The sequence below is a fragment of the Notolepis coatsorum genome (assembly GCF_963971535.1).
Source record: "Notolepis coatsorum genome assembly, chromosome: 4".
Classification (NCBI taxonomy): Eukaryota; Metazoa; Chordata; class Actinopteri; order Aulopiformes; family Paralepididae; genus Notolepis; species Notolepis coatsorum.
In genome coordinates this window covers 40,796,302-41,084,659 of record NC_140168.1, presented here as the reverse complement: position 1 = coordinate 41,084,659, position 288,358 = coordinate 40,796,302, and the positions used below count along the sequence as shown (strand labels likewise).

The following is a 288,358-nucleotide window of genomic DNA, read 5'->3' as shown; positions in this document are numbered from 1 at the left end:
AAAAAAAAAATCCCCACAGTACAATAACACAGACAGATGATAAACAATGAATCAACATATTTAACCCAGCCCTGTTTCTATGTATGTTTCTGAATGGTCTTTGACCCTTCTGTCTGTGACCACTTCCTGTCTACAGAACAGGGAGATGCATGACCACATGGAGTACTTCCTGGGGGGAGAGAACCCTGTGACTCTGACAACCTCTGAGAACAAACCTCAGATCATCTACAGGTGACTACACACACACACACACACACACACACACACACACACACACACACACACATGCACACACTTTAATACTTTATTTGGTTCCACAAATTGTATTACATAAACAGGGAATCAAATGTATCGGGGCCAAGCAGCACTGAACACTTAAGGGTACACATAGCACCTCCTTCTCCACGTGGCTAAGCTGCCAATAATAGCTGAGACAGAGCAATATTTGGCAATTTGTTTGGCTTTTCTTTTAGACATTGCAGCAATTCTCAGACCGGTCATGTCTGCCCCCTCCTCACGATGGTGTCAAGGTCCATCACGTAGTAGGCGAAAAGTAATGATCGAAAACTAGGGATGTCTGATATTATCGGCCTACCGATATTATCGGCCGATATTGGCATAAAAATGTGATATCGGAAAATATTGGTATCGGTTTTCAAAAAATATATATATATTTTTTATTTTTATTTTTTTAATATTTATTTAACCTTTATTTACCCAGGCAAGCAAGTAAGAACAAATGATTATTTTATTTATTGTCAAAGTATGCATAATGTTGTGTTAATTACACAAGAGATATGTAATGTTAATTACCTGCATTTATCGGTATCGGTTCATATCGGTTCATATCGGTATCGGAATTAAGAGTTGGACAATATCGGTATATCGGTATCGGTAAAAAATCCAATATCAAACATCCCTAATCGAAACTCAAATTACTTTGAGTGTGAATGTGAAACATCACCTGAAAATACTCAACCTGTCTTTAATTGGGAATGTGCACAACACTCCACAGCTGACTAGAAAATTATGTTTAAAAACATAGCTCATCGACTTAAAAAACGGATTCCTAGAGTGCATCTCTTTGTCTGACCGAAGGGTTATTGTTGGCAAAACGGACTGTTTATATTGTATTGAAATGTTGTCTGTGATAGACTTTGGAGGACCAGCCAGGTTGGAGCCGAGCACCTGAGCGAACCTCGTGAATAAAATGGCTGCACCATATGAACATAGTGAACATGTGGAGTGAACATACCAGTAACTACTTAAAACAATTTGAATAGGAGCAGCCACATGAAAGGGGCTCTGGGTGCTCGGCTCCGCGCATGGTGGATATGGGGGTGTTCTGTTTCTCGGGGAGGAGGGTGGGAGGGAGTTGTCTCTCTTATGGGGGTCAGAGCGGCTGAGCTTTGCCCAGTGGGGTCTTGTGTGTTGCGGGGTCGGTGTGCGTGGGGTGGGGCTCTCTGTGACATGGGCGGTTTGGTAGCGGGCTTGGCTCAGTGGGGGGGAGTCCCCTTCTGGGGGGCCGGCTCCGCGCGTATCTGCCTGGGATATGGGGGAGTCCTACGGGCTTAGCTCAGGATGGGGGGGATGTCGGGGGGGGGCATCGTTTCCGCGGTTTGCCCCGGGAGAGTGAGGTCCTGTATGTTGTGGGGTCGTTGTGCGTGGGGTGGGGTGCTTGGTGATATGGGAGGTAGCGGGCTTGGCTCGGTGGAGGGGAGTACCACCCCTCGCTCCTCTACTGAGCCTGGCCCAATTAAATTCAAGGGACCCATGTTGCTGAGTGCTCGGCCCCGCGGGGGACGGACCTGGGATGTGGGGGAGCCCTATTTCTAGGGGTGGATGGCGGGAGGGGGGGGTCCCTCTTATGGGGGTCTGGGCGGCTGAGCGCAGCCGTATTATAGTAATTCAAGGGGCCCATGTCTGTATATTGTTATGTTATTGATGTCATTGTAAGTAGTGTACGTCTATAAATGTTAATACAAATTTAAGTTTAAAAGAAAAATGAAAAATAATTTGAATATGTGAAAAGGATAATAATAAAATGTCTCACTTTTGTTTTGTCCCACAGCAAAGAAATCATACCATCGACACACAGCAACAAGTCCCTTCCTTTCATCAAAGTCATCGAGATCAAGTCCTGAACAGATGACCAGAGCAAAATGAGGGACTAGGGGAGCGAACACACCACAGCCTAAACCCGGCCAAAACGTTTCCATGATCCTGGAAGATATTGTGTAAATATATATATATTTAATCGTTGACTAGGGTATGTGTAGATTTGTAGCGAGTTGGAGAGGCTTTATAAACCCCATGGTGCACACTGATCTATTTGTTAATACTGCTTATGCTGCGAAACTGACTTTTGAGGTTGCTTTGCATCAGCCTTCGTTGGCTTACTCATGCAGTAAGTGATGTAGACAATCCTCCACAAGTGTTTTGATAAGTCGGGACACAGAGCTGACACAGTGGCAGTTTCTGCTCAAGTCTCCTTGGGTGTTGTTCCTGTGTTCACTATGTTCCCTTTGGGATAAACAGACTGCTATGTTATCACCATAGATGTCTCTCACTCTCTCTCTGACACATTATGTTGGGCGTTTCAACCCCTAAGGTTCCACAGCCTACATAAGCAGAATGCCAAACATCAGGGTTCAAGGGTCACATTCCTCAATGCTTTGCACCTCGTCACCAACGATGGCACCCAGTCGCTCATGTCGACGTTGTAAACTAATTTTATTATGTCTCGCCTCGATGTGTTTCATGAACATTCTAGTGTGTTGTATATTACAATTGTGTATCACGGTTGTGACCTCTTTCTTTCTGTTTAAAGGTTGGACGCGGTTCAGAATGTGTAGTTGATGGTTGATGGTAGGTTTCGTAAGAGATTTCTCTCTAAGTTGCCAAGTGCTGCCTTGACACCTGAGGTTATTGTTGAAGGGGGCCCTTTTCTTGTCTAATAGTCATCATAGCCTGTATTTAATGATTAACTTTGCTGTGTTTCTATCAATTATATCTTTTTGTTTTTGTTTGTTACAATCCATCCTGAACTGTTTTATAAATTAGTATTTTACTGTGAAGATGATCTTGTTATAGATGGATGTTCAATAGTGGACAACTGAAGTGCAGTCCATGTCCTTTTAAGTGTTTTGTTTGTTTGTTTTCACAATAAATTATATTTAATGTGTTTTAAGAACTGCTCCCTCCGTATTCTACTTGTGTGTATGTAACTTACAAATGTCATCGCGTGCGCATCAACACTTCTCGTGGCAAAACAATGATCTCTACTGCTTGAATCAGATTACACTGTATGACCAACCACTGCCACCTAGTGTATGATATTAAAACCACTGATGAGTGTCTCACGTTTTCTTTTTTAATCTCAAATCACACAAACATATGACATGAAACGGATGCAAATCACAAAATACAAATTAAATAAATTATCATATTCCATATAAATATTATCTTACATCTATACAAATGCCCACTGGATCAAAATGTACAAATACATAAATGATTTGAGTCGAGAGGAAAAAAAGTGACAAAAAAAGCATCCACTTTGTGAGCTCGCCAAAAAAACAATGTCACAGCAGACAGCAGGTGGAGCTACAATCATGTCTGTTTTGTCTTGAGAATAAAGCCCATTAGGTCCCATGGAAATAAGAATGAAAGCTGTCGTATAAACCAGTCACAGATCAGGGCTGCACCATATTGAGAGGGGAGGGGGGGTCACACAAATATTGCAATTACAATATGAAGAGGGTGAACACGTGGAGTGAACATACCGGTAGCTGAATATGTGAAAAAAGATTTGAGATGAGATACTAATGCCTGACATAATGCCCCCCTATTGTGCAGCCCTGGTTCACGCACACACATAAACACACACAAACACACTGTGTAACATACTATCATACTATTCAAATGTCACATCAAAGACACCACCATCTGTGGCAGAGAACTCAGGGCAAGGTCTGTCCTCGTCCCAGCCTCTCACAGAGTGCTCTCCAGTGTGTTGTAGTTGTCCTTGAAGCTCTTGAGCTCCAGGAAGTGCTTGGGCCTCTTGCTGCGCTGGCCAGTGGAGGGAAGGTAGGTGACCTGGATGGTAGAAGGAGTGCTGCAGGGCGGGGAGCCCGTCAGGTCTTTAGCTGCGGACTGGTGGTGCTGGTCCAAACTGGTGCTGCTGGAGTATGCCTTCACGCTGAGGGAGAATTTGCACACGTTTAGGCACGTGTTATTTGCCCATTTAACCTTTATCTAACCAGGTATGTTGTAGGGATGGGAGGTATATCCATGCAAATGGTATAGGATTTTTACTCTACCATTGTCATGTTTTGGATCATAATTTACCATTCTCTATGCAGTGCCGGAATATAGTCAGGAGGACAATACTAGTCTTTCCTTTGCTTTTAGGGGTAGCGAGCCAAAAAGGTAGGGAACCACTGTAGCACTGGTTCCTTTCTCATTTAATGTTTTGCCTTTATGATGAGAAAATGTGTATATTTCCTTAAGGGTTTGATGGGCCAAACAACTGTAGTACTTACACATCAGCTAGTTCATTGAGAGCGTCCTGGTATTTCAGAAACTCTGCTTCCCCGAATACCTAGAGCACAGAGTGAAAGTCAAATCAGCATATTTAAAAGTGATATAGATAATATTTGTATGTAGTAGTAATGTAATATTTTTTTTTATAAATAGTACAACCACAGAGTTCTTAGAAAGGTGCAGAATAAAGGTATTGCTTCCCCCCAAAATAAATGTTGATTAAATGTATAATTTAAAAAAGAAATTGCATTTTATGCCCTCCCTACTTCACATTTCCCTATGTGGAATGCACCTGATTGGATAAATGACATGATTGCGCACTAGTGCGACATCTAGTGGCTACATGTTATCTGTAGCACCTTTAAAAGGGAGGAGAATTAACCTTAAAATATAATTCACATCATCCCTACAATCTTCGAGAGATCAGTCTAGATTCATCGACACGAACACGTCTTTATGATGAATTGAAAATGGGGGACCCTGATGTAAACAAGACGAAAGTCTTTCTCTGGTCTGCATCCCCTTAACAATTGTGTGTATTGAGCTGTACTGTATTGTACCCATTCTGCAATCTGTTAACAACATTTTCAATCAATCAATCAGTCTCTCCCCAGAGCTAGAAGCACGAGACTTGATGATGTTATCATCATTAAACAAACGGTGAATAAGAGACAGACGGGTACGTTGTCTTCTACATACCCCTGTGCCATGGCGAGCGCTGTCGTAACCCTCCAGCAGGTTGTCAATGAGGGCACTGCGGCTGCTCTTGATCAGGGAGTGGGAGTTGCGCAGCTCCAGCAGCCAGCTCCGGAAGCTGCGTCCGGTGAAGGCACTGGGACTCCGGCTGATCTCCTGTAGAGGAATCCCTGGGGTTTAAGAGGAGAACGGAAGACATGAGAAAAGTGTGGAAGAGGATGAGGGTTCCTACGACGGTGTTGCTCAATCAACTCATTCAGCGCCAGCCTGTATCCCCATCCCTGTGGTCAATGGGCCACGCTTTAAAAGATAGGCATTTCCACGATGCGTCACGATGTTTGCGAGCTATATCTATAGTCTATATTATAGCTATGGAGACAATACTATGGCTCATTTGATCGTTTTGTGATGCTCTGATCGTCAGCAACGGCATAAGTTTGTTTTGGAGTACGTAACATATGATCGTTGCGATCGATGTGAAATCATTGTAGGATCAAAGTAGGATTGATGTCATATAGTCCTTACCTTTGCTAGGAAATATTGCAAAAAGAATATTCCAATTGTCTGATCGTGATTTCCAGTATTGATGTCCATCAGGTCCCTGACATGAAATGGGACAAACTATGCATGAAGTGTGCTGGACGCGTTCCAAGGGGTTCGAATGAAGCCTTTCACTTGCCTGGGTACCATTTCTCCGCCCGAACCATATAAAATGTAACACACAGTGTGAAATAAGGTTTCAAAGGGTAGGCGATACTGCCACCTAGCAGGATTCGGCCGGCATTGCAATCTTGGAGTCTCAGAATGAGTCCCAATGATACACAGAGGTCCGTGAGACTATAGAATAAAAAAATTTAATAAAAGAAAAAACGATGAAAACGATCGAAAACCCGACTATATTCGGGTTTTGGCGCTCAACGCATGGCGAGATAACCCGACTATAGTCGTGATTGGCCTTGAATGAGTTAAAGGAACATGCCCACTTTTAGAGAAATTAGCTTATTTGCCATCTACCCTGGAGTTAGACAAGCAGATACATACCCTTTTCTTCTCTGTGCATGCATTAGGCTTAGGGAACAGCCGCGCCGTTAGCCTAGCTTAGCATCATTCACTGGAAGTAGGTTTGCCAGTGTAGCCTAGTTCCCAACAGTCACGAAATAGACTCCAAATACAACTCCAAAACGTTCCTGTAAACATGTTGTGACCTGTGTATTTACCACGTGAAAAAATTATTATAATAATAATAATAATTTGACATTTTCGGGGCGGCTAGGTGGCGCAGTGGGCAAGGTGCTCGCCACCAACGCAGGAGATGCTGGTTTCGAGCCCAGCTCTCGGCGTTGCTACCAGCTTGGCTGGTCGTTCATACTAATACAATTGGCAGTATTAGGGGGTGGGAAGCTGGTGGGTGGGGATCGGACGTTGTGGACAGCGACTCCTACAGGTCGGTTGGTGCGCCTGCGCAGTAGAATCAGGAAGCGACGAGTGCGGCGTATCCCTCCCACGCAGACCCTCGCAGCTGAGAGATTGCGCTGTGCAGGTGAAAAGATGCGACGGCTGCCTCCTCGAGTACCGGAGGGGACACGTGATGCAAGGCTTCGTCCACATTGCAGCCGGCTTGTGGGAGGCATGGCCTAACAGCGTTCGAGACAGGGGAGGGTAGAATTGGACAATACGAAATTGGGGACGGGAGAAAAATAGAAAAATGGGGAGAAAAAGTAGACCAACATTTTTTTTTTGATATTTTCGTCTTCTATGCAGAAATATACTCTGAATTTTTTTTATTTTATTTTTTAAACCTGGCTTTTGAGGTGATGAAATCACTGCGCCCAGGCAGCAGTGGTTTGGCAAAAAAGAATTCAGAGTATATATCTGCTTAGAAAACATAAATGTCTACTTTTTGAAAATGTTCTCCACATGGTAAATACACAGATCACAACATGTTTACAGGAAAGTTTTGGAGTTGTATTTGGAGTGTATTTTGTGACTGTTTGGAACTAGGCTACACGGGCACACCTACTTCCACTGACTGACACTAAGCTAGGCTAACGGTGCGGCTGTTACCTAAGCCTAATGCATGCACAGAGAAGAAAGGGGTATGTATCTGCTTGTCTAACTCCAGGGTAGATGGCAATAAGCTAATTTCCCCAAAAGTTGGCGCGTTCCTTTAAAGGAACACGCCAACATTATGGGAAATACGGAAGTCAGGCGAGAAGAAGGATACCCATTTCCTCTCTGTGCGTTCAATGGAAAGCTATTTGGCTGCAAGCTAGGAAATGTCTAATGTCTTTTGTAGGGTTTGTGTTGTTTTTTATTTAAGTTTTTATTTGATATTCTTTTTTTACTCTATTTATCATTTATATTATTGTCATTACTGTACTGTTATTGTTGTTATTTGATATTGTTATGTTTATTATTGTTAATATATTATTATTGTTGTTACTGTGGTGTTTAAAAAATAAAAATGCCATAAAAAGATGACTAGTGGTCCGTATCGATTTCCATTCGTTTGTGCTAAAATAGGATAGCTTACAGCATGATAGCTTTCTACTGAACACACAGAGAGGAAATTGGTATGTTCTATCTATGACGGTAAGTGCATTTCCCATAATGCCAGTTTCCATGACAAATATTTGTCATAGTTTGTTAAATATTTGTTGAAATTTAAACTTGCTTAATAATAATAATAATATCTTAAATTTATATAGGCCTTTCAGGAGACCCAAGGCGCTTAACACATTCCCGGGCATCCACATATATATACGTGATTGGGAGCCAGTGCTTGAAGGCCAATCACGTATATATAAGTGTTTAACAAATATTTTCTTTTATTCGATTTTAATATCCTATTCACTGTCAGGGAGCTGTATTTTGGCTGGAAAAGGCATATTGGGACTCGGAAAGTGCAGTACCGACCAGATCCTGGTAGTGGCGCTGTCTCGAGAATGCAGTAATCGTTGTTTCAGACCTGGTGTCACTTTTTTTTCCGCTCCGGGTGGACTTTTCTGTTAGCCTGAAGCGAGGTCTTTACCCCGATCGCCTGGAATACTTTTTGCGACGCCGAATTCAGTATGCAGTAAAGGAATATATCATCAGCAAATGGACATATCGATCTACCAGATGGCGATCAAATAACTGGGAAATTCTTTTTGGAATCCAACCGGCCACAGGTAAGAGCGATTTGACGTCAATTTCAGCCTGATCGGGCCTTGTTCTCATAGCCAACCCCCGGATCAGCGTATGTTGTTGTAATAACGAATGCCGTTATTGGTAATCAATAATCAGAAACGACTCTTCCCCCCCCCCCCCCCATGAAACATGATACCGATCATATGCATTTTGATTTTTAACTCTAGCTTGTGTAGGGACAAAACGCCAATTGATTTAACGTTATTAGCTTAGCGCCTTATAACTAGCTTTGCAGGAATTATCCCAGATCATTCCCATATAACACTCATATTCATTAGGCTATAAAAGGGGAACGTATTGATGAGAACATAATTTCGTTATGGCATATTGAAGGGAAGGTTTATACTGTCAATTGACAATGACAATGGATACATAGCTATAATATAAAATATATTTAGCTCTACAAACAACGTCACGCACAGTGAAAAGTTGTAATGAAAAGCTGGCGTCCTAGAGTGGGGCCCGTCTAATCTAATGGCCGGGAATGTGTTAACAGGAGGGGGCAGCTAAGGGAGGGGAACAGGGAACAACGTAACAACAAAATAATAATCAAAAGGAAAGAAAGAAAACAAAAAACAAAAGGGGAAATCAGGCAGAGTCATTTACAAATTTGGTGAAGAGGTGGGTTTTGAGTTGGGATTTGAAAGAGTGCAGGGATGTAGCACTACGGATGTTTGGAGGGAGTGAGTTCCAGAGGGTGGGTGCGGCCACAGAGAAGGCTCTGGGACCAACAGTCTGCATTTTGGTGGTGGGGATGGAGAGGAGACCGGAGTCAGAGGACCGCAGCCCCCGGGGTGGGATGTAGGGATGGAGGAGGTCAGCTAGGTACCGGGGGCAAGGGAGTGAAGGGCTTTGTAGGTGATGAGGAGGATCTTGAAATTGGTAGGTTGAATGTCCCTGCTCTTCTTCTGGATAGCTATCACTAGCAAACTTCGTATTGAGGAAATTATTCTTTCAAAAGTATCTAGAACTACGAGCAGCCAAGCTTGAGAGAGAAAAGTTTAATTCCATGGGTTTACCAGGTTTTCTGTGACAGTAGAAACCCTGATTGATTGATTGATTGAAAAGTTTATTAACAGATTGCAGAATGGGTACAGTACAGCTCAATACATACAATTGTTAAGAGGATGCAGACCTGAGAAAGACTTTCGTCTTGTTTCCATCAGGGTCCCCCATTTTCAATTCATCATATGACACACACGACATACAGATAGACAGTACTGCTACATCTATACATTTATGACATACCAGATTTTCAAATACAGTTGACTGTAAAGAAAAGTCGATGCCTTGTGGTAGATATCTCACCTGAGTCGCGAATGGCATCCAGAGCCTTCATCCTGTACAGGTAGTTGTAGCAACCTGTGGATTTCAGATAATTTTTATCAAGCCAGTAAAAAGAACGTCAGGCAACAATGACCATGTGAGGGATATCCAGATTTTTATTTTATTTATTTTTTAATCCTCTTTTTCTCCGCCTGGTTTTCTATTTTTTCTCCCCATCCCAATTTAGTCGTTATGCCAATTCCCCCCTCCCTTACCTGGTTGTTGCGCGCATGTTCCTCCTACTGGTCGGTACAAGGGAACCCTGAAGTCAACCACATGCTTCCTCCGACACACGTGGAGACAGCCAGTGGCTCTCTTCTCACCTGGCAGCGAGGACTCTCATTGGTGAAGCGTAACGCGTGGGAGGTCACGCTGCCTTCACCATTTCCTGCCTTTCGCTGAGCAGGCGCCCAGACCTGACCTGTAGGCGTCGCTGTCCACAACGCCAGATTACCACCCTCGACTTCCCTCCCGCTAACTCAGCCAAACGAGTTAGTATGACGATCGGCCCAAGCCGCAGGCAATGCTGACTCCGGGAGTCGAGACCGCAGCCTCTTGCATTGGTGACGAGTAGGGCTGTACCGAATGTCATTTTTTAACATTCGAAGCTTCGATTGAAGTATTCGAACGAAGCTTCGAATGTCTACAAAAAAAGATTTACTTCATAAAAACATTTTATAAAAAGTATTTTTTTTTCTTTTCTTACTAAATCCTCAATTTGAATAAAGTGATTAATCTGATTAAATGAGTCTTTTTCTTTTATTAAATACACTTTCTTTAATGAATATAACTCATCAGTTTCGTCAACATAAATAATCCAATAAGGGCACGGTTGGTATAAAAGTGATGGTGACGTCTTATAGTATAATATTAGTGTAGCCTAATCTTTAACTGCAACTGTGAAGAAAACCCCCATTGGTTTAAACAGATTGAATAGAAAAAAAAAAAAAAAAAAAAAAATGTTATTAAAAATGTAAAATTCGAATGTTGATTTAGAATTCGAATGTCATCATCACCATCACCACCACCCACTAGGGGTGTAACGGTACACAAAAACCACGGTACGGTACGTACCTCGGTTTTGAAGTCAAGGTTCGGTACGGGTTTTCGGTACAGTGGGGGAAAGTTTGGCTTTCCATGTTCCACTCAGGGGTGAAGTAGTGTGCAGTAACTAATTGTACTTGTAGGGCTGTCAACGAATATTCTATATTGAAATTAATAATCGACTTGTAAAAAAAAAAAATAATAATAATAATTATATTAGATTGTGAAGAAAACAGCCCCCGGTGGGCGGTCGTTAGTGGTTAACATACCGTTGTATTTGTTCGGTACTTACACAGCCGTTCGGTACGGTACGGTACACACTGAAACGGTTCGGTTGGGTACGGTCCGGATATGTACCTTTACACCCCTACCACCCACTGGCATCAGTAGCCTCCCTCTGTTTTTCCCTGTGTCTGCTAGTGCCGGGTGCTCAGTGTCCACAGCAGAGTTACAAGTGATAACCATGTTGTGATCAGTGCTTTCAGCTGCTACGCCCCAAAACTGTGGAACACTCTCCTGCAGGTCATTAGGACAGCAGAACTGCTTAAAACGTAGCTTTTTAAACTATATAATATCATTATTTGTCATTATTTTATGTAGTTTATCATTTTATTTGTTATTTAGTAATGTCTTATTTTACTGTTATAAATTTTTTTCTCATGGTTTACTATCTAATTTTGCTATTTTATTATTTTAACTATTTTATTTTTCTGTCTTTATTATTATTTTATTTGTAATTTATTTATTGTCTTATGTTAGTGTCTTACTGTTTGTCGTATTTAGCTATTTTTACTATCGTACCTAGTTGTTTTATTACCGTTATCATTTTAATGTCTATTATTTAATTTAATTATTATAATTAATCTTTATCCTTTTGTTTCGTTTTTTGTGTAAATCACTTTTTTTTTTTTTTTTTTTTTTTAATTTGGCCATTCCCCTGGCTCTTTTATACGTTTATCGCATTTATTCTGGTCAAGGATGACCGACAGAAACAGGCTGAAAGGGTTCAGATGGGGGGGAAGACACTCTGGGAAAGGCACGGCTGCAGTCCGGGATTCGAACTCGCTAAACCCCAGATCCGTGACGAGCACGGTTGTCCCCGGCGCCGAAATGGCACTTGCGGTACGTGGTGAGCTACTGGAGCTCCCCCTGTGTAAATCACTTTTAGCTGCAATCTGTATGAATGGTTCTATATAAATAAAGTTATTATTATTTTACATTTATTTTTATTTAAATTAAATGTATTTTATTTTAAGACATCTAAAGAATGTCATGTTTTTAGACATATTTCTATATTATTCAAATTGGAGCTAAATATAATATACTTTATTATTATATTACATTATATTATAATATAAATATATTACATTACATTATATCATACATATTATTTATATTATTCAAATGATGTCAAACATGTTCCGTTGTGATGTCACAGTATGATGTCATAATCAAACATTCTAGAACATTTGTGTATCTATTCAACATGTTCCATTGTGATGTCACAGTATGATGTCACAGTATGATGTCATAATCAAACATTCTAGAACATTTGTGTTCATACTCAGAAGATCTCAGATATCAGTAGACAAGTGAAGATATCACTTGTTGTTTCCGGCTACTTGTCTGTAAGCTTGAATATATACTGTAGATACAATTTTAAAATCACCACATGGAAAAGGAAACAAGCGCCAAGTGCAGCAGGTAAGGTCATAGCTGTCAATAGGGCTGTACCGAATGTCATTTTTTAACATTCGAAGCTTCGATTGAAGTATTCGAACGAAGCTTTGAATGTCTAAAAAAAAATATTTTACTTCATAAAAAAAAAAAAAAAAAGATAAGATTACTAAATCCTCAATTTGAATAAAGTGATTCATCTGATTAAATTAGTATTTTTCTTTTATTAAATACACTTTCTTTAATGAATATAACTCATCAGTTTCGTCAACATAAATAATCCAATAAGGGCATGGTTGGTATGAAAGTGATGGGGACGTCTTATAGTATAATATTAGTGTAGCCTAATCTTTAACTGCAACTGTGAAGAAAACCCCCATTGGTTTAAACAGATTGAATAGACACAAAAAAAAGATTAAAAAAATAAATAAAAAATTCGAATGTTGATTTAGAATTCGAATGTCAACATTATGAGCGAAGCTTCGAAGCATTCGGTACAGCCCTAGTGACGAGCACAATCTCTGCTACGCCATCCGACCGCCCTATATCCAGATGTTTTTTACAGAGTAACATTAAAGGGGATAGCTCAGATCTTTTAGAACCCTGGCCCTATTTCCTACTAACCAATGATGTTGTCAATTCGTAGAATCCTTTCTCAGCACAAGTTCACACAAAGTAGATTTCAGTGAGCTTGAATGAATGAATGAATGAAAACTTTATTTAACAGATTGCAGAATGGGTACAATACAGTACGGCTCAATACATACAATTGTTAAGGGGATGCAGACCTGAGAAAGACGTTTGTCTTGTTTCCATCAGGGTCCCCCATTTTCAATTCATATAGACATATATGACATACATGACATACAGATAGTCAGTACTGCTACATCTATACATTTATGACATACCAGATTTGCAAATACAGTACTGTTTGTGATACAGAAGGAGTCAAGAAAAGAGAGTATATACATTTGACGTAGAAACTGTACATTGGAGGAGGTTGGGTGGGGGGGGTTGGGTACATTGGGATATTGACAACCATACTGGGTAATTTACATTGGAGGTGGTTGGGGGGGGGGGGGGGGGGCCGGGGGGCACACTGTATAAACAAGTAACACTGTACATTGAGGGGGGGGGGGGGGGGAGACACTGTACAAACAAACACAATTGTACATTGAACTATTGACAAAACCATACTAGGTAAATGACTGTACATTGGAGGGGGTTGGGTTAGGATATTTACAGGGGCCAGTGTTGAATTGCAGTCTCCCGTAGGTGTCCCTTGAGAGAGGTTTTGAAAGTGGGTAGTGATCCACATTCCTTTACAGCTTTGGGTAGGGCGTTCCACATTGATGTGGCATAATTGCGAAACGTGTTTAGTCCCTTATTTGAGCCGAATCTGGGTTTAACATGATTTGTGGAGCTCCCTCTGGTGTTGTGATCGTGGTATTCACTGACCTTTGGGAAGTATTTTGACATGTACATGGGTACCTTGGTCGTGTAGTGTATCTTGTAGACCAGGCCCATTGCAAGTTGTTGTACTCTGTCGTCTACTCTAAGCCATCCTAGGTTGTCAAAGTGGGCAGGGGTGAGGTGGGTTCTAGGAGTAAGGTCAAGCAGTAGTCTGACCAGTTTGTTTTGAGATGTTTGTAATTTTGTTTTAGCGCCTTTGAGGTGCTTTGGTACCATGAGGTGCAAGCATAGTCGTAGTACCCCTGAATGAGTGCTCCTGCCAGAGTCTTCAGGGTGTTCTTGTTTACCAGAGAGGAGATCCGGTACAAGAATCGAGTTCGTTGGTTGACTTTTTTTATTACATTGGATGCCATTTTGTCACAGGAGAGATTAGCCTCTAGGATGGAACCCAGGTAGGTAATTTCCTCTTTCCTTGTGACAATATTGTCACCCACTGTAACTGAGAAGCCGTCGGTCTTGCTGAGTTTGTTATTTGAACCGAAGAGAATGGACTCTGTTTTGCCCATGTGTAATGATAGTTTGTTATCAGCGAGCCATATGCAGATTCTGCCTAGTTCCGAGCTGAGGGTTTTTTCAACCTGTAACTTGTTCTTGTCAGAGACCAGCAGGGCTGAGTCGTCCGCAAACAGGAACAAGTTGCAGTCACAAGCTGACGACATGTCATTTGCATAAATTAGGAACAGTAGCGGTCCTAGTATGCTTCCTTGTGGAACACCACAGCTCACTGTGAGGGGGGGGGATAGGGTACCGTTTACCTCCACCATCTGTTCCCTCCCCTCAAGGTAGGATTGCATCCAGCTCACTGATAGACTATCAAAACCAATTGCTTTTAGCTTGTCAATCAGAATGGAGTGATTGACCGTGTCAAAGGCCTTTTGTAGGTCCAGCATGACCATGCCGCAGTATTTGCCTGCGTCCACCTCTTGTTTGATGTGGTCATTCAAATAGAGAAGGCATGTGTCAGTGGAGTGGGATGTTCTGAAGCCAGATTGGAATTCGTAGATTAGATTTTTTTCCGCTAGGTACTTTTCGACCTGTTCGTAGACTATTTTTTCCATGACTTTCGAGATGGAGGTGAGAATAGAAACAGGGCGGTAGTTGCCTGGGTCTAATTTGCTGCCCTTTTTGTGCAGAGGGGTCACCCTCGCAATTTTGAAGTCCTTGGGGACGTGTCCCTGTCAGCTTGTACAGACAGGAGCTTGGCCCCATTGACTATGCATTGGCTTAGTGGCCACAGTGGACACAGCTGCAGTATGGAACAGCATGGATTGTGCTGGGAAACGGACTCTACTGATCAACATCATCATTGGTAACAAAAGTCAGAACTATATCTTTAAACTAGAATAATGACTTACTAATCTGTGACCCATGTTTCAGTCTATCATCTTCTTCTGACAGGAGACGAGGTTCAAAGCGGATTTCTTGAACCTTGGAGAGTCGTGAATCAATCTTCTCCCTCAAACCCTGTAATCCACCAATGACAGGTACACTTTAATACACTTGACAGCAGCTGCAGAATAGTTTCTCTGAACAAGTAGCTGAATGACTATACTGTGCCATCGTATTAGTGTATTACCTTGGGTGCGTTGTGTCCAATGGGAGCATGGGGTCCCCGACGGGACCTCATTGCGAAACGCATGATCTGTCTCTTCACAAAGATGAACAACAACACAAACACCTACAGATGGAACAGGACATGGAACTTAAGCTTGCGTTTTAAAACCAGCCAGGTTAACCGCTTTACGTTCAATACACGTAAGGGTCTATTATCTAGCCGGATACTTACCAAACTCCCGTAGGCCATCACCAGCACCACATTAACCCCAGATAGAGGTGACGACTCTGCCATTATCTTACTGAGGTGAGGTGTCCAGTCTTACTGAAGCTGTTGTTAGTTAGCAGGTTAGCCAACGTAATTGACTAGCTACCAAGTACCAACCAAGGTGGTTAGCGCTAGCTAATGTTCAAAGAAATTATCTCAAGGTGACTCTTTAAGTATCTGCCAGAATATTTGTATTTAGCCCTGCGACGATGGTGGAGTGACATGATTCCCCTTCATTTTCGATTTGCCCTAGCTTACTATGTGAGCTACTGTAGGTAGCAAACTGCACAGTGCTGTTTTTTTTAGTAGCGTCCAGCTGCAGCTCCGGAGAATCCTCTCACGGGGCGCTGTTTTTTTTCTTCTGTTTTTTTGCGACGCTCCAGTAGGAGGCCAGCCGATAGACCATAGATATATATAGAACACTAGATAGCTTGCCCGCGCTGCCGGCCAATGGAGAGCGACGTCACTGAACCGCCGCCATCTTGGGAGAGTCAGCCTTGAGTGAGAGTGAGTGAGCTGCACAGACAAAAATACTCATAACTCGCTGAAATATTGACGGATTTACAAACGGTTTGGTTTATTACAAGCATTATTAACGTGGCTATGATTCAAGCGGTTTGTAAAAAAAAAAAAAAAAAAAACGTTTTTTTTTTTTTTTTTTTATAAGTATGCAGTATCATAACTACATCTTTGATGTTTATAGCAAACCAACCCGTTTGTAAATCCGTCAATATTTCAGCGAGTTATGAGTATTTTTGTCTGTGCAGCAGCTCACTCACTCTCACACTCAAGGCTGACTCTCCCAAGATGGCGGCGGTTCAGTGACGCTGGTGACTCCGCCTTAAGCTATCTAGTGTTCTATAGATATCTATGCGATAGACCACCGCAACACTTCCGGGATTCTGAAATCGGGGAGGAGATTGGGGGGGGGGGGGGGTCAAATGAATGAATGTGGATGAGAGCCTTGACATTAAGTGATTGCAGATACGGCTGTGGGGGTGCTAGAGACATGGTCGAATAGACTTGTATGCGCCTGAGTCTCCTGAACACGGCGCGAGACATTCCTAATCGATCAGAACTAAATTGGCAGCGAAAAAGACCGTTTTTAAGCATCGATTTCCCCATGCACATGCGCAGATTGGCCACGGAGTGTGATGCAACGCACATCCACCTGGAATGTTCCATTAGAGGGGCATTAGAGGGGGTGTTGTGTTACTTGTGAGAATGATAAGATAGAATTAAATATACAGTAAAAGGAATACAGTACAAATATACAGAAGTCTACAGTAAGTGTAATATTGCACAGTGTTGTGCATTTATAATCAGTAGCTTAGGCTACATAGTAGGCTAATAACAGCCTATTCTAGTCTAGCAGGTGCTGGTATAGACGTATAATATTAATATATGACATATATGAAATTTTTTGCCTAGAAAAAATCATAGATGACTGAAAATCAACAATACTAGTCTATACCAGCACCTGCTAGACTAGAATAGGCTGTCATTAGCCTACTATGTAGCCTAAGCTACTGATTATAAATGCACAACACTGTGCAATATTACACTTACTGTAGACTTCTGTATATTTGTACTGTATTCCTTTTACTGTATATTTAATTCTATCTTATCATTCTCACAACACAACACCCCCAACACAAACTGGTCAGACTACTACTTGACCTGAACCCCAGAACCCACCTCACCCCTGCCCACTTTGACAACCTAGGATGGCTTAGAGTAGACGACAGAGTACAGCAACTTGCAATGGGCCTGGTCTACAAGATACACTATACGACCGGGGTACCCATGTACATGTCAAAATACTTCCCAAAGGTCAGTGAATACCACAACCACTACACCAGAGGAAGCTCAACAAATCATGTAAAACCCAGATTCGGCTCAAACAAGGGACTAAACACGTTTCGCAATTATGCCACAACAATGTGGAACGCCCTACCCAAAGCTGTAAAGGAATGTGAATCACTACCCACATTCAAAACCGCTCTTAAAGAGCACCTACGGGAGGCTGCAATTCGAAACTGGCCACCGTAAATGCCCAAAACCCCCACCACCTCCTAATAGACAGTCTCCTCCCCACCGCATGTATATATTCCCTCCCCGCCGTATGTATATTTCTCTCCCACCCACCCACCCCCTCCTAATGTACAGTCCCCTCCCCATCATATATACTCTGTCAGGATCTAGGGGTAACAGTACTGTATATTTGAATACCGTTTATGTCACAAATGTATCAGTACTAAATACCTATATGTCCCTATGCCATAAATGTCATGTATGTTGTGTATGTCATAAATGTCTATATGAATTGAAAATGGGGGACCCTGATGGAAACAAGACAAACGTCTTTCTCAGGTCTGCATCCCCTTAACAATTGTATGTATTGAGCCGTACTGTATTGTACCCATTCTGCAATCTGTTAAATAAAGTTTTCATTCATTCATTCATTCATTCATTCATTCATTCATTCATCCATCCCTCTAATGCGCCTCTAATGGAACATTCCAGGTGGATGTGCGTTGCGTCACACTCCGTGGCCAATCTGCGCATGTGCATGGGGAAATCGTTGCTTAAAAACGGTCTTTTTCGCTGCCAATTTAGTTCTGATCGATTAGGAATGTCTCGCGCCGTGTTCAGGAGACTCAGGCGCATACAAGTCTATTCGATCATGTCTCTAGCACCCCCACAGCCGTATCTGCAATCACTTAATGTCAAGGCTCTTGATTGATTGATTGAAAACTTTATTAACAGATTGCAGAATGGGTACAGTACAGTACAGCTCAATACATACAATTGTTAAGGGGATGCAGACCAGAGAAAGACTTTCGTCTTGTTTACATCAGGGTCCCCCATTTTCAATTCATCGTAACATATATGACATACATGACATACAGATAGACAGTACTGCTACATCTATACATTTATGACATACCAGATTTGCAAATACAGTACTGTTTGTGATACAAAAAGAGTCCAGAAAAAAAGTATATACATTTGACGTAGAAACTGTACATTGGATTGGGTAGGGGGGGGGGGACTGTACATTGGAGGTGGTTGGGTGGGTGGGGGGGGGGGGAGGTTGGGTAGGAGTGGGGTGGGTGAGGTACACTGTACAACTGTACAAACAAAACTGTACATTGGAATATTGACAAGACCATACTTGGTAATTTACTGTACATTGGAGGGGGTTGTGTTCGGACATTTACAGTGGCCAGTTTCGAATTGCAGTCTCCCTTAGGTGTTTTTTGAGAGTGTTTTTGAAAGTGGGTAGTGATTCACATTCCTTTACAGCTTTGGGTAGGGCGTTCCACATTGATGTGGCATAATTGCGAAACGTGTTTAGTCCCTTGTTTGAGCCGAATCTGGGTTTAACATGATTTGTGGAGCTCCCTCTGGTGTTGTGATCGTGGTATTCACTGACCTTTGGGAAGTATTTTGACATGTACATGGGTACCTTGGTCGTGTAGTGTATCTTGTAGACCAGGCCCATTGCAAGTTGCTGTACTCTGTCGTCTACTCTAAGCCATCCTAGGTTGTCAAAGTGGGCAGGGGTGAGGTGGGTTCTAGGAGTAAGGTCAAGCAGTAGTCTGACCAGTTTGTTTTGAGATGTTTGTAATTTTGTTTTTAGCGCCTTTGAGGTGCTTTGGTACCATGAGGTACAAGCATAGTCGTAGTACCCTTGAATGAGTGCTCCTGCCAGACAGAGTCTTCAGGGTATTCCTGTTTACCAGTGAGGAGATCCGGTACAAGAATCGAGTTTGTTGGTTGACTTTTTTTATTACATTGGATGCCATTTTGTCACAGGAAAGATTTGCCTCTAGGATGGAACCCAGGTAGGTAATATCTTATTTCCTTGTGACAATATTGTCACCCACTGTAACTGAGAAGCCGTCGGTCTTGCTGAGTTTGTTATTTGAACCGAAGAGAATGGACTCTGTTTTGCCCATGTGTAATGATAGTTTGTTATCAGCGAGCCATATGCAGATTTTGCCTAGTTCTGAGCTGAGGGTTTTTTCAACCTGTAACTTGTTCTTGTCAGAGACCAGCAGGGCTGAGTCGTCCGCAAACAGGAACAAGTTGCAGTCACAAGCTGACGACATGTAATTTGCATAAATTAGGAACAGTAGCGGACCTAGTATGCTTCCTTGTGGAACACCACAGCTTACTGTGAGGGGGGGGGGGGGGGGGGGGGTAGGGTACCGTTTTCCTCCACCATCTGCTCTCTCCCCTCCAGGATAGGATTGCATCCAGCTCAACTATCAAAACCAATTGCTTTTAGCTTGTCAATCAGAATGGTGTGATTGACAGTGTCGAAGGCCTTTTGTAGGTCCAGCATGACCATGCCGCAGTATTTGCCCGCGTCCACCTCTTGTTTGATGTGGTCGTTTAAATAGAGAAGGCATGTGTCAGTGGAGTGGGATGTTCTGAAGCCAGATTGGAATTCGTAGATTCGATTTTTTTCCGCAAGGTATTTTTCGACCTGTTCGTATACTATTTCTTCCATGACTTTCGAGATGGAGGTAAGGATAGAAACAGGGCGGTAGTTGCCTGGGTCTAATTTACTGCCTTTTTTGTGCAGAGGGGTCACTCTCGCAATTTTGAAGTCCTTGGGGACGTGTCCCTGTTTTATGGAGAGGTTTATTATGTGTGTGATGACTGGGGTGATGGCGGCTGCTGAGTCTCTGAGGAATTTGGAGGGGATGTTGTCATGGCCAGTGGCCTTGTTAGGTTGGAGGGCGCTCAGTTTTTTGAGTACCTCATCTGTTGTTACCATTTCCAGTTTGAAGTCGTCTTTGTGGACCCCTAGGTTCTTGTAGTATGCTACTATGTGTTCTACCCATAATGCCCTGAGTGGGAGGGTAGTTTGTTTACCAGTGTTGTGGCTATGTTTGTGAAGAAACTATTTAAGTAATTGGCTACATCCAGCTTTTCTGTGATGAGCGTGTTGTCCGTCTTTATGTTTATGTTTGAGAATCTGGTTTTAAGTTTTTTACTGCAGCCTAGTTGGTTATTGAGTAATTTCCAAAGCTCACATGGTTTGTTTTTGTTTTCCTCGGTTTTGTCATTGATGAATTTTTTTTGCTGTTTTGATCATGGAGTTCTCATCCACATTCATTCATTTGACCCCCGCAATCTCCTCCCCGATTTCAATGTAACGCGGAAGTGTAGTGGTCTATACGCAGTGTACCAATATGACTAAATCTAGATACAAATATGAAATGTCACAACAAATCACCTTTATTTTTATTTTAAATAAAAATGTTTGGTACTGTTGATATGGGGCTTTGCTGCTACATGTACATTTTTGCGGACCATGCTGCAAATGTTTCTCCTGCATGCCACCACAATAATTATGCTGTAAAAAAAAATTCTACATAAACAATTGGTTGTATGTAAACGCATAATGAAGGTTATCCTATAACCCTAGTTATGTGAGTACTGGCAAGCGTCCTGCTTCGCCTTCTGCACAGTGTCACATTATTGACTCTGACGTGAAAGTTGTAATAAGATATTTAAAGATATAAGAGATGAAACACTTTTGAAGGTATTTATTATAAAAAGTGAACAAGCAATGTAATATAAAAAGTGAATAAGCAAAGTATTATAAAAGGTGAATATAGCAAGGTACAATTGAAATCTAGATTGTTACAACCGGCCGGTCGAGTATAAAAGAAAGAAAATGCAGTCAAGTCATTGTTCCGTCAGTCCAGTCCGTCCAGTCCAGTCAGTGCAGTAGTGTCCAGTCCCAGTCCAGCAGAGAAGTGAAGAAGAAGTCAAGTCCCTTGCCTGTCAGGGAGTTTTATTAGCCCCCTAGTCCAGTGTGTATGTGTCTTTGTCCTGCGTGCACGTTGTGTGTCTGTGTCTATTGGTCAGCCTGTATGTCCGCCGTGCATGAGTACGTGGTACGCACATTTACGTGCGCATTTGTGCGTGTGTGTGTCTATCGATAACGATCTGTGATTAATGGAGACTGTGGTATGTGACCAGTAACTGACCGGGTCGTATATTAGTTGGCTTGTGGCTTTTTGTGACAACGAGTTGAATTATTTGATCTGGCTAATCTGGTGAGAAGGTTCTAATGGACTTAAGTGGATACACTGATTGTGATCTAGTCTGGAGCTTTGCCAGATGTGGAGTCAATGTTTGTGTGTGTATGAGAGTGTATGTATGTGTCTGTGTGTGTGTGTGTGTGTGGGGGGAGATGTGTGCGTGTGTGTATGTTTGTGTGTGTGTGTGCTTGTCTGTGTGCTTGTCTGTGTGTGTGTGTGTCTGTGAGAGTGAGTGAAGGGGGAGGGCTGTGCTGGAGAATTGCTACGTGGAATTTAGTAATTATTTAACAACAGCTCGTTCATACCTAATGTATACATTGAAAGTATTTATCATGCACCTTACATCTACCCAGCCACGCCCACTCCTGGCTGTATACGTATATATTCCCTTTATGACCACCAGAACAACAGGGAGGGTCCTGGCCCTCACACTCATCCTAGCGAGGAGCGGAGGGATAGAACACAGACTATGCAAAAAAAGGGTGCAGTACCCAAAAGACGCACAAGGTGAGTATACCGTTACCTAGCGGCGGGATGCAGAGGAGGTTCCTGCCCCATGGACCGCACGAGCAACAGGGCTCTCTGTCGGGTCCATGAGGTAGAACCCGACCAAAGGGACCTGGTGAGGACAACAAGGCTGTGGCATACGTGTCCTCCCCAGGCGATGTTTGCGACACCACCTCCCCTTCGTCAGGACCACCAAGTTCCACGTTCTAACGAATCGTTGACTGGTAGGTGGGGGTTCAGGATGAGTCCTGAGTCTCTGACGCAGCCGCGCCGCTATAACTACCGGGGAGACAACCACACCTTGAAGAGGATTGCTCCTTTAACCATGAACTACACAGGGGCGCAGAGGGGCTGACTGCTAAAAAACAGTACCTCGATGGGGGGGGGCCCGTGACGTCAGGTCCGCCCTGTAATTTGCACAGGACCTTCAGGCTGACAGGTTCCTTAGTAAGAGCAGAGCTCGACCGTCACCTGGCGGACACCAGGCTAGACTGATCCAGTCCGGCGTGACCAGAATGAGTCCTGGGTCCCCAACGCTGCCGCCCCGCTTTTAAAACCGGTATACCAGGTGGGGGGGGGGGTAGATGTTTTGATCTAAAATCACAGGGGGCGCTACCAGGACTGACTTCCCAAAAGCAGCTCCACGTCGGCCCACCCGTCGGGTGGGAAACCCCCCTGTGACGTTCGATCTGCCCCATCATTTCTACCCGGAAATGTAGGGGGATCTTAAGCTGGCAGGTTCCTTAGCAAGAGCAGAGCTCGACTGCCGCCTGGCGGAGACGCCTGTCTGACCACACAAATGCCTGTTATGCTGTTTGGGCAGACCAGGACGTGCCGGTCCCCAAGACAGCATTGAAACGCCCGGGACCGGGCACCGACTTCCCTTCCCCAATATGTTAATTGTATCAAAGGACAGGGGATAGACCCTTACATTATGATCCATTCATTGGGGCTGTAACTGGCCTGCTACGCCAAAAGAAAAAGACTTGATTCAAAATCTGCCTCTGTTTGGCCAGGGCTGCCGTAGCTGCGGGCTCAGATAACAGAGCTAGGTTCGTAAAACCTGAGAACGACATTGGGTGTATTGATAAGACAAGTCCCAACCCATCTTTTCTCCCCTATTTAAAAAGGGGGGGGGGCCCTTGACACAGGATTTCCATACAGAACCTAGGAAAAAAACACCTGTCGTTGCATCCAACTCTTTGAGAGGGGGACAATGCTAGTTTATCCCACAGAGCCAGATCCATTTGACAGCGTGAGCTGGGATCTTAGCTAAGCAGCCCGACAATTACCAGCATAACCTCTCTCGGATTAATTCAGAACCGGAACCCTGTGACGACATTTAGACGGGACCCACACCCTCTTTTGAGTCGGTGGGTATGGGAACCCCCCCCCCCTCTCTGCGATGAGCAGGATATGTTAATATCTGCTCTGAAGCTGAGGACGTCAGTCCATCCTGACAGGGCGGGACCCCACGTACATCATTACGTCGGCACGTACAGGGAATCCCCTTAGTGATGAGCGCATCTGTCAAGACTTTCGCTTATTACACGCACCCTTGTCAGGATTTCACCAAATTGATATAGCATACCTGTTACGAAGGATCAGATTAAACCGAATATATATATTTATTTATTGATATATATTGAATAGTATTTGTATATCGTTTGATATCCCTTGTATATTCCTTGTACATATACACGGAATATCCCTTTAGCCTACTATAGCCCATAATAGTTCATTCTCCTATTGGACAAAGGACCAGGCGCCAGGGGACCAGCCCCCGGAGCCAAGTTCAAAGTTACCGACAAGACATGTCCGTACTAGCCCCGGCCCTGCGCAGGGATACGGCGACAGAAATGAGAGTGGCACTATTTGTTCACCGTGCATATAAATATAGCGCAGGTGGATACAGAAGTTAGTTAACCTAGTTTGTTACCCACTAAGTGAAGCCTCACCCACGATACGACGTGCGGTGAAGTATGGCCTGTTTGGCCCCAGAATAGCATTGAGACCGCGTGCGAATTAATAACTGAATTGTCAGAGTTTGGCACTGTACCGTCGAGTGCGACGTATTTCTATTAAGTTAATAATAGTCTATTGTGTATGGTGCATCGTGCGGTTAGAGTTCTAAAGTGACCAGCATCTCCAACGCTTCCTCGTGTTAGTTAGATTCTTATCCAGGCTGGGCCGACCACATGGCGCTTTCATCCGAGGAGATCTAGGCGAGGACCGAATGGACATGTACACTGGATTACCTACCCGACGACTGCTTAGCCCTTTGCGGCTGGAATATATATTTGCTTTGGTACTGTGATTTGTGGAGCGGATAATCGCCGACGCCTGTGAGTGTTGGATTTACCCCCGAGAGGAGTCAAGGTCGAGTCGGCGCTCAGAGAGCCTGAGGCCGCCTAGTTTTCTTCTTCACTGTGGAGCTACAGCCTACAAGAGAACCAAGCTGTATTCGTCTGCGGATCAAGAGTCTATCGCACTGTCTTCTGTACTCGAAGTCTCCCTAGATATCGTTGACCAGACGTTCTACTACCGACAGCTCTCCTACCCCCCCTGCCGGCTTACAACCGGGAGGACCCCTTCCAGTATATCCCGCTATATCATTAAGTGTACCATAGATATAATTCCCTAAGAGCCAGGTTGTATACTTGCCTCCTGCGTAACCAGAGAATGGACATTCAGTGTTGATTTGCCTACGAATACTCATTTGCCTTACAAGTGCAATCAAATGTAATATAAGTATCATATGTACCTTTTGCTCCATTAAATACTTGATTAATACCTTTGACTGGAACCGATTTCATTGTGGGAAGTGTTCATCATATTCATATATTGTGTACTGTATGGCCAGTAGTTAAAGTACATAAAGCGGTAGTGGTTTAATGATACCATACTTATCAATACAGTCAGGGAATTGTACCCCTCAGTTACAATTGGTCCTTCGAGCCGGAGGGTAACTAGTGTAATATTAATATAGTGGTATTAATATTGAAATGGCCTATGATGAACACTCCACAAAACGGTCCTCCTAAAGTAGATCGCCCGCAGCGTAGACGGCAGCCACCTCAGTACTTAGAGGATTACGCTGCCAGTATACTACCTAGCCTTCTACAGACGGTAAACGCGGTAAAAGTAGAAAGTAAAATTATGTCCGACCCTATCAACCAGGATACCCCGACCACAGAGGCCCTAGTGGGTTCTAATGTAACTGACCAAGCTCACGGTGGGGACCAGGAGGGAACTGACACGACTTTACCCCCCGCCAAGACCGAAGAAGTAGTCCCCGGAGAGCTCCGGGAGGAAGACAACATTTACATTTACATTTACATTTAGTCATTTAGCTGACGCTTTTATCCAAAGCGACTTACAAGTTCTGTGCGACAAGACAGCAAGAAGGGTATAACTATCAGCTGAGTAACAATGTTCATCAAAGTGTTGCGTGTTACAGTGTAGGTTAGTTTATTAGGACAAGTGCATGACATTAAGGTTAGTCGGGGTTAGATTTTTTTTTTTTTTTTTTTTTTATCATTTCAGATAATTGTTGAAGAAGTGAGTCTTTAGTCGACGGCGAAAGATTGGACGGGATTCGGCTGTCCTAACTGGGATGGGTAGTTCATTCCACCATTGTGGGGCAAGGACTGAGAATAGGCGGCTTCTCTTTGATGACCCTCCGGGAGCTTGGATAGGAGTAGATCTGAGGTGGCCAGAAGATGCAGAGCGTAGGGGTCTTGAGGGTGTGTAGTTAGAGACCATTGACCGGAGGTAGGCGGGAGCGGTTCCCTTTGCCGCACGGTATGCTAGGTCGAGGGCCTAGCCTCCAGAGATGGAACTCTGCACGGTACAAGAAGAGGAGAGCGCCCAGGAGATAGAGCTCCAGGACTCCCCGCAGGAGAACGCATCTCCAACGAGTACTGCCAGGAGCGGATCACCTCAACCAGCATCTTCCCCCAGCGAGGCGGACAAGATGCTGGCACAGGCGTTCCTCGCCAGCCTAGCAGCCTCAACAGAGTGCGATCGACTCCAAGCACAGACGCTTAGTGAGCGCGAACATTCTTCCATGGAAAGAGAACGCATTCAAGCGCAGCAACGGAGCGACGAAGATCGTATACGTCTAGAGATTAGACGCCTTCAGACGGAAGAGAATATGGCAAGAGACCGGGCCGACACCCAGCGTGCCGCTGCCGGTGCCCAAAGAGAAGCAGAGCGCGACAGAATACAAGCGCAGCTAATGGAGCAGCTGATCGCCAAGGCAACACCCCCTCCCTCCGCACGGGGTTCCAGGGCCTCGTCAAGACACGGGTCAAGGGCACCCTCCCCTAACCGATCAAGCGACCCTGAACTCGACCACCAGAGAGAGCCTATACCCCCCTCCGAACCCCTTCCCCGACCGGTCCCAGTGAGACCCAGCTACAAGGAAGGAACGGTGTACACCGCGGAGAGGCTAAATAGACGACTACAGGATCTAGATGACCTGACAGAAGAAGAAGAGGGAGAGGAGGAGAGTCAAGCCCGACAGCAGCACAGTACTCCACAGGACCAGGAGGTCCAGTACAGCCCAGGCTCTACCCCCGCGGCTCTGCGCTACAGACCCCCGACTCTATTCACGGGTGAGCATGACGCACGACCAGTCCCGAGGAATAGCACCTGGATACGCGGGCCATGGTACCCTGCCGGTACCAGCCCACCGAGAGGCGTAAGAGGAGACTCGCCTAGGAGGCCTCTCTTCCAACGCTCACCGATGTGCCAGCCATCTACGGCGTCATACATTGGCACACCGACGTTTCCAGACTTCACCCATGAGAACCGAGCACAGTACACGGAGTTACGGATGTGCTTAGAGACAATGATGGTTGACGTAGCTGATGAACGCCACAAGTATGCTATCCTATTGAAGCACCTGAAGGTGCCCCGAGCGCACAACATAGCGCTGGCCTATGCCACCTCTACTACCCCATACACAGCGGCTCTAGCAGCACTAGACCAAAGATATGGACGCATATGGGATTACGTAATACAAGAGATAAGGCATATTGACCGCCTACCCCCAGCAACAGACAATCGCTCACTAGACGACCTGTCTATCAAAGTACAATCCCTGGTAGGGATGCTGGGGGCGCAACGAGAAAAGGGTATGCACGAACTATACGCAAACTCTAATGTCGAGAGGATTTTAGAGAAGCTGCCGCCCGCCCGACAAGAGCGCTTCAGGCGGCAAAGAGACCACCGTGATCCTAACGGTCCCGAGCCATCCCTCCTAGACCTAGCCGACTTCCTGGCGAGAGAAGTCAGCAGCCTACGATTGGATACGTTCGTGCGGAGCACACCAAGCTCCAGAGAGGGACCTAGGAGAGCAAACGATGGCCGAAGATTGGTGACCGTCATGCACCAATCAGAATCAGTACCGAGCAGCAAGAACCACAGTACCCCCTCGATGAAAGAGAAGTGGAAGATGGTGTGCCCGTACTGCGAAAAGGAACACTGGTTGTCACAATGCGACCTGTTCAAGAAGATGACCGCTGAAGAAGTGAGTCAATGGATAAAGTCCAACCGACGCTGTTACCGATGTGCGCGCAGTCACATGGCAGCCGATTGCCGCTTAAAGAAGAGGTGTAGTCGGTGTGACGGAGCCCACCTAGATGTCCTACACGACAGTAACAGAAGAAAGCCTGCACCTTCCAGCAGCACAAAGGCAAGTGTTATGTACATTGACCCCGCCAGCAGCGGGGGCGCCCAGGTGCTCTTAAAGGTGGTCCGCGTAACACTGAGTTACCAAGATAAGGTCATGGACACTTACGCCGTCCTTGACGACGGGTCAGAGAAGACCCTTCTCCTCGCGTCCGCTGCGGCCCAGCTGGGGCTGCGGGGGAGCGAAAACCAGATGACGATTCGGACAATAAGAAGAGATCTAAAGACGATAAAGGGCGAGAATGTCTCCTTCACTATCGCAGCAAGCGGGCAGCCAGAGAGACGGTATAGGATTACTAATGCTTTCACCAGCCAAGAAATAGGCCTGTCGCAGTACACCTACCCCATCGCCAAACTGATGGATAAATATGTGCACCTGCGCCAACTACCTATCCCGCTCATAGACGGTGCCACCCCGACCCTGCTGATAGGCTCCGACCATGCAGACCTCATAGTCCCGATAGACCGAGTCCACACAGGACCCAGAGGCTGTCCTGCAGCAGTCGAGACCCGCCTAGGATGGACATTACAAGGCCCCCTCGCTAAGTCTCTTAACCGAACAGCAGCCACTAACTGCCTCCACTCCAGAGTGACAGAAGAAGACACCACTCTCCTGCAGCATGTCGAGAGGCTATGGACACTAGAGACAATGCCCTTTAAGAACGAAAAGAAAGACATTCGTTCCAAGGAAGACATTTACGCTATAGCCCTCCTCGAGCAAGGGACAAAGAGAGTCAACGTCAACGGAGTGATGAGATACGCAACTCCACTCCTGAGGCGAGAGGGTATGCCTACCTTTCACGCCACAAAAGAAGCGACGGAGCGGTATCTATTGAACACAGAGCGGCGCCTAGCCAGAGACCCCGCTCAAGAGACTGTGTACCGCGCTGAGATTAACAAGCTAATCACAGCGGGACACATAAAGAAAATTGACATTAAAGAGGCCGATCAGACGACCGAATCATGGTACGTGCCGCACCACAAAGTCCACCACAACGGCAAGGATCGTATTGTGTTCAACTGCAGCTACCAGATCGGATCACAAAATCTGAATAAAGAGCTCTTGCCCGGCCCAACACTCGGCCCCTCTCTACTAGGCGTGTTACTACGTTTCCGCCAGGACCAGGTGGCCATCAGCGGCGACATCAAAGGGATGTTCCTGCAGGTGAGACTAGTGGAGGAGGACAAGCCCCTGCTGCGGTTCCTATGGAGAGAGAGGATCGGGGATGAGCAACCAGCCATCTATCAATGGGAAGTCCTCCCTTTCGGAACCACATGCAGCCCATGCTGTGCTACGTTTGCACTGCAAAAACACGTCGCAGAGGACCCAGCAGCAGATGAAGAGGTCCGACAAAGTGTAGGAAATAGTTTCTACGTGGACAACTGTTTGCAAAGCGTCTCGACGCCAGAAGAAGCCGAGGCTCTTCTACTCAAGCTCCGCGCCTCCCTGATCAAAGGCGGCTTTGATCTCAGGCAGTGGGCCAGCAGCGACCCGCAAGTATTGCGCAGCCTCTCCCCCGAGGACAAGGCAGCGAGCAGCGAGACCTGGATGGCGACCATCCCAGGAGAAGCCCAAGAAATGACACTAGGACTAGTCTGGCGCTTCAAAACAGACTCGCTCCATTATAGACACAAACCCCTGACCAAGGAGCAGGGAAGGTCGACGGCAATACCGACCACCAGACGGAGTGTATACAGAACACTCGCCAGACAATATGACCCGTTGGGATGTATTCTACCTTACACCACCAAGGCAAAGATGATTGTAAGAGCACTATGGGACAAGGACCAGGGCTGGGACGACCCCATACCCGAACACCTTGCATCCACATGGAGAGAGTGGGAGACGGAACTCCGCTCACTCCCAGGTGTTAACATACGCCGCAGCTACTTCCCACCCACAGTGAGGCCAGAGACATGCAAGATGGATCTGCACGTCTTCAGCGACGCCTCCGAAGTAGCCTACGGTTCGGTGGCTTACTTGCGTGCCCGAGAGGAGGGAGGAGAAATACATACTGCTTTCATCCTGGCTCGCTCAAGAATAGCCCCACGAAAGCAACAATCTATCCCGCGTCTAGAGCTCTGCGCAGCCCTAGCAGGAGCGCAGCTCGCCACGTTAATCCAACGTGAACTCACCATTCCGGTGCAAAGAACAATCTTGTGGTCAGACTCCACGACAGTGCTCACATGGATCCGGTCTGATTCGTGCAGATACAAGGTCTTCGTGGGAGTCAGAGTCACAGAGATTCAAGAGTTAACAGAAGTAGCGAGCTGGAGGTATGTGGACACAAAACACAACCCAGCTGACGTCATCACCCGGGGAATGTCCCTGGATGACCTCACCCGTCACAACCTCTACAGTGACGGACCAGAGTTTCTCAAGCTCCCGGAAGAAGAGTGGCCTACACCCACCCCACGGGAGGCGAGTAAAGAGGAGGCCGAAAACAAGAAATCTATGTTCTGTGGATTGAACACACTCGTCTCCACAGACCCCGACATAGACGATTGCCTCACCCTAGAGAGTGCGCAGCTAAAGACATTTCTGTGGCACCACCCAGAGGTTCAGCCCACTACTGACATTTCAGCAGCTGACTACGAAGAAGCAGAACTTCTTCTACTACAACGAGCCCAGAGAGACTCGTTCCCCGACGAGCTAGACTGTCTACAGGGAGCAAAGCCCGTCCCATCAGACAGCAGACTGCTCCACCTAGCCCCCGAGAGCGGCGCCCATGGTCTCATCAGAGTGGGTGGTCGTCTGCGGAGAGCCCCAGACTTACCGGATGACGTCAAGTACCCGATAGTCTTGAACAGCCGACACAAGGTCACAGAGCTGATCATAAAGAAATACGACGAGGATGTGCACCACGCAGGGGCAGAGAGAGTCTTCGCGGAGATCAGACGTCGTTATTGGATACTGCAAGGGAGAGAAGCAGTGCGGCGCTTCCAGCGAACCTGTCTAGACTGTCGTAAGTGGCGAGCGCAGCCCAGTATACCCCGGATGGCTGACCTACCTCCCTGTCGCCTCCGACTCGGCGACAAGCCTTTTCACTCCACCGGTATGGACTGTTTCGGCCCGCTGTATATAAAGAAAGGAAGAGGAACCGAGAAGCGGTGGGGTATTGTATTCAAATGCATGACCACCAGAGCGATACATATCGAACTCCTTCCAACCATGAGCACAGACTCATTCCTTATGGCCTTCCGAAGATTCACATCACGGAAAGGAAAACCGTCTACATTATTGTCTGATCACGGGACAAACTTCAAAGGCGGAGAAAGAGAGCTGAGAGAGAGCTTCCAAGCTATGGGCCCAGAACTTAAGACCCACCTCGCTCCATCCCAGATTGACTTCCAGTTTAATCCCCCGAACGCACCTCACTTCGGTGGAACCTGGGAACGAGAAGTACGTTCCATCAAGACAGCCCTGTACGCCGTGCTTGGGGCCCAGACCGTGGCGGAAGAAGTCTTAATGACAGTCCTCACAGAGATCGAGGGAGTATTGAACTCAAAGCCCCTCGGTTACGTCTCAAGTGATGTAGCAGATGTCGACCCAGTCACCCCCAACACACTCTTGATGGGGCGGCTGGACCCCGCGCTACCCCAGACAATGTACAGGCCTGAAGAAGCGAACGGCCGAAGAATGCGGAGGTACAGTCAAGTATTGGCTGACAAGTTTTGGAACAGCTTCCTACTCCACTATCTACCGTCTCTACAGACCCGCCAGAAATGGGTAAAAGAGAGAGACAATTTGACAGAAGGAACAGTCGTCATGATTATCGACCAGTCACTACCCCGAGCTATGTGGCCGGCTGGCCGCGTAAGCAAAGTGATCACCGGTGCCGACGGAAAGGTCCGAGCAGCTGAAGTGCTCGTCCAAGGGCGGACCTACACCCGACCCGTGGCGAGGCTAATAGAACTGCCAAGGCTCCCCGATACTATCGATGACGACCATGACCCCATGACTTTGTGAATTGACTGACCCTCACAGCAGACATTGACTAGTGGACAGTGCGGTTAATCTGTCTCTGCTTAGCTAATTAGGTGGGACTAATTAGGGGGCGGCTGTTACGAAGGATCAGATTAAACCGAATATATATATTTATTTATTGATATATATTGAATAGTATTTGTATATCGTTTGATATCCCTTGTATATTCCTTGTACATATACACAGAATATCCCTTTAGCCTACTATAGCCCATAATAGTTCATTCTCCTATTGGACAAAGGACCAGGCGCCAGGGGACCAGCCCCCGGAGCCAAGTTCAAAGTTACCGACAAGACATGTCCGTACTAGCCCCGGCCCTGCGCAGGGATACGGCGACAGAAATGAGAGTGGCACTATTTGTTCACCGTGCATATAAATATAGCGCAGGTGGATACAGAAGTTAGTTAACCTAGTTTGTTACCCACTAAGTGAAGCCTCACCCACGATACGACGTGCGGTGAAGTATGGCCTGTTTGGCCCCAGAATAGCATTGAGACCGCGTGCGAATTAATAACTGAATTGTCAGAGTTTGGCACTGTACCGTCGAGTGCGACGTATTTCTATTAAGTTAATAATAGTCTATTGTGTATGGTGCATCGTGCGGTTAGAGTTCTAAAGTGACCAGCATCTCCAACGCTTCCTCGTGTTAGCTAGATTCTTATCCAGGCTGGGCCGACCACATGGCGCTTTCATCCGAGGAGATCTAGGCGAGGACCGAATGGACATGTACACTGGATTACCTACCTGACGACTGCTTAGCCCTTTGCGGCTGGAATATATATTTGCTTTGGTACTGTGATTTGTGGAGCGGATAATCGCCGACGCCTGTGAGTGTTGGATTTACCCCCGAGAGGAGTCAAGGTCGAGTCGGCGCTCAGAGAGCCTGAGGCCGCCTAGTTTTCTTCTTCACTGTGGAGCTACAGCCTACAAGAGAACCAAGCTGTATTCGTCTGCGGATCAAGAGTCTATCGCACTGTCTTCTGTACTCGAAGTCTCCCTAGATATCGTTGACCAGACGTTCTACTACCGACAGCTCTCCTACCCCCCCTGCCGGCTTACAACCGGGAGGACCCCTTCCAGTATATCCTGCTATATCATTAAGTGTACCATAGATATAATTCCCTAAGAGCCAGGTTGTATACTTGCCTCCTGCGTAACCAGAGAATGGACATTCAGTGTTGATTTGCCTACGAATACTCATTTGCCTTACAAGTGCAATCAAATGTAATATAAGTATCATATGTACCTTTTGCTCCATTAAATACTTGATTAATACCTTTGACTGGAACCGATTTCATTGTGGGAAGTGTTCATCATATTCATATATTGTGTACTGTATGGCCAGTAGTTAAAGTACATAAAGCGGTAGTGGTTTAATGATACCATACTTATCAATACAGTCAGGGAATTGTACCCCTCAGTTACAATACCCAAAGATAAGGGTTTATATTTCCACTCCCCGAACAACCTCATGAAAGCAAAAACATACGAGGTGAAAATGGAACCTCGGGAGCAGTGTTTTTAGCCCTGTGTTGATTTGTAAGTGAAAAGCATACGCAAAGCATATATGTCCCTTTTATCGCTTGAAAAAAGTCCAACACGAAAGCCAACCACTATCCGTGGGCTCTGAGTCTACGTTGTTTAAAAACGTGCACACGAGAGCCCCACGGCTCCATTTCACAAGACAAGAATCGCCACCTGCTTACTTTTCTTTATCAGAAAAGGTAACAGGGCCTTCATTGTCACTTTGTTTGAGGCATACATTAAACACATTAGTGAAATGAAAGTGCACATTGTTTCAACCAAAAGATGCCGCTCTACAAAAGAGGGTCTTTCTTTATTTTAACAAAATCATATTTGCAGGTGGGGAGGCGGGGGGGGGGAAAGAGAGGGGTGGAGGAAGGGGGAATCTCAGGCGGTTTAGGCCCGGTCCCGCGGCCATAACCTCCTGCCGCCTCGTGCGGTGCGCCCTCGCCTGCCCAGAGGTGACGCTCTGGGAAGACGGGTCTGGGGTCGTGCAGCGGGTGCTGGCAGGTCCCTACCTTCCTATCCGAGCGCAGGGTAGGCGGAGACGCTAGGCTTGCTGTGGGAGCGCTGCGCGCTGCTGGGCCCATCTCTCGGCGCACGTGCCGTGATGCTGGTACTGTGGGGAGTATTGCGAGACGCGCTGGCCGCGGCCTTGTGACGCCTCGGGTTGGGTCACTCCCTGGTCTCCGGCCTGGAGAAATGGCGACCAAGGAGCAACCGCTGCTCCTCCATCTCCCTGCAGGCCACCACCACTTCCTCGATAAAAGACCCGAATAGGCTGTCTTCGGAGAGGGGGGCCAGGAGGAGGGGCAGTCTTCTCCGGTCCTCCAGGTGTCGGTGGATCAGGGTCGTCAGCGCCATCAGCTTCCCAAAGGCTATGCCCTGCAGCTGGGACAGGTGCAGGATAGCCCCCAGGGCCTGGGCGAGGATCTTGCAGTGGTCGGGGCCCAGGGTCTCCCCACTCGTCACCAGCCTCGACTGGAAGGACGAGAGCTGTGCGATGTTGGTTGTGGCGGCCAGATTATGGGTTGCGGCGATGTAGGCCTTGTCAGCCCACTCCGCCAGCTGCCGGGCCGACTTCCCCCTCTGCAACGGCTTCTGATTGGGGTGCCACATCATGTCGGGGCAGAGGACTGCTGCCAGCAGGTTGTCCAGCCGTGGCACGCCAGTCCTCAAGCCCCTGGACGCGGGCAAATACTGCGGCATGGTCATGCTGGACCTACAAAAGGCCTTCGACACTGTCAATCACTCCATTCTGATTGACAAGCTAAAAGCTATTGGTTTTGATAGTTTATCAGTGAGCTGGATGCAATCCTACCTTGAGGGGAGAGAACAGATGGTGGAGGTAATAGGTACTCTATCCCCCCCCCCCTCACAGTGAGCTGTGGTGTTCCACAAGGAACGTGAAAGGCCGGTGGGAGCGCATCAGGCCCTTGATGTGGGACACCACCTGGCCCCAGGCAACGTAGGTATCCATGGGGGGAAAGCCCGGGCATAGCTTGTCCAGCCTGCCACGCGGGCTCTCCCGGAAAAAGGCGGGGGCTCTGGCAACGGGACACCGTTGGCTGCGGCCGCTGCCGCCATCAGTCTGGGGAAGAGAGAGCGAAGCCTGTTTTTCTGCCTCTCTTCCTCTGAACTCACATCTTGCGGGTCGGGTTTCAACAGACATCGGAGAAGGGACCCTCCACCTCTTCCATGTCCTCCGTCTCCACCGACTGTGGCCTCAGGAAGGCGTATGGGTCCCCCTCCGGCTCCAGCTCTTTCGCTACACTCGCTCACCGTTGAACGTCATGAGTGAGCGTGAACGGAGAGTCTGAGCCGCAAATCGTCCGCCATCAGAGAGACCACACCCGGGCTGGTTGGTGGTCTGCCCAGACTGACGGGGGCACCGGGGCCGGGGGTCCTCCTCACGCATGAGGGGCCCGCCACGGCCTCCGGGTGGCTCAAACTCGGCACTGCACGCCACGAGGGCTCACCCGCCCGCCATGACAGCGGGTCCAGGGAACCCCCGCAGCGAACGGTGGAGGTCGAGAGGTGGAAGCGCTGGTGGAGTCCTGAAAAGGACTGTTTGGTTGGTGGCAATGCCATCACTAGCTAAATTCACTTGTGAAAGAAAAAACACTATCACTCCTAACTCTCAGACTGCATAGCGCGTATGAGCAACACTTTCGAATGAAAGAACGAGGGAGCACAGCCACGCCACAGGGTTATATACGTAGCCAGGAGTGGCCGTGGCTGGGTAGATGTAAGGTGCATGAGAAATACTTTCAATGTACATTAGGTATGAACAAGCTGTTCAGAAGGCAAAGCAGGACACGTAGCCAGTATCGAAACATAACATTAATTGATCGGTCTTGTCATGAACACAAACTCTTATTTCTCCACTATGCTGAATTCAAAACCATCATTATTTACCAGTGCCACAGTGGGTTAACTTGTATCTTAATAGCACCTTCATGCAAACACTGAGCAGGGATTCTCCAGATTCAGCAAATTGGTCAACTTTTGTGAACCCAATGTTATCATGAAGTGTCAAACTTTGCTCACTGGCATAATTTTCTATGGGCAGGCAAGGACACTTTCTTAAAAATACTAGGAAATACGAGCTCCATACTGAATACAGTAGATAGGGGTATGGCCTAATGAGGAGAGGGGGCAATAACTCTTTGGCCAAAGCTTATAGTCTTTGTACAGGGCATGGGTCTGGTCGCTGAGTGCCCCTTGTAAATATACAAAGAATTCTGGACTTCTATATGTCCCTTGTATGATGTCATAATAGAACATTCTAGAACATTCATCAAAGAGAAGCCGCCTATTCTCAGTCCTTGCCCCACAATGGTGGAATGAACTACCCATCCCAGTTAGGACAGCCGAATCCCGTCCAATCTTTCGCCGTCGACTAAAGACTCACTTCTTCAACCATTATCTGAAATGATAAAAAAAAAAAAAAAAAAAAAAAATCTAACCCTGACTAACCTTACTTCTTCTTCTTCTTATTTGAATTTCCGGCAGTGTAGACGCATCGTGGCGTATTACTGCCCTCCACAATTCTTGCTTCGCCCACACTTGAGAAAGTTTACACTCCTCTTCTTCTTCTCATCTTCAAAACACATTTCTATCGTCTCTGTCTCCTTCTTCTCTGCTCCTCTTGTCATACAATCACAATACAAACATCATCTCCTCTCTTGGAGGGCCCCCCCAAGAGGGGGAACCCTCCATCTCATACCTTCTTCTTCTTCTTTAGAATTTCCGGCAGTGTAGACGCATCGTGGCGTATTACTGCCCTCCGCAGTTCTTTTGATTGAGCTCTTCTTCTTCTTCTTCCTCTTCTTTCTTCTTTTGAATTTCCCGCAGTGTCGATGCAACATGGCGTATTACTGCCCTCCTCAGTTCTTATACTACGCTAGTAGTATGGTTTCCATATTATGGTCTCTGGTAAATCAACTTTTGATTGTTTACACTCTTCTTCTTCTTCTCATCTTCAAAACACATTACTATCGTCTCTGTCTCCTTCTTCTCTGCTCCTCTTGTCTGTCTCCTTCTTCTCTGCTCTTGTCATACAATATTGTCAACACCCAAAAAAAATCACCCCCTCAGGCTCCGAAGCAGACCCAAACACGGAACAAAAAACACCCGACAGCCCACAAGTGCGGCCTCCACCCACAGCCGACCGCTCCAAAACAGCACCCAACCAGAACAAAGCAAAAACCAATGAACAAGAAAACATCTACAAAATGCAAACAAATGCACATCAAACGCCGAACAAAAACCACTCAGAGCACACCCGCCACCAGGCATGAGAAACAACAAGAAGCGACAGAGAGCCCCGGTGGGGAGATCAGGGGCCCCCCCCGCCACCTAGCACCGCCCCCCATGTTCGGCCACATGCCCTCCGGCGACAAATGTGCCGTGAACAGCCTCCACCCAACATCCACCACACGCCCATTCACATTCCACAAACACCGCGACACCCATCCATCTCCACCCCATTCCAGCTGAACACCACTCCAAAGCAATCAACTGCAAGCAAAAGCCACACCCGGCAAGCCACCAAATGTCCCCCACCCCATGTCCACATCCACTTCAGAGCCCGAGAAAACCTGAGTCCCGATCTTGATCCACCTCCACCTCTCCAATCACAATCACGCTCTCAACATGGCGTATTACTGCCCTCCGCAGTTCTTATGCTTCGCCCACACTTGAGAAAGTTTACACTCTCACAATAAACTAACCTACACTGTAACACGCAACACTTGATGAACATTGTTACTCAGCTGATAGAGTTGTACCCTTCTTGCTGTCTTGTCGTACAGAACTTGTAAGTCGCTTTGGATAAAAGCGTCAGCTAAATGACTAAATGTAAATGTAAATGTAGAACGTTTGTGATATATAGCAGTTTCATATATTTATATAATATCACAAACGTTCTAGAATGTGCTACTATGACATCATACAACATTCTAGGACATCAGAACATTTGTGATGTCACTGTGAGGTTTGGTCCGCTCCCCACCCACACGCTCCGTTCCTTTAAGGTACTTTGTTGATTAATTGCATTCCCCGCCACACGCTCCGTTCCTGTAGGGTGCCGTGTTGATTGGTGCTCTCCCCACCACATGCTTCTGGAGCAATGATCAATTTCATCCCGCAGCTGTCACAGCTTGTCATCAGCGCCCTGTGGCTTTATATACCCTGATCCCCCTAATATCGATGTTGGATCGTTTTGAATATACTCCTGCATTTGCCTGTCTTCCCCGTCGCTGTTTCCCTGTATGTTGCTCCCCAGGACTTTCGTGAAGTAATCCCTGTGGAGAACCTGATTCCCCGTTCGAAGCTGCGCCTCGTTATCTGCCCGCTTTACGCGTTGCGCTCTGGTGAGTTTTTGGAAACAGTTCTTTTTGGATCACCAGTTTTTTGTGTGTTTGTGAAACACCGAAGAGATCCCGTTTTGTTTATACTGTTCTCACCTATTTTTTGTGTTGGATTTACACTTTGGATTACCGTATTGTTTTTTCTCTGGACTCTGCTAACTGTGTGTGTTACACCGAAGATCAAGTCACTTGGATATTTATTTGGATCAGTCACCTCTCTGTTTCTGTTGTGCGCTGGGCTAACTCAGATTTCTCTCTCTCTCCGTTTCCACCTGGAGTGAAAGCTGGGAGGATCTGCAGAGCGGCTTCAGACGTCACAAGCTAATTCCTCACCACCACCTACTGGGAGAATCTGCAGAGCCGCAATAATCTTCACATGCCAGATTCCCTGTTTGTTCTGTTGCTCAACCTAATTCAATCTTGTGACTCTGAGAATAAATACGCCCTTGCTTTGGCTAACTCTGAAACAACTCTCTCTGTGCCGTTGCGCTTGAGGTCGGTTACAAACCCTAACAGTCACAGTATGATGTCATAATAGAACATTCTAGAACATTTGTGATGTTATAGTATGATGTCATAATAGCCATTCTAGAACATTTGTGATGTCACAGTATTCTAGAGCATTCTAGAAGATCTTCTCCTTTATATTTTCCGGCAGTTCTCGTGAATTTCCGGCAGTCTATACACCTTTCGGCGTATTGCTGCCTAACTACAATCTAGTTTACACTCTTCTTCTTCTTCTTCTTCTTCTTCTTCTTCTTCTTCTTCTTCTTCTTCTTCTTCTTCTTCTTCTTCTTCTTCTTCTTCTCATCTTCAAAACACATTACTATCGTATCTGTCTCCTTCTCTGCTCCTCTTGTCATACAATCACAATCCAAACATCATCTCATCTCTCGAAGTGCCCACCCAAGAGGGGGAACCCTCTTCTCTCTGTCCTCTCCCAATCCAATGAGAGCAATCCAATCTTCTAGAAGATCTAGTCCCAACTTTAAAATTATGATTGCGTAAAACGGGCGGGATTGTAAATGGATAACTTTTTTATTCCTAAATCTACACAAATAGATCTTTAGCCCAGAGTGAAAATTGTGTAGTGCGCCAAGGTGGGAACAATAATCGTTTTCTAGCCACTTCTCAGCCCCACCGTACGGCCTACTAGCGACGGTTTGTCATTCAAATGAGACCGCGTTTCCATGCATCCTTCTCAAAGTTAACGGCTGATTCATAACTGATCTGAATGAATGAATGAATAGGGACCTCAAAACCTACTCTAGAGAGGCCTTTAACCAAGAACTGGAGAGCATGGACTGGTCAGATGAGCTCAGTGGTACACAGGTTGAAGAAACATGGCTTGGATTCAAAACCAAATTCACAACAATACTTAACAACATGGCACCCCTAAGAACCACCAGGGTTAAAAATCGCGCTGAGCCATGGATGCACACTGAAATACTGACCGCTATGAAAACCAGAGACAGAAAATGCTCTGAACTTCATAAAAGTCAGACAAAGCTTTCCAAAAGCTCAAACAGTGAACTCCAAGCCCACGTGGTTGAACAAAAAATTCAAAGAAACAGACTAAGAAATGATGTAAACACCATGATCAAAACCGCAAAAAAAAATCATCAATGACAAAACTGAGGAAAACAAAAACAAACCATGTGAACTTTGGAAATTACTCAATAATCAACTAGGCTGCAGTAAAAAACTTAAAACCAGATTCTCAAACATAAACATAAAGACGGACAACACGCTCATCACAGACAAGCTGGATGTAGCCAATTACTTAAACATTTATTCACAAACTTAGCCACAACACTGGTAAACAAACTACCCTCCCACTCAGGGCCCTGTTTCATGTACGTGGTTCAACTAAGTCGATCAAGATGTCCATTATCCAGCTTCAGTTAACCCGATGTTCGAAGCCGGGATTTTCCTGTTTCACAAAGGTGGATTCAGTCTCGTTAACTCAAGCCAGACTTGCGAGTCAGGTTAAATGCGCGCGGCCGTTTTAGGTGAAAAGCCAGCACGTATCGATGGCAGAGATCCTGATTCTCAACGGCATTGATTGATTAATTGATTTAAGACTTTATTGACAGATTGCAATACGGCTCAATCGCCTCGCCGACAAGTTAAATGCGTTATCTATAGGCTAATTCTAAGTCCCTCATTACCTCAATCAATCAGATTATATTTCTTTAAACTTGCCTGCTGGATTGAATAATCAAATGAGATCTTGCTAGCGAAAATTATTAGTTAACTGTTATACAGAATTACGATACGGCTCTCTTACCCATTGATTGATGTATAGTCAATCTTTTACTTATCTTCTCTGTGGTGTAACGGGTTCTTCTTTTGACTTTCACACGGACGACCGGGGTTCAAGACCCTAGTCTTTTCCTTCTTTTTGCAATATAGGAATAATTCAATTTGGTGCACGTTGAGAGCTATATAAAGAATGACATCCTCAATGCATGTAGATTTATAATATTTTAACTTAAAACCAGGCTACTTTGGCGTATAATCATTAATATTATATTCAAAAAAATCATATTGGAAACACCGGGATTTGAACCCCGGTTGCTGGATTGGCAGGCTTGAGCACTACCGCTGGGCCACTGGGCCAGATGGGATAAATTCATTGTTTATACATTAATGAACGAGAGACCCGTGTTTAGAATATCCTTTGTTTTGAATGAAGTTTATCTCTTTATCCTCATTCATTAATGTGACGTCAACGGCTCATTCAATTTCTCAAATCCGTCAAACAGCGCATCTCATCAGACATCTTAATCCCAGTTACAATTAAAATAACCACATCATGTGTACATCGCACGAGCGAGCGCCACCGTCGCCATGGTATATATAACGTGCATTATTTAGGACAAAGTGAATTTAATATCAGCATTTTGGGTCTATTTTACATTTCAAAAGCCCCCTCTGGAAGAATGGAGCACAAAAACGTAATTCAGAATGGTATAATGCAGATCGTAGACTGTGGGAATAGTTTCAGGAAACGGGCTGTCACTTCTTTGCGGGGGCGTGGCGATAGTTCAGGCTAACTTGAACTTGAACTCTGCTTTCGACCAGGCTCAAACTTTTGGATATGTTGTCATGGTGATTTGGAAAATCCACGTACATGAAACCGGAAAGTCCGGCTAACCCAGTTATCCAGCTAAAGTTATCCGGCTAACTCAGTTATCCAGGTACAAGAAACAGGGCCCAGGGCATTATGGGGTAGAACACATAGTAGCATACTACAAAAACCTAAGGGTCTGCAAAGACAACTTCAAACTGGAAATGGTAACAACAGATTAGGTACTCAAAAAACTGAGCGCCCTCCAACCTAACAAGGCCACTGGCCATGACAACATCCCCTCCAAATTCCTCAAGAGACTCAGCAGCCGCCATCACCCCAGTCATCACACACATAATAAACCTCTCCATAAAACAGGGACACATCCCCAAGGACTTCAAAATAGAGAGAGTGACCCCTCTGCACAAAAAGGGCAGCAAATTAGACCCAGGCAACTACCACCCTGTTTCTATTCTTACCTCCATCTCGAAGGTCATGGAAAAAATAGTCTACGAACAGGTTGAAAAGTACCTAGCGGAAAAAAATCTAATCTACGAATTCCAATCTGGCTTCAGAACATCCCACTCCACTGACACATGCCTTCTCTATTTGAACGACCACATCAAAGAGGTGGACGCGGGCAAATACTGCGGCATGGTCATGCTGGACCTACAAAAGGCCTTTGACACTGTCAATCACTCCATTCTGATTGACAAGCTAAAAGCTATTGGTTTTGTTAGTTTATCAGTGAGCTGGATGCAATCCTACCTTGAGGGGAGAGAACAGATGGTGGAGGTAAACGGTACTCTATCCCCCCCCCCCTCACAGTGAGCTGTGGTGTTCCACAAGGAAGCATACTAGGACCGCTACTGTTCCTAATTTATGCAAATTACATGTCGTCAGCTTGTGACTGCAACTTGTTCTTGTTCGTGGACGACTCAGCCCTGCTGGTCTCTGACAAGAACAAGTTACATGTTGAAAAAACCCTCAGCTCAGAACTCGGCAGAATCTGCACCTGGCTCGCTGATAACAAACTATCATTACACCTGGGTAAAACAGAGTCCATTCTCTTCGGATCAAATAACAAACTCAGCAAGACCGACGGCTTCTCAGTTACAGTGGGTGACAATATTGTCACAAGGAAAGATGAAATTACATACCTAGGGTCCATCCTAGAGGCAAATCTTTCCTGTGACAAAATGGCAACCAAGGTAATAAAAAAAGTCAACCAACGAACTAGATTCTTTTTTTTTTATCTACTTTTTCTCCCAGTCTCTATTTTTCTCCCATCGTATCGTCCAATTCTACCCTCCCCTGTCTCGAACGTTGTTAGGCCATGCCTCCCACAAGCCGGCTGCAATGTGGACTAAGCCTTACATCACGTGTCCCCTCCGCTACTCGAGGAAGCAGCAGTCGCATCCTTTCACCTGCACAGCGCGATCTCTCAGCGTCGGGGGTCTGCGTTTGGAGGGCACGCCGCCCCCGTCGCTTCCTGATTCTGCTGCGCAGGCGCACCAACCGACCTGTAGGAGTCGCTGTCCACAACGTCCGATCCCCACCCATCAGCTTCCCACCCCCTAATACTGCCAATTGTATTAGTATGAACGACCAGCCAAGCTGATAGCAATGCGGAGAGCTGGGCTCGAACCCAGCGTCTCCTGCATTGGTGGTGAGCGCCTTGCCCACTGCACCACCTAGCCGCCCCCTAACGAACTAGATTCTTGTACCGGATCTCCTCTGGTAAACAAGAATACCCTGAAGACTCTGGCAGGAGCACTCATTCAAGGGTACTACGACTATGCTTGCACCTCATGGTACCAAAGCACCTCAAAGGCGGTAAAAACAAGATTACAAACAGCACAAAACAAACTGGTCAGACTACTACTTGACCTTACTCCTAGAACCCACCTCACCCCTGCCCACTTTGACTACCTAGGATGGCTTAGAGTAAACGACAGAGTACAGCAACTTGCAATGGGCCTGGTCTACAAGATACACTATACGACTAAGGTACCCATGTACATGTCAAAATACTTCCCAAGGTCAGTGAATACCACGACCACAACACCAGAGGAAGCTCAACAAATCATGTTAAACCCAGATTCGGCTCAAACAAGGGACTAAACACGTTTCGCATTATGCCACATCAATGTGGAACGCCCTACCCAAAGCTGTAAAGGAATGTGAATCCCTACCCACATTCAAAACCGCTCTAAAAGAGCACCTACGGGAGGCTGCAATTCGAAATTGGCCCCTGCAAATGTCCTAACCCAACCCCCTCCAATGTACAGTAAATTACCAAGTATGGCTTTGTCAATATTCCAATGTACAGTGAACATTTTATTAACAGATTGCAGAATGGGTACAATACAGTACAGCTCAATACAAGGGTGTGTGGTGGGAGAGAGGGTTGGAACAAGGGAGAAACCCCTGGTGAAGTGGGAGTGTTGGCAGTTGTGAGACATTACCAGAATGTTGACAATGTTTTTCCTTTGGTGACTATGAACCGTCCTGAGATAGCAAAGAGCATAACTCAGCTTTTGGGGAAAACAAGGACAGAGGGAGTGTGGATTCTGGTAAGTTGTGGTAGGAGGACGGAGTGTCCTGTTATCACACAGTGTTCCATCTCATGACTCACTTAACCCTTTCACTACCACACTACAGAAGGTTAACCTTTCACTACCACACTAAAGGGTTAACCTTCTGTACTGTCGCAGTGTAAGGGTTAACCCTTTGGTAAGTGTAAGGGTTAAGCCTTTGGTAGTGTGGCTCTCTCTCTCTCTCTTTCATAAATGTCATGATGTCATGTGTCATAAATGTCACTATGAATTGAAAATGGGGGACCCTGATGTATGATTGATTGAATTGATTGATTGAAAACTTTATTAACAGATTGCAGAATGGGTACAGTACAGTACAGCTCAATACATACAATTGTTAAGGGGATGCAGACCAGAGAAAGACTTTCGTCTTGTTTACATCAGGGTCCCCCATTTTCAATTCATCATAACATATATGACATACAGATACAGTACTGCTACATCTATACATTTATGACATACCAGATTTGCAAATACAGTACTGTTTGTGATACGAAAAGAGTCCAGAAAAGAGAGTATATACATTTGACGTAGAAACTCTACATTGGAGGAGGTTGGGTAGGTGGGGGGGGACTGTACATTGGAGGTGGTTGGGTGGGTGGGGGGGGGGGGGGGGGGGGGGGGGGTTGGGTAGAAGGGGTGGGTGGGGGACACTGTACAAGCAAAACTGTACACAAAATGTAAACAAGACAAACATCTTTCTCTGGTCTGCATCCCCTTAACAATTGTATGTATTGATATTGTATTGTACCCATTCTGCAATCTGTTAAATAAAGTTTTCATTCATCCATTCATTAATGGTACCACGAAATACAATAGATGCCAGCCATGTCTAAAATTGATTTCAAATGTCTCAATGTGAAAAGAGCAGTCATGGTCACATACAGAGAGATATAGATATTACTGATGAGGATAACTGATAAATATTATCAACCCTAATGCAATCAGTAGTCTAGAGATTATGCATGGCCGTGGCCGTGGGCACTGAGATGCACACAATAATAAATAACTCAAATGTGAAATATTCACGATATTGCAGTATGTCACTTTGACGATACGATAGCTTGCCATTACAGTACGCTAAATATCCCGTGTGTAGGCAACTTGACATAAGCCAATATTTGTCTTTTTGCGAAATATATATATATATATATAAAATATATACAGCTATAAGTGGGTGATGGTGATCACATGTCGCGGGTCTAGTTTCCTTGAAGCGCTCTGTGTACCACGTGACGCGGCGATCTGTGGTGTCAGAGTGGAAAAGAAACAGGTAAATTCCGAGTCTCTCGCTTTATTGTCTGCGCGAGTCGGTTCGGTAGATGTTCTCAAGTTAGGTGTATTATAAACTCGGGCTTTTAGGGAATATATATACCGTCCTAGATCCGACTAGGAGGTCGACGGCGAGACCACTTGGTCGGTTTTATTGCAGAGAATATCAAACATACAGCCGGGTATCTGGTCAGTATCGCCTGTTATTTATTTTCCTTTTTTTTCGGGCCTACAGGCCCACCTTGAGCCTCGGTGTCTAGTGTGTCGACAGCCCGGCGATGTGATGTCAGTAGGGCCCACGCTGGTGGCTGGATGTTGTTGCAGCGTGGTGGTGATAAGTTAGCTACCCAGCATTAGCATTAGCTAACCAATTTAGCTAAGGCTAACTCGTTAACTAGACGGCTAACTAGTACAAACAGTGGTACTCGACTGGCAGGGGCGTTTTTTTGTTGTCTGTTGCCCGACAAGAAAGAAGCATCGCTAGCCCGGTTGATCGGTGATTTAGTTAACGGCGGCTAACGGTCGTTAGATGGCCGGATCGCTGTCGTCGTGGCGGGCTACTAGCATGGCGAAGACCGAATGCTAACGTTACTTTGAAACGATGCTACGTTTGTTTTCATCAGCTAATGTTACTCACACTACATAACCTGCTAGCCAGCTAGTGCTAGTTGAGCTAGTTTGCTATCCGCCATGAGGTGAGACTGCGAGAAGCGGAAGCCCACTAAAATACTTCAGCTCAAGGCTGGACGTTTTCCCCTCAAATGTTGGCTAACTTTATAGCATTCTTGCCATGTGGTTTGGCTAACTAGTTCGGGCTATGTGTTACTTGATTAAACCCTAATCAAAATGGGGCTTTAGTTGACGTAACGTTTGCAAGATTAACGAAACCTTAACACAATTTCTGCGTTTGGCAAACGGTGGGAGAAAACGTCCCCCAAACGATATCTGTGCTGCATGATGTACGTTACACGTTATATAAATAGTAGTCTATGCATAGTTTCACGACACATGCATATTCTCCCCAAGTAACGTTAGTTATCAGATAAACCCCCCCAAAATAGAATCCTTTGTCTTGGGAGCCATACATACTATCTTTTCTGGACTCTTTTTGTATCACAAACAGTACTGTATTTGCAAATCTGGTATGTCATAAATGTATAGATGTAGCAGTACTGTGATCTGTATGTGGTGTATGTCATATATGATGAATTGAAAATGGGGGACCCTGATGTAAACAAGACGAAAGTCTTTCTCTGGTCTGCATCCCCTTAACAATTGTATGTATTGAGCTGTACTGTACCCATTCTGCAATCTGTTAATAACGTTTTCAATCAATCAATCACAGTAGCTATAACTGCCAGTCGGATTGACAGTGAAATCTTAGCATTTTGTAAATGTTCTATGTGATGCCAAACCACACTCTGCCACGCTGTAGTAATCTCCCGGGTCAGAGCCCGCGTCGGTCAACGCATTTTATGGAAAACGCCAGTATAACTATTGCCACTCCCTTGTACCAGTACCAGTTAAGCAGTGATGCCTCTACTGATGTGCTCTTGGATACCACTGTTATAGATCGTTTGTACAACAGGACCTTTACACTGGGATGCGTGGGGATATTACTAGTAAATCAAGTGAGCAACAAATTATTTAATTTGAGCAAGTAGGTCGGGACCATCTCTCACCTCCTTAACCCCCTCTCTCTCCACAGGTGTTATTCCTTTGTAAATACTGTTATTTGTATATACTGTAAATGATGACGTCGGTTGGCGGAAACCGAGCCCGGGGCAGCTGGGATCAGACACAGGGACAGACACAGAGCCAGACACAGCACAAGCAGAGGCCTCAGGTACCCTCACTTTAAACCCCTTTTAACTACAGGTGATGCACAGAGATGTCATTCCTGTGAGGAGGTCAATGTTTATTTTCTCATGCTCACTTGTTTGTAATGGAGCCGAATGTCTGGGCTTATTGCACACATTGAACGGACAATTCGTATACAGGGCTCTACGCTAACCTTTTTCCCAAGGAGCACATGTGCAGCTGTGCTCCTAAATGAAAATATAAAGTAACAGAGTTTATATATTTTTTCAAAAATACATGTTTATTTGTACTGTGCGTGTGCAAACGGGAACGGGACACACATCTGTGCAATAGCACTTAAGTTACCACCAAAGTCACTGGCCCACTGTGCGTGTGTGTGTGTATCTGCATGTGCAAACGGGAATGGGACACACTGTGGCAAAGTTGTAGCCAACAACTAGGCCTAATAAAAAAGGCAGTGACATTGAATTACTGCTACAAAAGTAACAGTCACTTAACTTTAGCTTTTGCCCCTTTTATTCATACAATGCCTATGTTTTGGCTAGTGTTGCTCTTCTAGAAAAATAATCCTTTCAGGGTTGCCTATTGAAATACTGTACACCTCCAGTACAGAAACATTGTTTATGAGTTTGCGTGTCAGGTAGACCATTGATTGACAGTCGATTCTGCCAATTACGTCACACCGCTTGCACCCACCTCTGCTGTTGATAACGCTAGCCAAGTTAGCACACACACGCACAGTGGGCCAGTGACTTTGGTGTAGGGGTGTAAATGCATCGCAATGCATCGATCCTAAGGGGAAAATTCAACTGCATCAATTTGAAAATGTTAGAATCTATTATAATCGCAATTTTAATGTGTACACAGTTATGTTATTCTCATGTCTGTTACAGCCAACACAACGACATACACTACTGCATCAACGTTATGATTAACAAAGCAAGGCATTTGTTTGGTTGCATTAACGTTATATTACTATTGCTATCGATAAATCTAGGTGTTCTAAAATCTATTGCTATTGGTAAGTAGGGGTGCACGTTATTGATTTTTTGACCCCGATACCGATAACTTTATGCTCCTCAAGCCGATAACCGATACCGATAACTATTGTATTATATATATCTTTTTTAAATGTATATTCCTGTAGTTTTGACCTAACCAGATTTATCATGACATGAGCGTTACTAGTACTACTATGAACAAAGCCAAGACAACAGTTTTGACTGATAAAGTGACCATATTTATTTTTCCAAATGAAAATTCACAATCCGTCAATAACTTATAGTCACCTGCAACATCACCACCGCTACGATGGTGTGTTAAAAGCCTACGACGACGTGCGAGCAGCTTGCTGCGGTGAATCCAAAGCCAGCTACAAAGGAACCCGCGGTGCTTGTAACTTTACCTATTGACGAGGCGTTTGCTAAATTAAAGAAGTTTGACAGAAATGACCCAAGGGCTCAAGCCGCTAGCTTTTAAGCAGTGCTTGGTGGTGCAAATTAACCTGGCTACTACGGAGCAATAAGTGACTGCGTATTCAACTGAGGGTTGCATGCATCACAGTCATGAAAGGGGATAGATTTGCAGCAGCTTTAGATGCGCGCCGTCGTAGGCTTTTAACACAATAACACACCATCGTAGCGGTGGTGATGTTGCAGGTGACTTGTTAGGTTGGATGTATTATAAGTTGTTGCCCTTTTCCCTCCTCGTGGAACTTCTGCATTGCATTTGTTACAAATAGCAAGCGAACTTTTTTCCTCTGAAACTATTCCACACTACCGACGCCATCTTTGTTTACATCCGCGCTGCTTCAGAAACTTAGGTGGCTATGTCACAACCAAGAAAGGGTAAAGCGCCCTCTTCCTAAACCACACGCTATCAGTCGTACCACAGTACTGGCAAAACGGGAGGAGCCTACAGTAAAAACAAACGCCCTTCATCCCAATTCACCCACAGCGCATTTTTTACCAAAAAATATATTATATTATCGGAGCTATTAATAACGTTATCGGGATCACGTCATAATTGCTGATATCGGCCCGATAATTATCGTGCATCCCTATTGGTAAGACTAGAATAAGTTACATTAACTTAATGTTACTGTCTCGGAAAAGTCTCGCGTAGCGCAATGGCGGACTTTCCGGAAGTAAAAAAGCAAATGAGAGCTTCCGATTCACGTCACTCTACTGTGATTGGACCGTTGGCTTGAGTGCAATGTGGGAGTTGTAGTTTTTGAACGATTAGCAGCAGAGAGAAAAAAGCACGACTGAGGTTGTAATCTTCACTCACACACACTGTGCGAGTAATTGATTTTTCCGGTTCGCGCACACATATTCTTAGGAGCAAATGCGAGTAAAATGGTCGCACTGTAGAGCCCTGTTATACATGCATTAAAGCGTTCCGTCTCCAGACGGATTTCAGTCTTTTTTATTTTTTTTTTCGTCAATTTGATTTGGAGTCTGACGGAATTGGCTACCTGGTATAATATGTTTGTAGATGCGTAGGGCATTTTGACCATTCTAACCAATCAAACGTGAGCTTGACGCACACACGCTGCTCACAGTGCCCTCCCCCTCACAGACCTGTCTTGTCACAGACCCGTATCATTTGCACCGAAGATAGCAAGCGTGCAGGTCCTCTTAACACCACTGAAGCATTAAACAATGGCCCAGTAAACTATTCACTTTAGTTTACTACACGAGGCGTTCTCTAACGTTATCTAGCTGGCTAGCTGATAGCTCATAACATAATTGAAATTCGTTTTTGAAGCTGTGGCTAACGTTAGCTAGCTACCGTTCTTCAGGGGGCTAACGGTTAGCTACCTAGCAACTGTAGCTTGCTAATACGGGCTGTCCTGGCTGGCTAACTTTTATTTCGCAATGGAGTGGAGCTAACTAACTGTACAAATCGGTGTGATTGGCTGAGACTGTATTTTGTACGGTTGGCTGCCTGGCTGTTGTGGATTTGGATAGCCAGCTAGCAGCTAACATCAACTCAATGTCAACACTATGTTGACACTCTGAGCGAGTTTGCCGACAGCAATGTAACAAACAATATGGTCCGTGCGGAACCATTATCCCCAACACATAGTTATTAGCTAACGTCAGCATAATAACGATAATGGAAGGAGTAAGCCGGCCACTAAAAAGAAAACACACGCAGTGTTCTCAGACGAAAAGGATGAGCGGCACCACCCAACAAAAGAAAGTTACGAGAGGATGGAAGTTTGAAGATAGCAGTGTTTCAAGAGACTGGCTAGGCTACAGTATGATGCGGGGGCTGTAGACGGTGGTGAGTTGTTAACTTGTTCCGTGTTCCGCAACTATGTCAAAAAGAAAAACAGAAACAACACATTTGTCATTGTCGTGTTACTTCACAGTACAAATATGTGAGTCCTCTGCTGTGGTTGTGAGTATCCTTTATTAGCTTAACTCCGTAGCAACATCACAGGTGTATCTGTAGACGGTCTCCTCCCCACTGTATATTCTCTCCCCACCGTATGTATATTTTTTCTCTCACCCACCCTAATGTACATAATCTCTGTTAGGATATATGGGTAACGGTACTGTATATTTGCATATCGTATATGTCACAAATGTAACATTACTATATACCTGTCCTGTAGTATGTCATGTATGTCCCTATGCCATAAATGTTGTGTATGTCATAAATGTCACTATGAATTGAAAATGGGGGACCTTGATGTAAACAAGACAAATGTCTTTCTCTGGTCTGCATCCCCTTAACAATTGTGTGTATTGAGCCGTACTGTATTGTACCCATTCTGCAATCTGTTAAATATTGATTGATTGTTATAACATATTGCAGAATCGGTACAATACAGTACATCTCAATACACACTTGTTAAGGGGTTGCAGTTGCAGACCAGAGAAAGACTTTCCTCTTGTTTACATCAGGGTCCCCCATTTTCAATTCATCATAACATATATGACATACTTGACATACAGATAGATAATACTGCTACATCTATACATTTATGACATACCAGATTTACAAATACAGTATTGTTTGTGATACAATAAGAGTGTAAAAAAGAGTATATACATTTGACGAAGAAACTGTACATTGGAGGGGGGGGGGACTGTACATTGGAGGTGGTTGGGGGGGGGGGGTTGGGTAGGCGGGGTGAGGGGGGTAACTGTACATTGGATTATCGACGAAACCGAAACAAGTAGGCTCCCTTAAAACGCCAACGCTATTAAGAAGAAATACAGTGGAGGTTAAAATAAGAATATGACTTGGCCTGAAAAAAAGTTCAGTCAGGAGATTTTTTTTTGCTTTAATCCCTGCCTGTTATACCATCTAGGAAACATGTGAAACTACTGTGCTACACTACGGTTTAGATCCACAAAGAATGGATTGCATGGAGCAAGTTGCACCCTTACTTACAATTCATTATGAATTGAAAATAAGAGACCCTGATGTAAACAAGACGAAAGTCTTTCTCTGGTCTGCATCCCCTTAACAATTGTGTGTATTGAGCCGTACTGTATTGTACCCATTCTGCAATCTGTTAATACAATTTTCAATCTGCACAGTAGTAGTAGTAGTAGTAGTACCGGTAGTAGTTTATTTTTTTCAGTCATAAAAAAAAAAGTACAATATACATCATCATTTATCAATATTAGATTTTTTACAGTGACTGAAAAAGGTACAGACTGAAGCATAGTGCTTATATGTGCCTGTCCTATATTCTTACCAAAAAAATTTATTTTTTTTACTCAAACGGTATTATAAAGAAAAGAAAAAAGCAAGCAAAACAGTGTTTTTCACCCTTATAGTTTTTCAACATTTAGCATAAAAAAAAATTAAATAAAAAATACAAAAATGTAGATTCCAAAACAGTATTCTAAAAGAAAAAAACAAACAAAACAGTGTTATTCACCCTTGTATTTTTCAAAAATTGCTTTACAAACCTTTTTTTTTAAAAACCAAAATCGAATTACTCATTCTTAACTGTATATCCGCATTGTTCCACAAGTTAACCCCAATAATAGAAATACACCTCCTTTTAATCCCTTTCTTAGCTTTCTGAACAGTAAATTTACAAATATCTCTCAAATCATATTTTCTTTCATGTGTTGAAAAAAACCTTTGCACCCCACCTGGGAGTAACTTTGCTTTAGCTCTGTACATTATTTGCATATTTTTATAGTAAACCAAATCATTAAATTTCATAATATGAGACTTTATAAACAAACTGTATTGTACCCATTCTGCAATCTTAATACAATTTTCAATCTGCACAGTGATTGAATGAGAATTTTATATATGTGAAATACAGTCTTGTAATTATTACAGCCTTGTTACAAAAGCATGTGCCTTAGCCTGGTAAACCACCAAAGTAGTACTGGCTCAATTCATAAATCAAAGGTCTTTGGTTGCTGCTTCACTGGTTGAAGTTGTGAATAGGGGCTCCTCTTGTTTTGCTCAGATGTAGATGTTCTCTTGGTCTCTCATGACAGGCTACCGCCGAGCAGATCCGACTCGCGCAGATGATTTCGGACCACAATGATGCTGACTTTGAGGAGAAGGTCAAGCAGGTGAGATATGCTACACTAAGCTGGTAGACCCCAGCTCTACTGTGCTCAACCGAATACCATGGATCAGAAAACAAATACTCTCCATACAAGCACGACTCAATGTAACGATTTTAACATTTCTCATTTGTGGGCAAGGTTCATAATCCCAGCACTGTTTGCGTGTGATTGCATTTCCGTTTCCCTAATTGAAGTTACCTGCCCGGTCACTTATTTTGGCATGGCGGGTCACGTGCAAATGCAGTCACATGTCAGATTACGTAGCTCTGTTTGAGAAAAATCCCATATGCAATGATAGTACTGGGATTTTACATTACCCTTTACAAATGATGGAGGGAATATTGCAACTTTGCGTCATCGGCACAGTAAGGGTATTGTGATCACACCAACAAAGTAATTTTGGGTGAATGTGAGAAACAAGATTGTAAAGCACTTTGGATAAAAGCTGCTATATAAATGCACCATTTATTTACCATTTGTTTTCTGGCCTATGCTGATTGTCCAATAATCAACCTAAAATCGCATACAATACTGGTACACAAAATGTACAGCCATCACATATAATTAAAAATTGTCGAGGATTGAAACACGATAAAATAAAAACCTTGCGGTTTGTTTCCAGTGTGGTCTTCAAAGGGGGGGGGGGGGGACAAAATGAAGAGTATGCACAAATAAGACATGCACAAATTCATTTTTCAAGCATTATAAATATATACAGTACATATGAATAAAAAAAATGCAATAAAACAACAAAGACAACAGCACACCTCCTGCATAATGCTGCTGAGCATAGTATAGGTTGGGTATACCAGCTAGCTACACAACACCCCATAAAACACACGGTGCTAGTGTCTGATAGTGACATCCCAGTATACACTTCCTCGCTCATGTTTAAACAGTGCCCCACTTTGTCCTTTAGTTTAGGCTATGTAACAATCCTTATTACATTATGTTGTGGTTGCATTTATTGCATCCTGAAATAGCTCAGTATTCTCAATCCTTGTGACCACATATTTCCACGGTGCAATAACGTTGAATCATATCCAGCTTTTGTTTTTTTTGCCAAGTAGTGTGGAGTTCTTAGAAGCAAGTAGATGCAGTGGCATACTATCGTCCTTGCCTTGCACCAATAGCCTGTTTTTCTATCCAATCTACACAAATGCTATCCAAACTCAAGGTGGGGCTATGGTTATACGAGTGAAAAATGTCTTGCTAGTTCTGCATCTTAATTCAAAGTGGGCTTCAGATGAAGAGGTCGTGCGAACGGGCAGAATCAGGCTTTGACTAAATCTTTTGTCCACCACTACCGGGGGTAGCTGGCCATGGATAGATTCAAAGCTAGAAAATGAAAATGCCTGTTGTAAAGAGGAATGGAGAATCTGCCAGCCAGTGGTCACCTCTGTGCAGGACCAGTGTCTTCATCATTAGATTTCTTTCCTTTTCCAGTTGATTGACATCACAGGCAAGGACCAGGACGAGTCCATGATCGCGCTGCATGACTGCAACGGGGACGTCAACAGAGCCATCAATGTACTGTTTGAGGGCAGCCCAGATACTGTGAGTATGGGCTTTGTGAGGGCCAAGCCCTGGAGTACACACACCTACACTGGTCCAGCTAGCTACCACAAGAATAACACTGGCAACAGCAGGGATGTTTCAGAAGACTATATATTTGGCTGTCGGTAATCGGGACAGCCATGGGTAGACCCAAACCATTTCTGGGCTTCGAAGCTTCAGTAGTCCACAACAGTGGGCAGGGACTGCTGCCAGACATCCAACTACAACTACTAGGAACCTAAAAAGGACAATAATACTACCGTATGCATACTGTACCTTATGTGAATACTGTATATTTCAGTTAGTTAGTTAATTATATTGATTTGTTATATTGTTTACACTGCTTGTTTGTACTACCTGTACCCCCCCATGCTGCTATGATGCCTGCATTTCCCCAAGGGGATCAATAAAGGAATATCTTATATCGTATAAGTGGAAGCTTTGTTCTTCCTGCTTCAATGTGGCGGGTACATTATGTTTTTGGAAAGTTCTCATGATTGCTACATGCCCTTGTCTGAGAAGGAACAGATTTTGAAATTGAATGTTGAATGTATAAAACTATTTCTTATGCTGATGTGGGAGTGTTGTTAAAATAAAAAAAGTACCAAGTATTCTTGATTTTGGCATAGATTACAGTGGCAGCGTTCAAAGCTTCAAAGCACTGGGCTCAGCCCTAGCCTGGTCTGATCCCGGGAATCCTGCCGGGTTCCAGGATGCCCACCAAAGTTTGGTCTGTGCAGGAAAAGCCATCTGACTCTGCTGTCGCCTCTTCCTCAGGACTCTTGGGAGATGGTGGGGAAGAAGAAAGGGGTGTCCGGCCAGAAGGAGACTGGCCAAGCGGAGATGGGAGAGGAAGGAAAGGAGAACAGGGAGAAAGGAGGAGAGAGGGATGTGGCACGTCGTCGAGGTGGGGCCCCGCGCAGGGGCCGCGGGGCCAGCAGGGGACGAGAGTGTGAGTTTCTCTTAACTTTGGCTAGCGCCGTTCAGCGCGTAGGTGTCTGTTTTTTTATTTATTTTTTTGGCTCACGCTTCATGTTGGGCTTGCACAACATCCATCCACTAAATCAAACGCGTGTCGTAAAATATGCTGTGAACATTCATGACCATGAGAGGATGAAATCCTATTTATTTTGGTGACCCTGTGACCGTCCCTCTAGTTCCATCATCAGGTCAAACTTTGAACTTTCAAATCGCCTGACTCATTAATCATACTGTACTGATCATTCAACGGCACATAGTTCCTGCACAGTTTGCACCTTTAATGCTATAATACACTTGTGTCTGTCTCCCAGTCCGTGGTCAAGAGAATGGCTTGGATGGAAGCAAGGCTGGTGGAATAGCAGGAAGAGGCACAGAGCGAGGTCGCAGGGGGAGAGGCAGAGGAAGAGGTGCTGTTGGTAAGCAATCACCCATTTGAACCTTTTCTTATCAAAGTCGCAAATAAATAAATACATTTTATAAAATAAATTGGTAGAATATATATTTTTTTTTTCATACAAGGCACTGTTGACTGTCATTTTTGTAGGAATCTAAAATAAGTTGTCTCTTTCTCAGCGGGAAATGTGGGAAATGTGGGAAATGCTGGAAGGCGAGGAGGGGGCAGATTCTCAGCACAGGGCATGGGGTAAGAGAACACCTGTGTTGCCTAAAACCAGAGGGCCTTTTTGTTCCTCTCGCTTACCTGTTGCCATGGTCACCAGAGGGCAGGACCCCAGCCTATTGTTTAGTCTTAATCCAAAGGGGGCGGGACATGCCTCAGCCAATCAAGAGGTACGGCATGGGTCAAACACAGCATTTATGTAACGCAACCCTTCAGACGGTGTCTAAACGAGGCATTTTTAATTGTGATTCGGATAGAGCCACTCAAAATACCTACTGCAACCCAATTGGTTAACGTTGGAACGTTTCCTGCTCTCTGTCCTTGGCATATAGGTTATGTTCTGGCCATCAGGCTATATGAGCACCAAATTGTGTGTGTGCAGTGAGTAAGATGGATGTTTTGTCTGTCGGTGTGTAGTGTCTCTTACTGAGTGCCCTAGTCTACTATGTGTCATAACAGAGGAAGTGGTTCTTCCTTCAGCTGTTATGATGTTTTTATTTTTTAAAGCAGCTACTAGGAGCTTTTTAGTCTCGAGACCATCAGTGAGAAGATTTGGCTATTTCTATCTAGTTATTCGAAATGTCTGTCCCCGGGTCCGATTCTCCTGCTAAATGAGACTAAACGATTCACGGCACACAGACTTCCCAGGCAGAAGTTTCACAGTGAGTAGTATGTTCATTATTTAGCCAGTTAAGAGAGAGATTTGTTTATTAAGGACAATGCAAATGAATGAACATCATTTACATGAGTGTATGCATAACATCACAGCATGATAAGGACGTAAATATGCCGGGAATAGCACAGGGCTAATTTCCACCCGTAGTCCGTAGTTAAGCAGGACAGGAGAATATTTCTCTTTTTTTAGAGTTTTATTTTTGGTGTTATATTTTGTGGTCATACTAGGGCAGGATGAGCAAAGGGAAAATGAAAAGAATTGACGAAAAAAAAAAAAAGTTACAGTGATGGAAGCACGGCAACACAGCCTTGGTCAGTCATTCAACAGAATTGCGGGATTTTAAACGTTTCAAAACGGATCCTGCTCGACAGGTACGCATGGAGGTATATGTCACGGTGGACATTGCTGTAATACAACTGGCTACAACATTTTATGTTTGCCTTGCTACCGAGCTATATCATGCTGTTGCCTTATTATTATTATTATTATTATTATTATTATTATTATTATTATTATTATTATTAAGACATAACATTACTAGGGAATATTGATAACTAGCTTTCTCAACCGAATTACTACGAGTGGTGAGAAATCGCATTTAGATTCACAAATTATACCACAGTCAAATGGGAAAAGTAACTCAAAACAGCCATCTAGAATCAAATGCATGCATGTATTGAATCTATTATGAATTGAGAATAGTTTTTTTTTTATTATCAAACCATGACCCCAGAGTGAGATTGCTGAACCTCTACGAGCAACCGAATCTGTTAGTTGTAGACTTGCATGTAATAATAATAATACATTTGATTTGTAACGCACTTCACTGTTCATAACCTAGTTGTATGAACAATACTAAAACAAAGTTTACTTTGTTCCACTGTCGTTATATTAGTTATTAATCTTGCATAGTCACAAAGGGATACATTACCTCATTGCTATGCATCCTGCAGCAAAATGGTATTAAAAATAAGTTGTCTTTCTTCTCACTCTTCTTAACCAAATGCACACGCTAGTTGGTCTGGCTAACCCAGATCACGATCTTTACGAAACGAGGCGATGGCGCTCGTGGGAAAATGCAGTCTTTAGTATGGGAAACACTGCTGCTTTTGTCCATGGGGGCCGCCAAAAACCAACACAAAATGAAAGGTGCCTAGTAGCTGCTTTAATTGTCAAGCGGCCTTTTAAGCTGTAATGTCCGTTACTACTTCTAAAAGGACATATTCACAGTAGGCCTGTATATAATCTTTTATAGGAAATTCCTTTCCTTTTGATAATGCATTGTAGTTGAAGGCATTGGTCCCAATTACCTGCTTTACTCTGTGGGGGTTTCAGTAAAGGGTGTGTGTGTGGTGTGTGTGTGTGTGTGTGTGTGTGTGTATCTGGCTTCCTCTTGCGGGGCCACCAGTTGAGTGGCTTCCTTCCAAGACAGGCCTGCATGTATTTTGACCTCCTCTGAAAGCAGAAAGCAATGATGCTGTGGGTCAACAACACTAAGCGGCTTGTTTGGGTGAGCCGAGTGACAGGGCTTCATCTGGCACACGGCACTCGGACAGCCCCCCCCCCCCTAAACAACAGTTTTGAGATTATTTAATTTGTTTATTAGTTCATTTGTTTGCTCCCACCCCTCCCCCACCACATGTTGCTAGCAGGGATGTTTTACCAGCTTGACTATGGTTTCGAACTAATGGGGTCTGAACATTTTGCTCTGGCCTTGTCCAGGCAGTTGGGTCTGGCTGTGGACCAGTGGTTAACGACTCTGGTGGTTGTAAAGATGCTATCTTAACGGTGTAAAAAATCAATCCTGGTGAGAACATGTTGAGTGTAGGGTTTTGTCCTTACAAGGTTTCTAGTGTGGCCAAGAACGTGAGCAGCTTGACTCGCTGTGCAACCCTTGGCTGAAGGGTAACGTAGATATCAAACAGCAGGGGAGGGAAGACATTGAAATCTACCTATGAAACAAAGTGCTATTGGTCGCCATCACAATGCATCAGAACATCCTATACAGGGGAATTTATAGTTTTTCCACAAGTTAATACTGCACATGTAATGTTAGTCCAGGGTCGTGTATCTGCAAGTACAATGTTAGTCCAGGGTGTGTTATCTGCAAGTATACTGTTAGTCCACCAGGGTGTGTTATCTGCAAGTACAATGTTAGTCCAGGGTGTGTTATCTGCAAGTATACTGTTAGTCCAGTGTGGTATCTGCAGGTATAATTCATTCATTAAATCTTTATTTAATCTCTGAAGGATCATTGAGAGCAAGCTCTTATTTACAATGACGTAGAGAAAAAAGTGAGTCTAGGGTGCTGTACGTGCAGCTATAATGTTAGTCCAGGCTTGTTTATCTGCAAGTATGTTAGTCCAGGGTGGTGTATCTGTAGGTACAATGTTAGTCCAGGGTGGTGTATCTGCATGTATGTTAGTCCATGCTTGTGTAAAGGCTGGTTTAATGTTGGTCCTCGGTGGTGTAACTGTAGGTATAATGTTAGTCCACTAGTCCAGGGTGGTGTAACTGCAGGTATAATGTTAGTCCAGGGTGGTGTATCTGCAGGTATAATGTTAGTCCAGGGTGGTGTAACTGCTGGTATAATGTTAGTTCAGGGTAGTGTAACTGCTGGTATAATGTTAGTCCAGGGTGGTGTAACTGCTGGTATAATGTTAGTCCAGGGTGGTGCAACTGCTGGTATAATGTTAGTCCAGGGTGGTGTAACTGCTCGTATAATGTTAGTCCAGGGTGGTGTAACTGCTGGTATAATGTTAGTCCAGGCCGGTGTAACTGCAGGTATAATGTTAGTCTAGGGTGGTGTAACTGTAGGTATAATGTTAGTCCAGGGTGGTGTATCTGCATGTATGTTAGTCCATGCTTGTGTAAAGAGGCTGGTTTAATGTTGGTCCTCGGTGGTGTAACTGTGGGTATAATGTTAGTCCACTAGTCCAGGGTGGTGTAACTGCAGGTATAATGTTAGTCCAGGGTGGTGTAACTGCTGGTATAATGTTAGTCCAGGGTGGTGTAACTGCTGGTATAATGTTAGTCCAGGGTGGTGTAACTGCTGGTATAATGTTAGTCCAGGGTGGTGTAGGGATATTATGGAGTCGTCAATCGTCATATCTTTTGTACGCTGCTGGTGGGTTTGGCTTCCTAGACTGGGTGCTGCTGTTGCTGCCTGCTGATGATGATGATGATGATGATGATGACCACCAGCTCACTGGCCTGCCTTGCACTGTAGACTGACTGACGGGCAATTAGTCTGTGTGCCCCCCGCCCCCAACATATTACAGTTGAAGGGATTGATGCCTCTGCTGTTGCTCTGGACTGTGTATAGCCCCTTTTTTGAGCTTGCGTTTGCATGAATGTCAGGGTTTCCGCTAGCAATTTATTTGGCCGGCCAACGTGGCAGATGAAATTCCAATTTACCGGGCAAATGTAAAATTTAACGGCCATATCATATTATACATGTGCGGTCAAAAAGAAATGCATTAAAACATAGTTAGCGGAAGTAATCTTAAGTACTTCGGTCACGAGTCTTCAATAATGTTGAATGGTGATCTGTTTTGTGAATAAATCTGTTCTCAATATCTTTGCTGGCAGACAGTCTCATGTTAACCCTTTCACTGCGACAATACAGAAGGTTAACCCTTTCACTGCCACACAACAAAGGGTTAACCCTTTCACTACCACACTACAGAAGGTTAACCGTCTAGTGTGGTAGTGAAAGGGTTAATACTGTTAATGTTGCGTTACCCAACGTAGGGGTGGCCGGTATAAACGGTATGAATTTGCGCTACCGTATGGATTTTGACTATACCTTGTGACCAGTAGAGCAACTCTAAAGTAGCAATGACGTAACCACAGTGTGGAGCACAGAGGATTTGCATAGTGGGCGTGTCAACGCGCAATTGTCATCTCATAATAGACACGGAACAGAGCGGACCTTCAATTATAGAAGCAAACGAGCTCTTCAGCCCTGCGTTGCACACAGTCTTCTCTCGCGAGTCGCGCAGTTTCTATGTGTAATGTAAACTCTGCGATGGATCCAATGGTCTAACATGCTTTGCATCCTCGCCATTCTGGAATGCCCACGTCGCGCTAAAATCTTAAGTAATGTTACCTGTTGATGTAGCCTCAGAAAGCTAACGTTAGATCCACTCCTAGCAGCCTGTTGATGTAGCCTCAGCAAGCTGACGTTGGCTACTCTCTCTCCTCCCTCTCTCTCTCTGCTAACAATCCTGATTCGATTCTTGAACCTATTTCATTCCAAAGGAATATATTGATGGACATTAGCTGATAGCTATAGTATATAGGTCAGCAGCTGTAACAGATTTTTTGTAAAGTTTTTATTATGTTTCAACAACGACAAAAAAAAGCCAGCGGTGGACCGACATAACAAACACTGTCACTGTTTACTTGTGTAAGGACATGCTTCCTTTTCAAACTATCGATAGAAAGGGCTTTAAAGACATGGTCAAAACATGATCCAAGATATGCATTACCTGCCTGCAGACACTTGAGAAAAGGTTTTGCATTTTCTATTGCACTTTTGCACAATAAATGTTCTTAAAATACCTCTGTACTATGTGAAATATGTCCTAGTAATACAAGAGTACAGTAATAGCTGCCATACCAGTGTTCTACCCCAGAAGCATTTATATAGACATTTTAAGATAAATGAATATACCGTGATGTATACCGTTACCGTCTATACTTCAAATTATACCGTGATATAAATTTTAGACCATACCGTCCAGCCCTAAACGTTAACATAATTAGCGAGCATAGTAGTGTAGCTCGTCCTGTGTACTTAAAAACGCGTTGCCTCGCTGAAGGATCGTTTTGTTCTTCTTTTTTTTAGCTGGTACTGCCTCGTTTTCCGCACGTCCTCCATTGTTAACGTTATTAGTAGTGGGGTAATTTCATATAAATGGTGGGACGTCTGTTTAGCCATTATTGTAGCCTACGGCAACCATAGAACTTCATAAAGTCGGACTGCAATGGAGGACCTCACCCTCTCTCATTGCAGGACCAGTCTGTAATTTTTATTTCACTAGCCACGATTTATATTTGCCGGCCAATTGAAATTCTAGACGGCCATTGTCCAGGTATTTAATGGCTAACGGAAACCTTGATGAGTGTGTTTTCCCCCAAACTTGTGCCTCCTCTTAATCAGCTGTTGTCTGATAAAGGAACCCAGCTGTGATTTATGATGAGTTGTATGTCAGGCCCCGTTTCCCCCATGTCCCTCCTTTTCTTTTTAAATTAATTAATACATTTCTAAACGAGCCAACGCACCTGTAGAGAAGTCCCACTGCTCCCACAGCCCAGCGACTATGTATGTTTGAAGTGTTCAGTGCTTTTAGAGTGACTTGTGACTATGCATGTGATTTATTTCCCTTTAGATGAATTTGTTAACCTGAAACACGCATAACAATCCTCCACTGTGTCCCCCCCTCCCCCTGTGGTGCTGCTTGTTGTAATCGATGCTGTTATTTTTCCTCTTGAAGCCAGATTGATAAGGGGCCCAGATATGATTTATCAGGAGACGAGAGGTGAGTGCGCCGCCACAGTGTGTCCATCTTGCTTTCTGTTGGGGGGATGTGCCAGTGCCTTGAAAGAGGAAGTTGTGAAAGTGGATAGTGTCGGGGTCTGTCTGGTAGAGAACGAGCGACGCTCACTCAAGTAATGATGTATGGAAAAGATAGGGGCTTTCCTCTTCAACTCGGGGATAAACCTGTTCACACAGGCCCCAAAAGGCTATAGATAAACTAAGGGAATACTCTGAATTCCAGACGAATCCCAAAAACTGCTGATAGGCCCGGTTTTCTTTTTTAACTTTTAACCAGGTTGCTGCTGGTTTTTTGCAAGCCTAAAAGCAAGAGTTGATTCTAGGATATGCGTGTGTGTGACTGTGTATGTGTGTGTTTTCTCTATGATTGCCTTGTAAGCTCCACTGTGTCGTGTCCGATGTGTGAAAGCCGTTTCTGCTGAGCACACGCTGTGCTGCTGGTGTGAGCTGATGAGAATCGGTGGAGCGCTGCGCTGAATGGGATATTTTTCTCTTCTTTTGGTGTCTCCGTTCTAGACCGTTTTCAGTGGAATGTTTGTGTCTCTAGGAAACGGCCTGGACTACAGTTGATTTCCCGTCGCAGTGTTTTTGCTCCAAGTTATCAATTTGACGGGAAATCAAATTTAGTCCATTCTAGAATGCTGGGTTTGTTTTTGTTTTCATGTTAAGTTGAAACCGCCTGTAAGCCTTCCATCACATAGACTCTGACTAATGGGAAAGGGGACCGCATTGCCTCAGTTTCCTTTCACTTTCTCTTCCTGCTACAGCCTCACTTCCTCCTGTTAGATCTCCCCCTGGTTTGATAAGCTCTGTGTTGAAGTTTGCCTATAAGTGCTGATTTGGCGCCGGCTTCCCCCACCCCCCTCTACTAAACCTAACCCATAAGGGGCGGCTAGGTGGTGTAGTGGGCAAGGCACTCGCCACCAACGCAGGAGACGCTGGGTTCGAGCCCAGCTCTCGGCGTTGCTACCAGCTTGGCTGGTCGCTCATACTAACACAATTGGCAGTGTTAGGGGTGGGAAAGCTGGTGGGTGGGTCCTGGTCGTTGTAAACAGCGACTCCTACAGTTCGGTCGGGTCGCCTGCACAGCGAGGGAGGGATCTGGAGGGAGCTAGTGTGACCTTCCACACGTTACACTCTCCCAGTGAGAGTCTGCGCTGCCAGGCTGGCTGCCGGCTGGCTGCACATGTGTCGGAGGAAAGCATGTGATAGTCTCCGGCCTCCCGGACCAACAGTAGGGGGGGGGGGGGGGGGGGTTGGGGGTTGCAGTGGGATGGGAGAAAAATCGGAAAAAGGAGGGGGGGAAAAAGATAATAATAAAAATAAACTAACCCATAGAGGGTGGGGGGTTTGGTCTGTGGGCAACTTTGCCTCCTTCTGACGGATGCAGGCTCTAGCGCCGACGTCTTGCCTTTTTGCTAATTCGGTTAGTAGACCAGGCACAGGCCGGGGTAATGGAGTGTACTCCTGTATGGCGATCTCTTCCAGAACCTTCAACCCCGCAGACTACAGTGAGCCAGCCCAGACGGAGGATGGCTATGGAGGCGGCAGCACCTGGAACAACACGGGAACCATGGAGCCGGAGGAAGGAGCCAGTAAGTTGATCGAACGACACGCGTTTCCCTCCCAGTTAAACAAGAGTATTTTCTTATTTCAGTCTTATTTTCAGGCAATTGAAATCGAAGTCTTTTCCACATATCCCTGATACACGTGCACACTGCTCGAACTACGCCCCCCCCCCCCCCCCCCCCACACACACACACGCACGCCTCCCTCCTCTTGCAATTATTGGCACATTTGACAAAGATGACCGGTGCCAAGGATGTCGTACAATCATTTCCACAAGCAACTAGTCTAGTCTTTCAACCAGAGTGTAAAAATAACACTTGGTGTGTGTTAATGCTAATTCCAGTGTGTTGTGTGTGTGCAAATAACCTGGATTCCAACCTGGGTCCCCTGCCAGGACTCACAACCCACCCGAAGGGGGAAAAACAAGTCTGCTGATATCTGATATTTCCTGTAATGTATAATATAACTGATGGGCCATACATTACCGACCCTCATCTGCACCTTTTGATTTACATGGTTTACTTTCTCAGTCTTATATTCAGACATAATTATATTGTTTACACTATTTATTGATTTATTATCTAATTTCATTGCCTATATTTATGTCTTTCTACTATTGCCATGCCCATACATGTACCTCCCCTTAGCCATGCTGCTATGACACCCAAATTTCTCCAAGTGGATCAATAAAGGAATGTATTTATATACTTATCTTATTTGGTATAAAATAGTGCTAAATTGTGCTGCCCCAGAATATTATGAGCAGCCTACATTTATATAACCTATATATATATATTTCTTTTTCAATTTGACTGTTGCTATGCATAAAACACTAATCCTCCCGTTGTGTGATTGAGGAGCGCTTGCTCAGTTGGGACAAAGGACGAACACGTTTTCCCTGATAATCTGATATAGATATGTGGAACTGTGTGGCCCGGCGTCACGAGCCTGTAGAGAATATAATGGTGGGCGAGCAATTATTTAGAACAAAGTCACGATGCCTGTTAACACAGGCTGTGTGCCATCTGCAAATTGTGTTATCATATTATACAACTCTTTGCACCTGACACACCAGAGCCCCCAACACACCAGAGCCCCCAACACACCAGAGCCCCCAACACACCAGAGCCCCCAACACACCAGAGCCCCCAACACACCAGAGCCCCCAACACACCAGAGCCCCCAACAAAAACCAGAGCCCCCAACACAAACCAGAGCCCCCAACAGAAAGAAAATAGGCTAAAGGATCAGGTGGCGAAATAATTTGGGGAAACAAAATCTCCTGTTCAGCTGTTTTAGGGAATGAAAAAATTATCACACATAGTGATGCACGATATATCGGCCGCCGATATAATATCGGCCGATATGGCAGTTTTTTTTACACATTATCGGTCCGATATCAAGATAGGGCTTGATATCTTAATTATTCTGATTGTCTGATGTCTTTATATTTATGAACACACTGTGACACTTGTGTATGTAACATCTCGACGGCACTGTAAGTTAGTTTAATTACTCAGTGTATTATCGAGTATAAATAAAGATTGAATATTAAAAAAAAAAAAAAAAAAAAAAAAAAATCTTTACATGTTTTGGCCGTAAATAGTTAAAAAATATCAAGTCATTTCTGAAAATAAGTTACAAAAGTAAAAAGAAAAAGCGTTTTGGAAAATAGCTCTTTATTTGATTATCATAAAAGTGTTTTCTATACAGAGATATCGACATCGGTAAATATCGGTATCGGCCAGAACAGCAATATTAATATCGGTTATCGGCCACAATTTTCACATCGGTGCATCACTAATCACACAGTTCAGCCTTCTTTTATTCCAACATGCTCATTTCACAAAACCTAGGCAAGCTTAGAGACTTTTTGCTGTGTAGAAATACATTTGTTTTGACTTTTGAGAAAAGCAATATTAATACCGCCATTGTCCATTTTAGACAATCCTGTTCTCTGAGGCTATAGCAACTTCCAGAGCGAGGGAAGGAGGCATGATTCTGTGGGGTCATTAGCTCCTCGGAAGTACAAGCATTCCACTGCTTGAGTGTTAAGTGCCTTGCTCAAGGACATTTTGGCCAGAGATTGGGGGCACCATGGAAGGAAATCAACCCAATGATGACCGAAGAGCCAAACCTGCTATCTGCTTAAAAATAGAATTGGGGAAAAACCTTCTATCTGCACTTTGCGAGGCACTAATACCTGGTCAGCATTGTTAACACATAATATAGTAATATAGTCCAAAAACGGTGTATATACAATACACAGTTTTTGGACTATATTACTATATGGGTATCCTTTTAGTTATCTAAAAAAAGTAATCTTTCAGATACATTTAGTCGTTTAGCTGACGCTTTTATCCAAAGCGACTTACAAGTTTTGTACAACAAGACAGCAGGAAGGGTACAACTCTTATCAGCTGAGTAGTAACAATGTTCATCAAAGTGTTGAGTGCTACAGTGTAGGTTAGTATATTAGGACAAGTGCATGACAGTAAGGTTAGTTAGATAGGAGGTTTTGCTCTTTGGCCATCGATATACAGCACCTGAAATTGTTCTGGGGTGATTGATGTTAAGCTTCCTCAACCAATCTCATTTTTTATATATATATATATATATATATATATATATATATATATATCTAAATTAAATGTAAAAGCGTGCTAAATGAGGCATGTGTGTGCTTTGTTATGTGATAAGAGCACCGTATGCGATGGCTCTGCTCACACCCATCTACATTCTAGACAAGCTGCTTCCCCTTTCCGGCTCTCCGTCGCCGTACTCGTCTTGACAACAACACCTTGGTGCTCTCTCTCTTACAGCCACCTCTGATCCCCTCTCCCACCCGTCTCCAGGACTGGAATACTCTGCACCAGAGGCAACAAATTTCCAACCCAAGTTTGACTCCACTCCTGGTGAGCCAGTCTTTCTTGAACGTTTCTTCTTCCGAGTTGTTTGCTTACACATCCCTTATTCCGTTTGAAGCTCTCACGTTGCCCAAAATGTTGGTGTTGAGCTGTTTGCCTTTCATGCTTAGGTGCCTGGAGGACCGCTACCGAGGAGTGGGGCACTGAGGACTGGAATGAGGATGTGAGTATCTCTTTAGTGCAGAACAGAAACAGCCTTTTTATCTTTTTAAGATGCCGGTGAAGTTGAAGCAGCAGAATAGTTTAGGCTCTTCGTACAGTCTAATTGCTAGCACTAACTAATAGTGCGTTTAACTAATAAACGCACTAACCCTCGCTAATGCGTGCTAAGCCTTTTGGTTTATTAAATGCTGATTTTCCCGTCTTAATCCATTTGTTTATTCCAACGGTCTCTCTCTGTTCCTCTGTAGCTGTCGGAGACCAAGATATTCACAGCATCCAGTGTGGCCTCCATGCCACTACCACAGGAGAATGTGACCATCACCAAAGGACAGAGGTGGGTTCAATGCATGCACCTAACAGCTAGGCTTACTAGTCATAACACGTGTGCAGTAATGTTGTTTTGACATGTAACCCTCCTGAAATCGGCTATGGCCATTTACGAGTGGTATTCCACATGTCAAGCTTGACGTGCTGTGTTCCGGCTCTGTCCTCTGGCCTCCTGTAGGATTGACCTAGCAGTGCTGCTGGGGAAGACTCCCCCGTCCTCCTCCTCGGAGACGGAGAACCCCCCCATGGAGACCGCCCAGCCCCCCTCACTGTCCCAGGCGCTGGTCTTCAGCAACTCCAAGCAAGGGGTGCCACTATCTCAAACCCCCTCCAGCACCCCGTACGCCCAGCACGGCATGGTGAGACTGCCGGAATACATGGAACGCAATGGTGCTTGGTGTCCTACTGAACAACCGTTTACTTTTTATTTGTATTTTTTTTCACCATTCAGGTCTCCTTCACTATTCAGGTCTCCTTTTTATGTTTCTTTTTTTAGATTAGATTCAAATGTATTGTCATTATACAGCACAAGCACAGTACAGTAAAAAGAAGATCATAGTGCAAATTTAACGGTAAAGTGCAATAGTAATATACAATGTTAATTGTACTGGGTATAAAATATATAAATTGCTACTACTGGCTGTAGTGCTAATCTGATGTATGTACATAGTTGTTATACCAATATGTACAGTGATACAGGTATAAAGACCAGCAGCGTAACTAGTAAGAGTAGGTAGGTAGTATTCTATTTGGACCATAACTGTTCTATTCAAAGTACTGTTCTAATGAACCAGAATTGTGTGCTTTTTTGTTTCCTGTCATGTCAGGTGGGCATGCTGGGCAAGGGCTTTGGGGACGTGGGGGAGCCTAAAGGCAGCAGCACGGGGACCACCACTGGATCCCAGTTCCTGGAGCAGTATAAGACGGCCCAGGCTCTGGCCCAGCTGGCCGCACAGCACTCCCAGACGGGGCCTCCCAACACCAACCCTTCCTCTTGGGACACCAGCCCCACCACGCTGGGGCAATATGGTGAGAGAGGATACAGTTGCTGTGTCTGAAAAAAACAAATGTGTATGGTCTTTTCAGCACAGAGCTTGTTGGTTTGGGTACCCCCTTCAGTAATCTTGAAGACGCCGGATGTCGAATGTTTTTATTCAGTATGCTTAGCATGGTTACCTTCACGAAGTGGATTCATGCTTTTCTCTCCAAATCTACATTAAAAGGTGTGACTTCACTGACGTACTCTATAACCAAAACAATCACGGAAACTTGACAATTTAAGCCCCCCTTTGCCGACGATGCGCCTTTCAAGTGTAAATAGATTAGCGGTTTACTTTTGTCTGTTCCTCATGAATGGCGTGACGCCCAACCAGGTTAGATGCTGCATATTGATACTGTTGACACTAATGACATACAATGTGACCCCCCTCCCACGTTACTTCCTTACTTCACAGTAGGAGCTGATCTTTGACTTACTGAACAGTAGGATCTAAAAGCATAGTGTGGGTTAGGCTTGGGCGGTATGACGGTATTAAGGTATACCAGGGTATTTAGAAATACCTACGGTATTGATTTTCAATACCGTCCGTCACCGTCAAAATCACAGATGCGCTTCAGTTTCTATAACAGTGAAACGGAGTTTTGAGTGTAGTGCACACACGCGCCAGCAGAGGGCGAGACCGCTCTAGTGGAGCGAGTGGGTCACAACGGTGTTCACGTTTTACGGTAATGTTGCGACAGTGCTGTGAAAATACCGTAAAGCGTTGTGACGAGAGCAGTGTTGTTGTGGCGCAATCCGTCTCTTATATGTGAACTAAATTATTATATGTGAACTAAAGAGTACAAGGTTTACACAACAGCCCCCACCCGCCTTTTTATTGTATTTGTACCGTCCTGTACTATCCGCTGTCAGCTGTTTATCTCTCTCTGTGAGCTACTGAGCTTGAATAACTAGCGTTAGCTCACGTTAAGTAGCGTTAGCTCTGCGGCTAATCTTAGATTACCCTGAACTAAATCAATGACTAGGTTATAAAGCATTCGAGTAGTTTTCACTGCACATAGAAGTAGCCAAACAACGGGAGCATTTCGGGAGCATATGACCAAAACCCAGGCAATTTCTAGCCCTTAAGGAATCAAATAGTCTGCCATGGCTATAGGCTAGATGCTAACGCTAAAACGGTGCGGGCTTCTACCGGTGCGGGACTACCGTTCTGAGAGCTGACGATGATTTGTTTACTTGGTAACACGTAACCCCCCCCCCCCCCCCCGCGGATGAAAATGAAAGTCATACCGTCAAATACCGTGCACCGGGGTATTATAACATAAAGGTTTGCCGGTTTGAAAATAAGGATACTGCCCAAGCCTAGTGTGGGTAGTAGAATTAGTAGCTTCTGTCTGATTGTGTAGGTACTGCACACACGGCAAGTGTTGGAAGAATGGAGGACGGTCTTGGTATGGATCTGGCAGTCTGTTCATGTTATGTAGGGACTGGGGAAAATGTGATAGGGGCTCCTTGCCATTTGACCGGGTTAGGCTTCAGATTAACCAGCTGTCCAGAAGTATTGCCCTTTGTTATGTCACACCTAGGACACAAGCAAGGCTTTAACATCTTGAGCCCTAGCCATATTTTCAGAAGATTCGCCTAAAAGTACATACCCAAGTAAATGGAAGATTGCTCCACTATCTAGGGACATCTATGGACCTCAGGGAATATATTTCAAATTTATTTCCATGCCATTTGAAATATGAATATAGAATTATCAGGCCTATAAATGACCTTATTATGGTTGAGTCACACATCTATGGATCGGGCCAAATCTCTTAACCAATGGAGTTAAATCTGGATTTAGTACCACCAGGTGCCCTTTACAGGGCAGCAAAGACTGTGAATGAAATCTACTGTAAGTACAGTTACTTTTGTATAATGTCCATAGCTCTGCCATTTTTCACCAGATTGCGATGTTTTTTTTTCTACGTCTTTCAAAGAAAGGTAAAGAAACAAAAATGCTTTGTATTTATGGCAATAACGTTCAGATTTGTTTGACCCCGTGATATAATCATGAAAATCACGTCAATATTTTTTTCCTTCACGTCAGCCGGCTGGTGTTAGCTGGGTAGTGTAGTTTTATGAAATTTCTAAATCCATCAAAGGCATTGGGTCTCCTCTTTCTTAGGACTACAACGATTTCATGACTGCATCATCCGGTTTCCGATGCAATGCGCAGAGACTTTATGAACTCATATTTCGCTTAGTGCTGAAAATATACACTTCGACTGCTGTTTTGATAGTGTTAGGGTCTTTACTCTTGGCTACATTTGAAAAATAAACACAACATTAATTAATATGGACTGTATTGATCTATTTATGATGTGAAATAAATCTCGGCCCGGTACCGATCGGGCTTAAGTGGTTAATGAATTAATTAGCTGTCCTTTTTGTATCCAGCAACACTGCCTACCTGTAAAACCTTTGGGACAGCGATATTTTGTGTGCCAATATTATCGATACACTGACACCAAGTATCGATATAACTATTTTTTTTTAATGTTTTACACAATCCCATTTTGCAAGTGAGGTAAACAGACTGAAAACGTTATCTTTATTACCGTAGATAAAATAGATGATGTATATATATTTCTATTAGATAAAATAGATTATATATATTTTTATTAGATAAAATAGAGGATTTATATATATTTTTATTAGATAAAATAGATGATGTATATATATTTGTATTAGATCAAATAGATGATGTATATATATTTGTATTAGATAAAATAGATGATATATATATATTATTAGATAAAATAGATGTATATATATTTTTATTAGATAAAACGGATGATGTATATATATTACGTTATATTTATTAGATAAAACGGATATATATTTAAGTTATCTTTATTAGATAAAATAGATGATGTATATATATTTACATTATCTTTATTAGATCAAATAGATCTGTATATATAATATTTATTAGATAAAATAGATGTATATATATTTATTAGATAAAATAGATGATGTATATATATTTTTATTGCAGATGTTGACAAAGTGTTTCGTTGGGGACATAATTTGCAGTTGAATAAAGGTACCGGTAATATATGGTGATCTTACAACATCGTGCCTCTAGTATAGTGAAGACCTCTGATCGTGAGACCTCTGGTGATTCCCACCCCTGGTGTGGGGTAGCCGGGCAGGGAATAATGAAGTTTAGATGTAGGGCTGTCTTAAATACTTCGAAGCTTCGAAGCTTCGTTCGATGGCACAAGCTTCGAACATAAAAAAAAAATCGAAGTAAAAATTTTTTTTTTTTCAAATTTTTTTATTTATTTTTTTACTTCAGTGTGTGTGTCCCCCGGCCATTGGGTGGGGCCGGGGGACAAATACATTGGAGGAAAGTAACCCAGATCAGCACTGCCCAAATTATATCATCACTATTGCCTGTTTGAAGGATATCATCCTCAAACACATATACACCACCTACACGCCTATTCTCAGTCCTTGCCCCACAATGGTGGAATGAACTACCCACCCCAGTTAGGACAGCCGAATCCCATCCAATCTTTCGCCGTCGACTAAAGACGCACTTCTTCAACCATTATCTGAAATAAAATTTAAAAAATTAAATAAAAAATATCTAACCCTAACTAACCTTACTGTCATGCACTTGTCCTAATAAACTAACCTACACTGTAACACGCAACACTTTGATTAATATTGTTACTCAGCTGATAAGAGTTGTATCCTTCCTGATGACTTGTCGTACAGAACTTGTAAGTCGCTTTGGATAAAAGCGTCAGCTAAATGACTAAATGTGAATGTAAATGCCTTGTAGAATTCCACACATAAGAAAGAAAGATACTGGGATGAATAAACAAAATAGGAAATAAAATGTAGAAATGCATGCAATACATAAATAAATATGAATCTCCATATATGAAATAGAACATTTAGATAAGGTGCTACTGAGATGTTTTGGTGAGTTCTTAGTTTTTTTGTGGAAGTAGCCCTTCTTAAAAATGCATGAACATTCACTGATAATTGGTCTGTAGTGGAGTCTACAAGGTCTACATTGCCAGACCATGTAGAATCCGGACCTTGTAGACTGACATAATTCTGTGCATAGTTTAGTCTACACAGGCCATATTTCAAATAATCAAAATCTTACTTCATTCATCTTAAACATTCTTGATTTGGGGGATTGGTAGTTCCCATGAAATCTGAAGTTGTTCAAACGACAACAGCGATCCACCTTGAATTAAATCACACTGTGTTGGCTGCGTCACAGTCACGAAAGGGGCTACTTAATTCATTAATCCAATCCACTTTATTTATAGAGCACATTTAAAAACAACAAAGTTGACCAAAGTGCTGTACAAGTCCCACAACATAAGATAAAAAAAAAAAATTGTATATATATTTTTTTTATTTAATTTTTTTTTAATTCGAAGCTTCGAATTAAAATCGAAGCTCGGCCCCGAAGCTTCGATTGCCAAAAACAAAATTCGAAGGTCAGCCCGAGATGTGACGTGTGCCACACCCACCAGAAGTACCCTGTGCAATACAAGGGAAGAAATAAGTGGTCTTATATATTATTTATTTAATATTTATCTATTTATTTTCCAGCACCTCTTGTCTTCTCCCCTTTATTGAACAGGCTTGGTGGGTGTAGCGTAGCACACACATTTTAAATTGATTATTTCCTTATCTGTCTGCCTGCCTTACACCCAAGAGTACCGGTAAAACAAACTGGGCAGTGCATTAGGTAGGCAGTGTTCCTGGCTCCAAAAAGCATAGCTTTTTAATTGATTAATCAAAGTAAATTATTTTCCTGTGTCCGCCTTGTGACATCAGAACGAGCAATAATTCTGTACTGCTCGTTAATCTGAAAACGTAAAACCCTGGCCATGTCCCCATTTCAGACAGCCGAATCAATGCAAAGACTATGAAAAACCTTTATGTCCCCTTTATAATATTTCTGTTTCTTTTCTTTTCCTGTGTCCATGTAGATTTGAAGAGCCAGTCGGAGCCTGCTGTCCACTCTCCCTTCACAAAGCGCCAGCCCTACCAGCCTGCCACTTCCACCTCCTCCATGTTGGACGCCTTCCTACAGGACAAGGGCCTGCCTCCTTCCTCTTCCTCCTTGCCCCAACAGAGCAGCCACTCACCCCACATGGCACCTCCCCCAGCCTCCTCCCTCCCCAAAATGGCATCGGTCCCTTCCCTGGGCCAGCAGGTTTCTCCGAGCTCCTCGGACGCCCAGGGCTCCAGTCCCCTGCCCCTGCAGCAGCACAAGCTCAGGCAGCAGAAGAAGAGGACCTCCATCACCACCAAGGTAATACTGGTTTAGTTTTGTCAGCGATGCTGCTTGTGGCTGATAAGATTATCTTCCTTTTTGGCACGCAAACAACTAAGTTCTTTCCTATTGTGAATATTATGTTGGCTGGTAAAATAGGGATACAAACTGGGGAACTTTGGAATCAACCACCCATTGTGGCCAGTCCCAACTAAATTATTAAATTGAGCGATTGTTAACATGCACAGTCGGAGAAAGAAAATCCAATCAGGAGAAATGCACATGGGCTGCTCCGCAAGTGTCTTGGGTGTAGCGTAGATGTACAATAATGCGAGCACATACCGTGTTTTATCAGTTCCACTTAACCACAGTGGTTGTACTTAACGTCCATGATTGCTGATTACAGATTCGCCACATGAAGCCGGTCCTCGCTGTGATCGTTATCTGAATATCTTCATGTTCCTCTTAGATTCCGGCGATGGCAGTGGAGATGCCTGGATCGGCGGACATCTCTGGTCTCAATCTGCAGTTTGGAGCATTGCAATTCGGGTCAGAACCTGTCCTCCAGGAGTACGACTCCACCCCTGCCACCTGCACACCCACTAACCAGCTCCAAAACAGCCTCTACGCAAGTCTCAGCTGGTTGGTCCAACTCAAACATGTTTTTTTTTTGGTTCAGGGACTGCAGTTAAAAGCCGGTTGCCAAAGACTGGCACATATACAGGGATGTTGAAATAAATAAATAAGGAATGAATGAATAAATTAATATGAGGTATTATGTATTTATAAGTACCCGCCATTTTAGAGAACCTGTGTTTTACTTGCTGAGTTTTATTAATGCATTCAACTCGTATACATCAAGTCGTGAGGCAATCATATCTGCTTAGAATGGAAAAAATAACATTCATATTAGGTATACCTTCATATTTGGTATACATTCAAATGATGTATATCTTCATATTTGGTATATCTTCATTTTTGATATACCTTCATATTCTGTATATCTTCATATTTGGTGTACCTTCATATAGTATATCTTCATATTCATTGCACCTTCCAGCCCTAGATCAGAGGCATGTTGTAGTCTACTTTGTTGTAGTCTACTTCCAGCCCTACTTTGTTTACTTGTTTATTGCACAATGTCGCTCTATTGGTTGGATTCTTATTATATATTATTACTATTGTATTATGCACATCGTTGCGGGCAAGACCCCCAGCATTTCACTGTATACCTGTATGCCTTGTATCTTGTCTTGGTTATCTCTAACCCAGTATTGCCTCTCTTGTATTCTGTCTACCAGTGAGTCGACTCCAGCCCTCTCCAACCCCGGCCAGATGGACCCGTATGACCAGAGAGCCCCCCAGACGGACATGTATGATCCGAGAGCCCCCCAGACACGACGCTACCCCCCCTCCGCCTCCTCTTCCCCTCAGAAGGATATGCAGCCCAAGGTGAGGCGTCTCGTGAATCTTCTTTAATCTCCCTTGTCATATTTTACTCCTCAAACCTCTCTATTTAGGTCATCATAGTAATAGGATACTAGTAATGTACTGGTAAACTATTGACCAATATCTAACCTACCATTCATTAGTAAACTACTTTAAAAGATAGTTTCAGTTCAAATTAATTCCTTTCTCGAATAAAACATCTTAGAAGAATTTCAATCAGGGTTCAGAAAATATAGCACTGAAACTGCCCTCACCAAAATAATCAGTGACCTCAGACTAAACTCTGACGAGAATATGGTCTCCATCCTTATCCTGCTAGATCTCAGTGCAGCATTCGATACAATCGATCATGATATTCTAATCGATCGTCTTGAAAACCTCGGTTTCTCAGAACGTATGCTAAGCTGGTTTAAAATCAGAGGGAGGAAATTCTATGTTAAACTAGGAGGCCACATGTCTTGAGATATATGACAACTAGGAGGCCACATGTCTTGAGATATATGACAACAACTATGGAGTTGCACACAAGGGAGTTGCCTAGGTCCTTTACTCTTCTCCCTTTACATGTTACCACTGGGTGATATCATCAGAGAACATAATGTAGGTTTCCATAGCTATGCGGATGATACACAACTGTATATCTTCAATTATCATATTAAAGTGACCAAAACATCGTTCTTTCATCTCAGAAATATAGCAAAAGTACAACCATTTATTAATCAAACGATGCTGAGAAGCTAATTCATGCATTTATATCTAGCCAGTAGCTGGTTAGACTACTGTAATGCACTTTTCACAGGTCTCTCTAAGAAAACCACAGAGAGGCTTCAGCTAATCCAAAACTCTGCAGCCCCGACAGCTAACTGGACTAATGTGCTCTCTCCTTTTGGTTCTAGTCTTAGCTGCTTTACACTGGCTTCCTGTAACATTTAGAATTTACTTTAAGGTCCTTCTCCTTACATACAAAGTTCTAAATGGACAGGGACCTAGCTACATCGCCAACACTCTAATAAATTACAGGCCAGCAAGAACACTGCGATCATCAGCTGCTGGACTACTAGAGGCTCCCAGAAACAGTCAAAAGAGGATCGGTGATGCAGCCTTTATCAACTATGCCCCAAAACTATGGAACAAACTAGGGGTGGGCGGTATAAATGGTATACGGTATAAACGGTATGAATTTGCGCTATGGTATGGATTTTGACTACCTTGTGACCGGTAGAGCAACTCTAAAATAGCAATGACGTCAAGTAACCACAGCCAGTGCGACTATTTCACTCGCATTTGCCCCTAAAAATAGATGGAATTAGATCTAGATAATAGATATGTTATGTCCTAAAGTTATTTAGGAGCACAGAGGCTTCGCGCAGTGGGCGTGTCAACGCGCAATTGTCATTTCATAATAGACACGGAACAGAGCGGACCTTCAATTCTAGAAGCAAACTAGTAGCTCTTCTGCCCTCTCGCGAGTCGCGCAGTTTCTATGTGTAATGTAAACTCTGCGACGGATCCAATAGTCTAACATGCTTTGCATCCTCGCCATTCTGGAATGCTCACGTTGCGCTAAAACCTTATGTAATGTAACTACTAGCCTCAGAAAGCTAACGTTAGCTGGCTCTACTCCTACTGTAGCAGCCTGTCGATGTACTAGCCTCAGAAAGCTAAGGTTAGCTGGCTCCACTCCTACTGTAGCAGCCTGTTGATGTACTAGCCTCAGAAAGCTAACGTTAGCTGGCTCCACTCCTACTGTAGCAGCCTGTTGATGTACTAAAGCTAACGTTAGCTGGCTCCACTCCTACTGTAGCAGCCTGTTGATGTACTAGCCTCAGAAAGCTAACGTTAGCTCCACTCTAGCAGCCCCCTCCCTCCCTCTCTCACTCTGTCTCCCCATCCCTCTCTCTCTCCAATCCTGATTCGATTCTTGAACCTATTTAATTAAAAAGGAAGATATTGATGGACATTAGCTATAGTATAGCTCAGCAGCTGTAACATTTTATTTTGATTATTTACGTTTTAAGTTAACGACAAAAAAAATCCAACGGTAGACCGACATAACAAACGCTGTCACTGTTTACTTGTGTAAGGACATGGTTCCTTTTCAAACTGTTGTTAGAAAGGGCTTTAAAGACATGGTCAAAACACTGGATCCAAGATACGCATTACCTGCCCGCAGACAATTGAGAAAAGGTTTTGCATTTTTCTATTGCAGTTTTGCACAATAAATGTTCTTAAAATACCTCTGTACTATGTGAAATATGTCCTAGTAATACAATAGTACAGTAATAGCTGCCATACCAGTGTTTTGCCCCTTCAGAAGCATTTATATAGACATTTTAAGATAAGTTAATATACTGTGATATATACCGTTAACGTCTATGCTTCAAATTATACCGTGATATAAATCTTAGACCATACCGTCCAGCCATAGAACAAACTACCCCAAAACATCAAGGAAGCCAACTCTCTAGACATCTTCAAAAGACAGGTTTTAAGCTATCTCTTTGCTCAAGCATTTAAATGAAACATCAGGGATATCCTAACACAAATTGTACTTTACCTGCACTATTCTTACCCTACCTACTTTTATACACTTCCTATCAAATTCATGTCCTATGCACTGTAATTTTAAGAGCACTGCTCTGTTGTAATTCAAAACTGAACTTTGTAAAGAAACTCGAAGTTAAGAGCGATGCACTGCTCTGTTGTTCTATAAGGTCATTTAGAACTGTACTTTGTAAAGAAACTCAAAGTCTTAAGAGCGATGCACAGTGCTCTGTTGTATGTTAGAACTTTGTAAAGAAACTCAGTGTTAAGAGCGATGCACTGCTGTTATATATTTTTATTGAACCATTTTATCACACTTTTTACTGTCCATTCTATTTTATAATTTTTAGCCTATTTTTAAACTGAATCGCACTTTTTTTTTTACTCTTATCTAATCTATTCTATTTTATTATTTGTATTACTGAAAAACTGAATTACCTTACCTTGCTACCTCTCTTTCTTTAAAAAAAATGTATGCTCGCTTATGCCTGTATTTTTTACTCTTGTGAAGCACTTTGAACTGCAATTTCTTTATGAAAAGTGCTATACAAATAAAGTTATTATTATCATGTGTCAATGACTTTAGTCTCATAGTTGGAATTTACTGCATCCCCCACCCCATCATAACTCTCCAACCGTTTCTCCAACTGTTTCCATTGATCTCACCTGAAATGTTTTTCACAGAATGGATTCAGTTCAATACAGACAACGCAATCTGTGGAAGGTGAGTGTCTTCTTTTTGTTGCCTGTTGCCTGGCTACCAGTGTTAATTTTGTCAAACGAAAATGATGACTAAATATGGTCGTCAACAAAGTTTTTTTCCCCTGACTAAATCTAGACTAAAACAAAAGAGACAAAATCGAGACTAAAACTGACTTAAGACTAAAATGAAAAATAAATGAATGTGACTAAATATGATAAATGAAAAAGGAGCATTTGACACGACATGACTAAGACTAAAACTATTGGTTTGATTATGTCTTATGGTGTATATATGGGGAGAGGGGCGTCTACATTAATCTAAGATCCCAATAGAAATTAATGTGAATTTGACTGACTGTAGCGGTACATAGAATTGCATTACAAGAGAATAAAATGCCTTTTTTTTTTTTTCATTAACCTTTTCAGTGCCACGGACGACATACCTCGTTTTATCAGCCCCCCCATTGAGTGCCCACGATGACAAATATCGTTTAATTTTTTTATTAGCGATCTGAATTCATATTTCATCAACCGAGTCTCCCGTTGGTACACCAGCCCCTACAGGAGCTCAGATTGGAAAAAAGCGCCCCCTATTGTCTATCCCTGTGTAACTGCAGGTCAGTCGCTTAGATAATCAGACCTGTTTTCACGGAGATATAAGCTTTTGCCCTATGTGTGATTTGGCTGCCTGTGATCGCTGATGAGGAAGAGAATCGATTTTTCAGCTCGCGTCTATTCTCCACTTGCACAACCTGAAAGTAGGCACTTCCGGCTGACTTCCGGTTGCGAATGGTACTTCCTGTCCCATCCAAATACATTGTTTTTAGCTACTTTTCTCCCGTTATTTAAACAACTTTGTCGTCACAGAGAGGCAATGAAACGTTTGTATTATTATAGTATAGAATGTATTTAATAAGCAATCGTTTGTCAGCAGGGTTTTTGGGCTGTATTTCATGTAAAAACGTTTACGGTTAGTTTACTTGCTCACGCTAATTAAGCCTAATGCTGGCTAACAGAAGCTAGCGCAAGAAACGACGCCGCAAAGTATTGTTTATAGTGCATTTCTTGCCACCTTATAGCATTTGTACATTTGTATGACAGTCTATAATGCTCCCGTGAGGTTTTTCCGGACGTTTTGGTAATTATTTTCACTATAAAATCATATTTCTAAATGACAGGAAGTTGATAAACTGGCCGGAATAGCTTTGAGCTAACTATCTTTGCCGATGCATTCCATTCTAAACGTAACGTTAGTTGTTCAAAACATTACCTGTCTATATAATTTGTTCCTCAACGTTATATAGACGGGTAATGTTTTGTAAACTAACTGCAGCCTGCTACAGTTAGAAGCTAACGTTAGCCAGCAAGCTGCAGCCTGCTACAGTTAGAAGCTAACGTTAGCCAGCAAGCTGCAGCCTGCTATTGTTGAGGAACAAATTATATCGACAGGTAATGTTTTGAACAACTAACGTTACGTTTAGAATGGAATGCATCGGCAAAGATCGTTAGCTCAAAGCTATTCCGGCCAGTTTTCATCAACTTCCTGTCATTTAGAAATATGATTTTATAGTGAAAATCATTACCAAAACGTCTGGAAAAACCTCACGGGAGCATTATAGACTGTCATACAAATGTACAAATGCTATAAGGTGGCAAGAAATGCACTATAAACAATACTTTGTGGCGTCGTTTCTTGCGCTAGCTTCTGTTAGCCAGCATTAGTTTCAAGTTTCAAGTTTCTTTAATAGTTGTCATACAGAAGTACAGAATACTTTCATACAAAATGCTTCTTACTGTTACGCTCCAGAGACTGTGCTAGACAAGATAGTATCAAATAACATAGTATAGCATGTAATTTAGAAGTAGAAAATGAGGTCACAGTGTTCAGTATAGACATATGTACAATGTTCGATGCAGAATAGACGTAACTGAGTTACCATATAATATACAATACTATGCAGTGTACTAATGTACAGTACTATATAGTGCAAAGCAGAAATGGGATGAGGTACAATTTAGGTACAATTTACAGTAAGGTGTACGAGTTGTAGTGCAATCCTTCATCAATAAATATAAAGTGTGGGGAGTGGGTGCTACAGTGTTTGTTTAAAGTGAGTGTGCTATAAAGTGTGTGGAGTGGGTGCTACAGTGTGTTTGTTTAAAGTGCGTGTGGATGTGTGTGCTATGTGCGTTTGATGGTTGTTGTTGTTGTGTAGTGTTCATTGTTCGTTTAGCAGCCTGATGGCCTGGGGATAGAAGCTTCTTCTGAGTCTTTCTGAGTCTTTTTCTTTCTGTTTCATTAGCCTTAATTAGCGTGAGCAAGTAAACTAACGGTAAACGTTTTTACATGAAATACAGCCCAAAAACCCTGCTGACAAACGTTTGCTTATTAAATACATTCTATACTATAATAATAATAATAATACAAATGTTTCATTGCCTCTCTGTGACGACAAAGTTGTTTAAATAACGGGAGAAAAGTAGCTAAAAACAATGTATTTGGATGGGACAGGAAGTACCATTCGCAACCGGAAGTGCCTACTTTCAGGTTGTGCAAGTGGAGAATAGCGTGCATACGTACACATATACTATCGATAATCTAGCGTTTATTTGAAAACAATTCATAAATAGGCAAAAGAAAATCAGTTTGTGTATTCTAGAATATTCCAGTAAATGTCTTATCATGGAATATTTATATTTTCCTTAAACGAGGGCTTTTCAAAATGCTATAAAACGAAAATGAACCGATAAAAAAACAATCCGTTTCGACAATGTTGACTGGAAAACAAGTCATTGATAAGCGACGGGCAGATTAGACACATAGCCATCATTTAAAACATAGGTTAGCGTTATGTTAATCAAAGGCACTGAAAGTGTTAACAAAAAAGAATAAAGACAAAAATGTCATCGGTTTTCTGCGACAAAATCTAGACTAAAACAAAAAAGACTAAATCGAGACTAAAACTGACTAAGACTAAAATGCTCAGACCTGTAGTTGACTAAAACTGACTAAACTCAAAATAAATGAAGGTGACTAAATATGATGAAAATGAAAAAGGAGCATTTGACACATGACTAAGACTAAAACTAAAATTTAAATAGCTGCCAAAATTAACACTGCTGGCTACCCACATTTGGGGAAGACATTAGTCATGTTTTGTAGAGATTATCTAGATTATATCCCATTGTCATCATTTCACACAAATCTGAAGTGTTTCCAGATCTGTCCGCTCTGGCCTGGAATGAATCTCAGGAACCTCCTGTCTTGTGTTCTCTCTCTCCCTCCAGCTGCAGCAGGCTCTGCAGTATCGGTGAAGCCGGCCTCCGATTCCGTCTCGCCGGCGTCCGGCTCTAACATGGGCACTTTGATGGACAGCGGCTCGGGTCCCACCTCTTCGTTGAACACATCAAATCAGACGTCCCTCTGTGCTTTGGGGCACAATGAAGACCTGCCCCCGAGCTCTATTCCCCCACCTCAGCACAGCAAGTAAGAATGATTATTTATATATATATTAAAGGAAAACTCCAACATTTTGGGAAATTAGCTTATTTAACATCTTCCCTGGAGTTAGACAAGAAGATACATACCGTACCTTTTTTGTCTCTGCGTGCATTTAGCTTAGGGAACAGTCGCTCCGTTAGCATAGCTTAGCTTCATCACTGGAAGTGGGTTTTTTTTATAGCCTGACGTTCCCTACAGTGCCCTACAGTCACCAAATACACTCCAAATACAACTCCAAAACGTTCCTGTAAACATGTTGTGACCTGTGTATTTACCACATGGAGAAATAAAAAATTATTGAATTCGACAATTACGTTTTCTAAGCAGATATACTCTGAACAATTTTTTGCCGAACGACTCCTCTCTGCGCGCAGTCAGTGATTTCTATGTGGAAGCCGTGTTTGTTTACATTCTCATTCATTCAAAGGATCCGAACCGATTGAAGTTTCTGGATACCATGACTTAAAATCCTCTTACCTTGACGATTAAAAGCCTCCCCAATTTAGAAAACAGTAATCCAATGGCTGGTATTGATAATATACTACTAACTACTGTACGCTCGGAGCTAACCGGAGCTAGTACTAAAGCTAATATAATGACTTCCTTTCTGGGGGTTTTCAAAATAAAAGAGCGACGTCTATAGCAGCGGAATACGTTTATTTTGTACATTATCTAACGTTAACACGAACCTAAACTAACGTTACAACTAACCGAAAGTTAGTTTAGGTTCGTGTTAACGTTAGATAATGTACAAAATAAACTTATTCCGCTGCTATAGACGTCGCTCTTTTATTTTGAAAACCCCCAGAAAGGAAGTCATTATATTAGCTTTAGTATTAGCTCCGAGCGTACAGTAGTTAGTAGTATATTATCAATACCAGCCATTGGATTACTGTTTTCTAAATTGGGGAGGCTTTTAATCGTCAAGGTAAGAGGATTTTAAGTCATGGTATCCATAAACTTCAATCGGTTCGGATCCTTTGAATGAATGAGAATGTAAACAAACACGGCTTCCACGTAGAAATCACTGACTGCGCGCAGAGAGGAGTCGTTCTGCAAAAAATAGTTCAGAGTATATCTGCTTAGAAAACGTAATTGTCTAATCCAATAATTTTTTATTTCTCCACGTGGTAAATACACAGGTTTACAGGAACGTTTTGGAGTTGTATTTGGAGTGTATTTGGTGACTGTAGGGCACTGTAGGGAACGTCGGGCTATAAAAACCCCCCACTTCCAGTGATGAAGCTAAGCTACGCTAACGGAGCGACTGTCCCCTAAGCTAAATGCACGCACAGAGACAAAAAAAGGTATGTATCTTCTTGTCTAACTCCAGGGAAGATGTTAAATAAGATAATTTCCCAAAATGTTGGAGTTTTCCTTTAAGGCTGTCAAAGTTGACGCGGTATTAACGCGTTATCGCCCGATTCTATTAACGCCACTATTTTTTTTTAACTCACGATTAACTTTTAAGAAATATATATATATATATATATATATTTTTTTTTTATACTAGACTTCACTCGGGTGTATTATTGATGCTCTCATTGATACTATGTTTGTTTCTGAAGTGTGTGTGTGTGAGATATATATAGAGAGAGGGGGGGGTGAGAGAGATGAGGAAGGGACAAGAGAGAAAGAGAGCTGTGAGAGAGGGGGGGGGGGGGCGGGGGAGTGAGTACTCAGGAACTTGTTACATTCACCCACACAAGGGCTAACGTTTTCTTTCCCCTATTATTTCATGCACACTTTATTCATTGTTTTAAATTATTATTTTCTTTTAAGTTATTTTGTGCATCACTCTGTTTTGAATTTGATGCACATTTGCAATGCATGAGGGTCATCCTTTTGTGTTAAATGGCTGCATAAAGCAAGCATTTGTTGACTCATGTTGATAAGAGTATTAAAACTTGGAACTTGAAAAAGATCTGCTTAAGGTAGATAAAAAAAAATAAAACACGTAATTTGCGATTAATTGCGAGTTAGCTATGGTCAATCATGCGATTAAATATTTTAATCGATTGACAGCACTAATATATATATGGTATGTATGTTTTATATCTTTTTTTAATTGATGTATGATATGATTCATATCCCTTTAAAATATTGCATATATGCAATGATGCTAAGCTACATATTACTGAAGTCTGTGCAAAGTATTTAGAATCGAATTTCTTCCTCAGGTTTCTAAACTCTATTTGAATTCTGTGCATGGACTTGAGTAATATTTCAATGGGTATGAAATGGCTTTGATGGTTGCCTGCTGCATACCTGACTGGAGTCTGATTCCCCCACTTCACTTCTCTCTGCAGCTCTCTCCCGGCACACCATCTTCAGTCCGCTCCATCTTCAGTCCGCACATCCAGCTCAGGCTTAATGGTAAGCTGTGTGTGTCAGGCCTCTGTGGGCCTTAAATCACCCTGTACAGAAACTATTTAGTGGAACAAAGATGTATGTAAAGATTTGCATGTTTTTGACCAGACGTTGAAGGTAGGGATGCCCCGATCACGTTTTTTACCACCGATACCGATCGTCGTGAGCCATATCGGCCGATACCGATCCGATACCGAGCGTTTTTTATAAAATATATACCGGTATATTATATAATTAGACTTGTACTTGTATTATCTGCGAGACATCGCCACCACGCAACAAGCTCCACTGTCTGTGTGTACTCTAGTAGCCTCCAGCTACGGCCAGGATTCTCCGGAGCTGCAGCTGGACCCTATACTCGAGTAGCCTGCAGCTACGGCCAGGATTCTCCGGAGCTGCAGCTAGACCCTATTGATCATATTCAACAACATGCCCTCAGCTCGAATACGCATCGAATGAGTGTTATAAAACATTGATATCGGGAGCTATCTGTGTCTACTGCTGGCCGGCTATATAACGGGAGCTACAGCTGAGGTATCATACACGTCTCTACTAGACTTGCTGGAGTGTTTGTTGATGTCAGGAGCTATCGGTAGCTGGCCGGCTAGATACCGTTCGGTTAGACAATGCCTCATCATGTATTGGACTGGAAGTGAATGGTTGACTGGGTCATTTTGTAACGGTAGTGTTAGATCCTGATCAAACTGGCCAGTATCACGTCTTCGTCTGTTTGGCCCTCCATCCAATTCCTCTGCGTTGTGTCATTTTAATGGTCCTGACGTCTCCGACAACTGGCTGATAAGATCCTTATCTCTCCCCGTTAGTACCATCCGCAAACCATAATTCTCCACCTCCGTAAGAATCCGACACTTCGACAACGTGAAATACCTTACAAGGAAAAGCGTGTTTTTATTTGATAAACAGAAACCTCAGCTCAGATGTTAACAGATTGTATTGTCCTTGAAGAGTCTATTCTAATGATCTTTCGGTGTGTTCGTCTATCGTCCTTTTGTTATTCAGTCCAATAGTGTTCAGGCCTGGTCTTTAGCCTAACCCTCCTCGCGTTAGCCGAAGCTAATGATGATGTGGCATTCTCCCCCCCCCCCCCCCCCCCCCTCTCTGTGATGAGAGGCGAGAGTGTCTTCTGTGTGATCTCAGTCCTACTCGCTCTTGGTCAGATTCTAGTCTGCCCTACACCCGGAAACACCGTTCGACTTATAGATCTCCGCCGTAGCAACAACGGCCCGCCTTCTGGTTGTCATGCGACGTGCTGTCATGACAACTGCATAACCTTTAACACCATTAAACTTTCATTAAGATGAACCTCTCTCCCTCCTGCTCTGGGCCTACAGTACACTCGCTATCAGTGTTCTTACAAGGAATGCAAAACATTCGGCTGGCTGCTAAACATTCTGCTGGCTACTGCCTCTGAACCGCTTCTTCTATCACCGTCTTCCATGCACATTTCGATCTCACCGTTTTAGCTGTGATCATCTCCCCCCAATCTATACATCACATACATTGAAAAAGCACCCCAAATCCTTCAGTAGCTAACGTTAACTCAGGGAGACGCCGTCCTCCCGTCCCACTAGACTAGACCCGTGTTTACATGCGCGCGGGAGGAGCTGGAGGGAGCAGACGCTGCACCACTGTGTGGGAGTGCGTGCAGCTCCCGGTGTCTGAGACAGAACTCAGCGAATGAGATCGGTTTTGACGATTGGTGAAAATAAAGCATTATCACCGATCGCATATTTATACTGATTGTCGGCCGATAACGATCGGTGGCCGATCGATCGGGGCATCCCTAGTTGAAGGCTAATATACTCTCCCTCAAGATGCAATTTCACGAGTTCATATATACATTATATTGGATAAATGTCTGTCGTGTCAAGCCGACAAGTGGCCATGGAAACTCTGCAGACGTTAAAAGTCTGCCTGATATCGCAGCGGCTGGGTAGAGCAGTGGACTAAGCACTCGCCTACCACTGCAGAGACTGGGATCTAATCCAGCTGTCAGCGGTACCTCCGGTTTTGTCAGTCGTCCCTATTAACACTATTGGCGGTGTTAGCGGGTGGGAAGCTGGTGGGGTGTGTGTCCTGGTCGTTGTAAACTATGAGGCGCCGATTGGGACAAAAGCCTGTAGAATACAAGACACCGTCTATCCAGTTATCCTGCACGACCCAGTTGGTCTCTGCGCGCCGCCCAGTTGGTGTGCCAATTGGGACAAAAGCCTGTCTGAATACAAGACGCCGCCTATCCAGTTGGTCCGCGCGCGCCGACAAGTTTTGGTCCGCGATAGAGGTCCAGATGGGTATTGCGCACGGACCAAAACTGGGCCGTGCGGGATACCCAGTGACTTTATTATTTTATTTAAAAGAATAAAGTCGTGTACTCCTGAATTTCCCCAAGGGGGTCAATAAAGGAATATCTGATCTTATCCTTCACTTCCACAATCAGATCAGTCAGCCTTTGCGCATGTTCAATGATTCTTTCCCACACAGACAGAATGGCTAGAAGAATAGTTGATAGAATTCTTAGCAAAGAAATATTAACTTCAATAGATGCAGCACTATCGTCATCATCAGTATCATCAACTAACATTACAAGAACAGTAGAGGAGGAAGTTGGACACATGTCATGTATACAATTGACACAGGTGTTTGCTGTCTGGTTGGCCCGCGGACCCATCTGGGCCTCGCGGACCAAAACTTGTCTGCGAGCGCAGACCAACTGGATAGGCGGTGTCTTGTATTCGACAGGCTTTTGTCCCAATCGGCGCCTCATAGTAATCTGCGACTTCTACTGGTCGGTCGGGGCGCCTGTTAGGGATGAGCATTTTAAAGAAAAATCCAGATCGATTGATCGCATGCTATACTCGATTGATCGTGTATTACTCAAAGGGGTAAAAAAACGTTTGAGAAAAAAAAAACAATTTTTTATTTATTTTTACCTATTTTTGTTCATTCACGTATATATGTTTAAGGAAACCAACAAACTAGGGATGCCCTGATCGATCAGCCAGCGATCGGTATCGGCCGATATTCAGTATAAATATGAGATTGGTGAATTCCGATAATGCTTTATTTTCGCAGATCGTGAAAACCGATCGAAAAACATGATCCAATTCTTAGCGGAGATCTCACTCGCTGACTTCTCTCTCAGGCACACACAGAGCTGCAGCAGCACACTGCCCTTCCTCCTCCTCCTCCCCTGCCCCTCCCGCACCCGTGTAAACACAGAGGCTCCTATTGCCTCCGGCAGTCTGCTCTGCTCTAGGGCATGCTCTGTGAGCTAACGTTAGCTACCTAGCTATCGTTACTGTTTAAACTATTCACTTTTAGTTTAATACATGAGGCATTGTCTAACGGTATCTAGCCGGCTAGCTACTGATAGCTCCTGATATCAACAAATGCTCCAGCAATAGTCTAATAGTGCATGATACCTCCGTTAGCTCGGTAGCTCACGTTAGCTCACTGTTCAAAACGAAATGTCCCATTAAACTAAATAGTTCACTGAGGCGTTGTCTTAACGCTATCTAGCAGGCTAGCAGTAGCTACAGATAGCTCCTGAGGACCTGATATCAATGTCTTATAACATTGATTCGATGCATATTCGAGCCCCTGGCTTGCATCACAGTCACGAACGGGGCTATCTGCAGAGCCGCAGATATACCCTGGTGAGGGCATGCTGAATGTGATTTGACCAAAGCAGGAGTATACACAGACAGTGGAGATAGCGAGCATTTTGACTTGTTGCGTGGTGGCGATGTCTCGCAGATAATACAACTACAAGTATAATTATATATATTTTATAAAAAAAAAAGTATATATATATATATATTTTTTTATAAAACCAAAAACGATCGGTATTGGTATCGGCCAATATGGCTCATAGACGATCGGTGATCGGTATCAGTGGCAAAAAATGTGATCGGGGCATCCCTACAACAAACAGTTATAATCTTACACATACATGTGAAAAGATATGTAAAAAAATTAAGGCGGTCAAAGTTAACGTGGTATTAATGCGTTATCGCCAGATTAAAAAATAAAAAATACATTTGTATTAGACTTCACTCGGGTGTATTATTGATACTCTCATTGATAGTATGTTTGTTTCTGACTCAAAGTGTGTGTGTGATAGAGGGAGAGATAGAGAGGGGGGGTGAGAGATGAGGAAGGGGCAAGAGAGAGAAAGAGAGCTGGGAGAGTGTGTGTGTGAGAGAGAGGGAGGGGTGTGTGTTCTCAGCCCTTGTGTGGGTTAATGTAACACGTTCCTAACATTTTCTTTCCCCTATTATTTCATGCACTTTATTCATTGTTTTAAATAATTATTTTCTTTTAAGTTATTTTGTGCATCACTCTGTTTTGAATTTGATGCAAATTTGCAATGGGTCATCCTTTTGTGTTAAATGGCTGCATAAAGCAAGCATTTGTTGTTGGGTGCTCCAGTAGCACACCATGTACCGCGCTGCGTCGCGGAATACCGTGCTGCGTCACGGATCTGGTTGACTCTGAGTTCGATTCTCGGACCCGCCGTCATTTGCCGAATGTCTTCCCCTGCTCTCTCTCCCGTTTCACCCTACATCTGTCGGTCATGCTTGACCAGAAAAGCGATAAACGCAAAAATAAATAAATGAAGTTGTTAAAAAAAAAGAAAAAAAAAAGCAAGCAAGCAAGCATTTGTTGAGTATTAAAACAAATATCCGTTTATGGTTAAAAAAAAAGAAAATGCGATTAAATTGCGATTAATGATTTAACTATGGACAATCATGCGATTAATCGAGTTAAATATTTTAATCGATTGACGGCACTAAAAAAAATAAATATATATATATTTCTGTTCATAAAAATTTATAATTTAAGCTACGAGTAATCGTTTACTCACGCCCATCCCTAGCGCTTGTTCAGCAGGGAGGGGATCAGGGGGATATAGCATGAACCTCCGTGTTATGTTCCCCCAGTGAAATTCCTCGCTGTCGGGTGAAAAGAAGCGGCTGGCAACTCTGCATGTATCGGAGGAGGCATGTGGTTGTTCTACACCCTCCCCAGGCCGACAGTGGGGCAATGCGCACAACGACCAGGAAGGGAATTTGCATAACAACTAAATTGGGATGTGTGAAAAATACAGAAAAGCCTGCCTGATATCAAGACACGAGATCTGGAAACTTGTGATTTGGTGGATTACATCATTGGATCATGTTCTCAATGGGCTATGTGCTGCTCTGTGCTCACGACTGGCCAGGAGTACTTCTGTTGCGCAGTCCCGTAATTAGGGTTGGGTACCTTCACATTTGAACCGGTACCCAACGGTACCTTTTTTCAGTACTTTAGTCGATAAAATGTACCTACCCCAGTTGTAAAAAAATTTATTATAATTTAAATCCAAACTTATTAATTCATTCATTAATAATAATAGATCAAATTTATATAGCGCCTTTCAGAGAACCCAAGGTCGCTTCACAATCAGGACAAAAAATAGGGCAAGGAAAATAGGGGGGGGGGGAAGGGGGGAAGGGGGGATGAGGGAAGGTAAGGGATAATGGACCTAATCTAAACTAATTGATGGGGAAAAGCCTTGGTGAAGAGGTGTGTTTTTAGAGCAGATTTGAAGGTGTCCAGGGTTGGGGCGTTGCGGATTTCGGGGGGGGGGGGGGGGAGTTCCAGAGGGTAGGGGACGCCACGCTGAAGGCTCTGTCCCCAAAAATCCGTAACCTGGTGCGAGGGATGTTTAGAACAATTTGTTAATATATATATAATATTGCAGCCATGTGAACGTGCGGCACACTTCATAGGTTTCGTTTTGTGGTAAACGAAACGTTGACGTCATCGGACAAAAAGATTGGAGTACCGACGTGATTCGGTCTGTACCCTTAAAAGTACCTGTTCGGTACCCATCCCTACCCGTAATTGTTGCCACAAGCTGCTTTTGTATGTTGTAGTGTTGTCACAATACCAACATTTTGACTTTGATACAGATATGAAAGGTAATTGAATATATTATTACATGACAACATGGAACATTCTTTATACAATTATTTAATTCATTATGATTTAAACGCTAATTAATACAATTATTCTGTTACAGCTACTGAGCTATATACTATAGCTACAGTCTATCAATATCTTCCTTTTGAATGAAATAGGTTCAGAGAGATGTAGAGAGAGGGAGCGAGACACACACACTAGGGGTGTAACGATGTGACCTCACAATGATTCATTTCGATTACGATTATTCAGGCAATACACAAAACATAAAAACAATACACACACAAAAAAACATTAAAAAAAAAATATATATATACTGGTAGTATTTTTTATTCCGATTAATTTCTATTCTAACATTTTCAAATCGATGCAGTTGAATCGTCACATTAGAATCGATGCATTTCGATTAATCTATGCATCGTTACACCCCTAACACACACACAAAGATCGACAGACACAGAGATTATCAGCCCCCCCCTTCCCTCACTATGCCTCTGAGCGTTCCCAGTGATGGCTTACAGTAGTTAGCAGGTTAGCTTAGTTGAAGTACCGTACTTTTCGCACTATAAGCCGCACCTGACTATAAGCCGCAGCAGCTAAATTGAATGTGTACATATATAAGCCGCACTGGACTATAAGCCGCAGGTGTTTTAATGTTTAATTACCATATGTAATTACTTGGGACACAATACTGTCGGACAAATAACAAGAATTAACTCATTTACAAGTTGTATTAAGTTTAGCAAATAAGGGAACAGATAAATAACATTTTAATGCAGTCAAAAAAGCAATATTTAGATTTTTACATTTTCGGGTTTGGTCATGTCGAGTCACATATAAGCCGCACCGTTATATAAGCTGCAGGGTCGAAAAATGGGGGGAAAAGCCACGGCTTATAGTCCGAAAAGTACGGTACTCCGTTAGCAGATAACATTACAGTAGTTAAGGTTTTTAGTACAACGTGGGGTATAAATGACTGGCGAGGATGCAAAGCATGTTAGACAATTGGAACCGCTGCTCGCGGAGTTTTCGTTGCACATAGAAGCAGCATGACTCGAGAGCTGGTCCGTGTCATGAAATGACAATTGCGCAGTTGACACTAAGCAAGACTATTCCTCACACACTGTGCTCCTAAAATGATTTTTCCGGTTCGCACAAATCTATTTTTAGGGGCAAATGCGAGTGAAATGCTCACACTGTATAGCCCTGGTGTAATATTACTCTCGTATGCTCATTTGGCTCCCAATTTTTTTACACGCCAGAGTGGCTGAGTAGCCTCCGTAATTTACCAGCCAAAGAGGAAATCTACACGCCATCGGCGTTTGGTGGGTGCTTATTTTGTTCCCTGATCAGAGCAGAGTGTTCCTGTGTGAGCAGTGGAGGCAGTTCAGCCAGGAAATGGTTTATACCGGTGTTTTCACATATAATGATACACTTTATTTGTATAGCACCTTTCATTCAGAAACTGCAGCTCAAAGTGCTTCACAACAGAAAAAAGATGGACATAAAATGAGCACATAAAGTGCAGACATATAAAATCAGTTTTTCACATTAGGATCTAACCCAACAGACCGCATTGTTTATCGTATACATATAACGTATCCTTTTTTTTCATTTTTATATTGCGTGTTTAATATGACCCAAATTAAACTTGTATATGAGGTAATGGCGCCTGGGTGTTTGGTAAACATGGGACCAGTTAAATCAGAAGTAGAAGATGTAACCATTATTATACCATGTTGTAATAACATGTCGGTATCGTGTTACTGTTCTCATGCTAAAAGCCTTGTATTCAGTATTTCCCACCACAAAATGTTACACATCACAACTCTGATGTGGACCAGTTGATGGAACCTTCTTTATCCTATTGCCAACACATATACGGTAGTCAACATTGTGGGAAATTCACATACTGTCTTCTCCACAGTGAGAGAAGTGTGTTCAGTAGAAAGAGATTCGGCTGTATGTTAGCCTAGCTTAGCACAATGAATGGAAGCGGACAGTGCCGGTTGGCGGTTATCCTAGCTGTTGGCCAGCTAACATCTCTCCCTCTCTTCCATTCATTGTGCTAGGCTTGCTTTCTACTGAACACACAAAGAGAAAACCATTATCTATTTTCTTGTCTGACTCTGGAGACTGTAAGCAAATTTCCCATAATGTTGGCGTGTTCCTTTAAGAGAACCCTGGTCTCTCGTGTTAGGAGTAGTGGTTTAAACTGTTGTATCTACAAGTAGCCATAGAATGAACGATTTAATCGTGTATGTGTGTGAGCAACATTTCCGACCTGCACTTCCTCCGATAAGGGGATGCATTAGATGCTTATCCCTCCACCCTAATGGAGATGTAATCTAATTCCACCCTCCGCTCTGTCTGCCGCAGCATCCCGGCATCGACGGGGACTCCAGCTTGCACTCCTCCTCCTTCCCCTCGGCCGTGGCCTCCTCCTCTGTCCCCATCGCAGCGCAGCAGGTCTCCCACGGGGTCCCTCAGGGCTCCGCAGTGTCGGCCCCCTCCGGCCTGGGCCCCGTCAGCAACCTGGTGGCCATGGGCCTCAACCCGGCCTCCATGGGCCCCCAGGCCATTGCCGCGATGTCCTCGGCGGTCTCTGCCATCCCCCCTTCATCCTCACGAGGCGGCTCGGCAGTCTCAGGTCAGATGGGACCCCCAGACTCTCTTCTGATCGATAGTGTTCCGTTACAGCAGCATCCTACCAGACACCTTGGTAGGAAAACCACAGGCGACCGTAATCAAATAACGGGTGATTGTCTCTTAAGTGACAGCCGTGGCCGATGAGCCATGTTTTTTATGGCGCTGCGCCGTAATCGGCATGCGTGACACGTGGGAATAATATAAAGAGTTTCTGTTCCTGGTGGACGTTATTAATAGGTTTTTATTTCTTTCTTGTGTGACGTGAAGAGGCAAACACGGGTTTGTTGTTGGCTAATGTATATAAAATAAGACTAGACCTTTATTATCCCCCAGGGGAAATTACTTTGCTGTCAATAGTACAGCACAGCAAGGGATAAAGAAGAGATGAAATGAAACATTTATCAAATGTAAATATAATCCTAAAAACCACTTGGCTGCACACTGTTTGTTTTATGTATTTAATTATTAACACAAAAAAATTATCCTCATCTGTTTATAGGGAAAGCGCCTCCAAACCTGCCACCTGGAGTGCCCCCTCTGCTGCCCAACCCTTCTTACATCATGGCCCCTGGACTGCTGCACGCCTACCCTGTAAGTGTAGTGACGCCAAACTATGCTAATAATGACCTCGGATGACAAACGTAATAAGTAAAATTTGCCATCGTCTCATGTGTGTGTGTGTGTGGTGTAGTGATACTATTATCGGATATTTGCCATTGTGTCTTTGTCTCAGGTAGGGGTGGGGGGAAATATCGATACGTAGTAGTATCGCGATACTTCGCGTGGCGATACTGTATAGATACAGGAACGCCAAGTATCGATATTTAATTATTTATAAAAAATATATTTTTTGTATATATTTTTTTGTATTGTTCATTTCAATACCTGTAATAGTACAGTAGTCCACACACGTGTGCATTCAGTTAAGTTGGAATATGACTGTAATACAAACAGTTCAGTTTGTCAGGTACATGCAACACAGATTACAGTGTTTACTAGGGGTGGGAATCGCCAGAGACCTCACGATACGATACTATCGCGATACTTACGTCACGATACGATAGTATCATGATACTAAATATATCGCGATACGCTGAGTATTGCGAATATTATTATTATTATTTTTTTTTATATATATTTCTTCCCCTCCTTTTTCCCGATTTTTCTCCCATCCCACCCTTCCTGGTTGTTGCGTACTTTCCCCTACTATTGGTCCGGGAGACCGGAGACTGTCACATGCTTTCCTCCGACGCATGTGCAGCCTGGGGCAGGCCAACCTGGCCGCGCAGGTTCTCACCGGGGAGAGTGTAGCGTGTGGGAGGCCACACTATCTCTCCTTAGTTCCAACCCTTGCTGAGCAGGCGCCCCGACCGAACTGTAGGGGTCGCTGTCCACAACGCCCAGGACCCACCCTTCAGCTTTCCCACCCCCTGATACAGCCAATTGTATCAGTGTGAGAGGCCAGCCAAGCTGATAGCAACGCCGGGAGCTGGATTCGAACAGGCGAATCCAGTGTCTCCCGGTGTTGGTGACGAACGTAATCTCTGTGCGCCACCTGCCCCCCAATTTATTATTATTTTTTGATCACATTTAATTTATTACCTTTTTTTCAACTGCAAAGTAAAACTGTCAACATGTTTTATCTAATAAAATAAAGTTCAGTCTGTTCATCTCCCTTCAAACATTTTTATTGCAGAACATGGTATTTTCTCAAGCAGACGGATGTAAACAGGGCTGACCCCTATTAATCGATTAGTCGACTAATCGGTCGAAAGGAGCCGTAGTCGACTGGCCAACCTCTTAATATAATAATTTTTTTTTATCATTTCCAAAAGAAGAGGCATAGAAGCGTGGCTAACGCTAATGGCACGCATACCAGAGGCTAACTGCCTACGAAAACAGGCACAGAGGCACTGAAAGAGGATTTCACCCATCTAATGAACACACTAGACTAGACAAATATCAAGATGTATCCATCAGTGGACCAATTGCATGCTTTTGCAGAGGACAAGAAGCCTTCAGTCGACTCCTTCAGACATTAAGCACCCCCCACAGCCCAAATGGAATGATACAAAATAAAAATAAAAAAGTTTAAAAATAGTATACCGGTACTTTTTATTTTTATTTTTAAGTCGACCAATAGTCGACTAACGGCACATTTTGGCCAATCCTAGTCGACCATCCAAATCCTTAGTCGGGGACAGCCCTAAAACAAATAATCTGTGTTGCATGTACCTGACAAACAGTTATTACAAGTAACAGTCATATTCCAACTTAACTGAATGCACGTGTGTGTGTGGACTACTGTACTATTACAGGTATTGAAATGAACAATGCAACTTCCTTATACAAATATTTTATTTATTTATTAATAATTTTTTATGAATAATTAAATATCGATACTTGGCGTCCCTGTATCGCCACGCAAAGTATCGCGATACTACTACGTATCGATTTTTTCCCCCACCCCTAGTGTTTACATCTGTCTACTTGAGAAAATACCATGTTCTGCAATAAAAATGATTGAAGTGCGATGAACAGACTGAACTTTATTTTATTAGATAAAACATGTTGACAACGTTTTACTTTGCAGTTGAAAAAAGCTAATAAATCGCAATATATCGCAATACTCAGCATATCGCAATATATTTAGTATCGTGATAGTATCGTATCGTGAGGCCTCTGGTGATTCCCACCCCTAGTCTCAGGTGTGTGGCTGTTTTGGCATAGTAATACTATTATCGGATGTTTGCCTCTGTCTCTGGTGTATGTCTGTGTGTGGTGTAGTGATACTATTATCTGATGTTTGCCATCATCTCTTTCAGCCTCAGGTGTATGTCTGTGTGTGGTGTAGTGATACTATTATCTGATGTTTGCCCTCGTCTCTTTCAGCCTCAGGTGTATGGCTATGATGACCTACAGATGCTGCAGACCAGAATACCGCTGGTGAGCTTTGATTTATGACTGGAATTATGGCAGCTGGTTACCACTGTCGAAGCATACTTTGTACAACATTTGTCTTCATTTGAATAATTCATGACCTAGCTCTTCTATGAAAAGAATGTCTTGGAAAGGACCATACCTGTCTAAATAACCCATTTATTAATCGGCACACATATTTTACATTACCCTCGACTCCTTTCCTGAGCACCATATGCTTTTTTAGATTAGCTAGTGTAACTAATGTTTGATTACAAGACATTTTAGATAAAATTAAGCCTAGTTGGTGCAACCCACCCTATATGTTTGTTAGCACAACCAGGAGAAAGATTTTAAGCTAGGTTTATCATCATACCGGTATGGTCCCTTTTTTTTAAGCTCTTTTCTCTCGGTCAGGATTACTACAGCATTCCGTTTGCGACCCCCAACGCCGCACTGACGGGCAGAGATGGCAGCCTGAACAACAACCCTTACTCTGGTGAGCCCTTGTCCTCTTCTGGTGTGTCCTGTTGTGGAACTAATCCTGCGTTTATTCTCCACTAACCCCAGGCTTATTCTGTTTGTGGAACTAACCCCGGGTTTATTCTGTTTGTGGAACTCACCCTGGGTTTATTCTGTTTGTGGAACTAACCCCGGGTTTATTCTGTTTGTGGAACTAACCCTGGGTTTATTCTGTTTGTGGAACTCACCCTGGTTTTATTCTGTTTGTGGAACTCACCCTGGATTTATTCTGTTTGTGGAACTAACCCCGGGTTTATTCTGTTTGTGGAACTAACCCTGGGTTTATTCTGTTTGTGGAACTCACCCTGGGTTTATTCTGTTTGTGGAACTAACCCCTGGTTGATTCTGTTTGTGGAACTCACCCTGGGTTTATTCTGTTTGCGCCCCCAAAAGTGGCCATTTTAGTTTTAGTTTTTGAGGACTGCATACTTTATTTGCAAACCAAAATACTATACTTTATACTTATAGCACATGCATGACCCTGGTCTCCTTTGAAAGATAACATTCTGAAGTTTATGATACAATAAAGGGAGATCACTTTTAGTGCTAGTGAAATAGAGTAACATAGGTCTGAACTTGAGTTGTAGAAAAACTTGTTACTCAAGTTTTTCTGTAGTAGTTGGTAGTCCAGAGGTAGTATTTCCCCAGAAGGTGGTATGGCTTAACAAACTCCATAGATCCATAGCCTGAAGCCTTATGTAGTACATGTCCAAATTTCATAAAGACCCCATTCAGAAATGAGTGATTAGGAGTGATTTTGGTAAACTGTGTACAATGAAAAACTCAGTTTTCTCATAGACTTCAATTCATTTGGCTGTTATTCGCTTCCTGTTTTCGCTCGTTAGTTTTTCACCTAGATCCCTGATTCATACATCCCCACGTGGGGTATCATTGGATTGACGGAACTAGAGCCCCAAGAGTCGGGAGTGGTATTTTGCGCAATACTGTACTTTGCACAAGCCTCAAATACCGGCATGTAACTCGAGAACCGCTGAACGGATTTTGTCACGTGAAAGGGCTATCAACAGGCAACAAATAAGCCTTCAATTCGATATTGTATTACAAAATATGCACACCGAGCCACTAGTGGTCGCCAAAGTGCCGGTGGGCAAATCATCCTAAAAATCATCATTTGCATGTTCTTGGTATCTAGGGACATCTATGGATCTCAGGAAATGTATTCCCAGTGTCAGAAATGTTGTCTGTTACTAGGCTTGAGTAAATTGTAATGAACCAAAGGAGAATATCAATTATATATTTTTTTTCATTTTTCTTTATTTTATTATTTTAATCTTTTGACTGTGAATAACACCATGCTAAAAATGACCAGACATGAAAAACTGCCACTCATTCAGCACCTTCTTGATATCACATGTACAAAAAATCTAAGCAAATGAATAAAGGGAAGGTTTTGTAGATACACTACTGAATTCTGCCATCCAGACACATGAAATATGATTATAGAATATCAGGCATATAAATTACATTATTGTGGCCAAGTGGCATATCTGTGGATCGGGCCAAATCTCCCCTTTCCAATGGCAGAGATCAATCTGGATTTAGTATCGCCAGGCGTGCAGCAAAAACCATGAAAGAAATCTACTGTAAGTTACTTTATCATGTTAATTTCTCCGCCATTTTTCATCAGATTGCAACGCCGTTTTTTTGCTAGACATTCATAGAAAGGTAGAGAAACTAACTGCGTTCTGTTTTATGGCAATAACGTTCAGGTTTGTGTGAGATAATCCCGAAAAATAACAGAAATAAAAAAATTAATCCAGAAGTCCGATGATTGACAGGGGCTGGGATGAGCTGGGTAGTGTAGTTTTTCCTAAATCTGAAAGCCCTCTGTCTCTTCCTTCAAAAGACTACACTCACTTTTGGCTGCGCTACTTCCTCCCGTCAATATGCGCCGGTTTCCGACCGAATGCCCTGAGATTTCTATAATCTTATATATTTCACTAATAACAGTTAAACTCATTGGTAAACAAACGTAATGCTGAAAATATACACTTTGACTGCTGTTTTGACAGGGTTAGGGTCCTCACTCTTGGCTACATTTGAAGAGAAAAAAAATGCAACATTAATTCATACAGTCTGTAGAGATGGATTTATGGCGTGATGCCATTGTGGGTCCGGTACCAGACCCATCGGGCTTAAGAGGTTAATGAAGATTCTTGATACTGTGTGTGAGATGGCAATTTCCATTGCTGTCATAAAGACGATGATTACTGTAACTGAGGGGTACAATTCCCTGACTGTATTGATAAGTATGGTATCATTAAACCACTACCGCTTTATGTACTTTAATTACTGGCCATACAGTACATGATATATAAATATAATGAACATTTCCCACAATGAACCGGTTCTACACAAAGTTGTCTTTAAGTATTTATTGCAGCAAAAGGTACATAATACTTCTCGATTATACTTTGAATGCACTTGTAAGGCAAAGGAATGTGCGTAGGCAAATCAACAATGAATGTCCATTCTCTGGTTACGCAGGAGGTAATTATACAACCTGAATCTTAGGGAATTATATCTATGGTACACTAGTAATATATAGCGGGAGATACTGGAAGGGTCCCCCTGGTTGTAAGCCAGCAGGGGTAGAAGATCTGTCGGTAGTAGAGAGTCTGGTCAACGATGACTAAGGAGACTCCAAGTACAGGAGACGGTGCAATAGCCTCTTGATCCACAGACGAATACAGCTGTTCTCCGTAGACTGTAGCTCCACAGTGAAGAAAGCTAGCCGGCCTCAGGCTCTCTGAGGCGCCGACTCGACTTGGCTCCTCGCGGGGTAAATCCAACACGTGCAGGCGTCGGTGGTTCTCCGCTCCATAAATCACAGGACCAAAGCAAATATATTCCAGCCGCAAAGGGCTATGTAGTCGTCGGGTAGATTAATCCAGTGTACATGTCCACACGGTTCTCGTCTAGGTCTCCTCGGGTGAAAGCGCCATGAAAGCAGCCCAGCCTGGATAAGAACTCTAGCTAATACGAGGAAGCGTTGGGGATGCTGGTCACTGTAGAACTTTAGCCGCACGATACACTATACACAAATAGACTATCACTGACTTAATAGAAATATGTCGCACTCGACGGTATAGCGCCAAACTCTGACAATTCAGTTATTAATTCGCACGCGGTCTCAATGCTCTATTCTGGGGCCAAACAGGCCATACTTCACCGCATGTTGTATCGTGGGTGAGGCTTCAACTTATTGGGTAACTCTTGACTTCTGACTAAATAAGACTAAGTAAGACTAAGTGCTTCTGTATTCACCTGCGCCGTATTTATACGCACGGTGAACAAACTAGTGCCAATCTAATTTCTGTCGCGTATCCCTGGGCAAGGCCGGGCATGTCCAGACATGTCTTGACGGTGACTTTGAACCTGACTCCGGAGGCGCGGCTCTGGCGCCTGTGGACCGCTGTCCAATAGGAGAATGAAATATTATGGTCTGGGCTAAAGGGATATTCCGTGTATATGTACAAGGAATATACAAGGGATATCAAACGATATACAAATACTATGCAATATATATCAATAAATAAATATATATATTCGGTTTAATCTGATCCTTTGTAACAATTACTGTCGGTGATTATTACTCATACTGGTTAGTAGTAGTGATTGGCATTCACCTTATTCCTTAGGAGGAAGCATCCAACACTGAAGCATCACTGAAGGAGGTATTTCTGCTGACCATACCTGTTCATATAAACTCCGCCCTCTTTTCTTGATCCTCTAATGTTGATGGAAAGCAACAGTTGCGATTGGAGGATCAAGAAGGGGGGGGGTTGAGACGGGTCAATTGTAACCGTTACTCTCTCACTCTTTCCATCCTCATCCCCCAGGTGACCTATCCAAGTTCGGTCGAGGCGACGCGTCTTCCCCTGCTCCGGCCACCACGCTAGCCCAGACCCAGCAGCAGAACCAGGCCCAGACCCATCACACGGCGCAGCAGCCCTTCCTCAACCCCGCACTGCCGCCCGGCTACAGCTACACCAGCCTGCCCTATTACACCGGCATGCCAGGCATGCCCAATACCTTCCAGTACGGACCAGCGGTGTTCCCGGTGAGCCCCCCACATGCTGCCTGGACGCTGCCTCCAATGGCACAGCATGAGTTGGTTACTGACTACTGTTGCTTGCCATCGCATGGTGACCGCTTAGCTGAATGTCTTAGTTATGGTTTTGCAACTTGTGCGACAAAGGTTCTAGATGAACTGCCAGTAGCGGCTGGTGCCGCTGGTGCCTTGTGGGTCGCAGTTCACGTTAGGAGGTCGAGTTGAAAATGTAATGCTCTGAGATGCTCTGGAGCAATCTCTCTCTCTGTCTCTCGGATCAATCAAATCAAATAATTAACACATGTATGTTGTCATTTTAAACAACTCACCATTCATTCATTATGCATCAGCAGCAGCTAAATTAATGTTATAGTTCACAACACAGCAGCGAGTTTTGAATCGCTAGCCTATTATCGTCTCAGCAAGCACAGTCAATACTTTTTTCCGTAGCCGCATTTCGCGGAGACAGCTGTGTAGAGAGAGAGAGAGAGAGAGACTCACTGTTTAGTTGAAACGTCCAGGGCAGGAGGGCTTCGCTTGATAAAGTGTATAATCCACTGTTGATGTATTCCAGACCACTGTCCACTGTGTCCAGACTGCATCCGCCATATAGCTTGTTAGCCAAGTGTTAGCTTGTTAGCACTGCAGTTAGCACCACACAACACAAGTACATTTCTTTGTCCATTTCCGCGTCGAACAGACTGCAAACTACCTGGCGTTCTATCGCCATGCTCTAAGACAAACTCTAACCTTAACCAACTTTGAAAGAGTGCCTAAGCTTAACCGTCTAAAGAACTTGCAGTCACGCTCTAAGACAAACGGCTGCATCTCACAACAACACAACTAGTATCTCTACCACCAACCTAGGAATAAGCTAGAATTGGAACATTAGAAATTGGATTCGGCCAATCAGAGATCGTCTCCGCGAAATTCTGCTACGGAAAAAAATACTGGCGTCGGCCAATCAGAGAGCGTCTCCGCGAAATGCGGCTACAGAAATTCTTGACGCTGCTGCCTAGACCGCTTCAAATCGCGCCCGGATTCCAACATAATAGTCATATTTCAACGCACAACGCGTTACGCACTGATTGGCTGCGATGGATACAGCGATCAAACCGTGACGCGCACTCAGAGTGCTGTCGCGTCTAGCCCGGGCCGAAAAACTGTTCAAGAAAACGAGTATTTTTTATTTTATATAATAACGTTATATTGTGCATTGGAAACACAAACATACTTAAAATGAGTAAATATTATTAATTTTAAACATGTTTATATTATTTATAGGGCTATAAAACAAAAAACTAAAATTATTTTTCTTGTTCTCTCATATAACCAGGGCAGGGCCTGAGGGGGGGCGGCGCCCGAGCGCCCCTAGTGGCGAGCCGCCACTGTGAACTGCCACTACTATCCGCCTCAACTAATCACTACAAGAGATTAACATGACACTGCCTTTCAGAAGCTCTATTTTAAAAAGGTTTCCCCTTTTTGAATTTGATTTTATCAAGTGCTGTAGCGTTGCATCAAACACTATTTTGCAATAGGCTTGCCGCGGTAGTCTGTGATACCGGTGTTACTGTGTTCAGGCATGTTCAGGTGCATTACCTGTACACTGCCCCCACCGGTGTATGCTGTTCTTATTTTAATTGTGTTTTTTTTTTTTTTTTTATATATAAATATAAAACCCATTTAGTTAATTTTCGCATATCTGTGCCCACATTTATAAAAAAAAAAAAACTAACTTGTAAAATACTAAGCGTGTTATCAATACTACCGTAAATCCTCTAATATTGGACAGGTCTTGTATTTACCTCAGCTGCAAAGAGCACCAGGCCTTTATTAGAGAGAGGCTTATAAGAGGCAGGCCTTAATTTAAAAAAAAATGACACTCATGGACATAATCCATTCTATTTTTTAATACGCACATTGTCTGTCTACATTTATTTAGACTAACATTGGTATTTAAATATTGAGTGCAGTTGAGTAATTGTGAAACTGGTGGATTAACGTAATTCACACACTGAAGTTGGAACTGTCTATTGGTTGCAGGGACAATTTTGCGTCTGGTACCTTCCCTTCTCGACTCTACCCGAGTCTAATCGAGTTGATAACATGCAGGCAATAGCTTTAGCTAACGCTATCATAGCATCATGATCTGTAATGTCAACTGGACAACGCTAGCCCCGCCTGCCAACGCCATATAGATAGCGAACGTTAACTAACGTTTGCAAACTAAGCCAACGTCATCCAGCCGACACCACAGATCTAGCTATGACAACGTTGGCTAACGCTAATGCTAACGGCAACGAGAGGGAAACGTTTATGTAGTCGGTGTAGAGAGAGGCAGCACTTAATTTGCATTGGCAAGGGTTTATCTCATTCTATATCACGGCACGAAAAATAAAATAAAACTTTATTTTTGCTACCTTGTATTCGAAGCCGGCCTGTATTTGTCTGCATGTATCAAACCCCCGGCCATTATAAGAGGCCCGTCCTCTGTCTATTTGAGTACCCTCCACTATTAGAGGATTTACGGTAGTTCAGGTCTGTGCAGTACAGAGTAGCTTTCACCTTTAGGGAGAGAAAGAAGGCTCTAGAGACCACACGGCCAGTTACACAACGATGGTGGAGGATTTGGCAATCTGTCGAATTTAAACCCTGCAGCAGCAAAAGCTCAACTGGCGAGGAGCTCAGAGGACCAGATCAGCAACAGTACTAACTAAGGCTGCAGCTACATTGATCCATCAATGGACTGATAGAAAATTGACAGAAGGCATTACTGCCCATTGGTTTATTCTTAAATTAGAACCAAACGTCAACTTATTTGTCCAACAATTGGATACTACTCATTGAAAATAAATGAATAACATGTAGATGGACAGAATTGTAGCTGCATAAAGTTAAAGATCAAAGTAAGCACTCGACACTAGTCATGTCCTGGTAATACCGGTGTTGTAATTTTTGTCCTAATTTTGTGGCGTAGACTTTGAGAGCGGTGTTGAAGCACTGATGTCAGAGGAAGTAAACATGGTTTACTAAGTAAGCACAGTGGATCACGACATCAATCATTATTTAATGATTTTTTTTTTTTTGATCCACTTTTTCTCCCATTTTTCTATATTTTCTCCCATCCCAATTTCGTATCATCCAATTCAACCCTCCCCTGTCACGAACGCTGTTTCTTGCCTCCCACAAGCCGGCTGCAGTGAGGACTAAGTCATACATAGCACAAGTCCCCTCCGGTACTTGAGGTAACAGCAGTCGCATCTTTTCACCTGCGCAGCTCGACCTCTCAGTGTCGAGGAGTAACGCGTGGGAGGCTCACGCTGCCCCCGACACTTCCTGATTCTACTGCGCAGGCGCACCAACCGACTTGTAGGAGTCGCTTGTTCACAACGTTCGATCCCCACCCTTCAGTTTTTCCCTCCCCGTAATACGGCCAATGTGTATTACTGCGGACGACCAGCCAAACTGAAAAACAATGTGGAGAGCTGGATTCGAACACGCGAATCCTAGCGTCTCCACATTGGTGGCGAGTGCCTTAGACCACTACACCACCTAGCCGCCCTCCCATTATTTAATGATTTTAACTAGAGTTGTTCCGATACCGATACCAGTATCTGAAATGCCTCCGATACAGCCTAAAATGCTGGTGTCGGTATCGGTGAGTATGCCGAAAGTCTAGCCTCCGATACCATATGACGTAATTCATCAACAACATGTGCGGTATTCTCCTGCTGAGAGTGAGCATTATAAAACAAACATGTTTTTAATCGACCGTGAATTAAAGTGTCAATGCTGTTTGTCATTTTAACAGCAGATACTTTCTTAAATGCCATCGTCCCGACAGAGCAGTGTGACGGGGAGCTCTGATGACTGATGCTTGCTGGTGTTATTAGCATTATCTTAAGAGCTATCTGAAAAGCTAGTTTTAGCTTAACGTTACCTTGGCTAAAATTGGGACTATTCATAATCCAGCAATAATGGCTGCAGACCTGCAAGCAAAGTACAGCAAGTTGGCAAAGGAGTATTCCAAGGTAAATCACTTTTTCACCAGTAACGCTTAGGGGTGGGAATCACCAGTTTCATCATGATACGATACGATATCGATTCTTTGGACAACGATACGATATTTGCCGATATCACAAAGTCTCTCACAATACAATACGATACGATTAGATTCAGGTGCCTGCGATCGATATGAGATGATATCATATGCCCATTTAACACAATCAGTAACATTTAGATAAAAAAAGGTAATGAAAATATCATTTGACATTTGTATTTTTGAGCTCTTCCAGACATTTAAAGGAAAATCAATCTATTGTTTTTAATACAAATAGACCTCCTGTTCACTGTAAAGTGCCACGTTTTTATATATTGAGCTTTAAACTTTAAGCTACATTTTTTGGAACTCAAAACTCACAACCTCCCTCTCCCAAACCGTTCCTACAACAATTTGTTGATGTTGCATGATCATGTATAGGCCTACATTTATTATGTATTATATTGTTTCTGTTTAAATAACATTTAAACATCAAACTCCTCTGACCTCATCTGGTCTTTCCAAAGACGCGCGCACACACACACACACACACAGAAAGGGAGAATGCTATGCTGTAACATCTACACACACGGAGCTACTGCTGTTGTTCTTGGGCGGATATGAGACTCGCCACAGGATTTTCAAAATAAGAGTATCGATATGAATCGATCTTATTACATCGCATCGATCCGATTCGATTGTTGATAATTACATCGATGTATCGATCTGGATCGATGTATCGTCCCACCCCTAGTAACGCTACATTGTCTTGTTTCCATCTAACGTTAGCTCACGTTAACTGGCTAACCTAGCTCACGCTAATGTGGCTGATGGACCTCTCCCACACATGCACGCAATTAATGACATAATGCGGACACCCATACCGGTGACAATGTTTAGCTTTTAGTGCCAAATGATAAGGGTCTGAGGCAGAGTCTCAAAAGAGAATGTTGAATATTTATTGTGCAAAAATCACAACAGAGCCTCTGCTACTAACTAGCTAACTGAACCGGAGCCTTCTGGTAGCAAGTGCAACAACGTATAATGTCCATGCGGAATCAATGTCCCAAGAACAACCTTTCCGTGGGTGAACTCATTGAGCATAGTTGTCAATTAATGATACTAATACTAATCTATACAATCACCTGTTGTTGAATAAATACCATTACTTTATAGTTATTACTAAAAAATAGTATATATAAAACGGTAGCTGTAAAAAAAAATATTCTAATACATTTATTTTTTCATGTATGCACTGGTATCGGATCGGTATCGGCTGATACCCAAAGCTTAGGTATCGGATCGGGAAGGAAAAAATGGTATCGGAACATCTCTAATTTGATACCTTTCACTGTCACACAACAAAGGGTTAACCCTTTCACAGCGACAATACAGAAGGGTAACCCTTTCACAACCACACTACAGAAGGTTAACGTCTAGTGTGGTAGTGAAAGGTTAACCTGTAGTGTGGTAGTGGAAGGTTAACCTTCTGTAGTGTGGTAGTGAAAGGGTTAAGAGTCTGGTTCTGAGCCTGGTTTCTTTTTGATGTTGAAATGAAAATGATTTGGCCAGTCATGTACACAAGGCCATTTGTTTTCTAGCATTACCTCTGACGTCTGTGGCTGTCTTGTCATGCAGGTGGCCCCTACCTCGTCAAAGCAGCATGGTGTGAATGTTGGAGTCAACGCTTCTGCCCCGCCCTTCCAACAGGCCAGTGGCTACGGTTCCCATGGATACAGCACTGGTGAGGCGCCAAAACAATGCATGCACTACCAACGCAGTCCATGGAAACGGCGTGTTTCAAGTGGTCGTGCGGGTTCTGCTGTGTGTTCCTGACAACCGGAACTGATATCTGCTTCTCTTGGAGTTTTTGGATGTGTAATTAATTTAAATGTACAATATTGATACAGTGTGTGTCTGTGGGTCATTCGGATTTCTACTCTGTACACTGGTCTACTGTCGCGTGACTCTTAACTCTCAAATGCAACCTCTTGTCTCGAAGTTGAATGTAATTGAAACTGCTTTCAAATTCACAATGATCCCGATTTCCATCCTAGGCCAATGCAGCTGAGGGAACATTTGGAACTCGTTTGCATATTGATTAGCCTGTTTGTCTGTGCACCAGGAAACACTCCTCACAAAGAACGTCGAGGAACCAAGTTGTACGACTAGACAACCCTTGACCTTTTTTTTTTTTTTTTTTTTTTTTTTTTTTTTTTGAACTGAAAACAAAACATCTTGCCGTTTTCCGAGGTGGCTTGGTGTGGTGTGGGAATTGTGTGGAGAAGGGGAGTAGAAATGTGGACTTGAGCTACTGTGTTGCCTGGCTGCCTCTCTTCCTGGGGTTCGGTTGATCGGTCACCTGTTGCCGTCTTCCATCGCTCACTTCTGCTCATAAGCAAGTGGGGGTTGACTTCAGAGCGTCTCCATCCGTCCCATGTCCATCACACGTGTCCATCCTCACAGCTGTCCCTCACCAGGCGCCAACCTGTCATCTTCTTCCTCCTCCTCTTCTCTCTCCCCCTCCCTCCCCCCTACATTCCTCTCCCTTTGGCTTTAGTTCATTACTGATGTCCTGTTCTCATGTCCTCCCCGTCTTCCACCTTCACGCTCACCACACGGCACCTCTCGTCATTAGTACAAAGCTGCACCATCTGCTGCTTTCTGCCATCACCAAACCCCAGCTCACTTCCTGTCCTGCCACCCCCCCCCCCCCACCCTGCCTGCCCCTCCCTCCCTCTCTCCGCCCCTCCCCCGCCTGGTGTGTCTAACGCTGTGGGCTGCGGCTGTGTGTCTGACTGTTGCAGGCTATGAGGATATGGGCCAGAGTGTGGATTTCTGTAAGGTTGGATACGGCACTACCGTGGCCGCCGCCACTTCCGCACAAAACAAGCCGGCCAGCTCCGTCACCGGGCCTGGAGTCGGTGAGTGCCGCCACACGCCCAAAAACGAGGAAAAGAGGGGGAAATATTCAAATTTGGCGGCTGCCCCCCGTCCTCTTCCTCTTGTTACCATCCTCCTCTCGGCTCTCCCTCATCGCTGCTTACCTGCGCCTGAGAGGAGTCCATACACAGCTGACTGCCGCCTGCCTCTCTCTCTCTCTCTCTCTCTCTCTCTCTCGCCGTGCTCCGTGTCTCTCTCGCCGTGCTCGGCGTGCCCTTCTGTCTGTCATCTCTGCTTCTCCAGGGCTACTCATCCCTAGGGACCCATCTGGTTTTAGATCGTTAGACGGTGTATCACATGTTCCCTGTAGGTTAGGAGCCTCTTTTAGGGTTTGGTTAGAGCTCAAACGTGTGACTGCCGGTCACTAAGGGCTCTGTTGGCCTAACGGGTGATGAGTAGCTATGGTTCCATGCTGTCCCATTTTCCCGGCTCTGCTTGCTTTCCACTCATGGTGTCTTGGCTGATAGTTGCATCTCCCAGAGGTACCTGCCCGTTGAAGTTGGTTATGTCAGAGGGGGGGGGGGGGGCAACAAAATGGCTCTAGTACTTGTCTATGTCTCCTGAATACTACACTCCAAAATGGTGACAGAAAATACTTGGTTGCTTGTCTGTTCAGTGAGAGTGGCCTGGAACTAACAGCACATTGACACTCGACCACGACGCAATAAAGCTCCCATTATTTTGTCAAAGAAACATGACAAATGCTCAGCCCAGAGAACGGTGTCTAAAAACAATGTAACCTGCTATAGATGTGCATGAGGTTTGATTTCTCCATTTGTGCTATTTGGCTACTTCTGTGTTTCAGTTTGAGGCTTTTTATTTTATTTTTCTTCTTCCCACACAACTGTTGTGTTGTGTTCCTGTCTCCGTGGCAATATGGGGGGGGGGTGGTGGGGGTTAGGCAGTGTGCTAGAATAACCATGGCAGTGACCAGATACAGTCCACGACAGCTGCTGCACCATTTTTCTTCTCTTTCCTTCTCTCTCTCCGTCATCCTCTTGTGATCTCATCCTCCTTGTGATCTCATCCTCATCAGTGCATCCTGTGATTCTCCCGCCCCTCTCTCTCTGCTCTCCTTAACCCATACTCACGCCATAGAATGTAGCAATGGTGCTAATCGCACAACTCCAACATGCAGTCATCATCTAAGCTGGCTCATCTAATGGATGTTCACAGGGTTGTTTTTCCCCTCGTGTCTCCTGCAAGGCCTTGGGTTTGTCGTTTTGTTGAAGTAAGTTTGTTTTCTTTTTCTCCTGTATCTTCTCTGCAGGGGTCTCGGTGACATCGAGCAACACAGGGGTCCCAGACATTTCGGGATCAGTTTACACAAAGACGCAGGTCAGCATGAGGATACGCCTGATGGACTGGGCTGCTTTAGCGCCGACGGAATGTTTGGGTTTTGTAATATTAATAACGCACCGAACGCTAACCCTCCTTGATATTTTTGAATGCATACATATAACTGCAGTTGCTATGATATCGCAAACCGTGGTGAGGTTTCACTGTGTAAATGTGGTGTCTCTATTCTCTACAATGGGTTATTCTGTGAATGATACAAGGGTGACTGGTGTCTCATCCTGCATCTAGTGAATTGCATAGAACTCAAATCGGATGGCTTTTTTATTTTATAATTTTTTTTGTCCATCCCTTGCACCCGTCATATAAAACCTTATCCCCACTGGTCCTAAAAAATGGAGAGACGGCTAACATTAATGTCACACCATTGTGCCATTTAACATTCAAATGCCCCAAACATCCAAAGATATGCAATTTGAACATTTATTTTGTTTTACCGACTTGCTTTTTGATCATTTGAACTAACAAACTGGTCGTATGCCCTCTTCTCTCTCTGCAGTCGTTTGAGAAGCAGGGTTTCCACGCTGGCACGCCGGCAGCTTCCTTCAGCTTGCCCTCGGCTCTGGGCAGCGGGGGCCCCATCAATGCCCCTGCCGCTGCAGGCTACGCCCCTGCCCCCTTCATGCACATCCTGGCTCCGCACCAACAAGCCCACTCTCAGATACTACACCACCACCTGCAGCAGGAAGGACAGGTACTGTGTGTGGACTCTGGTGGAGGAGGTTTACATCAGTATTGGTCGTTTGTCCCCTGATATCCTGCTTTTAGTAGCCCGGTACCAATACCCGGTACCAATACCAAGAACGATGTGTAATGTCAAAACTGAGCATAGCTACTAGATTTTCTGTATTATTTTTACACATAGTGGCATGTTGGCTATCTCAGTCATTTTTGTCCTCTGACCACAAACGAATGGTCTATACTGCCCTGCAGAAGCTAAAAATAAATAATCTAAATTGAGTTATGAGTGAAATTGGAACTTCTCAATGTCTAAAACAGAGCAAGATTGAACTCTGAAACAGAGAAGGGGTATAAAGAATTACTGTGGTTAGCTTCTGCAGGGCAGTATAGTACCACAACATGAATCCTCATCATCGTCATCATTCTCTACCGTCTTCTGTCTTCTCTCAACAGAGTGGCACTGGACAGCGCAGCCAGAACGCCTCCATTCAGCAGCAGAAGTCTCAGATCAACAAATCGGCATACAATAGCTACAATTGGGGGGCCAACTAGCATTCGTCGTCAGGGCCCCCCTGTGTCCCAAAGTATTGACAGAAACGTGTGTGTGGGGGGGGGGGGGGGGTTGTCTTCCACCCCACCCCCCTCCTCTCCCAGCAAATGGTCTCCATGTAAACCCATTCTCCTCCTGCCCCCCCTTTCCCTCAAGAGATCCTCTCCCTGCTCTCACGGTGCAGTACACTTGCAGTTCTCACGCCCCTGCCAGAGGTGGCGCTGTGTGCTGAGAGAAGGAGCGCTCTAGTGTGGCATGGATGGGTTGGGGGGGGGGGGGGGGGGGGGGGCGGGGGGCAGCGACGTTGGTCCCTTTAAAAAGAGAGGGGTGGTTTGGAGCTAAATGCTTATAGTACCAGGCTGATCACGAGCTGAAATACTGAGTGATTGGAATTTGTATCATGTTCAAGCCCCTTCCCCAACCCTTCATTTCAGTTGTATGTAACATAGAGCTGTTTTCTAAAAAGAATGAATTTTTTTTATTTTTTAGTTTGTCCTTTTTTCTCTGTCTTCTTTTTTTCGGATGGGGAGGAAGGAAGAAAACCCTGAAGGTGGGGGACAGGCTGGTTTTGTATTTCTCACCCTCAAACTCCCCGCCCCGTCTTGCGCTTGGTCAAAATACCCCACCCTGCACATGATGTCCCATGTGGTTTCCTTTTTTCTTTTCTTTTTTTTGCCCATTACGTTTTTTTTATTTTACTACACACATTGTTTTAGTTTAAAGAAATGATTCTCTACAATTGGCAGAGTTGTGAAGTTTATTTTTTACCAAATATAGATATATTATATATAAAGATGTATAAGTGAGCGCACTGGCTTGGAATGTGAGGAGTGTTTGGTTTTTTTTCTTTGTGCGTGTTAGAGTGTGTGTGTGTTGTCGGCGTGCATGTGTTTGTACACGTGGGAGACCATGGGTGTGTAGTGGCCTTTTTTGTTACTGCCCAACACAGGATTTGTGAGATGCAGTGTATAGAATTATTTTCCATTACCCCGACGCTGTACAGTAACTGTCCGTCCCCCCGATGGATTATAATATAAATTTGTTACATAAAATCCCCCACCTGTTAGGCCAGATATGTTGAGTAAACGATAAAGGCAACTGCACACCGGATTTGCCTTCCACTGTGTTTTGAGTACTTATTTTTCTTTTCTTTTTTCTAAGCCCCTCCCATACGTTCCCTCTACTGCCACCTGTCCCCCTGACGTATCATAAGGAAACCTGCAGCGTTAAAAGTACTGATGGACAGAATTGTACAATGGGTTTTTGTCAGTGTTTCTTTTTTCTTTTTTGTACTGTGCGTTTTAAACAAAAAAAAACAAACAAAAAATTTAAATGGATAAACTTGTCTTGTACATATATATAAAAAAAACTCAAGTACTGTAGTCCTTGTTTGTTCAATGGCTTTCCCCCGTTCCCTAAGCAAAATCCTTGCAGACTAGTTAGCCTTTTTCCCTTTTTTTTTGTTTGTTTCATATGTTTTTTATTTTGTAAAAAATATATAAATATTAAGTAAATAAACAGAAAAAAGACATTTTCATTATTTTGGATGTGAATGTTTTTTTTTTAAAGTTTTTAATTTTTTTTTTTTTAAGAAACCTTATTTTTGTATTTCATGTGGCTTGTAAATACAGCAGTGTCTTTTCAAACATTAGTTTTGACCGTGATGCCCAGCTCTTGGTCAATATAATAAGTAATTTCACGACTCAAACCATGATCCATGTTGACAATTTCAATTGTGAAATTCAATCACGCCATTCCAAGTTCGGAAAGGATGGGTAGTCTATTCAGGAGAACACTGATGGATAAAGCGATGCTACAAGGGTTTGGCATCACTTGAGGTTCTAAGGGAGAGGTCATGAAGCCATGGGTCGGGGTGGGTTGTACAGTAGGTATCCAATAGTTGACTGGAGGATCAGCAGTATCAAATAAAACTCAATGACAGTGCTCCATACATTTGCATTTTGTTTGTTCTTTTATCATTGTACACTACTAGATTTACAGTAGCTGGGTGTTTTTTTTTTCTAGTGGAAACTGGATAATGTAAGTATGTGACTTAAAGGAACACTTCACACTTCACCAAAAAAGATAAAGTATGCCTATAATCTCACGCATCCCAAAACTAGAAGCTGTCTTGTACAAATTGAGTTACAGAGTAAAAAAGAAATTCATGTGTGATATCATTATGGTGTATGATATATTTATTTATATCATTCCAGAAAGTAATTGATACCTCCCAACATACCAATGTTATACATTTGCGAGAGGTTTTCCTTTTGAATTGACTAACATTTTCCCATAAGGCTTGATACCACTGCTGCTGGTCCTCTGCAAGTTAATCAAGACAGTCTTGATAGACATAGACCGTTGCGTTCAAACTAGGGATGTCCGATATTATCGGCCGATATTGGCATAAAAATGTGATATCGGAAAATATCTGTTTTCAAAAAATATATATATACGTAATTTTTTTTTAATTTAACCTTTATTTACCCAGGCAAGTAAGAACAAGTTGTTATTTTATTTATTGTCGAAGTATGCATAATGTTGTGTTAATTACACGACAAGAGATATGTAATGTTAATTACCTGAAATTATTCAGTTTTTTGGGGGGGAAAACCTTTCATGCTGTATCGGTTCATATCGGTATCGGAAATTAAGAGTTGGACAATATCGGTGTCGGTAAAAACGAGCATCCCTAGTTCAAACCCATCAGTTTGTTTTATCCTAGAATGTGTTCAGTACTTTTAGAGACTTAAAGGTAGTAATAGTGATGGGCAGCATTCTCCTATTCTCCCTAGTCTCCTTTGACGTTCCACTGTCAAAACGGCTCTACCTAAAAGAAGTAAACTAACCATAGCTACCTATAAATTATATATAGACCTGGGAGGTCACATGATCGTTTTAAGACCTGCCTGGTTCCGGACACAGTTTTGCTATCGTCTTTTACCATAGGAGTTAATTAATGGGAGTGGGTTTATATGGTTACACTTATTCAATTGGTCCGACATTTGTTGGGAGCATAATTTAGCGTAATTCAATGAGCTCTGTTTTTACATTTTGACGGGGGGTCATGGGTGATTGATTGATTGATGGGTACATGCTAAACTTATCTTTCAGGAAAGTTTGATTACATTTGAAGGCCAGTCTCGAGGGAACGCTGCAGACCTAATACATTATTGGAATTTTATGCTTGTGATTATCTGACATGTTTGTTTTTAAATGCTGTCGTTTTCATGTTTTTACATTTTTATTGATGGCTCAAATTAAAACTGATAGTGGTGAATGCCGCATTAACAAACAACAATGTAAAGGGATACCAACGTCGAAGCAATTGTGCCCTTGGTTGGAGATTGGTGAGCCTTATGGGTACTGTAGTAGTTGCCATTGAAACGAGTAAAGATTACACAACATGTACCCTTTTTTTATTGGTTTTAACAGTAAGGATTTAATAATTATACCTCCAAGGATTATGAACCTACACAACGGTTTGGCTGTAATACTTGTCGTTTATCTTCAATGGGGGAAAGTCAGGTGGAACCTCACTCTCCAATTCTATTTATTATACTATTCCCTCCTTACTTGCCATTTCCCCATGTGGAATGCACCTGATTGGATACATGTACATGTATAGCAGCACATGCTGCTAGTGGCCAGTCCATGGTTCTCTGCTCCAGTTTTCTAAAGGAAAATAGTGGCGTCTGTCAACTTTCTCTTTTTCTACCTAAGGTGAACCTAAAATATATTTATACAATTTGTATTGGTAAGTTTTTGTACATTACTGTATCTTGAGTCATTTGATCTGCAATGCCTAGATTGAGTTTGTTTTGGTGGTGCTCTAGTGGCTGTAACTACGTAGTATTCCTTCAAGTGGTCATAATGTGTTAAATTGGTCATTTGTTATACAATGCTTTTTGAAATGTCGAGTTTGATTGATTGATTGAAAAGTTTATTAACAGATTGCAGAATGGGTACAGTACAGTACATCTCAATACATACAATTGTTAAGGGGATGCAGACCAGAGAAAGACTTTCGTCTTGTTTCCACCAGGGTCCCCCATTTTCAATTCATCATAACATATATGACATACATGACATACAGATAGACAGTACTGCTACATCTATACATTTATGACATATCAGATTTGCAAATACAGTACTGTTTGTGATACAAAAGTGTCCAGAAAAGGAGTGTATATACATTTGGCGTAGAAACTGTACATTGGAGGAGGTTGGTGGGGTGGGGTTGGGTGGGTTGGGTGAGGGCTGTACATTGGAGGTGGGGGGGGGGGGGGGGGGGGGGGGGGTTGGGTAGGGGACACACACACATTTTACACTGTACATTGGAATGTTGACAAAGCCTTACTTGGTCATTTACTGTACAACTAGGTTAGGACATTTGTAGGGGCCAGTTTCGAGCCGAGTCTAGATGTTTGCTCTGCTGTTCGGCTGAGTTAAATGGGAAGCGTTTTTGTTTCTGACATAATTTCGTTCAGAATCAAGAAAACATCACATCTCATAGGTAAAATGTATTATACGCTTATAGAAATTTACTTTAAAACATTTCATTGATCGTGAAATCTACTTCCATCCCGCGGGAATCCTGTGATTTGCGGGATCAGGCTCTACTGTGCAGCTTTGTTTATTTACCGTCTCTATGGAAACGACGACGAATGCAGACGTAAAGGTATGGTTTCCTTGGCTTGCACCGAAAAGACATGTCTGTTTACCTTTCTGATTACTGCATAAACACATAACTGTTGAGCTTAATTTTTGTTATAGGGTATGTTGTAATAACTATCTTATATAAGAACAGTCACTCACATGCGACTATCTTTTGTTTTGGTGCATACCAACTTTAGATTTTTTCATTTTTATATACATCGTTATTTTAAACTCATTCACTCAAAATAACACAGAATCAAGCACATACACATGAAACGGAAAAAGAACAGACTAAACTAATTAAATGTATAAAAATGTTTTAACGCTAGTGTATGACAATAAGTTCACTTAAATTAAACGACGTTCAAACTATTGCATACATTCATTGTTTTGATTGCTTTTTTGTTTTGTGAGGTATACATTGTTGACAGTATTGTTCCATTTCATTCATAAATACTCATTTAGTTTTGTGTTTGTAAATGTACATTTGTTTTTTAGGGGGAATTGCATTTTCCTGGTCATAACCAAATATATTTCTATAGTACAAAGTGAAATCTGAGAAGATGTTGCCAACTATTATTAAATTATTTAACGTCTTTCCACAGTTAATGTAAAATTACAAGACCAAAACCAATGGGAGCGAGTTTCAGGTTGTAATTTCCCAATAAACCTACGCTTTAACTTTTTTTCTTTTTTTTTTTTTTTTTTTATTATTGCAAAACAAAAATTATTAAAAGTCAGTACTCGACACACAATGCATAATGTAACAATTAAGGTGGCTAAAATGACATGCAAGTACAGAAACAGAAAACAAAAAAAAGTATAATAATATTTTACCGTATACAGTGTATATCCAACGAAATTACCAATTATACCAATGCCTTATACAGGATATACCCCTAATACCTATTATCTAAAACCCTACACACATATGCTCCAGCTCGCTTTAACTTTTGTAAGAAATGTTCACTGGATAAAATCTATGCATCAACTTAACTTATTTTACCTTATATTTGTTAGAATTAATTGAAAATGGGGGACCCTGATGTAAACAAGACGAAAGTCTTTCTCTGGTCTGCATCCCCTTAACAATTGTATGTATTGAGCTGTACTGTACCCATTCTGCAATCTGTTAATAAAGTTTTTCATTTATTCAGAAGAAACAATTGTCTCTCAGACAGCTGTGAGCCTGTGACGTACTGTCCAGGCGTATGTACGCGTGGGGGGCAGCTTTAAAATATGCTTTCCACTGGAAAACTAACAATAACTTACATTTCGGAATAGACGCGGTATCTGCATTTGTACAATAATAGCTGCTTCTGTAGTTTGTGGTTAAAGTTGAAAGTTAAAGTGTGATCTGCATGGCCTCAGCCAGCTAATCACCCAACCCACACGTGTATGTGAATCAACTCAGACTACCATTGACCTCATTCTGACCTCCGACAAGTCCAAGATCTCAAATAAAGGGGTTATAGCATGTGGGTTAAGTGATCATTATATGATATTCTGTACCCGAAAAAAACTAAAACAAAAGGCTGGCTGCCACAAAACAGTCACATCTAGAGACCTCAAAACCTACTCTAGCGAGGCCTTCAACCTTGAACTGGAGAGTCTGGACTGGTCAGATGAACTCAATGGTACACTGGTTGACGAAACATGGCTTGGTTTCAAAACCAAATTCTCAGCAATACTAAACGACATGGCCCCCCTAAGAACCACCAGGGTAAAAAATCGCGCTGAGCCGTGGATGCACTACGAAATACTGGCCGCTATGAAAACCAGAGACAAAAAATGCTCTGAGTTTCGTAAAAGTCAGTCAAAGCTTACTAAAAGCACGAGCAGTGAACTCCAAGCCCACGTGACTGAACTCAAACTAGAAAGAAACAGACTAAGAAACGACGTAAACTCCATGATCAAAACGAGGAAAACAAAAACAAACCACGTGAACTTTGGAAATTACTCAATAATCAACTAGGATGCAGTAAAAAACTTAAAACCAGATTCTCAAACATAAACATAAAAACGGACAACACGCTCATCACAGACAAGCTGGATGTAGCCAATTACTTAAACATTTTCTTCACAAACATAGCCACAACACTGGTAAACAAACTACCCTCCCACTCAGGGCTTTATGGGGTAGAACACATAGTAGCTTACTACAAAAACCTAGGGGTCCGCAAGGACGACTTCAAGCTGGAAATGGTAACAACAGATGAGGTACTCAATAAACTGAGCGCCCTCCAACCTAACAAGGCCACTGGCCATGACAACATCCCCTCCAAATTCCTCAGAGACTCAGCAGCCGCCATCACACCAATCATCACACACATAATAAACCTCTCCATAAAACAGGGACACGTCCCCAAGGACTTCAAAATTGCGAGGGTGACCCCTCTGCACAAAAAGGGCAGCAAATTAGACCCAGGCAACTACCGCCCTGTTTCTATTCTCACCTCCATCTCGAAAGTCATGGAAAAAATAGTCTACGAACAGGTCGAAAAGTACCTAGCGGAAAAAAATCTAATCTACGAATTCCAATCTGGCTTCAGAACATCCCACTCCACTGACACATGCCTTCTCTATTTGAATGACCACATCAAACAAGAGGTGGACGCAGGCAAATACTGCGGCATGGTCATGCTGGACCTACAAAAGGCCTTTGACACGGTCAATCACTCCATTCTGATTGACAAGCTAAAAGCAATTGGTTTTGATAGTCTATCAGTGAGCTGGATGCAATCCTACCTTGAGGGGAGGGAACAGATGGTGGAGGTAAACGGTACCCTATCCCCCCCCCTCACAGTGAGCTGTGGTGTTCCACAAGGAAGCATACTAGGACCGCTACTGTTCCTAATTTATGCAAATGACATGTCGTCAGCTTGTGACTGCAACTTGTTCCTGTTTGCGGACGACTCAGCCCTGCTGGTCTCTGACAAGAACAAGTTACAGGTTGAAAAAACCCTCAGCTCGGAACTAGGCAGAATCTGCATATGGCTCGCTGATAACAAACTATCATTACACATGGGCAAAACAGAGTCCATTCTCTTCGGTTCAAATAACAAACTCAGCAAGACCGACGGCTTCTCAGTTACAGTGGGTGACAATATTGTCACAAGGAAAGATGAAATTACCTACCTGGGTTCCATCCTAGAGGCTAATCTCTCCTGTGACAAAATGGCATCCAATGTAATAAAAAAAGTCAACCAACGAACTCGATTCTTGTACCGGATCTCCTCTCTGGTAAACAAGAACACCCTGAAGACTCTGGCAGGAGCACTCATTCAGGGGTACTACGACTATGCTTGCACCTCATGGTACCAAAGCACCTCAAAGGCGCTAAAAACAAAATTACAAACATCTCAAAACAAACTGGTCAGACTACTGCTTGACCTTACTCCTAGAACCCACCTCACCCCTGCCCACTTTGACAACCTAGGATGGCTTAGAGTAGACGACAGAGTACAACAACTTGCAATGGGCCTGGTCTACAAGATACACTACACGACCAAGGTACCCATGTACATGTCAAAATACTTCCCAAAGGTCAGTGAATACCACGATCACAACACCAGAGGGAGCTCCACAAATAATGTTAAACCCAGATTCGGCTCAAATAAGGGACTAAACACGTTTAGCAATTATGCCACATCAATGTGGAACGCCCTACCCAAAGCTGTAAAGGAATGTGGATCACTACCCACTTTCAAAACCTCTCTCAAGGGACACCTACGGGAGACTGCAATTCAACACTGGCCCCTGTAAATATCCTAACCCAACCCCCTCCAATGTAGTCATTTACCTAGTATGGTTTTGTCAATAGTTCAATGTACAATTGTGTTTGTTTGTACAGTGTCTCCTCCCCCCCCCCCCTCAATGTACAGTGTTACTTGTTTATACAGTGTGCCCCCCGCCCCCCCCCCCCCAACCACCTCCAATGTAAATTACCCAGTATGGTTGTCAATATCCCAATGTACCCAACCCCCCCCACCCAACCTCCTCCAATGTACAGTTTCTACGTCAAATGTATATACTCCCTTTTCTTGACTCCTTCTGTATCACAAACAGTACTGTATTTGCAAATCTGGTATGTCATAAATGTATAGATGTAGCAGTACTGACTATCTGTATGTCATGTCAGGCCGGCTGTCACAAAACAGTCACATCTAGAGACCTCAAAACTTACTCTAGAGAGGCCTTTAACCTAGAACTGGGGAGCTTGGACTGGTCAGATGAGCTCAGTGGTACACAGGTTGAAGAAACATGGCTTGGATTCAAAACCAAATTCACAGCAATACTCAACAACATGGCACCGATAAGAACCACCAGGGTTAAAAATCGCGCTGAGGCATGGATGCACACTGAAATACTGGCCGCTATGAAAACCAGAGACAAAAAATGCTCTGAACTTCATAAAAGTCAGACAAAGCTTTCCAAAAGCTCAAACAGTGAACTCCAAGCCCACGTGGTTGAACTAAAAATCCAAAGAAACAGACTAAGAAATGACGTAAACACCATGATCAGAACCGCAAAAAGAAATTTCATCAACGACAAAACTGAGGAAAACAAAAACAAACCCCGCGAACTTTGGAAATTACTCAATAATCAACTAGGCTGCAGTAAAAAACTTAAAACCAGATTCTCAAACATAAACATAAAGACGGACAACACGCTCATCACAGACAAGCTGGATGTAGCCAATTACTTAAACATCTTCTTCACAAACATAGCCACAACACTGGTAAACAAACTACCCTCCCACTCAGGGCATTATGGGGTAGAACACATAGTAGCATACTACAAAAACCTAGGGGTCCACAAAGACGACTTCAAACTTGAAATGGTAACAACCGATGAGGTACTCAAAAAATTGAGCGCCCTCCAACCTAACAAGGCCACTGGCCATGACAACATCCCCTCCAAATTCCTCAGAGACGCAGCAGCCGCCATCACCCCAGTCATCACACACATAATAAACCTCTCTATAAAACAGGGGCACGTCCCCAAGGACTTCAAAATTGCGAGAGTGACCCCTCTACACAAAAAGGGCAGCAAATTAGACCCAGGCAACTACCGCCCTGTTTCTATTCTTACCTCCATCTCGAAAGTCATGGAGAAAATAGTCTACGAACAGGTCGAAAAGTACCTGGCGGAAAAAAACCTAATCTACGAATTCCAATCTGGCTTCAGAACGTCCCACTCCACTGACACATGCCTCCTCTATTTGAACGACCACATCAAACAAGAGGTGGACGCTGGCAAATACTGCGGCATGGTCATGCTGGACCTACAAAAGGCCTTCGACACTGTCAATCACTCCATTCTAATGGACAAGCTAAAAGCAATTGGTTTTGATAGCCTATCAGTGAGCTGGATGCAATCCTACCTGGAGGGGAGAGAACAGATGGTAGAGGTAAACGGTACTCTATCCCCCCCCCTCACAGTGAGCTGTGGTGTTCCACAAGGAAGCATACTAGGACCGCTACTCTTCCTAATTTATGCAAATGACATGTCGTCAGCCTGTGACTGCAACTTGTTCCTGTTTGCGGACGACTCAGCCCTGCTGGTCTCTGACAAGAACAAATTGCAGGTTGAAAAAACCCTCAGCACGGAACTAGGCAAAATCTGCATATGGCTCGCTGATAACAAACTATCATTACACATGGGCAAAACAGAGTCCATTCTCTTCGGTTCAAATAACAAACTCAGCAAGACCGACGGCTTCTCAGTTACAGTGGGTGACAATATTGTCACAAGGAAAGACGAAATTACCTACCTGGGTTCCATCCTAGAGGCAAATCTTTCCTGTGACAAAATGGCATCCAATGTAATAAAAAAAGTCAACCAACGAACTAGATTCTTGTACCGGATCTCCTCTCTGGTAAACAAGAATACCCTGAGGACTCTGGCAGGAGCACTCATTCAAGGGTACTATGACTATGCGTGCACCTCATGGTACCAAAGCACCTCAAAGGCGCTTAAAACAAAATTACAAACATCACAAAACAAACTGGTCAGACTACTACTTGACCTGAACCCCAGAACCCACCTCACCCCTGCCCACTTTGCCAACCTAGGATGGCTTAGAGTAGACGACAGAGTACAGCAACTTGCAATGGGCCTGGTCTACAAGATACACTATACGACCGGGGTGCCCATGTACATGTCAAAATACTTCCCAAAGGTCAGTGAATACCACAACCACTACACCAGAGGAAGCTCAACAAATCATGTTAAACCCAGATTCGGCTCAAACAAGGGACTAAACACGTTTCGCAATTATGCCACAACAATGTGGAACGCCCTACCCAAAGCTGTAAAGGAATGTGAATCCCTGCCCACATTCAAAACCGCCCTTAAAGAGCACCTACGGGAGGCTGCAATTCGAAACTGGCCACCGTAAATGCCCAAAACCCCCACCACCTCCTAATGTACAGTCCCCTCCCCATCATATGTATATACTCTGTCAGGATCTAGGGGTAACAGTACTGTATATTTGAATACCGCCTATGTCACAAATGTATCAGTACTAAATACCTATATGTCCCTATGCCATAAATGTCATGTATGTTATGTATGTCATAAATGTCTATATGAATTGAAAATGGGGGACCCTGATGGAAACAAGACAAACGTCTTTCTCAGGTCTGCATCCCCTTAACAATTGTATGTATTGAGCCGTACTGTATTGTACCCATTCTGCAATCTGTTAAATAAAGTTTTCATTCATTCATTCATTCATGTATGTCATATATGTCTATATGAATTGAAAATGGGGGACCCTGATGGAAACAAGACAAACGTCTTTCTCAGGTCTGCATCCCCTTAACAATTGTATGTATTGAGCCGTACTGTATTGTACCCATTCTGCAATCTGTTAAATAAAGTTTTCATTCATTCATTCATTCACGCAGCCAGCTATTAATTTGCATAGTGCGCGTTATTCGTGTTAACTACGGTAATAATTGCAGTTACGACTGGTTGCGTCATTTATGGAAATATCGCGAGAGCACTTTACGGCTCTGTTGACGTCTCGACCTATTTGATGCTAGCGCTAGCTGGGTGTCAAAGTTAGTCAGTATGATCTGAGTAATCCATACAATTGACTTTAAATGAGTGTTTTTGATTTATTTCGCGGATTATTTGGGGTTCCTGGAGGTCACTATCGTGGGGAGGGCCGAAGGTGAACTCTTGTTTTAAACACATAACTGTTGTTTCTATATGAATTGAAAATGGGGGACCCTGATGGAAACAAGACAAACGTCTTTCTCAGGTCTGCATCCCCTTAACAATTGTATGTATTGAGCCGTACTGTATTGTACCCATTCTGCAATCTGTTAAATAAAGTTTTCATTCATTCATTCAACGTTAGCTAACTAGCTCCTGTCAACGTTAGATTAAATACAAGCTGCACGTTTAGATGCATACCTATGTTCAGGGCTGGATTTAGCCCCTTCCGTGACTGCGATGTGCAAGCCAGTCACGGAAGGGGCTAGGCTAGACTGCTGGTAGTTTATATTTGACACGTTTACAGTTAATTTAGCCTTGGCGTAGCTGGCACTAACTGGTTCATTCTCTCATAGATGCCGGTAGACTGTAGTGGAGTCATTTGTTTTGGCATAATGTTACACGATCTCTTAAAATCATACAGGGACCCCTTCTTCGATGCCATGACCCACGACGACGATGAAGACAACGACGATGACTATGAGTATGGTGATCGATTCTACTGTGATGGGTACCAGCAGGGAGATCAACAAGATCCCATTGATGATGCATGGAGGTTTGGCTTCAGCTTTGGCCCAAACGGGATGAGGATCGAAGAGCCTCCAGTGTTTGGGCAGGTGTTCAGGGAAATGGAAGAGATCTTCTCACAGCTGGGCCGCTGGGAGGGACAGCTTGGAGCTGGACACTCGGGTAAGATAGCCCAGTCAATACACCTCTCCACCCAGTCATCCAGTCGGATTTAACATACGTTAGCTAATCACAATTTGGATAAAGTAATGTAACATGGGTTTTAAATACATTTAAAAAATATATATAATTTCTGTGTAGTACATTCAGCATTTCTTTCTCTCTGATGTGAAAGGGGTACCCAGTATTGAGGCACCCCTGCCCGAGGACAGGCCAGGGAGAGGCGGGGGACCCAGTGGGAATCCCCTGAGGGACTTCATGTTAAAATCTCCGGGGGGGCGTCCTACGGGTCCCCCAGCGGGACCATCGGGAGAGCCCAGACATGATGAGACCCCTCCCTGCGGCCGGACACCACACTTTCCCAACTCCCCATTCCAAGACTGGACTCCTTTCTCTAAGGTGAATGAGACATGAGACATTCTCCCCTTGTACCCATGTTCTTTTCTTTTTTCACCTGCCAGCGCGGACTCTCAGTGGCGAGGAGTAACGCGTGGGAGGCTCATGCTGCCCCCGATACTTCCTGTCTCTGCTGTACAGGCATCACCCAACCGACCTGTAGGAGTCGCTGTCCACAACGTCCAATCCCCACCCATCGACTTTCCACCCGCTACCTCTGCCAATTGAGATAGTATGACGACTGGCCCAAGCCGCAGGCAATGCTGACTCGGGGAGTCGAGACCGGAGTCTCTTGCATTGGTGACAAGTGCAATCTCCGCTACGCCACCCAGCCGCATCCCCCTTGTACCCATGTTCATAGATAATTTGCACACAAAATATATATATACACATTCTATATACACGATTCTATTTATTCACAGCCTGTTTATTATTGCTGCTTCTTCTCTTCAGTTCCACGATGCTCTGAGAGCTCGACCTCACAGAGATGCAGAAGAGGAGAGAAAACAAGATGGAGGTACAATAGCAGAATTGCTGACGTTATCATCATTTCGGTGAAACGAGTGACTAAATACATTGGGCCTCATTCAACAATACTCTTATTATTTTTCTTATATTCTTGCTTACCTGTCTGTCAACACTTTCAGAGCCACCAGGGGGTGTCGTACTTACCTGGCTGAATGCCAGCACCCACTTCAATGATAGCGTTGTGAACGCATAATCTCTTGTCTTAAATTATGGCTATGTGTCTAACCTGCCCGTCGCTTATCAATGACTTGTTTGCAGTCAACATTGTCTAAACGGATTGTTTTTTAATCGCTTCATTTCCGTTTTATAGCATTTTGAAAAGCCCTAGTTTTTTAGGAAAATATAAAGATTCCGTGATAATCACCCTTTACTGGAATATTCTGGCATACACAAAAACTGTAATTTTTCGACCTATTTATGAATAGTTTTCAAATAAACGCTAGATTATCGATAGTATGTGTACTTATGCACGCTATAGAAGCGGGCTGAAATATCGATTCTCTCATTTCCTGATCAGCGGCACACACGCACATATGGTACACGTTTATATATCTGTGAAAAAAGCTCTGATTATCCCAAGACTGGTAAAATAGATTCCTTACCTGAGATCAGATGTTATCCAAAAAGATTATTCCAATTCCTGATCACCATTCCAAATATCGATCGCGTTTATTGATTCAGCGTTGGGTGCTGGAAATACATAATCCACGCTGTTCTGGGGTCGGCGATCAACTTGGGTCTCTTCAGTTGGCTTGACGGAAAAGTAAAATGAGGAAATTGGCCCGCCCCCCCCACCCCCCATCAGTCTAAACTAATGGGGTGCGTTACACAGGGAGAGACGATAGGGGGCGGTATCTTCCCAATTGAGCTCAGAGAGACTCTGCAGCACTAACCTGAGGCTCGATTGATGAAATATGAATTCAAAACATATGTGTAAAGGCACAACATATTCCAGTTAACGGTATATTTTTTTAATGATTTGTTACGGCGTAGTCGTTCTATATGAATTGAAAATGGGGGACCCTGATGTAAACAAGACAAACGTGTTTCTCAGGTCTGCATCCCCTTAACAATTGTGTGTATTGAGCCGTACTGTACCCATTCTGCAATCTGTTAAATAAAGTTTTCATTCATTCATTCATTCATTCAGTCAATACTTCCATGCGTATAAATTGAGGAAGCGAGCGAGTCCGCGGCCGCTCGCGCTGCCGCTGCAGCGGATAGGGGGGCGGGTCACGTGGCGGTCGCGGCCAATCAGAGGAACCCGGAAACCGAATTCCGTTGCGGAAGGTATACATGCCGCCTGGGCAGCCAGCATCTAACTGTTCTAACAGCAATATATAATCAATTTCAGAAGAAGAACGCACGCAATAAGTTATAATAATAATTATTATTGAAAAGTTCTGGGTTTATAAAGTTGTATTTGGGGGCAATTGACCAATGGTTTGCTTTCAACCCATGAACTCCTTCCTCTCTCACCTTTTGTTTATATATATATTTTTATTGTATCTACTAAAACTGTATTGTATTGTTTGTTTTGTAAAGTGTCTTTGAGCATTAGGAAAAGCGCTATATAAATCTGATGTATTATTATTATTAGGAATGGTAGGCTTTTTAAAATGTTTCTCATCTGGGTAAGAGTTTCTTATCTGGGTAAGAGTGCTCTCGACCACTCTTAGACTTTGATCTTGCCTGAGAGAAAAGCAACAATAAGAAATAGTGCTGTCAGGCGATTAAAAAAATCAATCTAATTAATTTGTAATGAATTAATCGAATTAATTGCATTTTAATCGCATACCGGTAACTATTTTATGCCTGATATTCTATAATCATATTTCAAATTGCATGTGTCCGGATGGCAGAATTCAGTACTGTATCTACAAAACCTTCTGTTTAATCATCTTCCATCTATTAATTTGCTTAGATTTTTCAGGTCTGGTCAATTTGAGCATGGTGTTATTCAGTCAAATATAAAAAAAAATTAATTGATATTCTCATTTGGTTCATTACAATTTACTCAAGCCTAGTAACAGACACAGTATTTCTGACACTGAGAATACATTCCCTGAGATCCATAGATGTCCCTAGAATCAGATACCAAGAACATGCAAATGGCCCATATTAAAAAAAAAGTCTGTAAATGTGTATTCTACGTTCTTATGGAATGAATAAGATAAAAAAAATATATATATATATAAAAAAGAGTTAATTTTCATAACGTGATAATTTGCTGTGTAATTAATTCATCTAATTAACGCGATAAACTGACAGCCCTAATAAGAAAACATTGCTGAATCCCAGGTAAGAACAAAATAAGAGGAAATGCTAGTTGAGAGCGAAATCTGTTCTTATATCGCTTCATGAATGAGGCCCATTGTGTTTACAACTCACTTCCTCCTTCCCCCCCCTGTTCAGATCTGGATTCGGCCGTGTCGTCTGGAGGTCTGGATCAGATCCTAACCCGTCCTCCTGCGGTTCCCAGCCAGCCACGGGGCAGCTCCTTCTTCCAGTCGGTCATGGTCACCAAAGTGGTGCAGCCAGACGGGGTGAGAGACACGGGTCCTCTTATTCATATTGTCTATGTTGTTGTTTTTTTGCCTTTTTACTAGTGCTGTCAATAAAACAATTAGTAAAAACAATTTTACTAATGAATCGCACAATTTTCTGTTAATTGGGCGGCAGTTTTTCGCTATCCACATAACCAAGGAGTCGGTTACCTTCTCACTTACAGGTTTAGTTAACCGCCCACGAGCACCACACTCCAGCAGCGTAGATTGGCGAGGCCCCCGTGGAGGTAACTTCAGCAGGGTGTTTGAGTAGGGTCCAGCTGCAGCCTCGGAGATTGTTCCAGATTGGGCAACTTCCGCCCGCTCCCACGACATTTCTCCCGGGACAGGACAATGTGCGCTGATTGGCGGAAAGTACGGAAGTATCTCGAAGTACGTCTGACGTTTCCCTACGTTAGCGAACGTTAAACGTTGTATTCATAAGATAAGATAAATTCAGCAGCATGGGGAGGGCCGGGGGGAGGGGAGGTACAGGTAGTAGAAGACATAGAGGTACAGGTCACATAATTATAGTACAGTGGAGAAGTAAAAATAGAATAAAAAGGCAGTGTAAACAATATACAATATTATTAACTCTAATAATAACACGCCTCGCTGTACATTGGAGGTGGTTGGGGGGGGGGGGGGGGTCGGGGGGGGTGGGTGGGTGGGTGGGGGACACTGTACAACTGTACAAGCAAAACTGTACATTGGAATATTGACAACCATACTTGGTCATTTACTGTACATTGGAGGGGGTTGGGTTACAACACAGGAGCAGAGTATAAACAACAGTACAGGAATGAGAAACAGTCTAAATGGGTTTTAACATTTTAGTTTATTTCATGCGGATATGATCTGTAATACCTGATCGGTACAATATCTACTAACCTGATCAATACAAGCCCCCCCCCCCCACCCCCCCCCCCTCTAGTCAGCGCAGACGTACTTGCTTTTGATTTTGACGTTCAGCGTCAGACGTACTTCGAGATACTTCCGTACTTTCCGCCAATCAGCGCACATTGTCCTGTCCCGGGAGAAATGACGTGGGAGCGGGCGGAAGTTGCCCAATCTGGAACAATCTCCGAGGCTGCATCTGGACCCTATTGGGGTGTTTTGCTTTGAGATGATACGCCAAAGTGAAACTTTCCGCCTAAAAGTCCGCCTTTGTCCATCTTCGCGCCAGTGACTGTCCTCTAACCAGGCGGCTCGGGACCCAACCCCCCCCTCCCCCCTTCTTTGTTGTTCCAGCACGGCGTGGGACCCGACCCCCCCCTCCCCCCTTCCCACCCACAACAACACAGAGGAACAGATCACAAACGAACAATACTTCGAACCTGCCAACATCAATGAAATAACCAACGCCAATGGACTGAAAATTTTTCACATTAACATTAACAGCTTAAAAAACAAATTGGATGAAATCAAACAAATATTCATAAATGGTAAGGCAAACATACTGTGCTTCTCAGAAACTAAGCTCGACGATTCTGTAAAAGATCCAGAGATTGAGAACTACTCAATAATCAGGAATGATAGGAACAAACATGGAGGTGGTGTCTGTATGTACATACACAAGGACACCAAATTCATCAACAGAAATGACTTGAATCATAAATCAATTGAAACTGTATGGGTGGAAATCCTATTCGAAAGGGCGAAATCCCTACTGGTTGGCACAGTCTACAGGCCGCCAGATCATAGTGGCTTTTATGATACACTGGATGGGTGTTTGGCTGGAGTTGAGGATGTAGACAAAATTCTTATTGGAGACTGGAACACGGATATGCAACGAAAAGATGCACCCGTCTTCAAGGCCTTCAGTAGGTTTTGTGATCTGCATGGCCTCAGCCAGCTAATCACCCAACCCACACGTGTATGTGAATCAACTCAGACTACCATTGACCTCATTCTGACCTCCGACAAGTCCAAGATCTCAAATAAAGGGGTTATAGCATGCGGGTTAAGTGATCATTATATGATATTCTGTACCCGAAAAAAACTAAAACAAAAGGCTGGCTGCCACAAAACAGTCACATCTAGAGACCTCAAAACCTACTCTAGCGAGGCCTTCAACCTTGAACTGGAGAGTCTGGACTGGTCAGATGAACTCAATGGTACACTGGTTGAAGAAACATGGCTTGGTTTCAAAACCAAATTCTCAGCAATACTAAACGACATGGCCCCCCTAAGAACCACCAGGGTAAAAAATCGCGCTGAGCCGTGGATGCACTCCGAAATACTGGCCGCTATGAAAACCAGAGACAAAAAATGCTCTGAGTTTCGTCAAAGCTTACTAAAAGCACGAGCAGTGAACTCCAAGCCCACGTGACTGAACTCAAACTAGAAAGAAACAGACTAAGAAACGACGTAAACTCCATGATCAAAACTGCAAAAAAGAATTTCATCAATGACAAAACTGAGGAAAACAAAAACAAACCACGTGAACTTTGGAAATTACTCAATAATCAACTAGGATGCAGTAAAAAACTTAAAACCAGATTCTCAAACATAAACATAAAAACGGACAACACGCTCATCACAGACAAGCTGGATGTAGCCAATTACTTAAACATTTTCTTCACAAACATAGCCACAACACTGGTAAACAAACTACCCTCCCACTCAGGGCTTTATGGGGTAGAACACATAGTAGCTTACTACAAAAACCTAGGGGTCCGCAAGGACGACTTCAAGCTGGAAATGGTAACAACAGATGAGGTACTCAATAAACTGAGCGCCCTCCAACCTAACAAGGCCACTGGCCATGACAACATCCCCTCCAAATTCCTCAGAGACTCAGCAGCCGCCATCACCCCAATCATCACACACATAATAAACCTCTCCATAAAACAGGGACACGTCCCCAAGGACTTCAAAATTGCGAGGGTGACCCCCCCTGCACAAAAAGGGCAGCAAATTAGACCCAGGCAACTACCGCCCTGTTTCTATTCTCACCTCCATCTCGAAAGTCATGGAAAAAATAGTCTACGAACAGGTTGAAAAGTACCTAGCGGAAAAAAATCGAATCTACGAATTCCAATCTGGCTTCAGAACATCCCACTCCACTGACACATGCCTTCTCTATTTGAATGACCACATCAAACAAGAGGTGGACGCAGGCAAATACTGCGGCATGGTCATGCTGGACCTACAAAAGGCCTTTGACACGGTCAATCACTCCATTCTGATTGACAAGCTAAAAGCAATTGGTTTTGATAGTCTATCAGTGAGCTGGATGCAATCCTACCTTGAGGGGAGGGAACAGATGGTGGAGGTAAACGGTACCCTATCCCCCCCCCTCACAGTGAGCTGTGGTGTTCCACAAGGAAGCATACTAGGACCGCTACTGTTCCTAATTTATGCAAATGACATGTCGTCAGCTTGTGACTGCAACTTGTTCCTGTTTGCGGACGACTCAGCCCTGCTGGTCTCTGACAAGAACAAGTTACAGGTTGAAAAAACCCTCAGCTCGGAACTAGGCAGAATCTGCATATGGCTCGCTGATAACAAACTATCATTACACATGGGCAAAACAGAGTCCATTCTCTTCGGTTCAAATAACAAACTCAGCAAGACCGACGGCTTCTCAGTTACAGTGGGTGACAATATTGTCACAAGGAAAGATGAAATTACCTACCTGGGTTCCATCCTAGAGGCTAATCTCTCCTGTGACAAAATGGCATCCAATGTAATAAAAAAAGTCAACCAACGAACTCGATTCTTGTACCGGATCTCCTCTCTGGTAAACAAGAACACCCTGAAGACTCTGGCAGGAGCACTCATTCAGGGGTACTACGACTATGCTTGCACCTCATGGTACCAAAGCACCTCAAAGGCGCTAAAAACAAAATTACAAACATCTCAAAACAAACTGGTCAGACTACTGCTTGACCTTACTCCTAGAACCCACCTCACCCCTGCCCACTTTGACAACCTAGGATGGCTTAGAGTAGACGACAGAGTACAACAACTTGCAATGGGCCTGGTCTACAAGATACACTACACGACCAAGGTACCCATGTACATGTCAAAATACTTCCCAAAGGTCAGTGAATACCACGATCACAACACCAGAGGGAGCTCCACAAATCATGTTAAACCCAGATTCGGCTCAAATAAGGGACTAAACACGTTTAGCAATTATGCCACATCAATGTGGAACGCCCTACCCAAAGCTGTAAAGGAATGTGGATCACTACCCACTTTCAAAACCTCTCTCAAGGGACACCTACGGGAGACTGCAATTCAACACTGGCCCCTGTAAATATCCTAACCCAACCCCCTCCAATGTACAGTCATTTACCTAGTATGGTTTTGTCAATAGTTCAATGTACAATTTTGTTTGTTTGTACAGTGTCTCCTCCCCCCCCCCCTCAATGTACAGTATTACTTGTTTATACAGTGTGCCCCCCGGCCCCCCCCCCCCCCCCCCACCTCCAATGTAAATTACCCAGTATGGTTGTCAATATCCCAATGTACCCAACCCCCCCCACACAACCTCCTCCAATGTACAGTTTCTACGTCAAATGTATATACTCCCTTTTCTTGACTCCTTCTGTATCTTGCAAATCTGGTATGTCATAAATGTATAGATGTAGCAGTACTGACTATCTGTATGTCATGTATGTCATATATGTCCTGATGAATTGAAAATGGGGGACCCTGATGTAAACAAGACGAAAGTCTTTCTCTGGTCTGCATCCCCTTAACAATTGTGTGTATTGAGCTGTACTGTATTGTACCCATTCTACAATCTGTTAATAAAGTTTTCAATCAATCAATCAATCATCTAGTTTGGCTGCACACGTTTTCAGAGGTTATTATGGGTCAGCCGCGACAGGAAGTAAACAAAACTGCGATCACTACGTTAAAAAAAAATTGCACGTTGCATAATTTAAATTAATCTCAAATGAAAGCATTAACTTTGACAGCCCTACATTTTATATTTGCTCCCATCCCCCAATTAAGTGGTTATGCCAATTCCCTTTCTGGTTGTCGCGCTGCCCTACTGTCAGTTTGGGGAGGGTGTAGACTATTACCCCATGCCTCCTCCGATACATGTGGAGTCGCCAGTCGCTTTTTTTCACCCGACAGCGAGGAGTCTCACTGGGAGAACATCACGCATGTGGAGGTTCACGGCATGCCATCTCCCCCAGATAGCCTCTCTGCTGAACAGGCACCCCGGCCGTCCAGTAGGAGGCGCTATTGCAGCGACCAGGACGCGTGAATATTAAAGGCAACCAACTTGTGTTCGGCTTTTCTCTGATTGGCCGCGCCCCCCCGCCCCCACGCGCAGGCAAGCGCAGCCGTCCCACGTCCCAAATGAAATCCAAAGAGCAAGCGCGGCAGCGCGGGCAACCAACTTCTGTAGTGTTGGGCTGCTGTTCCAACGCACTTGTGTTGGGCTGTGGTAGCAGTGGAGCGTGGAGCGCTGCTGACTGATTATTATGTTTCGCGTTTTTAACAACCAACGGTAGATTCACTCGTCACTGTACATGTATAAACAAAGCCCATACAGTTATGAAATAATAAACACTGTTAGGACTCATTCACCGGCTTCAGTGCGCCGCCCGCGGCTTGACTCGGTTCAGCGTTCACCCTGATGTAAAGTAGCGATTTTTATTGTTTTGTCATGACAACCCAATTACATAATCCAACATATGTGTAAAGAAACAACATATTCCAGTTAACGGAATATTTTTTAATGATTCATTACGGTATAAATTAGGTTAACTGGAGCTGTGGAGGCTCCTTGCTGAAGAGCCAGCGGGGCAATGCGGTTGTTCATTCACCGGCTTCAGTGCGCCGCCCGCGGCTTGACTCGGTTCAGCGTTCACCCTGATGTAAAGTAGCGATTTTTATTGTTTTGTCATGACAACCCAATTACATAATCCAACATATGTGTAAAGAAACAACATATTCCAGTTAACGGAATATTTTTTAATGATTCATTACGGTATAAATTAGGTTAACTGGAGCTGTGGAGGCTCCTTGCTGAAGAGCCAGCGGGGCAATGCGGTTGTTCATTCACCGGCTTCAGTGCGCCGCCCGCGGCTTGACTCGGTTCAGCGTTCACCCTGATGTAAAGTAGCGATTTTTATTGTTTTGTCATGACAACCCAATTACATAATCCAACATATGTGTAAAGAAACAACATATTCCAGTTAACGGAATATTTTTTAATGATTCATTACGGTATAAATTAGGTTAACTGGAGCTGTAGAGGCTCCTTGCTGAAGAGCCAGCGGGGCAATGCGGTTGTTCATTCACCGGCTTCAGTGCGCCGCCCGCGGCTTGACTCGGTTCAGCGTTCACCCTGATGTAAAGTAGCGATTTTTATTGTTTTGTCATGACAACCCAATTACATAATCCAACATATGTGTAAAGAAACAACATATTCCAGTTAACGGAATATTTTTTAATGATTCATTACGGTATAAATTAGGTTAACTGGAGCTGTGGAGGCTCCTTGCTGAGGCTCCTTGCTGAAGAGCCAGCGGGGCAATGCGGTTGTTCATTCACCGACTTCAGTGCGCCGCCCGTGGCTTGACTCGGTTCAGCGTTCACCCTGATGTAAAGTACCGATTTTTATTGTTTTGTCATGAAAACCCAATTACATAATCCAACATATGTGTAAAGAAACAACATATTCCAGTTAACGGTATATTTTTTAATGATTCATTACGGTATAAATTAGGTTAACTGGAGCTGTGGAAACTATTATCTTAAATTATGGCTATGTGTCTAATATGGCTGTCTCAAACACAAGGACCTGGGGGAGCCTCATGCGCGGCTCTCTGCCGCGACTCTCTTGTCTCTCTTGTCTCTCTTGCCGCAAGGCCGCGTGCTAGTGGATTGATTGATTGGCCGTGTGGCCAATCAGAGAAACGCTGAACGAAAAGCTGAACACAAGTTGGTTGCCTTTAATATTCACGCGACCAGGACTCAGACCCCACCGGCTTCTCACCCGCGAACACTGCCAATCATGCTTGTAGGGACAGCTGACCAAGCCAGGGGTTACAGAGTGGTAGGCGAGTGCTTAGACCTCTATGATACCCAGTTGCCCCATATAACAATCAATCAATGTTAAACAGGGTTGGAGAGGTCTGTTAAATTCACTCCTTCATTCCTTAGAAATACTGCCCTTTAACCAAATCAACCAACCAAAGTGCACACTTTTGATTTGGCTCCCATCGGTTGCGTTGCTGCCTTTCATGCTGGCAACAAGTACGGTCAGGACTCATGGTTTGAAGCTGGGTAGAGCTGTCATCCAAGAACCCAAAGTCCTTGCTAGCAAGAATGACGACTGTAACAACTCAAGTCTTATTATCCAATATATGCTTTCGTGGCCACTTGAGTATGACGAGATCACACAAGACTTTATGTATGTAACCTTTTTGACTGTTGTTTGGTTTGTTTTGTTTTGTATGTTATGTCAGACTGTTGAGGAGAGGCGTACAGTCAGAGACGGCCGGGGGAACGAGGAGACAACGGTCACACGGTCAGGAGGTCCTGGGAACCTGGTGGGGCCACAGGATCAAGCAGGGCCTCTCTTACCAGGTTAGTTTATCCTTACTGGCTGCTTTTCAAATATCAACAACAATATCATTCATTGAGCCTTTCATGCTATATATATTAGTTCATATGTTCTTATGGGCCCATATACCAGTGTAATCCGGGGTACAGTTTTGTAGTGCTGGTGTTATACACATTTGTTTATACAACAATGTTTCTAACTGTTGTTTTCTTTCTTTCTATTTTATTTGTATTTCTTTCCTTATTTCTCCCCAGGGGATCAAGACCTCTTTTCTGACCTGCGGGACGATCACTCTTTCTTCTCCAAGTTCTTTGGGGGGTTCAAGTGATGTGTAAACAAAGTGAAATGTATGGTCAGAATGGAAGGAATATTGAATCTTTAAGATAATATGTCATTGTTCTGAGTGTCATGTTAAGAGGTGGGAGTTGGTATACTTTGGATGGACATAAAACCTTTATATTATTCCCTCATTCTCTCTAACCGGGGATTGGTTGTATCAACTTTGCCAAAATGGTGGCTTTGAATTAAATGGTGTTTTTCATTTGAACGCGTGTTCCATTGGAACACTGAAAATAGAGGCTGCAAATCCCGCCGACTACTGATTTTTACAGATGGGGCCTGGCGCAAATTGGGGCCCTTAAAATTCTATCTGTGCATATTTTATTTTTGTATTGTCCTGAAGGTTGTGTGACTGTGACGGTATGACTGGCATAATAAACGAGTGTAATATATATTTACATTGCTGTGTTGTGTGTTATATTTTCTGGTTAAGTGGTTAGGTCTTCGCACAAATATGACCTATTGATTTCTTTGTACACAATTAAGCGCACAGAAGTAAGCCTGTGGTATATGGGGGTGCTTGTGGCCCTGAAGCTGCTCTTTCTGAGAATGAACCAACGTAACCAGAAATGGAGGGAAAGTGAATATATTTTGATGGCAGCTGAAACATTGACGCGTTGAGATTAGGGATGTCAGTTTATCGTGTTAATTCGATTAATTACACAGCAAATGATCGTGTTATGAAAATTAACTCAAAATGTATTCAATTATTATTATTTTTTTAAATATTTTTTATCTCATTCATTCCATAAGAACGTAGAATACACATTTACAGACTTTCTTTTTTAATATGGTCCATTTGCATGTTCTTGGTATCTGATTCTATGTACTGGTTAGAGATGTATTGGTTACAGAGGTACTGTTTAGCGATGTACTGGTTACAGATGTACTGGTTAGAGATGTAGGAGGGGTAGTATTTTGGCCTTTTGCCCACCGCCTCTCAGTCTGTTCCCGCTCTCTCTCCAGGGCCCTCATTTTGCGATCATTTCTAAGCAAACATCAATTGAGGGCCCTCTGGTTCCACAAGTTCTGACCTCCGCCATTGTACCTCTCCTCCTTCCACCACCAGGTGGCATCATGGAGTACAGCGGAGGTCTGCTACTACTAGAATAGATGATAATTACCACTACACACTAAAAGACAACACAGAGGGCCTTTTAGTCCAAAACCATTTAGCACGTCTTCATCACATATTCATGTCTTCTTAGACATCTTGTGACAAGAATTTGAGCTTACCTCACTATTGCACATGGAAATCGCTCTGGATAAGAGCATCTGCTAAATGCCTATAATGTAATGACAAATATTATCCTACAATGGTAAGTCAATGTCTAAAATGTTATGATTAATCCTGTCTCCTAAAATACATCACATAAAAGTTTTAGTAATTCAAATATATATATATATATATAAGAAAGTGGCTTGGGAGGTAGATCATCTGGTAATCAGAAGGTTCACAGTTCGATTCCGGCTCCTTCCACGCACCGCGTTCTTGAGCAACACACTTAACCCCTTAGTGCTCCTGATGAGCAGGTTATAGTGTATAGTGAGAGTTATATGTATACAAAACAAAGTCAAACTAGACTAAACAAGCTGACAATACAAATGACACAACCCAATCTCACATAAATGGATCAGCAGAACACCACCTCGCAACATATGAAATTAACATGTAACAAACACCACAAAGTAATTGCACACATGCAACATTTTGATCAAGGGACTACTGTACAAATCTGACCAAATGTATCAACATTTGTCCCAATTTGTCTACCTCCAGGTGGTGGGCACAGGGGTGTTACCTCCAGGTGGTGGGCACAGGGATGTTACCTCCAGGTGGTGGGCACAGGGATGCTAACTCTATGCTACTTGCCCCTGGTGGACCAGCTGAACAGCCCCACCCCGCATGACCTGGTGCCCCCATTGGTCGCTGCCGTGTTAATTGCATTTCCATATCCATGTCCTCCAACTGTGGGGGCCAATCCTGCCAGGGACCTGGGGCCCGCCTCTTCACCCTGACTGCAGGCTGGGGCACAGAAGTGTTCACGTGAGGCCAGGTTTTGGAGCAGGTTTTGCTCCAATGGCTTCATGGAATGTCAGATTTAGGATGTTTGGGTGGGATTTAGCATTGGGAGTGGTAAAAAGGCGAGTCATGTCATAGTAGTAGTCTATAGTCTATGTTCGCTTAGAGTACAAAAGGATATATAGTCAGTTATTTGGCATGTATTGGTGTAGAATATATCCAAAAACATAAAGTACAACAAAGAAGATATTTTTCACGTCAAGGTGTCTTTTAGTGGTGTTTTTTTATACAAAGTGCAGTGTAGTTGGAGTGGGTGTTGAGAGATGAGGGAGGGTGTTGAGGGAGTTGAGGGTGTTGAGGGATAAAGGAGGGTATTGAGGGATAATGGAGGGTGTTGAGGGATAAAGGAGGGTGTTGAGGGATAAGGGGGGGTTAACACAAAACAATTGATAACCATTGATCACTCTATTGACATTAGTGGGAAATATTTTGTATAGGAAATATACTGAATGTTCTGGAAAGTGGCCATAACATACTTTCAATGTTCGGGAGATCATAACCCTAATGGTTATGATCTGTATGTCTGCTTTATTAACTTACATATTTTTGTAGGTCTTCTTTATTAACTTACCGTTTACTTAATGTATACGTTTCCCTTTAAACGATGATATACTGTGTCGTGTTGGCCTGGAAATGAGCTTAGCCATGTCTAGTTGTCCTCTTAATGAACTCAAAACATCCCCAGTTCTACTGTAACGGAATTGGACTTGACCCCTGCACAGCTGCATGCACCCCGCACAAGACCTCCTCTAACTCTCTGATTCTCCTCTATCTCAATGGGTCTTGTGTGAAGAAATGGCGGACCATTAGTCAAAACCATTAACTGAAAATCAATGACAGTAGTAGGGGGTTTCCTGCTTTGCCTTGATCTCTGGGGGAAAGGGGAGGGCTGGTTTGGGTCTATGCTTTGGTATACTGTATAAAACTGATGAGCAAACTGTATTCTGGGCTCTTGTTCACACTTAGACTCTGGTTGGGGTAGGAAGAAGAGACCGCATGCACTCGTTGTAATAAATATCCTGAAACACATTCTCCGGTCGTTTGAGTCCTTTTTACTCTGACGTTTCCACCACATATTTCACCGGAGTATTACATATATAACCTCATTAAAATACATCCCCATGGAAATACATTATCGTCTCCTGAGTCTCGCGAAAGAGACGAGCTGTAATGACACGACATAACAGTATAACTACTGGCACGATCCAGCACTCTGTTTGACCCTCCAGATGTTACAACTACTGGTTCTGGCTCCTCATTGTGGCCCCATGGTGGGGGCTGTCCTGGGACCCTGGATCTACACAGTCCTCACTCCTCACCCAGTGGCACCTGCCACCAACGGCCACGTTGCAACAACTGGTTCCAGTAAGACTGCAGGGAAACTGGCAACAGTCATACACAACAGAGTGGAAATGGTCCACAAGTTCTAATATCCGTCAGGGAAAGAAGTTCTGTTTCATAGTGGATCCGCTCGGCATCACTCTAGCACTGTCCTCGCACACGTGCACGCGCACTGAATAAAGACCACAATGTACCTTTATATCCCAATATTTGTCTGACCACACCCCTATCAGCTCACCTACATAAGCAGGTGTGTGGTCACCTGCTCTCCTCCTTTCTCGCTTTCACCACAAGGAAGTGCCTCGGTAGATCCCCACTTGACGTGAATGTGATAGTAGGAGAAGAGTTGGAAAACAAGAGATACGTTAACATCATATCTTTATTTTCTCTCTCACTATATTCGAGAAAATACGGCGATATTGTCTTCGTACTGGAGTGTCTGGAAGATGATGATCATTCTAAAAATCCTCCACCGGTTTTCGTATTGGGAGCACGCCGCTGCATGCCTCCCAACTGCAGTTCCTTGCTGTGGCTGGTTGCGGTAAAACCTTTCAGCGGCAGCTGAACTGTAGGACGCGCCGCTGTTGTGAGGAGCGGTGGGTTCCAGGTTGGTGAGTGATGTTTTGCTTGCAAGCTCCACTTGTCTGTTAGTGCTATGGGGGCTAGCTGACAATGTTTACGAACACCGGCCCCAGATTAAGGGTCCTTTGTTCAAGCCTCTTAGGCAACAGCAGAGGACCTTGGTCTGAAGCCCATTATAGTTAACTAGTGGGCCACGACCAGTAACACTGGTGATCCCTGTGTTTTCTGGACGAGTGGATGTTTCTCTGTCACGTGAGGCCCCGTCTTTCATATACAAATGAGAGTATTCCCTCACGAGGAAATATGGGCATGGATGTTCGTTAGTGGAAGATCTGTGTTCAAGTCAGCTACAGCCCATGGGAATTGTGCTGGCCCCGCCGGGTGTTGGTAAAATCACCGTTGTAAAACTGTGTTAACATTTCGTTTCTCTTCTCTCTTAAACAGTGAGGAGGGTTTCAGAACGGCGGCCTGTCTGAGTGATTGTTATATCATTGTGTACAAGTTCAGGTGATAGCTGCTTAGCTTACGTGCTAGTGGTGGCCTACTGTTAGCCAGTCAGCTGTTAGCTGTGGCGCTAGCCTGTTGTGATCACTAGGCTAGGAAACGTTAGCTTGCGTGCTAGTTGTGGCCTACCTAGGCTAGGCTAGGAAACGTTAGCTTGCTGCTATCGGCCGAGGGCGGCCGTTAGCTTAATGCTACACTGTTGAACGTGCTTTGATTATAACATGTTTTAAACCCTCTTGACTACGACGTCATCTTTGACAGAGGATGTTCGTCGAACCTGCCCTGAGCCAGGACGGCAAGGACTGCGTCAACAAGGGGGACTGTTGTGAAGGGCCAGATTAAACTGAATATATATATGTATCGTTTGATATACTTTGTATATTATTTATATATATACACGGAATATCCCTTTACCTGCGTACAGACCAGAGTAATATTCGCTCTCCTATTGGACAGCGGCCCCAGGCGCCAACGACCAAGCCCCCAATGGCAAGTTCAAAGGCAACTCCGGGCATGTCAGTACATGCCCAGAGTCTGCGTAGTAATACGAGACAAGAACTGAGGTTGGGACTAGATATTCACTTAGGTATAAATACGGCGCAGGTGTAAACAGCAGCAATTCGTTCATTACTAGTAATACCTTCACCACGAGTCAACGTGCAGTGAAGTGAGCAACCTTGCATCTAAATAGAGCATTGAGAACCGCGTGCGAATAGAATGTTAAAGTGTCAGAGTTTAACGCAGTAACGTTGAGTTCGACTTAATCTAATGTGAAGTAATAGTCGATCATTTATTGTATATCGTGCGGCCACAGTTCTTCCGTATGTAGCATTACCCATCGGTTCGTCGTGTCTTTAGCTAGTGCACTTATCCAGGCTGTGCGGCCTAAATACGTGCCCACACCCGAGGAGTCCTAGGCGAGAACCGTTGGACATGTACACAGGAGAATTGGCACCGGCGATTGCAGAACCATTTCTGGTTGGATTATATTGCTTTGGGACCGTGACCACCGGAGAAGAGCACCGTTGATTCCACTGTCGTTTGGGATTTAACCTCGTGAGGATTACCATTCGGGCCCGCCTCGTGGAAGGGGCTGGCTGGTTGTCGTCAATGCTGTCGAGCATATTGGATTACAACTATTGCTTTTGTCTGCTGATCAAGGGAGTACAAGCACCGGCTCCTGTACTTGGAGCCTCTTTATTCCTCGTTGACTCAGACTGGGTACCCGAACATTCCTCTACCCCTCCCGGCTTTACACCCCGGAGGGAACCCAGTGTCTCCAGTTGGTACCGGTGTTGCCCTATATAATTGCTATACAACAGGTGGCGTCAGCTTAGACCCATCATAGTATTCCTACTATTCTCATTGACTTATGCTCTTGACTGACTTTACGTATATTCTTCGCCATATAAACGCGACCCTAATTCTCAATCTGTAACCTAACGTTGCCTAATAATAATAAATAACCCTCCAATAGAATTTCTGTGTCAATGCCGTGTTCTTGTGTGGGTGTTCACCATCAATATTTGATGTACTGTTTGGCCAGTAATTAAAGTACATAACTAGTAGTGGTTTAATATATCACAATCTTTAATACAGTCAGGGTTTTGTAACCCCTCAGTTACAATTGGTCCTTCGAGCCGGAGGGTATCAGTGTAATATTTAATATAATATTAATATTAACCATGGCCAGCGGTGAACACTCCCCAAGCGGCTCTCCCAAGCTAGAACGCCCGCAGCGCAAACGTCAGCCACCTCCCTATCTGGAGGAATTCGCTGTCGTTCTACCACCTAGCTTATCTAAACAGACGTTAAATACGGATAAAGCGGATAGTCAAAGCATGTCAAATCCTATCGACTTGGCGACCCTGCCAGTAGAGACCCCAGTGGGTTCTAACGAAACTGACTCAGCTCACGGGGCGGACCAGGTGGGACATGACATGACTATACCTCCAGACAGCGTCACCGGGATAGTCCCCGGAGCGCTCCAGGATAAAGAAAGCGCTCCAGGGACAGAACCCGACACATAACCAAGAGAAGAGAAGCGCGCCCAGGAGATGGACCTCGGGGCGCGCCAGGAGAACAGATCTCCAACGAGCTCTGTCAGAAGCCGATCACCTCCGTCAGTGTCATCCCCCAGCGAGGCGGACCAGATACTGGCGCAAGCCTTGATCGCCACCCTGACAGCCTCCACCGAACGCGATCGACTTCAAGCAAAGACGCTTAGTGAGCGCGAACACTCCGCCACGGAAAGAGAGCGCCTCCACGCGCAACTCCAAGCGCAAGCCCTTAGTGAGCGCGAACACTCTGCCGTGGAACGAGAGCGCCTCCGGGCGCAACAATTAAGTGAGCGCGAACACTCTGCCATGGAACGAGAGCGCCTTCAGGCTCAACAGACGAGCGAGCGCGAACAACGAGAGCGCCTCCAGGCGCAACAATTAAGCGAGCGCAAACACTCTGCGGCGGAACGAGAGCGCCTTCACGCGCAACTCCAAGCGCAAGCCCTTAGTGAACGCGAACACTCTGCAACCGAACGAGAGCGCTTCCAGGCGCAACAAAGGAGTGAAGACGACCGCATAAGACTGGAGGAGAGACGCCTTCAGACGGAAGAGAACATTGAAAGAGACCGCGCCAATGCACAGCGCGAAGCCGCCAATGCCCAGCGCGAAGCAGAGCGCGACCGGCTGCAGGCGCAGATGATAGAACAATTGATTGCCAGGGCGACACCCCCTCTCTCCGCACGGAGCTCCCGGAGATCATCACGACAAGGGTCTAGGGCACCTTCCCCTACCCGACAAAGCGACCCGGGACCCGGCCAACAGGAGGATCCTGTCTACGTCTCCGACCCCCCTCCCCGACCGGTCCATACGAGACCCAGCCACCGGGAAGAACCGGCCTACGTCGTCGAGAGACTGACTAGAAGACTCCAGGACCTAGAAGAGGAAGAGGAAGAGGAGGAACGTCAAGCCCACCAGCAGCAACATACTCTGGACCAGGAGGCCCAGTACAGCCCCGACTTCAGCCCCGAGTCACTGCACTACAAACCCCCGACTCAACTCACGGGTGAGTTTGACGTACAGTCAGCACCGAGGAACAGCACCTGGGTACCCGGCCTCTGGTACCCACCAAGTACCAACCCACGACAACACGTACGGGGAGACTCGCCCAGGAGGCCTCTTCCCCTACGCTCACCAATGTGCCAGCCATCCATGGCATCGTACCTTGGCACACCGACGTTCCCAGACTTTACGCGCGAGGACAGAGCACAGTACACGGAATTACGCATGTGCTTGGAGACTATGATGTCCGACGTCCCCGACGAGTCGTACAAATATGCCATCCTCCTCAAGCATCTCAAGGTGCCCAGAGCGCATAACATAGCGCTGGCATATTCCAACTCAAGTACCCCATACTCCGCGGCTCTAGTGGCCCTCGACCAGCGTTATGGACGCATATGGGACTACGTGATACAAGAAATAAGAGATATCGACCGCCTCCCCCCAGCCAAAGACAATAGAGCATTGGATGACCTCTCTATCAACGTACAATCCCTAGTAGGGATGCTGGGGTCCCAAAAGGAGAAAGGGAGATATGAACTATATGCAAACTTGTGGAGCGAATACTGGAGAAGCTCCCTCCAGCCCGCCAAGAGCGCTTTCGGCGGCAGAGAGACCACCGTGATCCCGACGGTCCCGAGCCATCCCTCCTAGACCTGGCCGCCTTCCTCGCAAGGGAAGTCAGCAGCCTACGACTGGACACGTTCGTGTGGAGCGGATCTAGCCTAAGAGATGGACCTCGGAGATCTAACGATAACCGCCGGTCAGTGACCGTTATGCACCAGGCCGAGTCAGTGCCGCAGCACAAGAACCACAGCACCCCCCCGACGAAGGGGAAGTGGAAGATTGTATGCCAGTACTGTGAAAAGGAACATTGGCTGTCTCAATGTGACACTTTCAAGAAGATGACCGCTGACGAGGTGAGTCAGTGGATCAAAGCCAACCGCCGCTGCTTCCGCTGCGCGCGCAGCCATATGGCAGCTGAGTGCCGTTTAAAGAAGAAATGCAGCAAGTGCGACGGCGCCCACTTGGAGGTCCTACACGACAGCAACAAGAAGAAACCCGTACCCCCAAGCAGCTCGAGAGTGAACGTCATGTACATAGACCCTGCGAAGAGTGGGAGCTCCCGAGTGCTCTTGAAGGTGGTCCGAGTGATATTAAGCTACGAGGACAAGGTCATGGACACTCAGATTAAGGGTCCTTTGTTCAAGCCTCTTAGGCAACAGCAGAGGACCTTGGTCTGAAGCCCATTATAGTTAACTAGTGGGCCACGACCAGTAACACTGGTGATCCCTGTGTTTTCTGGACGAGTGGATGTTTCTCTGTCACGTGAGGCCCCGTCTTTCATATACAAATGAGAGTATTCCCTCACGAGGAAATATGGGCATGGATGTTCGTTAGTGGAAGATCTGTGTTCAAGTCAGCTACAGCCCATGGGAATTGTGCTGGCCCCGCCGGGTGTTGGTAAAATCACCGTTGTAAAACTGTGTTAACATTTCGTTTCTCTTCTCTCTTAAACAGTGAGGAGGGTTTCAGAACGGCGGCCTGTCTGAGTGATTGTTATATCATTGTGTACAAGTTCAGGTGATAGCTGCTTAGCTTACGTGCTAGTGGTGGCCTACTGTTAGCCAGTCAGCTGTTAGCTGTGGCGCTAGCCTGTTGTGATCACTAGGCTAGGAAACGTTAGCTTGCGTGCTAACGTTGCGTCAGAAAGGACTCTCCTCCTCGCATCCGCCTCAGCCCGGCTGGGTCTGCGGGGGAGCGAAGAAACAATGACAATCCGTACCATTAGAAGAGACCTGAAGACCATAAAAGGTGAAAATGTCTCCTTCACGATAGCAGCGGTCGGGCAGCCCGAGAAGCAGTATAGAATTACTAACGCCTTCACCAGCCAAGACATAGGCCTGTCACAGTACACCTACCCCATCCCAAAGCTGATGGAAAAATACGTGCACCTACGTCAACTACCTATACCGCTCATCAACGGCGCCATCCCGACCCTGCTCATAGGATCCGACCACGCACACCTCATCGTCCCAACGGACCGGGTCCACATCGGGCCCAGAGGCTGTCCAGCAGCGGTCGAGACCCGCCTAGGTTGGACACTACAAGGCCCCCTCTCCGGGTCTTCCAACCGACCAACAGCCACTCGCTGCCTCCACTCAAGGATAAATGATGAAGACACCACCCTCTTACAGCACGTCGAGAGGCTATGGACATTAGACGCGATGCCCTTTAAGAATGAAAAGAAACTCGTTCGCTCAAAGGAAGACACTTATGCCATAACCCTCCTCGAGCAGAGGACAAAGAGAGTCGAGGTCAAGGGAGTGATGAGATACGCAACTCCACTCTTGAGGCGAGAGGGTATGCCCACCCTCCACGCCTCAAAAGAAGCGACAGAGCGATATCTACTGAACACCGAGCGGCGTCTAGCCAAAGACCCCACTCAAGCCACTGTGTACCGCGCTGAGATCGACAAGCTGATCACAGCGGGACACATAAAGAAAATTGACATTCAAGAGGCCGACCAGACGATCGAATCATGGTACGTGCCCCACCACAAGGTCCACCACAACGGCAAGGATCGCATTGTATTCAACTGCAGCTACAAGATCGGACTACAGAATCTGAATAAAGAACTCTTGCCCGGCCCAACACTCGGCCCCTCTCTACTCGGCATGCTACTACGTTTCCGCCAAGACAAGGTGGCCATCAGCAGCGACATCAAAGGGATGTTCCTGCAGGTGCGACTAGTGGAAGAGGACAAGCCCTTGCTGCGGTTCCTATGGAGAGAGAGGATCGCGGATGAGCAACCATCCATCTACCAATGGGAGGTCCTCCCCTTCGGAACCACATGCAGCCCATGCTGTGCTACGTTCGCACTGCAAAAACATGTGACAGAAGACCCTGAAGCTGACGAGGAGGTCAGACAAAGTGTAGAGAGGAGTTTCTACGTGGACAACTGTCTACAAAGCGTCTCGACGCCAGAAGAAGCCGAAGCCCTCCTACTCAAGCTCCGCGCCTCACTGATCAAAGGCGGCTTTGATCTCCGGCAGTGGGCCAGCAGTGACCCTCAAGTACTTCGCAGCCTCTCCCCAGAGACAAAGGCAGCAAGCAGCGAGACCTGGATGGCGACCATCCCAGGTGAAGCACAAGAAATGACATTAGGCCTAGTCTGGCGCTTCAAAACAGACTCGCTCCATTACAGATACACACCCCTGACCACGGAGCAGGGAACGTCGACCCCTCTACCGACCACCAGACGGAGCGTATACAGAACAGTCGCAAGGCAATACGACCCGCTGGGGTGTATCCTACCTTACACCACCCGGGCGAAAATGATTGTACGAGAGCTGTGGGACAAGGAACAGGGCTGGGACGACCCCATACCCGACCACCTCGCTTCCACCTGGAGAGAGTGGGAGAGAGAACTCAACTCGCTCCAAAATGTGAACATACGCCGAAGCTACTTCCCACCCACAGTGCGGCTGGAGACGTGCCAGATGGACCTGCACGTCTTCAGCGACGCCTCAGAAGTGGCCTACGGCTCGGTGGCTTACTTGCGGGCCCGAGAGGAGGGAGGAGAAATACACACAGCCTTCATCCTAGCTCGCTCAAGGATAGCCCCCCGCAAGCAACAATCGATCACGCGTCTAGAGCTCTGCGCAGCTCTGGTAGGCACGCAACTCGCCACGTTAATCCAACGTGAACTCACCATCCCGGTGCAAAGAACAATCTTGTGGTCAGACTCCATGACCGTACTCACATGGATCCAATCCGATTCGTGTAGATACAAGGTCTTCGTGGGAGTCAGAATCACAGAGATCCAAGACTTGACAGGATCAGCGTGCTGGAGGTACGTGGACACGAAACAGAACCCAGCAGATGTCATCACACGGGGGATGTCCCTAGATGACCTCACACGTCACAATATCTACAGTGAGTTCCTCAAGCTCCCGGAAGAAGAGTGGCCTAACCCCACCCCTCGGGAGGCTAGTCAAGAGGAGGCAGAGATCAAGAAATCTATGTTCTGTGGGTTGACGCACACACCAGTCCCCACTGACCCTAACATAGACGACTGCCCCACCTTTGAGAGTGCGCAGTTAAAGACATTCCTGTGGCACCACCCTGAGGTTCCCCCCACTACCGACATTAATGCAGCTAACTACGAAGAGGCAGAACTCCTTCTGCTACAGTGAGCCCAAAGAGACTCGTTCCCCGACGAGCTAGACTGCCTGCAGGGAACAAAGCCAGTCCCGTCAGACAGCAGACTGCTCCACTTGGCCCCCGAGCGCGACACCCATGGCCTCATCAGGGTGGGTGGTCGTCTGAGACGGGCCCCGGACTTAACGGATGACGTCAAGTTTCCTATAGTCCTCAACAGCCGACACAAAGTCACCGAGCTCATCATAAAGAAATACGACGAAGATGTGCACCACGCTGGGGCAGAGAGAGTCTTCACTGAGATCCGACGTCGCTATTGGATACTGAACGGAAGAGAAGCAGTACGTCGCTTCCAGCGGACTCGACCAGACTGTCGCCAGTGGCGAGCACAGCCCTGTATACCCAGGAGGGCCGACCTGCCTCACCGCCACACCCGACCCGTGGCGAGGCTGATAGAATTGCTAAGGCTCCCTGACTCCCTTGATGACGATCATGACCCACTGACTTTGTAGATTGCCCTACTCCCCACAACAGACATTGAGTAGTTGACAGGACTATTAATCTGTCTTCCTTTTAACTAATTAGGTGCGGACTAATTAGGAGGCGGCTGTTGTGAAGGGCCAGATGAAACTGAATATATATATGTATCGTTTGATATACTTTGTATATTATTTATATATATACACGGAATATCCCTTTACCTGCCTACAGACCAGAGTAATATTCGCTCTCCTATTGGACAGCGGCCCCAGGCGCCAACGACCAAGCCCCCAACGGCAAGTTCAAAGGCAACTCCGGGCATGTCGTTTTAAATGGAGGCTTGGTCATGCAACAACGCCAGCATACGCCCCTTCCGCCGGGGCGGCTGTGTTCAGCTGTCCCCTCTGGCGCCTGTCTCGTCCGCAGTCTCCAGGCTCGGGTTAACAGCCTGTTGCCTGGTTTTTCCCCGGTGCGCTGCCTGCTTCCGTTGGTTAACCTTTTTTGTGTGCTTACGGCCATGCTGACTGCCTGTTCTGGGTCAGTGTGCCAGGCGGTGGACTATTGGGGGGACAGGGCCCGCTCGGCTGAGGGGCCTTTGTCCGAATATGCTGGCGATGTGGGGGGCGGGGTCACTAAGTGCCCACCTGGTGGGGTCTTGATGCTGGCATCATGGACTTCTCCGGGCCCCCGTTCCAGGGGGTCCAGTCCTTTTGGTGGGTCTGGGCCTTCCTTCGCGCTCCGCTGCTACGGCCTTGCCACGGGTTGGGTTTGCCCTTGACCCCGTGTTTCTGGGGGCAGTAACGAGGTTGTTCCCTCCGTTCGTTCCCGGGTGGCATGCGGGTTGTGCGTGTGTGTAGTCGTGGGGTCAGGCCACGGTCTGCTCACCCTGTGCGTTGAGTTGCTTGGGTGCCTCTTCGCACGGTCGGGTCCGTCGCCCTCCCGGGAAACCTCTAATAGGGGGGGTTCCCTCCATTAGGGGGGGTCGGGGGGGCTCGGCCCTCCCTGTTCTGATGGTTGTGGGGGGCTTTCAACGGGGTGTATTTGTCGGCCGGTGGCTCCGCTCTGCCTCCCTTTGTGCTAGAGTGATGCCGAGCGGATCCACTATGAAACAGAACGATAGGTTATGACTATAACCAAGTTCTGTCAATAGTGGTGACGCTCGGCATCCGACGCCGCTGCAGCCCTTGATCTCACCTTGTGGTGAAAGCTTGGTAAGGAGGAGAGCAGGTGACCACACACCTGCTTATGTAGGTGAGCTGATAGGGGTGTGGTCAGACAAATATTGGGATATAAAGGTACATTGTGGTCTTTATTCAGTGCGCGTACACGTGTGCGAGGACAGTGCTAGAGTGATGCCGAGCGTCACCACTATTGACAGAACTTGGTTATAGTCATAACCTATCGTTTTGAAGAGATGAGAAAGATACTTGTGGACGCATTTCATCTGGGAATAATGATGTGCTGAGGATGGGGTACATTCCTGTTGAGCTGGGGGATTACCAGCTTTAACACTGATTAACACTGCTGTGTTCTTGTGTCTATTTACGCTGAGATAATGATGGCATGCTGTGTGCTTGTTGACCTTCGGTGTCCTGGTGTGACCTCTGGGTGTTTGATATGAATGAATGAATGAATGAAAACTTTATTTAACAGATTGCAGAATGGGTACAATACAGTACGGCTCAATACACACAATTGTAAAGGGGATGCAGACCAGAGAAAGACGTTTGTCTTGTTTACATCAGGGTCCCCCATTTTCAATTCATAGTGACATTTATGACATACACAACATACATGACATTTATGGCATAGGGACATACATGACATACAGGTATTTAGTACTGTTACATTTGTGACGTATACGATATGCAAATATACAGTACTGTTACCCATAGATCCTGACAGAGTATATACATATGATGGGGAGGGGACTGTACATTAGGAGGGGGTGGGTGGGTGGGAGAGAAATATACATACGGTGGGGAGAGAATATATACATACGGTGGGGAGGAGACTGTACATTATGAGGGGGTGGGTGGGTGGGAGAGAAATATACATACGGTATACTCTGTTGTTGCATCTGAGTGGTTTGTCGTGGGCCGTTCAGTATACGACTCTCGTTCTGAAATGAATGTTAGGACATTCATGAGTGTTTCTCTCTCTCTTTCCCCGTGTTGGAATTTTGAATGCTTTCACATGTCCCCGTTAACCAAGTCTATACAAGTTATGGTTTTGTTCTAAATTGTTTCCTTTTGTCATTTATAATATGTTTGCAAATAAATCCCCAAACTACAAATTCTTTGTTATTCTTATACTGTATCTCTTTATCTCTCTCTCTCTCTGTATATATACTTATACTGTATATTTCTCTCTCCCCTCTCTTTCTCCATCTCCCTCTTTTTCTCTCTCCCTCCCCTCTCTCTCATTCTTTCTCTCCCTCCCCCTCTCTCATTATCTCTCTTCCTCTCTCCCTCTCTTCCTCACTCCCCCCCTCGCTCCCTCTTTCTATCTATTCTTCTTCTTATATACATTTGTAGATACAAAATACAGATTTTTGATATATTAGAGGTTCCTACAAAGGAGAAGACAGTAGCATATCAAGCTCCAGCAGGTCTCCTTCCAGGGGATGGACAGGAAATGGACCAATGCAGGAAACCAAATAATAACCAATGAAATACAAGAAACAATCAAAGATGATTCTGAGCAGGTCAAGTCAGCCTGTAACCCTGTAGGCTACAGCAAAGCAGGACCACACACAGACACACACACGGTGGTTAGAGGATGACGTACAATGTCCCAGCACTGCCATAAAGTGTGTGACGTAGTCCATAGTTCCAGTGTGAAAGTGCAAGCCCTGCTCCGTCAGCCAGAGAGCGAGGCGCTGGCTGGGTCAGACGTCCCTGATTAGGCTACAGTAGATCTGGAGGCTCTCTGGGAGTCCAGGGGAACGCTGTGGGATGGAGAGGATCCTGAGCAGGTGTCGGATCAGAAGCCAGCTGGTTAGAGAGTGTCTGGCTGAGTGCCTGGGTGTTTACATCTTGATCGTGAGTGTCTGGCTCGTTTTTGACTTCACTATTATTTAGTATGTTGAATCTATTAGTGATTTGAAGCCGAGGTGTGAGCACGCATTGTGTCTTTTATCTGTAGCTGACGGTGAGGCTGAGTTCTTCAGGTCTCTTAACACTTTGAGTGCCGGCGACGTGTTATGTCGCTATTTCATGTCGACGACGCTAATTGTCGTTTTTTGAATTCATATTTCATCAACCGAGTCTCCCGTTGGTACAGCAGCCCCTCTAGGAGCTCCGATGGGAAAATACCGCCCCCTATCGTCTATCCCTGTGTAACTGCAGCCCATTCGATTAGACTGGTGGATGTGGGGGGGGGGGGGGGGGGCCTACTGGCTCCACTATGCTGGCGAGCCGTCTGATGAAGAGGGAAGTGATCGCGAGATGGAAAGCAGCCTGGAATATATATTTACAGCAGCCAATAATCAATCAATAAACGCAATCGATATTTGGAATGGCGATCAGGAATTGGAATAATCTTTTTGGAGAACATCTGTTCTAAGGTAAGGAGTCTATGTTACCAGTTTTAGGATAATCAGAGCTGATAACAGCATGTCCCGTATGTGTATATGTGTGTGTGTGTGTGTGCTGTTGAGGAAATAAGAGAATCGATTTCTCAGCTCGCTTCTATAGCGTGCATAAGTACACATATACTATCGATAATCTAGCGTTTATTTGAAAACGATTCATAAATAGGCAGACAAATGATAACGTGTCTAGTGTATTCGAGAATATTACAATAAATGCCGTTTATGACGGAATCTTTCTATTTCCCTGAAATTTTCGAGAAAACGATAGCTTTTCGAAATGCTAGAAAAAGGATATGAACCGATTAAAAAACAATCCGTTTCGACAATGTTGACTGCAAACAAGTCATTGATAAGCGACGGGCAGATTAGACACATAGCCATAATTTAAAACATAGATTATGCGTTTTTAACGCTATCATTGAAGTGGATGCTGGCATCCAAGGACATTAAACAACATTAATGGCCGGCACTGAAAGTGTTAACGGTGTCTACATGTTACTGTGTAGGTATTGTTTTCTGTGTTACAGCTCATCTTATCGGTTTTCCAGCGAAGGAATCAATAAAGGCAACCTCTTAATCTTGAAGAACATATTCACATGGCTTTAAAATACAAAGAAACCTCTATGACAGCAATTACACGTTAGCCCTTTTATGATTCTACGACAGGAGACCTAACTAAGCCTGTCACCCGTCATCTTCATGTCTTACTTACAGTATTCTGTACTGTATTGAGTTTGTTATGTTATGTCGTCTTATGACAATGTGGTCTTGTTTTGGTATATTAAGTGGATCCTCACAATAGCTAACCACAGACTTTGGCCCCAGACAGAGAGAGAGAGAGAGAGAGAGAGAGAGCGAGAGAGGGGCTGCTGCTGGAGTTGTACAAAATAATTATGTTTGACCGTATGTTTGCTGCGTTCTGGTCATTCTACCTCACTGGGTTCTCTCTAGGATCATTGTCTGCTTCACCTGCCAGAACCATTAGCAATTACAACCCGAATTATAAAACAATATACTTCCTCATAAAGCCCCATAAAAACTCTGATATGGTTCTATGATAGGGCTGGGGGGCAAAGAGAGGCCCTACCAGTCGTTACTTTGTTACTGCACAGTTTTTCAAGTCATCTTTCAGGGATGCCTATGTTTTTTTTTATCCACTTTTTCTCCTTATTTTCTATTTTCTCCCATCCCAATTTAGAGTTTTCAATTCTCCCCTCCCCTGTCTTGAACGTTGCTCGACTATGCCCCCCACTGGTCGGTTGTAAGGAAGATAGAAGCCTTGCATCACGTGTCCCCTCCGGTACACGAGGAGGCAGCCTGTCACATCTTTTCACCTGCCAGCGCGGACATTGGCGAGGTGTAACGTGTGGGAGGCTCACACTACCCCCGCTACTTCCTGTCTCTGCTGTGCAGGCGTCCCCCAACCGACCTGTAGGAGTCGCTGTCCACAACGTCCAAATCCCCACCCATCGACTTCCACCCTCTAACTCTGCCAATGAGTTAGTATGACGGCTGGCCCAAGCCGGAGGCAATGCTGACACCCGGATTCGAGACCGGAGTCTCTTGCATTGGTGACGAGCGCAATCTTCGCTGCACCACCCAGCCGCCTCAGGGATGCCTATATTAAAATCATCTTTACACCTTTCATTATTGTACTTAGGAAAGTATAATGAATGAATGAATGAATGATCATTGCATTTATATAGCACTTTTCTAGACACACTCAAAGCGTTTTTTCTTACAATGTAGGGTGGAAATTGCCTCCTTCACCACCACCACCACAGAAAGACGTCGGTACTCATCGTTCATAAAAGTGATTTGCATAATACACTATTGATCATAAATTTATTCATACCTTTAGTTAAAATGTCCATTATGTGGTGAGACTGTCCCCTGTCACTCACATTCTGTTCTACCGACACTGTAGCTCTACATCCTCTGCTGTTTTTGTCCCCTACGTGCAGCTGTTTGGATGTGGCTCAGTTGCCCAGGTGACGACGTCTCAGGAAAAGAAAGGACAGTACCTATCAATCAATCTGGGCTTCGCTCTGGGAACGACCTTCGGGGTGTTGGTGTCCCGTGGCGTGTCAGGTAACACAGACATTATTTCATGTACCGTGGATGTGGATGAAGGAGCCTGACCCACAAGAGAGTAATAGTGATTTACTTTTTTTTTAATTTCTCGATGTATAGTTTTTATTGTTTTCTAAGTACCACAATAGCTTATGGATTGTACAGTGCAAGACAACATCCTAAAATAGAAGGTATGCAGTACACAAGAAGGTTTTTCTTTCCCCCTTTGCAATGCAATAACTGAAATATGAATTGGAATAGATGAGGGCAACAGAGAGAAGAAATGGGAGAATTCTATTCTATCTACACTTTATGCATTGCTCTCATTCTGTCTATTTTATACTCATTTTATGTCCGAACTTTAAGCATCGCTTTTATTTAGTTTTTAATGTAAATTCTCTGAATTATGCCAATTCTATGCAAATTATATGCCTATGTCTATTTTATGTCAACAGCACTGCTGTGAAGCACTTTGGGCTGCAATTCTTGTTTGAAAGGTGCTATAAAAATAACGTGTATTATTATTATTAATGTGAAAAGAAAAAGAGAAAACAAAAGTTATAAAAAGTTATAAAAATAAATAAAAAGGGTGTCAAAATATTTTCAACAGTACAATTCGATAAACCCTTTCACTGCCACACTACAGACGGTTAACAATCCGTAGTGTGGTAGTGAAAGGGTTAACCTTCTGTAGTGTGGCAGTGAAAGGGTTAACCTTCTGTAGTGTGGCAGTGAAAGGGTTAACCTTCTGTAGTGTGGCAGTGAAAGGGTTAACCTCCTGTAGTGTGGCAGTGAAAGGGTTAAGCACGAGTAATAGTGATTTTCTTTTCAATGAGTGCATTATTCTCTTAAAGGTGCTCATCTGAACCCGGCTGTGTCTCTGAGCCTGTGCTTCCTGGGCAGACATCCCTGGACCAAGCTGCCCTTCTACGTCTTCTCTCAAGTGCTGGGAGCCTTTCTGGCTGCAGCCACCGTCGGCCTGCAGTACTACGGTGAGGAGACGCAGGAAGGATCATAGGATATGAATGAAGACCATAGGAGTTTAGGATCGGTGCCCAGGGATGGTGTCATGGTTAACCCTTTCACTACCACTACATAAGGTTAACCCTTTAACTACCTCACTACAGAAGGTTAACACTTTCACTACCACACTACAGAAGGTTAACCATTTCACTACCACTACAGAAGGTTCTATTTCATTCTGGCCTCCGCTCAGCGTCAGTCTGCACTAACCTCACTTCGTGCACATGCACTGAATAAAAAATCCACAATGTACCTTTACATACCAACATTCGTCTGGCCACACCCCTATCCGCTTACCTTCATAAGCAGGTGTGTGGTCACCTACTCGCCTCCTTCTTCACTTTCACCACAAGGAAGTGCCTTCGGTAGATACCCACACTTGACGAGGTTGTTTAGTTGAAGAAAGTTGATCCGTGTTTACATTTTTTCTTGCTTTTTTCTTCTCTCATATATTTAAAAAGAAAAAAGCTAAGTCATAATGTTTACCTCGGAGGGTTGCGCTCGCAACGTCACCCTTCACCAGCGGTTCTCCATTGCCGCCTCTGTCGTACGTCTTGGAGCGGGGTTGAGGCCTCTCTCGTGGTCGGCAGCCACGCCCGGTAGGCGTCCGATGGATAGTTTGCCTCTCCAAGGAGCTGGTGCACCAGCGCCGTCTCCTGTGGGATGGCCTGGTTCCGGCTCTGGTTCCTCTGCTTCCGGGGAGTCGTCCGCTGTTGGGCGGCCGGCGCCTTTGGTTGCGGGGGATTTGAGACGCAAACTTTTTGCGTCAGCTCGCTCCCGTCGCAAGATGGTGGCTTGTAGACGCGAACGGCCTGGCTTTGGTGAGTTGCTGGAGCCGGATGAGGATGCGTCTGATTCTACATGGCCGATGGAAACAGAGGACTACATGATAGAAGCGGACAGGTTCTTGTTCGAAGGCCCGGTGGAGACATGTCTCCCGCCCGTCCAGGTAACACTGGAGGGGGGTGAGATGTCTCCTTGGGGTTCCTCGTCCGCAGATGTTGGGTTAGAACCTCCGACTCGGCGGCGGGATGCCCTGCTATCAGCCACATCAGAATGTGGCTCCTTAACCAGTAGTCTGCTGCATGTGAGGGACGCGGGCTCGGTGGGGGAAAGTATGCAGGGGGAACTGCGTGCTTTGTTCCCCGAGCTCATGGCGGCGGCGGCAGTCGCAAACTGCGTGCCGCTGCCGCAGCCACTGCCTGTTCCTATCCCTGACGATCTCATAGGTCATCTATGGCAACGTCGCCCGGTGAGAGGGGTGGACGTTGTCTGCCCATTTTTCCCCTCAATGGAGGCCTACGTCCGTCAGGGACAGGTGGTCTCCCACATCATGGGCCTTACTCCCGCCTACGTGCAAGTCACGCGTGTGGTGGGTTTGGTAGAAGGCATGAAGGAGGGCGTGCCTCGGCTTGATAGGCCGTTGGCGGCGCTCCTTTGTCCTAAGGTGTGGGAGCCGTTACGGAAGCCGGTTTCCCAAGGGAAATCGGCGAGGCGGTTGGCGTTTTGGAGTGACCAGTCATTTATCTCCGCGACGCAATCTCTAGCTGCCACTTCCAACATCGCGCAGCTGGCGAGATTCATGTCCGGGATACTGACGGGCGGCACGGAGCTGACTGATTTACAACATGATCAGCTCGCCCAGGCGGCAGGAGCCATCCTGCATCTGATTCAGCCGCAGGCTATAGCCGCTGGGAAAGTGCGTGCCCTGGCCACTCTAATCCAGCGCCACCTTTGGCTGGAGCAGGCGCGTGTGCCGGAGAAGAAGAGGACTCCACTTCTGACGGCACCCCTCTCCGATGCTGGACTATTCGGGTCGGCACTGCAGCTGATGACCTCAACCTGCAGGGAGATGCAGGAGGAGCGCTCCGTGCTCCAGCCTCATTTCCCCCCGCCCGATGTCACCGGTGGAGTCAGACGGCCGCCGTGTCATCGAGGTTCCTCCGCCGTGGCCGCCGCTGCTACCACTGCCACTGCTGGACCTTCGGCGAAGAAGGCCAGGAGGAGAGAGGGCGCCTCCGCCACTGCAGCCGGCCCATCTATGCCCGGAAGTGACGGTAGGGATCGTCGTGACCAGCCGCCGATCGTTTACCGTCCCTCCGGGGCTCCACGGGGTGGCAAATCCCGAGCGGCTCGTGGCAGGCGTCGCTAAAAATAATTGACTTTTTCCCTCTGTGGTCCCCCCCTGTTCCCTTCCTGGCCCTAATATGATTTTGTTGAAAGAAATAAAGAGTCCCTCCTAAAGGAGGGACTGTATTTTTTGTTACAAACTGTGTGTTTATTCACCAAACATATGATGGGGATGCGACGTGTGAATCTTTCGCTAGTATGGGTTTGATAGGAGGGCTAGACGTTACATTCATGTTAGAGCTTAAGCAAGGCCTGCAGCCTACACTCGGTTAAAAAAGTTTTTTTTCTGCCTCGACCTGAATCTTCACATAAAGGTAGAGGTTAGTTGTGTGCTCTGTTGCTTAAACAGTGATATTGAGCTGCAACACTATTGTGTTGGTTGCAGTAATGCTCGTATGAAAACGTACCGCGGCTCAGCCGCTCTCTCTCTCTATCAGATTTTCTGTGTCTTACAACATAGATACGGGTGTCGGGTTCACACATACACAACTTGGCCTTGCTATAAACCCTGTTCACAGATGTGTCTGTGGCTAGCGTGCATTGAATTAGCTTGCGCTGTTCATTAGCATTGCTACTGAAGGTATCATATGGCTGTTTGTTGTTGTCGTATGCAAGGGTTGGGCTTGCGAGGGGGTACTGGATAAACCCCTCCTTCCCTCTTCTGATTGGTCAGGGGGTTATTGGACTTTCTTTTCATTCGGTCAGGGCCAAGCTGTTAGGCAGCTTGGCACGGGGGGGGGAAGGGTTTCCCAGACTCCACACCTATCACAGGCGGTTGAGTCTTGGGTTTCCCCCCGTCATAGCAAACGTCACTAGGCACGTTTCTATTGGACGACGGCTTCCGTGAGTTTTAGACCCGTATGTAGGGTCTGTTGTTGTCAAGTTGTCGGGGCAGAGCGTAAGAACTTACTGTTCTACTACGCTCGATATACGTGTAACTTGAGTCTGTTGGTCATGTGACTCAATGTTACCGTGACTTTTCAATCTATGGCTCACGTGGGAAGTCTCTCTGAGGAGTCCCGTCTCTCCTCTGTGGTGAGGGTGGCGGGATGTAAAAATGTAAAAAAAATTTACCCTCGGCTGCGTCACGTGGGATTCATGTCAGTCAGTGTTTCTTTCTTTTTTAATAAAAAAAGAGTGGAGAATATGAAGCACGACAAACTTCTTGTCGTTCTCCCAGGCGACTTGAAGGAACAATGTTGGGGTCTGGTTAGACTATCCATTGATGTGTTTGGGTCCCGACGCATACATAGTGCTGGCTCGGGGTGTTTCTGTTAAGAATCATGCGGGAGGCTAGTACGCCTTGGTTGCTCGTTATTAAAACAGCATTTTTATAGGGCAACTGGGATGGGGGATTTTTTCCTCTTCCGAGAACCTGTTACTGGGTCTCGACGGATTCTCGGTCATATCTGGGGGATGTTAACGGAATAGATCAGAACATAGGTAGAGGGGTCTCACGCCCTTGGGGTGGGCCACTGAGTGCGGTACAAATGGGACCGTCTGGGTGGCGCCCTCTTTTCATGTTTTAGATCGACACGCATACCTACCCCCTCTCCTGGAGTGGGCATGTCGGCGTGGTTAGGGCACGGGACTGGTTCTGGTCGCGCTGGTCCAGGTCAGTTAACCCGTTGTCCGCCGGGGACGCAGATCTGCTGTTCTGGTACCCTGAGGGACTTGTGGTTTTTTCGGGGGGAAAAATGCCGGGTCGGCCCGGGTGTCACAGGGTTAGGCGTTATGGAGACCCTTTGTTGGGTACACGTTGTACCTGGCACTATCATAAGGGGCTGGTTCTCCTTTCTTTCGCTCCTCTCTCACGCATGGCGAAGAGGGGGCTGTTGGGGTGGTCTTCTGGACCTCCTCTGGTAACCCTGTGTGCTTCCCGAGCCACCGGGCCCGGTCCGAAGTAATGTTTTGTTGAAACCGTAGGCCTGGGATAACCCTTTTTTGGAAACTGAAACACTTGTACTGTGGTATAGCTGGTGTATACCCGCAGGTGTGTTTTGGAGTTTTTCTTGAGGGGTTATAGGAACAACCACCGTATGTGGTACCAAGAGGGTGGTTGATTCCCTGGTGTGTTGGAGCAGAGTCAACTCCCGGGTTACCCGGTTGAGTGTGCCGCTGCACGTTCATGACGTCTGCCAATCGTGTCAGCCTTCTCTGCCTCGACCCCTCTGGGTGGGTTTTTTTTTGGATGGAGGCTTTGTCATGGTGCGCAACAATGCCAGCATACGCCCCTTCTGCCGGGGTGCTGTTTTCAGTTGACCCCTTTGGCGGCCATGCTGACTGCCTGTGTTGCAGGGTCAGTGTGCCAGGCGGCGTACTAGTGGGGGGAGGGCCCGCTCTTGGAGGGGCCCTGTCCGAATACGCTGGCGATGTGGGGGGCGGTGTCACTAAGTGACTGCCTGGTGAGGTCTTGATGCCTGGCGTCATTGACCTCTCCGGGCCCCCTTTTTCCGGGGGATCCAGTCCCTTCAGTGGGTCTGGGTCTTCCTTCGTGCTCCGCTGCTACGGCCTTGCCACGGGGTTGAGTTTGCTTTTGACCCCGTGATTTTGGGGGCAGTAACGAGGTTTGTTCCTTCCGTTCGTTCCCTGGTGCCATGCGGGTTGTGCGTGTGCGTAGTCGTGGGGTCAAGCCACGGTCTGCTCACCCTGTGCGTTGAGTTGCTCGAGTTCCTCTTCGCACGGTCGGATCCGTCTCCCTCCCATCCTCCAATAGGGAGGGTATCCCTCCATTAGGGAGGGTCGGGGGGCTCGGTCCTCCCCGGTCTGAAGGTTGTGGGGGGCCTCAGCGGGGTACATTTGTCGAGCTTCTGGCTTCCGCTCAGCTCCTCTTGTGCAGACTGACGCTGAGCGGAGGCCAAAATGAAATAGAATGTAAGGTTATGTATATAACCAAGTTCTATGAATTCTGGTGACGCTCCGCGTCAGGACACCACTGCGGCCCTTGATCTCGCCTTGTGGTGAAAGTTTGGGAAGGAGGCGAGTAGGTGACCACACACCTGCTTATGAAGGTAAGTGGATAGGGGTGTGGCCAGACGAATGTTGGTATGTAAAGGTACATTGTGGATTTTTTATTCAGTGCATGTGCACGAAGTGAGGTTAGTGCAGACTGACGCTGAGCGTCACCAGAATTCATAGAACTTGGTTATATACATAACCTTACGTTAACACTTTCACTACCACACTACAGAAGGTCAACCCTTTCACTACCACACTACAGAAGGTTAACACTTTCACTACCACACTACAGAAGGTCAACCCTTTCACTACCACACTACAGAAGGTTAACACTTTCACTACCACATTACAGAAGGTTAACCCTTTCACTACCACACTACAAATGGTTAACACTTTCACTACCACTACATACGGTTAACCCTCTCATTACCACACTACAAAGGGTTAACACTTTCACTACCACCTACAGAAGGTTAACCCTTTCACTACCACATGTTAATTTCGTTTTGACAGTTAATAACAGCACCGTGAAATTATGCAGATGCTGCAGCTGTAATTAACACACAAGGATTCAATATCCTCGATGACATCACTGGTGGCCATATTCAAACTAATTTACTCTCAATAACTGTCGAAACGAAATTAATGTGTGCAAAACTGTTGTCTGGTATGTCTGAGATTATGTTAAAAATAAATAATATTTTTTTGTGAAATACCCCTTTAAGACCCCTGCCTCTGGAGCCACAGTGTCTCCCCATCTCTGTCTCTCCTGTGTCTCCCCCCACTCTGTCTCTGCTGTGTCTCCCCAACTCTGTCTCTCCTGTGTCTCCCCCCACTCTGTCTCTGCTGTGTCTCCCCCAACTCTGTCTCTCCTGTGTCTCCCCCCACTCTGTCTCTCCTGTGTCTCCCCCCTCTGTCTTTCTCAGCCCTCAAGTTCAAGTTCAAGTTCAAGTTCTTTAATAGTTGTCATACAGAAGTACAGAATACTTTCATACAAAATGCTTCTTACTGTTACGCTCCAGAGACTGTGCTAGACAAGATAGTATCAAATAACATAATAACATAATATAGCATGAATTTAGAAGAAGAAAATTAGGTCACAGTGTTCGGTATAGACATATGTACAATGTTCTGAGTTACCATATAATATACAATACACAATACTATGCAGTGTACTAATGTACAGTACTATCTAGTGCAAAGCAGAAATGGGATGAGGTACAATTTTAGGTACAATTTACAGTAAGGTGTACGAGTTGTAGTGCAATCCTTCATCCATAAATATAAAGTGTGGGGAGTGGGTGCTACAGTGTGTTTGTTTAAGTGGGTGTGTGCTATAAAGTGTGTGGAGTGGGTGCTACAGTGTGTTTGTTTAAAGTGGGTGTGTGCGTGTGGATGTGTGTGCTATGTGCGTTTGGTGGTTGTTGTTGTGTAGTGTTCATTCATTGTTCGTTTAGCAGCCTGATGGCCTGGGGATAGAAGCTACTTCTGAGTCTTTCTGTGCTCGCCTTGAGACTCCTGTATCGCTTGCCTGACCGCAGCAGTTCGAAGAGGCAGTTGTTCGGGTGACTGGAGTCTTTAATGATTCTCTTAGCCTTGCCCTTGCAACGCTTGTAGTAAATGTTCTGGAGGGTGGGGAGCCCCCCTCCAATTGTGCGTTCGGCTGAACGTGTCACTCTTTGTAGTCTGCTTTGGTCTTTTGCAGTGCTATTCCCAAACCAGGAGGTGATGTTGCCGGTCAAGATGCTCTCTATTGTACATGAGTAGAAGTTCTTAAGGATCTTCTGGCTGACTTGGAACTTCCTTAGGCGCCTGAGGAAGTAGAGGCGTTGTCGTGCCTTCTTCACCACACTGTTAATGTGTGTGGTCCATGTCAAGTCCTCGGATATGTAGGCTCCGAGGTACTTGAAGCTGTTGACTCTCTCAACCGGTGCCCCGTCGATGCTGAGGGGGCTGTAGTCCTTGACCCCCGACCTCCTGAAGTCCACAATCATCTCCTTTGTTTTGCTGACGTTCAGGGAGAGGCTGTTTTCCTGGCACCATCCCGCCAGGACCTTGACCTCTTCCAGGTAGGCCCTCTCGTCGTTGGCAGAGATCAGGCCCACCACCACTGTGTCGTCAGCAAATTTGACGATTGTATTGCTACTCCGCTGAGCCACACAGTTGTGTGTGTACAGGGAGTAGAGGAGGGGACTCAGAACACAGCCCTGGGGGGCCCCTATGTTGAGGGTGATGGATGAGGAGGTGCAGTTGCCTGCTCTCACCACCTGGGGTCTGCCAGTCAGGAAGTCCAAGACCCACTGGCAGAGGTCATAGCCCAAGCCCAGGTCCCTGAGCTTGGCTATGAGTATGGAGGGGACTATGGTATTGAATGCCGAGCTGTAGTCGATGAATAGCATTCTCACATAGTTCCCCTGCCTCTTGTCCAGGTGTGATGCTGCTGTGTGCAGCACATGGGATATGGCGTCCTCCGTGGACCTGTTGGGGCGGTATGCAAATTGCAGGGGGTCCATGTTGATGGGGAGGGAGGAGCAGATGTAGCCCTTTACTAGCTTCTCAAAGCACTTCATGGCTATGGAGGTGAGAGCTACAGGGCGGTAGTCGTTGAGGCAAGCAGGCTTGGATTTTTTGGGTACAGGGATAATAGTGGACTTCTTCAGGCAGGTGGGGATGACAGCCTGTTCTAAGGACAGGTTAAATATGTCAGTGAATACTGGGGCCAGTTGGTCGGCACAGACTTTTAGGACGCGGCCGGGGATGCCGTCCGGACCTGCTGCCTTCCTGATATTCACTTTTTTAAAGGTCCGCCTCACCTCATGCTCTGTTACCCTGAACACTGCGCCTCCATCAGCAGCCGACCCCCCCCCCCCCATTGCCGAGGCTTGTGAGCTGGTGTTGTTATTACCAGCATCAAACCTCGCATAGAAGGTATTGAGGTCGTTTGCTAAGGAGATGTCACTGTTCAGTTTGAGGGAGGCGCCTTTGTAGTCTGTCATCGTTTTGAGCCCCTGCCACATAGCTCTAGAGTCAGCTTGTTCAAACTGGAGTTCAATTTTATCCCTGTAGCGCCGTTTGGCCTCTGACACTGTCCTCCTTACGTTGTGTCGCGCCACCTTGTGGTCATTCATGTTGCCTGCCACTAGGCCGTCATTGTATGCTTTGGTGCGCTCTCTCAGAGCTTCACGGACGGATTTGTCTACCCAGGGTTTTTGATTTGGGTAAACTTTCATTTTGGTAGTGGGGATTGTTTCTTTCACCCTAGTACAGACATAGTCCAGCACTGTCTCCGTGTAGGCATTAATGTTATCTGTGTCGCGGAACACAATCCAGTCTGTGTGGTGAAACACTGACCGGATCGTCTCTTCTGACGTCAGATCCCATTTCTGCACCTCTCGCGAGACTACGGGAGTACTTTTAATTCTCTGTCTATACTTTGGTGAAAGGAAAATGGATGCGTGATCTGACTTGCCAAAGCCACTATCAGAATGAGCCTTGTAGCCACCTTTAAATTGCGTGTAACAGTGATCTAGGATGTTACCGCCTCTGGTGTTGCAAGTCACATGCTGATAGAAGTCGGGCAATACCTTTCTCAGATTGGCGCTATTGAAATCTCCCAGTACTAAAATGGCGGCGTTAACGTTAGCCACTTGTATTCTATTCTATTCTATTCTTTCTACCATGTCCGTACATACATAAACATTGTGTGTGTATGTGTGTGTTTATGTGTGTGTGTGTGTGTGTGTGTGTGTGTGTGTGTGTGCGCAGCCACGTATTTGTGCATCATGTGATTGTCTGTTTTGACAGATGCCATCCACTACTATGGCGATGGTGACCTGACAGTGGCAGGTGCCAGGGCCACTGCCGGCATCTTCTCCACCTACCCTGCTGACTACCTCAGTCTGTGGGGAGGCATCGTGGACCAGGTCAGAGCAGCTCCCCAGGTTCTTCATTTACTCAACAGGGTCTTTGACTGATTGATTGATTGAAAACGTTAGGTTATGGCTATAACCAAGTTCTGTGAGTAATGGTGACGCTCGGGGTCACTACTGCACTGTACCTCGCTCGTGCACGCGCACTGAATAAAAAATTCCACAATGTACCTTTATATCCCAACATCCGTCTGACCACACCCCTATCAGCTTACCTTCATAAGCAGGTGTGTGGCCAGTTGGCCACCTACTCGCCTCCTTCCCAAGCTTTCCCCACAAGGTGAGATCAAGGGCTGCAGCGGCGTCTGACGCCGAGCGTCACCATTACTCACAGAACTTGGTTATAGCCATAACCTAACGTTCTGTCTCGTATGGCTCCGCTCGGCGTCACTACTGCACAAGGGAGGCCGAGCGAGAGCCATGGCCCGACAAATGTACCCCGCTGAGGCCCCCCACAACTATCAGATCGGGGAGGACCGAGGCCCCCCGACCCCCCCTAATGGAGGGCACCCCCCCTATTGGAGGTTCCCGGGAGGGCGATGGACCCGACCGTGCGAAGAGGCACTCAAGCAACTCAACGCACAGGGTGAGCAGACCGTGGCTTGACCCCACGACTACACACACTCACAACCCGCATGCCACCCGGGAACGAACGGAAGGAACAACCTCGTTACTGCCCCCAGAAATCACGGGGTCAAGAGCAAACCCAACCCCGTGGCAAGGCCGTAGCAGCGGAGCGCGAAGGAAGACCCAGACCCACTGAAGGGACTGGATCCCCTGGAAAACGGGGGCCCGGAGAGGTCAATGACGCCAGGCATCAAGACCCCACCAGGCGGTCACTTAGTGACACCGCCCCCCACATCGCCAGCGTATTCGGATAAGGCCCCTCCAAGAGCGGGCCCTTTCCCCCCAATAGCACACCGCCTGGCACACTGACCCTGCAGAACAGGCAGTCAGCATGGCCGTAAGCACCCAAAAAAGGTTAACCAACAGAAGCAGGCAGCGCACCGAGGAAACCAGGCAACAGGCTGTAACCTGAGCCTGGAGCACTGCGGACGAGACAGGCGCCAAAGGAGTTAGCTGAGAACAGCCCCCCCGGCGGAAGGGGCGTATGCTGGCGTTGTTGCATGACCAAGCCTCCATTAAAAAAAACCCACCCAGAGGGGTTGAGGCAGAGAAGGCTGACATGATTGGCAGACGTCATGAACGTGCAGGGGCACACTCAACCGGGTAACCCGGGAGTTGACACTGCTCCAACACACCAGGGAATCAACCACCCTGTCGTTACCCTATGCGGTGGTTGTTCCTATAACCCCTCAAGAAAAAACTCCAAAACACACCTGCGGGCATAACTGGCTATACCGCAGTACAAGTGTTTCAGTTTTCAAAAAAGGGTTATTCCAGGCCTAAGGGTCGACGAAACATTACTTCGGACCGGGCCCGGCGGCACGGGAAGCACAGGGTTACCAGAGGAGGTCCAAGACCACCCCAACAGCCCCCTCTTCGCCACGCGTGAGAGAGGAGCGAAAATAATGGAGAACCAGCCCCAAGCACACCGCACTTGGTATTCCCAGGCGGTCTCCCAACCAAGTACTAACCAGGACCAAACCTGCGTAGCGGCCGAGATCGGACGAGATCGGGCGTGTACAGGTTGGCATGGCCGTAAGCCATTACGACAGTGCAGAGTACAATATGTACCCAACAAGGGTCTCCATAGCGCCTAACCCTGTGACACCCGGACCGACCTGGCATTTTTCCCCCCGAAAAAAGAACAGCAGATCTGCATCCCCGGCGGACAACAGGTTAACTGACCTGGACCAGCGTGACCAGACCAGTCCTGTGTCCTAACCACGCCGACATGCCCACTCCAACAAAACATGAAAAGAGGGCGCCACCCAGACGGTCCTCATTTAGACCGTGCTCAGTGGCCCACCCCAAGGGCGTGAGACCCCTCTGCCTATGTTCAGATCTATTCCGTTAACATCCCCCAGATATGAACCAGAATTCATCGAGACAACCTAGTAAACTAGCGCTCGGAAGAGACAAAACTCCATCCCAGTTGCCCTATAAAAATGCTGTTTTAACAAGCAACCAAGGCGCACTTAGCCCCTGCGTGATCCTGTAACAGAAACACACCGAGCCAGAGACCCAAACACATCAATGGATAGTCTAGCAAGACACCAAACATTGTTCCTCCAAGTCGCCTGGGAGAACGACACGGAGCCGTCGTGCTTCATGTACCTTCCTCTTTTTATTCAAAAAAGAAAGAACACAGACTGACATGAATCCCTCGTGACGCAGGCTGAGGGTAATTTTTTTTTACATTTTTACATCCCACCACCCTCCCATAGGGAGGAGACGGAAATCCCCAGAGAGACTTCCCACGCGAGCTGTATAGATTGAAAAGAATATATTGCAACATTGAGCTATGTAATATTTGGATTAGGGCTCTCCGAGGAGGAGGCACTGAACCAATACACTCAATAATCGAATTGAATCGAATACACACACAATAGAGCAGAACTCCTTTTTGAAGTTCTACTCATCTTGACAATCTGAGGAGGAGGCTCTGAACTCTGAGGAGGCTCCCTCACAGGGAAGGAGAGTCCTAACTCACAGACGGCCCGAGTAGGAGCTTCGTGAGGAGGAGCCCTGACCACTCCCTGAAACAGATCCATCATATGGACCTGAACAGCACACGGAAGTCTTACCAACAGAGACGCGCACAGTGACGTACTCTATGGCGGGGGGATTTCTGCGGTGCACACGCCCAATATTCCAGGGCGTGGGACCAGGAAACTCCCCCCCCCCCTCTTACCCTGTAACATGCCGAACAGCAACGTGACAGGAACCTTGAAGGACAGGAGGTTTTAACCCCTGACCAATCAGAAAAGGGGAGGAAAGGATTACCAGTTCACCCCTTTACGACCCCACACCCATGATACGATGTAATGATAAAAAAGAGTATAACACAGTCATAGTCAGCTACATGAAGCGTCTAACAGCTTCACACAGCTCATGTGCTAACCTGCTATCTGATTTTTACTAAGGAAAAAACACAGAATAGAGAGGGCCCCCTTAAGAGCCCCGGTACCAGACTTACACATGTGCTTCTGTGGCCAACCCAACCCAGTTGTAGATCACAAGATACACACAACACTTTATCACCACAAAAAATGGCAATACACTCTACAGAGGAACGCCGTTTTTCATAATGAGAGAATACACAATTCTCGATTAGTATCGGCCACAGGCCTTGCTAAGCACACACGAAAAGTGACCAAACAATCTTTTCTTTAGGAAAATACAGTTCCTCAAGCGGTTTTAGCACAACCCCAGCAATCAAGCTAAGGGTTACATCGTATCCCACCACACAGTGACACAATATATTGTAAACAACATGTCTGAGAGGAGGGTGAGGAAGTCCCCAGGGAACCGGGGGGAACACCCCTCCTACCTTACCCTTAATACGGCCAGTTGAACAGGTAAACCTGTTAATATGTGAACACACTGTTCATTGTCATTACAGGCTGAGAAAAGAATTCATTCTTCACTCATATGTCACTAAGCATAGCTTTATAGGTTAGTTTAACCCCCTTAGTTGTGAGTACACGGTACATGAACACACATGATGTTTCTCAACACAACAAACTTTTTTTTTTATTTTTACATCTGTAACAAACAACCCGATTTGCATGGAGAAGCTAATACCAGTGACAAGACAATTCACACACAACTCGCGTCGTATCCTAAATGTAGTGCAGCAACACTCGTTTTTGGAAAACATCGTTATTTACAAAACATTTAGAAGGGAAAGAAAGAAGAAGTGTTTAAGGTCCGGTCGGGACCTTTCCTACCGTGAGCGCAGACCAGGCGAACTGCAGTCTCTAACAGGGCACCGATAGTAAACACAGCATCTGTGTTGACGACACGGGCAGCGTCGCTGCTCCATCCCGCCGCTACGGTTCTCCTTGTTGACGCAGTCCTCGCCGGCCGGGCTCCGGGTAGGTTCGACTAACATCCTCTGTCAAAGATGACGTCGTAGTCAGAGTGTTTAAAGCATGTTATAGTCTCAGAACATTCAACAGTGTAGCATTAAGCTAACAGCCGAACGGCTGATAGCCACAAGCTAACGTATACCAGCCTGGTAAACACAGCGAACTAACGCCGCAGCTAACAGCTGCGCGGCTAACAGGTAGGCCACAACTAGCACGCAAGCTAAGCAGCTATCACCTGAACTCGTACACAGACGATATAACAAGCCACACTTCCGACAGGTCGCCGTCTGAAACCCTCCTCCCCTTTAAGAGAGAAGAGAAAAAGAGATGTCAACACAGTTTACAACGGTGATTTTACCAGACATCCGGTGGAGCCAGCACAAGTCCCATCTGGGTTGCAGCCGACTTGAACATGGATCTCCCGATAACGAACATCCATGCCCACATTTCCTCGTTAGGGTATACTCTCATTTGTATATGAAAGATGGGGCCTACACGGTGACAGAGAAGCATCCACTCGTCCAGAGAATCCTGGGATCACCAGTTAGTTACTGGTCGTGGCCCACTAGTTGACTATAATGGGCTTCAAACCAAGATCCTCCGCCGTCGCCTAAAAGGCTGAACAGAAGGACCCTAATCTGGGGCCGGTTTTCGTAAACATTGTCAGCTAGCCCCCATAGCACTAACAGACAAGTGGTGCTCGCAAGCAAACATTACTCACCCAACCCTTGGAACCCACCGCTTCTCACAACAGTCGGTGCGTCCTACAGTCCAGCTGTGTTGCTGGAGGGTCTTACCCCTTCCAGCCGCAGCAAGGAGGATTGTAGTTGGGAAGCATGTCAGCGGCGTGAACTCCTAATACGGAAAAAACGGTGGAGGTGTAGAATGATCATCATCTTCCAGACACTCCAGTAACGAAGACAATATCGCCGTATTTTCTCGAAAATAGTGAGAGAGAAAATAAAGATATGATGTCAACGTATCTCTTGTTTTCCAACTTTATTCTACTAACAACCTCGTCAAGTGGGGATCTACCGAAGGCACTTCCTTGTGGTGAAAGCGAAGAAGGAGGCGAGTAGGTGGCCACACACCTGCTTATGAAGGTAAGCTGATAGGGGTGTGGTCAGACGGATGTTGGGATATAAAGGTACATTGTGGAATTTTTTATTCAGTGCGCGTGCACGAGCGAGGTACAGTGCAGTAGTGACGCCGAGCGGAGCCATACGACACAAAACTGTATTAACAGATTGCAGAATGTGTACAATACAGTACAATACCAGAATGAAATATCTGAATGTCATAATGTTGTTATGGATCAGAACACATTGATTAGCAAAATAAAATGTATTGGTTTTTTTTATTGCATCATGCAATAACGTGGGCGTGGGCAGTCAACCACAAATCTTGGCTGGCTGCTGTATACCAATCACCGGTCCACTAATCACGTTGGTTTTGGAAAACCCGGTCCGAACAAGGACACGCAGTCTTGAGTTTGTCTGACACAAAGTGCCATGCCTGTGAGCCGCCACTAGAGGCAGAGTGGCTAGACAGACTGATTGATTGATTGATTGATTGATTGATTGATTGAACATTTTATTAACAGATTGCAGAATGGGTACAATACAGTACAGCTCAATACACACAATTGTTAAGGGGATGCAGACCAGAGAAAGTCTTTCGTCTTGTTTACATCAGGGTCCCCCATTTTCAATTCATCATAATTATATGACATACAGATACAGTACTGCTACATCTAGACATTTATGACATACCAGACTGACACACACACAGACATTACCGTTCTACCAGGTGCTTCGCATAGAAACTATTTTTCCTAATACAAACACAGCAACGTAGACCCCTGTCATACCATTTAATGATATGTATAGCATCATACTTTGACGTTACGAATTAGCTGGGAAACATCAGTCATCATTTAACCCTCCTGAGAATGACTAGCTGCCCTTTTGGATATGCAGTCCAGTCAGTCACCACTGTGATGTGGTCACGTTACCCTATCCAGGTGAAACATGATGGTGACGATCCGTGCAGTTACTGTATTGTATTGTCTGTCATATGGTCAGTTAAAAAAAAATAATAATTGGGACGGGACAATGCAAAATTGATGAACACTGTGGAGTGTAAAAATTGCCGGATTTAGCACGAGGCTAATTTCCATCCGTTGTCCCCAAACATAAAAACAGGACTCATAGAAACAGTAAGAAATGTACAAATACATAAAAACAGGACACATAAAAACAGTAAAAAAAAAGTACAAATACATAACAGCATGTGTTCACATGACTGGTTGGTCTTCAGCCATTTTTTTGTTGCCCTCTAAAAGAAGCAATGGTGGGGCTTTCCCTTATGGAAATGGGGAGACTGTTCCATGTTTGACTGCCTTTTATGGACCTCTGGTGTCTGACCTGCCCCGTTCCCCGTACCTGGATAACTGAGTTAGCCGGATAACTTTCGGTCAAGCCTGACTTAAGCCGTACCTTCCCATTCCCCGAAGCTGGATTGTCTAAATCACCATGACAACAGATCAAAAAGTTTGAGCCTGGTCGGGAGCAGGGTTAAGTTCAGTTAGCCGGATGAACCATGGCCACGCCCCCGCAAAGAAGTGACAGCTCGTTTCCTGAAATGATTCTCACAGTCTAGGATCTGCATTATACCATTCTGAATTACGTTTTTGTGCTCCATTCTTCCAGAGGGGGCTTTTGAAATGTAAAATAGACCCAAAATGCTGATACTAAATTCACTTTGTCCTAAATAATGCACGTTATATATACCGTGGCGCTCGCTAGGTGCGATGTACACATTATGTGGTTATTTTAACAACGCGCAGCATTGCAAATGTGAATCCCGCGGGGATATCCTTAATGATTGAAACCTATCGCTCGTTTGGCTCTGATTCCTTTCATATTCTCCGCTGTGGATGAGGAGCGAGGAAGGAGAGGAGCGCCTGGATTTTGTTTCATTCAAGCAAAAAATTTAAGTGTCTATGCGTAGATTGTGGATTTTGTGTGATATTGTAACTGGGATTAAAATGTCTGATGAGATGCGCTGTTTGACGGATTTGAGAAATTGAATGAGCCGTTGACGTCACATTAATGCATTTGAGAATAAAGAGATGAAACTTCATTCAAAAGAAAAAATATTCTAAACACGGGTCTCTCGTTCATTAATGTATAAACAATGAATCTATCACGTCTGGCACAGTGGTGCAGCGGTAGTGCTCAATCCTGGCAACCGGGCGACCGGTGTTTGAAACTCCGCGTTTCTAATATAATTTTTTGGAATATAATATTAATGATTATACGCAAAAGTAGCCTAGTTTTAAGTTAAAATATTATAAATCTACATGCATTGAGGATGTCATTCTTTATATAGCTCTCAACGTGCACCAAATTGAATTATTCCTACATTGCAAAAAGAAGGAAAAGACTAGGATTCGAACCCCGGTCGTCTGCGTGAAAGTCAAAAGGACAATCCGTCACACCACAGTGCAGATAAATAAAAAATCCACCATACATCAATCAATGGATAAGAGAGCCGTATCCTTATTCTGAAACAGTTGAACTAATTATTTTTGCTAGCAAGATCTCATTTGATTATTCAATGCATAAACCTACTGCCAGCAGGAACGTTTAAAGAAATATAATCTGATTGATTGGGGTAATGAGGGATTTAAAATTAGCCTATAGATTATGCATTTAACTTGTCGGCAAGGCTATTGAGCCGCCTGCAATCTGTAAAACAATCAATCAATCAATGCCGTTAGAAGATCAGGATTTCTGCTATTGATACGTGATGGCTTTTCAACTGAAGCGGCCGCGCGCACTTATCCTGGGTCTCAAGTCTGGTTTGAGTTAACGAGACTGAATCCACCTTCGAGGAACAGGAAAATCCCGGCTTCAAACATCGGGTTAACTGAATCTGGATAATGGGACTCTTGATCGACTTAGTTGAACCAGGTACGGGGAATAGGGCCCTGGTGCAGAGTCCAGTGTTTATTTTTTTGTAGATGAATTCCTGTACAGGAGGGGGAGCTAGTCCATGTAGGCATTTGTAGATGAAACAAGAGCTTTTTAAGACTTTGACATTTTCAAAGCTCAAAAAGCTATATTGTTTCAAAATATTGCAATGGTGGTATGCCAATGGTTTCCTGGCAAATATACCTTGATGGCTCTATGATAAAGCTATTCGATGTGTTTCATGACAGTGACACCAGCAAATGACCAGTTTGTGAAGCAGTATTCAATGTGTGAGAATATCATGCAATGAAGATACGTTTTTGCAGCATCAACTGTTAAAACAGGCTGGATTTGTCTAAAATTAACGAAGTTAAAATTAATTGTGCATTTCACTTTTTTGACATGTTTCTTAAAGGATAGGTTCGAGTCCAAGATGATTCCGAGGTACTTGAAATGGGAAACCAATTCCAGTTCCTCCACCCCAGAAACACATTAGATCTTGCTGGGTGTGATTTATGTTTGCCATGCCATGGTGTCCAGGCAATGTACAATACAGAGGCGTCCCTTGCCTTTTGGGAGCCCTGAGCGAGAATTGATTTGTGGGGCCCCTTTCCTCTTCTTGCTCACATAGATATATATCACACTAGATGACTCACCCGCGCTACTGGCCAACGGAGACCGACGTTGCCATCTTGCGTGGGTGGAGCACGCCCACTCATAACATGCATGTCTATGGTGCATGTACTATTGAAATAACCATAGCGTGCTAAATCTTCAACCGTTTGGTTTGTTAAAAACGTCAGAGATGTAGTTATCATACTGTATACTTATAATGGACTTTCATATGAAAAAAGTAATTATAAAAAAATGTATTCCAAGCAATAAATAAAGTAATAAACCACACCGTTTGTAAATCCGTCAAGATTTCAGCGAGTTAAGAGTATTTTTGTTTGTGCAGATCATCACCTTAACACATTGGGCGCCGTGCATTGTACCCATCATTGGGTCCAGTCTGCCACCGCTGTAAGCCTATGGAGATGTTTACCTTCTTTGCAGGGCTATAACTTTTTAAATATTATAGCTATATTGATATTACTATGGCCCATTCAACATCGGGTATCTATCGTTCCGGATGTGGGAACGTTATATTTTCTCATTCATACATTGTTGTGTTAATACCGTCGAGAATATAAGTATGTTTTTAAGGTTTTCTGCTGTAATTCCAAAAACGCGAGTTATAGGCCCTGAAGCATATGATAGATTATCGATTGGCGTTTCTTTCCTATACACACTATATAAAAAAATGCAAATGTATATGATCGGTATACATTATGCTTCATCATGCGTGAAGGAAAGGGGGGGGTCATTTATAATTCCTTGATCGTCAGTAACGGCTTTATTTAGTATGGGTTGATACATTGGTCAGATGGATTGCCGTGAAATGAATAAACAATCGGGCTGAAAATAACGTTATATTCCTCTTACCGTTCGGCGATGAGACTGGAGGAAAAATATTCCAATTATTTGACGTCGATCTGCTAGATCCATTTCCCGTTTGTATGACGCAATAAACGCCGAAATCATATAGATTATTGCGTTTCGAAAGCGATCCGATGCACTCGAGTGTTTGTCTGGACCCACGTAACAAGATATTACTGCCGGAGGGATTTCCTCGATGCACCAGTGCCACTTCCGGTTTGACGTGGAGTGTAACTCGCCCGATCATCCACCAGGCGGCGGTATTGAGGCGTTGCAATATCAGACAGGGTGCAGCTGCAGTCCTGCAGGGAGGCTGGATGAATTATGAATGCCATGGCGAAAAAATTTAATATTGATCCCAACAACAAATTATCATGTTGTTGGCGTTCAACGCATGGCGGGCAATAACGAATTATGACGTTGTTGGCGTCCAATGTGTTAAAGCAGTAGCCCACTCAAGCAAGATGGCCACCCATGAACTACACTGGAGACTCCACCTTGAGCCATCTAGTGTTTATATATCTATGATTCCCCATGGGTGATTATTATCTATTTACTGAGATACTATACAGTTACAGTACATTTATATTTATAATAAGGCTGTCAAAGTTAACGCGGTATTAAGTTAACGCCACTTTTTTTTTTTAACTAGACTTCCCTCAGGTGTATTATTGATACTCTCATTGATACTATGTTTGTTTCTGACTCAAAGTGTGTGTGTGAGAGATAGAGAGAGAGAGGGGGGTGAGAGAGATGAGGAAGGGGCAAGAGAGAAAGAGAGTTGGGAGAGTGTGTGTGTGTGTGTGAGAGAGAGAGGGGGGTGTGTGTGAGTGCAGCCCTTGTGTGGGTGAATGTAACAAGTTCCTAACGTTTTCTGTCCCCTATTATTTCATGCACTTTATTGTTTTAAATGATTATTTTCTTTTAAGTTATTTTGTGCATCACTGTTTTGAATTTGATGCAAATTTGCAATGCATGAGGGTCATCCTTTTGTGTTAAATGGCTGCATATAGCAAGCATTTGTTGACTTGGAACTTGAAAAATATCTGTTTAAGGTAGATAAAAAAATTAAAAAAATCGATTAATTTGTGATTAATCGCGAGTTAACTATGGACAATCATGAGATTAATCAGATTCAATATTTTAATCGATTGACAGCACTAATTTATACTTTTTTTTTTTTTGTATCCACTTTTTCTCCCCATTTTCTATTTTTCTCCCATCCCAATTTCTTCCCTCCCCTGTCTTGAACGTTGCTAGACTATGCCTCCCACTGGTCGGCTGTAGTGAGGATAGAGGCCTTGCATCACGTGTCGCCTCCGGTACATGAGGAGGCAGCCTGTCGCATCTTTTCACCGCAGCAGCTCGAACTCTGTGGCGAGGAGTAACGCGTGGGAGGCTCACGCTGCCCCCGATACTTCCTGTTTCCGCCGCACCGGCGTCACCCAACCGACCTGTAGGAGTCGCTGTCCACAACGTCCAATCCCCACCCACCGGCTTTCCCACCCTCTAACACTTGCCAATTGTGTTAGTATGACGGCCGGCCATGCCGGAAACAACGCAGAGAGCTGGGCTCGATACCAGAATCTCCTGCGTTAGTGGCGAGCGCCTTACCCACTGTGCCACTCAGCCGCCCTATTTATACATATTTTCTTAAATAATAAAACACAAGATACTTGCACTCAATGAAGAAACCCACTCTTCTTCCACTAATTGCCAAAAGAAAGTGCTAATATGCTAATAAATACTGTGGAATTACACACTACAAATGTAGTATGGCCCATAATGGCCCCCAGGCAGCTTTGCCAGCTTCAACAGACCCATGTCCCTTTGATGTGTATGTGTATATATATATATATATATATATATATATATATATATATATTCATTTTATATAACCCCCCCCCTCAATGTGTGGATCCCTCAATTTGCTTGTAGGATCAGCGCTGTATAATGTGGTGATGATCCATGCTCTATATGTGCCATGTTATCAAGGTGATTGGCACGGCTGCCTTGCTGGTCTGTGTGCTGGCTCTGGGGGACAGTCGAAACTCTCCGTCCCCTCCAGGCCTGGAGCCTGTCCTCATGGGAGCTGCTGTGCTCGTCATCGGTGTGTCTATGGGGTCCAACAGCGGCTACGCCCTGAACCCAGCCAGGGACATCGGACCTCGACTGTTCACATACTTCGCTGGCTGGGGCTCTGATGTGTTCAAGTTAGTGATGTTCTTCTTCCTCTGTAACCATATTTAGTCTTTTCTAGATTGGAAAGACTCCATCAAGGGTAGGTTGGGTTACGTCAGACATGGATTAAACCTAGTTCAAAATTTAAATAACCAACTACTCATGTCAGTAGTTCTAGTTGTAGCCTAATCTGTTTAATTAATGAGCCAAGAAGGAAAATGCTTTATCAATGCCACATTTAAAATTGTCGATACAGAATTCAATTGAATGATTTATATGACTCATATGAGTTTTATAAAGTCCTTGATCATAATAGTCACGGACTAATCCATAAATAAACTCTTAATCCAGATGGTCCAGAAAGAAAATCAACCCAGGTTAAATATTGTATTTTAGTTACTCCAGATTAAGGCCCATTAAGTGTAAAGAGAAAAGTCTTGCTCTCGCAAAAATAAAGGAGGATCATATTCGCTGATGACAGCGATGCACTGAACAGAACACCCTTCTGTTTTATTTCTAACCCCAATTTTTTTTTTCTTCAATCTGTCTTCACAGGGCCGGAGGTGGCTGGTGGTGGGTCCCCTTGGTGGCTCCCTGTATTGGGGCCCTGGTAGGAACACTGATCTATGAGCTGCTGATAGAGGTCCACCATCCACGCATCCCCTCTGAGCTCCAAGCCCAGGGTCTGGATGCAGCGGAGAGCAGGAAGTCAGTGGAGCTGGAGGGGATGGAGCCAGAGTCTGAGAAACACAAGCGAGGGCAAAATGGAACCATGTAAAAAGTCTTCTAAAGGTCTAACATAATGTAATGTTTCACTTTCTTGATTGATGCTTAAGAATTATATTTATACTTGGAAGCTATATAAATATGTATGCTATTTCTGATCAACAATCACAACATTCATATTTCTACCATTCATGTATACCCACAATCATAACATTAATATTTCTTTCTACCATTCATGTACCACAATCATAACATTAATATTTCTAGCATTCATGTATACCCACAATCATAACCTCACAGACTACTTCTGACTCATCTTTTCTTTTGATCAGAAAAGCACATTTTGAGACTATGGCAATAATAACCTATTTCACTGAATTAGCCTAATAACTTAAAATGAGTCACCCTAAAGTCTTTCCCCTTTCCTCTTACTCAGTTCAAAAGACAGTATCTTCTCTTTCACACATTTATTTTTGAAACGGCACAAAAGTGTATGGCATTTCAGCAAGCAGACCACGACCATGGAAAAGAAGATGACATGAACATTTCACTATTCTTTGCTATATAAATATGATGCGACATAAAAAAGATACAAACAAAATATCCATCCATAGGACCATGAAGGCTGATGAAACATACAAAATAAATGTGAGTACGGCAAGCATTGATTCTGTAAATACAAAAAAAAATATGTCAGAGATAAACGTTTGTTTTCATACACATTATTAAGACGACATACCCCCCTTCAACTCTTTTTTATCCATCTTTTAATTACATTGTATACCTCTGGGGGGGGGGTTTACATTTTTTTCCTTTTAGCTTCAAATAGTTTGAAAAGAAAAATGGGTACGGTACAAGTACAAATACTATACGTATTCACATTTTCATAACGAGTAACTAAAACAGGAAAGCTTTCTTTTTAGTGTAATAATTATATGTATTTACAATCGCAACACTCAGCAAGTAATCTACACGGCAGGGAAGCCTCTCTTGTTCTAGCTTACACGTTTGAACATCACACACACCATTCACGCTACACGGACAGGTTACGGTCGTCTCCTAGCAACCTCGTCTCCTAGTGAAATGCCTCGACAAGAGTATACCGTCTCATCTCGCGCTGAGATCACGCTACGTCTACTACCGCTGCGTCCCGTAGTAGAATTCGACGCAGAACCGGACTCACACTAATACCAACAGCAGTAATGTGTTCTGTATAAATAAATATTACAATTAATCATTGTCACTTAAAAAGCAAGTGTCTTAAAATTCTCATAATTCAAATACTCCCTCCCCGGTTTTACGTGCTGGACAGTTCACGTCTTAGTTTGACTGGAGACACTGACTTGGGATCAGCCTTTTTGATACAGGAACGGGGCTGAAGCTGCAGCTTGTCGGCCAGTGAGTGCTTCCCCCCCCCTCGTACGACGAGGTCCGGGAACAAGTAGGGACAATAAAAAAAACAAAGGACAAGACAACAAGATGAGTGTGAAAGGCAATGATAAAGATGTGCAATACAAAAATATCGGCATTAACAATTTGAGTACAGTAGGTAAGGAATGGGGTATTACAGGCGGTATGAGTTGTGTGAAGAGAGAGACAGCATGGCAACAGTCTGTGGGGTGTGATAGAAGGACGAGACCAAACGGACAGTATGGCTGATGTGAATCTTTTACTCAAGGGGAGGGGAACTGTTCTGCAAGTCCTTCTCTACAGACTACCACCGTTGGCTTTTAGTTTTTAGGCGATCGGTTTAATGATCCAACATGCAATTACAATCGCACAGAGTGCTATAGGTAAGAGTAAAAACACAGAGCTTAAAGTCGGCTCGATCGCCCGGGACGATCCAGAGCAGCTAATCTCCTGTTTCATCAACATTCAGCTTTCCGAGGAATATTCCGATCGCCCCCGTGGTTCGGTCGAGCCCGCGGCTCCTCGACTCCTCATTCGTCGTACTGATGCCCCCCCCCGCCCCTACTGGGGCTTGTCCGTCTTGTGGGCTTTGATAAAGGCCATGCCGTGGGTCCTGAAGTGGGTGTTGAGGTCCGAGGCCTTGTCAAAACGTCGGCCGCACACCTTGCAGTTCAGATTGCCCTCTCCCTCCTCCCCCTCCTCCTCCCCCTGGGGGGAGGCGGTGCCCGTGCGCGAGGCGCCCCGGTCCGTGTCACCCTGGGTGTCCCGCACGCGGTGGGTGATGAAGCGGTGCCGGCCCAGAGAGCCGGCCGAGGCGAAGCAGACGCCGCACTGCAGGCACTGGAAGGAGGCGGTGTCCGCGCGGTGCTGCGGGATGTGGCGCTGGAACTCCGCCCCGTCCTCGGTGGAGAAGCCACAGGGGACACAGCGGAGCGTGGTGTCCTCCTCCTCCGGCTCCGTCGCGGCCACCGACACCCCCGCGGAGCCCCGGGTCCTCTTGGCGGGGCCGCCGCCCGTCTCCTCGCCGTCCTCTGTGGCGTTTTCCTCGTCCTCTCCCGCCTTGCCTCCCGGCGGGCCGCCCTCCCCGTCCTGTTCCGAGGAGCTGCCCGGACCGTCCGCTCCCGCCGCCAAACGCTTCCTGGTCTGAGGTGGACCCTGGGGGAGACGGGGAGGAGGGAGGAGGGGAGGAGGGACGAGGTCAGAGGTCATAGAACGAGGGGAAGGTTTACATGTGCAATGGAAACAAATGTTGGCCCAATTCCGGTCCAGCGATGCTAAGTCACTGCATGTGATGATGTCCCTAAACCCACCTGTCCTTCAGTGCTTCTGTGATGGAGCCGGATATGTTTGTCCAATAGGAACCGACTGCTGAAAGTGCGCTTACCCTCTGTGCAATATCTGCAAAACACGCACAACACAGTGTGAGTAATTCAAGGTTAAAACATGGAGAAATCAAAGGTCCAGTTAACCGGAGAATAAAGGTGGTCCACCACAACTACCCCAGGGGTCATTCTCCACCACAACTACCCCACAGGTCATTCTCCACCATAATTATGGCTACGATGTTGATGTATAATCACAGTAGTCCTCTAGGATCTGACAGATATTATGTCCTGTCTGGTCAAGCAGTAACATTTGCAAATAGCAAATCACATGTCCACGGGAATAACCAGCAAGGTTGGAACGTGCGAGATCTCTGCACCTTGTGAAAGGAGAATTTTCAGTCCTAGACTGGTCTTAGCTTGCGTGGGAGAAATCACCCCCTGCTGGTCATTAGATGGACGAGGCGACTCACTGGCAATGGAAGACTCTCTTGTTGCCCTCGTGGATGACACGCTCGTGGCGCCTCAGGCTGGACGAGGTGCTGAACGTGCCTCCACAAATACGACAGGGGAACTTTGGAGTCGGTAGCGCACGAACACACACAGACACACACACAGACACACACACACACGAGGGTTAGACAGATGTTTAAGGGAATTGTGCAGTAACCAACTGAGTGAGCGTGTGAGACGGGAGCCACACCTTGCCGTGCTCCATCTTCACGTGGCTGAGATAGTCATCGTTGTCGGTGAAGGTGGCCTGGCACTGTGGGCAGGTCCAGCCTGCGGTGGTGCCATGGTGACTGCTGCCGTCCGCAGGGGCCGAGTGGCTCCCCGGAGCCGCGTAGTCCTCGTCCCCGTCGTCGTCGTCTTCCTCCTCCTCCTCATCTTCCTCCTCCTCCTCCTGGTCCCGCCCCCAGTCCTCTCCGTCAGAGTTGTCCGTCTTTCCGGAGGGTTTCGATTTGGAGGGTGCGGGAGCGGAGGGGTTGGCCGGGGTCGAGGCGGGGGCGGAGGCGTCAGCTTGGGTCTCCTGTTTGACTGACAGGCCTCTGTGAGCGGTCTGAGTGGGACGGGAGTGTAAAAGGTGAGGGGGAAAGAGATGATGAACATGCAAACAGCAATGCGCATATTAATTCACCACATGAAATTTCACTAGGATCTGCGATGCTTTCAAACCTTGTTATTGAAAATGTGTAAGTTGGGGTGTGATGTGCAAGTTTTTAACAAAATGGGAGAGACTGTGTACATATGGCTCAGTCATTACATGTCCATTCCAAATGTGATGGAATGCCTGTACAACTGCAAATGCGTGGGCTGTTGCCACGCCGTCATGCCTTCGCCGGCACCACAAGCCCTGGCAACGAGCCCGGCTCCCCTTGGCAGCGGCACAGTAATGCATTTGTCTTCACGACGTCACTTGACTCGGTCAGGAGACCAACCTTAATGTGTTCCATCATGGAGCCCTTCTGAGCGTACAGCTTGGTGCAGTCGGGACACTTGAACACGTGCACCTTCTGCTTGGCTAGGTGAGTGTCAAAGTGCATGTACAGCAAGGGCTTCTGGGTGAAAACTGTGTCGCACATCACACACTTGTGGATCATTCTGCAGAGAGGGGCAGACCGACACACATGGTTGATATTTCAGACACTGACCTAATCGGAACAGTTTTTTTTTTTTAAAGAATATTTGTGTTCTTTATGTGTAAACAGAAGTATCATCATGTATATCTTGGTAGGTGTACGGTCCGCACTTGGCCTGTCCTCCGGTGAGCGTGGGGTGCTGGGTGCTGATGTGGCCCTGGGCGCTGGGGGCGGACTTAAAGGCCATGGGGCAGCTGGGGCACTTATGGAAGACCTCACAATGGGCGGTCTGGATGTGGGACTTGATGGAGTTCAGTCCTCCGAACACGACCTGGCAGCTGGAGCATCTGGACGGACGAGAGCACATCACGATTACAAACACAATCCTTGATCCTAACTGTACGCTTTTGGTCTTGGTTTATAATGGTGATGATCATTAGGGCTTCAATGCCTTCGGGCAGTGATTTCTTTTGTCTTGAGGAATAACATTTAACCTGATAGCGGGCACCGTCCCGGGAAGTATATGTCTCCGCGAGCAAGTCACGGCACTTTGCCAGCGTCTACCGGCTCGGGCTGCATTTTTCGCCAAAACATATAATATAACGTTCGAAAGATCTATTTGTTGCCGTTCGAACGCCACCTCACTCTACCAAATCCGTGCCTCGGTTCTTGAGTTATATGACGATATGTCAGGCGAGCGTCTTTTTACGCACTGCGCGTCATGAGTTGACCACCCCGGACTGTATACGCTCCAGAACTGACCAATCACCGCTGATGGCGAAAACGATTGGTCAGTGTTGTAGCCAACGAGTGTACGCTTCCAACGATACCCCGCGTGGGGGGGGTGCAAATATAGGCAGTAGGTGAAAGTTAACGAGCGAAAACGAGAAGTGAATCAGACTTCAGACCACACGGTGGTGGATGAGGAAAGCTTTTTTCTTTTGGTGTCTGTTTTACTAAAACATCTCTCAAAGACCCATTTCTGAACGGGATTTTATAAAATTTGGACCTGTACTACATAAGACTTCAGGCTATGGAACCGCAACCGTGTTTTCCAGCTCATACCTCTATGCTGGAATATAGGAATATGGAATCTTGCAACCACTAAAGAAAAATGTGAGTACACAAGTTCAACTCAAGTTCAGACCTCTGTTACACTTAGCACTAAAAGTGATTTCCCTTTTTTGCATTAGTAACTTCAGAATGTTATCTTTCAAAAGAGACCAGGCTCATGCATGTGCTATAAGTATAAAGTATAAAGCTAAGCTTTGCTAAACAAGTATGCAGTCCTCAAGTTCAAGTAAATAAAAATGGCCACTTTTCTGCCTGCCTGTTAAGAGGTTAATGGCCAGGCCTATATGTAATTGCGGCAGTGGATCCTGCCACAAGGCCACCTACGTGACTTTTGAAGGGGCTCCCCAACTCAAGGACTCAGGCGAGCAGACCAGTTCATTGAAGAATGGTGGTAAGATGCTGTCATGACAAAGGCACTTCCTCATGTGTGTGGGGGGCTGGGTGATTTAATCTGTGCACATTGATTACCTCAGCCACCCCTGCTCCCAGGTCTAATTAGCTTGACCCAGGGCAGATTTGGCTGAGGATCCTGCTGGTGGCTCCAGTGCGTCTTCAGACAGCCCTTCTATGTCCATTGCCTGCGCCGGAGGGCCCCATGTTGCCAACACCGCGTGGCTTTTCACAGGTCTCTCCGACACGGGGACACAGTCAGAAGACGGTGAGGACAAACCGCCACTAAGAAAGTGGCAAGATGTAACAAGATGTAACGAGATGTAACAAGATAACGAGATGTAACAAGATGTAACAAGCCAGAAGCCTTTGTCACAGCAGCATTCCATCTGCTCCCGTTACATCTCGTCAATAAACTGGTTCGTCTTCCGCCTGCGTCGGAGAGACCTGTAAAAGCCACTTAGGTAAATTACTGCCAGTCATTTGTAGACTTTTTTGTAAAGTAATTTTTTGTCAAATCTGCAGAATTCTAGTAGTTAATTCTACTAAGATAAGATAAGATGATCCTTTATTGATCCGCTTGGGGAAATTCGGGTGTCAAAGCAGCATGGGGGGGGGGGGGGGGGAATACACGGTGGGGGATGGTGACTAGGTTATTGGTAGTTTAATTCTATTAGTTAATTCTAGGTTATTTGTAGTTTAATTCCAGTAGTAGCGTTTTAGAATCCCGTCTGCTCCAACTGAAGCTACCTCTACTACGCGAGGTCTCTGCACACCTGTAGCCGATGCGTCTGGCAAAATGCAGACAGGCCTCCTCCAGGTGGGTCTGGAAGCTGGCCTGCCGGGCGATCCCCCCGCACTCGGGACAGACATGGGGCGCCCGGTGCTTGTGGATCCTCTGGTGGGCGGACACACTGCAGGCGTTGGGCAGCATCATGGGCGGGGAACACTGAGTGCATGTCTGAAGGGAGAAAGAAATGCACGTCACGTCCACGCGAGACGCGTCAAATTAAAGAGTGTAATACGCCATATGATTTGATGCATAATATTTTGAAGCTAATGCGGTATTATATATACTTTAATGTGTGTTAATATACATATATACAGTATATTATATTTCGTTATGCACATAAAAGGTGACAACTAGCATTTCATGACGGGCAGGGGTGCAGTCGTAATATGGGCGGAGGCCAAACGGTATCCTATTATTATGCAAAGTCTAGGCACTTATCACCTAGACTTTGCATAATAATAGGATGCGCGCACTTCGAAGCCCAAACACCGTTTGACCGCGGTTGCCCAGCACTGCACCACTGATGACGGGGACAAAAGAAGAACTCACTGAGTTGGGGGCAGGTCTGATCTGCTGGAAGTGGGTGACCAGCTCGGCTTTGCCAGCGAACTGCGTCTGGCACTCGGGGCATTTAAAGTTGTGGTACTGCAGCACCTCGCCCTTCTTGCAGGGCAGGGGCATCAGCGCCTGGGGACCCTGAGTGGTGCGGCGGATCTGTCTGGACTGCGCTGCTGCTGCCGCCGCCGCTGCCGCCGGGGAGGGGGTGTCCTTCATGGGACTGGAGCTGGCGGAGACGGCTGAAGCCCCGGATGCGGGAGAGGGGGAGGAGACTGGAGGAGAGGAGGGTGAACAAGAGAGCATGCCTGGTCAGCCCGAGAGATGGAGAACAGCACAGATGCATGGTGGGTGGTCAATGGAGATGAGTCATGCCGCTACAATGGTGTGTTTTACGTTAAGTGTCAAAGAGCCAACGTTTCCTCATATCCCGCACAACATATGACCATGTATAATGTAAGAAGAGACATGTTCATTTTGGAAACAAGTGAAAACCAAACAAATGATCTCAAGCCCCACCCCCTCTTTCCTTGATCCCCCAATTACGACCAGTTACTTCCGTGTGACTGGTGGACCAACAGGGCGGGGCTCGAGAACATTCCCGTAGAACTTCCTTACCGCCATTGGAGTCCTGCTGGCCGATCATCTGCTCCACGGTGACGGGCCTCATGACCAGGTGGGAGCACTGCATGACCAGCCCGCGCTCCTTGTGCTCCCGGGCGTGCAGCAGCAAGCTGCACTTGTTGAAGAAGGCCAGGCGCTTGGCACAGTGGTTGCAGGTCACCTCGATACGAAGCGACCGCCGGTCATAGTGCCGCGCCAGGCTACGCTCCAGGGCGAAGGCGTCGCCGCACTCCAGGCACCGGTAGCCCGCGGCGGGGAGTGGGAGCCCCCACTCGGGGGGCGGAGGGGCCGACAGGTCAGGCTTGTAGCTGGGCAGCAGGTTCTTGCTGTTGAGGATCTTGTTGAAGGCCTCCACGAGGCTCGACTGGCTGCGGGAGATGACGGCGCCGGTGCTGTTGACTATAGAGGCCGGCTTGTTCGACTGGAGGGCGCCGGCGATCAACGTGGCACCGCCTCCGCTCGCCGTCTTGGTGCCGGCCGGGCGCACGCTGATCCCGCCGGCGGCGACGGAGAACTTGGGAGAGGAGGTCACCGACGGAGTGGCGGGCAGCGCTGCAGATTTAGTGATGCTGACGGCGGTAGCGGAAACCTTGGCCTTCTCGGAGGCGGCCATCTTGTTCTGTACCTTGGTCGCGGCGGCCAGCATGACACTGCTGGCTGCCAGCGTGGACACCGGCAGGGCGTTGAGAGCCTTTACTTTCTGCTGCTGAGACGTCGCCACCACGCGAGTGGAGGAAGTCTCCGCCTTTCTGCCCTTGTTCGCTAGAACCTTCCGTCCTCCGGGTGGAGCCTTCGGGTCCAGGCCCTTCCCCGCCGCAGCGCCACCTTTAGGCGCCACCCTGGTGACAGTTCTGGTGATTCCACCGGTGGAAGTTTTGATGGTCTTTATTCTGACTTTTAGGGGCCGGGACGGAGCCCCGGGAGCCGCGGTCGCTGGGGTGCCCCCTCCTCCTTCGGCGGATGGAGGTTTAGGCTTACCGCCGTCTACCTCCATCTTGTCCTCCCCCATTCTCACACCCTCTCCCTTTCCCGTGTCCGCTTTGCCGTCGACTACCCGATCTATTCCGTTCCCCACTTCCATCTCCTCTTCCTCCTCCTTGGGCTCCCGCAGGTCTGAGGGAGGTGGCGTGGAGGCCGGGACTGGAGCAGCCGACTTGGGCATCTCTGGCTCTGGACTCTCCGGCGAATCTCTCTCTTCTATGACGTGCTCCGGGTGTCTGTCTTCCAGCGAGGGGCTCTCCGTAGGGCCAGCCTGTGGGGTCAGACTGGCCCCTGAAGGAGTGTCCCCCGGCTTGGGGTGAGCCGCGGTGGAGGACGAGGGCTGGGCGGTGATGGCGTCCGTGGACTTAAAACGACGGGTCAGCTGGGGAGGAGTGCGGGCAGGGGAGTCAGGCGTCTCCTGGATCACCAGCGGACCCCCTTGATCCGCGTCGGACTCCTCCTCCTCCAATTCCCGGGGTTGAAATCCAGCTGGGCCTGCTTTGGGAGCTCCGTTAAAAGGCTGAGACGAGTGCGGTGGGTGCGCAGAGAGCGTGGAGGGCGGCGCGGGGAGCAGAGGCTTGGAAGGTGGAAAGAAAGGAGAAGCCAGTCCCACGGACGCGCCCGGAGCCAGGGGAGAAGACGCAGGCGAAGAGGCTTTGACCCCATCAGACCTCTCTTGGCCCGCGTCCTGCTGCTGCTGGTGTTGGTGATGCTGCTGAAGGAGTTGCATCTTCCTAGCGCGGCCCACAGGGTCTCCCGTTCCCTGCGCCATGAGAGGCTTAAGTCTGTTGAAAATGTTGCCACCCTGCTTGTGAGACTTATTTCCTCCAGCAGCACAGACTAGTCCACCCTCTGAAGATGATTTGGAAGTGTTCACTGACCATGGTGCTCCATTGGACTGGGCCTGGCTTAGGGGTAAAGGGGTGGCGGAGACGCCAGACGCTCCAAAACCATTGTGGTTGAGAGCCTCGGAGTCAGTGATGTCAGGGGTGCAAGCGCCAAGCCGAGGGCCCACCTCCACCCCTGCAATTACATCAAGTGGGTCCTGGTCTGCATCCTCATCCCCGCCGTCTGCAGACTCAACACAGACTTTGTTCTTCACAATAACGCTGACAATAGAGGTGTCAGCCTGGGGATCGGAAGGGCTTGGTGGTCTCAAGGATGACCCCACACCCACCCCACTATCAGCCTTCCCCAGAGGTGCACCAGTGGGTCCGTGGGGCCCCTCTGCCTCATCAGGGGCCGATTGGATGGCCTCTTTGGCATCGATGTCAGGAATGTCAAATGCTGCCAACAGGTCATCGAAATCTGGAGTCTTCATGTCCCCCATACCGGGACTGAATCCTGTCAAATAAAAACAACAATAACAAACTGTATCATCTGCTGTCAATAATCCCATTTCATTGTTGTTTATCAGTCATTGTTGTACCTGCATATCAATATAGCTTGCAAACAATACGATTACAACATCTGAGGGTGCAAAAAGGACATCATTTTCACGAATCATGGATGATGCAAAGCAGTGACAGAAACAGAGCTTTAGCTAACGTTAGCCAAGCTCAAATGCCTCAGCAATAATGGCAACAACTAAAGCTAGAGTTAGCTAACCTCCAGCTAGATAGGTAGCAGCTAGCGCCTTCGCGATGGCTTACGTGCCCAGTTTTAAATACATTTTCTATGAACAGGTTCAGCATTTAATTGCGACGGATATTAGTAGCAGTTCGTAAATGTATTCAATGCACACGTACAGTGCTGCAAGCAGAGACACCGGATTGTTAATTTGATTACGAGAGCGTCTCATGACGGTTAGCTAGCTGACGTTATGTGGAGCTAGCTGTAGCTGTTCCTTCACATCCAGCCTTCAGACTAGCTGAGCTGCAGGCTGCAGCCAAGGCAGCGAGGGGTCACCTAGCTAACCAGCTACCGTACGCCATTAGATACTTAAAAACGATTTACTGATATTATGATTTCACAGTTAAGACCAATCAAATGAATGTAGGGTCGCCGATGTCAGGGTTGAAAATAGGTGAGATGTGGATTTTTCTTTTGCATGATGCATGTATTTTTTTTTTATTGTTTACCTGGATATGAGATTCCCCGACTATCCTCTCTCGTTTTCAGCTGAAAACGCTGTATTTCCTGTCACATGACCAACACAGGTCCTATCATATTGTGACACTATCACTAGACAAATCCATCAGATGCTACAAAAAAAGGACACATAAACATTAAGCACACTATTTTGTACTTGTATTTTACAAGATTATATAAACTATTGCCAGATAAATCTGGCTTCACATTCTCTGCATGAAAATAAATATCTATGACAAGTTTGGCATCACTTTTTATTCTGATTCCTGTATATAAAACCACAATGAAAAATATATAGGCAATGGAATGACAAGCACACAATTTATATATGCTTTTTTTATTGCAAAAGAAAACAAATAGACATGACAAGAGTATGGTTTACTGTTTGTTTTAGGATCGTAACACTAACCCATCATAACAATACAAACAAACCATGTCTAATGTCTGTAAGTCGAGTCAATCAGTAATTCAACCATGTATTAAAATGAAGGGTAAAGAGAACAAAAGGCCATTTGAGAGCAAACCTGTGTTATACCTTACAATGATGTCAGTAAAATCCACCAACCTTACTTGCCAGTCAAAATCTTATACTCGAAATGGTCATTTAGCACTACCGTCGTTTTCATCATGTTGTGTGGGTGCTTTCAGAGTTTGACAAATAAGAAAAAAGTATTTCGTGGTCATGCAGGCATGTTGGTCAAACAATAAGTCTTCCAGATTTTTCATATATTTAAGTAATCCTGAATAGCCTGCAACTGTTCATGTCTGTCATGTCCATGTTCCTCATCAAGGTCACTGTCCCGTCTGGTTGGTCAAAGTCACTGTCCGTCTGGTTGGTCAAAGTCACTGCCCCGTCTGGTTGGTCAAAGTCACTGTCCCGTCTGGTTGGTCAAAGTCACTGTCCCGTCTGGTTGGTCAAAGTCACTGCCCCGTCTGGTTGGTCAAAGTCACTGTCTGTCTGGTTGGTCAAAGTCACTGTCCGTCTGGTTCGCCAAAGTCACTGTCCCGTCGGGTTCATCAAAGTCACCGTCCATCCCTCACTGCTTCCTCATTTCTTCTTCTCCTCTTCCTTCTTGCCATCCGGCTTGTTTCCTGTCTGGGAGGCCAGGGAGCCCATGGCGTTACGGATGGCCTCGTTGTTGGGGTCGACACCCGGCAGATTCTCTAGGACACTCTGGAGGAATTCTGGGTCCTGCATCACATCATAGTCATCCTCCTCCTGACCGTTAGGGAACACAAGGCAATACAGCTTGAGACAAAAGAAAATGCTGTAGACTGTAAGATTACAACATTTTTAGGGATGCAAATTTGATACAGACACTGATATTGGATATTATATCATATATGTTATGTTGGATATTATATCAGGCTAAAACAGTATCAATATCTGAGAATTTCCTCAAAACTAAACCCGACATCAAGAGCCATGTCTAACATGTTAAATATCAAAGCAAAGCAATATGATGTTTTTGGTGTTGTTGCATTTATGGCACATAGACACCCCTCCCTGATGGAGAGAAGTCGATTATATAGTCAGTAATCTTCGTCCAATGACCCCCGCTTTAAAAATCGTATCAGTGCATCCCTCAAACTTGATTTCACTCATCATGCGAAGAACTCACCTTGGCTGATTCTGTGGTATCCATGGGTGCTGCTGTGTCCATGTCATACTCTTAACAAACCACAAAAAAGGGGAAAAACCAAAGTAACTATCAAAACGGACAATGGTTTGCACAGTACAAGGGCTGAAAACAATTACAATAATTAACAATAACCAGTAATAATTCACCTCCTCCTGCAAGAGACATCTGCATGGCGTAGGCTATCTGCTCCTCCTCGGTCATGCTGCTGAAGTCGGGGAGCACGGCCGCGCCCGTCTCAGGCTGAGACACAGACATCTTCAACAGGGCCTCGTCGGATTCTGTTAGAGAGAATATCAATGATAAAATCAGGTTAAACAGGCATTTACATTATTAAATCCTACAGCCAAATGTAATCATCACCTGCTACACAAGCTCCAGTACCAAACCTTAGTCCAGGGTTCCTGAACGTTTTCCCATTAAGAAATTCATAATGTAGTAATATATCATTAATAATATCATAATATAGCTGAGGATTACTTTTCATAACAAATATCACTAAATGTTAAATGAAAGTGGATCATTATATAATATCATGCATACAAAAAAAAGTATTTGATACTTTTGTTGAAATTACCAAATAATAATACATTTCCTATACCCTTCCAGACATGTACAGGAAATAAAATAATGTTACCATGTGAATTGAATAGGGGGCAATTACCCCTAGTCTAAAAAGAGATCAGCTCTCACAATGAGAGAAGTATTAAGACTAAAATTAGTATTAGAGCTAAACATTTTTTTTTTTTTTTAATTCTCCTTTCCTTCATGAGCGTTATATCTTTGCACCCATAAACTAAATCCAGGGCCAATTATCTTCCTGAACATTAGGGGCATTTTTTTTAAACTGTTTTTACAAGCCCTTACCGTCAGCGGTGGATGTGGGTACCCCTGCCTCCGTTACAGTGGCAGCGGCCGCTCTGCGGGCCTCCTCCTCCTGCCTCTGCCTCTGTTCCTCCATGGACACACGTAGGGCCTGGTGGATCGGACACACACATTGATTGATTGGAAACTTTATTAACAGATTGCAGAATGGGTGCAATACAAAACAACTGCTATGAGGATGCAGACCAGAAAAAGACTTTCATCTTGTTTACATCGGGGTCCCCCATTTTCAATTCAACACACAATCAGAGGGGAAAGTCAAAAGGTGATACGACTCGCATCTCTTACTGAAATCTTTGATCCTGACAAAGGCACTATAGTATGGCTGGGCGACATGAGGTCGGGGAAATAAATGTATGCTTTATTCAATAGATATATTTGCAATATGTGCTTCAGTCAGTGTGGTACACATCACATGTGAAATAATCATACTGATGTCGATCACATTGAACTGCATGGTAGTGGGACATTTTCAAATAATTTAGTGAGAAATCTGAAATTTGTACAATATCTTTTATTAATTTAGACCCCCCCCCCCCCATATATATATATATATATAAAAATTATAATAAAACACAATAGCGCTGATAAATAATGACATCAATATATTGCCTAGCCCAAACACAAACTCTCTTTAGACCCGCTTGCGTGTACATCTTACCAGGGCCAACTCTGGGTCGGCACTCGGGTCCACGCCGAACTCAAAGTCGCTGGCGCCCAGGCCCATCAGGGAGCCTCCCTCACCGGCCAGGATGGGAGAGGAGAGCAGGGCGTCGGCGAGGCTGGGCCCCGGGGGGACCGTGACCAGGTGGGACCCCGTACCCTCTTTCCCATTTAAAGTGTTGATGAAGGCAGTCAGCTTCTCTGTGTTCAGCTCCTGGATGAGAGCAGGCGGAGAGAGAGTGTGGAAGGGGTGAGGAAACTAGATTAGATTCATTATGTATCGTCATTATACAGCACAGGTACAGTACAACGACAATAAGTTTGGCATCCAACCAAAGTGCAAATGTAACAGTAAAGTGCAACAGCAATATATAATGTACAGGTGATTAAACTGGGTACAAAATATACAAATTAGTACTACAGAGCATAGTGCTAATTGGATGTATGTACAGAGTTGTAGTACAATAGGTACACAGTGATACTGTATGTGTTCTGAAGGATCAGATTAAACCGAATATATATATTTATTTATATATATATATTTAATTGTATTTGTATATCCCCTGATATCCCTTGTATATTCCTTGTACAATATGCATTGAATATCCCTTCTAGTCTACTGAACCTCCTATAATAGTCTCCATTCTACCATTGGACGAGACCTTGGTGCCAGGTCGCCATACCCCTCAGACCAGGTTAAATCGTACCGCTCAACATGTATGGACAAGTCCTAGTTCCGCGTAGGAATATGTCTACCGTACCACTAATGGTACTATTTGTTCATAGTGCGTATATATACTGCGCTATTAAAGTAGAGCTTTCTTTTAGTCCAGTTCCTTACCCTCCAACAGAGTGACAGACGCAAAAGCCTCCCCGCGAACCACGTGTGGGCAGTAAGGCCAATTCGGCCCAGTATCGGCATCGAGACATCGTGTATATTAATATTTGAATAGTCATATCTGGCACTATATCGTCGAGTTGGACGTATTCTATTAAGCTAATAATAGTCTATTCATATGTAGTGCCTCGTGCGGTAAGAGTTCTATAGTAATCAGCACCCCCATCGTTTCGGGCATCAGCTGGACGCTTATCCAGGGTGGTTGACCCCACGTGAAGCTGCACCCGAGGAGCTCCAGGCCAACGAGCGAGTGGACCTGTATATTGGATTATTCTACCGACGACGGCTAGCCTTCCCCGGCTTGGATTATGCTTTGAGTACTTTGATTATTCTATGGATAAAGGCCAACACTGCGGTGTGTTGGAAATACCCCCCCCGGAGAGGACGACAGGTGAGAAGACGCTCTACACGACGAGGTCGCCTCACGTCTCTCCATCGTGGACCGGAGGACGCCGGCCACAGAGAGTCCAGCTGCTTTCATCTGTGGATCGAGGATCGCTGGGCACCGGGTCGCACGACTGTGGGCTCTCCCAGGATACCCTCGGCCAGACGGGATACAGCCAGACTCTACCCCCCCCCTCCAGCTGTCCTACAAGCAGTCGGAACCTTCCCCTAGTGTATCCAGCTATATAATCATTCAAGTATCATTGCTATTGTTCCCTAAATATTCCAGGTTGTATATTTGCTTCCTGCGCAATCAGAGATTGGACATTCGATATTGATCTACCTACGAATACTCATTTGCCATAAAAGTGCATACTATTTCAAATCATAAATGTAATTAAGTGATCGTTGTACATACCCTTTGCTATGTATTATTATTAAACGCAGACTTTCGACTTGGTACATTTGTGTTGGATCCGTTTCATCAGGTGGGAGTGTTTATCATAATTATTTATACCTAGTACTGGGTGGCCAGAGTCTAAAGTACAAGAGGTAGTGGTAGTAAGTATCATATCTAACAATACAGTCAGGGAATTGTACCCCTCAGTTACAGTATGTATTAGTCATACTGGCCAGCAGCATAACTACAGTAGTAAGAGTAGGATATGTACAGATATACTGTAGAATAGATATAGATATAGTATCTACAGATATGTAAAAGGTCTATGTGCAGGTAAGTAGACAGGTGTGGATAGATTTATATGCGGTGATTGAGAATAAATATATAAACAGAATTTTTATACATGCTATCATACAGAGCAATGGGTTATATGCAGGCGTATAAGTAAGGTGCAAGGTGTAAGGTGTAAGGTACGTATAGAGGGGAGATATGCAGGTATATTCAAACAAATATGTATATATATATATATATATATATTAGTGCTGTCAGGCGATTAAAAAAATTAATCTAATTACAGGATTTGTAATTAATTTATCTAATTAATCGTATTTTAATCGCATAACCATTTTATGCCTGGTATTCTATAATCATATTTCAAATTGCATGTGTCCGGATGGCAGAATTCTGTACTGTACAAAACCTTCTGTTTAGTCATCTTCCATCTATTAATTTGCTTAGATTTTTCAGGTCTGGTCAATTTGAGCATGGTGTTATTCACAGTCAAAGATAAAAATTGTTTTTATTGATATTCTCATTTGGTTCATTACAATTTACTCAAAATAAAATTCTCATTCAATCAATCACCGCGCAGATTGATTGATTGAATGAAAATGTTATTAACACTTTGGATGCCACGGACGACATAACACGTGTTAGCAGTCCGCCCCCTGAATGCCCATCACGACAATTAGCGTGATTTTTTTTTTATTAGCGATCTGAATTCATATTTCATCAACCGAGTCTACCGTTGGTAAACCAGCCCAACCAGGCGCTCAGATGTGAAAAAAGCGCCACCTATCGTCTCCCAGATGGTAATGCACCCTTTTGGAATGGACTCAATGAAAATGGATGAGAAAAAAAAACTCCGGAATCCACATTTTACTTCTCACGCATGTAACCGGAGCCGATCAGATTCATTGTGGACCCTCAGAACAGCGTGTAATATGTCTTTACAGTACGTAGCATTGGATCAATAAAAAGGATCGATTTTTGGAAAGGCGATCAGGAATTGGAATAATCTTTTTGGATACCATCTGATCTCAGGTAAGGAATCTATTTTACCAGTCTTAGGATAATCAGACCCGTTTTCACGGAGATATAAGCTTTTCCCCTATGTGTGATATGGCTGTTTGACTGTGCGAGTGATCAGGAACTAAGAGAATCGATTTTCAGCTTGCGGCACCAGCGTGCATACGTACACATTATACTATCGATAATCTAGCGTTTATTTGAAAACGATTCATAAATAGGCCGAAAAATGACACCGTTCTAGAATATTACAGTACAGGGCGTTTATCACGGATTTTTCTTCTTTTTTTTTTGAAAACTAGGGCTTTTCAAAATGCTATAAAACGGAAATGAACCGATAAAAAAACAATCCGCTTCGACAACGTTGACTGGAAAATTAGTCATTGATAAGCGACGGGCAGATTAGACACATAGCCATAATTTAAAACATAGATTAGGCGATATTAATGCCAACATTGAAGTGGATGGTGGGCATTCAAGCACTAAATGTGCGCCCCCTGCTGGGCACTGAAAGTGTTAACAGATTGCAGAATGGGCGCACATTTAGCACATTTCGTCTTGTTTACATCAGGGTCCCCCATTTTCAATTCATAATGATTGTAAGTAAGGGTGCAACTTGCACCGTGCAATCCATTCTTTGTGGATCTAGCCCACAGTATTTCTGACACTGGGAATACATTCCCTGAGATTCATAGATGTCCCTAGAATCAGATACCAAGAACATGCAAATGGACCATATTAAAAAAAAAAGTCTGTAAATGTGTATTCTACATTCTTATGGCATTAATGAGATACAAAAAATAAAGTATAAAAAAAAAAAAAAATTGTTTTATATCCATCCTTATACCATCCTCTGCCAGCTCTATTTGTCTATGGAGATGTTCCCCTTCTTTGCAGGGCTATACCTTTTTAAATTGTATTGCTAAATTGACATTACTATGGCCCATTCAACGTCAAGTATCTATCGTTTAGGATGTAGCAACGTTCTACTTTTTCATTCACATATTCATACTAAAATACGGTCTAAAGTATAAATATGTTTTTATCGTTTTCTGCAGCATTCTGCAGAATGTGAGTTATAGCCCTAAATACATATATTAGATCATCAAGTGTAGTTTGATACCGATTGACGTCAGATAAAAAATTTCAATTGTACAAGGTCCTAAACGTCATGCCTCATCATCTGCTGGTGACCAGAGGGGGGGGGGGGGGGGGGGTTTATAAGTCCGTGGCCGACGTTAAATCATGTATGTAGTATGGGCGATATGTTGATCGGAGCAGTGTGTATGTATAATAATAATCAAACACGCTGAAACTCACCGCAGCTTCCTCGTAGCGTTGGGCGGTCAGCGTGGAGCAGAAAGTTCGCTATTATGGGATGTCGATCTAGTTGGTCCAGTTCCAGGTTGTATAATACTATATACGTCCAAATCATGTTGTTTATCGAGTTATTGGCAACGGATCGCTATCCAGTGTATCAAGCTGGAGTCCCGTGAGCGGATAGCGAGTGGCCGGACGAAATATGGGTGAGCACCACTTCCGGCCGCTCACTTCCGGTTTTGGCGATTCGCCGATCGGCCACCAGATGGCGGTCTTGAACCGTTGGAGAGTTGAGAGGAGATCAACAGCAAGTCTCAAGTCTCCGTGGGTGAAATATGATTGCCATGACAGATTTTTGAAATATTGATCTCAAAGACGCTGTACGACGTCATTGGCAGATTAAGCATGGCGAGCAATGACGTCTAAAGTCGTCCTTGGCGATTAAAGGGTTAATTTTGAGTTAATTTTCATAACGCGATAATTTGCTGTGTAATTAATTAATCTAATTAACGCGATAAACTGACAGCCCTAATATATATATATATGCAGTATATAAATGTATACTTATATTTATATATAAAATACATTAAAAAAATATATATAATAGAAAAATGTTAAATAGAAGATTGATTAACCCATTCTCGGCCAATCACGCCATGCGTTGTCTGCTAATCACGCCGTAAGGCGTGTTTGAGATCAATATTTCATATTTTCGTCATGGTATTCATATTTCACCCACAGAGTCTTGGCTGATGCTGTCTGAGCCAGCAAAACTCTGCAATGCTTCAATACTGCCACCTGGTGGCCGATCGGCGAGTTGCCAAACCGGAAGTGCCCGTTGGAGCTCGGCCCGTCCCCTAATTTCGTCCGGCCACTCGTTTATCGTCCCGGGGCTCAATACAGACACCGTGGATATGGATCTTTGCCATAACTCAATAATCAACATGATTTGGACGTGTATTAGTAATATACAAACCAGAAATGGATTGCATCGATCAACATCACATAATTGGAATCTGTTTGCTCCACTCTCATCGCCCAACGCTACGAGGAGACTGATGCGAGTTTCAGCGTTTTTCTTTATCATTTTCGATACAAACTGCTCCGATCAATATATCACCCATAAATCATCCAACGTCGGTCATTGAATTATAAACGACCCCCCCCCCCCCTCCGTTCACCTGCAGATGATCAGTCATGACGTTTAGGACGATGTACAGTTGACATTTTTAATATAGCATGGATCGGTATCAAACTGCATTTGATAATCTAATATATGCATTTATGCCTATATCTCACGTTCTATGAAATACTGCAGAAAACTATAAAAACATATTTATACTCTAGACAGTATTTTAGTATGAATGAAAAAGTAAAACGTTCCTACATCCTGAACGATAGATAATTGATGTTGAATGGGCCATAGTAATGTCAATTTAGCAATACAATTTAAAAAGTTATAGCCCTGCAAAGAAGGCGAACATCTCCATAGACAAATAGCACTGGCAGAGGATGGTTTAGGATGATCAAAGTGGTGGCAGAGAATGGGTTAAGTTAAAAGATCAATTAGGAAGTTTTGGACACAACCAAAGAGATACGAATCAGTGGTGTTATGGTCCAACTACAGTAATTGGACTAGGGCTGCAACTAATGACTATTTTGGTAGTCGACTAATCTGTCGATTATTTTTTCGATTAGTCGACTAATCGAAAAGAAATTATATTAAAAAAAGAAAATATATATATATATATTTTTTTATAATATTTTTTTTTTGCACTACCTATCTTTGTGAAAGTGGCTTCTCAGCTCTGAAGACAGAGCAGAGGAACAGATTGGACATTGAGCATGACCTCAGAGTTGCTTTGTCTACCATCACCCCAGACTTTGAGACTCTTGTCGGGACCAAACAACATCCCCAGTTATCCCATTAGTTCCCCCAAACTTACTGTCGGTCTGTTATGTTAAGCTAAGAAGTCTTCAGCTGGACCAGAGCTGAGAAGCCACTTTCACAAAGATAGGTAGTGCAAAAAAAATAAAAATAATAATAATAATATATATATATATATATTTTTTTAACGACTAATCGACGCAACAATTCCTCGTTGACGATTTTTTTATAATCGAACTAATCGTTGCAGCCCTAAATTGGACCATAACACCACTGGGGCAACAGTGGCTCGGGAGGTAGAGCAGTCGTCTGGTAATCCAGAGGTTCGATTGCCGCTCCTCCCGGGCACCGTGTTGAAGTGTCCTTGAGCAAGACACTTAACCCCTAATTGCTCCAGATGAGCAGGTTGGCACCTTGCATGGTTGCCTCTTCCGTCGGTGTGTGAATGTGTAAAATGTGAGGAACAAATTGTAAAGTGCTTTGGATAAAGCGCTATATAAATGCACCATTTAATTGTACATTCAATTAAATTGATTAGCAGGTGAAAATGAAAGTAAAACTGCAGATAACAGCCCACTGGCATTTCTCACCTCTTCGCCAAAGTTGATAATATCCACATTCACCTTCTCTTTCTTCAAGCGCTTTGCTAGTTTAACAAGCTGTAGGAGTGACAGAAGCAGAGAGAGAGAGAACAAGAGCAAATAACCATGGTGACCTCTATTTTTTAAAGCACTCTCCAAACACTTAGTGTGGAACCAACAATGGGATAATACTGCAATACATGGTTTTCAATTTAGCAAATTGGTCACATATTTATAAAGGCAACATCTGTAATCCAAGCATAAACAAAAGGGTAGCCCAACCCCCTAGTAAAAAAAAAATATGAATTAAAAAAAAAGTTTGTACAGCTCCCAAATTGATTGACAGGTATCTTAATCCAAATCCTAACACTAGACTACAACTAAATATTAGTGTTAAATGTTTTCTCATAATGAAAATGATTGTATACATTTGATTGGTGATGTTTGCAAACATTGAAAAAAAGAAAAAAAAAAAAAAAGATGGATAATGATTCTTTTCCTTCTACAACAAATACAGATCGGGCCTTACAAATATGTAACAGCATGTACAATTCCTGACATTGAAAACAAACTCACGTCTTTCTCTGTGTCTTCCACTGGGCTTCCCACAAAAGCAATGATCCTCATCTTGTGGTTTTTTCCTTGTCTGTGCTTGAGTGCCAGCTACACAGCCCCAAAGAATAAAGGGGTAGAAATCCAGTCAATAATAACAACAACAACCATGGACACTAGGCTTTGGCGGTATGACGGTATACCACGGTATTTAGAAATACCGACGGTATTGAAAATCAATACAGTCAAAATCACAGTTGGGTTTCAGTTTCTATTACACTGAAACGGAGTTTCGACAGGGATGGCATTGGTTGTAGTGCACACACACAGCACGCGCCAGCAGAGGGCAGGGGAGGCAGTCCGTCTTTCCCGCACAGAACTGAGCTGAGCAAGATGGCGGCAGCATGTCAAACAAGAGCTAAACTTTTCTGCACACACTGTCGCATTTGGACAATTAAAGGACTCTGTTCGGATTTAAGCAAAACCCTCGCCACGAGTCGACTCGCCAGTGACTTCATCCAGCACAACGAGAGACAGAGGCACTTCTTTGGGAATGTAATATAAAACGGGGTGAGTGAGTGTTGACATTGTTTAATCCTAATGCAACTTCAGGTTGCCCCAAAAAAGGCAACCTGAAGGACTGTAACATCATGCTCACATCTGTGCCAGGGAAGATTTTGAGCAGGATCATCCTGGAAAGACTGTCCAAAGAAGTGGACAAAGAATTCAGAGAAGAACAAGCAGGTTTCCGACAGGACAGATCATGCACAGATCACATTGCCACCCTCCGCATTATCATAGAACAGACCCTGGAATGGAACACATCTCTCCACCTCACATTCATCGACTTCCACAAAGCATTCAACAGTCTAGACAGAGACACTATATGGAAACTCATGGCACATTACGGTATCCCAACAAAGTTCATAACCATCATCCAACAGCTGTACCTACAATCATCCTGTAGAGTAATACACAACAGCCAGCTCACAGACAGCTTTACAGTAGAGACAGGAGTCAGACAGGGCTGCCTACTGTCCCCTTTCCTCTTTCTTCTGGCAGTCGACTGGATCATGAAACAAACCACAGCCGAACAAAATCTGGGCATTCAGTGGACAATGTGGTCTCAATTAGAGGATTTAGACTTTGCCGACGACATAGTCCTCCTCTCACACACACAAATGCAGACCAAACTCACAAAACTTGCCACAATTGCAGCTACCACAGGACTACACATCAATAAAGCAAAAACAAAGGAGATGAAGATGAACCACAATTTAGAAGAGGCTGTACAACTGGACGGAGAAGCACTGGACGAGGTGGACACCTTCACATACCTGGGAAGCATCGTGGGGAAGGACGGAGGTAGCGACAAAGACATCAAAGCAAGAATAGGGAAGGCAAGAACAGCATTTTTAATACTGAAGCAAACATGGAATTCAAACCACATCTCCACAAAGACCAAACTCTGCATCTTCAACACCAATGTCAAATCAGTTCCATTATACGGAGCAGAAACATGGAGAACAACAAAAGCAACCTCAAACAAACTGCAAACCTTCATAAACAGATGTTTACGACACATCCTGGGAATCTACTGGCCAAACACCATCACAAACGAACAGCTCTGGCAAACCACTCAACAAGAACCACTTGAAACCCTAATCAAACGCAGGAAATGGGGCTGGATTGGACACACCCTGAGAAAACCATCCTCCAACACAACCAGGCAGGCCTTAACCTGGAACCCACAGGGGAAGAGAAAGCCAGGAAGACCCAGAAACAGCTGGAGAAGGTCTGTCGAGGCGGATCTCAAGGAAGAAAGAACATCATGGAAGGAAGCAGAGAAAATCGCCCAACACCGAACCAGCTGGAGAGATTTCATGAATGACCTATGCTCCCCAAAGAGCAAAAAGGGTTTAAGTAAGTAAGTAATGCAACTGGCTCACGTTGATACCTAGATGGTGCCGGCTAACTAGCTACCGTTAGCTCACGTTGATACCTGGATGGTGCCGGCTAACTAGCTACCGTTAGCTCACGTTGATACCTGGATGGTGCCGGCTAACTAGCTACCGTTAGCTCACGTTGATACCTGGATGGTGCCGGCTAACAGTAACTAGTTACCGTTAGCTCACGTTGATACCTGGATGGTGCCGGCAGTGGCTACCGTTCTGTGATTTGTTTACTTCAAGGTTGAAGAAAGTGCACTTTCAGATTGAAAGAACGGCCCTAATCTCAACGCGTTTCAATATAAGCGAGCGTTATGTATGGTGATAACGAGTATATTGTTAGCCCCGCCGCCGCCGCCGCCCACCCCCCCCGTATACCGGGGTATTATGTCAGCAAGGTATGACTGTATGAAAAAAATTATACCGCCCAAGCCTACACACACAGGTTTTCCCAACCAAGTAATTCATATACTTTGTCATATAACAGAGGAGAGATGGGTCTGAATCAGTAATGTCACTCACGTGAGCCACCCTGATGCCCGTGCAGAAGCAGATGTTGCCGAGGGGCTGGATCGCGTGGAGTTTGGTCAGGATGCGGCCCGAGTCCGGGGTCAACGTGGTCAGGACCTCACAGTTACTGCCATCAAGCAGAAAGATTTAAACCCCCAAACGCCATTAAAACGACTTTGAAAAAGCTTTATAAAAAGAATAAATAAAATAAAATAAATAAAATATTGTAAAAGTAGAATCTGTACTTGTATTAAGTGTAGTGAGGAAAGGGGGACACTGTTCCACTGCATATGGGAATGTGTGAAAGTGAAAACCTTCTGGCAAGATGTTATTGATCTGATCGATCAAATCTTATCAAAGTTGCCATTGAATCCCAAGCTTTTTATTCTTGGTTTATATCCTACCACCCCACATCTACAACGCAAAGAGTTTAGATTTATAGATATGTGCATATTACAAGCAAAACGTGTAATAGCTCTTAATTGGAAAAATGTTGATGGACCAAGAATTGGTATGTGGATTAAAGAAATGGCTTCAAATATGTCAATGGAAAAGATGGTGTATATTGTTAGACGTAAACAAAACATTTTTGATAATGCCTGGGGACCATTTGTGTACTTCTTAAAGCATAATACGAATGTTGGGAACTTGCTTCAACAAGAACGGGATTAGGGGGAGTACTGTGGGACAACTCTTATTATTGTGTAAAAACGACAAGAAACACCCTTTACTTAATGTGTAAAACATTTGGGTTGTATTATTATTTATTTATGTTTATTTTTTATTTAAATCTGTATCCTTCCTATGTGAACCTGTTTTTGAAGTTAATTATTATTTTGTGGGGTGGGGTTAGGGGAGGGAGAACGGGGTGAAAATGTTTGCTGAATACTGCTCTGCTGATATACATGTTGTAATTTGCAAACTAAAACCCAATAAATATATTGTTAAAAAAAAAAAGTAGAATCTGTAATGTTGTCAAACAGCGACCTCTATAGACAAAAAGGTGACAACATGGTACTGCGCTTTGTTTACAGTTTGTTTTTTTGTCTGATGTGTGCATTGGATAGTGGGTAAAGGGAGAGTGGTTGCTACTGCTGGCCACAACTCAGATTATGCCAAAGAGAGGTCTGGAGAAAGTTACTAAACTCCAACCAACACGTCAGAACAAAAACAAAGCAAAATACCAAGCGGGGCTCTTTTGCCTATAGACGTCCGTTTGACGGGATTACAGATTACACATTTAAAAACAATAACAGCAGCAGTAACCATTACAATAATAAAAAAAAAATAACACCACCTGTGCTTGCAAATGAGCCAGTGCTGCTACAGTGTGATTAATGGCCTCTCAATATGGTACTTTGACTAAACACAGAGGAGCTTACTTTGCCATAGTGAGGAGCCCCACGTTGTTCTCTGGGTTGCTGCGAGTTTTGGAGTGGCAGACGATGTTGACAGCATCTTGCTGAGCCTGTAGTCTCGTGGGGAGAAAGTCTCCATTTCTCATATACTCACTGTTGTCCACGCTGCAAGAGGATATAGAAAATGGTATGACTGAATCTAACGGGTGGGTCTCTAAAAGGCGGGTGCCAGGTAGTGAACCACTTGACAGTGATGGCAGTTTGGCACAAAGACTTTGGGTGCACTACAGTCTGCTGTGAGTGTCGGTGTTTATTTCAGGGCTTGTATAAATGAAAACTTTATTTAACAGATTGCAGAATGGGTACAATACAGTACAGCTCAATACACACAATTGTTAAGGGGACGCAGACCAGAGAAAGACGTTTGTCTTGTTTACATCAGGGTCCCCCATTTTCAATTCATAGTGACATTTATGACACACACAACATACATGACAATGACATCATGACATAGGGACATACAAGAGGTATATAGTACTGTTACATTTGTGACATAATATACGATATGCAAATATACAGTACTGTTACCCAGAGATCCTAACAGAGAGTATACATATGATGGGGAGACTGTACATTAGGAGGGGGTGGGTGGGAGAAGAAAAAAATATATACGTGGGGAGGAGTGTCTATTAGGAGGGGGTGGGAGGGTTTGGACATTTACAGTGGCCAGTTTAGAATTGCAGCCTCCCGTAGGTGCTCTTTAAGAGTGGTTTTGAAGGTGGGTAGGGATTCACATTTTTTACGGCATAATTGCTAAACGTGTTTAGTCGCGTTATTTCTAAACCTAGCCGCATTTCTGGCAGACGCTCTCTGATTTGTTTGCCCACTCGCGTGACAACCTGCGTCTTTACCCATTTCCACGTCAAACAGCCTGCAAACTACCTGGCGTTCTATCGCCATGCTCTAAGACTAACTCTAACCTTAACCAACTTCGAAAAAGTGCCTAAGCTTAACCGTTGAAAGAACTTGCCGTCACGCTCTAAGACAAACTCTAACCTTAACCAACTTCGAAGAGTGCCTAAGCTTAACCAGTGTAGAAACAGGCGTCGGCCAATCAGAGAGCGTCTTGCCAGAAATGCGGCTAGGTTTAGAAATAACGCTGTTTAGTCCCTTGTTTGAGCCGAATCTGGGTTGAACATGATTTGTGGAACTCCCTCTGGTGTTGTGGTCGTGGTATTCACTGACCTTTGGGAAGTATTTTGACATAGTAGTGGTGGTCGTGTAGTGTATCTTGTAGACCAGGCCCATTGCAAGTTGCTGTACTCTGTCATCTACTCTAAGCCATCCTAGGTTTTCAAAGTGGGCAGGGGTGAGGTGGGTTTTAAGAGTAAGGTCAAGCAGTAGTCTGACCAGTTTGTAATCTTGTTTTTAGTGCCTTTGAGGTCCTTTGGTACCATGAGGTGCTTCCCCATTGACGTTGCCTTAGGGTTAGGGTTACTAGTCAGAGCAAACATAGAGCTACTTGAAAATAGTCATTTGAAACTTACTTTGAAAAAACTATGAAAACGTACTTTGCTGACTGTGAATAGATCAGACTTTGTGGATGAAACGGAAAACGTAATGATGAATTGAAAATGGGGGACCCTGATGTAAACAAGACGAAAGTCTTTCTGGTCTGCGTCCCCTTAACAATTGTATGTATTGAGCTGTACTGTACCCATTCTGCAATCTGTTAATAAAGTTTTCAATCAATCAATCAATTTCAGTACACTTCTTCCTGTACGACCATCACATCCAGTCACAAAGTCGGTCCCCGTTTACAATCACTGGAGTTGCAGTTTATAGTCAACTCAACATAGCTATGTACAGGTAGGTCATCTAGAAACAAATGGGGATAATGAATCCCCAAGTGCTTCCTCGACACCCTGCTGTCTACTTGTAGTTCATCAAGGAAAGGATTTTCTTCACTTTATCCCGTTTGAGCTATGTGGCTACGGTAGCCAGTGGCACTGTTGTTCAATGACAGGTGGCAGTCAGAACAATCAAATAGGTGGATCTGTCCGTTTGATTGTTTCTTATATTGTACGTGTTCATATTGTACCTGCGTACGGCAGGTAACAACATAACGTTATTTAGCTGCAGTGACTCAGCTAGTCGACAGGCTAGCAGCTAAATCATGTGCTAATGTTAACGTCAGCTAACCTTTGACAGTCCGCAATCAAGCCCATTCATAGTAATTACTCGGTATCTAGACATATCAACCATACAACAGTTTAAATAGCTCATGCCACTGGGTATTCCATTTAGTATCCATCGATAAATATGAAAATTAAACGCATTGTTGCCATCCTCACCAGACCATAGTACTTTCAAGCCCCATTTTGAAAACTTCTGTTGCTCTCTGGCGTAATCTTAAAAGCTCGATGTCTATTGGACGAGTGAAGTGTCATAAGTAAAGAAAACCAATTGTGATTGGCTAAAATAACGCAACAGATAAGTCCTTTCATGAGGTATGTTTCAACCTTTTACCATCATGTAAGAAAATACTTGACACATCATTGTGTGTTGTGGGGGGTCCTGTATCTTTAATTAATGCAGGTACAATACAGTAAACATTTCAACCCCAGAAGAACATGAACAAATGCATCCATGTCCTGCGAGGCATTGCTGTGATTCATATAAACACCTAAACAGTTTGATAAAGGCAAACAATAAAGTAAGGCATTGAATAGGGGGGAAAAACTACTATTTTACAGATGTTATAATCCGTATAGAAATAGTAAAAAGAAACCGGCACTGAAAAAGAACAAAAGAAAAAACTTTAAGTTGAATATTAGTAACGGGTCAATTTTTTTTAGAGCAATGCAATCTTCCCAATTTAAGTTAATTTCAAATCATAGTACAACACAAATTAAGGAGAACAAAATAAATATAGAAGAAATTACTAATAAATATGACTATTTACATACTTTGTTCATACTTAGGCTGAGTGTGTCATAGTTGCTTCCGTGTTTAGTATTATGCTTACTATACTGGGACAAAAAATTGTAAAACCAACAGTATAAGAGAAACATCTATACATACCATTTATAGGATGCATAAGAAATGGGCAAATAATATATATATATATTTTTTTTTAAACTGCTCAATTTCCCCCCTGAAACTGACAGATATAACTTTTTGTCTCTTCTTTTTAAAGGATAGTTGCTAAAAACCATTGCCCAAGTATTGCACTGTCGAATTAAGGCTGATGAGTGCGGCGCAAACTAGAAATTGTATTGCATAGTTTTACTGGCGCTACATTTCACGCGTCCTGTCTTGACTGCAGCTTCTGGAACTGCAGAGCCGTGTTTTGTGTATGACACCAAACGACATTCTGACGACGTCTCTAGTGAAAACGGACCTAAATACATCAAACATGTTCAAGTTTACAATTGTGCATCCATAGGTTAGAACTAACTTTTTAAATGGCATGTTCTGAAGTCTGGCTTTTAAGACCGTTTAACGCGGGACACCGTGTTACTCTAGCCAGGCCGCACGTGGCGGCACCTTTAACAACAGTCAGGAAGCCATTGCCGTTATTAGTTAATAAAAAGAGAAGGTAACTGGAAGATAGTTCAGATCAACAGCAGTCACTTTGCCCCTGTGATCCTTTCTGACAAACTAGTCTCAGTGTTGGTTCTTTGGTCACATTACGCCAGGCTGGTCACATCCACCACTGTGGAGACTCTAGATTTTAACAGTATACAAAACATGAAACGAGAAACTCCACATCAGCCAGCCTGACCCGAAGTTGGGAAGTAACAAGTCAACAGTCTCTTTAAGAGGAAGCACAGAGAGACGCTCGTTAGGTGCCTTGTGTACCGTACATCCTAAAATACACTGTACATTCCTGTCTTTCCAGCATAACATTCACAGTAAGCCCAGGAGGAGAGAATCCTGACAGAACTGCCAGCAGTAAAAACACAAAAGTATACAATTTTGTTACCAAAAGGAGGAGGGGGGGGGGGGGGGGGGTGTTCCCAATAGTGTGGTATTGTGTCAAAGCACCAAAGTCTGCATACCATCAAACAGATGACATAGAAGGATAGGCCCAATGGGTGATAGTACGACAAAACATTTTTGCAGCAATTCAGTTCAGAGGATGCAGAGTAGATCGACAAAGGAGGGTGGGTCTTCGTTCTTCATTGACATCAGTGGCACTTGGCAATAATGAAGACGTCTTGTTCGGCAGGACTGCACAGAGCAAGGCAAAATATCCATGCCATTTTCTACAGTTTGGCTTGCTTAAAGGATGAGACTAGTGTAATTCATTTGTTTCCGTCAAAAGAACAGATGAAAAGTTCAACACCTACAATGCATTTATTCTACTCTCACTCTTCCTACTCTCTCCCACCCTCAGGAGCTCTCGACCAGGAAGCCATACGTTCCAATTATATGCTAAAATCGTTAAATACAGCTTGCGAACACATATTTCCAGTTTTAAATATCACAGTGTATTATCATAAAAACAGGGACATTGTAGTTATTACAAAATGTACTTTACAGTAGTAAACAGAAGTGTAGTCCCCGAGCATGCCTATTGCACATTACACCAAGTACAGAAAAAAGTATAATACCCATGTTAATTACAACGATGAATTTTGCTGACTAAAGTACAGCCTCTTAACAACAATGGGGTTTTAGGACTTCTGGATATGAACTATAATCTGGTGTTGGCTAGAGAGACCATAATTATCAGTAGGGGAAAATCATTTTAGATTTTGGTCTTTTCGCAGGCTGTGTTGACAATAATAAATGATCCTTTAACACATCCACCGCCATTCACGCTGTAACACGTTATTGCCCGCCATGCTTTGACCGCCAGACCACGCTGTACAGCGATATTGAGATCAATATTTCATTTTTTCGCCATGGCATAATTCATATATACACCTCCGACGCTGCAGCTAGACCCTACGGCTCAATACAACGGCGGCTCAATACCGCCGCCTGGTGGATGGTCGGGCGAGTTACACTCGAACAACAGGAAGTGGGAGGTGTGCGTCGATTAAATTCATCCGGCCGTCACATTGTTGCAAGGCTCCCGACAGACACTATAGTACATATCGATCGCTTTATAAACTTAAATCGATATGATTTCGGCGTTTATTGCGACATACAAACCAGAAATGGACCTAGGCGATCGACGTCCTATACTTGGGATATTTCACCGCCAGTCTCTTTGACGCACGGTAAGAGGACGCTAACGTTATTTTCAGCCCAATTGTTTATTTATTTCACTGCAAACCATCTGATCAATATATCCACCCATACTGCATAAAGCATTTACTGACGATCACAGAATTATAAACGACCCCTTTCCTCCGCGCATGATGACGCATAACGTATACGATGATATACAGTTGAATTTTTTAATATAGCGTGTTTCGGGAATACACGGCAATCGATAATCTATATATGTGTTTAGGCCTATAACTCACGTTCTAGGAATGACTGCAGAAAACGATAAAAACATACTTATATTCTAGACGGTATTTTTGTATGGATGTATGAATGAAAAAGTATAACGTTCCTACATCCTGAACGATAGATAATCGATGTTGAATGGGCCATAGTAATGTAAATTTAGCAATACAATTTAAAAAGTTATAGCCCTGCAAAGAAGGTGAACATCTCCATAGGCTTACAGTGGTGGCAGACTGGCTATATTGATGGATATAAGTTATGGCAGGGAATGTGTTAAAAGGTCCAATCGGTGGCTGGGTGGCGCAGCGGACATTGCGCTCGTCACCAAGAGACACCGGTCTCAAATCCGGCTGTCAGCGTTGCCTCCGGCTTGGGCCGGCCGTCATACTGACTCAATTGGCAGAGTCAGCGGGAGGGGAGTCGATGGGTGGTAGTCTGGTCGTTGTAAAACAGCGACTCCTACAGGTCGGTCAGGGCGCCTGCACAGCAAAGACCGGGGGCAGTGTGAGCCTCCCACACGTTACATCTCGCCGATGAGAGTCTGCGCTGGCAGGTGAAAAGAAGTGACTGGCTGCCTCCACATGTATCGGAGGGGACATGTGATGGGCTTCTATCCTCACTACGACCGGCCAGTGGGGGGCACATGCGAGCAACGATCAGGACAGGGGAGGGAGAATTGGCACGAGAAGAATTTGGGACGAGAGAAAAATCACAGAAAAGGAGGAGAAAAAAGTAGGTCAAAAAAATCCAAAAGCAAAAGGTCCAATCGGTGATTTGCTTTTTAGTTTTTACCATATCAATGTAGCAATGTTCACATACATTATTAAGGAATTTGATCTGTAGATGGAAAATAACTTTTGGAACGTTTCGTGGAACCCATTGTCAATCAGACTATAGGCCTTTTTTACCCCAGCATTTACAAACATTACCAACGCAAACAATACCGTTTATGGTCACAGAATACAGCAAAAACCTCACATTTAACTGTCTAGTATCAGGAACTAAGTAAATCTGAAAACATGTATCCATTCCTATTTCTTAGTTTTTGATGGCGGGGCTACCCACTTTTTATTTTTTTGGATCACTGATTGGACCTTTAAGTACATCAGTAGTGGGAGTTGTCCTTTAGTTGTGCAATATCTCGACAAAGGCACACCTCAGAGATGAACGGCATAGTGTTATTGAACCGCAAAAACGCTCTTCGACTCAACACGAGTCATTCCAGTTGAGTCAGAAAGCAAAAGACACCTGCAAACTCCTATCCTAAGGAATCGTGTGCATGAACAGTGGTCACATTGTTGGAATGCAGAAGTGGGGTCCCCCGAAACACACAGGGACACGCAACACTCTCTTGGTCTCTCGGAATACTGTATGTCTAACCTCGACCCCACCTTTCCATGGGCATTCCAAGGCCCTTCGTAACATCCTACTAACATACCACCTTTCTCAACTTTCTTTTCTCACTGTCCTTTTGAATCCATTTGTCTCAATCGTCTTTATACCTGGAAAAAGAATAAAAATCATAAAGATAATAATTAAATAGATCAGATAAGCATTTTTACATCAACGACAAAGATAATCAGGAATAATGATAATTTTAGTTGAATGGAACACAGCAACATTATAGGAAATGCTCTTACCGTCTTCTCCAGAGCGGAGCCGTTGGCCAAAAACACCTTTCCCAAAGTTTTAAGCTAGGCTAGCTGGTCCGTATCCACTTCCATTAATTTGTGCTAAGCTAGGCTAGCTTGCAGTCTGATAGCTTTCTACTGAACGCACAGAGAGGAAATCGGTATCTATCTTCTTGTCTGACTCTGGAGAAGACGGTAGGTGCATTTTCCATAATGTTGGCGTGTTCCTTTAAGATTGTCCAACAACTTACATGACATGAGTTTGTGTGAGGGACTATGTCGTTGAGGGAGATGACATCGGCGGACTCGGTAGAGTCTTCAAGACTTTCATAGTCAACACTGAAAAAACAAGGTCAGAAAAAAACAGGAGATTAACCTGGACTAGCAAAGAAATGTTGTTTAGCAACATTGCTGAGTGCGGTGCGCACGCAGCCAGAGCAATAAATAGTGTTTGTAAGCCAGTGCCACAGCTAATGCAGGATTGTGATCAGTGTGACCAATATCTTGTTTGTAAACCTTGCTAATAGACGAATGACAGTTGAAAACGGGGTGCATTACTTTAACACTTTCAGTGCTCATCACGTCATATCACGTTTTATCAGCCCAATGCCTGAATTCATATTTCATCAACCGAGTCTCCCGTTGGTATGCAGCCCCTGTAGGAGCTCAGATGTGAAAAAACCGCCCCCTATCGTCTCCCAGATGGTAATGCACCCTTTTGGAATGGACTCAATGAAAATGGATGAGAAAAGAAAAATCCGGAATCCACATTTTACTTCTCAGGCATGTAACCCGAGCCAATCGGATTCATTGTGGACCCTCAGAACAGCGTGGAATACATATGTACAGTATGTAGCGTTGATCAATAAAATCGATCGATATTTGGAATGGCGATCAGGAATTGGAATAATCTTTTTGGATAACATCTGATCTCAGGTAAGGAATCTATTTTACCAGTCTTAGGATAATCAGACCTGTTTTCACGGAGATATAAGCTTTTCCCCTATGTGTGTGTGTGGCTGTGTGAGCGATCAGGAAATAAGAGAATCGATTTTTCAGATCGCCTATATAGCGTGCATACGTACACATATACTATCGATAATCTAGCGTTTATTTGAAAATTATTCATAAATAGGCTGAAAAATGACAACGTGTTTTGTGTATTCCAGTGTATTCCAGTAAAGGGCGTTTATCACAGAATCTTTATTTTCTTCTGGAACTTTCATAAAACGAGCGTTTTTCAAAATGGTATAAAACGGAAATGAACCGATTAAAAAAATGACAGTTTTTGTGTATTCTAGAATATTCCAGTAAACATCTTTTATCATGGAATATTTATATTTTCCTTGAAAACGAGGGCTTTTCAAAATGCTATAAAACGAAAATGAACCGATAAAAAAACAATCCGTTTCGACAATGTTTTATTTTTTATCCACTTTTTCTCCCATTTTCTATTTTTCTCCCATCCCAATTTTCGTATCATCCAATTCAACCCTCCCCTGTCTTTGACCGCTGTTTCATGCCTCCCACAAGCCGGCTGCAATGTGGACTAAGTCATACATAGCACGAGTCCCCTCCGATACTCGAGGTAATAGCAGTCGCATCTTTCCACCTGCGCGGCTCGATCTTTCAGCGTCAGGGGTCTGGGCTTTGGAGGGGCCCCGCCCCGTCACTTCCTGATTCTACTGCGCAGGCGCACCAACCGACCTGTAGGAGTCGCTGTCCACAACGCCCGATCCCCACCCATCAGTGTCCCTCCCCTAATACTGCCAATGTGTATTAGTGCGGACAACCAGCTAAACTGAAAGCAATGTGGAGCGCTGGGCTCGAACAGGGAGGCGAACCTGTTCGAGCCCAGTCTCCAGTATTCGTGGTGAGCGCCTTGCCCACTGCACCACGTAGCCGCCGCCCGCTTCGACAATGTTGACTGGAAAACGAGTCATTGATAAGCGACGGGCAGATTAGACACATAGCCATAATGTAAAATATAGATTAGGCGTTTTTAACGCTAACATTGAAGTGGATGGTGGGCATTCAAGCACTAAATCGTGCGCCCCCTGCTGGCACTGAAAGTGTTAAGGGAAGGCAATCCTATTAAATGTGCTGTACGTTTTATTTTCTAGTTAAAATAAGTGTCAAAAGCTCTACATTCCGACAGCCATCACTGATATTAGAGTGTTTGGTCAGTAACATGAGTCTCCCAGTCCCTCCTCTCTGCAGTAAACACAAAATAAATTTTCTGGTGTCCCGTTCCCACTTTTCCCTCCCACAAATAAAAAGAAGCGGATACGGACTAGCCTAGCTGTTGGCTAAAAAGCTTTAAGCTAGGCTAGTGGTCCGTATCCGCTTCCATTCATTTGTGCTAAGCTAGGCTAGTTTGCAGGCACATTTCAACTGACCGCACAAAGGACGTTGGTATCGATCTTCTTGTCCGACTCTGGAGAAGACCTTTAAGTGGCTCATAATGCACCAACTGCCTTAATAATTAGTAGGGTTCAAATGGGCCAATACTATACAATCCTTCAAAAGAAAAGGATCATACTTTAGGTCTTGGTGCCATTCAATCATATACATTAATGTTCTCCTTCAGATTATTTCTGATGGTGTCTGTACATCATCAGTGTATTTAGAGATATTGAGTTTGTTATCCTACCACCAGAGCCACTTATTCTTGTACAGTATGAAAAACAACTGGGAGTGGTCGTGGGGTACGAGTCCTGGTGGTTGCAACAATGACTCCTACTGGTCGGTCCAGGCGCCTGTTCAGCAGGGAGGGGATCTGGGGGAGATAGTGTGACCCTCTGCGCTCTCCCAGTGAAATTCCTAGCTGTCAGGTTGAAAAGAAGCGTCTGGCGACTCCACATGTGGAGCCATGTGGTCGTCTACACCAGTGTTTCTCAACTGGTGGGTCGTGGGGCCATTTTGAGTGGGATGTGTATAAAAATTTAAAAAAAAAAAGAAAAAAAAAATATATTTTTTTTCACTACCTATCTTTGTGAAAGTGGCTTCTCAGCTCTGGTCCAGCTGAAGACAAAGCAGAGGAACAGATTGGACATTGATCATGACCTCAGAGTTGCTTTGTCTACCATCACCCCAGACTTTGAGACTTGTGTCAGACAGTGCATGAAAGATTGTGTATTACTGCAAATTTTCTTTTTTGAAATAAATCATAGTGGTTAAAAAATTTGGGTCACGACTTAATGACTAAGGAAAATGTTGGGTCCCGAGGCTAGACCAGTTGAGAACCACTGGTCTACACCATCCCAGACCGACAGCAGGGAAGCGAAGGGGATTGGCATAACAACAAAATAGGGGATACAGGAGCAAAAGTAGAAAGACAGCAACAAAATAAAAAGATACGGTCATTCAGACCAACTTAACGGTGACTAGCATGTTGTTTCTGGTGGACAACGGTGACAGGCAGACATCTGATATTAAGGCCAAACTGATATATCGACCCAACTCTAAAAATCACTTCTCACTCAGCGATTATAAGCCATTACCTCTTCTTTGTTCTAGATCACAGATGGATTTGTGAAATGTACTGAATAACACTTCCTTTCACCAGTTTATCGTCCACCCTTAGGTTTCTGCCCCCCTGGTCGTCTCCACATCTCTGTCATGATGCTGCAGAGAAACCCCTACATCTACAGAACACTAGAGACACTGGTTTAGTTGTAGTTTCTCCGTCTCACCTCTTGATGGTGCTCGCCTCCTGGTCTGTGCCGGCCGACTCGTTCGCCTCCTCTCCCAGCAACTTGCGGGGGTTCGAGGAGGGAGGTGAAGCCTGATTTGTAGGGGCACGTTCAGAGTTCCCCACTAAATAGCTGGCGAATGTGGTTTCAACAAAGTTGGAGGAGAGTGTGCTTTCAGCAGCCTTGCTGCTGACCGCAGTGTGCGTTGAGGTCTTTGGAAGGAGGTCAGGGTGTCCTGACTGAATACCTGAGTGGAGAGGAGGGGGTAGAAGATGGTAAGAAGTGTGTCTTCACAAGGACATCCCACACTGACTGGTACATGCTTTAAAGCTATTTGAATGTCTAAACTCTGGATACATCCACATAGGTTCTTTAAGAGTTTGAACTGCTGATGGAAAATAAGCTTCAGTTGAATCTTAGGCTATGTTTAGACGGAGAGAGTCTGAACAGAAACCGCAAAAGTCGTCTTACGGTTTCACTTTTAATTTTGCGTTTAGACAAGCGTTTTGGGATGGAATTCTCCGTGCAGACGAGGCTGTAACAACTCGAGACAACGGAGCCCCGCTGTCACACGATTGGCGCATATGTCACATGACGTGCTGTAAAGACCCGCCCTACTCTGCCTCTGATTCGCAGACTGTGGGTGGGGAATGTGATTGGACCAAAGCAGAGTCACTCACAGAGAGTGGGTCCAGTCACGCCGCGGGACAGATTCTTGTGTATTTAAAAGTACTGCCAATGTAGCCTTCAGGTGATCGCCATGGATAGAATCAGACATGCTTTATTTACGCTTCTAGGCTACTGGCGCATGCCTGTGATGTAAGCAGTACACGCGACGAGAGCCTTGACAACCCTTTCGTCATCGTTTTATGCGGTTTGACAGTTTAGATGAGAGCGCAAAGGTTTAGCGTTTCTAGGAATTCCACCCTGGAAGGTGGTCTCACTTTTTTACGGTTTCACCCCGTAAAAACGCTGTTTCCGTATAAACGAAAGGCACATCCGAAAAAATATTTTTGCGGATTCACCTGCTAGCGTTTCCGTCTAAACGGGGCCTTAGTTGGAATTTGATCTCAAAACGCAAGTCAATACATTTAAGACTGGGAGAGAAAATATTTGTAATGCAAATATAACAGAGGGCATACATACCCTCATCTGCACCTTGACTTATTTACACTGCCTACTTTCTCATATGCACATACTCAGAGTTAATTATATTGTTATATTGTTTACACTGCCTATTTTTACTTCCTCGCTGTACTATAATTTGATGACATCCAATCCAATCCAACTTTATTTATAAAGCGCTTTAACAGCCACAGGGGCACAAAGTGCTGTACAGAGAGAGCATATTAAAAACTATAAGCAGCACAAAAAATAGATTAAAAAAACAAGAGTAGCAAAACAGAGAAGAAAACAAAATAGGTAAACATAGGCAGCAATACAAATTTAAATAAATCAGAGTACTTAAAAAAAAAATATATATATATATATATATATTTAAAAGCAAAGGACACAGTAACAGAACGATAAAACAACAACACAGTAAGACAATAAGATCATAAAATCAACAAGCTACATGGTGTCGAAAGCCAGAGAGAAAAGGTGGGTCTTAAGGAGGCCTTTGAATACATGCATCATGTATTCTACTATCACCATGTACCTGTACCTCCCCTCCCACATGATGCTATACCTGAATTTATCTTCAAAAAGAACAAGACATTTAAATAACGGACTATGTAAACCAGAGCTGGGCAACCATGTCTTTTCGATCTACCAATCTGAGTCGATCACTGTACTAGTTGGACAACCCAGACAAAGACGGCCATAATTTCTGCTTCTGAAATGAGAGAATATATACCATTTTGAGTTGTACAATGCATTACTTCTCAAATGTAAATAAAAACATCTTGATCACTGAGAATTTGTATCGTTTCCTTAATCTTGAATTGTAAAACTAAGTAGCCACAATTTGACTTGTAGAATATTTGACAATGGGCAAAGACACTGGGCTCTAATAAGGGGATTCAGTGTCATCAGTATTTTAAAGGTCCTATGTTTTTTTAATTGTTTCATAATATCAACGTGTATTTTATGCTTCCCCCAGATAGAATTTACACAAATTATGAATATTAAAATTATTGTTATTATAAAACTATTTACTGGCCAGCCTATGATGAGACTTAATAGTGTGGTGACTTTCACTCTATCTGCTTGGCTGGTGATGGTACATTTCTTCAGCCCTGGAAAAGGGCAAAGTAGATCTCTTGCCCAAAAAGGTTGCTCACCCATGATGTAAACAAAGCCAGCAGCGGGGCTACAGTGTTTCAACAGATGGCGCCGTGCCACACTGCAATCATGGATTGTGCCTTTAAATCCTTTTAAGACGCCAATTAACATAACATCCAATGCTACAATTATTTTACACCATTTGTTCCCAGAACCCAGCAAGTGGGGGAAGAAAATGTAGATAAGCTCCCTTCCTCCCATTTCTCACCACCGTCTTCAGTCTCTGGGTCATTCTCCATGCTCACGGACTGTTGTACTGCTGGAGGACTGCCGCCTTGGCTGGTGCCGCTAGCTGGAGCTGCGTTGGGCCTGCGCTGACTCATGTGGACACCCCCCACGCGGACCTTCTTAGTCGGAGAGGTCTTCACTGGAGGGGGAGAGAAGGAGTGAGAGGAGTGAGAGGGGCCGCGGAGAGAGAGACAACGCTTTCGTGCTCAGAAATACACAGGGATACTGTACTTACACGAGATCTTCCTGAAGACCGTATTGCACATGAACTTCTGAAAGCGGTCTGCGTAGAAGCCTGGTCTGTGCACCGACACGGTGTCCTAGAAGGACAAAAGCATTACGTTCAGGTTTACACACATTTCTGATTTAAAAACCAAGGCTGCCGGTGGATTTTATGACAAGGAACCCAGTGTTTCCCCTAGGATTTTTTTCAGGGGGGGTGGTAGGCCCCCAAAACTACTAGTGTTTTCGCAGGGCGCGCGTGTCACGGATACGTGGTGTCGTCATAGACATGCACAGTAAGGCGGTTAGTATCTGTGCATTTCTCTACACTGAGCTGAAATGAAACGATTGCACATAATTTTTTTTTTTTAAACTTTATTTTTTAGCGTTTATCGCTTTTCTGGTCAAGCATGACCGACAGATACAGGGTGAAACGGGATATAGATCAGGGGAAGACATTCTGGCAAATGACGGCGGGTCCGGGAATCGAACTCGGAGTCCACCAGATCCGTGACGCAGCACGGTTTTCCCCGACACAGAAATAGCGCAGAGATATGCGGTGAGCTACTGGAGCTCCCCGATTGCACATAAATTAGGTAAATAAATATGAACAATATATTAACAATATTTATTTACAACACATAAATGAACTTATTTACAATTATACATACAGTAGTGACAACACACATATGAACTGTTTACAACCAGTGTCGGAGCGAGCGCACTCGAGTTGGTTGGAAATTCTGAGGGTTGGACGCTCTGACCAAAGAGTCAGTTTATCAGAGTGGAGCAGATTTTCAGAGTGAATTTATTAACTCACCTTAACTCACATTTTTCAGATACGAATTGTCCTGTTTTTGATAGAGCTCTCATATTTGCGAACGCATAAACTATATCTTAAATTATGGCTATGTGTCTAATATGGCCGTCGCTTATCAATGACTTGTTTGCAGTCAACATTGTCGAAACAGATATATATATATTTTTTTAATCGGTTCATTTCCGTTTTATACCATTTTGAAAAACGCTCGTTTTATGAAAGTTCCAGAAGAAAATAAAGATTCTGTGATAAACGCCCTTTACTGGAATACACTGGAATACACAAAACACGTTGTCATTTTTCAGCCTATTTATGAATCGTTTTCAAATAAACGCTAGATTATCGATAGTATATGTGTACTTATGCACGCTATAGAAGCGGGCTGAAAAATCGATTATCTTATTTCCTGATCGCACACACACACATGGCACACGCTGATATATAGGTGAAAATAGCTCTGATTATCCCAAGACTGGTAAAATAGATTCCTTACCTCAGATCAGATGTTATCCAAAAAGATTATTCCAATTCCTGATCGCCATTTCAAATATTGATTGAGTTTATTGATCCAACGCTGGGTACTGGAAACACACATTTTCCGCTGTTCTAAGGGTGGGCGATGACTTCGATCGTCTCCGGTTACATGTCTGACAAGTAAAATGTGGAAGCAGGACTTTTTTTTCTCCATGCGTTTCATTCAATCCAATCCAAAGGGGTGCAGTACCATCCGGAGAGACGATAAGGGGCGGTATTTTCCCTGTTAAGAGTTCAGACAGATCCCCACTGGTAACGTGAGGCTAGATTGATGAAAAATGAATGGAAATCGATAATAAAAAAAAAAACGATATCTCTCGTCGTTGGCACTGAACGGTTGGCATGAACTAACGAGAAATCTCGTCGTTGGCACTCAAAGTGTTAAAGGTTCATGCTTCTCCCCATCTCTGGCTGAGATCACCATTGTGATACATGATGGTTAGGACTTTGTGTTTTCCTCACTGAGGGATTCTCTTTTGTCGGTCAGCAGCGTTTTGTACTTGCTGAAGCTTCTCTCTGTATAATAATTTTTTAAGTTTAAATATCAACATTATCTGGCCATCCTCAGTAGGGATGCACCGAATGGGAAATTCTTGGCCGAAACCGATACCGAAAATAGGAAACAGTTGGCCGAAAACCGAATGCCGAAATATAAGGCCAAGGCAATGGTAGGGGAAACACTGGAACCTTACCCCATCATGGACCAGAGCTTTCCAAGAGTGCTCGATCTTCTTCGCAAGTCTAAAACACAACAGAGAGCCTGGGTTATTTACATGTCACATGGGTCAAGGGATTTTGTTTCATATAATAGCTCAGACACTGGCAGCGGAAACCTTATAGACGGCACCCAGTTAGTGGTTCTTATGTTCCTGTTAAAGCTTTTACAGAAAGGGTCAGAGAAACAGAGGTCCAAGGACATACCTGTCCTACATACCGTAATACCTGTAGGATGCAGAATGTTGTGTTTACCTGTAGGACTGTAGAATGTTGTGTTTACCTGTAGGACTGTAGAATGTTGTGTTTACCTGTAGGACTGTAGAATGTTGTGTTTACCTGTAGGACTGTAGAATGTTGTGTTTACCTGTAGGACTGTAGAATGTTGTGTTTACCTGTAGGACTGTAGAATGTTGTGTTTACCTGTAGGACTGCAGAATGTTGTGTTTACCTGTAGGACTGTAGAATGTTGTGTTTATGTGGGATTGCAGAATGTTTACCTGTAGGACTGTAGAATGTTGTGTTTACCTGTAGGACTGCAGAATGTTGTGTTTACCTGTAGGACTGTAGAATGTTGTGTTTACCTGTAGGACTGTAGAATGTTGTGTTTACCTGTAGGACTGTAGAATGTTGTGTTTACCTGTAGGACTGTAGAATGTTGTGTTTACCTGTAGGACTGTAGAATGTTGTGTTTACCTGTAGGACTGTAGAATGTTGTGTTTATGTGGGATTGCAGAATGTTTACCTGTAGGACTGCAAAATGTCGATGATGCCTATGTACACCAGCAGCCTCTCCCCCGTGGAGCTTTGTGCCGGGATGCCTCCCATTCTGCAGGAATAACAAAGGAGATAAGAGAATGAGATGACAATATGATGAGTAGGGTTGGGTACCGAACTCTGTACTTTTATGGGTACCGACCGAAACACATTTCGGTACCCAAGACCTGCCCATTTAGAAAATAATCCGAATTCCAATGACATGCAATTGTCATTTCACAATAGACACAGACCAGCGCGCACCTTAAATTTTAGAAGCTATGACATCTAGCTCTTCAGCCCTGCATTCAACAGCCCTCTGACAACTCCTCTCACGAGTCGTGCTGTTTCTATGTGCAGTGAAAACTCTGCGAGCAACGGGTCCAATGCGCCTAACATGCTTTGATATGTTGATATTTAAACTTTAAAAAGAATACATAATAAATGTATACATGATCATGCAACATTCAAAAATGGTTGTAGGAACAGTTTGGGAGAGGGAGCTAGGGAAGGGTTTTAGTTTGTGTGGTGTGATAATAATGTTGAAATTGAGAAGTTTAGACTTTTAGTCTCGTTTTAAAACTGAAAGCAAGTGTTATTACAGAGAGAGTAAAGTACGGAAAAAACGTACTGTCGGGTACCGGTATCGGTTCAAATGTGAACGGTACCCAACCCTAATGATGAAGTCACATTTTTGTACTATCCACAGTCAACAGTCACTCCTGAGTTCAAATTATTATAATTTTTTTTTATCCACTTTTTCTCCTATTTTTCTCCCATCCCAATTCCATTGTGCCAATTCTTCCCTCCCCCGTCTTGAACGTTGCTCGCATATGCCCCCCACTGGCCGGTTGTAGGGAGGATAGAAGCCTTGCATCACGTGTCCCCTCCGGTACACAAGGAGGCAGCCTGTCACATCTTTTCACCTGCCAGCGCGGACTCTCATTGGCGAGGTGTAACGTATGGGAGGCTCACACTTCCCCCCGCCATTTCCTGTCTCTGCTGTGCAGGCGTCACCCAACCGACCTGTAGGAGTCGCTGTCCACAACGTCCAGATTACCACCCATCGACTTCCACCCGCTAACTCTGCCAATTGAGTTAGTATGACGACTGGCCCAAGCCGGAGGCAACGCAGACAGCCGGAGTCTAAACCGGTGTCTCTTGCGTTGGCGACAAGTGCAATGTCCGCTGCGCAATCCAGCCGCCCTAGCTCAAATTATTATTATAATTTCTTTCTTTATAGATAAGTACTTTATAGTAGAGTTGTTCCGATACCGATACCAGTATCGGAAATGCCGCCGATACTGCCTAAAATGCTGGTATCGGATTCGGCAAGTACACGTAAATTCTAGCCTCCGATCCCATGACGTCATTTATCTCCTGCGGAGAGTGAGGATTATAAAATGAACGTGTTTTAAAGTGTGATGCTGTTTGTCATTTTAACAGCAGATACACTTTCTTAAATTCCATTGTCCCCGACGTGTGACGGGGAGCTCGGACGGGATGTGTTTTGCTTGCTGGTGTTATGATAGCATTAGCTGAAAAGCTAGTTAGTTGGAACAACATCCGCTTTAACGTTACATCAAATCAGATGATCGCCTGTCCTTTCCCCAGGACCTGACACTGGCCGTCTATCAACAATAATGCACCCATGGTGAATCGTATTTAAGTCAAGTAGCTACCGACTAGCGTTAGCTGACTAACGTTATCAAATGTCAATGCGGGGAAGACGAGCTAGGTCAGCTAGCTTAGCTTGATAACGGTACCGTGGCTAAAGTTGGTGCTATTCATAATCCAGCAATAATGGCTGCAGACCTGCAAGCAAAGTACAGCAAGTTCCAAAGGATAAGAGTCTGAGGCGGAGTCTCAAAAGAGAATGTTGAATATTTATTTTGCATCAAAAATCACAACATGAACGTTAATACTAGCCAGAGCCCCCCTCTGCTACTAACAGACTGGGTAGCGAGTGCAACACCGTCTAACGTCCGTGCGGATCATTGGAGTAGGGTATATCTGCAGTGCCGCAGCCCCATACTCATTGATTAATGATACTAATACTAATCTACCGGTATACAATCATCTGTTGTTGAATAAATAGCATTACTTTCTAGTTATTACTAAAAAACAGTATATATAAAACAGTATATATGTATATAAAAAAAAAAAAAAGTATAATTAATATAATAGTTTTTTTGTTTTTTTTTATGTATGCACTGGTATCGGATCAGTATCGGTATCAGCCGATACCCAAAGCTTAGGTATTGGAATCGGATCGGAAAGGAAAAAATGGTATCGGAACATCTCTACTTTATAGATGGACTGAAACAATGCAATGACACATCAGACAGGCTTCTTAAAATAGGTGGGACTATTCCTTTCAAATCAAACCCATAGCAGAACTCAAGGTCACTCACTGGTCCTCACTGGTGTCCAGGGACCCCATACCCCTGGACTCTCCCTGGATGGCCTCTATGGTGGTGCAGTACAAGGACTTCTGGCCTTGTGGTCTCGGTTGGCCCACTGCCTCTTCACCAGCCTGCTCCAGACCCGCCTGCTCCAGGTTATGGACCACTACCAGGAGGCTATAGTCCATGATCTTAAAGCTCTGCAACATCTGCATGGAAATACCAGTACACAACCTTGGTGACTTCAGTCATTAAATCAAGAGCCAATCAATGAATGACTCAGGAAGACAGAATATATATATATATATTCTGTGTTCATGTACATTTTAGCTTGTAAAATTCAGAGAGAAGGACTATTTCTCACCCTGCAATCTCTCTGGATAGTCTTGCTGAGGGCGTTATACTTGTCAGCCTCCAGCAGCAGGCCGTCGGGCATGTCCTGCATGAAGTCCAGGTCCTTGTATGTGGGCATGGCCTTGTCTTTCTCCTTAGCAGAGGCCCGTCGCTTGTGAGTGGAGCCCTTAAGGTCGTACTTGAGGTGCCATTTAATAGAGCGAGGGAGCAGATTGTTCATGACGACGATTCGGATGTTCTTCCCCCCTGCCTGGACGCAGTAGAGTCCATAGAACTTTGGCAACAAGGTGCGCTTGTTCTGATTCAGAGTCTGGGGTGGAGAGAGGACAAGAGACATTAAAGTTCAATTTGAAGACATCAGAACAGGAGAATTACTGTGTTTGTGTGGAAGCTGGATTCCTGAAATAGAGCGAGTGACCCAAGCTATTTGAAATACAAAAGCAGGTTACGGGGCCTTTTTTTCCAAAGAGCACCAGTGCTCCTCACTTGAACAAGCACATCATTTCTGATGAGCTGTGACAGGAAGGAACCTCCCCCATTCTTATCATTACTTGCTGCCTCCATATGTCCTTCATCCCAAGCACTGTAGCCATTATCTTTATACCGCTATGTAGTGGTAGAGTAGACCAAGGACAGCTGGAAATGTGTGCCAAGTCAGATTTACTGTGTGTACAAACTATATCTTGTCAAAGTTGTACATTTTGACCTTTTATTATATTATATTATTATATATATATTTATTATGGCCGATTGGTGTGATATTTGTTGTGAGACATTGGCCACGTCAATATAATTTTATGTCTACATCATGTGAATAGTGCCATCATAGTAGCCCAATTACACAAAACTGCACACATCTTCCCCATCATGGAGCAATGTGGAAATCAGAGGAATCAGTCGCTTCCTCTTTCCAACTATATTCGATTGAGTGGTAGTCATAGTAGTAATTTTCAACATGAAGCACAAACTGCTGGACGCGGTATATATGCACAGTCTCGTGTCAATCGGATGTATGGTTTACATGTTATGGCAATTTTACCTTTGATTATAGCGCCACTATCTGGAAGATTGGTGTGATATTTGCTGTTATGTATTGGCACACCAATATCTATAATTGTGGCAAATGTCATGTATATCGTCTACTATGTTGTGGAAAACAAAACAAAGAATTTAACGCTTTGGGAACGACATACCCGATTCATACTAGCTGCTTGGTTGCAGCAAGACATCTTAAAGAGTACACATCAAGGTTTAGCAGTACAATTGTCTGACTCCATTTCAGAAGACCTGCCCTGGATCATGGTACTGGTAGCGATTACAACTAAATGTTGTTTTAAACTCTACTGTACCCTGGTGAAGTCTGTAGCAAACATCAGCTAGCGGAGTGATCGTGCTTTTTGATTTATTGTCTAACCCTAACACTCTTGGACTTACTCTTAAACCGTAAATGCCAATGGAGGCAAAGCATCAGCGAAAACAAGTTTCCAGTTGACGGAGAAAATTAAGTAGATACTAGTGATTGAAAGTCACTTGGGCCACTGTGGCTGCCGTTATGTGGAGAATGCACCTGTGTGCAAAGTTATGTTATTACTACCTAGTTATCATTACTCATTGTCAATAATATATAAAGCAAGGTAATTGAAATGGAACGCTAGTTAAAGTCAAAGGCAGACACCTATGTACGAGACATAATTACCCAGTGGTTCGCTTGTGGTTTTAACTGAAAGGAGAGCATCGTCAGGTTCTACAGGTGCTTCTCGTCCAGGGAGCAGCCAGGATACAATACGACGTCTAAGTTTAATGTAATACAGCAACGCACACCAGGATTGTTCAGATCCCCTTTTCTTCATCTATATACCGTAGTTGTATGAAACAAAGGGAGCGAACAACACGTTTTGCATTCACTCTTCACTAAATTAGCATGTACGCTAGATGAGTTCGGTCTTCAGCACTTTTATTTTATTTTTTCGCGCTTATTTCCATGATATATGCTCACATAGTGCTTTCAGACAATGACACTGTTCTGGAGTCTCGAAACCTTGGTGCTTTCTGGTGAACCAGCCCGCGTTCACACCAGTTTAAGCAGAACCAAAGTTCCACCGTCCTCCGTCATCAAGCGGATGTAAACACAACAGTGGCAAAATGGCAGATCGCATTGATTATCTGCGAGCTTTCGTTCTGTTACTAGATATGTGTTTTTTTATCCAACAATCCAGCATGAACCAACTGTTGATGATGAGAAGATGTAGAAGATGATTACATATAAGGCGAATGGTTTGTAAAAGGTATACATAAGGTTATATATATTTTGCAGATGTAGCCTACACCGGAGCTGGATACAATGTTGAGTGCGTTTACATGCTTCTGCAACAAAGTGTCAACAAATTTCGCTGTTCGTTTGAGGTAGGATAACAATGTAAATATTGTTATGAGGTAGGATATTATTTTAAGTATTTAAATCAAGAATGGATGAATTTACGCCAGTGTTTCCTGAGGTAAATAGTTTAGTCACAGGCGCTGTAAAATCCAAACTATTAAAAAAAAGCATTTAGTTTCCACGGCAGACCACTGCAAATAATTTTTTCCCACTGACATTGTTATCAGTCGCTGTCTCCTTCCTTCTGTTGCTTCCTGTTCTTTCGCTTGTCTTTACAGCCTAGAATTGACACGCCCACTGATGATGTCACGGTTTGCAAGGAAAACCCAACTATTTTCCCGTTCTTTTCAGGTTCCGAACCAATTCATTTTTGGTCTGAAAGCGCCGGCCGGTTCAAAATTACGTTCTGGAACCGGAACCGACAGGCAGCCCTGCTGGTGTGAAAGGGCTAACAGTGTAGAACCTTAAACATTACAAATTATGGAGACACAATTGATCTCAAACCCCACTCGCTTTTCTTGATCCTCCAATCACAACAGTTGCTTCCCGTCTGTGAGCATTTACAATGTAGACACACAAGACGCCTACCATGAAGTATCCGGGCAGTAGTTTCTGTAGAAATTCTGCCTCTTTATGCTGCACCGTCTTAATGATGAACTCGTCGTCACCAGACACGTAGAAGATGGATCCACTGGCGCCCGAGTTGGACAGCTCAATCAGTGGATCATTACACAGGGAATACTGCAATGGACATAAGGTTGGACATGTGTTAATGAAATAGAACTCAAGGATGATATGACACAAAAGGTCTGCATTGATTAACAAGTGCAGATACTGCACAGAATGGGGGTGACTGTATATGCAGGTTGGTGTAGCCTATAGACCTGGGGAGTCACGTGATAGTTCTAAGACCCGCCTAGTTCCTATAGACCTGGGAGTCACGTGATAGTCCCAAGACCCGCCTGGTTCCGGACTAATTTTTACCTATGGTCTTTACTATAGTAGTTTCTCATGATAAGCTGGGTTTATATGGTTCCACTTATTCAATTGGTCTGACACTTTAGCGTAATTAAACGAGATGTACGTTTTGGAATTTGAGGGAACATTTTGGAAAAATGTCATGGGTACTAAATGCACCGGAAATGCACAATGAACTACATTTTAAGCCCAGTATGGAGCGAACTCTGCATAGCTGAGAGGACAACGTTAGAAAGCAAAATAGTCAAAACAGACAGAATACACTATTGGAATTATATACTCATGATTACCTGACTCAGGAACGTAAATATTCATTCATAGCAATCAATGAAAACAAAGATGGTGGTGAATGGTAGCGAGAAGATAGATTACAAGGGATAGCAACGTCAGAGCAGTTGTGCTCTTGTGATTGGTTGAAGATTGGCAAAGTGTATGGATACTGTAGCAGTTACCATGGAAAAGAGTAAAGATTACGATGTAAAAAACATTTACCTTTATTGGTTGTAGCGGTAAAATAATTAAATAATCTATACCGCCAAATATTATGAACCTACGCAATACGGTATGGCCGCTAAGTACGACGTGTGTGCAACTAACCTTTAGATCAGTGTAACATGGTCATCAGGGCGCACTAGATATATTGCAGTATTGTCTACAATAATAAATTGCTAGATTTCATAATTGCACAAGTTAATTGTCACTAATTAAAGGAACACGCCAACTTTTTGGGAAATTTGCTTATTTGCCATCTACCCTAGAGTTAGACAAGCAGATACATACACTCCAAATACAACTCCAAAACTTTCCTATAAACATGTTGTGACCTGTGTATTTACCACGTGAGAAAAAAAAATAAAAATTAGACATTTTCGTTTTCTAAGCAGATATACTCTGAACTTTTTTTTGCAGAACCACTGCTGCCTGGGCGCAGTGATTTCATCACCTCAAAAGCCCAGTTTTTCAAAAAACAACAGGGCTTTTGAGGTGATGAAATCATTGCGCCCAGGCAGCAGTGGTTCGGCAAAAGATAGTTCAGAGTATATATCTGCTTAGAAAACGAAAATGTCTGATTTCTTTTCTCACATGTTAAATACACCGGTCACAACATGTTTACAGGAACGTTTTGGAGTTGTATTTGGAGTTGTATTTCGTGACCGTTGGGAACTAGGCTACACTGGCACACCTACTTCCAGTGCTAAGCTAGGCTAACTGTGCAGCTGTTCCCTAAGCCTAATGCATGCACAGAGAAGAAAAGGGTATGTATCTGCTTGTCTAACTCCAGGGTAGATGCCAAATAAGCAAATTTCCCAAAAAGTTGGCCTGTTTCTTTAAGGCTAACAGCTACAGACTATAAGGGAGGTCAGTTAACAAGGCCTGTCATAGTAGTACACACAATGGTTGATTAATGCAGTGCATGTTTAGAGAACCATAAGTATAACTGCTTATTAGAGTTATACTTAGAGAATTAAATTTGTTCAATTTAAGACCGGTTAGAATGTAGCTCCCATTGTGTTATTGTGCCATCTAGACTCAACCATTAAATATTGTGCTTATTACACGTCATTTGTATGTGGTTGAGTCTACATGGCCCTCATTCCTACAAATGGCACCTTTAACTCATTCAGCGCCCTCATCCCTGTAGTCAATGGGCCACGCTAAAAGATAGGCATTTTCACTGTGCGTCATGATGTTTGCAGAGCTATATCTATATTCTATATTATAGCTATGGAGACAATACTATGGCTCATTTGACAGTCACCATCTCTCGTCCAACTTGTAAAAAAGAATACATTTGTTCATGTAAAAGTTTGCGTGTTATCCCATGGTGAATATTGTAGTTTCAGAGTGATCAGGGCTAATTCCTGGAAGCTGAGTTATGGAGCGCTATGTGCATTTTGCAAAAGTCGTTCGCCTGGACACGATATTATTTCCAAATCAAAGGTATATAATAGGTATTATGTTTCATCATGAAGGCATCAAAGGGGGGGGGGGTTGTTTTGTGATGCTCTGATCATCAGCAACGGCATATGTTTTGAATACTACATACGTTGGGGGCGGCTAGGTGGCGCAGTGGGCAAGGCGCTCGCCACCAACGCAGGATATGCTGATTTCGAGCCCAGCTCCAGCTTGGCTGGTCGTTCATACTAATACAATTGGCAGTATTAGGGGGTGGGAAGCTGGTGGGTGGGGATCGGACGTTGTGGACAGCGACTCCTACAGGTCGGTTGGTGCGCCTGCGCAGTAGAATCAGGAAGCGACGGGGGGCGGCGTGTCCCTCCCATGCAGACCCTCGCCGCTGAGAGATTGCGCTGTGCAGGTGAAAAGATGCGACGGCTGCCTCCTCGAGTACCGGAGGGGACACGTGATGCAAGGCTTCGTCCACATTGCAGCCGGCTTGTGGGAGGCATGGCCTAACAACGTTCGAGACAGGGGAGGGTAGAATTGGACAATACGAAATTGGGGAAGGGAGAAAAATAGAAAATGGGGAAAAAAAGTAGATAAAAAATACGTACGTTGATCGTTGCGATCTATGTGAAATCATTGTTGGATCAAAGTAGGATTGATGTCATATAGTCCTGACCTTTGCTAGGAGTTATTCCAAAATGTATATTCCAATTGTCTGATCGCGATTTCCAGTATTGATGTCCATCGGGTCCCTGACACGAAATGGCACAAAATATGCATCAAGTGTGCTGGACGCGTTCCAAGCTGCTCGGATGAAGCGTTTCACTTACCGGGGTCCAAATTCCCCGCCCCGGACCATATAAAATGTAACAGTGTGAAATAAGGTTTCAAAGGGTAGGCGATACTGCCACCTAGCCGGATTCGGCTGACATTGCACCCTTGAGGTCTCAGAATGAGTTCCAATGATAACACAGAGGTCCGTGAGAGTGTATAGAATATTAAAATCGGAAAAAAAGAAAAAACTATGTAACCCGAGAAATCTCTGGTATGGCGCTCAACCGCTGGCGAGATAACCCGAGAAATGTCGAGTATGGCGCAGAAAGTGTTAAGCGTCACAGCATTAGTTAAAGAGGGAGAGAGGAATCTGCCCACTGTGGGAAAGGGTGAGAACTCTTGACTGTAACATCCCTTTCTAATGGGCCTCTAACTTCCATAAATTCCACTTCTCTATTTTTTACAAGTGTAACAGCTGCTCAGCAATAACAACATCACAAAAACCACTCTCCTCACTATTTCGGCATTCTTTTTTTTTATCCACTTTTTATCCTTATTTTCTATTTTTCTCCCATCCCAATTTCGTATCGCCAATTCTCCCCTTCAATTCTCCCCTCCCCTGTCTTGAACGTTGCTAGACTATGCCTCCCACTGGTCGGCTGTAGTGAGGATAGAAGCCTTGCATCACGTGTCCCCTCCGTTACACGAGGAGGCAGCCTGTCGCATCTTTTCACCAGACAGCGCAGACTCTGTGGCGAGGAGTAACGCGTGGGAGGCTCACGCGGCCCCCGATACTTCCTGTCTCTGCTGTACATGCGTCACCCAACCGACCTGTAGGAGTCGCTGTCCACAACGTCCAATCCCCACCCATCGACTTTACACCCGCTACCTCTGCCAATTGAGATAGTATGACGACTGGCCCAAGCCACAGGCAACGCTGACTCGGGGAGTCGAGACCGGAGTCTCTTGCATTGGTGACGAGCGCAATCTTCGCTACGCCACCCAGCCGCCCAGACTATTTCTGCATTGTGAAGGATGCAACTCATCTCTTACCCATAAACATGCAATAATATTGTTGTTTTTACAAGGTGAAATAGCATTCTGGTAAGATGTAAAATAGTAGCTTTGGCATACTTCTGTTTTTATTATTTTCTTTTAATCTTTTTTGTAGTATTATTTATCTATATGGGCAGGTGTGTGTGTGTGTATGTGTGTGTGCGCGCGCATGTGTGGAATGTTAAATTAACCGTTTTATGAGCTGCACAGAAAGAAAACAATGTGCAATCGTTGTACAATGAAGTGCAATGACAATAAAGGCATTCTATTCTATTTTACAGTTCTACAGTGCTTCGTTTTTTGGCACAGTCTTCGTCATGTAACAAGAAGAGGGGTACAGTGTCTTCATTATGTAACAGGGGGGGGGGGGTACAGAGAAGGGTTAAGGACAAGGAAGTGGTACCAGGTAGTCATCAGGCCGGATGCCAAACATCTCCCTGAAGTAGCGGAAGGCGATGGGAGCGTATGTCTTGAACCTGAAGTCACTGTAGTGGTGGGCTGGCGTCAGGTTACTGCCCTCACTGAGAGACAAGGAAGAATAGAAGGTGACATGACGAAAATTAAGTTTATATTTAAATATACCAATCATGTAATGCTGTGGAAATTCAAACGTCTTATTGACGTCTTATTAACACACACACACCCAGGGAAGAAAATGCTCTCCACCACTTCAAAGTCCTGCATCAGGACATCTCTCTCAGGCTTTTGGGTGAGGCTGCCCACTGTGTGGGTGATACCCAGCTGGATGGCACCTTTCAGGGCAGAGGAGGGTGTCTTGATATGAGAGAGAGAGAGGGGAGAATATCAACACTTGTCTTGCGAGGGGGCAATAACAATACTCTCGCTTAAAGGGGAACTGTTTTACTATTTCTTTCACTATTTGGGCACTTTTACACAATTCCTGTAAGTCTATGGAACACCTCTGTAATTTTTATTTTTATTCATTGTTTTGTATTTCTAATCAAGTCCTCAAAAACAGCATTTTTCTACCTCAAGATCTTAAGCCGTTTTGAGCCTGGGCTCCAACCACAATGGTAAACCACTGCCTCGTCTGAACATTATCATGCAGCGGTGTCTCTCTGACATCACAGATCAGCACATTTTCAGATGACTCAGTTCAGTGAGGGTGAATATTGTGAGAGGAGAATTGGAAGAATGCGCCAATATGAGAATTAGAGACATAGATCATATTAATATAAGTTCACATAGCTAGGAAACAATGCTAAACACTCAAAAAGGCCATTTATAAGATAGTTCCCCTTTAACACCTATATTTCTGGGTTTGGCAAAGGAAGTGCAAGTCGTAAGGTCGCAAACCACTGAAAACTGGTTTCTGAGAGAGAGGGAGAGAGAGAGAGAGAGAGAGAGAGAGAGAGAGAGAGAGAGAGAGAGAGAGAGAGAGGAGAGAGAGAGAGAGAGAGAGAGAGAGAGAGAGAGAGAGAGAGAGAGAGAGAGAGAGAGAGAGAGAGAGAGAGAGAGAGAGAGAGAGAGAGAGAGAGAGAGAGAGAGAGAGAGAGAGAGAGAGAGAGAGAGAGAGAGAGAGAGAGAGAGAGAGAGAGAGAGAGAGAGAGAGAGAGAGAGAGAGAGAGAGAGAGAGAGAGAGAGAGAGAATGTTACACAGCTTGATAATCAGCTTGGGAAATGTACACCAGTCACCAAACAAAATAAATGCTGGTAAATGTGGTCTGTGACTGATCAGTTTGGCAGGTAAACAACTAGACTATTTTCTATTATAAAATACAAATCAGCTGGTAGAACAATGAAAGAGTTTGTTGTCTATAGATGAACAAAGTTAGATTCCTGCTGTTGATCATATCACTCTTCCTGCTGAGCAATAAAGCAGATTACTGATGAAATACTTTCTACTCGGCATGATAACCAAGATGTTTTATCACAGGACTCCGACCTGTTCACAAGAAGACAAACGCTGTAGACATTTGTGGTGGCCAACCGAACATTTACTGACAAAAAGAGTGTTCACATCGGAGACAAGTGTAAATGTGTTTCAATCACCGGTGACTGGTCCGGACCGTCAGTCAGTTCTCTTACCTTCTTGTATGTGGTCTCCCCAGTGGGGTCAATGCCACGGTGGCCGATGGTTTTTTTCATGTTCTGAGTTGGGATGATGCCTAAAACCTGTTAGGGAAAGAGAAGAGGGAGAAAGGAATTGTTTGGGGAGATAAACTCTCACGTATTCGATGGCATCATCATCAGACCTCTTGGCGGGCAAACGACAGGTGATCGTAATCAAATAAACAGGTGATCATAATTGAATGACAACCGTGGCCAATGAACCGCGTTGATGGCATGCACTATATTGGTCTGTAATGATGACACATGGTAAGGATACATCGAATAGCTGCAGTGAGATGAGACATTAAGTTTGAGGTTTGCGCAAACCGGCAGGAACAGATGATGTGCATCACATTAAACCTAGTTGCCCTCCAACTCCTTATTGCCTCTCATTTCATTTGTAACATTCTCACCTCTGTAGAAGCCATTTTCCAGCGAGTTCCAGTTGCGCCTGTTGGAACAAGATTTCCGGTGAAAATGGGAAGAGGGAAAGATGTACCTTATACTGAGAACATTACGAGGGCAGTGGTCAAATTTTCAATGTTCACACACAGCAAATGTTCACACACTCAGCTGAATACTCATTTTTGCGACAAATTCCCTTTCGGGAAAACAATCCAGTTTGTAAACTCAAGCATGCAGACACACCTTATTCAGTACCTCTGTGAGAAGAGAGTCTCCTCCAAAACTGACTCTGCAAGTCTCAAGGAGGATTGCATGGGAGGGATAAAACAAGTATTGCTTACAATTTTATGAGTTCATTAAAAAAATAAGCCACAATTCTATAATAAGTGTGACAGTTACCTACTGTTACCCAAGAAGTCAAATGAGACCAGACAAGCCTGGATTCGGGCTGCAGATTAAAACAACCTGACGTCACTTTCTTTAATAAAAGATAGCGTGTGAAACCAAACTACCTCCTGGTTCCAGAAAGAGATAAGAGGCTGTACTTTCCTGATTGTTTTCATAATAGTGGCAATTAAATGCATTTTTGGTACAAAGTTTGTTTACTTACTACCAATGTAACCCGACGCCCCCGAGGGCTCCGTTCCAGCTGTGGCCATTCCAACTAGCGTTCCTCTCGGACAGGTTTGGTGGGACTCGTCCTGACTGGCTCCTGGACGTCAAACCTAGCACAGGAGATAAACGTTACTCGACGATCTATGGGAATAAATACAACCCATAACATAAGAAAGGTGCGTGGCTTCTATCCTCAGGCCATCAGAATGCTAAATGACAATAACACTATGTAACAACCATCAAAAGCACTCACAGCACACACATCCACACGCACAGACTCACTTTAACCTGATAAGCTGTAAGCCGTATTTCGCCTAAAGGTACATGCCTAAGTAAATGGAAGATTGCTCCACTTCTGCAAGGTCAATTTGCATGTTCTTGGTATCTAGGAACATCTAGGGACCTGGGGGTATGTATTTCCAGTGTCAGAAATATTGTGTCTGTTACTAGGCTTGAGTAAATTGCATCTTTAAAATGTATACGGGTAGGAGAAAATGCTCACTGAGCTCATTCACCACCTTATTGAGATCATGTGTACAAAAAATCTAAGCAAATGAACCGCGGGAAGATGATTAAACAGAAGGATTTGTAGATACAGTAATTAATGATAATCGATTTTAATTATAAATTCATATTTGATCTTGACCTTATTATGGCCAAATCATACATGTATGGATAGGGAAAATGCTCCTCTTTCCAATGGCAGGGTTGAATCTGGATTTAGTAATTTCCTTGCGGTTTTTACGAGAATTAGCATTTTCCGATAAATTTGTATTTCCGATCAATCGTATAAAACATCGGTGAAAATATACACTTTGACTACTCTTTTTGATAGGGTTATGGTCTTTACTCTTGGCTACAATTTTTTTTTTTTTTTTAAACATTGACCTCTTAACATCCAAGGGCCCACATGTAGACGATTCTTTGCCGACCTCTAGTGGCTCGGGTGTGCATTTCAAACAATATATAGATATAATTAAAGCCCTATTTGTTGCCTGTCGATTGCCCTTTCAGGTGACAAAATCCGTTCAGCGGTTCTCGAGTTACATGCCGATATGTGAGGCGTGCCCCAAAGTACGCAAAAGTACACATTACCACCCCCGACTCCCGGGGCTCTAGCTCCGTCAATCATTTGGCGATCGCGAAAATCTTTGCACAGGGTTGTAGCCAATGAGTGTGGCTTTCCAATGATCCCAATTATAATTGGGGATCTAATACGGTCTCTATTGATCGATTTATGATAAAGAAAAACAGGGTCCCCCTATAGGGGGACCTTAAGGCTTAACAACAAACAACACACTTTATATTTATTGGCAAAGAATTTGCACTACAACCCATACCTCAGTCATTACACCTTACTGTAAATTGTACCTAAATTGTACCTCATCCCATTTCTGCATTGTACTGTATAGTATATTGTGTATATTGTATTGTAACTCAGTTACTTTTCTACTCTGCATTGTACATTGTATATATGTATATATTGAACACTTTTGTCTACGTACTTGACTTCTATTTTATACTTACTATACTTTTTATACTTATCTATTTTTATCTAGCACAATCTCTGGAGCAAAACAGAAAGAAGCATTTTGTATAAAAGTATTCTGTACTTCTGTATGCAATAAGGTAAAGTTCAGCCTATCAAACTTCAGGTACATAAGAAACTTCCTTTCAACCGAGGCAGCAAAGCTATATTTTCATTCAATGGTTCTTTCCCACATCACATACTGTTTGATAACCTGGTCCAATTCACATTCCACCATTCTGAAACCAGTTCAATCACTTTACAAACAAGCAATAAAAATTCTAGACAAGAAACCATTCAGGTACCATCAGTCACCTTCTAAAAAAATATAATCTACTCAGTTGGGAAAACCTGACCCTATATCAAAACGTCTGTCTAGTTTTTAAAATAAAGTGTGGATTGGCTCCTCCTCCTTTGTCCGGTTTCATCCATAGATATCTATATATATCTATGGTTTCATCAACCTCAACTCAAATCTGCCTCAACCAGGAACACTAGAGGTGCGGCAAGGGGGGACTGTACAATGTACAATCCCTTTAAAAAAAAGTGTATTTGGCCAGGCCGTCTTCTCATACAGAGCATCCCACCAATGGAACTCAATTCCTCAAACAATTAGAGTGTCCACATCATACCATTCATTCAAGTGCAGGGTTAGGGAATGGCTCATTGAAAACCAGAACTGTCAACACTGAGGTGTCTGTGTGTGCATGTGGATATGGTGCGTCTGTCTATGTCTGGGTCTCTTAATATGTCATGATGTGCTCTGTCCTTGTGTCCATGACTGTATTGTGACCTGTATCCCTACTATGTCTATGTGCTTTTGTTGTGTTTTATTCTAATGTTATTTATCTTGATTTTATTCTGTTTTTATTGCTAACCCTTTTTTTTACACAGGATTTTAGCCTGTAACTTCTGGCAGGGGGACTGCCAATGGAAATGAGCCTTTTGGCTAAAATTGGGTGCATTTACATTTGTAAAATGTTTTATTACTGTACACTGTCCCCCTTGAACAAATAAAGTAAATCTAAACCTAACCTACAACTAATAAAGAAACTTGGCTAATAACGTCACCCCAGAGAGTTCAGACCAAAATGTCCTCGTTGACAACAAGTTATATAAAGTATACTTATACAAGTTATATAAAGTATACTTATAAGACCAAGCGGGGCTCGCAACTCATTTGTAGTTCCAAGGTGTTTATTTGACAAAAAGGCAGATGCAACGTTTCGACCCTTCCGGTCTTCTTCAAGCTTAGACCGGAAGGGTCGAAACGTTGCATCTGCCTTTTTGTCAAATAAACACCTTGGAACTACAAATGAGTTGCGAGCCCCGCTTTGTCTTATATATTACTGTGTTTACAGTTTGGCTCAGCACCAACAAACGGAGGATGTGCGTTTTTTTTTCTTTTTTTTCTGAATATAAAGTATACTTAACATTACTTTTCAACTGAACTGTTCAGTAAGGGAACGCGAGGCTATGGCTAACGTACAACAGGCAGGTTCTACGACTTAACAACGTATACGAATCATAAAGTTAGAAAGCTGAAGTTAGGTCTGTAGGTAGATCAGATGTCGGGCTTGTGGTCCCTTTCAACAAAAGTTTAGCGTTAGCTTAACTAGTTATTTTGCTCAATTCTCTAGCTAACATTGGCTACTTGGCTAACATAATTAGCAGCATAGATGGTAACGTAGTTGAGCTAAGTTAGCTACTGTGTGGCTTCAGCTATAATAACAACAACACAACACAACCAAGCAGACCAGTCGACTCACTCACTAGCTGTTATCTTCTCATGGTATTTTTTTTGTACGCTATGTTAACGTTGGTTGGTTATTCCTGAAGTTTTTTGCAATGTTATTATCCGTATTCAGAAGGAAACAAATACAATCCACAGGCGGGGCGAACTGGTTTCCTGTTCGCCAACTTTCGGTCAGTGTTCCAGCGCCGGAGGTTTTGCCCTGACTGGGGTGCTGGCGTGCGTGAATATTTTAGGCAACCAACTTGTGTTTAGCGTTTCTCTGATTGGCCAAGTTGGGCGTGGTTAGACACAAGTTGGTTGCCTTTAATATTTAGGCGACTGGCGTAGGGTATATCTGCAGAGCCGCATGCCCAACGTCTGGGCGGGGCTTCGGGGCTTGTACTAGGTTTGAGGCGGTACTTCGGGGCTTGTAGTCGGTTTTACTGAGCGTGGGCGGGGCGTCGGGGCCTGTACCTTGTTTTGCACTACTGCGCATGCGGATGAGGGGGGGGGCTCTCTCGCTTTTATTGATTGATTGAAAACTTTATTAACAGATTGCAGAATAGGTACAGTACAGCTCAATACAATTGTTAAGGGGATGCAGACCAGAGAAAGACTTTCGTCTTGTTTACATCAGGGTCCCCCATTTTCAATTCATCGTAACATATATGACATACAGATAGACAGTACTGCTACATCTATACATTTATGACATACCAGATTTGCAAATACAGTACTGTTTGTGATACGAAAAGAGTCCAGAAAAAAAGAGTATATACATTTGACGTAGAAACTGTACATTGGAGGAGGTTGGGTAGGTGGGGGGGTGGGGGGGACTGTACATTGGAGGTGGTTGGGTGGGGTGGGTAGGAGTCGGGGGGGTTGGGTAGGAGGGGTGGGTGGGGGACACTGTACAACTGTACAAGCAAAACTGTACATTGGAATATTGACAAGACCATACTTGTTAATTTACTGTACATTGGAGGGGGTTGTATTAGGACATTTACAGGGGCCAGTTTCGAATTGCAGTCTCCCGTAGGTGTTTTTTAGAGTGTTTTTGAAAGTGGGTAGTGATTCACATTCCTTTACAGCTTTGGGTAGGGCGTGTGTGTGTGTGTGTGTGTGGATCTAACAAGAAAGATAGTTTTTTGGTTATGCTTTTATTTTGTAATCAAAGTGTGAAACTTGAAAACAACGTGACATTTCAGAGTGCAATACAAAATGTTGTTTGTTGTGACAAAACCTAGTCAAGAACATACACATACAGAGTATACAGAGTTATACAGAGTAAGTTGATAGTGATAACAAAAGTAACTTGTTAGCCATGGTATGAATGATGTTCCAAAACAACACATTACATCCTCCCCGGAACATTCAGAATTTCAAATGAAAAATGTGTTACATATCAGTTCACCATTAACTTGGACACGTTTGACACTACATGAGGAGTTCACTCTAAAAGGAGGCATCCGCCGTTTACAAAAATAAAGGCAAGGCTATTCGTACAAAACGCCTGTTGCCATGAATATAAAACTCACCATGGAATATATAGACGGACCCCTTGTGTGTAAAATCAGTATTTAGCTTGAGCACTGCCCATTAGGTAACGGTCATCCCCCCCCTTAGCAGACATTTGAGTAGAAGGTGAAGCCTGACTGCTGAGGGAGTTGCGGGGCTGCATAGTGCGGGATCGGGCTGTAGAGGGGGTTTGGTAGCTCACTGTCGAAGCATGTCCACTTGGCCTCTCCTCGCTCCTCGCAGCACTCGTACGCCACACTCTTGGTGGCAGACTCCTCCCTGCAGAACTGGGCGAGGGCCTGTTTCCACTGCAAGAAGTCCACACAAAGTCAGATGAAGTTCTCTCTCTCTCTCTCTCTCTCTCTCTCTCTCTCTCTCTCTCTCTCTCTCTCTCTCTCTCTCTCTCTCTCTCTCTCTCTCTCTCTCTCTCTCTCTCTCTCTCTCTCTCTCTCTCTCTCTCTCTTACATACACGTAGGCCTACACACACACAAGTTATCTCTCTCTCTCTCTTACATACATATATGTTGGACTACACAGTCACACACACAAGTTATCTCTCTCTCTTACATACATACATACATACATACATACATACATACATACATACATACATACATACATACATACATACATACATACATACATACATACATACATACATACATACATACATACATACATACATACACGTAGGCCTACACACACAAGTTACCCATGTACATGTCAAAATACTTCCCAAAGGTCAGTGAATACCATGCGATCACAACACCAGAGGGAGCTCCACAAATCATGTTAAACCCAGATTCGGCTCAAACAAGGGACTAAACACGTTTAGCAATTATGCCACATCAATGTGGAACGCCCTACCCAAAGCTGTAAAGGAATGTGAATCACTACCCACTTTCAAAAACACTCTCAAAGAACACCTACGGGAGACTGCAATTCGAAACTGGCCCCTACAAATGTCCTAACCCAGTTGTACAGTAAAGACCAAGTATGGCTTCGTCAGTATTCCAATGTACAGTGTCCCCCCCCCCCTCCAATGTACAGCCCCACCCACCCAACCCCACCCCACCTACCCAACCTCCTCCAATGTACAGTTTCTATGTCAAATGTATATACACTCTTTTTCTGGACACTTTTTGTATCACAAACAGTACTGTATTTGCAAATCTGGTATGTCATAAATGTATAGATGTAGCAGTACTGTCTATCTGTATGTTGTGTGTGTCATGATGAATTGAAAATGGGGGACCCTGATGTAAACAAGACGAAAGTCTTTCTCTGGTCTGCATCCCCTTAACAATTGTATGTATTGAGCTGTACTGTACTGTACCCATTCTGCAATCTGTTAATAAACTTTTCAATCAATCAATCAATCAATCAATCTCTCTCTCACACACATACATACACGTAGGCCTACACACACACGCGCTATCTCTTTCTCTCTCTCTCTCTCTCTCTCTCTCTCTCTCATACACACATACATGTAGGCCTACACACACTCTCTCTCTCTCTCTCTCTCTCTCATACACACATACATACACGTAGGCCTACACACACACTTCGACTCAGCTGGACCTACCGCTTGTCGGGCACAGCAGAGTCTGTGCTCATTGGCCACTTGTTGGCCACAGCACCAGGTGTACCAGGACTCCAAGCGGTTGATGGCGTCTCCACGGCGACGGAAGTGACTGGCACCCGAAGAGGGAAAGAAGCTAGAGAGATATCTGGGACGACCGCTGCCATAAGTGCATACGGCGTAGAGATTCTCACTGGTGGGGCGTGCAGGGGGGAAGGGAACATCAGGCTCCTTGAGAGAGTTAAAACTGTACGTCCCTGGAGCAGAAGATAGAGAGATTAGGATTATTGCATTTTTCTTTTTCTTTTTGCATTTGAGGATTATTGCATAAAAGTGACAGCTCATTTACCACCTGAAGCATACATATAATTTATATATATTGTAATATAATACTTTAAAATATAAGACAATACCTCCAAATATGACACCATCGAGAGACAGCAGTGCAAGTGTCCAAAAGCCTGCAATTCTTCCAGTCAAAATCATTGTTGTAAACTGATGTGGCTGGACTTGGGACAGAAAAAAGGGTCCTAATAAATTCGAATTTCTCTCCTCCAAGTTTCTGTTATTTTGATCGAATCCTCAGCCTGTTTATACTGAACCGCACTGGGGGAGGGAGTGTGTGGGTGTTGCCATCCTCTACAGTCAACTGAGGGTGTGTTGTGCATGTCTGCGTGCATGTGTGTGTGTGTGTTACCATCCTCTACAGTGAACTGAGGGTGTGTGTGTGCATGTGTGTGTGTGTGTTACCATACTCTACAGTGAACTGAGGGTGTGTGTTTGTGCGTGTCTGCGTGCGTGTGTGTGTGATGATGAGGAGGGGGAGCTATTACATGACAATGAACTGAGTGTGTGTGTGTGTGTGTGTGTGTGTGTGTGTGTGTGCGTGTGCGTGTAATGATGAGGAGCGGGAGCTATTTTACATGACTTGGACAACAATGGATGAACACAACCGGTGTCTACCTAACAGGTCTTCACGAGTGTACGAATGGAAGTACAATCATTAGAGAGACTAAGCAAGGGGTGTAAACTGATCTTGATTAGGCCATGGTTACACTGGGGAAAAACAGCAACGTTGTATTTTCGAATGATTACGTTTGCATGTCCAAGTTAAAAGGAAACGCCGTTTTGGCAGGAAAGCGCGTTTTTCTAGCGGCAACGCTGAAAGGGTGTTTTCGTTTTGGAAACTCGGCGAAAACAGTGCCATGTAATTTGCGTGAGCCGGATACGGAGCCGTTCTTGCTCAATGCCCATGCGCAGTAGTAAACACCGACGCCAAATTCTCCCCTGGCTGGACCTACACAGGATATCAGCTGCGTCGTCCTCAGATTGCCTGTAGCTGTGGCTAAACTAAGATTATGTGTTGTCAAGTTATTGTTATAAGGAACCCAGTCCAAACTATAACAGTCTGCATCCCCTTAACAATTGTTTGTATTGAGCCGTATTGTATTGTACCCATTCTGCAATCTGTTAAATAACGTTTTCATCCATTCATTACTAGGTTAATGTACGATAGCCACAATGCTATACTATTATAATGGCATATCCCAATCACGTTAGCACGTAAGCTAACAAAACCGGCGATCTTTTTGTGAGACTAAACTCCGCTCTTGGTGGTCAATTGTGTTGATGTTAGTTTTGTTTCATCAACAAATCATCAAGAAATGAGGCAGAACACACAGTGAATGTATCAGTTTTTGTTTATTGCACTTTGTTTCTTGCTGAAAAATAAATGCTATGTTGCTAAATGGCTCATGCGAGTTATTTAAAGATGGTGGCTTTCTGAGATTTTGAGCAGGATGTGGAGTGACTCGTTCAACCTTTCTGATTGGTTGAAAATGGGCTTCATGTTTGAACTACATCGCCACCTACTGCTTTGGCATTGTACTACATGTATATACATCACTCGGTGGTCAAACTACGCCTGCCATTAGTAGCGTTCTGAAAAACGAAACTGAAATGAATCGTTCTGGCCCTAATGTAGGTGAGAGATGACAAGTAATGAATGGCTGTGTGCTTAATACAACAGGATGACAGGATAATATGTTGATCAACATCCCCAAAATAACCGAACGATACCATGCCCATAGCCAGAGATCCACACGCACAAGGTCAACGGCATCAGTGGTGTACAGGTTAAATGGAAACCCGTGTTCTTACGTTTCATAAAGATAGTCTGTAATCAATATCTTAATTTAAACCAAGTAATAATAGTGCATCAAGATTAAGAGATTATGTTACCACTTTTATACTTAAATAATTCCATGGTACATTTCAATTTAAAATGATGATACCAATGGCATCCTGATGAATTGAAAATGGGGGACCCTGATGTAAACAAGACGAAAGTCTTTCTCTGGTCTGCATCCCCTTAACAATTGTGTGTATTGAGCTGTACTGTATTGTACCCATTCTGCAATCTGTTAATAAAGTTTTCAATCAATCAATCAATCAATCACTTTTTGGTGTGGTTGTAACCAAAAACCAGCCGCCGTTCTCCATGTTGACGAAGTCCTCGCTGGCACTGGCACCCGGGTGTAGGGTCGACTAACATCCTCTGTCAAAGATGACGTCGTAGTCAGAGTGTTTAAGGCATGTTATAGTCACAGTAACGTTTCAACAGTGTAGCATTAAGCTAACAGCCGTCCGACTGATAGCAACAAGCTAACGTTTACTAGCCTGGTGAACACAACGAGCTAGCGCCGCAGCTAACAGCTGACTGGCTAACAACAGTAGGCCACAACTAGCACGCCAGCTAAGCAGCTATCACCTGAACTGTACACAACGACATAACAAGCCACACTTCAGACAGGCCACTGTCCAAGTCCCTCCCCATCCTAAGAGGGAAGAGAAAAAGAAATGTCAAACACAGTTTTCAACAGTGATTTACCAGACATACAGCGGAGCCAGCACAATTCCCATCCGGGCTGCAGCCGACTTTGAGCATGGAACTCCCGATAAAGAAGATCCTATGCCCACATTTCCTCGTTAGGGTGTACTTCCACATTTATGTGAAAGATGGGGCCTGCACGGGACAGAGAAGCATCCGCTTGTCCAGAGAATCCTGGGTTCACCAGGTCCCGGTCGCGGCCCACTAGTTTGACCATCATGGGTGTCAGACCAAGATCCTCCGTCCGCCGCTTAAGAAGCCGAGCAGAGGACCCCAGTCCAGGATCGGCGTTCGTAAAATTGTCAGCTAACCCCCATAGCATAAACAGACAACCAGTGCTCGCAAGCAAAACAGTACTTACCCCACCCGGAAGCAACCGATTTCTCACAACAGCCGGTGCTTCCCACAGTCCAGCTGTATGACCGGAGGGCCAAAACCCATCCAGCCGCAGCAAGGAGGACTGCAGTTGGGGAGTATGTCAGCGGCGCGAGCCCCTAATACAAAAAAGCCGGTGGAGGTCAGAATGATCATCATCTTCCAGACACTCCAGTGACGAAGACAATATCGCCGTATTTTCTTGAAAATAGTGAGAGAGAAAATAAAGATATGATGTCAACGTATCTTCCCGTTCTTTTGTTCTCCAACTTTCTTCAACTAAACAACCTCGTCAAGTGTGGGTATCTACCGAAGGCACTTCCTTGTGGTGAAAGTGAAGAAGGAGGCGAGTAGGTGACCACACACCTGCTTATGAAGGTAAGCGGATAGGGGTGTGGCCAGACGAATGTTGGTATGTAAAGGTACATTGTGGAATTTTTTATTCAGTGCACGAAGTGAAGTCAGTGCAGACTGACGCTGAGCGGAGGCCAGAATGAAATAGAACCTTCTGTAGTGTGGTAGTGAAAGGGTTAAGTGAGTCAGTGATTTGCTGACTGAATCGAGTGGGAGAGATGGAACGCTGTGTGATAACAGGACACTCCGTCCTCCTACCACAACTTACCAGAATCCACACTCCCCGAAAACTGAGTTATGCTCTTTGCTATCTCAGGACGGTTCATAGTCACCAAAGGAAAAACATTCTGGTAACGTCTCACACCTGCCAACACTCCCACTTCACCAGGGGTTTCTCCCTCGTTCCAACCCTCTCTCCCACCACACACCCTTGTATTGAGCTGTACTGTATTGTACCCATTCTGCAATCTGTTAATAAAATGTTCAATCAATCAATCAATCAAACCCTTTCTTCTGTTGATCTTATGAGCCGTGTTAAGAACACAGTTGGGGTCTAAATAATTTTCAGCGTAGAGGTGGCATTCTACTATGACATAAACAAAAAAACACACACACACACACACATTGGGGAAGAAAATGCTCAGGACATCTTTCTCAGGCTTTTGCCTGAGGCTGCCCAAGGTCTGTGTGGGTGATACCCAGCTGGATGAATGAATGAATGAACGAATGAATGAATGAATGAATGAATGAATGAATGAATGAATGAATGAATGAATGAATGAAAACTTTATTTAACAGATTGCAGAATGGGTACAATACAGTACGGCCAGTGGCGTCGTTTCAGTAAAAGGCAAGGTATGGCGAGGAGGGAGGGGGGGGTGAAGGGGGTGCAATAGTCACTTTTGGTGAGTTGTTTCTATACAATTCAGTTATATGACATTTAGGTATGACACAGGACTACACAAGCATTTTTAGTATAGAAATGTGTCAACAGACTAAAGCAGGGAACCACAATATTTGAGCCAATTTTCCTTAGGTACGGTTTTGAGGTGTGTGTTCAACAGAATGTAGTATCAAAAACACATTCACAAAAAGTATGGGTTACTGAATGCTGAACTGCACTATTATAATCACTAAGCCAGACCTTACCTGTGTCCCTGTATCACTTGTCTCTGCTGCCCTTTGATTAAAAAACGTCCCTATGTCCATTTTCCTTTTTTTTGGGGCATATTTCAGTTAGTCACAGTAAAAGTCACCTAGTAAAAGTGAGATAATTGACAATATCAAAACATGCTAGGGCTGTACCGAATAGTTCGAAGCTTCGTTCATAATGTTAACATTCGAATTCTAAATCAACATAAAAAATTGTAATAAAAGAAATAAAAAGAACGACGCCCCTGAGTACGGCTCAATACACACAATTGTTAAGGGGATGCAGACCAGAGAAAGACGTTTGTCTTGTCTACATCAGGGTCCCCCATTTTCAATTCATAGTGACATTTATGACATACACAACATACATGACATCATGACATTTATGGCATAGGGAGAGAGAGAGAGAGAGAGAGAGAGAGAGAGAGAGAGAGAGAGAGAGAGAGAGAGAGAGAGCGTGAGCGAGAGAGAGAGAGAGAGAGAGAGAGAGAGAGAGAGAGAGCTAACGTTACACAGCTTGATAATCAGCTTGGGAAATGTACACGAGTCACCAGACAAAATTAATGCTGGTAAATGTGGTCTGTGATGTGACTGATCAGTTTGGCAGGTAAACAACCAGACTATTTTGAATTATAAAATTATAATCAGATGGTAGAACAATGAAATAGTTAGATTATTGCTCTCTCTCTCTGAGCAGTGCCAGAATAAAGCGAGTTGAATAACTTCATAGTTGTAGATTCAGCTGTAACTGAATGCCCTGGCTATTGGTGCGTTGGGTCGGTCCTCATCAGCCTGTAAAGACATAAATGTAGGCCTATCATGTGACCAAGTCTATTAAGGTGCACTAGTTGGGTCAGAAAGGTCAGAACCAATCAGATCCAAGGCAGCAGACTCTGATTATTCAACATTTATTTCATGATTTGATCAACTTTTTTTGATCAACTGTCTCATGATACTCCATGTTCTTAATAAAGTAGCCAATGTAGAATACACCATTCTCTATCAATGAGCAGTACCCCCCTGAGATCCTCTGGAGGAGAAGACAACTTTACCCCATATTAAAAGAGCAAAGAGAGAAGGGCCAGAGAGCAACAATCGTACTGGACAAGCTGTATATCAACAATCAGCTCTACAGAGATCCAAAGGTTGTCACATGGTTGTGAGTAGGATAGCCCACATAGATGGCTCAACCTAACATTTCTCACTCTCTCTCTCTCTCTCTCTCTCTCTCTCTCTCTCTCTCTCTCTCTCTCTCTCTCTCTCTCTCTCTCTCTCTCTCTCTCTCTCTCTCTCTCTCTCTCTCTATCTCTCTCCATACTGCCCATCTTCCCCTCATATACTCTCATAGGTGGGAATGATGGTTGTGGTGATGGTGGTGATGATTGTGATGATGATGATGATTATGATTATGATGGTGATGATGATGATAACAATGGTGATGGGGATATGATGGTGATGATGATTAATGTGATGATGGCGATGGTGGTGATGACTATGGCGATGATGAGAATTACAGGGATGATGATGGTGATGATGGACATTGGACATAGATAAGAAGACAATTGAAGACAATGTTGTATCATTTGGCGCCTTCTAGTGGTGAAACTAAAACATGAACCTTAAGCGCCTCCAAGATAGTAAGTAAACCTCTCCCCAATAACACAGAATATGAACAATGACTCTACATCTGCTCTCCCCTATTCCTATTGGACTGCTAATTGATATAGCCTATATATCTCTCTACTTCCTTGCTTATTTGTTTATGTATATATATATTTCTTAAAATTGTTCTTTCTTTCTCTTTTATTTCCTTTATTATTATTATTATTATTATTATTATTATTATTATTATTATTATTATTATTATTATTATTATTATTATTATTATTATTATTATTATTATTATTATTATTATTATTATTATTATTATTATTATTATTATTATTATTATATATTTTTTTTCTCTTTCTTTTCTCCTTTTTATAATGATATCATTATTGATTATTATCTTCACGGGACACATGGCTAGCTGACAAGTTGCCAAAATGATAGAACGGAGCAATGGGCTCCGGTTATGTGCTGTCTTAATGTTGCTTGTTGTCTTGTTTGTCTGTACCCTTCCCTTAGTGTCTCCTCCTCCCTGTTCAACAACAACTTTAAATGTTCCTCCCTCTTTCCCTTCTCCCCCCCAATATATCTACACCAAACGCGCAGACACAACCATATGCATACACACACATGCAAATACAGGCGCTTGTATGCGCATATATATGCACACTCTCATGCGCGACCATACACACATACTGTATATACACACAAACACTAAATGCTTCCTATTAAATTTATAACATGGAATATTCGAGGGGCTGGCTCACAGGCTAAATTAATTAAAATTATGAACCACCTAGTGGAACTAGAAGCAGACATCTGTCTATTACAGGAAACCCACCAAGCAGAATCCGACCATCAAAAATTTAAATCTGTACATTTCCCTCAAACCTTCTCAGCAACATATAATTCAAAGCAAAGAGGAGTTTCCATTTTAATTAATAAACGACTGCCACTCACTCACAATTTCACATTTTCAGACCCAGAGGGTCGTTTCATCATTGTCAACTGCTCTGTTTTTAATCACAACATGACCATTGCCAGTATTTACGGTCCTAATGCTGATGACCCCACTTTTTTTCACTCTTTCTTCTCAGCACTAAGTAATCACTCCAACTCAACTATCATAATTGGAGGTGACTTCAACACAGTTATTAATCCCACTATTGACAGAACAAGCAAATCAAGAAATTGGCATTCCACTGACACACTGAAACAATATATGACGGATTTTGGTCTTGGCGACAGCTGGCGCACAAGCCATCCCTCCTCTAAAGAGTATACACATTTCTCACATGTCCATAAGTCTCTCTCTCGAATTGATTTATTTCTTACCAGCAATTCAATCCAACCAGACATCTGTGATTCTAAAATCCATCCCATTACAATCAGTGACCATGCACCTGTTTCCCTCACTCTAAATACTAATCACCCCAAACTACCTTCCCAGAGATGGCGCTTCAACACATCACTGCTGGAAGACCCTGAATTCGACACATATTTCAAGAAAGAGTGGACATCCTTGATGGGAACGAACGACTCTCCAGAAATTTCATCCACATTACTATGGGAAACGGCCAAAGCAGTATTGAGAGGAAACATCATATCATATTCATCACATAAGAAAAAAAAAAACTCCAATTTGAAAATAATCTGAAACAAAAAATAGAGGAATTAAATAATGCATATGTTAATGACCCTAATGAATCAATTTTGAGGGATTTACGCAAATTACAATTTCAGCTTAATGAAATACAAAATAAAAAAACGAAATTGTTGATACAGAGATTAAGACAGGACCACTTTAAACACAACAATAAATCTGGAAAATATCTAGCCAACCAACTAAAAAAAACAAAGAAAAATCAATTATACTTGCAGTAAAGGACTCAGCAGGGAAGACGCTGAGAGCACCTCAAGAGATCAACGACACATTTAAAAAAATGTATAGTAAATTATACACACCTGACATTAATCCAAGCACTGCTGATATGGACGCCTTCCTCGATGCTATAAATCTTCCCCAAATATCCAAAGAGCATGCACAATCACTGGACAATCCATTAACCTTAACTGAATTCCACAAAGCATTACTTCAGATGCCCAACAATAAATCCCCAGGACCCGACGGCTTCCCTGCTGAATTCTTCAAACATTTCTGGTCAACAATATCGCCACTATTCATAAGGATGGCTAATGAAATAAAACATACCTCCAGAATCCCCCCACACATGAACACAGCACTCATCTCACTACTGCTCAAGCCGGACAAAGACCCAACCCTACCCTCTAGCTACCGCCCCCTCTCACTGATCAACACAGATATTAAAATAATAACTAAAGCGCTAACCACCAGACTGGAAACAGTCATATCCACCCTAATTCACCCCGACCAAACAGGATTTATTAAAGGACGCCTCGGGTCAAATAACATGCGCAGATTATTCCATCTAATGAATATAATCAAACAACAAAACCTTGATGTAATAATCACCTCACTAGATGCAGAAAAAGCTTTTGATAGAGTAAACTGGTCATTTTTATTCCGGACATTACAAAAATTTGGTTTCGGAGAGTCGTTTATTCATTGGATTAAAACACTATACACGTCACCCAGGGCCACTGTTACTACTAACGGACTAACATCACAAAGCTTCACACTTCACAGGGGAACCAGGCAGGGATGTCCACTCTCCCCCTCTCTTTTTGCCCTTTTTATTGAACCTCTCGCAGCAGCAATCAGACAAAATGATGATATCAAAGGAATCATTACACACAATACTCACCATAAGATCAGCCTCTATGCAGACGATGTGTTGTTATACCTACAGGAACCAACCAATTCACTACAAGCAACTACCAAACTCATAGACTCCTTCTCTAAAATATCAGACTACGCTATAAATTGGTCAAAGTCAATCATCTTGCCATTGTGGGGGGAGGTGATAGGAGTCCTGCAGCTCAGAGCCAATCCTTCCCCTTCCCCTCAGGGAATATCAGATATCTAGGAATCAACATTTCACCCAGACTGTCAGAGTTATTTCAACTCAATTTCATCCCACTGTTAAAAACAATAGAAGACGACACACAAAGATGGCTAAACTTACCACTCTCACTAATAGGTAGAATATCAACTGTCAAAATGTCAATTCTCCCAAAAATAAATGATCTATTCACTATGATCCCAACCCAGCCTACCACCAATTGGTTCAACTCCCTGGACTCCACCATTACTAAGTTTTACTGGAAGAATAAAAAAGCAAGAATTAAGTTAACCACCCTTCAAAAAAACAAAAAACAAGGAGGACTTGAAGCACCTAACTTTCTCAACTATTATCTGGCCAACCAATTAATATACATCTACAAATGGATTCACCCTACCCAACAATACAACCCCTGGGATGACATTGAGAAGGACATGTGCATGGAAATCTCACCACAAGATCTGCCATTCTTTAGCACAAGCATAAAACATCACTCTTGTTTTAGGAATACAGTCATTTCCACAACTCTGACAGCCTGGTGGAAAGCCAACAAAATCACTGGTAACACACTAACCCCCTGTAAATACACACCAATCTGGCACAACCCTGACTTTCAACTCGGCAAATCACCCATATACTTCCCAGCTTGGAAACAAAAAGGCATTACTCATCTTCACCACATCTTCACAGACAACAGCCTAATCACTTATCAAGATTTGACTGAAGGATACGGCATTGGGACAGACCAACACTTCCAATTTCTACAGCTGAAATCAATTTTGAAATAAAAAATTAACACTACACAGAATGATCTTGAACCACCTCCAATTATATTAGCAATGAATAAAATAACATCACAGAGGAAAATATTTTCAAAAATATACAAAATACTGGCAAGCGCAGACACTACATTCCATCTCCCCTTCACAAAATGAGAACAGGACTTGGCTTTCTCTCCCAATGCCGTATCCTGGGAACAAATTTGCACCAACACATTCACAATGACTAACAACACTAACCTTCAATTAATCCAATATAAGGTGTTACACAGATTACATATCACACAGCACAGGATGTTTCAAATGGGATTTGCAAGCACAGATGTATGCTCCCATTGCACCCTCAACACCCCAGACAACTATTTCCATGCCACCTGGCTCTGCCCACCTGTTCTAGACTTCTGGAATTCCGTCATCAATACACTATCCCGGGTCATGACCTGCAGCATTCCTCTCTCCCCCTCCCTCTGCCTACTTGGGGATACTACTGCTATCAATTTATTAGTCCAGAACACCAAACCCCTACTAGTTTCTCTAGCTGTTGCCAAGAAAACTATCCTCTTAAACTGGAAGACAAGAAAAAAGGTGAATACTGGCCAATGGTTAGGCCTTCTCTCAAATTACATATCACAGGAAACAATCTCAACCGTGGATCACATCGAAGTCTCACAATTTAATAACATCTGGAAATTGCTTGTGGATAATCTAGGCTCCCAATCATAGGAGATTGACCTGTGAGCCATTCACTCCATAACCCACCCTTCTCTCAATCCCCCTCTACTTTACTTACTCCCCTCTGCCCCCCCCCCCTTTCCCTTGTCATGTGTATTCGTTGTTGTCCTTCATTGTCCTTAGTTGTAATTTGTTTGTCAATATCTAGTCTGAGTTCCCCCCCTCCGATAGGGCAATGAAATATATTTTTTTTAATATTTTTCTTATTTTACTACACTTTTTATTTAATTTTGTACTGTAAATAATTAAAACGTATAATAAATAATAAAGTTGTCCCCCGAAGAGGGGGGGGGGGGGGGGGGGGGGGGGGGGGGGGGGGGGGGGATGGAGTGCCCTCAAAAAAGGGCCAGGAAAAAAGTAAAAAAAAAAAATAAATAAAATAAAATAAAGTAGCCAACAAAAGGTCAAAGGTTACCACTTTGGCTGCCATGGGTTAAATTCATTATCAACCGTAGGTTGCCGGCTCTATTTGTCTATAGAGAAAGTCCCCTTCTTTGCAGGGCTATAACTTTTTAAATTCTATTGCTACATTGCCATTATTAGGGCCCATTCAAAGTCCTATATGTATTGTTCATTGTGTAGCAACGTTAAACTTTTTCATTCACATATTCATAGTAAAGTATGGTCTAATGTATAAGTATGTTTTCATCTCTTTCTGCAGCTTTCTCCATAACGTGATCTATAGCCCCAAATACATTATATTGATGATGCAATACAGTTTTATGGCAATCAGCGCGATATAAAAAATTCCAACTAGACGTACTTCTAGAAGTTACTACACGTCATCTGATGTTGACCGGATGGGCTAGGGGGCGTTTATAATTCCGTGGGCAGCGTTATACCAATCATCTAATGTGGGTCAAATGTTGATAATAGCAGTTAGTATCGAAGACGGTAACTTTACACGCTAAAACTCACCCCAGTCTCCGCGCGCCGTTGGGCGATCATCGTAGAGTAGAAATTTTATCATTATGGGATGTAGATTTACCCGGTCCATCTCCAGCTTGTATAATGGTATATACGTCCAAATCATGTTGTTTATCGAGTTATTGGCAATCGATCGCTATGTAGTGTGACGAGCCAGAGTCCCGGGACATGTACCGAGTGCCCGGAAGTAATACGGCCGTCCAGCACAACCTCTACGGCACTTCCTGTTAAGCGATTGCGCCGATCGGCCACCAGATGGCGCTCCTGAACCGCCAGAGAGCTCAGTGGGTCCTCCTGGTGGATCTCAGGCCAGCGGAGGGGACATATGAATCCGATCCCAGATTTTTGAAATATTGATATTAAAGACGCTGTAGAGCGTCTTCGGCAACTTGAGCATGGCCGGGAATGATGTGTTTAAGCGTTTCCCGGCACCCAAAGTGTTACTAATATATCACATTTAGTAAATTCTGGTATCATGGAACTTGCTCGAGGTTAACACTAGTATTTCCCACTGTAAACTCCTGGTAGTAAACTCAGAAATGTTCAACTTTAAGAGTTGATGAGGCCGAACGCATCACCCTGGCATTTCTGGAGAGGCAGTTAAATCATTTTGTGTCCTGTACTGTGCAGGACAGTGATGCAACAGTAGCAGGACAGTGGATCACAGTGATGTAGCAGGACAGTGATGTAGCAGGACAGTGATGTAGCATCACAGTGATGTAGCAGGACAGTGATGTAGCAGGACAGTACATCACAGTGATGTAGCAGGACAGTGATGTAGCAGGACAGTACATCACAGTGATGTAGCAGGACAGTGATGTAGCAGGACAGTACATCACAGTGATGTAGCAGGACAGTGATGTAGCAGGACAGTACATCACAGTGATGTAGCAGGACAGTACATCACAGTGATGTAGCAGGACAGTACATCACAGTGATGTAGCAGGACAGTGATGTAGCAGGACAGTGATGTAGCATCACAGTGATGTAGCAGGACAGTACATCACAGTGATGTAGCAGGACAGTGATGTAGCAGGACAGTACATCACAGTGATGTAGCAGGACAGTGATGTAGCAGGACAGTGATGTAGCATCACAGTGATGTAGCAGGACAGTACATCACAGTGATGTAGCAGGACAGTGATGTAGCAGGACAGTGATGTAGCATCACAGTGATGTAGCAGGACAGTACATCACAGTGATGTAGCAGGACAGTGATGTAGCAGGACAGTGATGTAGCATCACAGTGATGTAGCAGGACAGTACATCACAGTGATGTAGCAGGACAGTGATGTAGCAGGACAGTGATGTAGCATCACAGTGATGTAGCAGGACAGTACATCACAGTGATGTAGCAGGACAGTGATGTAGCAGGACAGTACATCACAGTGATGTAGCAGGACAGTGATGTAGCATCACAGTGATGTAGCAGGACAGTACATCACAGTGATGTAGCAGGACAGTGATGTAGCAGGACAGTACATCACAGTGATGTAGCAGGACAGTACATCACAGTGATGTAGCAGGACAGTACATCACAGTGATGTAGCAGGACAGTACATCACAGTGATGTAGCAGGACAGTGATGTAGCAGGACAGTGATGTAGCAGGACAGTGATGTAGCAGGACAGTGATGTAGCAGGACAGTACATCACAGTGATGTAGCAGGACAGTGATGTAGCAGGACAGTACATCACAGTGATGTAGCAGGACAGTGATGTAGCAGGACAGTGATGTAGCAGGACAGTACATCACAGTGATGTAGCAGGACAGTGATGTAGCAGGACAGTACATCACAGTGATGTAGCAGGACAGTGATGTAGCAGGACAGTACATTACAGTGATGTAGCAGGACAGTACATCACAGTGATGTAGCAGGACAGTTAAAGGTGTATTCCACCCAAATGGTTAGCAGGACAGTGATGTAGCAGGACTGTACAGTACAGTGGACAGTGGTAAAATGGCTGCAGGACAGTTAAAGGTGTATTCCACCCAAATAGTGTTAAAGGTTATAACCCAAATCGAATGATTTAAAGGTGTATTCCACCCAAATTGTTTTAAAGGTTATAATACAGTAGCAGTACAGTGGATCACAGTGATGCAACAGTAGCAGGACAGTTAAAGGTGTATTCCACCCAAATGGTTAGCAGGACAGTGATGTAGCAGGACTGTACAGTACAGTGGACAGTGGTAAAATGGCTGCAGGACAGTTAAAGGTGTATTCCACCCAAATAGTGTTAAAGGTTATAACCCAAATCGAATGATTTAAAGGTGTATTCCACCCAAATTGTTTTAAAGGTTATAATACAATAGCAGTACAGTGGATCACAGTGATGCAACAGTAGCAGGACAGTTAAAGGTGTATTCCACCCAAATGGTTAGCAGGACAGTGATGTAGCAGGACTGTACAGTACAGTGGACAGTGGTAAAATGGCTGCAGGACAGTTAAAGGTGTATTCCACCCAAATAGTGTTAAAGGTTATAACCCAAATCGAATGATTTAAAGGTGTATTCCACACAAATTGTTTTAAAGGTTATAATACAATAGCAGTACAGTGGATCACAGTGATGCAACAGTAGCAGGACAGTTAAAGGTGTATTCCACCCAAATGGTTAGCAGGACCGTGATGTAGCAGGACTGTACAGTACAGTGGACAGTGGTAAAATGGCTGCAGGACAGTTAAAGGTGTATTCCACCCAAATAGTGTTAAAGGTTATAACCCAAATCGAATGATTTTAAAGGTGTATTCCACCCAAATTGTTTTAAAGGTTTTAATACAGTAGCAGTACAGTGGATCACAGTGATGCAACAGTAGCAGGACAGTTAAAAAGGTGTATTCCACCCAAATTCTATATGAATTGAAAATGGGGGACCCTGATGGAAACAAGACAAACGTCTTTCTCAGGTCTGCATCCCCTTAACAATTGTATGTATTGAGCCGTACTGTATTGTACCCATTCTGCAATCTGTTAAATAAAGTTTTCATTCATTCATGGTTAGCAGGACAGCCCCATCACAATGTGCAGGAGGTGTGTACAGTAGCAGTACAGTAGCAGTACAGTCGGTGTACAGTAGCAGTACAGTATGTGTACAGTAGCAGTACAGTAGGTGTACAGTAGCAGTACAGTATCAGTACAGTAGGTGTACAGTCGCAGGACAGTATGTGTACAGTATCAGTAGGTGTACAGTAGCAGTACAGTAGGTGTACAGTATGTGTACAGTATCAGTAGGTGTACAGTAGCAGTACAGTAGCAGTGCAGTAGGTGTACAGTAGCAGTACAGTATGTGTACAGTATCAGTAGGTGTACAGTAGCAGTACAGTAGCAGTGCAGTAGGTGTACAGTAGCAGTACAGTAGGTGTACAGTCGCAGGACAGTTAAAGGTGTATTCCACCCACTTGGTTAGCAGGACAGCCCCATCACAATGTGCAGGAGGTGTGTACAGTAGCAGTACAGTATGTGTACAGTATCAGTACAGTATGTGTACAGTATCAGTACAGTAGGTGTACAGTCGCAGGACAGTTAAAGGTGTATTCCACCCAAATGGTTAGCAGGACAGTACATCACAGTGATGCAACAGTAGCAGGACAGTTAAAGGTGTATTCCACCCAAATGGTTTTAAAGGTTCTAATACCCAATTGTGTTATGGTGTCTTCCCCAAATCCTTTTAAAGCTTATAACCCCAAATAGTTTGAATGAATAAATGAATGAAATGGGACTATGAAGTCTTTATTTGTAACACATGTGAGATGGGCAGCACACACGCATTCCTTTGGGGGGGTTGCCATTGAAATGTCATCTGCGCTTGACCCATCCTGTCATCCTTCATCCTGTCGTGGGTCCGCTCCAATACAATACCTTGCCAATCCAAGTGCTCCTGTTCATCTTCATCAGGGACGTGACAGCATTAGCGATCAGTTCTGCATGTTTTTCCATTCTTTCGTTTTTATTTTTGTATGTGTATTCCCACAAATAGCTTTAAAGGTGTATTCATCCCAAATGTTTCTAAAACTTTATTCCACCCAAAGTTAAAATACTACTTCATGTTCAACTCCTAAAGGTATATATGCTTGAATTACATTCAAGTAATCTCATGACTTCCAGCTGGCTATAATGGAGGCGGTGAGCCCTCTAGTGTTCAAACATAAATAAGACACTATTCTAGACAAAATGAATTCTAATATTCTACACACCGGCGCCTAATTGTGCCTTAAACTAAACACAATTACAAAATATATATATATATATCGGAGAAGCTACCGACATAATCAAAACACTCATATGGCCCTTACACTGTGTCTACGTACGTGACTTCTATTTTTACTTCTATTTTTTTTTACATGCTATACTATTTTATTTCACTTATCTTTTGTCTAGCAGTCTCTGGAGCGTAACAGAAAGAAGCATTTTGTATAAAAGTATTCTGTACTTCTGTATGACAACTATTAAAGAAACTTGAACTTGAAACTTGATACATGACATACAGATAGACAGTACTGTTTCAAGTTTCTTTAATAGTTGTCATACAGAAGTACAGAATACTTTTGTACAAAATGCTTCTTACTGTTGCGCTCCAGAGACTGTGCATGACAAGATAAGTATGAAATAAAGACATAGTAAAAATTAGAAGTAAAAAAAGAGGTCACAGTGTTCAGTTTAGACATATGTACAATGTTCGTAGACGTAGTTACCATACAATATACAATACTGTGCAGTGTACTAATATACAATACTATATAGTGCAAGGCATAAATGGACGAGGTGCAGTTTAGGTACAATTCACAGTAGGTGTACGAGTTGTAGTGCAAATCCTTTATCAATAAATAAATATAAAGTGTAAGTGTGTTTGTGTGATCTAAAGTGTGGAGAGTGGGTGCTGCAGTGTGTTGTTTGTTTGAGTGAGTGTGTGCGTGTGGGTGTGTGTGCTGTGTGCATTTGATGGTTGTTGCATAGTGATTATTGTTCGTTTAGCGATTATTGTTCGTTTAGCAGCCTGATGGCCTGGGGATAGAAGCTCCTTCTGAGTCTTTCTGTGCTCGCCATAAGACTCCGGTATCGCTTGCCTGACGGCAGCAGTTCAAAGAGGCAGTTGTTCGGGTGGCTCGAGTCCTTAATAATTCTCTTAGCCTTCCCCTTGCACCGCTTGTTGTAAATGTTCTGGAGGGTGGGAAGCCCCCCTCTAATTGTGCGTTCGGCTGAACGTGTCACTCTTTGTAGTCTGCTACGGTCTTGTGCAGTGCTATTCCCAAACCAGGAGGTGATGTTGCCGGTCAGGATGCTCTCTATTGTACATGAGTAGAAGTTCCTAAGGATCTTCTGACTGACTTGGAACTTCCTTAGGCGCCTGAGGAAGTAGAGGCGTTGTCGTGCCTTCTTCACAACACTGTCAATGTGTGTGGTCCATGTCAAGTCCTCGGATATGTGGGCTCCGAGGTACTTGAAACTGTTCACTCTCTCAACTGGTGCCCCGTCGATGCTGAGGGGGCTGTAGTCCTTGACCCCTGACCTCCTGAAGTCCACAATCATCTCTTTTGTTTTGCTGACGTTCAGGGAGAGGCAGTTCTCCTGACACCACTGTGACAGGTTCTCTACCTCTTCCAGGTAGGCCCTTTCGTCGTTGGCAGAGATCAGGCCCACCACTACTGTGTCATCAGCAAATTTGATGATGGTGTTGTTGTTCCGCTGTGCTACGCAGTCATGTGTGTACAGGGAGTAGAGGAGGGGGCTCAGAACACAGCCCTGGGGGGCCCCTATGTTGAGCGTGATGGATGAGGAGGTGCAGTTGCCGGCTCTTACCACCTGGGGTCTGCCCGTCAGGAAGTCCAGGACCCACTGGCACAGGTCATAGTTCAAGCCCAGGTCCCTGAGCTTGGCTATGAGTTTGGAGGGGACTATGGTATTGAATGCTGAGCTGTAGTCGATGAACAGCATTCTCACATAGTTCCCCTGCCTCTTGTCCAGATGTGATGCTGATGTGTGCAGCACATGGGCTATGGCGTCCTCCGTGGACCTGTTGGGGCGATATGCAAATTGCAGAGGGTCCAGGTTGATGGGGAGGGAGGAACAGATGTAGCCCTTCACTAGCTTCTCAAAGCACTTCATGGCTATGGAGGTGAGGGCTACAGGGCGGTAGTCGTTGAGGCAAGCGGGCGTAGATTTTTTGGGTACAGGGATGATGGTGGACTTCTTCAGACAGGTGGGGATGACGGCCTGTTCCAAGGACAGGTTGAAGATGTCAGTGAATACCGGGGCCAGTTGGTCGGCACAGACTTTTAGGACGCGGCCGGGGATGCCGTCCGGTCCTGCTGCCTTCCTGATATCCACTTTTTTAAAGATCCGCCTCACCTCATGCTCTGTTACCCTGAACACTGAGTCTCCATCAGCAGACCCCCCCCCCCCCATTGCCGTGGTTTGTAGGCTGGTGTTGTTATTCACAGCCTCAAACCTCGCATAGAAGGAGTTGAGATCATTTGCTAAGGAGATGTCACTGTTCAGTTTGAGGGGGGTTCCTTTGTAGTCTGTCATTGTTCTGAGGCCCTGCCACATGCCTCTAGAGTCAGCCTGTTCAAACTGAAGTTCAACTTTATCCCTGTAACGCCGTTTTGCCTCTATTACTGCTCTCCTGACGTTGTATCTTGCCATCTTGTGTTCTTCCATGTTGCCTGTCACCAGCCCGGTGTTGTATGCTGATGTGCGCACTTTCAGAGCCTCACGGACGGATTTGTCTACCCAGGGCTTTTGATTTGGGTAGATATTAATTTTGGTGGTGGGGATTATTACTTCTACCTGAGTACAGACATAGTCAATCACCGTTTCGGTGTATTCGTTAATATTGGCTGTGTTATCACGGAATACACTCCATTCTGTGCTTCCCAGCACTGCTTGGAGTGACTCCACTGACGTCACGGCCCAACGCTTAACCTCTCGCGAGACCACCGGCGTTCGCTTGAGACTCTGTTTGTACTTAGGCAAAAGAAAAATGGCGGCGTGATCGCTTTTACCGAATGGACTAAGAGCCTGTGACTTGTACCCATTCTTAAATTGCGAGTATACATGGTCTAATATGTTCTCGCCTCTGGTGGGACAGGTCACATGCTGATAGAAATTCGGCAGCACCTTTTTAAGACGCGCGCTGTTGAAATCCCCCAAGACCAAAATGGCAGCGTCAACATTAGCTGCCTGGAGTTTGTTTACCTCGTCGTGAAGTTTTGAAAGTGCGACCTCAGTGTTCGCGTGTGGTGGAATGTACACTCCGATGAGGATGATGGACGTTAACTCTCTTGGGAGGAAGAAGGGTCGACATTTTATCGTGATAAACTCCAGGTCTGGGGAGCAGTGGTTAGACAGTTCCTTTGTGTTGCCTAAATCGCACCACTCCTTGTTTATCATGAAGGCAATGCCGCCTCCTCTCGTCTTTAGTGACTCTAATGCCGTCCGGTCTTTGCGGAGAACGAAGAAATGGTCTGCCGGTTCTATTGCATGATTCGGGACATCTGGACTCAGCCAAGTTTCTGTGAAACAGAGGACGTTACAATCCCGAATGTCCCTCTGGAATTGGATCCTTGCTCTGATGTCGTCCAATTTGTTTCCTATCGATTGCACATTGGCCAACAATATGCTGGGCAATGTGGTTCTGTGTCGTTTGGACCTCAGTCTGTTCCGGACCCCGGCTCTCTTTCCTCGTCTTCGCGGCGGCTTCTGGTGGTCTTGGCCATGGCCGGCATAACAAAGGATCTCGGCGGGCCATTTCTGCTGTTCAGCGATCCGATCCAGAGAGCAATCCAAACGGTAAGTTTTTCTTACTGCTACATCTATACATTTATGACATACCAGATTTGCATATACAGTACTGTTTGTGATACATGGCAGGCATGTTAGACATCGTTTTGCCTCCTGAGCACAGTGATGTACAGGTGCAGCTCAATAAATTAGAATATCGTGGAAAAGTATATATTTAGCTGTATTGATGCAGTAATTTGTGCAAAAGGAGCCCCAACCGCGTGAATACTTTCGGTAAGCAACAAGCCCTTCCGCGTTGCTCTGATTGGCCGAGCGTGCGCATGCACATGAGCCGCAACAAGCCCCTCAGCCAGGCAGCAATACTAAGGTCCGCTTAATGCAATTTATACAAATGGAAGTATTGATTTCGCCGTAACGAATCATTAAAAAAATATACCGTTAACTGAAATATGTTGTTTCTTTACACATATGTTGGATTATGTAATTGGTTTGTCATGACAAACCAATAAAAAAGACAAACCAATTACATAATGATCCAACATATGTGTAAAGAAACAACATATTCCAGTAACTTTTTCTGATCAGTTAGGAGTTGTTTAGAAACAGTGTAAATAATAACAATCAAATAGCACACAAGCTAACACTACTACTACAAGCACAACACATAAACAAGCACATCATTTGTGATCAACTGTAATCCTCATTGTGCAGGTGTTCTCAGTGAGCATGGTGAGGTTATGTGCACACATTCAGATTGTCTTGTCCTTTCATGGTGCTGGTCCTCAAAAAAATTGCAGTTACTTTGTTGGGCAAAAAGAGCAATAGACTTAAGCTAAATTCAGGCAGCCAACCACGTCCAATGGCTGCCGATATCCTCCACCCTAAAAAGGTGCAGGATCACAGAGCCTGAAGAAGAGTGGAGCAGGAGACCAAACACACCCAGGACAGGATGACCACAGTCAGCAGATGAGGGATGGAGCAGGAGAGATGAGGAATGAGATAGGACTAAACAGACCAGTAAGTAGTGATTCCGGGCCCCCTGGGAGACATGCCAAGGAAAGAGAAAAAGTAAAGCATTGTTAGTTAGTATTGTGGCTATATGATGCTAATTATGTGAGTTAGTCAACTGGCCTACTAGAAGGCCTTTTATATGAGATCAAGTCAAGTCAAGTCAAGAGTTTTATTTGTCACGGCATACGGATATACAATGAAATGCGGGTGGTCTTGCCCGCAACGATGTGCAATTGGTACAACATATAATAGAATCCAATACAAAAAAATTTGTGCAATAAAATTGTGCAATAACAGGTAGCAGGTAACAATACATTTGTGCAATAACGGGTAACAGTTAACAGTTAACAGTAGTAGTAATAGTAGTGCAATACACTGTTACTGTTGCTAATACTAATTTAAATTGGCCTTTCCTTTTGGCAATATATTTGGTATTTGGTATGGTCAAATATTCAGTATACTCAAGTCCCATTATGGAATATGGGTTTATTTCTGTGGCCACTACTGATGACCATTTTGTATAATGCGTCATTGACAGCAACATCATGTGAAAATGTGCCCCATTGCATTGGAGCCTGGTGAGAGGATACAACATAGTGCTATGTGTCTAAGTACTAAAGCGATCAGTGAAATCTTGGCCTGTACAGCAATATCAGAACCTGAACCAATCCCAGCTACTCACATAACCTAGTTTTAGGTAGAAGCATAAATGTCATAACCTGGCAGATCTCAAAACAAACTGGTCAGACTACTGCTTGACCTTACTCCTAGAACCCACCTCACCCCTGCCCACTTTGACAACCTAGGATGGCTTAGAGTAGACGACAGAGTACAGCAACTTGCAATGGGCCTGGTCAACAAGATACACTATACGACTAAGGTACCCATGTACATGTCAAAATACTTCCCAAAGGTCAGTGAATACCACGATCACAACACCAGAGGGAGCTCCACAAATCATGTTAAACCCAGATTCGGCTCAAACAAGGGACTAAACACGGTTCGCAATTATGCCACATCGATGTGGAACGCCCTACCCAAAGCTGTAAAGCAGGGGTCAGCAGGCACGTGCACACATAGAGGCCAAGGGGTGCCTGAGCACCTGCCTTTTTGAGCCTCATCAAAAAAGTGCCCTTTTTGAAAAAAAAAAAAAAAAAAAAAATCTTTTTTTTACCGTTACGCATATAGACTGCCCTTCCAACTGAAAAATGTCAGGATAGAATCAAAATATTAGGGACAGAGAGAGAGATGCCCCATATTCCATTGCAGTTTGCACGGCCTCCTCCGTGGACCTATATTTTATGCATAGCGTGGGTGGTGATGATGATGATGATAGAAACCGCTGTGGCGCATACAGTTGAATGCTGGTATTACACTCATTGAGGGACACGAAGAAGTCAAGTCCGATGGGATTTGGGAATCTCAAATACAAATCGGGATTGGAATAAAAAATGCATTTATATTAAACAATACAGAATATACAGCACTTCTTGGGGCTGTAGGGCACTTATTCCCTCCCCCCTGGACATTTATGGAGATGTATGGGCCTTTTAAGTCAGTGATAAAAGTGTCTTTCAAGGATAAGTGAGCTCCTGCACTGATTATTATAGTTCAATATTCAATATTTGATCACCAAAACCCCCCAAAAAAGCATAAAAAGGGGGCCCCCGCCCGAAAAGGGCCCTTAAAAATCGTGCTCGTGCGCTATGCGCGCTCGGTTAATATATACACACAAGTGTAGTGCCCTTTTCAGCCTTTGAGCACCTGCCCCTCTAAAGTCCTGTGCACGTCCCTGGGGGTCAGCAACCTTAGGCACGAGTGCCACCATTGGTACACATTATCTAAACCAACATGGCACACTAGCAAATGTGTAAGAGGAACCTTTTTGGAAATGTTGAGTTACCTCCCCATGCAGTTACCTCTTTCACAGCCATTGGCAGTTGCACAGCCTGTTATTTATGGTACTGTAGGTTGACTGATATACCAGGGATATTTCATGGTCAGAGCCAATGAGAAGGGTCAGTCTGTTGTTGTTTGCCGAACATTGAGTGTTAAACGCCATTTTGAGACCAAACATGAGAACTTTAAAGGATGAGGCAGACAAGGCTGAATGTGTCCAGGTATGGCAAGCAAGCATCTCATAAAGACGGCAGCATTCTCTTATATATTTATGAGAGGAAAATGGTTATTAAAACTATTGCTATGCACGTTGCCTATATGGATGGAATAGAATTACAGATCTGTTGGAGATTTACATTGTGATGTGGTGTCATAATTAACCTTAACATTGATATGGCACACTGGTTAACAAGAACATTTTAAAATGGCACTTTGTATCAAAAAGGTTGCTGATCCCTGCTGTAAAGGAATGTGAATCACTACCCACTTTCAAAACCACTCTCAAAGAGCAACTACGGGAGACTGCAATTCGAAACTGAACCCTGTAAATGTCCTAACCCAACCCCCTCCAATGTACAGTAAATGACCAAGTATGGTTTCGTCAATATTCCAATGTACAGTTTTGCTTGTACAGTTGTACAGTGTACTTAGTATAATAGTAGTAGTAAAGTATAATTTCTGGGTACTTTTTACACCCCTGTTTATGATGAATTGAAAATGGGGGACCCTGATGTAAACAAGACAAACGTCTTTCTCTGGTCTGCATCCCCTTAACAATTGTATGTATTGAGCTGTTTTGATTGATTGATTGAAAACTTTATTAACAGATTGCAGAATGGGTACAATATAGTACAGCTCAATACACACAATTGTTAAGGGGATGCAGACCAGAGAAAGACTTTCGTCTTGTTTACATCAGGGTCCCCCATTTTCAATTCATCAGGACAGACATACATGACATACAGATAGACAGTACTGCTACATCTATGTACTGTACTGTACCCATTCTGCAATCTGTTAATAAAGTTTTCAATCAATCAAACACAACTACTGTACATAACGTTAAATAGACCGTGGACGACGTACCCCCCCCCCCCCCCGCACACAACCTACAGCATAACTTCCCACAGTAACGTTAACCAAATACTGTGGGCGACGCAGCCCCCCGCCCCCCTCCCACATACAACCTACAGCATAACTTTTATATCAGTATAATACAACTCTCAAAGCCAACGTAGAGTTTGTGCACTACTGTACATTTTAACTAGCACTTACCAGCCTCGGGACTCGGCAGTTCTGTTGTACAATGTGGTAGAAAAGATCGCTCATGTGAAAAGCAAGCCCCCCCCCAGCCTAGTGAATGAAAAAAGCCTGCCCCTAGTGGAGCAGGACAGTCCCTACACAGTACACTACACAAAATGATCACATCACTGTGATCCAATGTCCTGACCCTGACTCCTGCTACATCACTGTCCTGCTACAGTACATCACTGTGATCCAATGTCCTGACTCCTGCTACATCACTGTCCTGCTACAGTACATCACTGTGATCCACTGTCCTGCTACTGTTGCATCACTGTCCTGCACAGTATGATGAATTGAAAATGGGGGACCCTGATGTAAACAAGACAAACGTCTTTCTCTGGTCTGCATCCCCTTAACAATTGTATGTATTGAGCTGTTTTGATTGATTGATTGAAAACTTTATTAACAGATTGCAGAATGGGTACAATACAGTACAGCTCAATACACACAATTGTTAAGGGGATGCAGACCAGAGAAAGACTTTCGTCTTGTTTAGATCAGGGTCCCCATACATGACATACAGATAGACAGTAGGCCTACTGCTACATCTATGTACTGTACTGTACCCATTCTGCAATCTGTTAATAAAGTTTTCAATCAATTCAATCAATCAAACATGTATATATTCCCTCCCCGCCGTATGTATATTTCTCTCCCACCCACCCACCCCCTCCTAATGTACAGTCCCCTCCCCATCATATGTATATACTCTGTCAGGATCTAGGGGTAACAGTACTGTATATTTGAATACCGGTTATGTCACAATTTACAAATGTATCAGTACTAAATACCTATATGTCCCTAATACCCTATGCCATAAATGTCATGTATGTTGTGTATGTCATAAATGTCTATATGAATTGAAAATGGGGGACCCTGATGGAAACAAGACAAACGTCTTTCTCAGGTCTGCATCCCCTTAACAATTGTATGTATTGAGCCGTACTGTATTGTACCCATTCTGCAATCTGTTAAATAAAGTTTTCATTCATTCATTCATTCATTCACAACTCTCAAAGCCAACGTAGAGTAGAAAAGATCGCTCCTGTGAATTAGAAAAGCCAGCCCCGCCCCCAGCCTAGTGAATGAGAAAAGCCTGCCCCTAGTGGAGCAGGACAGTCCCTACACAGTACAGTACATAAAATGATCTAACTCCTACTGCATTTCTGTGTTACACTTAATTTGTCAATAAATACTAGTTCTCCCACCACCTCCTAATAGACAGTCTCCTCCCCACCACATGTATATATTCCCTCCCCGCCGTATGTATATTTCCCTCCCACCCCCTCCTAATGTACAGTCCCCTCCCCATCATATGTATATACTCTGTCAGGATCTAGGGGTAACAGTACTGTATATTTGAATACCGCCTATGTGACAAATGTATCAGTACTAAATACCTATATGTCCCTATGCCATAAATGTCATGTATGTTGTGTATGTCATAAATGTCTATATGAATTGAAAATGGGGGACCCTGATGGAAACAAGACAAACGTCTTTCTCAGGTCTGCATCCCCTTAACAATTGTATGTATTGAGCCGTACTGTATTGTACCCATTCTGCAATCTGTTAAATAAAGTTTTCATTCATTCATTCATTCATCCCATAACAAATATATGAATAATAGCCGGTATACATGGTTGAAAAGGAGATTGGTCATAAATGTATAGATGTAGCAGTACTGTCTATCTGTATGTCGTGTGTCATGTTATGATGAATTGAAAATGGGGGACCCTGATTTAAACCAGAGTCTGATGTAAACAAGACGAGTACAAGGGTGCATCTAAAAAGTAATGTAATGGGGCTCAAATGACGTAATGATAATGCGCCGTCGCCTTCCCCCTGTCGCTTGCTGACGTTAAGCGCACAATGCATGCGCAGGAGGACACTTAACAACGACAGGCTAACGTTTTGTTTTCACATTTCGAGGCAACTACTTTTTCCCTAGTTTACGAGACAAGTCAATATTTATTCCATTAACTAACGGCACTTCGGTAAGTTAAGTGGTACCAGAGGGGAAATTATATTTTTAGGTCATATCAAGCTAACCCGTCCTCTTCTAGGGGTTTCCTACAAGCTCAGCTGCCGCGAACGCAGAAAGAATCTGAGTGTGGCCTAACGTTACTTGGATCGATGTTCTTACTTAGTTTATTTCAACAGCTGTGCTATCGTCGTTGATATGTAGTTGACGCCAATTAGTCAGACTTTCCTATGAACTTATATAGTAACGGTTATATGCAATATGTGACGTTAGCTACTTAATTATTATCCTGATGAATTGAAAATGGGGGACCCTGATGTAAACAAGACGAAAGTCTTTCTCTGGTCTGCATCCCCTTAACAATTGTGTGTATTGAGCTGTACTGTATTGTACCCATTCTGCAATCTGTGAATACAGTTATCAATCAATTAAGCTAACGCTATTATTTTCTTATGTTATTTTGTTTGTCCAGACCAAGAGATCAAGATGTCGTACATGTTACCTCATCTCCACAACGGCTGGCAGGTTGACCAGGCCATTCTGTCCGAGGAAGACCGAGCCCTGGTTATTCGATTTGGCCATGACTGGGACCCAACATGTATGAAAATGGATGAAGTTCTTTACAGCATTGCTGAAAAGGTGAGCTCAGTACAGTAGTACAGTCACCTGCCTCTAACGCTATGCAACATAGCAAATACACATAGAGTAAGATTAATTTAAAGGGATAGTTCTGATTTCTGGAGCCCCAACCCTATATCCTAATGATGATGTTGAACGGTAGAGTTCTTTCTCATCACAATCCATGCTGTTCCCCCTAACAAATTGCATGGAGCGTTCTATGACTGTATTAGGAATACATGCAATGTGAATGTATGGAATATCAGCCACTCTAGTCTAGGGCAAGTACAGGTACTATTGACTTTGCATCGATTTGTAGCTAGTATGAGGAACAGCATCATGGATTGTGCTAAGAAAGTACTCTACCGAACATCATCGTAAGTAATTGGGGTTTTATTAGTACTTAGGACTAGGGTTCCAAAAATAAATCGGAACTATACATTTAAGATCCACTGGGCTGTGTTATGTACTTTTATTTTACTTAATGAGAAGCATTCTACCTAAACAAGCATTCTACCTAAACATAACACCTGGGCCACTTACACTCACCCTGAAGTTGTTGAAATGGTCCAACTTGTGGACAGTCTGTCTGCTTGCTGGACTCTGCCATGCGACTTTGAGTGAAAATAACACATTTTACGTTTTATTCAAGATGTCATAAATAGATGGCTAGTTTTTTTTTGCTAGAGAGAATAGTCTATGTCTATGAAGAAGGTGATATTGGAATGCACAGTTTAGTTCTATGGTAACCACTAGGGATGCACCGAATGGGAAATTCTTGGCCGAAACCGATACCAAAATAGGAAACAGTTGGCCGAATGCCGAAAATGATTAATATAAATATATATATATAATGTATTTTTTTTTCAGCTACCTGATTATGGCAAAATACATGATTATGGCTAAACTTAACTTAAATAATATTAATAATAATCACTATTATGGGCCCATAAAAAATTTATTCAGCACTTTTGAATGCATACATTAATAAATGCATACATTAATAAAAAAAAAACATATGTGCATTAAAGTCAAGTGCATTTTCTTTTCTCTGTAGGATAACTACAACAAAGTGCATTCAGAACAAAGCCAAGGTGCTTTAAAACTGCATACATATCTGCATAAAGACACACACAGGACTGTTGTATTTACTACATCTCCTGTGACTCTTAGCGGGGGATGACGTAGTTTACGAGAGACGGGTCAAAGCGGAATGGAAGCGTTAGCTAGCTTAACGCTAACGTTAGTTCAAAAGGTTTTAACCGCGACGGGCATATAGTAATGGCGAGGATATAAAGCATGTTAAAGACTCATTTATTGGATGCATTGCTCGCAGAGTTTACATAGAAACAGCGCGACTCCCAAGAGGAGTTAGTTATCACAGGCTGCAGAACGCAGGAAGAGCTGCCAAGCTGCTCACGCGTTGCGCGTTTTGATTACATCATCACAACAACACTTTAGGTTACGAACGTTACGTAACCCTGTTCTTTGACATTCGGTGATATATTTTCGGTGCTAAAACCCTTTTGGCCGAAAGAGCCTTTTTAACCATTTTCAGCCGATAATTTTCGGTGGCCGAATTTTCGGTGCATCCCTAGTAACCACCATACAAATATCAAAATAAAAGTATTCATCCATAGCCCAACTCAAAATGTTAACCCTTTTAGAATATATCCTGGTGTGATCATACATTTTTCATAACAACTTGAAGGACAATGTACTGACAAAGCCTAGAGACCGGTGAGACCTTCTGGAGTATTTTGGTCACCTTCCTTGTATCAATACTTGGGTGATTTGAAAGCTCAAGTCAAAACTGTTTTGCGTGGATGGCTTAAAGGATAACTCCACTTTTTTTTTAAATTAGCTTATTTAACATCTTCCCTGGAGTTAGACAAGAAGATGCATACCTTTTTTGTCTCTGTGCGTGCATTTTAGCTTTGGGAATAGACGCTCCGTTAGCATAGCTTAGCTTCATCACTGGAAGTGGGGGAGGACAGTAGCCTTACAGTGCCTTACAGTGTATTGCAAGGTCTGACATTGACCAAACTTGATATGCATGACCTTGGTGGGCTCTAGGTCAACTCCTGAAAAGGGGGTCAATGTCAGACCTTGCAATCAAAAGTTAGGGGCGCACTGAAATTATGGCAAGGGTTATTAGCCCCCTAACTTTTGATTGCAAAGTCTGACATTGACCCCCTTTTCAGGAGTTGACCTAGAGCACACCAAGGTCATGCATATCAAGTTTGGTCAATGTCAGACCTTGCAATGCACTGTAAGGCTACTGTCCTCCCCCACTTCCAGTGATGAAGCTAAGCTATGCTAACGGAGCGTCTATTCCCAAAGCTAAAATGCACACACAGAGACAAAAAAGGTATGCATCTTCTTGTCTAACTCCAGGGAAGATGTTAAATAAGCTAATTTAAAAAAAAAGTGGAGTTATCCTTTAAGCATAACTTTTCTACTTTTAAGTGTTGATGACTGCCCCTAATCTAAGCCAGCTATAATGTCTTAACTCAATGGACGCCAGACCCGAGTAAAGTCGGGTTAACTCACCAACCGTTCAGCGCCAGACTCGAGTATAGTCAGGTTTTCATCGTTATTTCTTTTATTCGATATTTCCATTCATTACAGGCACACAGACTCAGGGTTAACATAGGGAATCATCCTGAGAATGCCAAAGAGCAAAACCGGCCGCGTCCACCCAGGTAGCAGTATCGACCACCCTTTATAACATTATATCTTGGCCTGTGCGTCGATCAAATGTCTCCGGGCCCACTTTTCTTTGTCGGGCGAGGTGGGTGGCTGGGTGGGTATCCCGATCCCATTGAGAAGCGTCAAATGCCTCCGATGCATCTGTTGTGGTGGATTATGTTGGCGACACGATGGACACCAGTACTTGGACTCGCGATCAGACAATTGGAATATTCTTTTTGGGGTACCTCCTAGTAAAGGTAAGGATTAAATTATATCAATCCTGCTTTGATCCAACCATGATTTCACCTCGATCGCAACGTGTGTGTGTGTAACGTTACTCCACAACGTATGCCGTTGGTGACGATCAAAGCATCAAAAAACTACCCCCCCCCCTTTCATGCATTCATGATGAAACATAATACCTATTATATATATATATTTTATTTGGAAATAGTAGCGTGTCCAGGCGAGAAATGTCAACGATTTTAGTGAAATTCACGTTTTGCTGCATATCGTCGTTTTCTGGGATTAGACAGGATCACTCTAAAACTATACTCATATTCACCACGTTATAACACGGGAATGTATTGACACATTTTTTTTATTCTTTTTCACATATTGAACGATAGATAGGTGATGTCAAATGGGCCATAGTATTTTATCCATAGCTATTATATAGAATATATATATAGCCCTGCAAACACTGCCACTTATTCCTATCTTTTAGAGCGTTGGCGTGGTAGGAACAAAGATGCTCTAGGCTTCCGGCGCTGATTGAGTTAATGGACAAAAAAGTCAAGTAAAGTGCAATAGTAATATACAATGTACAAGTGATTAAACTGGGTACAAAATATACAAATTAGTACTACTGAGTGTAGTGCTCATCAGATGTATGTAATAAGAGTTAATATGTAATATGTACAGTGATACAGGTATAAACACAGTATGGTAGTAGTCATATTGGCCAGCAGCGTAGTACAGATAGTTATAGTAAGTACTGTGCGGGAGCTTAGAGGACTGTATAAATTTCACCTTAAGGGTTTGGTCGGATGCCTTAACTGCTAAACTAATTGTACCAAAATACACAACTGAGTAAATAACTTAAAATGGAGTCACCTAGACTAGAAAGAGCGAGGAAACTGTTTGAATCATAATGCCATTTTTATATAAACAAAAGGGGAAAAAACATACATACAAATATTATTATTACTTTATACAATTCCTAATTAAATACTATAGCTAAATTTAGATGGGCGCCCAAATGGTTCTATTAAAGTGTTCTGGCCAACGTTGCCGCGGTTACCAATGCAGCAGAGGAACAATTCCCTCTGCAGTACGAGAGAGGTGGAGAGAGTTAGTAATCCTGGTGGTGAGAAAGAACCCGGATGGGTTCTGTAACGAGGAGTAGTCGACCGCTGCGTGGTGATGAGGGCGGGAAGACGCTGCCCGGTCCGATAGCGCTACCAGTCTGCTCCTGCAAACCAGATGCACCGCTGTGGGGTATCCGAGTGTCTCCCTCCGCTCCGTTGTGAGCACGCAGACAGCCACTAAAGACACGCTGGTCCCCTCTGTTCAACAGGCTACTGCTAGTGGCTACTGTGCTAGCAAATTACTGGTTGTGTGCCTTTTACAGAGTCCCTTCGGCACAGACCCTATCTAAATGTCCTCCGGTCTGTGCTATATATCGTCTGATATGTCCAGTAGAGCAGCTAGCAACACATGAGCATCAGGCTACGTTAGATATTAGCTCCGAGCTAGCTAGCTTATGCTAACGGCTAACGATAAATGGGAAATACTAGAGTTGGCTGTAATCCGCTAATCCCAGCCGTTTACTGCACATCTAATTAGTTGATTACTAAAACTCACTCTCTCTTGGTGGAATAATGTCCGCTTGGTAAGCAACGTTACATCCTTGGTCAAACTATACGTGACTCTAACGCTGGATGCATTTCTCCGGGGTCTCGTTCTCTACAAGTCCAGGCAAGTTCAACCTCCCGAGTACAAAGTGTCTACAGGAAGTGACGCACTTGCGCTAAAACACTTCCACCTCTGGCCCACTAGATGGCAGCACTGTCATATAACATGAATTGCCAGCAGTAGGCAGACGGTGTAAACATTATGTGGTAAATAATAACTTAGCTCCCAAATATTAAACGGGTTGGTGAACTTAAAGGGGGGGTAATCTTAGGTCTATTTTTACCTAAATGCAGACCCTTCAGCACAAGTACAGACAGGTGTGGATAGATAGGTATACTGAACCCTGTGTTAAATTCTCTTGACAGGTGAAGAACTTTGCCGTCATTTACCTGGTGGACATCACAGAATGTCCAGACTTCAACAAGATGTACGAGTTGTACGACCCCTGCACCGTCATGTTCTTCTTCAGGTACATATTCATTCAATCTTTATTTATACTTGATAAATAGTTCAACTCATTTACAGTGTTGTCATGATGTTACATTCACAAGTGTCATAGTGCGTTAATAAATACAGAAACATCAGACATTCAGAACAATAAAGCACATACAAAAACATATAAAAAAAAAGTTTAATATTTTTTTAAACGGGTAATAATTTAAAAACAATTACTTATTGTGGTGACCAAGGTTCTAAACCAACCCATAGACACTGACTAGAGTGTCTAGTTTCAGAGTTTCCTGCAGGGCTTTCCATGAGGTAGGGGCAGAGAAGCCAAAGCTCTAGGCACTGTAGACAGGACGTCTTAACCACGTCACTATCTCTGGGCGCTCATTTGAAAGTTCTAACAAAAGTAATATGTTGTTTTATGGGGCCAAAGCAAATAATGGTCTTTCTTAAGGAAACAACATGGATCCAATTTAGTAGAGCCTCAGGCGAGCATATAGTTGTCAGTGTTACCGACTGGAAAAAGCAATGCTGCACATGTACAGTATTTCCAGTTTGCTGGATTTCAGGATTCACCACATCATAATTACATTATTAAACCTATTAAAGAAATATTGATAATGTCATTTTGACGTTGTGAATCCTGAAATCCAGACTTCGGAAACTGCAGCATTGCTATTTCCAGTCTGTAGTATTGACACCTGTGTTTGCCTAAGGCTCTGCTAAATGAGATGCAGGCCTGTCTTGTTTTGTGGTGTTACCTTCTGCTAAGGCATTCTTTTTCTATCTGAAGTCAGTCTGCATGATCGCTTTAAGACCAGATGCCCCTTCAGCAATATTTCAGTGGGACTTGCATAAAAAGAAAACAACATCAAACCCTCCTTGCTTTAATTTTTATGGGGGAGTTACAATGAGAAAAATACTTCTCCACACACTTGAATAAAAGACTTGGATAACAGGAACGTCAGAGAGAAGTCACACAACTGGAAGCCGGTCCAGCACACTGTTTTAAGCTCGCAAAATAGAACTGAACTTCTTGTGATCACTCAGACAATGTTTCATAGAACTGAAATTCTTGTGATCACTGATCAGACAATGTTTCGATTCAGCGTATCTTCCTCAGTTCCTCACTGGAGCGGAACATTCAGTTCTATTTTGCACCTGGCTTTTCCTTTTGCTCAGGGGAGTGACAACAAGCATATAATTCTGATAACTGTTTTTCTTCCCTCCCTCTGGTAGGAACAAGCACATCATGATTGACTTGGGAACCGGCAACAACAACAAGATCAACTGGACCATGGAGGACAAGCAGGAGATGATAGACATTGTAGAGACGGTGTATCGAGGTGCAAGGAAAGGAAGAGGTCTGGTTGTCTCACCCAAGGATTACTCTACAAAATACAGATATTGATTTTTCCCTTTGAACCTTTTCTCTGTGTGGAGTCTAGTTTCTGATTTGTTTTTGTGGTGCTTGATGTTTGGGACAAGTACAGTACAAGTCAGTGGAAGGTCTTTTTTACCCATTTTGTTTTCATGCTTTTCTCATCACTAGTTATACAGGACAATATTCTCATTTCAGGAATGAACGTTATGACCATGTGATATTGACATTTCTAATTAAACATGCCTGATTTATGTGTTGATCACTGGTTTATTTAAAATATAAAGGAAAAAGGACATTCTTTGAGGAATGGTTTTCAGGACTCTGGGAAAATTCGACGAGCAACTAGATGCTACAAACTGTCGTAACTATTCTACACTGGGGTATAGGAAACACCGTTTTATATATGGACGGTCTTAAAGCCCCAAAATCGAATTTCCTGTGAAAAAACAAACGGGTAGAGTGGCTAACCGTGAGTGAGTTACTGAATAAGTGAGACATTGGTCATAGAGATGCTACTAAAAAGCATGACGGGCTGTGTTTCCTCTGTCTATATAGTTCTATTAGTCACAATATCAGAAAATAGAAGAGCACCAAAGCAAATATTCAGATTCAGATTTTTATTCATCACTTCATACTGTACTGTATAAAGGAGTGAAATTCTGGTGTCTTTGGCTCCTCTGCCTTGTAGCATCAATAAAAACAATAGAAATTGCATAATAATAATAATTCATGTTATTTATATAGCGCTTTTCAAGAACCCAAAGACAAAGATAATAGCAGCAGAACAACGATAAAACGTCTCTAATTTGCAATACAATAATCACAGCGTGGATGTAGTGTGTGCAAAGTGGCGGCAGAAACAATGATAAATGGGGTAATTTAATTTCAAACCTTTATTTAAACTCAAAAGGCAACTGAGGTTTCCCTTATTTACAGCCATGTCGAGTATACATGCATATAATCATAAGACAACAAGGCAAAAAAGCAAGGATAACAAATCAATTAAAACAACTTTATTTACAATGGTTGGTTGGAGATCAAGTTTTTATACTCCATGAGCTAGGGGCACCATAGCAAACTCGGGGGACCGGCCAGTCACTTGAACAGGTTCCATAGGTTCTTCTATAACATTCCAATAATGTATTATAGGGATGTAGCTTACCAATAAGGGCCTTACAAATTAAATGGAACAATTGCCAGGGTTATGGGGTGGCAACTTGTCACAAACTGGTCATATAGTGTTCATAAGAGAGACCCACTGAAAAGTGTGGCACAATAGATTTGTTTAGTGGCCTCTAAAGACCGGAAACCTCTGGCTACTCATCATTTGTATCAACAGGAAACGGCCCCATAATTTAGGTCGATAATTTACATCACCGTTATGATATAAGATTTAAGATTTGTTTATTAAGGACAATGCAAATTAATGAACATCATTTACATGTGTATGCATAACATCACAGCATGATAAGGACGTAAATATGCCGGAATAGCACAGGGCTAATTTCCACCCGTAGTCCTAACATAAAACAAACACAAAACGGACCATACAACGTTCATTCATAAAAACTGACATCACTGACATGACCATACTAACATGACATTCAGTCAGTACAACATCACTAACATCCCTAATGAGTGCATATTTGGCTGTCTAACAGCCATTTCCTGAGTTGGCCCCTAAAGGTGGACAGGGTGGTACATTCCCTTAACACTATGCCGTTCGTCCACGAGTATTTACGTGTTTCGATTCCATGCGTTGTGGACCAGAGCCACGTATATACTCGTGGCAAGTTGTTATTGTTTTATTCCATATTTATAACGCTATTAACGTCCGCTATCGAGATCCATTACCTACCCACATATTTGATTTTCGAAACATGCACTACCGGCCAGATCCGCTTAGGGGCGCCATCGCTCCACTGCAGTATCATTGAGGGGATTTAAAAAAAAATAATAATCTTTTACAGTCCTGTGGGCGGATCATAGAGCCTCGATCTTTGATCCCGTTACCGAACGTATTTTTCAACCTGGAATAATGGGATTTATGATTAGCCAATGTACATATCGATCTACCAGAATCCGATGACTAATGAAGAAATGCTGCCGGCGATCACATGGCCTGACGGTAGGATACTATTACCCCAAATTACAGCTGGATTGGACATTGTTTTAAAACCTAACGTGATAGACCACTGACATTGGCTACCTGAACGCACACTCTATTGTACTAATCGGCGTTCCCCGCTGCCCCCATTTCATCCATAGATGCTCTGTAATAGTCTGGATGCTACGCAGTTTGTTTTATTTCATTCGTATATATACAGCAGAAATGGCGTTTGATATAACGGCGCCAACGTTTAGCCTATTTTCTAGCTTCCTGAAAAAAAGAAGAGACGAAAAGCGCGATAAACCTTATATTCACGACGCTATAAAATGACAACCAACCGATGGATTTTTATTTTCTTTAAGCCTTTATGAAGGCACGGTTTATGCACTCAAGTGACAATGAGAATGGACAGATAGCAATACTATAAATGATATATATAGCTCTTAGAAAGTACATCGGTTTGTAAACAATCCTCTGTCCTCTGAGGCATAAATCGCTGCAAGAGTGCGGACGCCATAGTGTTAAGGGGACCGGAAGGCTGTCAGTGTTCCACGTTCCACTTCCCTTTATCGATAGAACATTTTTGCTGAAGGCGGTCTTTCTAAAATGGACCTCACAATCCCCTCTGGTGTTTGACCTAGTGGCTAATCCAGTGTTCCTTTTCTCGTGGATAAACTCCTTGAGAGGGGGAGGGGCTAATCTGTGCAGGCATTTATATACAAAGCAGGAACTTTTATAACGTCTGAGGTTTTCAAAATGTAAAATTTGATGCTTATCCAGGATTTTACAGTGGTGGTATGAGTACTGTACTGTCATATACCTTCAATGCTCTGTTGTAAAGTTGTTCTATGGGTTTCATGGCTGTGGCCCCAGTAAATGACCAGTTTAGAAGGCAATATTCAATGTGGGAGAAGACCATACAGTGTAAGTATGTCTTTGCGGCTTCAAGTGTTAGGGAGGGCCGTATTTGTTTGAAGTTGGAAATGTTGAAGTTGATGGTGTTCCTCACTTTCTTTATGTGTTTCTTAAAGGTCAGGTTTGAGTCCAAGATGACCCCAAGGAATTTGAAGTGGGAAACAAGTTCTAGTTCTTCCTTCCTTCCCTCCTTCCTCAGGAACACATTGGACCGCTTGATGGTTTCTGGACGCTTGCTAAAGAACATGCACACAGTCTTTTTTGCATTAAGTAGGAGACAGGTGCTGTTTAGCCAGCATTGTACCTTGTCTAGTGCGCATGTGAGCCTAGATGTAATCAACTCTATGTCCTTGCCCTGTGTGTAGATGACTGCGTCATCGGCATACATCTGTACATTGAGTTCAGGACACACATTTGGCAGGTCATTGATATACAGGGAGAATAGCAGGGGCCCAAGGATTGATCCCTGAGGGACACCTACAGGGTTGTCTAGATATGGGGACTTGGCGCCATTGACCGTGACACATTGTTTTCGGTTTGATAAGTAGGATCTAAACCATTCTATTGTAGCAGCTGAGAAATTGAAGTGAGTTAGTTCGGTTAGGAGGATATTATGGTTGACACAGTCGAAAGCCTTGCTAAGGTCTAAGAAGACAGCACCAACATACTTGTTGCTATCTAGTGCACTCTTGACCTTTTCAACAAACAGACAGTTGGCTGACTCTGTTGAATGAAGGGCACGGAATCCAAACTGCATTGGGTTAAGTGGGGTGGGGTCCAAGTCGAGATGTTTAGTCATGAGATTCGACACCCACTTCTCTGCAACTTTGGATATGACAGGAAGTATACTGATGGGCCTATAATTGGTCACCAGTGCCTTGTTGCCAGATTTAAAGATAGGGGTCACCGTGGCCATCTTCCAGGATGATGGAACTTCCCTGGAGGTGATTGATTGATTCACTAGTAGAGCGATGGGTTTAATGAGTGCATCAGAGTATGTTTTGAGGAAATCAGTGTCGAGCCCGTAGGCGTCCTTGGCTTTGGAGCCTTTCAGAGCCAGAATGATCTTTTTCACTTCAGGCTCTGTTATCTCCTCCAGTTCAACAAACAAAACATCTTTATTTACCTGGGTCTGTCCAGTTTAGACTAATCTATTTGTGAAGGAGATTTGACCAAGATGGCAGCACCAAATGAAGTTGCACACTTTGACATTTTGAATTTCACTTCTTTATCTTTCTTCACTTGACACTTGTCTGGAGGAAAAATGTTACACATATTGTAATGCTTTATTAGCATTCCTCATTGAAACCAAGGGTACATACTAGCATAAATCTTGCAGCTAGTATGTACCCTTGGTTTCAATGATGAACATGCTAATAAAGCTAACATGCCTACCATGCCTTTGTCCTCCAGTAAGACAAGTCAAGTGAAGAAAAATAATCAACTGAAATTCAAAATGTCAAAGTACTCCTTTAACTTTCTGCAGACTGCACATTTGGCAGATGTCATGAACCCCCCCCCCCCCTTTCTCTGTCTGTCTGAGTGTTGGAACCAGATAGCCGAAACTAACTGTGTAGAATGAATATATAGCTAATGAAACTAGACAATTCCGTGGGGCAAATTGTGAAAGTGTGGGTGACGCCTGTGCACCACCGGCCAACGGGAGAGGATCTTCCAGCTGAGTGACTAAACCTCTCGTGAGTCTCTCTGACAAACGGTGCAAAACATACCAACAGTGGGTGGGGCCTAATAGTGGGGGGTGTGTCAAACAGACCAATGAAAGAGGATATCCCTACTGAGTCCAGTGGCGCAAGCTTCTATGATAAAATTAGGTTCATGAAAGGGCATGGCTTAACAATGGGGCGTGGTTAACCTTGACCAATTAATTTAGAAGTCTGAGTTGATTGACAGCTCTCTACATGCGATTCTTGAGATATGAAAGGAGTGAGGCCTCTACATGGGGGTGTGGTTTATCATCATCATCATCATCATCATTTTATTTATCCGTACATGGAATCACCACAGTCCAACAGTACATATTCACATAATTCACAAAAAATACCATGGCCGAAAGGAACAGGAAGAAGAAAAAATCTTATATATACCTGCCCCTACACACGTACAACACACCGATAGACATATTGTGTAAAACCAAACAGAATATACCCTGTACTTCACACCTTCCATAATCATGTGTGTGTCCGTGAGTGTGGCTAATTCATGTCCCTTTAAAGGAAAACTCCAACATTTTGGGAAATTAGCTTATTTAACATCTTCCCTGGAGTTAGACAAGAAGATACATACCTTTTTTGTCTCTGTGCAAGCATTTAGCTTAGGGAACAGTCGCTCCGTTAGCGTAGCTTAGCTTAGCTTCATCACTGGAAGTGGGGGGGGTTTACAGCCTGACGTTCCCTACAGTGCCCTACAGTCACCAGATACACTCCAAATACAACTCCAAAACGTTCCTGTAAACATGTTGTGACCTGTGTATTTACCACGTGGAGAAATACAAAATTATTGAATTCGACAATTATGTTTTCTAAGCAGATATACTCAGATTTTTTTTGCCGAACGACTCCTCTCTGCGCGCAGTCAGTGATTTCTACGTGGAAGCCGTGTTTGTTTACATTCTCATTCATTCAAAGGATCTGACCGATTGAAGTTTATGGATACCATGACTTAAAATCCTCTTACCTTGACGATTAAAAGCCTCCCCAATTTAGAAAACAGTAATCCAATGGCTGGTATTGATAATATACTACTAACTACTGCACGCTCGGAGCTAACCGGAGCTAACAGTCCTAATGAATGCAACGTTGCATTCAAGCAGCATCTCGCTATTAATGCAGACCGGGCCAAAGCAATAACAAACGCCATAGGTGTTTTTATAGCAGCAGATCTGCGACCATACTCCGTTGTCCCCGTTGCATTCAAGCAGCATCTTGCACTAGGATCTGTTTCTTCCGTGTACCAGTGATATTCACATTCGGGTGATGCCGTTTCAAATGTGTGATAAAGTTCGCAATAAAGTTGAACAATGACATGGCTCTGGCTTGTCAGTTAGTATTGACTCGCCATACTAAGGCTAATATGCTATGCTGAATTACAGCTCTCGTTCAGTGTAGCTGCGCGCTGCGTGGAATGAACAAACAACATCCGGTTAGTTGTGCACGTTATATTAGGGCCGGGGGGATTTAAGTTCTGCAAAAAAAGGTTCCATACCGTTGCAATCGCTCGGTGCACAGTGCGTACTGTACCGGAGGACCACATTGAGGCGGTACAGTACGTATCTGCGTACTGTTACACCCCTACAATACATGGTACCAGCCCCCTCTCAGTCATGTACCAGCCAGCCCCCTCTCAGTCATGTACCAGCCCCCTCTCAGTCATGTATACCAGCCCCCTCTCAGTCATCTACCAGCCCCCTCTCAGTCATGTACCACAGCCCCCTCTCAGTCATGTACCACAGCCCCCTCTCAGTCATGTACCACAGCCCCCTCTCAGTCATGTACCACAGCCCTCTCTCAGTCATGTACCAGCCCCCTCTCAGTCATGTACCAGCCTCCTCTCAGTCCTGTATACCAGCCACCTCTCAGTCATGTACCAGCCCCCTCTCAGTCATGTACCACAGCCCCATCTCAGTCATGTACCAGCCCCCCTCTCAGTCATGTATACCAGCCCCCCTCTCAGTCATGTACCAGCCCCCTCTCAGTCATGTATACCAGCCCCCTCTCAGTCCTGTATACCAGCCCCCTCTCAGTCCTGTATACCAGCCCCCTCTCAGTCATGTATACCAGCCCCCTCTCAGTCATGTACCAGCCTCCTCTCAGTCATGTATACCAGCCCCCTCTCAGTCCTGTATACCAGCCCCCTCTCAGTCCTGTATACCAGCCCCCTTTCAGTCATGTACCAGCCCCCTCTCAGTCATGTACCACAGCCCCATCTCAGGCATGTACCACAGCCCCCATCTCAGTCATGTACCAGCCCCATCTCAGTCATGTACCAGCCCCCCTCTCAGTCATGTACCTGCACGACTGGCGGGGGGGTGCTTATTAAGAGATGTGATTGGGCCAGCCCAGTGTCAGTCAGTACCAATGGGCCACTGTCCCAGCCTAGTAGTGGGCCGGTCGTTGACCAAAAAATAAAATTTAAATTTAAACTATTTTTTTTTATAATTATTTTTTTAATAGTTACAAATAGTTACCGAGGTCCAGACCTCGGTGACCTCATAGCTGGCTACGGCCATGCCGACGGCAGAGGCAACCATGCAAGGTGCGAACCTGCTCATCGGGAGCAATTAGGGGTTAAGTGTCTGTCTTGCTCAAGGACACATCGACACGCTGCCCGGGAGAAGCGGGAATCGAACCGGGAACCTACGGATTACCAAACGACTGCTCTCCGAGCCACTGTCGCCCACCAAGCCGTAGCAGAGCTCCCACAACAAGCCTGTCTTCACAGCTTCAGCAGGTGAGAGGACACACATGTCCTTGTACCTGTTCTAGCACCGTAGGCTACATACTACACACAGTATCACTGAATGAATGAATCGATATGACAAAATGATCACATTTTGTGATTACTATTTCATCCGGGACAGATTACCAGCCATCATACAACTACTGAAAGAAATATCTGAAGAGAGATGTAATGGTAGGTCCTCCAGGCCACTGTACCCCCCATCTTCTCTCCTCCAGGCCACTACCCCCCATCTTCTCTCCTCCAGGCCACTACCCCCCATCTTCTCTCTTCCAGGCCACTTAACCCCCCACCTTCTCTCCTCCATCATTATGATACAATGAGCAAGTTTGATATACAGGGATGTGATTTTTCCGTTTTTAACCGGATTTCAAATCATGATAAAAAAAAAAAAGTAAAAAAAAAGAATATATATATTTATGTTTTGATTATTTTTCCACCTGGTTGCTGGTTTAAGTGAAACGCGAAAGCAACATTTATAAGACCTGCTATTCTTGCATAACAGATTTTCATTGGCTATCGATAATGTTAGCAGTTTTGTTGAGTGGCGCGAGATGCTGTAAAGACGTCAACACACTAGGAAACACACTAACACTGGATTGCTTTTGTAAAACTGACCAACCAGGGAAGGTTACTTGCAAGCAGTGCCGCAGTCTGCCACTCAACACTACTCAAGGGAGAGCAAGCATTGTCCAGTTAATGTGAAGCTCTGTAGAAACATCAAACTCTCAAGCATGAGGTACAGAAGCCAACCTAGACATAACCACGAAGCTGAGATGGAGAAATGTCACCACCTTCATTCTCAAAATCGACCAGAGAGCAAAAGAAAAGCAAAAGAGTCCATTAGTCCAACTGCAGCCCTTCGCAGTAGGCAAGACTTCGAGAGGAGGCGGTTACAGTTGTTGCACAATCTGGTTGCAAAGAAGAAAAGATAAGGTCCTAACGTTAGTGTTTGAGCCAGGATGACTTGGGATGGGTCAAGATTACCCAAAATTCTTTAGGGGGACACTGATATTGTGAGGTTTCTGTCCTTGCTCACTTACTCGCTCTGTTCCTTTAAATCACCTCGCTCTGTTTTCCATTTGTTTCTGTTAATCATTTCATTCCCCCATTCACACGCTTCTTCCCAGAGACGTCGTTGATTGGTTCTCTCCCGTCCACACACTTTTCAATCACATCCCCCAGCTGTCACTGCTTGTCAATCAATCAATCCCGTATTATTTATACCCCGTTTCCCCACTCAAGTTTTGTTGGATCGTTTTGATATTTTCTGTTTGCATTCGCCGTTCCTGCTGCTGCTGTTGTTCCCTGTGCTTTACCTCCAGGATATCCAAGAAGCCTTCCTCTTGGACACCTTTTTCCCGTGGCGACGCGCTCGCTCCGCTGCTGTTCCAGCGCTCTTTACGCACAACGCCTGGGTGAGTTTTTAATGACTGTCTTTGATCAAATTCCGTTTTCGTGTGTTTTTATAACACTGAAGATTACCACCTTTTTATCAGACAGTCACTCACCCAGCGGTTGCCTTTTTGATTGTTTCACTGGGATAATATTTTGACCTAACATCTCCCACTGTGTGTTTATCACACCGAAGATATTATCACATTGGATTGTATTTTGGACTTCGCTCTCAGTGTCTATTTTTGCACCGAGGATATTTTTTCACTTGGGATTGTGTTTTGGAACATTGCTCACTGTGTGTGTTTACACGAAGATTAGTTCACTTGGATAACTTTTGTTTTTGGGTACAAGTCACCTCTCCTGTTCTCCTGCTCGTTCTACCTGCACCCTGTGTTGACTCGCTCCCTCTCTCTCTCTCTCGGTCCCGCATCACCTCGGAGATTCTGCCGAGGGAGGTCTGCAGAGCGGCTCTGACGTCAGCATCTGCTACCCCCTACTACCACCTCGGGAGAAGCTGCAGAGCAGCAGAACATTTTCATCCTTGCTTGAATTCCTGTCTTGTTTAGACTCTTCCTATTCTATGCTGTTTAATTAGTCTCAATAAACAAGCCCCTGTTTTTGGCAACTCTGAATCCTACTCTCTTGTGTCGTTGCGTTTGGGGTCGGTGTCAAACCATAACATTACGATCCAACCAAAATGACGACCCCAGCCGACACAGAGAGGGTCAGAACCGCACTTGCTAATCAAGTCGAGTTGACCAGGGATCACAGTCACCAACTAGAGAGGGCTGCGGCTGCGGTGCAGGATCTCAGGGAACAGGTCCTGCCTATTCAAGGGTCAATGGCCGCTCTGGCGGGACAACAATCCGGTATTCTCGCTCAGCTTCACTCGCTGAGCGACACCGTTAATGCTTTACTTCCTTCACATCCTTCAGGAGCGTTCACCGCAGCCCCAGCAGATCCCGCACCTCGGGAACCCCGTCTCTCCGTCCCACGGCTGTTCGACGGCAATCCCGAGGAGTGTGCCACATTCATCATGCAATGTGAGTTGGTTTTCCGTCATCAACCAAGCCGTTTTACTGCTCGAGGGTCCCAAGTGGCTTATATGACGAACTTGCTTTCAGGCCATGCTGCCCAGTGGGTCACTTCCTCCTGGGCAATGGATGCAGATTTTGTTTTCTCCTATCCAGACTTCGTGGCGGAGCTACGCAGAGTGTTCCACCATCCAGCCCGAGGTCTGGACCCTGGAGCCCGGTTGGGGACTTTCCGACAGGGGAGCGGCAGGGTGACGGACTATGTCCTGGAGTTTCGACTGGCGGCGGTGGAGAGTGGATGGAACGACCCTGCACTTCGCCTAACCTTCTTGAGGGGACTCAGTGACGCAGTCCGGGACCAGCTCGCTACCCGGGAGTTGCCCGACTCCCTCGAGGACCTGTTTAGCCTCGTCATCCGCATCGACGGACGCCTCCTGGAGAGAAGGCGCGAGAGGACCCGACTGTTACCTCCTGAGGTACCCCGGATTCCCCGGACGCATGACGTCACTCCCGGACGCCCTGTCCTCAACACTACTGGTGGTAGCAGGCCTCCCCGTTCGGTTCGCGAGGAGGAACCCATGCAGCTGGGACGCTCTCATCTGAGCCAGGCGGAGCGTGAGGCAAGGCTCAGGTCCGGTCTCTGCCTCTACTGCGGAGGTGCGGGACACCGAATCGCCGACTGCCCCACCCGGCCAAAAGATCAGGCTCGCCGAGACCCCGGGAGATCCTGGTGAGCCGTTTTTCTCATTCCCAGCGCCGCGCACCACCTGACCATCTGATGAGCGTCACCCTGGCCTGGGGGGACCAACGTGCCACGGTGGAGGCCCTCATCGACTCTGGGGCAGACGAGAATTTCCTCGACTTCGAGTTCGCTACCCGAGCCAACATTCCACTTGAGGACCTTGTGAGGCCCTTGGAGATCTTCTCGTTGGACCAACACCGCCTGGCCGACATCTCTCAACGCACCGGCCCAGTCGTGCTGACCATCGCTGGGAACCACGTCGAGAGAATCCAGTTCCTCATCACCCAATCCCCCCTTGTCCCGGTGGTCCTGGGTAGGCCCTGGCTCGCGCTGCACGAGCCCCACATCGCCTGGTCCTCCGGTACCATCAAGGGCTGGAGCTCCTCCTGTCACGCCCTGTGTCTGCAGGCGGCGTCCTGTCCCCCGCCCCGGAGGCCCGCTGGTGAGTTGCCTCCGGACCTCTCGTCCATACCTCCCGAGTACCACGACCTCTTGGAGGTTTTCAGTAAATCCAGGGCTCAGGCCCTTCCACCTCACCGCCCCTATGACTGCGCCATCGACCTCCGCCAAGGGGCTCCCCTTCCCGGCAGCCGCCTCTACAGTCTGACCGTTCCGGAGAAGAAGGCGATGGATCTCTACATCTCTGAGTCATTGGAAGCAGGACTCATTCGGCCTTCCTCCTCCCCGGTGGCGGCCGGTTTCTTCTTTGTTGGTAAGAAGGATGGGGACCTGCGACCCTGCATCGACTATCGTCAGCTCAACGAGATCACCATCAAAAACAAGTACCCTCTATGTTGTGAAGGATCAGATTAAACCGAATATATATATTTATTTATGGATATATATTTAATAGTATTTGTATATCGTTTGATATCCCTTGTATATTCCTTGTACATATACACTGAATATCCCTTTAGTCTACTAACAGCCCATAATAGTTTCATTCTCTCATTGGACAAGAACTTGGCGCCAGCAGCCAAGCCCCTTGGTTCAAGTTCAATCGTGCCGACGAACATGTCGTTACTAGCCCGGTTCCGCGTAGGAATACGTCTGGCGAAATACGAATGGTACTATTTGTTCACAGCGCATATATATATGGCGCAAGTAAAGTAGAACTTTCTTTTAGTCCCTTAGCCCTTAGTTCTTTACCCTCCAACCTAGTGGCAAGACGTTAAGCCTCACCCACGATCCACGTGTGGTGCAGTATGGTCAACTTGGCCTTAGAATGGCATTGAGACATCGTGTGGATTAATAGTTGAATTGTCATAGTTTGGCACTATACCGTCGAGTGGGACGTATTTCTATTAAGTTAATAATAGTCTATTATGTATGGTGCATCGTTCGGTTAGAGTTATACAGTGAGTAGTACCCCCATCGTTTCCTCGCGTTATCTAGAGTCTTAACCAGGCTGGGCAGACCACGTGTGGTGCTTTCATCCGAGGAGTTCTGGGCTAGGACGAGTGGACCTGCACATTGGATTACCTTACCCGGACGACGGCGAGCCCTACACGGCTTGGATTATCTACTTGCTTTGGGTGCTTTGATTTATGCCATGGATAACAGCCAACACTGGTGAGTGTTGGAACTACCCCCCGAGAGGAGTCCAGGTGAGACGGCGCTCTACCCCGAGTGAGGTCGCCTCACGTCTCTTCGTTGTGGACCGGCAGCTACCGTCTACAAGAGGGCCCAACTGTATTCATCTGTGGACCAAGGTTCTGTGGGCACCGTGTTCAGCACTCTGAATTCTCCCAAGAAATCGTTGGCCAGATGGGATATCGCCGGCGGCTCTCCTAACCCCCCCCCCCTACTGACTTACAACCAGCAGGACCCCCCTTTAGTATATCCAGCTATAATCATTAAGTACCATCGCTATAGTTCCCTAAAGAACCAGGTTGTATACTTGCTTCCTGCGTAACCAGAGATTGGACATTCAATGTTGATTTGCCTACGAATACTCATTTGCCTTACAAGTGCATTCAAATCATAAATGTCATTAAGTGAACGTTGTATATACCCTTTGCTATATATTAAATATTCGACGGATACATTTGTGTGGACTTGGTTTCATGGTGGGAAAGTGTTCATCATATCTATATCATGTACTGTGTGGCCAGTAGTTAAAGTACATAAAGCGGTAGTGGTTTAATGATACCATACTTATCAATACAGTCAGGGAATTGTACCCCTCAGTTACAATTGGTCCTTCGAGCCGGAGGGTAACTAGTGTAATATTAATATAGTGTTATTAATATTGAAATGGCCTATGATGAACACTCCACGAAACGGTCCTCCTAACGTAGAACGCCCGCGGCGCAGACGACAGACACCTCAGTACTTAGAGGATTACGCTGTCAGTCAACTACCTAGCCTTCGACAAACGGTAAACGCGGTAAAAGTAGAAAGTAAAATTATGTCTGACCTTAACGACCAGGTTACCCCGACCACAGAGGCCCTAGTGGGTTCTAATGTAACTGACCAAGCTCACGGTGGGGACCAGGAGGGAGCTGACATGCCTTTACCCCCCGCCAATACCGAAGAAGTAGTCCCCGACCAGCCCCGGGAGGAAGACAACCCTACAGAGAGAGAACTCTGCACGGAACAAGATGAGGAGAGCGCCGAGGAGATAGAGCTCCAGGACTCCCCAACGAGTACAGCCAGGAGCGGCTCACCTCTACAACCGTCTTCCCCCAGCGAAGCGGAGAGGATGCTATCACAGGCGTTCCTCGTCAGCCTGACAGCCTCTACCGAACACGATCGACTCCAGGGTGAACGCGATCGACTTCAGGGTGAACGCGATCGACTCCAGACACAGCAACGGAGCGAAGAAGAGCGCATACGCCTGGAGATGAGACGCCTTCAGACGGAAGAGAATATGGCAAGAGACCGAGCAGACACCCAGCGTGCCGCTGCCGGTGCCCAAAGAGAAACAGAGCGCGACCTCGCTCTCATCCAGCGCGAAACCGAGCGCGACAGACTACAGGGCGAGCGCGACAGACTACAAGCCGAGCGCGACAAGTTACAAGCGCAGCTAATGGAGCAGCTGATCACCAAGGCAACACCCTCTCCCTCCGCCAGGGGTTCAAGGAACTCGTCGAGACAACAGTCAAGGGCAGCATCCCCTAACCGAGCAAGCAACCCTGAACTTGACCAACAGACCAAGCCTATACCCCCCGCAGACCCCCTTCCCCGACCGGTCCAAGCGAGACCCAGCTACAAGGAAGGAGCGGCATACACTGCGGAGAAGCTAAATAAACGACTACAGTATCTAGAGGACCTGATAGAAGAAGAAGAGGGAGAGGAGGAGAACCAAGCCCGACGACAGCACAGTACTCCACCGGACCAGGAGGTCCAGTACAGCCCAGGCTATACCCCCGCGGCGCTGCGCTACAGACCCCCGACTCTATTCACGGGTGAGCATGACGCACGACCAGCCCCGAGGAATAGCACCTGGACCAGCGGGCCATGGTACCCTGCCGGTACCAGCCCACAGAGAGGCGCAAGAGGAGACTCGCCTAGGAGGCCTCTCCCCCAACGCTCGCCGATGTATCAGCCATCCACGGCGTCATACATTGGCACACCGACGTTTCCAGACTTCACCTATGAGAATCGAGCACAGTACACGGAGCTCCGGATGTGCCTAGAGACAATGATGGTGGATGTCGCTGATGAACGCCACAAGTATGCAATATTACTGAAGCACCTGAAAGTACCCCGAGCGCACAATATAGCGCTAGCCTATGCCACCTCTACGACCCCATACACCGCGGCTCTAGCAGCGCTGGACCAGAGATATGGACGTATATGGGATTACGTAATCCAAGAGATAAGGCATATTGACCGCCTACCCCCAGCAACAGACAATCGCTCATTAGACGACCTGTCTATAAAAGTGCAGTCCCTGGTAGGGATGCTGGGAGCGCAACGAGAAAAGGGTATGCACGAGCTATACGCCAACTCTAACGTCGAGAGGATTTTAGAGAAGCTGCCACCCGCCAGACAAGAGCGCTTTAGGCGGCAGAGAGACCACCGTGATCCTAACGGTCCCGAACCATCCCTCCTCGATCTAGCCGACTTCCTGGCGAGAGAAGTCAGCAGCCTACGACTGGATACGTTCGTGCGGAGCACACCAAGCTCCAGAGAGGGACCTAGGAGAATAAACGATGGAAGAAGATCGGTGACTGTCATGCACCAATCAGAATCAGTACCGAGCAGTAAGAACCACAGTACCCCCTCGAGAAAAGAGAAGTGGAAGATGGTGTGCCCGTACTGCGAGAAGGAACACTGGCTGTCACAATGTGACCTGTTCACAAAGATGAATGCAGAAGAAGTGAGTCAATGGATAAAGTCCAACAGGCGCTGTTACCGATGTGCGCGCAGTCACATGGCAGCCGAGTGCCGCCTAAAGAAGAGGTGCAGTCGGTGTGACGGAGCCCACCTAGATGTCCTACACGACAGTAACAGAAGAAAGCCTGCACCTGCACCATCGAGCAGCACAAAGGCAAGTGTCATGTACATTGACCCCGCCAGCAGCAGCGGCGCCCAAGTGCTCTTAAAGGTAGTCCGTGTAACATTGAGCTACCAAGATAAAGTCATGGACACTTACGCCGTCCTTGATGACGGGTCAGAGAAGACCCTTCTGCTCGCGTCCGCTGCGGCCCAGCTGGGACTGCGGGGGAGCGAGAACCAAATGACGATTCGGACAATAAGAAGAGATTTAAAGACGATAAAAGGCGAGAATGTCTCCTTCACTATCGCAGCAAGCGGGCAGCCAGAGCGACGGTATAGGATTACAAATGCTTTCACCAGCCAAGAAATAGGACTATCACAGTACACCTACCCCATCGCCAAACTGATGGATAAATATGTGCACCTGCGTCAACTACCTATCCCACTCATAGACGGCGCCACCCCGACCCTGCTGATAGGCTCCGACCATGCAGACCTCATAGTCCGATAGACCGGGTCCATACAGGACCCAGAGGCTGTCCTGCAGCAGTCGAGACCCGCCTAGGATGGACATTACAAGGCCCCCTCGCTAAATCTCTTAACCGAACAGCAGCCACTAGCTGCCTCCACTCCAGAGTGACAGAAGAAGACACCACTCTCCTGCAGCATGTCGAGAGGCTATGGACACTAGGACTAGTCTGGCGCTTCAAAACAGACTCGCTCCACTATAGACACAAACCCCTGACCACGGAGCAGGGAAGGTCGACGGCGATACCGACCACCAGACGGAGTGTGTACAGAACACTCGCCAGACAATATGACCCGTTGGGATGTATTCTACCTTACACCACCAGGGCAAAGATGATTGTACGAGCACTATGGGACAAGGACCAGGGCTGGGACGACCCAATACCCGCACCCCTTGCCTCCACATGGAGAGAGTGGGAGACGGAACTCCACTCACTCCCAGGCGTCAATATACGCCGCAGCTACTTTCCACCCACAGTGAGGCCAGAGACATGCAAGATGGATCTACACGTCTTCAGCGACGCCTCCGAAGTAGCCTATGGATCAGTGGCCTACTTGCGTGCCCAAGAGAAGGGAGGAGAGATACACACCGCCTTCATCCTGGCTCGCTCAAGAATAACCCCACGAAAGCAACAATCTATCCCGCGTCTAGAGCTCTGCGCAGCCCTAGCAGGAGCGCATCTAGCCACGTTAATCCAACGTGAACTCACCATTCCGGTGCACAGAACAATCTTGTGGTCAGATTCCACGACAGTACTCACATGGATCAAGTCTGATTCATGCAGATACAAGGTCTTCGTGGGAGTCAGAGTCACAGAGATTCAAGAGTTAACAGAAGCAGCGAGCTGGCGGTATGTGGACACCAAACACAACCCAGCTGACGTCATCACCCGGGGAATGTCCCTAGATGACCTCACCCGTCACAACATCTACAGTGACGGACCAGAGTTCCTCAAGCTCCCGGAAGGAGAGTGGCCTACGCCCACCCCACGGGAGGCGAGTAAAGAGGAGGCTGAGAACAAGAAACCTATGTTCTGTGGACTGAGCACAGTCGCCTCCACAGACCCCAACATAGATGATTGCCTCACCCTACAGAGTGCGCAACTAAAGACATTTCTGTGGCACCACCCAGAGATTCAGCCCACTGCCGACATTTCAGCAGCTGACTACGAAGAAGCAGAACTTCTTCTACTACAACGAGCCCAGAGAGACTCGTTCCCCGACGAGCTAGACTGTCTACAGGGAGGAAAGCCCGTCCCATCAGACAGCAGATTGCTCCACCTGGCACCCGAGAGCGACGCCCATAATCTCATCAGAGTGGGTGGTCGTCTGCGGAGGGCCCCCAATCTACCGGATGACGTTAAGTACCCGATAGTCTTGAACAGCCGACACAAGGTCACAGAGCTGATCATAAAGAAATACGACGAGGATGTACACCACGCAGGAGCAGAGAGAGTCTTCGCGGAGATCAGACGTCGCTATTGGATACTTCAAGGAAGAGAAGCAGTGCGACGCTTCCAGCGAACCTGTCTAGACTGCCGAAAGTGGCGCGCGCAGCCCAGCATACCCCGGATGGCTGACCTACCTCCCTGTCGCCTCCGACTCGGCGACAAGCCATTCCACTCCACAGGCATGGACTGTTTTGGCCCGTTGTATATAAAGAAAGGAAGAGGAACCGAGAAGCGGTGGGGTATTGTATTCAAATGCATGACCACCAGAGCGATACATATCGAACTCCTTCCAACCATGAGCACAGACTCATTCCTTATGGCCTTCCGAAGATTCACATCACGGAAAGGAAAACCGTCTACATTGTTGTCTGATCACGGGACAAACTTCAAAGGCGGAGAAAGAGAGCTGAGAGAGAGCTTCCAAGCTATGGGCCCAGAACTTAAGACCCACCTCGCTCCATCCCAGATTGACTTCCAGTTTAATCCCCCGAACGTACCCCACTTCGGTGGAACCTGGGAACGAGAAGTACGTTCTATAAAGACAGCCCTGTACGCCGTGCTTGGGGCCCAGACTGTAGCGGAAGAAGTCCTAATGACAGTCCTCACGGAGACCGAGGGAGTATTGAACTCCAAGCCCCTCGGCTACGTCTCCAGTGATATAGCAGATGTCGACCCAGTCACCCCCAACACACTCTTGATGGTGCGGCTGGACCCCGCGCTACCCCAGACAATGTACAGGCCTGAAGAAGCGAACGGCCGAAGAATGTGGAGGTACAGCCAAGTACTGGCTGACAAGTTTTGGAACAGCTTTCTACTCCACTACCTACCGTCTCTACAGACCCGCCAGAAGTGGGTAAAAGAGAGAGACAATTTGACAGAAGGAACAGTCGTCATGATTATCGACCAGACACTACCCAGAGCTATGTGGCCGGCTGGACGCGTAAGCAAAGTGATCACCGGTGCCGATGGCAGGGTCCGAGCAGCTGAGGTGCTCGTCCAAGGGCGAACTTACACACGACCCGTGGCGAGGCTAATAGAACTGCCCAGACTCCCAGACACTATCGATGACGACCATGACCCCACGACTTTGTGAGTTGACTGACCCTTACAGCGGACCTTGAGTGGTAGACAGTGCGGTTAATCTGTCTCTGCTTAGCTAATTAGGTGGGACTAATTAGGGGACGGCTGTTGTGAAGGATCAGATTAAACCGAATATATATATTTATTTATGGATATATATTTAATAGTATTTGTATATCGTTTGATATCCCTTGTATATTCCTTGTACATATACACTGAATATCCCTTTAGTCTACTAACAGCCCATAATAGTTTCATTCTCTCATTGGACAAGAACTTGGCGCCAGCAGCCAAGCCCCTTGGTTCAAGTTCAATCGTGCCGACGAACATGTCGTTACTAGCCCGGTTCCGCGTAGGAATACGTCTGGCGAAATACGAATGGTACTATTTGTTCACAGCGCATATATATATGGCGCAAGTAAAGTAGAACTTTCTTTTAGTCCCTTAGCCCTTAGTTCTTTACCCTCCAACCTAGTGGCAAGACGTTAAGCCTCACCCACGATCCACGTGTGGTGCAGTATGGTCAACTTGGCCTTAGAATGGCATTGAGACATCGTGTGGATTAATAGTTGAATTGTCATAGTTTGGCACTATACCGTCGAGTGGGACGTATTTCTATTAAGTTAATAATAGTCTATTATGTATGGTGCATCGTTCGGTTAGAGTTATACAGTGAGTAGTACCCCCATCGTTTCCTCGCGTTATCTAGAGTCTTAACCAGGCTGGGCAGACCACGTGTGGTGCTTTCATCCGAGGAGTTCTGGGCTAGGACGAGTGGACCTGCACATTGGATTACCTTACCCGGACGACGGCGAGCCCTACACGGCTTGGATTATCTACTTGCTTTGGGTGCTTTGATTTATGCCATGGATAACAGCCAACACTGGTGAGTGTTGGAACTACCCCCCGAGAGGAGTCCAGGTGAGACGGCGCTCTACCCCGAGTGAGGTCGCCTCACGTCTCTTCGTTGTGGACCGGCAGCTACCGTCTACAAGAGGGCCCAACTGTATTCATCTGTGGACCAAGGTTCTGTGGGCACCGTGTTCAGCACTCTGAATTCTCCCAAGAAATCGTTGGCCAGATGGGATATCGCCGGCGGCTCTCCTAACCCCCCCCCCCTACTGACTTACAACCAGCAGGACCCCCCTTTAGTATATCCAGCTATAATCATTAAGTACCATCGCTATAGTTCCCTAAAGAACCAGGTTGTATACTTGCTTCCTGCGTAACCAGAGATTGGACATTCAATGTTGATTTGCCTACGAATACTCATTTGCCTTACAAGTGCATTCAAATCATAAATGTCATTAAGTGAACGTTGTATATACCCTTTGCTATATATTAAATATTCGACGGATACATTTGTGTGGACTTGGTTTCATGGTGGGAAAGTGTTCATCATATCTATATCATGTACTGTGTGGCCAGTAGTTAAAGTACATAAAGCGGTAGTGGTTTAATGATACCATACTTATCAATACAGTCAGGGAATTGTACCCCTCAGTTACACTCTACCTCTCATGAGCTCCACCTTCGAGCCACTGACCCAGGCCTCGTTCTTCACCAAGCTGGACCTCCGGAGTGCCTACCATCTTGTCCGTATCCGTGAGGGCGATGAATGGAAGACCGCCTTCAAGACCCCCAGGGGCCACTACGAGTACCTAGTGATGCCGTTCGGCCTCACCAACGCCCCGGCGGTATTCCAGGCACTCATGAACGACGTCCTTCGTGACATGCTGGAGGTGTTCGTGGTGGTGTACCTGGACGACATTCTCATCTTCTCCAGGACCCTCGAGGAACACATCCAGCATGTCCGCCGTGTGCTGGAGCGCCTCCTCCACAATCGGCTCTTCGTCAAGGCGGATAAGTGCCGTTTCCACGCCGACTCCGTCGACTACCTGGGCTTCATCGTTGAGAAGGGCTTGACCCGAGCGGATCCTCGCAAGATCCAAGCTGTGGAGGATTGGCCTGAACCCACCACTCGGAAGGAGTTACAGAGTTTCCTCGGGTTCGCCAACTTCTACCGAAGGTTCATCCGGAACTACAGTCAAGTGGCGGAGCCACTTACCAAGCTGACCTCCCCCGCTCTGCCGTTCGACTGGTCCCCAGCGGCATGCGCTGCGTTCCGCTCCCTCAAGAAGAGGTTCACTTCCGCCCCTATCCTGCTCCACCCTGACCCCAAGAGACAGTTCATTGTGGAGGTGGACGCCTCGGATACTGGCCTGGGCGCTGTCCTATCCCAACGTTCTCTTTCGGACCAGAAGGTGCATCCTTGCGCCTTCTACTCGCGTCGCTTCCTCCCTGCCGAGAGGAACTACGACACCGGCAATCGGGAGCTGCTGGCGGTCGTGGCTGCGTTGGAGGAGTGGCGTCATTGGCTAGAGGGTGCCGAGGAGCCTTTTACCATCTGGACGGACCACAAGAACCTGACGTTCATCCGCGCTTCCAGGCGCCTCAACGGTCGGCAGGCGAGATGGGCCAGTTTCCTCAGTCGGTTCGACTTCTCGCTGACCTTCCGCCCCGGTTCCCGCAACACGAAGGCCGACTCCCTGTCCCGGTTACACTCCAAGGGGGCTCCACCCTCTGAGGACCCTACTCCCATCCTCCCGGAGGCCCGAGTGGTT

General features: G+C 44.4%; 9 protein-coding genes across 26 annotated transcripts in view; 5 read left to right on the top strand and 4 right to left on the bottom strand.

Annotated features, from left to right (window-relative positions):
- tuft1b (tuftelin 1b) overlaps positions 1–3,353 on the top strand; it is a 56,452-nt gene extending 53,099 nt beyond the window's left edge. For all 7 annotated transcript variants that reach the window (XM_084313126.1, XM_084313124.1, XM_084313125.1 and 4 more), the window contains 2 exons: positions 137–231; positions 2,072–3,353. In XM_084313126.1, the coding sequence (XP_084169252.1) occupies positions 137–231; positions 2,072–2,144 (168 nt within the window). In that variant the 3' untranslated portion in view covers positions 2,145–3,353. The remainder of the gene's footprint in view (positions 1–136; positions 232–2,071) is intronic.
- A 4-nt stretch (positions 3,354–3,357) lies between these two features.
- On the bottom strand, positions 3,358–16,055 carry LOC311227463 (protein C1orf43 homolog). Its single transcript, XM_084313132.1, has 7 exons — positions 15,737–16,055; positions 15,527–15,628; positions 15,306–15,414; positions 9,739–9,792; positions 5,245–5,411; positions 4,545–4,603; positions 3,358–4,201 (listed from the first exon to the last, which is right to left on the bottom strand). Exons 1-7 carry the CDS (start codon positions 15,797–15,799, stop codon positions 3,994–3,996), a joined length of 762 nt encoding a protein of 253 aa, XP_084169258.1. The 5' UTR covers positions 15,800–16,055; the 3' UTR covers positions 3,358–3,993.
- A 29,286-nt stretch (positions 16,056–45,341) lies between these two features.
- Positions 45,342–109,986, top strand: ubap2l (ubiquitin associated protein 2-like). 7 transcript variants are annotated; one of them, XM_084312462.1, is made up of 30 exons: positions 45,342–45,377; positions 47,085–47,222; positions 52,684–52,761; positions 54,205–54,315; positions 55,093–55,267; positions 55,608–55,712; positions 55,870–55,939; positions 62,093–62,137; positions 63,643–63,749; positions 66,546–66,638; positions 66,761–66,813; positions 67,061–67,146; positions 67,318–67,498; positions 67,967–68,168; positions 73,155–73,480; positions 73,911–74,083; positions 74,743–74,893; positions 78,119–78,158; positions 81,425–81,623; positions 83,948–84,014; positions 92,376–92,718; positions 93,145–93,236; positions 95,538–95,591; positions 95,982–96,063; positions 99,950–100,170; positions 105,842–105,947; positions 107,011–107,127; positions 108,417–108,484; positions 109,002–109,196; positions 109,637–109,986. In XM_084312462.1, exons 2-30 carry the CDS (start codon positions 47,127–47,129, stop codon positions 109,733–109,735), a joined length of 3,735 nt encoding a protein of 1,244 aa, XP_084168588.1. In that variant the 5' UTR covers positions 45,342–45,377; positions 47,085–47,126; the 3' UTR covers positions 109,736–109,986. The 7 variants fall into 7 exon arrangements, with proteins under 7 accessions (XP_084168588.1, XP_084168587.1, XP_084168592.1 ...); XM_084312461.1 differs by lacking the exon at positions 45,342–45,377 and adding an exon at positions 45,388–45,565; XM_084312464.1 differs by lacking the exon at positions 45,342–45,377 and adding an exon at positions 45,389–45,565 and having other exon boundaries at positions 92,376–92,646.
- Positions 109,987–121,413: 11,427 nt separating this feature from the next.
- Positions 121,414–134,056, top strand: hax1 (HCLS1 associated protein X-1). Of its 2 annotated transcripts, none has more exons than XM_084312700.1 (7): positions 121,414–121,578; positions 122,047–122,312; positions 122,485–122,708; positions 123,159–123,222; positions 125,649–125,779; positions 133,222–133,342; positions 133,574–134,056. In XM_084312700.1, exons 1-7 carry the CDS (start codon positions 121,508–121,510, stop codon positions 133,645–133,647), a joined length of 951 nt encoding a protein of 316 aa, XP_084168826.1. In that variant the 5' UTR covers positions 121,414–121,507; the 3' UTR covers positions 133,648–134,056. The 2 variants fall into 2 exon arrangements, with proteins under 2 accessions (XP_084168826.1, XP_084168827.1); XM_084312701.1 differs by having other exon boundaries at positions 121,540–121,668.
- A 14,769-nt stretch (positions 134,057–148,825) lies between these two features.
- Positions 148,826–173,989, top strand: aqp10b (aquaporin 10b; the record flags this gene model as incomplete). Its single annotated transcript, XM_084311916.1, has 6 exons — positions 148,826–148,912; positions 151,428–151,554; positions 152,391–152,528; positions 161,452–161,570; positions 173,026–173,243; positions 173,767–173,989. 6 exons carry the CDS (start codon positions 148,826–148,828, stop codon positions 173,987–173,989), a joined length of 912 nt encoding a protein of 303 aa, XP_084168042.1.
- A 417-nt stretch (positions 173,990–174,406) lies between these two features.
- Positions 174,407–184,779, bottom strand: znf687b (zinc finger protein 687b). Of its 2 annotated transcripts, none has more exons than XM_084313486.1 (10): positions 184,748–184,779; positions 181,680–184,010; positions 181,056–181,369; positions 180,490–180,674; positions 178,420–178,596; positions 178,109–178,271; positions 177,373–177,729; positions 177,143–177,243; positions 176,658–176,745; positions 174,407–176,502 (listed from the first exon to the last, which is right to left on the bottom strand). In XM_084313486.1, the coding sequence occupies exons 2-10, from the start codon at positions 183,994–183,996 to the stop codon at positions 175,909–175,911; spliced, it is 4,296 nt and encodes a 1,431-aa protein (XP_084169612.1). In that variant the 5' UTR covers positions 183,997–184,010; positions 184,748–184,779; the 3' UTR covers positions 174,407–175,908. The 2 variants fall into 2 exon arrangements, with proteins under 2 accessions (XP_084169612.1, XP_084169613.1); XM_084313487.1 differs by having other exon boundaries at positions 181,056–181,336.
- Positions 184,780–185,082: 303 nt separating this feature from the next.
- LOC311227103 (26S proteasome non-ATPase regulatory subunit 4-like) lies at positions 185,083–201,487 on the bottom strand. Its single transcript, XM_084312643.1, has 10 exons — positions 201,448–201,487; positions 199,118–199,258; positions 197,748–197,862; positions 195,301–195,387; positions 194,734–194,802; positions 187,944–188,159; positions 187,265–187,373; positions 186,547–186,678; positions 186,380–186,429; positions 185,083–185,976 (listed from the first exon to the last, which is right to left on the bottom strand). The coding sequence occupies exons 1-10, from the start codon at positions 201,471–201,473 to the stop codon at positions 185,806–185,808; spliced, it is 1,116 nt and encodes a 371-aa protein (XP_084168769.1). The 5' UTR covers positions 201,474–201,487; the 3' UTR covers positions 185,083–185,805.
- Positions 201,488–201,651: 164 nt separating this feature from the next.
- LOC311227414 (phosphatidylinositol 4-phosphate 5-kinase type-1 alpha-like) lies at positions 201,652–231,832 on the bottom strand. 4 transcript variants are annotated; one of them, XM_084313047.1, is made up of 17 exons: positions 231,692–231,703; positions 228,386–228,500; positions 228,019–228,072; positions 227,784–227,821; positions 227,347–227,433; positions 225,941–226,071; positions 225,701–225,818; positions 221,173–221,325; positions 218,218–218,517; positions 217,863–218,062; positions 215,438–215,521; positions 214,671–214,719; positions 212,638–212,722; positions 212,383–212,541; positions 209,889–210,135; positions 206,445–206,532; positions 201,652–206,064 (listed from the first exon to the last, which is right to left on the bottom strand). In XM_084313047.1, the coding sequence occupies exons 4-17, from the start codon at positions 227,796–227,798 to the stop codon at positions 206,059–206,061; spliced, it is 1,722 nt and encodes a 573-aa protein (XP_084169173.1). In that variant the 5' UTR covers positions 227,799–227,821; positions 228,019–228,072; positions 228,386–228,500; positions 231,692–231,703; the 3' UTR covers positions 201,652–206,058. The 4 variants fall into 4 exon arrangements, with proteins under 4 accessions (XP_084169173.1, XP_084169172.1, XP_084169171.1 ...); XM_084313046.1 differs by lacking the exon at positions 228,019–228,072 and having other exon boundaries at positions 231,688–231,832; XM_084313045.1 differs by lacking the exon at positions 228,019–228,072 and having other exon boundaries at positions 231,692–231,832.
- Positions 231,833–260,369: 28,537 nt separating this feature from the next.
- On the top strand, positions 260,370–267,805 carry txnl4a (thioredoxin-like 4A). The gene is made up of 4 exons (XM_084312449.1): positions 260,370–260,507; positions 260,967–261,133; positions 266,089–266,192; positions 267,410–267,805. Exons 2-4 carry the CDS (start codon positions 260,981–260,983, stop codon positions 267,579–267,581), a joined length of 429 nt encoding a protein of 142 aa, XP_084168575.1. The 5' UTR covers positions 260,370–260,507; positions 260,967–260,980; the 3' UTR covers positions 267,582–267,805.
- The last annotated feature ends 20,553 nt before the right edge of the window (positions 267,806–288,358 follow it).

Coding starts and splice junctions, on each gene's coding strand:
- hax1 (XM_084312700.1), top strand. CDS start 121,508: ATGAGTGTTTTTGATTTATTTCGCGGATTATTTGGGGTTCCTGGAGGT. Junction 121,579..122,046: donor TATCGTGGGGAGGGCCGAAG/GTGAACTCTTGT, acceptor AAAATCATACAG/GGACCCCTTCTTCGATGCCA. Junction 123,223..125,648: donor GGAGAGAAAACAAGATGGAG/GTACAATAGCAG, acceptor CCCCCTGTTCAG/ATCTGGATTCGGCCGTGTCG.
- txnl4a (XM_084312449.1), top strand. CDS start 260,981: ATGTCGTACATGTTACCTCATCTCCACAACGGCTGGCAGGTTGACCAG. Junction 261,134..266,088: donor TTTACAGCATTGCTGAAAAG/GTGAGCTCAGTA, acceptor TTCTCTTGACAG/GTGAAGAACTTTGCCGTCAT. Junction 266,193..267,409: donor ACCGTCATGTTCTTCTTCAG/GTACATATTCAT, acceptor TCCCTCTGGTAG/GAACAAGCACATCATGATTG.
- znf687b (XM_084313486.1), bottom strand. CDS start 183,996: ATGGGGGACATGAAGACTCCAGATTTCGATGACCTGTTGGCAGCATTT. Junction 180,675..181,055: donor TCAGACCTGCCCCCAACTCA/GTGAGTTCTTCT, acceptor TTCTCCCTTCAG/ACATGCACTCAGTGTTCCCC. Junction 177,730..178,108: donor CCATGATGGAACACATTAAG/GTTGGTCTCCTG, acceptor CGTCCCACTCAG/ACCGCTCACAGAGGCCTGTC.
- LOC311227414 (XM_084313046.1), bottom strand. CDS start 228,434: ATGGCCACAGCTGGAACGGAGCCCTCGGGGGCGTCGGGTTACATTGGT. Junction 212,723..214,670: donor AAGCTCTGGTCCATGATGGG/GTAAGGTTCCAG, acceptor TTGTCCTTCTAG/GACACCGTGTCGGTGCACAG. Junction 210,136..212,382: donor CCCAGAGACTGAAGACGGTG/GTGAGAAATGGG, acceptor CTCTCCACTCAG/GTATTCAGTCAGGACACCCT.
- LOC311227463 (XM_084313132.1), bottom strand. CDS start 15,799: ATGGCAGAGTCGTCACCTCTATCTGGGGTTAATGTGGTGCTGGTGATG. Junction 15,629..15,736: donor TGATGGCCTACGGGAGTTTG/GTAAGTATCCGG, acceptor TTCCATCTGTAG/GTGTTTGTGTTGTTGTTCAT. Junction 9,793..15,305: donor GAAACATGGGTCACAGATTA/GTAAGTCATTAT, acceptor TGAAATCCACAG/GTTGCTACAACTACCTGTAC.
- ubap2l (XM_084312462.1), top strand. CDS start 47,127: ATGATGACGTCGGTTGGCGGAAACCGAGCCCGGGGCAGCTGGGATCAG. Junction 52,762..54,204: donor TTGAGGAGAAGGTCAAGCAG/GTGAGATATGCT, acceptor TTCCTTTTCCAG/TTGATTGACATCACAGGCAA. Junction 74,084..74,742: donor CTCTACGCAAGTCTCAGCTG/GTTGGTCCAACT, acceptor TCTGTCTACCAG/TGAGTCGACTCCAGCCCTCT.
- LOC311227103 (XM_084312643.1), bottom strand. CDS start 201,473: ATGGGGCTTGAAAGTACTATGGTCTG. Junction 186,430..186,546: donor GATGTCTCTTGCAGGAGGAG/GTGAATTATTAC, acceptor TGGTTTGTTAAG/AGTATGACATGGACACAGCA. Junction 185,977..186,379: donor ATACCACAGAATCAGCCAAG/GTGAGTTCTTCG, acceptor CCTAACGGTCAG/GAGGAGGATGACTATGATGT.